Consider the following 279,768-nt stretch of genomic DNA (forward strand, 5'->3'; position numbering starts at 1 on the left):
CTAAACAGCTCCAGTAACACTTAATTTGGATGAGAGTCAGTTTTATAACACTGTCACTCCATGGAGTAAAAATCACAACTTCAGTAAAAAGACAAAGATGATGTCATGATAGATGCACTGGCACGACATCCAATTTAACAAAAACGTTTTACCTTCTGACAGATTCAATACATTTAAAGTTAAGCTACGCAGCCATTGTACATATCCAGATCTTAGTGCATGTGACAGAACAGAAACAACTTCCTCAACATTACAAATAACTAACAAATGAATGTATGTGCATACTTAGATAATCATAGATGACAGAAAAGTGCATGAAAATGGGAAACAGCAATGTAAAGAAGGTGTAAATTTCTTGTTATAGTTGAAAGGCTGCCCAAAAAAAGAAATAAAAATGAAACAAGTCTAAATGGAAGTCAAAAAGACATCCTGTGGAGGCTTTTCCTTTTTTAAAACTTCTGTGTTACATTCCTTTATCCCTGCACACCTGTCACCCATGAATATTGATGCAAGAGCATGCCGTTTCCAAATATCAAACAACCCTCTACTGCTCACTTATTTTGCAGCCTTATGTGACAGAACTCATATGCAAACACAAACAAGCGCACATGCGTGCACCACAGGGTATGTGAACAACAAAGACTGCATTTGAAATGTAAAAAACACAGAAAACACTTGCATGCAAAAATGTCTCGACTCAGACAGAGCTGTATTGTTACAATATCGTCATAATATGCCACTCACTATATATGGTCTGTTGACTAAAAATATAAAATCAGGACAAGTTTAAACACCCTAGGAATTTAATAGTCCAGGCTTGTGTATCAACAGTTTTTTCCTTTTTACAGCTGGCAGTAACAACTTAGGAAGTATGTTATAGTTTGTGCATACTGGTAGGGCTTTGCTTTTAAACTTTCAAATGTTATGATCTGTATCAAGTGTGCATTATATAAGGACATAATTTATTTATACGTTAATTATCCACATAATAGACACAATGACATAATCGTTACAGCCTTTAAATGTGTCACACTGTATTTTTGATCAAAACATTGAAAGTCAAGTTGGAAGACCAGTAAGACAATAGACTCACATTTAATAGAAGACATAAGGGTTGCAGGGATCACAGACACGTTCAATTAACGAGCAGGAGCATTATGTATTTTCTTCTATTTGATCTCAAAAAGCTCCTAAAACAGTCAGTGATCACTGTTGACCTCCCTCGGCTTTTATTACTGCTAATCATTTATTTAAGCTCAGTTTTTAAAACCTTAGGATGTAACTACAGCCCATCCCATGCAGCAGTATATGAATGACTAACCTCGTATTGTGGATGGATTATCTCAGTTGTTCTCCTGGCTGAAGTTTGGTCCTTTTACAGCATCCTGCCATGCGATTACATTTGTTCCTGACCACCGAGAACACTCACGTTAACTTTTATCGAGTGGGAAAAAAGTTAGCTTGTTTATATTATGCTAACATAGCTGTGTCGCTAGCGGTCACGTAGCACATCATTATATACCAGCTAGCCCAACTTCAGTAACAAACGTCACTGCTGTTTAGTTTTCTGTCTTCATTTATGCTGGAAGTGATAGCAGAGCTGTACGTTTTAATTTGTTTCCAAAACCCTGCAGTCAGGACATGCTATATTGTATTTAGATAGAAGCTAGCGAGCTAACTCCCTGCTAACTTCTAACTCCGTTAAATGTCATAAATTCCGTTTTCATGGATGACTGGATGACTCAATTGTTACACCTGGTAGAGCAGAACGCTGATCATTTTATTAAAGATGAAAGACTTTAGACAGTTTTTCAACTCTCAGTAATGCCATAGTGATCGTTTGATACAGTGGGGCAAAAAAGTATTTAGTCAGCCACCGATTGTGCAAGTTCCCCCACCTAAAATGATGACAGAGGTCAGTAATTTGCACCAGAGGTACACTTCAACTGTGAGAGACAGAATGTGAAAAAAAAAATCCATGAATCCACATGGTAGGATTTGTAAAGAATTTATTCGTAAATCAGGGTGGAAAACAAGTATTTGGTCAATAACAAAAATACAACTCAATACTTTGTAACATAACCTTTGTTGGCAATAACAGAGGTCAAACGTTTACTATAGGTCTTTACCAGGTTTGCACACACAGTAGCTGGTATTTTGGCCCATTCCTCCATGCAGATCTTCTCGAGAGCAGTGATGTTTTGGGGCTGTCGCCGAGCAACACGGACTTTCAACTCCCGCCACAGATTTTCTATGGGGTTGAGGTCTGGAGACTGGCTAGGCCACTCCAGGACTTTCAAATGCTTCTTACGGAGCCACTCCTTTGTTGCCCGGGCGGTGTGTTTTGGATCATTGTCATGTTGGAAGACCCAGCCTCGTTTCATCTTCAAAGTTCTCACTGATGGAAGGAGGTTTTGGCTCAAAATCTCACGATACATGGCCCCATTCATTCTGTCCTTAACACGGATCAGTCGTCCTGTCCCCTTGGCAGAAAAACAGCCCCATAGCATGATGTTTCCACCCCCATGCTTCACAGTAGGTATGGTGTTCTTGGGATGCAACTCAGTATTCTTCTTCCTCCAAACACGACGAGTTGAGTTTATACCAAAAAGTTCTACTTTGGTTTCATCTGACCACATGACATTCTCCCAATCCTCTGCTGTATCATCCATGTGCTCTCTGGCAAACTTCAGACGGGCCTGGACATGCACTGGCTTCAGCAGCGGAACACGTCTGGCACTGCGGGATTTGATTCCCTGCCGTTGTAGTGTGTTACTGATGGTGACCTTTGTTACTTTGGTCCCAGCTCTCTGCAGGTCATTCACCAGGTCCCCCCGTGTGGTTCTGGGATCTTTGCTCACCGTTCTCATGATCAGTTTGACCCCACGGGATGAGATCTTGCGTGGAGCCCCAGATCGAGGGAGATTATCAGTGGTCTTGTATGTCTTCCATTTTCTGATGATTGCTCCCACAGTTAATTTTTTCACACCAAGCTGCTTGCCTATTGTAGATTCACTCTTCCCAGTCTGGTGCAGGTCTACAATACTTTTCCTGGTGTCCTTCGAAAGCTCTTTGGTCTTGGCCATGGCGGAGTCTGACTGTTTGAGGCTGTGGACAGGTGTCTTTTATACAGATGATGAGTTCAAACAGGTGCCATTCATACAGGTAACGAGTGGGGGACAGAAAAGCTTCTTACAGAAGACGTTACAGGTAGAGCAGGGCGATATGGCCAAAAATATTTATCACGATATATATTTGAAAATTTGCGATAACGATATAACTGACGATATAATTGATGCGAGACAAAATACAACTCCACAACATTACTAGCGCAAAAAGACAACCTTCCATTTATTTTCACTTAAACAAGAAGCTGGTTTTTATGTACATTAAAGCTTTATAAAAATGTAACAGTGCAAATGCAAATTCCTTGCTGAAAGTTTAACCAAAAGGCATTTCCAGTAGAAATGGGGCTGACATATCCTGAGCATAACCATGTATAATATCCACTGAAGTTAAAAAAAGGTGCTTTGCAACATTAAACTGCAGTGTGCAGTACGTATTTTTCAGACCATAAGGTGCACGGGATTATAAGACACATTAAGCGAAACAAAGCAGTCAGATAAATCAAACTTTATTAAACTCATTCTTCTTGCTTCCTCCACTTCTGTACCATTGATTCATTAATGTTGAATTCTCTGGCAGCTGCTCTATTCCCATGTTGTTGCAGTATATTAATGACTAACCTCGTATTGTGGAAGGATTATCTCAGTTGTTCTCCTGACTGAAGTTTGGTCCGTTTACAGCATCCTGCCATGTGATTGCATTTGTCTCTAATTATCAGGAACTTTAACGTTAACTTTTATAAGTGGAAAAGTGTTAGTGTTCGTCCTCCAGCTTCACTGTTTATGTTATGCTAACATAGCTGTGTCGCTAGCGATCAGGTAGCACATCATTATATACCAGCTAGCCCAACTTCAGTAACCCTACAAACGTCACTGCTGTTTAGTTTCCTGTCTTCATTTATGTTGGAAGTGATAGCAGAGCTGTACGTTTGAATTTTTTCAGAAATCTCTCAGTCAGAACATGCAATATCATGCTTAGGTAACTAGCGAAACTAGCGAGCTAACTTCCGCTAGCTTCCTGCTAACTTCTAACTCCGTTAAATGTAATAAATTTTATTTTCATGGATGCCTGGAAGTTAAACTTCATAGTTTCACCTGGTTAAGCAGCAATGCTGATCATTTTATTAAAGATGAAAGAATTGAGACAGTTTTTAACTCTCAGTGATGCTGCAGTGTTCGTTTGACCTGAAGTTACGGAGTTTAGGACCCAGATTACTCCCAGATTTAAGAGCATCTTAGTCCGACAAATACGACAATAACAACGGCCGCTTGCATGTTCTGCAAAAAATGTGCTTTGTCGTGTATCTGACGGACAAACACCAAACCAGTTCCACATCACTGAAGTTGCACCATTTTTACAAACCAATTCTGGTTCATCTGTTTCACTCAACAATCGGCCATGTGCGTATGAAAACAAAGGCACTGCGCATGCGCGTTTTACTCATATTCTATCGCGATATTTCATTTTCCTATCGTTGCCTAACATTATACCGGTATTACCGTGAACGGTATAATATGGCCCAGCCCTAGTTACAGGTCTGTGAGAGCCAGAGATTTTCCTTGTTTGAGGTGACCAAATACTTATTTTCCACCCTAATTTACGAATAAATTCTTTACAAATCCTACCATGTGAATTCATGGATTTTTTTTTTCCACATTCTGTCTCTCACAGTTGAAGTGTACCTCTGGTGCAAATTACTGACCTCTGTCATCATTTTAAGTGGGGGAACTTGCACAATCGGTGGCTGACTAAATACTTTTTTGCCCCACTGTATATGGACCTGTAGCGGAGTTTAGGTCCAGACACGGCTATTGACGTCAGACTGAACAACCGGATGTGTGTGTGCCTGTGTTCTCTATGAAAATGCAAATATTAAAATACATAAATTATACATTAAAAATTATATATATGAAAAATTTTGTCCAAACTCTAATGTAATGACTTTATTTTAAGTCATTTTTAACCAAATATGACAAAAAGAAGTTTACATTTCAGGCCACTGTAAAAACGTCTCCGTTTGCTTTTAGAAATTTTATCCAAATATTAACTGAGAAATTAATCAATAAAAGACAATAGATTTTTTTTCCTCCTCCCACTCAGTAACTACCCTTTTTCCAGTAACTGTTTTACCTGTGAAATTATCTCTATAAGGAAACGGCTCTAGGATTTTCATTTTACAACCTTAAAAAGTGGGTGTTAGGGCAGACTTATTCTAAAGCAACAGACAGAAATCCTACCAGGCCATCTCAGTGGAGAGACCCATTCTTTCTTCAGTGACCTTATTCCCGTCACTCAGTCACTTGCCCTTGCACAAAAGAGCAGAAGAGCCATACTGTTGCTGAGTCTGAGAATCATCAGGAGACAACTCGCTAGAGGGATGAAGAGGAGCAGCCGGCTGTGCTAAATCAGAACCAAATTTCAGCCCCGTTTTCCCAAACGTGTGTGTGTGTGTGTGCTAGCTTGCACAAAGAGCGGAGCGCGCCTTAAAAATGGAACACAGCTCCTCCTCACTCCATCCCTGCTTCAGCTGTTCGACGCTTCCACGAGGGAACAAACAAAGCAGCGGACAATGGTGTCAGAGGGAGCCCTGTTTAGATTCATCTTTCTCGGTTAATTACTTATCACCTCTAAATCTTAAACCCTGCTGCTGATGACGCAGTTTTCATCTTTCCTTGTGCCAAGTATCCAGCCTACCTAATCTGCTATAGTGTTGTGGCATTGACATGAGCCACACATCAGAGCGCACCATTGTGTGCTATATTTAAGGTCACAAGTGAATCCCGCCTACCTTCTCCACCCAGTGAACGACATGACCATACAGCCGCTCACCAACTTACAGCATTTTACACTGAAGACTTGAGTATTGTATTACAGGCATATAATCAATGTCTATTCCTCTATTTTTATTGGTTTTATTTATCCCTGTTTATACCCTGTGATGTGTACTCTGAAATTCCTGAATGATCTTTTTCTACATTGTCTTTTAATAAAAGTTTTCATATCAGCTCACATATGTCGACATAAAAACTGATGCTAACTGATGCTAGTTTAACAAACTTTTTTTTTTTAATCGTTAGGAGAAAAATCATAATATACTTGACAATCTAAATATATGCTCTTGTTAATCCAGTTATGATGAGACATAATGACCTAAATAAATCAAAATCCAACTTCCACTACCAATACATTGGAATTTCTCATATGGATGCTTTAACAGCTGAACAGATTTCACAACGATTACCATCACCATAATTTTAATGCTACACCAAACTCTCATGTGAATGCATAGCTGCCTTCTCACCCAAATGCAAAATGCAAAGTGGGATAATCGAGAGAAGACAGTGTTGCATTTCCTCTGAGGTGCTGACTCACACTAACTGAGATGCATATCGTACAATCAGTTGATCAGTTTAAATCTAATTTCTTCTGTCTCCATCCACAGAAGTGATAAACTGAAACACTAGCACATAAACTGCCCCTTAAACAACAATAAATAAGCACACCAGGAGAAAGCTGAACATAATGAAGAAATTTAATTTATCCTGTCATTTCTTCATAACTATAATAACATAATATTTATAATCACAAGCTTTAAAACTCTTTAATAAGAGTTTAATAAGGAACATGTTATACACGTTACATGGACAGCTGATCAATTTTATGGTTGGTTTAATTTAAATGGTTCAACTGAGTAGTAAGCCATCAATACAGGTTTACTGTAAACATCTCAGAGTGCAACAAAGATATCTGACGGCACCATATGCCTCAATGGTGTAGAACACTTCTTTAAGATTAGATATAACACACAGAACCATGTAATGTGTATTACAATCGAAAGGTTTTAAATTACTTGACATCCTTGCATTTTTCCTTTTAGGTGCCAACATAGTACATGCAAATGATCAACCAAAGGTTCTTCTGAAAAGCTGATTTCCTCCAAAGATTAAGAGTCATTTTTTTCACTGATGCTTTCCTCTCTTACTAAATTCCATGGTAGACCTTGCACCCAAAATTCATATTACACATTAACATTTTTCATGTGGAAAAGTTACAAATAAACACTAAGTAATAACACACTAAAAGCCTTTTTGCATGGATTACTGGTATACGATTCCACCATAACAACAATGTGCAAATGCAGCATGCAGCAAAACCACTGGGCAAAACAGTGGATCACAGATAACGCAATCTGTAGAGTAACATGGACATAGGACTGCCAGCTGGGGAAAAAAAAAAAAAAAAAAAAGAGTTTCAAATGTCACAATAAAAGTTTCCAATGCCTTTGTTCCAGCACAACTGGATTACTTTCATGTGATCATCTTCAGCAAAGAAGTAAAAAGTTTACAAGTTGCTTGAAATTCAGCTGCACATTGTGAACTGTAGAAAAATAATGAAAACTACTATATGTGTGGCAGCCACGATGTTCCTGTCAAGAAAGAGGTCAGTGTAGGTTTTGTTTTTTTTGTTTGTTTTAAGTTTAATGACAAATGTGTTCATGACAATATCACAAAATGTACTGTTTGAAAGATTATTTTCTCAGATTAAATAACTTTAATGGTGACTAAAGTTATTTTTAAGTATAGAGAATTGACAATGAATCTCCTAAACAGAGCATGTACATACATACGTACAAAATACTCAATATTGGTTACATTTTTGTTAAACCAGCATTTAAAAGTATATGTTTATTAAACAAGATCATTTATAGTAAGAGAGATTGTAGGTTTCACATGAATCTTGCATTGTATAAGGTTTACATATCCGGACATTAAGGTGACCTTCCAAATTTTCTTTCTATGAACTACAATTTCAGTTGTAAGGAAGAAGTTGTTTGTTACACTTGATGTTTAAGTACAAAAGTAATTACATATGTATATTTTAAAGCAAAAACAGTAGAAAGATGGACTTCGTTACTTTGACACCACCCATTTTGACTAAAGAAAACAATGAGCGATGAGCATTTTTACCATGTCCATGTCAGCGGTTTATAAAACTAGATGTGAGAAGACGGCGGCGCTTCCAAATGTCAAACCACTTGTCAATCACAAGTTTTTAGCCAATGAACATACCCCAGATAATCCTCCTTTCTGAAACACAGATTTATAATACTGTTGAACTTTTTAAAATTCAACAGGACCCAAAGTGAGTGACTGAGACCATGACCTTGCTCACAGTGTTCAGGACAGAAAGCCAATTTCCAATAGACCTCTATCAATGTTTCATCACAAGCTTCTAAATCGTTATGTGGAGAAACTTGATGAGGGAGGGACGAAGATGTTAACTTATACCTAGAGCTGGGCGATATAAGATTTTTTCATATCACGATATGTTTTTTTCATTTCAGGCAATAACGATATCTATCACGATATAAGCCAAATAACTATATTTGTAAGATTTAAATGTGCCGTTGCTCACAAGTAAAATGTGAAATAATCAGCAGCTTGTTTTGATTTAAATATTTATTTCCCATAATAAGTTCAACAGGGTAGATGTACTAAAGAAACATGAGACTTTTTCAGATAAATAAAGGCAAATATTGCAAATTACACAAAAGGCAGCCGCTAAAGCGTTTAAGTTTCAAAATAGAACAAACGAAACAGACTAAATTGTCAATTCCACTTAGAAACAAAATATTAATTCTAAAAATAAATCTTAGTTTGTTTTACAGAAGAACAGACAAAATTGACTAACTTTTGTCAATATCAAATAAACTGAGAACTAAAAGGAAATTCTCAATCTCTCCTTGTTGTATAGCTTAGCTTTTCAAACAGTTTTAACAGTTACTTTAGTCTGACAAAAGCCGAATGACGAATTAGCGCTACCAGTCAGAGATTGAGCATGCACCGGTTTATTGTATTTCCAGACTTGCTTTCGGCACAATTTATAGTGCGCGCTACTCTTTTTGTCAGACTTGAAATAGCCGAAATACCTTCACACTACGGAACTTCTATGGCTCTTCCGTTCGACAATCTCTCCGGCATTGGAACCATCATCGGTTTTTTCTTCGGTAACCTTCGCTCACGCTCTCGGTTGATTTTTCTCTAGTCGGCACACTCATTTCCTCCGTTACCCGGGCGGCACGGCGGCTGGCTGCTTCCCAAAACAAATACACATGTGTGGCTTGGCACTTGTGCTGTACGTAACAAGTCACGTGACATGACGCTGCAGCTGTGATTGGTTCGGCTCTGCACTACTTAATTTGGATTGGCTGTTCTTCCTCTTTTTTTTTTTTTTTTTTTTTTTTTAAGAGGACAAGAGCGGTGAGGTCTATTGCAATAGTTTAATTTTTCTATCGAGAAAAAGTTATTTCGCAATACATATCGTTATATCGCCCAGCTCTACTTATACCCCCGACTGAGTTTACTGATGTTGTGGAATAGGGCTGTTCGATATAATGATATATATCGGATGACGATATAAAAATATCTATTGTTTCATTTTATGCTATTGTTTGTTTCGTGGTGTCGCAAAATAAACTGTTCATGGCAATATTTTTTCATCGTTTTGATGGTCACTGTAGTGGCTAATTTCTTAAAGTTCTCTCTTTCTCTTATATTTAAGCCCTATTGTGGAATGTAATCCTGGCATTATTCCTGACTTCACACCACAAGATTTATATCATTATGTTATCAACAATAACACACATTATATTTGACAAGATATGAAGGCCTACAAAAGTTTGAATGCTTATCAGTATTTTGTGGAAAGATGGGTAACAAACCCAAGTCACTGGACTTTGCCTGGAACTGTAATCACTGGATCAAGTGGGCCACAGTCACTGCTCAGGTATTTTCCTGATTTTTATTACATTTTGATGTTGACACACTGATATGTTGGTAAATGGTTGCGAATATCTGTATTTTCATCACTAAGCGCTGCTCTAACCTCCAGTTCGCTGCTATTGATTGATTTTTCTGTTACAGAAAAAATTTTTTGAAGTAGATCTAAAGTGGGGAGACTCGAACTTAGCAAATAAACTCTTGTGATGTAAGAATGTAATCAAACTGTTGATCAGAGGGAAAGTAGTTTAAAAGTTTTAGGACCCTAGTTTCTAATGGTAGCTGGCGTGACGTTAGCTTGTAACGTTATGTCCCTACTGCAACACGCCTAGGGATGGGTATCGTTTAGGTTTTATCCGATACCGGTGCCAAATCGGTACTTTTGAAACTGTGCCGGTGCTCAAACCGGTGCTTAAAGAATGGAGAACACAAAATTGGTCCAAAAACCTCTCATGTTCAGCTGGTTTTTTGTAAAAAGATAACAATGTTAGCCTTTTCTGCAGCTATGGGGCATATATGGTATCACTCTTGGCTGGAAGCAGTGCTTAAACAATGGAAAAAACACAAACTTTATCCAAAAACCTCTCATGTTTAGCGGTTTCCCTCTTTTTCTTTGGTCATTTTAGCCTTTTTGGCCAGGGTGAAGGGAGTATCTGCCATCAAACAAGAAGACAGCCGCATGTAGCTATGATGATGTTTGCTAGTTCACCTTACATGCATTAATGTAATAACGTGGTTAGCCTCCTCAACGTAAATTACACACGAACAACATTAAGCTACTCACGCAGAGAAGAACGGCTGCTGCTGCCATCATCATCCGTCATTATTTCTGCTACACTGGCAGGGCTAGGGGCCAGGACTCTCCTCTTCGTGTTTTTGGGGGATGTTGCTAACTCCGGGTCTGATAACAGGCACCACACCCACAGTAGATGCGCTTGGTGTGAGGTCTCGCAGCAAGCTATCAAATACAGCGCATTTCTCGGCTTTTAAAAAAAACGCTATGCGTCGCCAAGTGTTTCATCAGATTTGAGGTGTTACCTCCTTTGACAGTATCACAGTATCAGCTTAAAGCACTTGTTGCAGGCTGCTGAGTTTGCATATTTTGCTGTGAAGTACAGCCAGACTTTTGACCGCTTCGCCTTGGGCATTTTTAATCTGTAGCTCTGCTCTAAAAGAACGTACGTACCTGGCCGTCTACTATCCTCGGAAACGTAAAATGATTGGCTAGAAGTGTATCACAGCTCAGGAAAAAAAAGCACCGAAATAAAGCACCGAAATGTGCGCTGCTTTTCGGTCTGGTTACTACCGTTTATGTCAGAACCAGTGCCATCATGGCACCGGACACCGGTACCCATCCCTAAACACGCCTGAATAAAATTAGTAGGTCATAAGTAGAACTCTACAGAACTTGACTGCATGCTGAGGTGGCAACCCCTTACCCTACCTACTCAAGTAAATTTAAATAAATGTAAGTAAATGTGTTGGGGAAAATATACTTCTAAAAGTACTTGTATTGCACCAATGGTCATTAACTTATGAGCTGCTTTAACATGAATCAAATGGCTGAATTTTATTCAGATGTGTTGCAGTAGGGACACATGTAAAAGTTTCAGGACACCGGCCATCGAGGAATGGAGTTTTAGACACGCGTCTTTGCTTCTGGGTTTAAAAAGCGATTTCCATCTTTCATACGATCTATGGTTTAACAGCACACAGGATGAATACCCAAGGCCAGGGTTGGCATTAACGTAACTCTTCATACAAAGAAAGGGAAGAAAGTTGCTTTCTACAGCTGGAGTTTGACTAACATCGACAGACATCTATACAGTATGACAGAAGGGCATTTGAAATTGTATGTTTTTTTTCCTTTATAAGTCAAACCACCTTTATTATAATATTATAATTAGTTGTTTACTGTTCAGGCTGAGCTTGAACACAAATCCTCCTACCAAAATATAATTATTAAGAAACTGCATAAATTGTATTAAATTATATGTTAGACAAAGAGTTGTGTTGGTGAGATCAATATTAGTTCCAAGGTGGAGTTTGTGCCTAATGAAGTAACCAATGACTGTATCTGCACCAACTCTAAGTTTATTCCAGTACCAAAGCTCTTTATAATCACCATTTCACAGAACTTGATACTGTGTAAATAAAAGTTAAACAGGTTAAAGAGTACTGTTTTAATAAATAAATGTGTACTTTTAAAATAAATGTATTTAAAGTTTAAATAAATATAAATAAAAACATAATACAATGATTTATAAATTATTTAAACCCGATATTTAATAGATAACAACACAAAGACATCATATCAAATGTTCTAAGAAGCATTTTTGAAAATGCATCCAAATTTGAGGTCAGCAACACTTCAGAAAAGTTAGAAGCGAATGTTTTTTGCTGCTGTGTTACATCACCTCTGTTAACCATATTCCCTTTGGAAAATGATATAGTTTTAAAAGTGAGTATTTCATTCTTGATTGATACAGGATTTCAGCAGATAAACAGTTTGTGCCATCACTTTCATATTTTTCATTTCATAAAAATCTAACTGTTTTTACTGTGAGCCAGATCTGAGGAGCGTACTATGAAGCAAGATTAATGGATAGCAATAACAAACTTAAAGTCTGAGTTTTGTGTGTCACAAAGGAGACTCTCGTTTAACTTTGCTATATCACCATGGTAAATGATGCTGAACAAATAACCGGCGCAGGTTATATCCAGCGTTTCGGTTTAATAATTGACTAGATGCACCACATTTTTACTAATTCTTTTATGTATAGCATGTTTTAAGTGCAATTCAGCTTGTTTGCAGGGCAAATACATTTTATATGTGGAAGTTCTTAAGCTGCATGTCTGTGAAGATTCTCAGTCATCCAGATCATTGTAGTCTGCGTAGTCTAAAGAAGTCCAGATGCTTTTCTTTCCAAGCTTTTTAAGCTGTAACTTACTAAAAATCACAAAAAAGCCAAGCTGTAAAGTTAGAGCAGCTCAAACTGTTTATCATATTGTCATTTGGAATGTGCATGTATTTGGTGATATGGAAAATGTATACATATTTTTATATTTGATTCTAACCTGCTGCCAAGCCACTTTTATATTGCTAGAATTGGAGCTACAAAACAAAGACCACACAGTAAGAATGCATATTGTATCAATAAAATTAATTTTACTTTAATCAGCTAATAGTCAGCATATTAATAATAATTATGAAACTTTAAATGAATCCTGTTTACAGTTTCAGATATCTAAAGTACAGCTTTTATGTTAGAAATAAACAAAGAGTGTACTGAATGTTATATTTCAAGGTTAATGATTTTCAGCAGCCTTAATGTAATTGTACTGTTAACTGTAACAGTTTCGCATTCTATTGTTATGTTCACTGTGTTCTTTATCGTTAACAGATTTAGACTTTTTAGATTCACCATTTTATCATCATCAACTGATCACATCTGATTGGAGCAGGCGACACTCATAGGGATCATTTGTTTGCGGAAGAGCGTGAAATGCCCCTTTTTAATGTGAACGTGCCGAGATCCTGAAGCAGAAAGCCTGGCTTAACAGAGAAGAGCAATAGTTTTTGTCAAGCTAGTTAATGCAAAAATGAAGAAAAAAAAAAAAAAACCCATACACCTCTGGGCTGCTGACAGTCTGCTGTGGCACGCCTGTTTTGTTTTTTTTCCTTCTTCCCTTTAACTACAGGTCCAAGCTAATGAAGGATTCCGTTTCCATGATTTCCAAAAAAGGATTAGCAATTTTAACTGGTTAGAGAGCAGGCCAGTTTCCACTTTACTTAAGTCCATCCCAACTGAACCCAAAGATGGTGACAGGGGTCCTGGATCTTGTTTATGTATACGTTTTCCTGCATGTTACAGTTGAAACTTGCATTTGTACATTGAGCAAAAATCCTGTGGTTCTCAGAGATGTTCCTAAGCACATGCACTAGTTTCCGTTTTTAATGCTGCACTGCCCAAGGGCCAGTAGATCACAAGCATTCAATACTGGTTTTCTGTATTAGACCCTGTGTACAGAGATTTCTCAGAATTTTCTGACAATATGTAAAATAGATTGTTTTTAAATGCCCTCCCCAAATCTATAGTTTTCCCTGTTCGAACATTTTATTAAATGTCTTATTTGCATCAAATTTATTACAAATAAGAATTTACAGTTTCAGTATTTGATCATCTGCCTTTGGTTTATTTTCACACAAACACATATTAAATAATTTACAAATCATTGCAATCTCTCTTTTATTTACATGTTATAAAGACAAAAGTTTTAACTGATACCGTCACAGAGATATTATTTCAAGAAAATGTCAATTTCTGGAGCTTTATTTGGCAGGAAACCTCTTAGTCTTGTTACACTGAGCTGAGCTGTGTTTGTGTCATTTGTCAAACAGATTAAAAACAATATGTTGGAACGCAATTCAATGTAAAATCACTACTAAACAGTTGATTTATAGTTGAACTGACACCACTCTGAATGTGAACAAAAAAAAAAATTAGCATTAAAATCTTCAGAATACAGAATGTGTGGCACAGTATTACATTAAACTGTGTAGGTGTGCCTAATAAAGTGGAGAGGGAATGACTCACAGATTATCAGTACGTATCTGGATTTATTATTAAATAATACAATGGTTCAGGTTTTTCTGATCAATGAAGTAGACGAACGCACTTTTATTTGGTTTAGATGGAGAAAAAGCTCTTGCAGAATATGTTCAAACACTGAGCATGCAGTTCTCTACAACAGGTGGCTCTTTTAGAGCTTTCCTTGTGAGAACTGTCTGCCTGTTACCTCAACTAACATTTTTTTAAGTTAATATTTTTTTTCTATGACAAAGCAATATCTGTTTAAAGACTGTCAATTTTTGGTCACAAATAAATAAATCTAAAAATAACCATTAGCAAGGTAATGGTGTGATCTAACAGGAAGGAAAGATGTTCAATACTACTATTCAACTTTCAGTTATTCTGACCTCGGTGCCAACTGATGTCAGCTGCTGTAAAAATTCCCATGGAGTCAACATCCGGCATCGGTATGAGAATAATAGCACAGAAGATTCTTAACTATTTATATAAATTTATGTAATTAAGTTGAGCTTTGTGTACTACAGTGTACACAAATGTGCACTGCTTGAACTGTCAGCTGTCTCAACAACTGAGAAAAGGGGAAAAGAGAAAAGAAAAGTTTTTTTCATTCCCTCTGCTTTCTCAATGATGGAGTTAAAGAAACGCAGCAGTTCTGCAAGTCAAAATTAAAAAGCCTGTCTACTTGTCCAGGATAGGTGTACAAGTAGGCAGACAGGCGCATTCAGGACAGAGTTTTCAAATAGCCTACATGTCTTTTTCCTCCCACAGTCAAAAGACATGCATCCTTTATCTTTTGGCTGTAGCACACCAAAACAAGGCCAACATGCAAATACTGGGTCACCATGCCTCCTGGTGACCAAAGTGAGTCATACTGCAAACCACCAAAGAAAATCCTGAGAATTGACAATGCAACTTTTCAGCTCTCACAAACTGACTGAATTAAACTAAATGCATTCCTAGCAACAGATAGGAGCAGTTATTTATGTCAAATACAAAGGACTACTTCCAGCCTTACACCATACCAACTGGTAAGGGAAAACATCCTGTACATATGCTGGACTTGCATTTATAGAAGTCTTTTCTAGTCTTACTGACCACTCAAAGCACTCTACACCACAAGCCACATTCACAACCTTAGTCTTCCAGACTGGACAGTAGAGTCAGAACAGATTGGGTAAAAACAATTTAAGAGTTTCCACTTATCCTACACATAAACATTCTTTGCAACACTATTAATCTCCAAGTCATTGTAATAGGGATTATCGTTTAGTACCCTTTGTCTGTGCACCTGGCCAGGTGAAAATGTAGGTATTTAGGGACAACACTTTCACTTAATGACTCAGTGTGCTTGCATGACTCATTATGTCCCCGAATACACACCTGGCTGTTATAGCTACAAATGTTTCATAAGGGGCTATGAGGCTAACAAACTAGCTTTTATCAAAGCTCTTTGAGGTTTTGGCTATAATGAATGCTAGCAGACGCATAGGCTAGCGCACAGCTAGCATGAATGTTGCAAGGCACTGGATTGCCACAAGTTGGGAGGGCTAGCTAGGAGGGAAAAAAATAAGTTCCCGGCGAGTAAAAAGCCGACTTGGGGCGAAAAGCACAAAACACACACCGGACACACCGACAGAGAAAAGGATACACTGTGTCCCATTTCATGTTAGCCCCCGTAGCTACCGCGCTAGCTTTCTCCGCTAGCTCTGTAATGTCACTGCATCGCTGTTGTAAATACATTATAACAGCCCTCTCCTTACACGTGTGGAGAGCCTCTAAAACTCCTTCTCGGGGACATCTCTCCACCGAAAAAACCTCCCCAGCGGGCTGCTCACCTGCTCCGGACACCGGACACACGCTCTCACCGGCGAGACATCCCCCCGGTTAGCCCGAAAAACACTGGCGCTTTTTATTTCCAAGGACACAAAATCGCCATGACAGTTTAGAAAAATGCATAAAAAATTAGCAGGCAGAGGAGGGAGGGGAGAGAGAGAGAGGGAGAGAGAGATGAGGAGGGGAGGGGAGGGGAGAGGAGAGGAGGGGAGGGTAGGGTAGGGGAGGGTAAGGGAAGAGAGGAGGAGAGGAGGGAGGAGAGAAGGGAAGAGGGAGGGAGAATAGAGGAACTCCACGCAATATCTATTTAATCCACATAAAGCTACCAGCTCCGCGGAGTTCATTCAGTCTGGATGCTGGAGTTGTGCACTGCCAGTCTAGACACAGCCACGCGCACGCACGTTCACAAAGACAAGCCGCATCCTAAGTCAAAGGGCGCTTCTTACCTAAAATGGCCACTGCAGCAGCCAAAACACAAACAGCATTTTATTTGGTGGAAGTTTAGCAGCAGCGGCGGCGGTGTGGCTGCTGCAGCCAGCCTAACCTTACCACTTTGATCCAGTAGCAGCTCAGCGTTTCACATTTTTCCATTGGCTGCAGCCTAGCGCAGCTGGCTCCATGCATATTTCCATTGGCCCCGCAGCTGTCAAGCAAGCAAAAACGAGCCACTCTCTCCCGGGTTTGTCTGAGAGCTATCGCGGCAGCCCCAGGCAACACCATTGTGTATTGTGTGTATTTTCCACCCTTCCTGCTGATTCGCATAGATGTCAGCCTCATGCCCACTGCCTCTTGCTTTTTTTTAGGTGGTGGTGGTGTTGTGTTGTTGTCCTTACCGCAGATTTGCCGGGAAATCCTTCTCGTACCGGGAGAAGCTTCCCACCGCACCGACCGGCTGCCTCCTGCTGCTGTCATTGAAGGAATGAAAAAAACAAGAGGGGAGCGTTCAGTTTTCAACCCCCCCGATGCAACAAAACGAAGGGGTTTACATTTCTCCTCTGCTGGCTGCATCCACCAATCATGTCGCTTTTTACTCCTCCATCATTACCGGGTTTGAAGGGCGGAAGAAAAGAAATAAGACATTCCACGTCTTTTGCAGATCGGGTTGCGTTTCCCGGATGTTGAGCTTCGTTGCTGGACTTAAATTGCTGTTTGTGAGATGCAGGATGTATCAGATGTTAACTTTTGCCTTTTTAGGGATCTGTTTCGCTAGAAGGCTGATCCGAGTGTGTCTTCTGAGAAGACTTGGAACCTCTCTTTGTTTCCAGCTTCACCTGGAGTGCGCTGACTTTTAGCATCACCAGCCCGTTACCTTCTTCCATTATTCTCCAGCTAAACACGCTTTTTATGATACACAATAAACTTTTATTCAGAGCCTATTCAATCCCTTGTAGCTGTGTGTGTCAGGAACCTCTGACTTCAAAGAGACACATCACAAATTTATAGTCACATGTTGACATTTGGGACTTAAAGTTTGACTTTGTTCAAAAGACTATGACCCCATCTTAAAGTCTTTTTTTCTTTAACTTTCAACCATACTACGCAATCTTCATTATTGATTATCACTGACCCTTTACTTACTCATCCTAGGTGGCTTAAAAGCTAAAAAAAAAAAAAAAAAAAAAAAGATTCCCTGTGCTGATTCTGTTATAGTTATAGTTACTGTGTGTAAATATGTTTGAGTCCATTATTGTTACAGGTGCACTACAGCATCTACATTTTCATTAGTATTTCAAGCAGAGGTGTTGGGGAATAAACTATTTGTACGTATTAACAGTTTACCTCAAACACATTTTTAAACAAACAATAAAACAATTATCTAGACAAATGTGTTTATGTTTTTTCCTACCTTTTAATAATGAAACCGTATGTATCAAACCTAATTTTGAACATTTAAAATCCCATATTGTATCAAAGTTACATTTACAAATATCAACATATTTCTTGTCAAATTACTGCCATCTATAGTTGTGCTATAATCCTGAACATTCCTCTGAACTCTGTTGTTCAAACTTGACTTATTAAGATGAATTAAAAAATAAATTGCTTTACCATTTATTTTTAGGTGCACACATAATTGATTAATAGTTTATATTCAAGAGCACTCGTTATTTTATCTTTTCTTTTTATCTTTTTTTGATGAAATGGAGCTGGAGATGGGTGGGGTGGATGGTGGGTGTATAAAGTACACACATTCACAGTTGGGCAATAGAAGATTTGAGTATTGGTTAAATGTAAGTGCATAAATTCTGCATTGAAACACTGGATTTTTCCTTCATTATACCGCACCACTGTGTCTCCATGTCTATATATGACAAAACAATGGTTCAGTAATGCTGTAATCATACACTGAATACTTTGCAGTGCAGTCAGACATTCTGTAAGACATTCCTTTGAATTATAATTTATATAAATGTGCTTTTTAAAACTTCACACTTAATGTTAGTCCAGGTTGCTATGAATGAACATGCAGATGTATTGAGTTCAAAACCTTTAACTTCACAGACAAGATCTTAACATTGCGTGTGAGGAGACAAGTCTAAAAACTTGAATTTTACGATGAGGACATGGGTGACAGCTTCTGAAATACCCTGAGCTGGACCCTACTTTGTTAAGTTAAAAATAGTTTAGTTAAAAAGTCAAATATTCTTACTTTTATTAACAAACACTAATTCACCATTGTTCTCGATGATATTTTCAGTGAGAAACCAGACCTGTGTTATTCTGCCTTTGCGAGACAAATCTGCTTGAGTTGAAATTACAAGTTCTTGAATGCAATTAATGTTTTTTTAATTAAAGTGTAGCAGCAAGCCTATAATGATAATGATAGTGCTTCATGAGCATCACAGAATTTCTGAGTGCTGAGATTTAAAATTTTCAAACGCTTTTTTCTTCTTTAAATGTGAAGGTGCTGAGATGCAAAATCATCTTGTCTGCAGCACCTTTGACACGCCAAAAACAAAGTGCTGTTTTGTCTGAGTTAAATGCCTGATGTTACTGAGATAACAGCTTAAAGTATTTTCTCTGTTACATACTTTACAACCTCTGTACAGTAAGTGAGGTTAACACTGTTGCAGGTACACTCCTTGGAGACCCTCCTGGAAGAAAAATCTCACAGTGGTGAGCAGTGTTGACATCATTAAAATGAATGGAGACGTTTTTCTGCATCACTGGTATCTGCTACTAAATTAGACATCATCACATCATCCACAAAGCAGCTTTTAATATAATTTCGCCTCATAAAATGAATTGTTTGCTACAGCCAAGCAAGCTCACATGTACTGTCTGTTGCATTGGAAGAACAGAGATAAATAGAGGAAACAGTTGAAATGTTATTGAAATACACCCCTCTGAGGGATTTTACATCACAACACAGCCTGACTCAACTTTTTTCCCCCCTTTTATCTCTGGCACATTTTCAGTTTGTTGCAGTTTTTTAAATACTTATTTTCCCCTTACTTATTTTTTTTCTTATCACACTAAAAAGACCAACTATGACTGAAGCTGTTTATTTAAAGCAAAACAAACAAGCAAAATAACAGTCTCAGTTGTGGAAATAATAATGTTTTGTAGCATTTTGTTTGTTGTTGATAATCCTTTTCTTTATGGTACATGTGATGATAATCCCAGCATACAAATCTAAGCATTACCTTAACCTTAACATTACATTCATACTTTAAATGTATATTTAAGATTCAAGCAAACTTTATGTGTAGGAAAATGTAATAAAGAGCTTGACAAGAAATAGGCAACATAATTAAAATTTGTTGCACGAAATGTAGACTTTTAATATAGAAAGCTCAGTGGAAGAGCCCAGTGTCACACCATCATGAAAAAATAACTGGTGCAACACAAGGATTAACTTGTTTTTCACTTTTAGAAAGTTGCTCATTCTGTTTCAGATGTCAGATGACTAATATCACTTTTCCATGCATGCCTACATGGCTCTGCTCCATTTCACTAGTTTTTTAAGGTTCTCTATTATGTGATAGTACCTGGTACCAGATACTTGTTTAGTACCTACTCAGCCGGAGTTCCAAGCGATCTGAATTTATCCTAAAATGCGACGTCCAAAAACTGCATGGCGAGTCAGTGGCGTCACTCGATGATGAGTCGTGGGAGTCAATGCCCAATCAACAGAAGGAATGGCAGATATTTCATAGTCAAACACGACAATGTGAAAAAGGTCATGTTTTACGAGGCATGTATATATCATGCTAATATTTACGTGCACAGTAAAGCTTCACATAACATTTGTCTTTGCTGTACCTTATACTTTACCTCCATATATACAGATGGTGTGTATATGTGTGAGTCATACTTGGTGTTTTAAGTTGATTATTGGGTAAATCCTGAAAAAGACCCCAAAAAACAAGTATATTGTAGCCCAGCAAAAATTTGATTTTAATTAAGTCATGGATTTAAAATTTTCATGTTAGTCTTTAAATTCAAGGTTTTGGTACTTTTTGCCTGCAGACAAATGTATCTATTTTTCCTTTGTCCTCTGTAGTATTATCTGCTGTCTCTTGAATATAATGGAATTAAATTGCACTTGTCCTGTGGTGCCACAAGTAGAAACAATACAACGCTCGCAATGTGTTGTTCAAATATTTATGATCTGCTTTACTGAAAAACATATAGATTCTAAACACACAATCCTTTCACACAACACGACGCAGTTCATTAAATTACTTTACCTAAGGTTGTTAGGTTCTAAAATATCATAGGTTAGTGTACTTTTTTACACGTATTAAAACAGCTGATATTCAAGGTGAGGCAAGTTGGAGCTTGGTGCACTATTAGCAGAATTGTTTACATGACAAACTGCAGGGACAGGAAACAAACATGTGACCTTTTAAACCTTGAGGCTGTCTTCAATACACAGCATTAAAAACGTCTTGTGTATTTTATCCTCGTGCTTAACCTCAGGTGCACAGCTGGTGTTCTTTGAGGTTGATTACACTAAAGATTGTAGCTTGTGTTATGCTGAAGAAGCTGACAAATAATAAGCAGCACTGAGTAAAGAGAAAACCACCGAAAAGGGAAGAAAATGTACAAGAAGTGAGAAAAACGATTTAGTTTTACTATTTCTAGGTCCTTATCTAGAAGCAGTAAAAAATCCAACACAAAGGGTGTCAAAGGGAAATGCTTTGTCATTACCTAAAATCAATATGGTTTCTCATGTAAACAGAGTGTAAACAGAAGTCTAAACTCATCAGCCACATCAGATAGACACATGCACGTTTTGTGTAGGCTGCGGTTCAGGTCTGAGCAAAATATTTTCTAAATAGGGAGAACTCCTACTCTCACAGCTTCCTCTTTCATAGCGGGCACTTACAAGTGCAAAACTACTGGGGCCCTATGGAGGTGTAGTCCAAAGATGTAATGCTCACTGACAAAAAGGTATACAATTGCCACAGTATTTTTGATGGAAGAGATCAGAAGAATCGGCAGCTGATTTTATTTTACTAATTTTCTTGACAGGTGTAGAGTTACTGTGGAATATCTTAATAAGTAGGCTAGTATGTGTGGCATCACATACCAAAGACACTTTATGGCATGCATGATTTTAAATATCTAACAACAGCAGCAGCCTGGCAACAGTTGAACTACCACATTGTGGTTGGTCTTGGAAGGGTTTTCTTTACATCTATCATAATTATGACATACTACACTGCTAAAAAAATGCTAAAATCTGGAAATGGTTGCCACTGATATATATTATCTTGGTTTTCACTGTTGTAGATCTGAGATGGGTTAAACAGGGAAAGGGACTGGGTGAACCTACATATTAAACCTACAGGACCCTCTCGACTGTGGATCTCCATGTCATGAAGCTCCCAGCACACAGTTTTAGTGCTGGTGTTAATAGCAGAGCAGACTGCTTGGCTTGGTCCTTGATTTTGGGACAAAAATACTTCAATTCACAGATTCAGAGGTGTGTGATCCAATACCTTTGTCATCATAGCGTATGTTTAACTGATCATGTCTCAGAACTACAAACGTATACTATTCAATAAATGTCCTAGCACTATATTTACTGTAGTACCGGTACTGAAATAAAAGTACGGCTTTTTGATTCGAAGCAGAAGTAAACATTTATTTGAGTGATTTAGCTCCATTATCTCCACTTCATTAAGAATTTTGGTGTAAACAGGCTTTCCATAGATGAGGTTGTTCGAGTTGTATCAGTCAAATTTTAATTAAGCTACACAAAATTAGATTTTGACATGAACATTTTAAACAGTTAATATTTAGACTTTAAATTAAAGCATAGATAACATGTCAGTATTTAGGATGTTAGTAATATAATAAGGTTATTCTAACGACCTCATTCTTACAAAAGCAGACTTGCTGGCCTGTTTTGTGTTGCACCAGGCACTCAGCAAACACTAGATTTATGGCGCACATTAAGGCATTACAACCTATGCAATATAACCTATATTTGAAGCCTTGGGTGTAAGAAGGATAACACACAGACTAGGTTTAAAAAAGCCACAGTAATAGATTTATTTTTTCAGTAATACAGTAAAGAAGTCCACATTGCCAGCTTTCATTGCAGCCCCCTCACAGTGAATGACTATGCTACATATAAAAACAGTAAGTAAGAAGAACCTACATCCAGTAAGTGTTGTATTGGTACAATCAATAGGTGAAATCATACCCTGAGCTATTAGTCTGAAACTGTGCACAGTACACAGATCTACAGGACTGTTAGGAGTGGCAATAAATCAAACCAAATGCTTTTTGATATGTCTTCTGGGAGCCATGACTGTCTTCATAAAAATTTTAATGCAGTAGTTGTCTTTGATGCTACATATATTTAAGACTATGTGGACCCTATGTGTGATGGTACATCTAACGTCTGATTAATACTATCAGCATGATGAGCACTGCCAAACTGTATTTTTGCTACACAGAAATAAAGTTCTGACTTTCAAAGTCTGTTCTTTCACACACAGACTGCCTGCACTAAAATATGTGTTTATAAAAAGCCTCATCAGGAAAGTGTTTTGCTGGATTTCATTATATGGTCATTTCAAGCAATAACACAATCAGACAGTTAAGTGTTCCCTGGGCAACAACAAAAGTTTTGCTTTCTGGTGAAAACAAGAAAAAAAATATATACATCACTAATTCTAACACAAAAAAATAACAAACACAAAGCACCCATATTTGTTGATTGACAGGCAGAGTCTGAATTAAAAATAACTGAGAGAGCTGCTTCTTTGTCATTATAATAAAGGAAATCAAATTATGTATCTATGCTGTGATAGTCACCTTTGAACCAAAGTGACTGAATTTATGATTTTGTATTAATCAGTGCTTGTTGATTAATCAATGATCAGTGAAATTCTTCGTGCCGCTGCGTATTGATAAGCACTTCATCGACCAAACATGGATATCACAACAAGTGTTTTCATTCATGAAACAGGATGTCATTCGAGGAAGGAAGGCCACTGAGTGATCTCCTATAAATTTCCATTTGTAATATTTAATTCTTATTTATCGATATTATTATTTGGCTCATTTAATCTTCTCTTTGGTTTATTAGGACAAACATTAAAGAGTGCCATCTGATAGGCTAATTTGCTTTGCATGGTTAACTTGACTGTTTCGTTCACTAATTCAGTCATTTAGTTTCTTATCTTTGCATGTTTTCTGGTTAGTCTCAGTGAGAATTAAAGTCTAGCCTACATGAATGCATGGCCTTATCTTGTTCAACCCACAGTAATTAAGTAGTTTAACTCACAGTCTTATCGGTGTAATTCAGCTCTTCCTCTGTCTCTGTACTGCATCTTGAAGGAATCAGTAGGAACTGTGCTTCTCTATTTTTGCCTTGTTTGGACTCAGGTGGAAAAAGCTGGAGCACTCTTATAAACTAAAGTCAAGCATGTAATCACTCATATCATCAGTACTGTGTCGTTTTTGTGCAATAAAAGTGTCACTTTTGTTGTTTTTCATATTTTTCTCTACCACTGTTTGACATTTGTAAGCAAACAAAGAATAGATCTGCAAACACTTAGTAATACGACGACAAGTGACTCAAATTGGAGTCACTGGTACAATAAATCTTACATGTTGCCTATGTCGCCATAACATGAATAAGTTATACCACAGCAAAAATTAGCATCACAGCTCTGACAGCATGATGCAACAAAGAGATCAAGCGGGAACAGTTAGTCCAAGCCTAAAAATAAAACCTCTAGCATGTTGGGGGAAAAGAATCCTCTGTAAGATGATGGACAACTGCTGTCAACAATGTTTTCTTACACAGATAAACAGAAAACACACAACAAAAGGACACGACTGAACTCCAACCCATACATAGAGAAGATCTGATTATTTCCATTTGTGAAATCATTTTGTTGACTGAGTCAATGAAAGCTGGAAAATCTGAGTCACTTTATTGTGTGCATCCTGTAGAAACACTTCTGGATTAAGGAAAATGACTGTTTAATGAAAGTAGGCCGTAAAGGCTTCTAACCACAGCTGATCATGCATCCTACTCTGACATGCCAAGGTTAAATGCGCAGTAGCTGTACTGTATACTCCATGGCGCAGTCACAGTGCAGCAAATGATTCTGGCAGACAAGCATCCATGCATACATAATTAGCGTGCCTGCCATTGTAGATATTTACCTGACTGTCTATCCAGCATTTTCGAAACGATGTCTCTCCTGGGGGTGGAGGGATGAGCGCACCGGTTGTATCATGCATGTAAAAACTGACATTTCTGGTATGGTTAAATGTAGGTGTAAATGGTAATCACTGCATTTCTTCATGTTCTAGATGGTAGCAAGAGAGGGCAACAGAAAATCTCCTCCTGCACCTAACCTGCACTCCTACTGACACAGCCACTGCAGTCTATCATTTATTAAAGGATTTAGAGATGAAAAGGCATAATGAAATTCAAAACTCAGATATGTATTAATCCACTACTTGGACTGGAGATAAGGGAGTTCATGTGATTTTTATATTGGCAGTTTGGTATTCAATGGCAGGCATGCAGAAATCTGTCCATGGCATGTTAGAAAGAAAGCATGAAATTGGTTTGACTATGATTTGATTATGATTTGGCCTGTCATTGGCTATTGGATTTCCTTGACAGGCTGGAATGGACTCACAAGGTAAATAAAACTTTTCAGCCAAACAGGTGTTTAGTGACAAAGCTGTACACCCACAAGGAGTGATCGTCTTCTTTTGGCTGAAGTTAGACTACGAGAGCCTCACTTAATCAGAGCTTGGGAGTGCCATCTTCAAAATCCATCTCCCAGCCAGTATCTTACCTCTGCACATTCCCAAACTAGCTCAGTCGTACCTCTTTCTCTTGGTCTTTGAATTGTCCAGCCCTTACCTGCTGTACATGCATGCCACTCCTAGAATTCAGCATTTTTTCCCCAGTTTCACCTCTTCATAGCTGGTCTCACTGCTATCATGCATCAAGTAGAAAAATGCAAAGCTTACAGAAAAAAGGTGGAGAAAAGAGCCCTTTCTTTTGGGTTTGTCAGTGGTCTAAGTCTGCCTGTTTACCTAATGTATCACATGCTCTTTTAGAATTACTTTTTACATGTATTTCTTTAACCAACCTACTAGCATTGTGAAGAATAAGTATGTAAGTAAGTGCATCTCTCTGTTTGGAATAAAGCTTAAACTCTTTTTAATCCAGAGAGTTGAATGCAGAGTCCACTGAGTTGGACAATGTTTGGCCAAGGAAGAGTTAAAATATTCGACATCTGTTCCACGCACCCCTGCAATCCCCATAGATCCTGTCTGCTTTCTCCTGCTTTTCCTCCCTCCCTCTGCTCTTCATCCCTCCTCTTCTCCTCTTCACCCTCCTTCCTTCCTCCAGTCACTTGGCCCTGAGCCCAGAGAGAACTGGAAGAAGGAACAGACTTTTTGCTTCCCCCTCTGCTCCCACCTCCCCCAACCCCACTCCCCGCCCTCCAAACAAAAATAATGTTCAGATCCTGTGCGTTTTTGTTACCCAAATGTGTTGGTTTCCTTCTGAATAGCCTTCTTCTCATGGAGCTAACTTGTGATAACTCAAACTAAACACCAAAGGAAATAAGCTACAACACACTCCAGCTGCTGCATCTTTGTATGTGGTGTCACAGGCTTGTGAACTCTCTCGCTTCCCTTCCCACGGAGCCACTGAGTATGCCACATGCATGGTACAATACACACATTTCCCAATAATCCATCTCTTAGCAGTAAACCTATAGTATGCCTTCTCTACGTGTCACGTTTCCCATCACATCACATCATCCTTATCTGGTATTTGTCAGTTCTGCTCTGCTGCAAATACACATAGGTGTACACATATGTATTTAAATCAATAACAAATCAAATGATTCACAAAAAGAAAAGTCAACTGAAGACTAAAAAGAAGAGGTGAGAGATTGTCAAATAAATCAGTGAAATGTAACCAATCAACAAGTTCAGTGAAGGTGCACTTGAAAAATTAAAACACCCATATATTTGCTTATTTCCAACAAAGTAACTGCAGACCCAGTATGCGCAACACAGTTCAATAAGCCACAAACCAAATCCTCTAAAGAGACATAAAACTTCACTTGCAGCAAAATGCAACTCTATTATAGAATAGAATAGAATAGAATAGCCCTTTATTGTCAATGTATGCACAGCGAAATTATGGGTGCTCCATACCAATTGTGCAAAAGTAAAACGATATATATGAATTCTAAAGACAACAGGAATAAATATCATACACAAGAGATATATAGAGTCTAGAGGAATATATACAAAGAAAGAGAAAGGCAAACAATGGAGAGCATAGTGCTTGAAAGCAGTGCAAAGGATTTGTTCTGAGTATGTGAGTCCATATGTGAGTGGCCTGAGTGATGAGGGTTACTCAGACCATGAGTCAGATTGGGGAGATGGGTGGGCAGGGGTTGGGTGTGGAGGGTGGGATAGCGTTTGTTATCAACAGTTAGTACAATCTGCATTCATTTTAGCTGTAAAATAAGTCAACAATTAAACTGAACAAATTGGCAGTTTATGTTTAAAATCAAAGTAAAACGACATAAACACAGTCAAAGGAAAAACCTCAGCAACATATTAGCTTGATGTTTGTACTTCTCACCATTCTTTCTGGTTTGACCCCACCCATATACTTACATATGCTGATGCGATCTCATTGATAGTGACTATGTCATCTACCATGAATTTGCCACGTGGAATTTTCCGCTCACTTTCCAGTTTTAATCAGTGCATTGCATCAGTACAGTACAGTGAACTATAGCTGGCAGAACCAGAGCAGCTACAGTTACTGTTGCAGGAGCCTTGATTTTGATTGTCTCTGCACAATTCAGTAAATGAATATTACACACATGCAGACCAGGTGTTTGCATATGTTTGTTTTAATCAGAAGAATAGATGCAAAAATCACTTTGACTGTGATGATATCATTATAATTTGTGTTTGATTGAAGTTTTATTGAGTTACCAGCTCATGTATTGTTTGGTGTTAAATGATACTGCCATACTGCTTTATTATTTGTCATTTTGTCTGTATTTGTTTTTTCTATTCTGTCTGCATAATAATGACTACGAGCCGCAAATATATCTATTTTGTGATATCGGTCATAGTTAAAGGAAACAAACAAGAGAAGTTTTCCTGTATAAAACACAACCATTTGGTCATTTCAGTCCCATTATATCACCATTTCCCTCATTTGCTTCATGTCCCTGTGAGACTTGAAGATGTTTCTATTGATGTACATGCACCATCATACCTGTCTAATCTCCGTAAACCTTATAGTCCATCCCTTACTCTCCGTGCTATGTCTTGCTGAATCCTTTTGGCGCATTTATTCTTATTTTCACTTAAGTTTATTCTCTTTGTTTTTATAACTGTTACCATCCTGGTGGGTCGACTTTGGTCTTGTTGAATCTATGGCGTCAGTTTGTGGTAAAGTCCATGTCTGTGCTGCCAGCGAGATTGCTGTAAACTTGAAAACAACAGCATCTTTGTAACCTGTGTTCTCTCTCCCTCCCCTCTTTTTTTCTCTCAAGTTTCTTGCTGCTCGACCACGAGCCATCCTGATACCTTTTTCTCTCTCTTGTCTGTTCATGCACAACCCACAACCTCACCTCTTTGCTTCTCTCTCCCACTGGATTAACAGTTTTCTTTTCTGTTTGTTGTTGATGACAGGAAATTGTCTCCCTAAATCCATTTTTTCATATATATTTATGGTTAATTAAATTTTTCTTTGAGTTCTGTAGGTGAAGCAGTGATTGTGACTAAGGCTAAAGGTCTTATCTTCTTCAGCTACGTGGACTCCAAAACTAGACCATTGGATGCCGTGGAAAAACAAGCCGTTCCTTTCGAAAGTGTAAGCTGATTAAGTCATGTTTTGACTTCAAGTGTCACAACAGATTAGTGATATTTCAAGAGAGCGATGGGGGAGTTGCATCCCAGCAGGCTTTTGTAGACAATTGTTCCTCAACGTCAATGTCAATTAACATAAATGATTATAAAGAATTTTCCTTTCTCAAAGCTAAGGAGTCATTAAATAGATATTTTGTGCTTCGTTTGAGGGAGTACAGCAGAGAATTAAGAAATAATTGAGCGCTTTGAGGATTCGGCTTTATTCTCTGAAATGTATTTAGGTTCCATGTAAAAACGTGTGAAGGTAAAGCAAAACACAGAGCCTGCAAGATTTAAGGTCTTGGTCTTCCTGTCAGTTCTTGTCCTGTTATGTAGAGCATGGAGCTAACATGCTAGCACTGCAATGATGAGCTCTCACATTCACATGCTAAAATTGTAAGCACCCAAGGTACACAGCATGTATTTTTAGATAGCTGCTTGAGCTCCAAGCATCACTCGCATGTCCTACTTTATTTGTAGTTACAACTCAGATTTAAATATGGGGGCTCGCACTTACATTTGCTTCAGCTTGATTTAGAACATGAACTACTTTTATAAAATTTTTCTACTGAGAAAGTTTAATCTAAGATCTGTTTGATGTTCTCAAGCACGTTGAAGATGCCCATTGCAATAAGGTATGGAATTTTGTGATTTTTTTTATTTATTCAGAAGTCAGAAAATGTGAACTCTGTTTGGTAGATTATTAGTGCAAATGTAGAAATACTTATTTTCAGTGCAAGCCATGTTCTTCGATTGATCTAACCAACAAGATCCTCTGACACTGAGGATTTTGCACTTCACAGTTGTTTTTTCTGGGGAAGCCATTGCATGCTTTGTGTGAGGTAGGTGTGTAAATTAATGTAAACAAGAAGACCAATAACCCTCATAGATTCTTCAGAAGCAGAAAATAAACAGTCTGCATGTAGATGACACAAATGTGTTCCTTGAAAACAGGGTTTCCCCAAAGACAGGAGGATTATAAGCGACTGCCAAGATGTTGTGGTTGCCGCTCATGTGTGAAGCCACACACACAGACGCAGCTTGGCTGCTGCAGTTCCCCTTTGGCAGCCATGTTGACTCCACGGTCTGGTCCATGGCTGTTGCTATAGTAACTGATGCTGATCTGCTGAGTATTGGGCATCTCGCCCTGGCACTTCTGCGAAGGACGTTGCAACATATTTGCAACAAGAGCAGCAAAATGATCAGGCAACGACTGCTTTCTCACGGTAATAGTGAACTCTGACCCGCAGACAGCTGAGATCATTTTTAAAAAACGAATTTCACACGAACCAATGCGTGATGAAGCCATGTGAAAAGTTTCTAAGGTTTGGCTCTAGTTTAATGGAGCTGGGAATTTAGTTTGAGCTTCTCTAAACACACTGCCAGGCAATTTGTGATTCAGTTCAGAATAGGTTTAGACACTGAGTAAGTTCATCTTCTGTGTTTTTGTATTTCACTCTTCAAAAGGTTGGACATGAAAAATGTGGTGACAAAAGTTCAGAAGGTTATGCAGTGCACCAGATGTTTAAACTACGCTTCCTGTACATGTAAAACTTGGGGTGTAAAAGGAGTCAATGTTTTTCACTTAGTAGCATCGTATTAACAGCAGAGGGCATCGTGCTACAATGCTAAAGGACATCTCTGATAACTTCAGTTAAAGCTCAAGAGTGCACACTGAATATGAACTGGGCAAAAACCATTTACACAGTTTTACTTTTATGATTGGCGCTTCAGAGTCAAAATACTTTAGCACAGTTTGTGCTTCGATAATTGAGGTGATTTACCCGGTGATTCAGTTATCAGTGTTCTGCATGTGCTTGTCTCAAAAGTACTTATTCTAGACAAACCTCTGGATCATTTTTCATGTCCTTAAAAAATCAGTGCACTAAATGACCATGTTTTTTTTCTCACTCAAACATCTGTTCTAAAAATTAACACAACAAATTCAGACAAAGTCAACTGCAACTCTACAATAAATATGAAAATGCAATAATGTATTTTTAGGTTGTACAGATGGACGATGTAGGATTTTACCTTTCTGTTCCCATCACAGTGTGGTTCACAGACAATTATAGCTTTTAAACCATCTTACTCTTGTGTTGCAATGTTTGACTCATCAGGATGGAAGGTTTGGAAGTCAGTCACATGATCAGATGTCTCTCTTGCTCACAAGCGACATGTCTGGACATCAAAGATGGGTTACAGTCTGTACATAAAAGATGGGTGTTGCTTTTATGAATGTCTTGACTGAAGGATGGATCAGATTTACAATGAAAGGACACAATGCAATAAATCACATAGTACTACCCCAAAACATACCTGGTGTTATCATCTAGTTTACTCTAAATTTGAACATTGCTTACAAAAGATGCACCATGCCTTATCGAAGAAGGCTCAGTACCGGTGATCAAAAACTAAAGTATTACTGAGTACATAAAGACAGTGAAAAGTAGGGTGATTTTCTTATCAGACGTCGTCAAAAGTTGCCCTCTGCTGGCTAACAGAAAGAATTCAAGTTTAAGATGCTGAAACTTTCAGAGCTGTAGACAAAGCTCATGTTTTATAACCCATCTAAGTAATGGATCAAATTTAACTTGTTATAGATCTTTTTTCAAATCTAAAAGTATTTTATGTTAAACAAAAGAGAGTTTAAGACATTTAGCAAGAACTTTATCCCAAACATAGAAAGGACTGTCAACCACACACACACGCACGCACGCACGCACGCACACACACACACACACACACACACACACACACACACACACACACACACACACACACACATTAGTTTCACATTAAAACAGCACACTAATTAAATGATGGTCCAACATTCTATACTATCCAAAACTGCAGTTGGTCCTAACAAAGATGAAAGTAGCAGCATGCAGACACACACACACACACAGACACACACAAATGCACAGTCAGCTGTTACAGAGAGTGTGTGATGAGGGAGTGGAGAAGCCGAGGCCTCCAGATACTCAGGATGGCAGCTCTCCACCCTTATCTCTGCCTACCATGTGGTAGTGTGTGTGTTTGTGTGTGTGTGTGTGTGTGTGTATGTGTATGAGCCAGCTGAAGTAAATATCAGACTACATCTCTGAGCAAGCAGCCAGGTGATCACGAGTGTAGCTGTTCACGGTATGTGCATTTTTACATATATATATATATATATATGTGTGTGTGTGTGTGTGTGTGTGTGTGTGTGTGTGTGTGTGTGTGTGTGTGTGTGTACATGCATCTTATTGAGATATGACGGAAACATTTTTGCATTTTAAACCTTAGTGGGTGTGTTTTTGGGTGTGTGCATTAATATCTGCCATATGTATATCAAATACTGGTAACTGACCCCCCAAGCCCAAACCCACAAAGCTCTTAATAAAGTTTTATTAACTTAAAACAAATCAGCCCAAATATGAAAATATGGAGTCGGACATATTCATCTGTATTTTTTAATAATTTGAACACTTGAATCATTTATGTTTTCCGATACTGAAGATCAAAATGTATTTGACTATCAGAATTTCTCTGTTGTTTGTTAAAAATAGATTTAGAAATACTTATAATTAATTTATCATAATGTGCATCATTATTGCCTCATTGTATTGCTTCAGCTGGACAGATTATCTTCAACACCAGTGGTGTAATCCAGCGGTCCCCAACCCCCGGGCCTCGGACTGGTACCGGTCCGTGAGTCGTTTGGTACCGGGCCGCGAGAGTTGAGGCTCAGGTGTGAAATGTGTGGTTTTCAGGGGTTTTTTTGGTTTTCAGTGTTATTTTGTTATCGTTTTTATCGTTAACTTGGTTTTCCTGGGTCTTTTCACGTGTGTTATGAATAAATCTTCTTTTTTCGGTACCGGTACTAGTTTTATTTTGTTGTATTTATCCGCGACACCTTAACGGCCGGTCCGTGAAAATATTGTCGGGCATAAACCGGTCCGTGGCGCAAAAAAGGTTGGAGACCGCTGGTGTAATCAACATCAGCAACACTGTGTACTGAAGCAGCTTCCATAAAAATGCCAAAAAGGCAAACTAAGGCTAAACACTCAGTGGTGTCAGTGCTCCTACATCAGGGCTTCAGCCACCAGGCTGATTTGGAGAATTTCACACAACAGCTTTTAGTTTAATTGCAACTTCAAGGGCTTTGGTCAGAGTGAGATGTCTTCTGAGGTTTTCACACAACAACAAGAAAAAACTCTGGGTTGTTCCAACTTTAAACAATCCAACATTTTTCAATTTGTGTTTACAGACTGCACATTTCTGTCTGATGGCTCTGTCAGCCTCTAATGTGGGCGTGCTAATAACACAAATAACAACAACAAAAACAACATAAGAATGTGAGACTAAAATGAGCTGCAAGGCAAGCAGTTTACCTGCACTGGGTTCAGCTTTACATTTCATCTCCTTCTTTTTGTGTTCATTTTTTAATGTTTTCTGGTGCCATTAAAGGGGAATTATCTGCACTTTGGCCAAACTGTGATCGCCTGAAATCTGAAGAATATTTAAGTGCGACAGAGATTTCTTTTTAATTAGAGTAATTTAAATTCAAGTGGGTCAAACCAGTAAAAGTGTGTAATAACCAACCGTATGCCGTGTGCAACTTGTAGACAGGTTGCTGTTTCCTTCTTTTAAAGGTTTTGAGTTGTTTTTTTGTTTGCTTTGTTGCATAAGTAAGATGTGAAAGTGAAAAAGAAGAAGATTTATATATTTATATACAAGTATGTGATTTAAAGCAAACCCCTCCCAGGTTATAAGTTGTTAGGGGTTTGTTGTCTTTTCTCGCCTTCACTCAATTTGGAGGTTCGCTCTCTCCACTCTACATTTACATCCAAGCGTATAGATGTGACGACTCTGCTTGCAGTGTTCAATGTTTATTTTTCTGAATGCATGGCCATCAGTCAGCACTGATGTATGTGGTCTGCGCTGGAGCCAAGTTCCTTAGTTTAAAGCCAAACATGATACTCGCCAAGCGCAGCTGGGGGAAGGGGAAGAAAAAGAGGGAATGGGGAAGAAGGAGGAGGAGGGGATCTTCTAAAAAATTTTCATTTGCAACTCAGAAAAGACAAAGAAAGTAAAAGCAAAGGGAAGTAACAGGGAAGGTGAAGTTAAAAGAAGAGCTTAAGATTAGAGGATAGTTAGAAAGGGAGAACACATATCACCCAAAGGAGAGCGGAAGGAAAACGAGAGATTTTGAGGTCATAAAATAATCAAAGTAGGGACAGTTTACGAGAGAGAGTATCACAGAGTCGAATGGAAGGAAGCAAGGAAAATAACAGATCAGAGATGGCAGAAAGAAGAAATGAAGCATCTAAACAATGACTGGAAAAGAAGAGAGGAGAAAACGGGAAGCTGGAAAAAGTGGAAACAGTTGATTGAAGGAGGAGGCATGAAAAGAAAGATACCGAATGACAAGTGTTGAATGTTCTGAAGAGGGGAGGCAGGCTGAATGCGAGAGACAAGCTCAGAGAGGGAGAAAGAACCAAAGTGGTTCAAGAAAAGAAATTTGTTTAACAAAAATCAAGGATGGGAGAGAAAGGGGTGATGAAGAGCAGGAGGAAACTTTGTCAGATTCAGTTAATGCAGCTAAAGGGAAAAAGGGCAGATTTTAAGTGCGGGAAGCCCTGAAAGAGGAGGAGAGAAAGACAGAAGAGGGAGTGGAGAGGGAACCGAGGGGGAGAAGAGAGGAGGAGAGGCAGAGCTGGAAAACAGTGTGTGACAGAAGAAGAGAGAGCAGATATGAGAAGGAGTGAGGAGACCTGAGAAAAGAACCTAATTCAGCATTGTGTTTCCAGCCAGCCTCTCACACTGCTGTGAAACCCTCTTGAGCTGCGCTGCTGCTGCATGACTGAACGCTATCAGTCCCGAGCAGGCAGCCGACAAACCCACACACACACACACACACACACACACACACACACACACACACACACACACACACAAACACACACACACACACACACAAATGGATATGACTCGTCCGCTGAGGTGGTTTGGTGTGGTGGACTTGGAGTGACAGTTGGGAATAACTGGTTTCTTCGTCCTGTCAGGTAGGTTTAATATGACTTTAAAGATTATATTATATCATGTGGACTTATATTAGTGATAGTTTGTGTTTCTGAGCATTAACGAAGCATTAATGTGAAAGCTGAATGCCTTATTCTTGCAAAATTAGTCCAGGAAAAGTGTCTCTTTTTTCGCCTTTTCTCGTTGTTGATCTCTGGTTAATTTCTACCAGCCGACCTGAAACATTCATTAGCGTTAACATATTTCCATATCTGATATTTGATATCCCAACAAAAAACATTTGGAATCTGGTCTTTTAAGGGAAATCAGAAACTATTTGTATCAATATTTGTATGAAGATGCAAAATCTTTTTGTGTTTTTGTTTTTTTTGCCACAGTAAGGAAGATTCTCTGCTTGTGTAGCTCCATGTTGCCTGATTAGAGTTTTTTTAAAGCTAAAACTTGGTAGTTTGAGTGTTTTCCATGATATTTAGAACCAAAGAAAGATTTGTTTTTCATGCTGTTTGTTTTAAGCGTTTTCAAGTGTGGAAAAATACAGTGTAAATTGGGCAGGTGATCATGACTGTGCCTGGTTCCACCCGGCTTAGAGGATAAAAGGTCTCCTTAGAACATACACAGAACAGGGCAGGGATGCAGGTTTTCCAGGTTTAGCAGCCCAGAGTGGCCGGATATTGTTGGTCTCAGTCACAGTATCTTCTGAACTCTGAGTCAGTCTGTGACATCTGCATTAATCCAATGATTTTACAGACTTCTTTCCTCCAGTCTTTGCAAAATTGTCGCCGTGCATTTTTAGATTTTGTGTTTCTTATAAACAACCAGCGGGTCACGGCACCAACATCAAAGGGAACCTTATCACTCCCACTTATCAGTTGTATTGTGCAAATCCATTGTATTATATATCCTCACACTTAACCCACTTCCCCAACTCCTCAATAATATAGATAAAGATCAGCTACTACCAGGGGTTAGTACCTGATCTTCCTTCCCAGGTCATCACTAGCTATTTTATAATCTATTTTTACACATGCTCAAGTAGTGATGCATTAAACTGAGTAGTTAACTTCACTGTTACTCACCCTCCCAAAGCAAAGAGAAGCACATACACGGTGTTTACAGCCTCCTTCTTTGTTTCTTGATCTTTCTTCAGCCTAGTACTGTAACTGGGTGTTTGTGTGGTCAAATATAGCTACTTACTACTCCTTCTAATACAATATCCTGTTTACTGTGACAATGTATAAGTAATCTGGCAGTAATTCAGTATCCGCTTCATTCTTGAGCATATTTTCAGACAAAGCCTGGCATCTGTTCAAGGTATCAGTGACACAGTTTGTGACCTTACATCTTGCATCAATGATTTTCTTTTTTCAGTTTTAAATTAAAACATCTCCAAATGTTTTCCCCCCTCTGCTCTTTTGTATTCTGTCCCGCCCTGTATCCTCATACTTCTCCTCCTCTCCACCTTTTCCGTTCCTTCAAATACATAAAGGGTATTTGCTCTCATAGACTTTCAGTTTCTCATGAACCCCCTCAGCGAGTGCAGCTCAAACTGACAAGCTGCCAGAGAAAATATCAACACAACAAGCCGGGTCAGAATCTGCTGCTCGCGTACCCTCACTCCACCCCTTCCTCCCACTCCCTCCCCTCTGTCCTTCTCCTCATTTTATTCTCCTGCACAGTATTTATGTCTCGTTCTTTTCTCTCTCACCATCTATTTCCTGGCTCCTTTGATTTTCGGGGGATTTTCTTAGTCCAAGTCTTCCCTGGTTTTGTTAAGTTCATGTGGTGTGTTGTGTGTGGCTTTGGCTACACGGATCATTAGATAGACGCAGTAGGAGGTCAGTGGTTCCATTGTGGTTGAATTAAATGCTAACACTTGTCACTGAGGAAAATGCGCCTGAGGGGATCAAGAGACACTTAACAATAAAGAAGGTGGTTGGGCTGTCTGTGTCGGTCACTCTTCCACATTTGCTGGTTCCACACTAATTGGCTCAGACTTCTGAACAATGGCAACATTAGTGGTGGGGACGCAGACTAGCATTTGTCTTTATGATTTAATGAAGCATGCAGCTATTTGGTATCGTTGTCGTCACTGTTTTGTTATCAGTCAGATTTACATTGATTGTTGTGTTTGAGGAGACTTTATCTAGCTGGTTTTGAAAGGATGGGTGGCAGAGGGGAGACTGAACGGTGGATTAAGCAGCTGACAGGTGATGAAGTCATTTTCAGCCTGCAAGTCAATTGTGTAGCTGTGCTGTGTTTGTCTCACGCTTTACCAAACGATTGCAGCGATGCATGGTTTAGTTTTGCTTGCTGAAAAGAAAGCAAGGAAGAGGTATGACATGACAACACTAAAACAACAGAAATGACATAATCTGCAGACATTTTTTTTTATTTAAAGAAATAATGTACATAAAAAATACCTAACCTGAGATAAACAAGTGTAAACTCACAGAGCGAAGAGGATCAGTTTTATACACGATTGCAGTCACTTATTTTCTAACCACTCCAGCGCACAGCAGTCTAGGAAAGAAATTAACTGTGTTTGTGTGATTGGATCAGATATAAATATAAAAACATACTGGGTTTAATTCTTCCACGCACGTGAGGGGTGAAGGTTGGGATATGTTTTCTCTGCCATTTTTTTTGTGATGCATGGGAAAAAGAAGAAGCTACTTAAATTCGGAGTGAGATGCTGATCACGCTCTTTAGTATTTCAAAATTTGACACTGGACTTTTGAGGAACATTTGAAGTTTGTGTGCCATATGTGTGTATGTGTTGGTGTTTACATGTACAAATCTGAGGTAAATGCTGCATGCGTGTGACATGTGTGCAGACGTACAGCTAAAACTGTCTGATGACTCCACTTTTGCTTTGCCTCTGAACACATTAGTAACACTAACATCATGACATCACCCACCAGATGCTTTTACAGGACCCACGTGAGCACAGACTCACTGAAAGCTTATCTTGACCCATGCTCTGTGACCTCCAGGTTAGGTCCATGATCCCTCTGGAGAAAATGATGAACTGAAAGAAAAATCCACAGCTTGAAGAAATCTATTCCTCCTGCCCCACATGAAAATGTTTTGTTCAGAACATGATCTTTTTATGTGCCAAATGAAAGCCCCACAAAGCTGTTTATTTGCTAGCAAATAAATTAAATGTCAATTGAGGGAAGTAATCCAGAAGAGCAGATGGAAGCACTACACTGAGCCTGATTAATTACACCACAGTGACATGTTAGATTCTTTCTAGAAACATTTCTGGATGCGATGGACTAGCTTTGGCTAGCAGATCTATGCAAAGCTTCTGTTTTATCTTGTGAAAATTTGTTGGGGTTGATTTGAGATTTGTCATCTGTGAGTAAAAAGGAAAGTGAAAAATAGAGAAAAATGTCAGAAGATGTCATTAACCCACAGTTAATCTGTAGCTCCCTTCAGTATTGTAAAAAGAGTTTCAGCTCATTTATTAGCTCTGCGGCTACACTTTATTGCTTTGGTTCCCTCCTGCTGTTCTCAAAATGTTGTTACCGGGTTTAAAACCCAGTATGTTTTTTATATAAAACCCAATGTATATGCCACGCTCAGTGCCAAACTATGCACCAAATCAAGTGAAATCTTGAGACACACTGAGGTCATTTCATGTCAACTGACCAAATGCTCACAGCCTGACCAGCTCTGATTTCCAGGGTGATGACACACATCTTATTTTAGCTTTCTAATGTTATTAGTTTGCTCACAAAAATATTTTTGTAATGAAGTTAGGGGCATTTCTGAGCCATCTTTTCTGAGCAGCATGTTCTTCCACTGGGCTGTCCCACTGTAAAAAATTCAAAGCCGATATGAGGATGAAGAATCCTGTGCTCAGGAGAAAGTAGAGTTAAGTGAAAAGAAGAGAGGTTTGATCATTCCTCTAACTTCATCACCAAAATATTTTTTATGTCCAAACAGGTAACAGCAGTAAGCTAAAATTTGGTAGTTTTCCTTGACAAGTGCATCATCACCTCGGAAAGTTTTTCAGGGAAGTGAGAGATGGTCAAGCTTTTACTTAAATTTGGTCAGTTGACATGGAATGAGCCACTAGAGAACAACACTATTCTTCTCGTGAGAGTTAGATAACATTTAGTGGTCAGAGATGTGCTAAATTAGAAGCTTGCTGCTCAGCTTTGCATTAACACTGGAAATGAGCAAGTCTGTATAAATACAATGTAACCAACACAGCATCACACATTGGTCATTAACTGTTTTCAGCAGATGTCATCAGCAAATGCAGGATCTGAATGGGACACTCAGGCACACTATAAATCCACTTTCATACCTCCCTGAAGCATACTCTGCATTATCTTGATGTTCAACTCTAATCTATGAACTAAATGTGATAATGTTTTTAATTAGACTTAAAGCAGGTGATTGGGAACATAAGTTCATCAGGAAATGTTTACTGAGGCCACAGAGCGAGAGTGCTGAAGAGTGGTTCTCAGGTCCTGCTCACAATAAGAAAAAAGAAGGCTTAAGGGACTGTACTGGCTTCACTTTTGAGACCTGGAAGATACAGCTATTTTTTTTTTATATACAGTCTGTGGAAAGAAATAGTAATTGTCACGGTCTGGCTGGCAGATCGTGGGGAGATGGGGAAATAGGACCCAAACGCTGGACTTAATGGAATGAACAGTGGGTTTATTTACAGTGAGGTAATTGTACACCACACATTGAATCTCCAAAAGTGCTCCCTCGACTCCTGTGACGTGTCTTCTCCCAAGTGCTGGTATCCCGTGCTCTCTGCCCCTGTGCCTTCACACACCCCGTGTGTCTTGCAGTCCTGTGTTCCGCTGTCCTCCTGGGGAAAAACACAGACACAGCCGTTATGGCACCAACTCCGGCAGGCATACACTTTAACAACACTAGAAACACTGACATGGAGTCTAACTCAACGATCATGCGCCGGAGGAAGCTCCATCGCTCTGTTAAGTAGCTCCCCCGACGATCCTGATCAGAAGCAGGTGTGTGGTAAGCTAGGCGTGACCAGCAGCTGGCAGGGCCACACCCATCAGGCCTGCAGGTGGCTGTCCTTCATCCTCCAGCCTCACACACATACACACACCAGCATTGAACACAAGAACACAGTGCAGCAAACATACATCCAATACACTAATAACAATAAAGGTCCACACTGTTCACGAACCCCGAGTCCCCGGAACCGGGTCCGTGACAGTAATAGAAATAGCCACAGTGACTATCATCAGTGACTGACACATAATGACCTGATAAAATCAAAGCCCTGAATGAGTGGTATCTAACTCTAAAATTACAAAACAAAACCTCTGGGATCCCCACAAATGATTGGCAAGCTCGTGCTGTACATGTTATCATGCTGTAAGCTTCAGTTTATAATTATAAATGTTTTGAGAAAGAACAATAACAGATAGGCTTAAATCAAATTACCATTTAGAACAGCGTTTGTTCTTATCTCAAAACATCTGTATTTGCGGTTAGGACCTTCACGAAATCTTTTTCAGGACTAAAATGTGCTTTGAATTAATGGGGGAAATAATTCAAGAGTAGGAGTGATTTCTCTTGCAATGGTGGATATCAGATTATTGGAAGGGAATATTTCCATTGTTCCACGACCGCTCATATGTCTTTATTTTAGTGGGAGTGAAGACAAACACAGACTTTTTTTTTCTAAATACATAAAGGGACTTTTGTATGAAGTCTCTTAGAAACTTGTGTAAAAAAAAAACTACCCACTCAGTCACTTAGTGGTTTCAGCTCAGCTAAACTGGTCTCTTAACTGGTTTTGGTCAGGTGTACTGTGCATGTATAAACAGATCTGTAGCTCTTACTGTCAGTACGTCATCCCGTTACATAACTCATGTTAACTACAGCGAAATACCCCGACGATGACTGGAATGTGTCGAGTTTTGACCTGGCGGCTGTGGTCGAACAGGTTTTTCAGCAACAAGTACTCTGCATGTGTTCATTGTCAGAAAAGCAATTATTTTTCATTGTCATGGCAACGTAGTTCCAGTATGGCTTTTTTGTCTTCAGATAAAACTGTTTGTTTAAACCCAGCTGGTAACTCTTGCCTGTGAGAACAATGTGTAGAAAATCATTTTGATGTGTCGCAAATTTAGGCGTCCCGAACAGTCAGGCTCACACACACTTGGCCCACTGTGGATTTTTTAACTGTTAACCAGCTCTGCCATATTTCCTGTCACAAGTCACTGCGCAGCGCTGACTAATAAACCAAGAATGCTTCAAATCTTTAAAAATAAGCCCTCTATTTATGTCCCCAAGGCTAATAGTGTTTTTATTGATAGTCAGGCATCTATTGCTGCACTCAGGGAGAACTTTTATTTACTACACTTCTTAATTTATTAGTAATTATGAAGTTTCTGATTAAAACTCGTAAAATGTGAGGAATCTCATTTCAATTAATCGGTAATTTGGAAGCACGAGTGCTGTTGGGGCTATAAAAAGGGAAGTTATTTCATACAGGATGTCTTATTCACCCATTCATTAATGTAATCACTTTTACATCTATGTGCTTTCTAACATTCATACTCCAGTTCAAGCACTTTTTTAGCATCAATACTGTACGTGCATTACTACAGTTTTGAGATACACAACAGTGTTAGTGATTGTTAATTCAATGACACTAAGGTTCACTAAGGTTCTAGTAGGTTACATTAAAACATATGATGAGGTTGTAGAAAATAACATAATGTTGAAGAGTTAAGAACTCGTATCAGTATTTGTGACCCCTTACAAACAACATTAATGTCAAGTTGGGACACTTTTGTTGCATTTGTTTGTGAGTTTTAAGCAGTTGCTCCAAAGAAAAAGTTATAATTTAAACTTTAATGGTTTAATTTTAAACTACAGTCAAACACCATTATACTATGGTATTATTATATTAATACTAGTACTATTCCACACAGAAAGAGCCAACATATTTGTGTCTCCATTTTCCCTCTAATCATCAAAAACTGTCACATTTATCTGAAGAACTTTTGGAGAGGCCTGATCTTTGCTTTGGGAGCCACTTAGCTGAATGTCATTGCTCTAAGCTGAGCATCATTCATACTTTTAGGTATGAATAGTAAGTCTTTTGTTTTTGTTTAAAGTTTTATAGAGCTTATTTCTCCTGCACACAGAAAGACATTAATATGCTTTTTTCACTCATAAACTCTGGACAACCTGCTGGAATCAGTTCTGGATATTTTCGTTAGTGATGCAGCAGGAAAAGCAGGGAACCTGTGAGTCAGGTGAGGGAGCTACCTGGACCAGTTAATATCTAATTTGCATTCTCACATGTCGCGTGATGTCTAGAAAGATTTGGGGTTGCAGTTCATGTGTAAAAACAACTTAGCGTACATGGACCTGACAGCATGCTCGGTGAATTACAGTCCTCTGGGGTCCAGTCTAACAAGATGGCGCTCATCAGTCTGATTCCACGACCTCTTAAAAATTGCAACTGTAGAATAAGCTGTGAAGCAATAACTAACTCTGACGTTCGGCTCCACAGCAACTTTTATTATTTTACCAGAGTTCAGAGCTACAAAATTACCTCACTGCTCAGACAAGATAGACATTATACATAAAGAAAATGTGTTTTTTCAGGTGGGATTTTTAACACTTTCTTGAGTGTTTTACTTCTCTTTAACTGTCCTCAGTTTTAAAGTTTTAAAATGTGAATAACAATAATAATAAAAAAAAGCCCAATAAGACGAGTTTTATGACTTTTTTAGGTTGGAAATTATTGCAGGAAACCTCTGTAATTAGTCAGTAACCCTTCTTTTCACTCATTTTTATGTTCCCACAGTTACAGAAAGCTTTTAGAGCTGAGCGTATACGTCAGTAACAGCTGTATAATGGCCACAGTGCTGAACAAAGCACACATTGTACCTTACATTATAGTCACAGTATAGCGCAGCAGTTTGGGCGCTAATGCTGCCATAAACCTGTCTTGCACACTCATGCACAATTTCAAAGAAACAAGCAGAGCTGTGAGTGGATGTCAGCTTTTATTCTCACAACAAAATTTTTAAAAAAAATCTATAAACTTCACATTGCAGCTGAAAACATCCAAATTAAATTGTTCTAGTGCTTTCAAGAATGCTGTCAGGATGTTAGTAAGCTACAAAAAAATGAAGTAAGAGACCAACAAATTGGTCTGCATGCATTTGTATTGTTTCTTCAACACCAGAGCTTTACAGACATTTAAACCAGCATTTCATGCCTGTACAAATACTGTAATGATGTTATGTCTTTAACTACATACATGCACAGACTTGGTTGGTTGTTTTTAAAGGCTTTACAATAATCTTCAAGCCCCACGAGTCTATTATAACAAAACACACTGCAACTCCCCACCTCCTTCAGCACAGACAACCACTCAGGGTCAAAGGTCAAAATGATGATATTCTCCTTGACAGGTCAGCAGTTTCAAAAGCGTTCCAAATACACTGTGGCTATGAAGATGAATGTAAAGGTCAGTCTCATGCTAAGTAGAGTGTGTGTTCTGTGTTTTCACAGCACTACGCCTAACACTGACAATATGATCATAATATCTTTGTGATCTTTTGTGTCCATATGGAGGGGTATGTTTTATTTTAATCATTTCTAAGCATATGGCATGGAGGCTTTTCTGTTTGCTGTTGATAGATGATAATGTGTGCCTCTGTGTTAGGCAGATGGACAAAACTTGCACAGCAATGCATGGTGTACTCAGCAAATTTATCCAGACGACTCAGTAAACCTGCTTCTCAAAGCTGCTTGGGCATACAGCGTCTGCAGAATTCATATTAAATCTAAGTGAAGCTAGAAGTTAAAAAATGTCATGCTTTTTTTCCTTTATGGAGGTTACAGAATCACATGGCAGCACTAACAACCACAGCACATAGTAAGCTTTTTTCACCTTTTTTTTTAAAAACAGCATGTGAACTTCCTCTGCAAATAGCACCTATACTTTTTATTTCATGCATCTCTGTTCTCTGTGATTGAGTGCCAGTCAATTAGGCACATGTGCTCACTATAGCAGCCTTTCAGAAACCTGGTCATGACTGCACATAGATAAGAAAGCATCTGTGTTTTTTGTTGTACCTGCTGAGGAGAAAAGAGTTAAAGTGAAAACATCTCTTTGCTCTTGCTTGACTCGGAGATACAAATTACAGCTGATCTGAGGTTAAATGAATAACAAGTGTTGTGTTTTAGGTTGGATTGGGAGCCTCGATGCCCCCCACAAGTCCCATTTGTCTGAGTGAAATGCTTACAGCCTCAGGAGGCAGAACAGGAATTTCCATTTCATGCTTGGCTGAAGTTCCAGATTGGCCAAGCTTACACCACAGGGCCCTTTCAATGGCTTACATTATGACAAGTGAAATCAATCATTTGAAAGGAAAAACTGTACTAAACGCCTTCCTATATATCAGATCTGAATATAAAATCTGAAATTCCTGATTTCTTTAGACATTTACCTCCATGTGTAATAGAGGAACTGGAAGTGACAGTGACATGATAGCGCAAACATAAGCTCAGATTAATGCGTAGGGTTAGTTTCTCTTATTCACAGTAGCTAGCGTATGGCTAGTGTCGAAGGTGTTTCTGTAGGATTATTAGAAGAGGCTAATGCTAGGGAAATATTCTCATGGACGAACCAATGCAAAGCCTCCATTTGGATTCATTAAGAAATTATGATCACCATTTAATTCAGAGGAGTCAATAAAATAAAATAACGGGTGGCCGTACCTAAACCTTCAAACCTGAAAATGAACTGATGAGTGGAGTGGACACCAACAGAGAATGTCATTGTATTAAATAACAGCCAATTAGTCATTACACAAGTTTTGAGCATTTAAAAAGAAGAGGTCAAGTCTCCACCTGCTGTCTGTGTGAACGTATGAGTGTGTGCGTGTGTGTGTTTGTGTGTGTGTGGGTTGTGTTTTCTAGCAGAAGTTGCTCCCTGCTGGACTGAACTCGCTGGCCTCACTCCCTGCAGGGCCACTGGGTATCAAATACGACACAACAAGTTCCCACTGTGATCCTTATTCTTATTTTCTTTTGTGTGTGTGTGTGTGTGTGTGTGTGTTTGCAAACTTTTCAGTACTTTTCAGCACTTCATATTTTCTCTCACGAACCACGGTTGTTGTTGTTGTGTTTCAAAAAAGTTTATTCAGGTGAATAGTGTCATGGTTCATTGTGATGCAGGTTCATTAAAATTTAAGCTTATCTGTTAGTCATCCAACAATCAGAATGATGATTTTATCTCTGATTGCTCAGTCCACAGGCGTGTGTGTTTTTGGGCACACACATGCCTATAAGCATGTGAGATAGTCAGATCCTTATGTACAAAGTACTGCATGAATAAGGCTGATAATGATTTGTATTTGCACTTTAATTGGTCAAATAAACTGGAAAGTACAGCCTTAATGCAGCCATTTGTCATTTTAATTAACATGTTAAGTGAAATAAATCTTTGTTAATGTAGCAGAATCCAAACTTGTTTAACTTTTAAGGCTGATCTCTAGAAGCCTATTGCTAACTTTAAGTCAGTGGTTTAAAGTTATTGAATCTTAAACCACAGTAACATCTGTGAGACCCTTTGGTGCCGTAATCTCATGCAAAGTGCTTCCTTCCCCATCTTCTGCTAAAATCATCAGACTGTGTGGACTCAAGGTGCTTTATTCTGCAGGCTACAAACCCTTAAATAAAAATATTTTTTTAAAAATACCTACACTGTCTTTTTCTGCTCTTGGTTCTGTATGATGTCAGAGAGAGCAAGTCTCACTAAGATTGTTCAAGTTTCACAATTTAATTCATAGAGGCCAAGAATACAAAATAAGGAAACAGAAATGAGCTCCTTTCATTAAATAATTGCATGATGGCACAAACATAAGTTTGAATGCAGGTGCTGGGTCCATATGTGCTTTTTACATGTACAGATTTGAATTACAGATTTTGTCTTTACTCAGCACTGAAAAGCAGGACTGGTCTTGTCATTAAAACAGTGTGATATATCACAGCTTTAAATTCTAACAAGCTTCCACCGGTAGTTGAGGTAAATCTCAGTCTCCTGCCACAGGACCCTCCGGTATCATGTAATACATCTGCTATGAGCATCTTTCCTTCCACGTTTTGTTGAATCTATTAGTGTCTTAAATCAACAAACCAGTGTCTGCAGCATATGAAAAGCTAAAACCTACAGAGGCAGTAGACTCAACACAGAGTCAAATTTATCTCTAAAGATAAAATACAACAGCTGATAAGAATTTCATTTGTTCTGAAGTAGTTGTTATATAGAGGCACAAACACGCACAGAGGATTAACATACAGTGTGCAAACATAAATTTATACTTGAACTGGAGAAGAAAAAAATAATCCACGTTATGTTTGTACTGGAAAAAGTGATAGAAAAACGTGTGATTTTGCATAAAAATTGAAACTCTACATTTGTGCGGTGTGTTGTTCAGCATGCTTGGAGCTCAGTTTAGGTGGTGTAGACAGCCAGTTTAATCAAAGAGGAATACTGTGGGGAGTTTGTATGATTACAAACCCAGAGCTTTTCCACATCTTGTCCTCCTCTTCCTCTCATATCCATTTCTTTCTTTTTGTGTCCCTCTCATCAAAGATCAAAAAATGTGAAAAGAACGACAGAGAGACACAAACTAGGAAATAAGAATGCAGAAAAATGGAAATAGTTACATTTCACTCTTAGTTTAGTCCATATAGACTAAATATGGATTCCCTCTTGCTTTCCACTCACCTAAAAAAAACTTACTGTAGAAATACTGGGGGTCTGTCAGGTAAAGAGGGATAAACAAACAATGAAAAACATGTAGAAAAACACAAAACTACATCTGAGAGAGCATTAAAGACCATTAAAGCTCATGGTTGGCCTGAAGTCAACCTCCCCTATATTTCTAAAAAGAAATTTAACGATTTGCAAATCATACAGCAAAGTTCAGATTAAAGTTTCATTGAAGATTTACAGTTTATTATAGCACTTGGCATATCATCTTAAGGAAAAAGCTCTAGCCTTGTGCTGAATTTGACACCAAAGATATCATTGGGTCAAAGGAACCCACTGCCCTGGTTTAAGTTATATTTATACAGTAGATTCTAGTTTATTCACATAAATGGTAAGTTTTACACACACACAAACAAGTCATTGAGTTCCACAGGGTTCTGGTCTAGGACCAATACTTTTTATCTTATGCATGCTACCTTTGGCAATCTTATTATAATATACTGCATACAGTTTAATTGTAGACCATACAAAGCTTTAGTTACATATATGACAGCAAACGAAACAAATGAATATGTTCGGTACAAGGAGATTATGTATAACATTGCAACAACTGACCAGACCAAGTGAAGTGCTCTGAGATTTTCTGAGTTCTATGTTGGAGATAAAGAAATATAAACTTAAACGACATCTATTGAGTTGATTTCAGTGTTTGTGGTGAAAGAACTGAAGCGGTTCATTTTATTTTTCAAACAGATTCTGCCTTTTCTGAGGTTCAGGTCAGCTTAAAAATGTATTCATACACAGCTACTGTGATCAGAAACAGGCATTTGTGGATTGTTGATCATGCATGAAAACAGCAGTGCTTTTAAAGCATGACAGTTTCATTTTCATTCTACACTTTACGGCAGACTCCAACCTTTTTTCATTTTCTTATTGTTTCAGTGTTGTATGAAGATGCGGTGACAGCAGCTGGAACTGAGCCCTGACAGCTTTACAGCTTGGACGTCTCCAAAACAGACAAAACAGGACAACAAAGTAAGAACAGAAAGTGGCAAACTGGCTCATGTTAAAGCTTTTTGTCAGTTCACGATAAATCCTTCTTCTATCTGGATCCTGCTGCTCCCATGAACAACTGGAAGTTAGCCTGATAAACATAAACAGCTTGGATTTAAGTGTAATCCACATCTGGATGCCAAAGTTATCATCGCCATTGCTCACATAGTTCCACACCAAGCTGTTTATTGATGAACATAATCAGTTCATCAACTGGCCGGTGCACACTGATGTAAACAGTCACTGTGTGTGTGCACGTCTGTACAAGTGTGTTGGGCCAGACAGATGTTTTTCATCTTTTGAAGATCAAGTCAAATGTGCACGCAAGCATGCCTTTGTCTTTGGCAGGGTTGTGTATGTGTGTGCTGGAAAGTACAGATGTTTGTATCTTTGAGGATGTAGAGAAACCAGGCAAGTGTGCGTGTGTGTGTGTGTGCGTGCTCGTGTACATGGATGTTAGTCCAGATGTTTGTATCTCCACAGGAAAATAGAGATGTACGCTGTGTGCGAAAGAGTTTATGTCAATAGATTTAAGAGATTAAATTACTTCAGTCTTTTAATCTTTGCCCTATCTCGGTCTAAACACACAGGAACCCTGGATATCACCGCATAACACAACACACAGCAGGGAGAGAGGGCTGGGGTTGAGCGACAGGCACCAAGAGAGGACTTAGGGAGGTCCACAGAATGAGGTGGAGGACAAGTCAGTAGTCAAAAGGAAAAGGAAAATGGGAAATATTCCTAAAAGTTACCAGTGTCAATATAATAATAATAATAATAAACTTTATTTATAAAGCACACTAAAAAACCAAGGGTATACCAAGGTGCTTGACAAAAATAAAATAGGAAAAGGGAGATGGGAGGGAAAAGAGAAAGGACCTGGCACGTATCAATTATAAAAACCTTGACAATCATAAGATATAAAAGTAGTTCACAAGCATAACGGATAAAAATGTACCAACGCACACCAAGTGTTAACTAGGTGGAAAGGCAAGATAACAAATAAGTCTTCAGCCGTGATTTAAACAGTGGCATAGAGTCAGACGCCCGAATAGCAACAGGAAGGTTGTTACAGCAAACGCGCGGTCACCGTGAGACTTCAGCCGAGAACGAGGTTGCTCCAGAAGAATTTGGGTAGCAGATCTAAGTGCTCTGACAGGAGTGTGTAACCTGAGAAGCTCATTGAGGTAGCTCGGCGCCAAATTATTAATGGTTTTGTAGGTGAAAAGTAATATTTTAAATTGAATACGGTATTTAATTGGAAGCCAGTGCAAGCCAGCAAGAACAGGAGTGATGGAAGAAAACTTCATATTTTATATTATTTCCTGATATAGAAGTTGTGTGTCTTCATCTGTCTTCTTGGTGTCTTCACATAGTGTAGTTTTGTTTTTTTAAACACAGAAGACTACAATCAGATTTCTGTTCTTACTGCACTCCTGCAGCAAATAAATATAACTGTATTTTTACTTGTCACAGTGAAAATGAAAACAAAAGAGAAACTCAAGCAGACACTGTAACTGCATCATATAGATAGGATGCCAAACTATCCAACAAAGGTACAAAAAAGAGATCACATCCATCCATCTTCAGAAAGACAAAAGAAGAAACATTAAATTCACTAGCTGGGCCCACGTCCTCAATTTAGGTTTGACAGTGTTTATAGTATTACCTACTAGGTGAATGCTCGGACATGAATTAAGCTTCGGTTTGGGGACTGCCAACAGCTCCCGGGCCTGGCAGATCCCCGTGTACTAAATAGGAGTGAAGAATTTAAAGAACTGAGAACAAGGAGGGCGGGAGGGTGGGGCACGTAAACGAGAATGAACAGTTTGCAAAACTGGGAAACCTATATAGATGACAACCGGAATGAGCATGTTTGGAGAACTCTATGCATCCATCCATCCATCCTCTTCCATTTATCCAGTTCAGGGTCACTGGGAGATTGGAGCATATCCCAGATCACCGGTCTGTCACAGGGCTAATGCATGTTGAGAGACACTTGTTACAGGCCTTCGATGGGGTCCGTTTTTAAACTGTTTTTTTAACAGAAAAGCAGAGACAGGAGACATCAGTTGCGTTCGGTCTGCAGGCTCTTCCTCGTCTGATTTATTAACAGAGTTTAACAACGTCCTTTTCTTTTCATTTAGACACACACATTTCGCTTTTAACAACACAAACATTCAATTAGGTCCATAGCTCAAACCCTTTTGGTTACCTTGCACTCTCACAAGAATAAACTTACAAAATAATCATTGTATATGAACGTCCTTATTTACAATAAATCTGTAACCAATTTTACTGCATTTCAGCATCAAAACATTTCTGTGCAGCACCACTAACACTGCAATTAACCCGCTTATGTCACCTTTATACTTTTCTTATACTTTAACAGATTCAAACAATATATTACATTTGTAACCAATAAACAAAAATATTCTTCCCTTGCTCACAAACAGTTCACAATCATCCACAAACAGTATACATCAGACTATTTACATTTGACACATAAGAACTGGGTAGGTCCTAATCAACTGTAACTTCCAATAATGCCAGGATAAAAGAAGTGTCTAAGAGCTCCATTTGTCACAAAATAAAACAGGTAATAAGACCAGCTGCCTATTTAGACTACGAGTGAAATGGCGGCTGCCATTACAAATGGCGGTATAGTTAGCTTTCTCTCAATCAGTGAAAACACACTCTCTCACAACATTTGCGGTCTTTAAACTAAGACAGAAAAAGGTTTCTTGCCTTTATATGTACATTGTGGTGAGCAAACTTGAACTACTGACCTGTTTTTTTTTAACAGAAAAGCAGAGACAGGAGACATCAGTTGCGTTCGGTCTGCAGGCTCTTCCTCGTCTGAGGCCGAGACGCGTTGCAACAGCCTATCGCACTCACCACTATCTCCCCCTTGTGGCAATGCCACGCAATTACATTGTCCATAACGCTAAATGAAAAGTGCAATACCACCATAAAATCAGGTCTTTTACATCAAAAACAATTCACAACAAAATTACAATTGTGACCATACACTTGTGGGCGTCACACACTCCCCAACAAAAAGAAAATGGCTCCTGACATTTAACCTCTTACCCTTTAAAACTCATTATACTCATTACTCAAACAACTCAAATCACATCCCCTTCCCACATACCCACATTCCTTGTGTACTAACATGTATAGATTGGGCAGTTATAATATACAGGGAAGGTGCCTGGGTGTGCACAGTGAGATGTTGGAATGCGATATGGCACTAGGGGGAAGTAAGGTAACAGGGGATATGGTGGCATGGTGTAGTGTGTTGTGTTTGGTGACTCGTGCACTTCAGCACAACTGACTGATGGATGCACCCGGAGAGAGGGCTGGCCAAGGGTGTCATATGTGAAATGTGTAACAGGCCGTCGTTCTCTAGTAGACCTTCTTAGAACTGATTCATTAGTCGGCGGGGCCACGTTAGGTGTATACTGTGCCCTTTCTGAAAGCGGCAGTCCAACTTCTCCTTCGTCGACTGTGAAAGGCACTTCAGTGACTCCTGATTCCTGTACCCTCTCATGTTCCTCCTCTCCCATGTCGTTGTCAAGTTCAGTGCTTTGGTGTCCACCATCTTGTTCCATTCCTTGTTCCCTCAATTCATCTGTTGCTTCTGTTGGCTGAGGTGCTCCACAGTTGACCACTCTGCTGAACTCAGCTGTTCCTCTTGGGGGTCCAACAGTATGGTTACAGGTATGTAGTGCATCCTCTTTGTTCCCACTTCTCAAATCATACCTCAACTCATAATACATGGAACTCTCATCCTCATCGGAGCTTGCGTCAGAGTGGGGTTGAAACTCTGTCTCTCCTTGAGCTGGTTTTGGTTTCTTTTTCTTGACGGCGGATGGCCCGTCCCCCTTATCTACAGCAGGCAAGTCCACAGGAAGCTCATTGACAAGATGCAATAGATTGCGATGCAGAACACGCACTTTCTTCCCCTTTGCCTCTGAGGTCACTCTGTACACTGGGCTGTCATTGATCTGTTCCTTCACCACATAAATGGTGTTCTCCCAGTAGGACCTTAACTTGCCAGGACCACCCCTCTCAGTCAGGTTCCGCACTAGTACTCTGTCTCCAGGTTGGAGTACCACTCCTTTCAAATGCCGGTCATAGTGTTTCTTTCCACGATCACTTGACTTTTGGCTGTTTCCAGATGCGATCCTGTAAGCCTCAGTCATTCGTTCTTTCCATTTCTCAGCATAACCTCTTGCAGTTTGTGGCTCTCCATCAGTAACCAACTTGAACAGGAGGTCTACTGGCATTCGTGGATGTCGACCAAAAAGCAGAAAGAATGGCGAGTAACCCGTTGCTTCATGGCGAGTGCAATTGTACGCATGAACCATCTGTGGGAGATATTCTCTCCATCTTTCTTTTTTTTCTTCACTCAGGGTCCTCAGCATCTGCAAGATGGTACGATTAAAGCGTTCAGCTGGGTTGCCCTGAGGGTGGTACGGAGTTGTTCGAGAGTGCCCCACATTGCTCAACTGTTGTAGAGTCCGGAAAAGCTCGTTCTCGAACTCCCGCCCCTGATCATGGTGCAGCCTTAAAGGGTAGCCAAACCTGGGGATATAATCACTGAAAATCCTTTCAGCTGCAGTTTTGCCACTCTTGTTGCGGGTTGGATAGGCCTGGGTATACCTAGTAAAGTGGTCTACCACAACTAGGATATACTGATATCCGCCCCTGCTTGGCTCTAAGTGGAGGTAATCAACTGAAACCAATTCCATTGGTGAGCTTGTGGTAATGCTGGACATGGGAGCTCGGACATGTGTCACCGGTTTCTTCTGTTTGATGCACGGACACTGCCGGGTGACATAGGCTTCGATGTCTCGCCTCATGTATGGCCAGTAGAACCGTTGCCTCGCCAGGCTGAGAACTCTTTCTACCCCGACATGCCCCATGTCATCATGCAGATGTTTCAGGACCAGGGATTTGAAGCTAGCTGGTAAGACTAGTTGGCGCTTTTCTGCAGTCTTACGATACAGAACTCCGTCTTCTAAGCTCAGCTTTGTCCACTCATGCATCATTTTCCTTGCCGGACCTCTCACATTCCGTCTCATGTCATCTGTCAGCTTTTGATCTGAGTCTTTCATTTTCATGATCTCACCTATCGCAGGATCTGCTCTTTGAGCCCTTTGTAGTTCATCCAAATTGATGGGCGTGACCATTTCTTGGATTACTGGTTCAAGCTGGTCACCTTGCGCTAAAACCAGAGCAGCGATCCATGCGACATCTCCATGCTTGCCTGCTCCACATCCCTCCCAAGTAGCGGCAACAGCTTCTTTGGAGAGCTCTTTTGTACATTCAGTGACGTATCTGTCAATGTCAAGGGGACTCCTCGACAGGGTGTCTGCGTCAACATTTACTTTGCCAGGTCTGTACCTTATATCAAACCTGAAATCTGATAGCTCTCCCACCCATCTGAACCCAACCGCATTCAACTTGGCGGTACTCATGACATAAGTTAAGGGATTGTTGTCTGTGTAGATGGTAAAATACGGGGCATAGAACAAGTAATCCCTGAACTTCTCGCAGACAGCCCACTTGAGGGCGAGAAACTCAAGCTTGCCCGAGTGGAGTCTGTAATTCTTTTCAGCCGGTGTCAGTGTTCGGGAGCCGTATCCAATCACTCTTAGCTTCCCACTCTGATGTTGGTAGAGAACGGCCCCAAGTCCTTTATCAGATGCGTCTGTATGAAGGACGAAGGGAAGCTCAAAATCCGGGTAGGCAAGTACAGGGGGGTTTACCAACATATCAATCAACTTACACAGGGCACCCGGGTGCTTCTCTGCCCACTCAACTGGTGTTTTGGATGGTAACTGTGCGCCTTTCCCCTTCTGTCCTGTAACCTTCCCCAGAAGATGCTCCTCTTTGGTTTTCTTGGGTTGCAAAAGCTCATAGATGGGTTTTGCTATTCTCGAGAAATCCTGGATATATGAGCGATAGTAACTCAGGAACCCAGCAATCCTCCTCACATCTCCCACTGTGGCAGGTGTCTCCTTTTTCAGGGCGTACACTGCCTCGAGAACTTTTGGGTCAATGCGTACTCCTTCAGCTGACACTAAGCGCCCAACATACCTCACTTCTCTTTTAAATAGGTCACATTTTGTCGGCCGGAGTTTGACTCCGTAGTTCTGCAGGGCTCTCAAGACTTTCCTCAGCCCTTCCACATGTTCCTCAAAAGTCTTGGCGTAGCACAAGATGTCATCCAAGTATGGAATGCAGCACTCATCCCGAAGGGGAGCCAGCATTTCTTCCATACTGCGTTGGAATGCAGCAGGTGCGTTGGTAAGACCGAAGGGAATTCGCACCCATTCATAAAGGCCCCAGGGGGTGATGAATGCTGTCAGATGGCGGGATCCTTCTGCTATAAAGCCCTGGTGATAGGCTTTTCCCTGGTCCAAAATGGAGAACCAGTTGTACCCTCCCAAGGTGTCAATGAGGTCCTGGATTCTTGGTAATGGGTGGCGATCAGGTACTGTGCGCTGGTTCAGGAGACGGTAGTCGATACAGAGCCTTAGGGAGCCATCCTTTTTCCGCACGCAAACTATTGGCGCAGAGTAAGGGGATCTAGACTTTACAATCCATCCTCTTGCCAAGAGGTCCTCAATATACTCTTTAACCTCCTTATAGAGGGGTTTTGGAATTGAGGTGTACGATTTCTGAATTGGGGTTGTGTCTTTGAGTGTTATTGTCATTTCCAAGCTGGGAATGCACCCCATGTCATTCTCATCACGTGCAAAAGCCCCTGACTCTTCCCTTAACATTTTCTTGGCAACAGTCTGTTGGTCTTCAGTCAGGTGACTAACATCAACAGGTGGATCCCATTCCTGTGTTGCTTGATCTTCACCGCACTGCTGGGGTATTTGAGATACATCAGGGTCGACATCTTGAGTCACTTTGGGCTCACCGAGGTTTGGTAAGTCAGTTTGTACGACTCCTGCTATTGGTTCAATAGTTCCAAGGGCTGCTCTGCCGGTGAGGGTCACATCATGCTTAGTGTGATTGCCAATAGGTACTTTGACATATGGGACTCTGGCATCACAAACTGTGAGGAGGCTGTTGCCAATATCAAGCTGTTGCAGTTGTGGGTTGCTCTCAGTTGGTTCAAAGAGCACGAGGGGGTTGGACATGTCAACTGTAGAGGAGACTTTACACTTAACATACTTAACTTGACCAGCCGGGATTACTACATCATACAGGCCCACTTTTAGGACACTCTGGCTGACCACGTTATCACTGGTAAGCTTGGTCTGGATGAAGTTGACCAGTGCCGTCGCTGTGTCATCCTGGAGGTTCATCGCGCTGCGCAGGAGGCTCACAATGGTGGGTATGAGGTTTGTACTAGCATTTGGCCCCAGTATCAGCTGTTCAATTACATTGAAACCAATCAGGGGGCAGTCCATGGGCACACTGCTTACTAAAAAGGGGACTTGTACAGTCAAGTTTGGGTCACTATTCTCTGGGAGACTCACCATCACGCCCACCCAGCCGTCGTAGGGTAATGGCTGGCCATTAACACCAAGCACACTAAGAGCCTTATCTCCAATAAGTTCTGTCAGTGGCCGGAGTTTGTGGTCAGAGAGGTAGGTTTTTGCCCACTGGCGATCAATGAGACTCACTTGTGCACCTGTGTCCAATAAACAGTCCACTGCAAAGCTATGAATGTAACACTTGATTTTAAATTTTTTCCCAACAAGCTGTGCCACTCTCTCACTTGCCCCTGTGTCTGCATTTTTCGTTGGAAGGGTCGCCCAACTACTTCTGACATGAGCAAACTCTTCTGAGCACATACCTCGTGATTTTGGGTCTGGCTGTCCACTGGTTCTGGGCGTGTGTGTATCAGCAGGAGGCCAACTAGAGCTTCTGGGTTGGCTTCGTTTGAGACATCCCACTGCCCTGTGACCTGTCTCCCCACAGATAAAACAATGAGTGCATGAAGTAGCCCCACTTTCAATACACTTGGGACAGCCATACTGTTTTGCAGTTTGTCTGGGCTTCTGCTTTGGGTGTGCACACTGACAAGTGGGTTCACGAGCCTGACTGGCTGTGAGAGACTCAACCACTTTGGTCAGGGTTTCCACCTTCGCAGCCAGCTCTTCTATGACTTTATTCTTACTCTTAGATTTACAGTCAGTCATTTCAGTGTCTTTAGCAGGTTCAAGTTGAGCAGTATGAGCATGTGTTACCTTTTGTCGAGTGGAATATCCCAGTCTTCGCTGTCGCTCACTCTCTTCGCTTGACACTTTGTTCACTTGCCTTATCAAGGCTTCATCTGACACACTGTAGTCTGATAGTAGTGGCTTGAGTTCATTACGAATGTCACTATATTTTGGTAGAAGACCTTGATGAATGGTGCGTAGAAATACATTTTGGATCGTACGTGTCTCATACGCAACGTCCATGTTATCCTGCCTGGATGCAAACATGACTTTCTGCTTCAGTCCAATCATCCTGTAGAGGAACTGTTGTGGAGTTTCATGGTCATGTTGCTTAGTGCTCAACAATTCCTGAAATAACTCACTCCCACTCTTCTCACTCAGGTGTGAACGTAGTAAGCTTTTGAGTTCAATGAGGGTCAAGTCATCTTTACTGATCAACATGTCCTTAAACTGTCCAGGCTTGATAATACGGAGCACACCTTGAATGATCTCTCCCTCTGTGTGCTTCACCTTGAGCCCCTCCTCAATCTGCTTACACAGTCCATGGTAGCTAATGTCAGATGCAATGTCCCCAACCTGACCACCATGTACTTTAAACTCTCTGCGTTGCAAAAATGGCAGGTCTCTTAGGGAAACCATGTGATCAGGCTTAGATTGTCGCATGTCTGTGGTGGAGCGGCTGTTTGTCACGCTCTCAGCTCGAGGCTGGAGTGACTGTGTAATAGTGGGGGTGGGTGTGTCTTGTGTTGCAGATGTCACTTGTAAATCTGCTAACTTTTTACCAAGTGCCTCGTAGTTAGCCTTTAGCATTTCATACTCTGTTATTTGTGGATTAACAGACTCAAGAGGCAATATAGCTGAGGTAAGTACATCACTCTGTTCCGGGTGCTTAAGTGTTGTGAGAGTAACAACATTTTCCTCTGAGACTACAGGGTGAGATACTTCAGCGGCATGACTATCAATGAGATGAATAATAGCATCTTTCAACAGCAGTAGGTGTGAAAACCCCTGATCCTCTAAGTCAAGCAATGTCTTACAGCGTAGATAAGCACAAACATAATCAAAACAACTTTCCTCATCACCACGTCTTACACTTGCGGGGTCCACATCAGGTACTGGTGTGATGTTTGTAGCAATCTGGAAGAGTTCCTCTGCTGTCAGTGCATAAAGACTCTTTCTGATCTGCCAAGCCAGTTCTTTTCTTTCACTGTCCTCCATTCTGTGTCTTTTGGCTAGCACTCCTCACAGTGCAGTCAGCTCAAACACGCAGCCCGTCACCTCTCCAGCAGGGGTTCCCCTCCTCGACACAGGTCCCGCTGCTGCCTCAGTTGCACGTCTGCTGTTCCAACACGCCTGCCCTGTGATGGCTGTCTCTGGTTCGTTGATTAAAGGATCAGCAGTCACCCACGTAGCATGCTGATCCCCGTACGGGCCACCAAAATTATGTTACAGGCCTTCGATGGGGTCTGTTTTTAAACTGTTTTTTTAACAGAAAAGCAGAGACAGGAGACATCAGTTGCGTTCGGTCTGCAGGCTCTTCCTCGTCTGATTTATTAACAGAGTTTAACAACGTCCTTTTCTTTTCATTTAGACACACACATTTCGCTTTTAACGACACAAACATTCAATTAGGTCCATAGCTCAAACCCTTTTGGTTACCTTGCACTCTCACAAGAATAAACTTACAAAATAATCATTGTATATGAACGTCCTTATTTACAATAAATCTGTAACCAATTTTACTGCATTTCAGCATCAAAACATTTCTGTGCAGCACCACTAACACTGCAATTAACCCGCTTATGTCACCTTTATACTTTTCTTATACTTTAACAGATTCAAACAATATATTACATTTGTAACCAATAAACAAAAATATTCTTCCCTTGCTCACAAACAGTTCACAATCATCCACAAACAGTATACATCAGACTATTTACATTTGACACATAAGAACTGGGTAGGTCCTAATCAACTGTAACTTCCAATAATGCCAGGATAAAAGAAGTGTCTAAGAGCTCCATTTGTCACAAAATAAAACCGGTAATAAGACCAGCTGCCTATTTAGACTACGAGTGAAATGGCGGCTGCCATTACAAATGGCGGTATAGTTAGCTTTCTCTCAATCAGTGAAAACACACTCTCTCACAACATTTGCGGTCTTTAAACTAAGACAGAAAAAGGTTTCTTGCCTTTATATGTACATTGTGGTGAGCAAACTTGAACTACTGACCTGTTTTTTTTTAACAGAAAAGCAGAGACAGGAGACATCAGTTGCGTTCGGTCTGCAGGCTCTTCCTCGTCTGAGGCCGAGACGCGTTGCAACAGCCTATCGCACTCACCACTATCTCCCCCTTGTGGCAATGCCACGCAATTACATTGTCCATAACGCTAAATGAAAAGTGCAATACCACCATAAAATCAGGTCTTTTACATCAAAAACAATTCACAACAAAATTACAATTGTGACCATACACTTGTGGGCGTCACACACTCATATTCATGCCTGTGGCCGATTTCGAATCTAAAGTTCACAATTAGGTGGTTTCTAATGGGAATGGGAATCATTGCCTGTAAAATGTATGCTGTAGATGGAGGGGAACTCGGCACCCATGGAGCATTAAGTTTTCTAATGTGTGAATATTTGCAAAACTAAACCTGATCAGGTAGTTTTTATACCTACAGCAAACCAGAGCACTCCACCGGTTTATCTGATCAGTTATCTGAAGTGGAGACACACCCATCTGCGTGTAGAAACCAGGAAAAGATATGATAAATTTTTCTGTGAGGACAGATTATTGTGATAGTTTAGTGCTTCCTCTTTCTCCTAAAACCATAGGATCATGCTTGGCATCAGAGTGTACCCAAAATGTTTTGTGAAGAGCACAGAAAGATAAACAGTGGGGGATATTGTGTTTATACTGTGCTAGTTTGCTTTGCCCGTTGGTGGCTGGGTTCTTTTTTCTTTACAGAAAAAAAACATTTTTCCCCAAGTGGATGTGGGAAAAATGCTTCATTTTGTTTTTATTCTGTAACGTCTTTATTCTCTAACATCCAGTTCACCACTCCATCACAGGGAGAACACAAGGAGTCAGACAATCATTCATGCTCACATCCCCAGTATCAGACCACACTGTTTTGGGTTTTGCCACAGCACGGTGTAGATGTTCGAGGAGCTGCAGCAGTCTGCAGCAGCACAGCACTCATTACATTACTGAAGCTTACAGGAGACAGAGTAGGTTAAACACCCAGCAGCTACGCTTGCTATTTTAGGAATGTCATGAGCTAACAGTGTGTACGCATGTGCACCTCCATCCAGAACAACATAGTTCTTCACCCTGGGGGACATGAGTCATCTCTGACCTCTGACCCCTTCAAAAAGAGCCAGCCAATTACATTTCAGCTGGAAATGAGCCAGTAGTGTCAACCAGTGTCAGTGATGATCTAAAACCAGACATAAACAGCTTAAGTATTAGCAAATGTTTCAATTTAAATAGAAGATAATTAAATGTTTCAAATCCCATCACACTATCTTTTTTCTCATCTTGCTGAAGAATCTCTTTCATCTGCTGATTTATCACAACTAACTGCACTAACACAACATTCACAGATTCGTAGGTTTGCTCTCGAGAAGATAAATGATTCTTTGTGGTTCTTGTTTACTTGGAAATTGGATGAAAATCCCCGAGGAGCATTCAAAGTAATTTAAAGCGCTCCTCTAATTATCACGGATTATATCTGAGCCAGAGACTGTTGGGAGTTAGCAGAGGGCGGGGAAAATGATGGAAATATATATTTCTATATAAGAAAGACAATTAGAAATAAAATAAATAAATAAAGCTAAACAAAATAAAGAGGGCAGAATGGAAGAGTAAAACTAGAAAACATGTTTTCTCTAATGACTAATGCACAAGAGACAAGACAAGGACTGAACAGGAGAAAACAGAAACCCGCACACTCAGAGGAATTACTGACAGAGACTTCCAGGCACAGACCCAGGATTCAAAGGAGTTAGGAGGCCCACGGGCCAGAGTCTTTAACAAGTTTAAAGTGACTGTTAATATTTCTTCTTAGAAAATTAATGAAAGGGCAGCAGTGAGATGGAAACTAACCAGAAAGAGGTCTCTAAACAAAAGGCTTAAAGTTTTGCAAAGGTAAGATTCAATTCGTTAAAAAACTTACGTGAATGACTGCAATGTTTGCAGTGATGTGCATGTGTGGCTTCTTGTAGGTTATAGTAGGTATGCACCTCAGCTGTGTTCAAAAGTCATTCTGGAAAACACTGAGAGCTTATTTTGTTGTGTTTGAATAAGAAATTGTCAAAAACTACAAGTTTGTTTGTTTATTTACCTTTTCTAAATAAAATTTGGCTCACGTGGTTAGAAGACAGTTTGCCATGGAATCGCTCTCCTTGTCCTCATCACTCGACCAAAGTAAACTTGAAAGGCCCTCAGTTACACCCATTCAATAGTCTAAATTAAAAAGTTTGTTGAGATGCTGACACAGTGAGTCAGCATCTCAACAAAATTCAGCACCACAGTCAGAAATCTCTAAATGCCAGAGGGTGCATTTTAATAACAGATATTGCATCGTCTCAGTGCTGGGATGGAAGCATGTCCATGTCATGTGTTGCAAAATCTGTGGAGCTACAGAAGAGGTTCTGCCAGAGAACCTCCTCTAATACCGCATGCACCCCGACATCCTGCAACTGTAAGTGATGGTTGCAAAAAATTAGCAAATGCAATTCAAATTCCGCTTTTTAGGCCTCCTGAGAAAGAATGTGTTCATAGGATGAGACATGCCTATGGTCCCATAACTCTTCAGGATTTCCTATACATCCCTTACAAACGTGTCCTATCGATGGCGCTCGCTTTTTTCAGTGTGATCGACAAAAGTAACAGAAGACTACAAAGCCAAACCCGAGTGAATGTGGAAGTGGAAATGAGCTTAATTACGGCGAGCAGAATGAGAGTGATTACCAGTGAGCACCAACCACACTTAAAACACGCTGTCAAACAACCACACCCTGCAGGGGAGGAAGAGAAAGAAGGAAATTAAATCCTTCTGAGGTTTGCATGCAGTTTGGAACTCTCTCTCTGTGTGTGTGTGTGTGTGTGTGTGTGTGTGTGTGTGTGTGTGTGTGTGTTTGGCATGGTCACAGAGCTGTTAGCTTGCAGCAGACCCTCACAAGGGGCCTGCACATCATGTGTGGTAGAAGACACGCACATATACACACAAGCAGACACATTATGTGTTCACATCCACACACACTTAAAAACATACAAAACATACAAAGGCCCCAACCTCCCACCTTCACACTGCATGGGACCCAGTAAACCACTTGCAGGTCACAGCAAACTTTTTAAGACCAGATGGCACCCCAGCCTGTTCAGATATGCTCAGATACCACACACACACACACACACACACACACACACACACACACACACACACACACACACACACACACACACACACACACATTTCTCCCCCTTTGTTCCCCTTCAAATTGTCTTATCTGTTGAGGAATGTCTCTCCCTCATTTCTCATTCAAATCACATTCCAGACATAATTTATTCTTTGTTCTTTTCTTGAGTACAAAACAAAACAAAACAAAACCCAAGCCTTTAATTACAGCATTTTCTTTCTTATTTGATTAATATAATTTTCCACTGTTCTCAGTTTCATTTGCTCAAGTTGTTCCAATAATTCATTTTTCAATCACAGTGAAACGTGTAGATTTTGATTCCCAACAACAGCTCCAGCAGCTGCAGTCAGTGGCCTGCACCGCCTCCAGCTAACAAGCAGCTAATTAATCATTGAAGAAATCACTGGTGTGAGGCCTGGCTGAATGGAAACAGAAAGGATTTAAAACTGATCATAAAATAAATAAACAAAATAAGAGTGCAAATAATGTAATTTCATGAATAAAAACTACAGATGAGAAATAAATTGGGCTTGTTTGTGTTTTTTACAAAAGAATAATGTGGGCGAGGCTGATTAGCTAACTTGATAACAACTTGGGTTTCACGCATTCATGGGCACTGTATTTATATTCTGTAGGAGCAAAAGTGATTAGAAAATCATACGCTGGGGAAAAAAATCTATAGTTTACCCAAGAGATAAGAAAGAAACAGCGAGGTTGTTGTCGCACGCAGCTCCTCATGACCAGAGATGGGCAGTAACGCGTTACTTGTAACGCGTTACTTGTAACGCGTTACTTGTTACTGTTACTGTAATCCGATTACTTTTTTCAAGTAACTAGTAAAGTAAGGGATTACTATTGCAAAAACGGTAATTAGATTACCGTTACTTTCCCGTAGGAACGCTGCGTTACTGCGTTACTAAAACCGTGATTTTTTTGCGAGAATGTCTCATGACAGTGACGTAAGCGAGTGCTACGGTTGTGACAACAGCTGTGTGCAGATCAACAGTGCATCATATATCGAGTGCGGGAGAGAGTATGAGCGTGCAGCGTTTAAAGCGTGGAAGTACTGACCTTACTTTGAGTTTGATTCCATAAAAAGTGACAAAAACATTAGTGTCCATTAGCATTGTGCGTGGGAAGAAAACATCTTTTTACAGCGAAAAAAACCCCTAAACTTCCAAGCAAGCTCCGAGTGCACTACGACTTAATGGAAAATTCACAGAGAAACTGCCGTATCCTTCCACTGACCGCTGCGGCACACCTGCACCAGGGTAAACCTCCGCCTACCCAACTCCTGCTGTACAGGTGAAAATAGAGCAACAGGACCGCTAGTCTTTGATTTTATTTATTTTCTGCTGTGTTTTACTTGCATCTATTTGAAAGAGTGAGTGTAAACACAAAAAAAAAAAATATTTTATGTGCTGGAATGTGCAGAAAATAGGTTTAAATATTAAACAAATTTCTTCCAGTCAGAGAATGTTGCATATAATTAAATTTTTGCTTGATGCATAAAGTTAAAAGATTAAAATTAATAAAACTATAAAAGTTTTAAAAAGAGACTTTTCCATTTGATTACATTTTGTATGATGGATTATGCAGAAAAAGTAGAATTGGGCTGAAAGATCTATCGCTTTATCACCTATTCAGGTTGTAAATCGTGTTTTTAAAAAGTAACTAAGTAACTAAGTAATTAATTACTTTTGAAAATAAGTAATCAGTAAAGTAACGGGATTACTTTTGGGGGGAAGTAATCAGTAATTAGTTACTGATTACTTTTTTCAAGTAACTTGACCAACACTGCTCATGACACAGGTCAGTCACTTTGTATTTCAGGTTTGATGCAGCTCATTTACCACAGCTACATGAACACAGCTATCCAAACACAATAAAGTATAATTAACATTTGAGTTTAAGTTTCAAGCAGATTGGATCACAGTAGCAAACTGATAATAATAAATGATAACTGATAATAATAAATTATAAATTATTTATAATAATATAATTATAATAATAAATTATTTATAATAATAAACCAACTAGAATATCCATTTAATCTCTACTGCTTATCCAATTCAGGGTTGCAGGGGGCTGCAGCCGATCTCTATCTGTCTTAGGGCAAGAGGCAGGGTACACACTGGACAGGTCACCAGTCTATCATGGGGCGAACACATAGAGATGACTACTCACACGTAGAATCATCAGTTAACCTAACACTAACTGCATATCTTTGAACACTCCAGGCGCCGGCCTTGTGCTGAATTGAACTCAGGATCTTCTTTCTGTGAGGCAACAGTGCTAACCGGTACCGTGCTGCCATTAACTAACTGGCTATAATATTATTATTTTTAATGTTTTAATTAAACCTCTGCTTCAACATTAAAACTTTTTGTTTTGGAACAGCGGTCGTGAACGTACAAGTAACAAAGGTGGTCAAGCACACAAATGAATGCCTCATTATTTTTAATCTTTAAGCTGTAGAGCAAAATGTTCAGTTTCGTTTAATCGGCATCAGTTTTTTGTTTGATTTATTTTATGTGCTAATTACAATTACAGATGTGTCGTGGTTAACACATTTGGTTGAAGTGAAAGGTTGTTGGTTTGACTCCAGCTGGAGACACAAATCCTTCAGCATAAACCTCTGCCAAAACAAACATGTGAAGCTACCTGCTATAGCGATCTTTTGTTGCAGGAAAGTATTTTACAAGAAAATACAAATTTTTATGGGTGAATGTGTTTTATGTGTCCACATGGGAGCAACAACTGTAGAGAAATGATTCAGCAAGAGGTTCTGCTAGAAAGTATTACTACATATAACGCCCATCCTGTGTCCACGTCCTTAATGGAGTTGAACATTTGCCCTGTCGGGTGGCCGCATTTTGCCTGTCAGAGAACTGTCTTTCTTGTTCCTCTTGCTGCTAAAGTAGGGAGTAGAGGTGAAAAATAAGGACCTAGCAGGCTGGCCCATACTCACAATTACTACTGACTAAAAAGCACAGCAAGGTGCACATGCAGCTTTATAAATCAGACAGGAAGAATGCGCATTCATATTTCTGTCTCAGCTTTGGTCATGAATCTGCACAGTTTTATGTGTCACAATTTGTTTCCACAGACTGGATCTGAACTTTTTCCAAAAACTTTAAAAGTCTTCTCGTGGATGTCCAATAAAAATGCAGTTTTATTGTCATGTGGAATGTAGAATTACTGTCTAACATCGCTCTCAGTATGCCAGATTTCTGTTTGTCAAACAGGCCACTTTCAGCCATCTAAGGGTAAATCTCAGGCTCGAAATAAGTTTTAAAATTAAGAATAACATGTGCAGTCAGAGCATACGAAGTAGGCCAGAGGGTCAGATGTAGCTTCTTACTCTTCTTCTACTCTGGCTCTACTTAGGCTCTTTCTCACTGTAAACACTTAGAGTCTATGTATCGCTTAAACTGGCAGTTACAACATCCAGCAGCCTCAGCTGTTCATGTCAGTGCGACCCGGATCCCTTTAAGCAGCACATTTACAGAAGTTCAGGGTGTGTCAGGATTTTAAACATTGTTAAAGGGGATCTGGGACATTTCTTGTCTGTGTGATTTTTATATTCTCCACAGATGTTCAGCATTTAACTGGTTTTTTGGGATGTATCATATTACGCCGTTTAGAATTATAACTCTTCTTCGGCCTCTAGTTTTCTTTTTCCAACAATGATCTAATATTCCGTTTTTGTTTCTTGTTTAAGTTTCATTATGCTTCACTGTGCATTATCTTTTACTATCACAACCCTGCGTCCTCCCCTCTGTAAGTCTGTCTTTTTCTGCCGCACATGTGGTTGATGTTTGGTGGTTCGAAAGAGATCAAATTTAAAGTTTAGAAAAAGTAAAAAATGCAATTTAATCAGACTAATCTGAAGGTTTTTAAAGATGATTTTTGTGCTCTTTACTAATGTTGCGTGCTCAGCCAGCTGCTGTAACAGAGCAGACAGGTGGAGAAAGGTGTAGTATGTGACTACTGAAACAAACTTTTTGCTTATGCTCGGTGTGTGTCACATTCTTTGCCTGTAACAGCTGGTTAATGTGGCATTCAGCCAGAGTATATAATTCTGCTTCAAACTGAGAAATGACAAACACTCTCCATTTGTCATTTCTTAAAGCATCCACTCAGCTGTCTGTTTCTTAAAATGAGCTTTAAAAATAGAAAGAAGAACAAAGCTTCGGTTTATAGTAACTGTACAGCAGTGCAATATGGCCCTTCAAATGCTAATGTAGAGTCTTAGCATAGCAGCAATTTTTATTTTTTTACATTCATACAGTGTCAAAAATCCACCAAAAATAATGTGCACGTGCATATCTTCCTACTTCATGTAGTACATCTTTTCCAACTCATTTATTTCAGCAGTTATTGCATATTTGTTAACAACTTAAACAGTCTTTAAAGGCTTCGTAGGCATTGTGTGTTGCTTTTCTTTGCTCCTTTGCTTTCCTGTTGGTCAGTTTATTCACAGATATGAACTGTATGTGTATTGCTTCAGTTTTAACCCCAGACTGTTTGCCTCCATTCGTCGTCGCTCCATTTGTGTAACTTGGTGTCTCGCTGCGCTTCATTCTCCACTCCTCATCCCCTGTGTCACCTCCTTATGTTTTTTACTGCATGTTGTTCTGTGAGTTATGGTTTCGGGTTTTGTTTGTTACTAGTCTTCCCAGTTTAGGTTTATGTTTAGTTCTGTCCTCGCCTTTGTTATTTTCACCTTCTACAATAAAGCTCCCTCGCATCACAGCAAGTGCCTGCATTTTGGGTCCTTTCACACAAACACCACACGACTGCTGCCGCAGCCGTGACATGAAGTTCATTTGTAAAACAAATTAATACTTCTGTTTAAAGCCGACCTTTTATACTTTTTTTTATTTTCTGTCATACCTATCTGGTCATAGTGTTGAATGAGCAAATCAAACATGCCGAAAGTTTTAAATAATGAAGCATTGAAATCTGCTTTAGTAGAGTCCAAGGACAAAACGAGAGCTATAATAAGCATAATTGGCCCACTTCAAGCCGCTGCATGTTGTTGAGCTGTCTAACCTTGAGGATTACCTTAAGGACAGATTTAGATTTAAGAGGCTAGAAACATGTACTGAAAAATATTATCCTTGTAAAACAAAAAACACTTCAACTTCCTCTTCAGGGAAAAACCAAGTGTGTGTATATATGTGTGTGTGCATATGTGTGTGTGTGTGTCTTGGCTAACTTTGGTTCATAATGATCAGACCTGGATTTCCTATCCCCATCTGTTAAGTTTGGTTGCTCGGTGACTCTGTTGATGTTGGCATCAGGACCACAGTGTGAGTTTCACATTCTGGGTCAGGACTCCAAAGTGGGTTAATCTGAACTACTTACATTGGCAGGGTTCAGTATTTCTACCATACTATTGGTTCAAACCCTTGCCACAGGGTGCCAAACTTAGTGTGGATGAGCTTGATTTAGTTTTATGAAGTTTTGATCTCCCATACCTCCAGTATTGTTGCACGTGCTCTTTTCCAAGTGTTTTAAATGCATGAAACATTTAAAATTCACACTCCGGCTTATACGGTGACCCCGAGAGGACAAGTGCACTTGTCCTGCAAAAGCACCCAAAACACAACAGAATGATTTTTTAAGCCAAAAGAAGAAGAAAAAAAATGATACAGCAAAATAGTAGAGCTCCTGGGGACACAATAAAAGGGCGGGTCAGTGAGAGAAGTGGCAGAAAATGTGAAGAGACTGTAACTGAGACAGACTGAAATGAAGTGGAGGGTTCATCTGTGTCACTTTCGCAGGTGTTCTGTCACATTTTTGTGTTAACAAAAACACTTCTGTTGTGTTTGTGATTTTTTTTTCTTTATCTTTTGCAGTGTTTTTCTATTTCCTGGTGTTTTCTTAAGCTGCAGTGTGCTCGACCTCTCAGGGCCACCAAAGAGGCTGAAGTATAAAAACATTCAAAAAATATTCAGTATTCACCCACAAATGCTGACTTTAAGTACTTTAATTATATCATACACTCAGTTTCTAGTGAGCATGTTTTCTTTCATGATTAATTATTTGAATAAATAAACCTAAAGCTGCATTTGACTCAAAACTATGGCTTCATATTTTTGAGGGATGAAGAATAATTTTTTGAGATAATCACATTAGCACATGCATAAGATCCAGCATTTTATGATAATAGTATCACATCTTAGACACGCTGAAACAGCCGGATGCTTGTAGTTAAGGAGGTACAGTGTGTCATCCACTAATATGATGATTAGCATTTTGCCCCTGTGATGCATCCATCCGTGTATGATGGAAGTCCTGTTTGTGTGTGTAAAATAAAAAAAAGAGTGTATAAATATATGTTTGTGTGACTGAAGCAACAATGACTCAAAAATTTGGCTGAATGTAAATCTCCATCTAAAAGTGCATAAACAAAACATGATAACGTTCAACAGATCAGTTCAGCAAAGTCGGATAAAAGGGGCAATTCAGCTCTACCTTATCAAATTTGGGTTGTTGGTAATAATAAAGTTCAGCCAAACATCTTTGTGGTTTATTAACATGCTGAATAAGGAGGTTTGCACAATCATACACAGATCATTGCATAAAGGCTGTTTAGAAGAAACGGCTAATGGTAAAAATATAGTCATGTTGTTGTTTTAGCTTTAACTAGACTCGCTATTTGAACCACATGAAAGAGCCTGAGCAGATGGCATCCAGACTGTGTGTTTACACACAGTACTCTTCTATAAAACCGACTGACCTTTTCACTTTGTCAGCCTTTATTTTCCTGGTGATGCAGCTATAAACATTTTCATAGACATCAGCACTGCGACGCGACACTACTAAGGAAACACAGGGAGAGCCTAACACACAGCAATGAGGGACAACGCGACACTGACACAGAGAAAAACAGGGCTTAAATACACCGGGGAATAACGAGGGAATCAGACACAGAAGGAGAGCACAGCTGGGGAAAATCAGAACTGACGAGACAAGGAAGCAAAGCAGGATACATTCACATGAGACACAGACCTTCAAAGTAAAACACGAAGTATAACACTGAGACGCAAACTTAACATGGTGGAGACAGAGCAACTAAGAAACACAGAGACGTAACCATACGGCAGAGAACTCTAAGAACCAAAAGACTAGAGATGATCAATAATACACAGAGAGAAATACTAAGCATGGAACACAAGAAACTAGACTCGAGGGAGTAACAAAAGACCAATGATGAGAACATAATTCACAGTACAAAGTGACAAAAAAACAAAACAACCATCAAACAAACAAACACACACCCCACAGGAAACTCAAAACACTTCAATCAAAAACCCAGGACCGTGACAAAAAAAACAATCAGGATCAAAACAAAAAAAGGCACTGAAAAACCAAAGCCCACTCTACAAGACACTTGGAGAGGTCAAGGGATTTCTGTGTATATCACAGGCAGTTTAAACCTGTCAATCAACATGTTCACGCCCCTAAATTAACAGGAACAAAGCCTTTCCTGTATCAGGGTATAAATATGCTTTCTATGCCTTTGGAGCCAGTAACAAGAGGCCATTAGAGGAACTGCTTCATTTCTCAGCTCTGCAGGCTGCTGTTTGGTGTATATGTGCACTGACTGGGTTCATTAGCAAAGTCGCTGCAGCTGAGCAGAGGGAATGAGAGCGAAGCTCATGCAAACACAAGAACTGAATGAACACTTTCCTCATCATAACCAATTTAAAATCATTTTAAACTTTAACAACAGATTGAGACAGCTGAAAGAGGAAAAGATACTTTTCTGTCTACTATAGAAGCAGACATTTCTATAGCAGATAGTGGAAAAACAGGTACGTTCTTGTCATTTAATTGTTTAACTATCATTAAATTACTTAACACGTATATTAGACCACCTCTCACAAAAACAAGAAGACAAAGTACTTTATAAATCAAACAGAAAATAAGATTATTTATCAGCCAAGTAACAAACTGAATATTTTTATACCTGTATTTAAGCCAGCAGGACTTTAAGCATTGATTCACACTGATTCAAGCATAACAGCGTAGAACTAGATGACTAAAACAAATTTTTCTGTCAGGAGTGCAAAACAAAATAATTGTTTTGTTTTTTTTCTGCTTTTTTTTCATAAAACATTGCATTTAAAATGTACTAATGTTAATTTAACGCCATTGTGGCATAAACCTTATATTGAATGGTGCACACTGTAAGTTATTGATTTTATTTCCATTTTCTGAGATTGTTCAACCCGAATCTACGGTGTGTGGGCGAGCCAACAGACCAACGCTGCCATACTTGGAGTATAGTGAATATATAAGCGTCCTCCATCTGCAGTTTGTGCACATATTTGTGGGTCCGGTTCAAGATGTTCTTTGGTTAATTTGTCCCACAGATGTCGGTGCTCTGTTTCCTGTTTTGGATTGTCTGAGAGTAAGGGTGGTCTTGTTGATTTAAATGTTCGCGTGAGTGACTGTGGAAATAAAGAACATCAATTTAAAATTAACAAAGAAAAAGGAGGAAATATTTCTTTTTAATTCAAGTGACTTAAGATATTCAGTTTTTTTGGCTTTAACAAACAGTCTTACACATCCAGTTACTAATATAAAGAGTAAACAGTGACAGATCCTTTCTCAAGCAAACGTCTGTTTGGTCTCAGCTCTTGTCGCTTGTTTGGTTTGATCTTGTTTCCAATCATTTCTGTTATAATTCTACTTCCAACATTAGCGTGGTTGATTTCTTGTATCGTAGACCTCATGTGATTGATTTTGTGACTCACCATTATTTAGGATTAACTTGGAAATATAAAGTGGTAATATTTGAGGGTTTGGGATATCTTTTGTTAGCACGTGTCTCCTCATTGGCTAAAACACCTCTTATTTACTCTGCAGGATGTCAGTGAAGCTGCGATTTGACTCTCCCTCAGATGGAGGCCTGATCCACAGAAGCCGCTCCTTCACTGGATTCTCTTCTCTGACTGGTCGACAGAGGTGAATGACACTTTCCTATTGTTTCAACCAATAAGAAAGAAATCTGTGTAATAACGACTAACACTGGTTTACAATTTAGTCTTAAACAACTAGTAAGAACTAATTGGGTCCGGTTTACAATTTAGTCTTAAACAACTAGTAAGAACTAATTGGGTCCTTTTATCTAAGTGGATCTTCCAAAGGATGTCCAAAACATTCGCTCACTCTCAGATATTTATGCCAGTTTTAAAGAAGTTAGCAACTGTTTATTTAACAAAAGAAAAGGTTTTTGGTAAAGATATCAGAAATGCTCCCTTTCCTCTCTCATCTGGCTGCAGGGGTGTGTCTGTCTGGGTTTGACTGGCAGAGAAATAGTCAACAAATGTGTGGTGTAGCTACATATCATGGGCAGACAGTGTGTAATTAGTGTTATTTTTTTAAAGAGCAAAAACCACAGAGGCGTCTAAACTCTGTTAAGTGTAGAGGTATTGGTGCTGCTAAATGTGCTGTAGCTATAAAGTACAAGTGTTAGGATTTAACTACTGAACTGGCGAACTCTAAAGCAGAATACTGGGAGAATCACACTGTTTAGCAGGAAGGTCAAACGATGCAGTGACAGATCAAGGACGTAGCTGGAGCACAGGGAGAAAACGGGGGGAGACTGGCAGAGAAGGCAATCTTTAAATGTCAGACAATCTGGTGAGGGGTGGGTGTGAGAGCTGGTGTTTGAATGCAGCAAGTGATTAGTCGATTGTCTTCAGGTGTGTCTGCAGCGCCAGTAGAAAGCCACAACTGTTGAAAGGAAGCACAGATGTAAGAATAGAGATGGGAAAGTTGAGGGAAGGGTGTGGTTACAGAGATGACAATAGACAGAAGGACGAGCAAGTGGATGCTACAGGTGCACATTTTGTGAATGTTACGAGTAGTTTGGCCACTTTAACCAGCCCTGGTTTGTCCCTCGTGTTTATTAGCATGCGTTGAGCTCATCAGTGTGAGCATTTATTTGGTTTAACGATAAATAGCCAGCCATAAGGCAGCTTAAAGGACAAGTCTGTTTAAGGACTCGCTTGTTTTACTTTTGGTCTCTCTCTCCCTCCCTGTTGGTCTTCTTGTCTCGTCCTCCTCTGGGAAGAGTCTCCACCTTTTCTTCCCTGCCAGCAGCCAGCTCGTTTTCTCGGGAGACTTCATGTCAAGCAGCAGACGGAATTATGGAAACACCAGTGTTGCCATTATCAACATTCACTATATCATTATGAATTGATGTAAAGAAATCCTCAGTCAGGGGGAAAAATCCTGACATTGCATTATGAAATAATGTTTTATCAATAAAATTTAGACATTAAGTGAGTGTGACGAGGATCACGTTAAGTAGAAAAAGTTTTATAAAACCGAGTGTCAGCAGTGTGAAGCCCGAGTTTTTGACTTGTACAGATACTGATCTCATTATGTGAAACACTGAGTCTGAATCTCTATAAAAGAAAAACGGGCCGCTGTCTAAAACAAAACAAACAGAAGTTTGTTGGGAGAAAAATGTCTGAGGAATTGTTTCGATTCTCGTAGCTGTCAGGATAAATGGGAAGAAAAAGAATTTTAACTTTGTGATTTTACAGATATTAACTTTGATACTGTGATCATGTTATAAATCATCCCTCTGTTGAACTGTTTTTCTCCATATAGTGAAACAATGAATGAGAGAAAATAAAAACGTCACGTTGTGTGGAGGGAATTCCCTTCACCCTCAGACAAGTCTGTTCTCCGCTGATGGGCAGGCAGTGAAAGCACCACAGACTTTCAGATGTTATTTGCGAATGAAAGAAGACAGAGTGATAAACACCCAGATGAAAACTGTCAGTCCCCCAGAGAGGCCGAGAACAAAATGTTGTGTTAAAAAAAGAAAGCAAGCAGCATTCCACTTCTCTGTGTGTGTGTGGCTGTTTATACTCTATACACACAACACAAACATCCACACATTTTTCCATCCTAAACACACATCCCCCATCCGATTCTCCATAAATCTTTTTTTGTATTCACCATAGTGCACAGCAAACATATCAAATGTTTAAATTCAGAAATTGGACCCAAAAAAATAGCCATGTTTACCACTGTGCATCCCCTCTTCTTTTAACAACAGTCTATAAATGTGTGGGAACTGAGGAGACCAGCTGGTGGAGAGGAATGGCACCCATCTGGTCTGATAGACGTTTCTTTCTGCTCAACAGTCTAGACTGCAGGCAGCCCAGTTCAGCACCTAGGCTCTTCTTCTGCAGAGTCATGCTGTATGCAGTTTGTTTGCGATTGTCTTCCTGAAGCATGAAAAGCCTGCCTAAAAAGATGTCGGTTGGATGGGAGCATATATTCATTTCTGAATTATGGATTAAACCTTGATTCTTTTTTTTCCCCAGTCATTATGTTGTAGATTTGCTGCTGTACTTTTGGTCATTGTCCTGTTGCATGGCCCTGTTGCAGCTAAGCTTTAGCCTGAGACAAATGGCCCCTCATTTGACTCTGAAATAGTTTAATATACAGAGGACTTGGCCGTCGACTTTGAGACTGTAATATGCGCAGGTCCTGTGCCTGGAAAACAAGTCAGAATCATCCACTGCCCATCACTGTGCCTGATTGTTGGTATGAAGCAGTTGCACTGATATGCTGTATTTGGTTTTTGCCAATCATGGTGCTGTGGATTATGGCCAAACATCTGTTAGTCACATCTATCCAAAGAACATTGATCCTGATGTCTCTGTGATTGGGTCGGATGCAGCTTTGCAAAGCTATGTTAACCTAGCTCTTCCCTGAGTGTTGCACGGTCTGACTTTGGGGTGAATTTACTGGGACATCCATTCCTGTCTTGAATGCTTTCTTTCTCACAGTACAATGATGAACTTCAAAGTGTTTGGAAATAGACTTAATCCTTTTCCAGAATGATGGACTGAAACAGTTGCTTCTTATTTAAGATCAGTGTTGATCTATCCTCCTTGGTATTGTATTCACTCACACTTGGATCACTACTTAACCTCCTAATTCCTACGCAACCTGTAAGGGTGTCCTTTTTCACACACTGCTGCGCCCATTTTGGCTAAGTTTTTATTAAATAAATAATGACACGGTGTAATATGTCATACTTTGAGGCTTGTATTTACTTAATTCTAAGACCGGCTAAGATTACTATTTATTATGTCCTGATCTATAAAAACCTTAGACTTGAAACTGGGTGTGTTTTCTTGTTACCATGTTCATGGTCATTCACAAACTTGACATTTTATTTATTGCACAGACAGTCCTGAATCATATGGACCACATTTGAGTGTGTGGGGTTTCCTCCGTATCAGACAAAAAACAGGTGGTAAACCTACACTGGTCCAGACTTTATGCTGGAGGGCCTTATAACACACTCCCACTAAAGGCTACCTGCTTGGATCCACACTTAATGTGGATTGTAGGGGCTGGATTAGATTTGGGCCAAAGACAGGAGTGTTAATATACAGGGAACTACATGGGAACAGATTTTACTGATGAACACAGTTGAAAATAAAGAGGTAGGAATATAAAAAAAACTCCAAGCTCTTTTTGATAACAATTTATGTAACTACAGATTCTGATTTACCCTGTAAAAATGTTGTTATGACTATTCATTCACTTTCTCTGTTTTTAGGACGTCTTCTGTTCGTAACTCTCTTCGCGTCAAAGCCATGACGGGAAATAAAGCCAGCAGGGCGCCCGTCTCCCCCCGCAGAAGTTCAGGCGCTATCTGGTCTCTGCAGCCGGAGCAGGTCGGCAGGGTTTTTCAGGCACTACGCAAAGGACTCAAGTATGTGTAGTACTGCTGAACTTAAACAAGTATCCCACTAAACATTAAAGTACAAGCAGGCAGTGACGTACCCAGTGCTATAATACTAAACTTGTCCATGTCTCTGTAGTGTTTTAGTGTTGCAGCTGGTCAGCGCGAGGCTTGTTTCCACCTCCTTACATTTATTTACTTGAGTGGTTCCAAATCTGTGGTTTGACCCTTCAAAAGTCCACAAGATGAATAGGAGGCAGTCACATTTATGATTAATGATCCTTTAACAGAGTAAAATTGGTTGAGTTTTGATATTTAGTTTAATTTTTGCAAAGAATATTTTACGCTGTCAGTAAATGTAGCTGTACTTTTCACATCTGCTGCTACATGCAGTAGATGTTTGGTAGTCCCGAGTTGGAATTTCTCAGCTGATATCTGGCAGGTAAAGTTTGTTCATCTTCATAAAATGTTACTTTTAATTGTGTGTTTCTCTCTTCAGGGACTACCTGGAGGGTCACCAAGCTGAGATGGACTTCCTGTCTTCACAGCAGAGAGAGACGAAAAGAAACTCGAGACTGGTGAGGAGGGAGAGAGGAAGAAAGTCTGTGTGTACAAAAATGTGTGCGCCTGGTGATGACAACAGTGCTGATGGTAATTATACTTTTCTGTATTTTCAGGCCTTTCTTTACGATCTGGAGAAGGTAATGTGTTTTCATTTTTTCCTTTTAAGCAAGATCTTATTTTAAGTTATTTAATTTGAATGGATAAGTGATAATAAATGTTTCTCAAGCTTTCAAAGCTCAATATGTTTTTTTCTGTTTTTTACAGGAGATCAGGTCTTTGGAGAGATATATACGACGATTAGAATTTCAAATCAGTAAGGTAAAATTTTGGATTTTAGACTGGTTTTTCTCGGCTGTAGTTGAGGTTGATAAAAAATCTACTAAAGCCTTTGTTTTGTAGAAAAGAGTCTAACTCCATGCAAGCCTGGTGATTATCTTTCTGTCAGTTACTCAGATGTATTTCTATGGTATGAATTCACTAAACTATTACTCAAAAGCTTTTAAAAGCAGCAGATGAGCCACCCCTGTCGCACAGGGAGACACTTTGTGCTGCACACTGATTAACCACCAGTCTAATCCGTTATGTAAAAGAGGGGAAAAATGTTGATGATGATGTTTGTTGATGTTGTTACTCTTCATCTGTTCCATGCCTCTGCAGGTAGAGGAGCTGTATGAGACATATTGTATTCAGTGGAGATTGTGTCAGGGAGCGGTCAACATGAAGAGAGCCTTTTCACTGTCCCAGTCCACCAGAGCCTCCAGAGAGAGTCTGCTGGAGCTCAACCGCAACCACAGACACAGCCTGCAGGTAGGATCAGTGACATTTTGGAAAAGTATTTTTGGAAAATCACAAATGTTCTTTGAAGTTTCTAAAAGTTCAAACTAGCTGGAGATGATGTTGCACAAAAAAGGGTATTCATGCCTCGTTTGTTTGTTTGTTTTGACAGTTGTCCATGTTCTAGGCACATTGTGTGTAGATTTTTTTTTTTTTTATTACACCAGACAATATTTATTCTTCCTCTCTGGCACCTACTGTAGGCAGCAGTCTAGCTTACCATGTGCATTCAAACCTCCCAGAGAGAATCTGTAAACTGGACTGTTTTTGAGACGTACTCACAGCCAAAGTGGCAACCACATATCCATCATGTCCGAGGAGCGCAGTGGCAAAATAAGCCTTTGAATGGTCATAAAGTTTCCAAATCAAATATTCTGACATGTGAGTGATGGTACTGCAGTGATTCTTCTGGTTGCAGCTGCAGGATAAGGGCCATTAAAAGACAGCTGTAGACTCATTCATGCCCTCTGTCGATCTGTGGTTTCTCTTTTTCATAGATTCAGCTTCAAACATGTGCCCACATCTTCTCTTTCTCAGCTCCTCACAAACTTTTCTTACATTCCTGTTTTTTCTTTTCATCATTTCACCCTCAGTGTTTTTGATATCACATCTTTTTTTTTTTTTAACTCTCCTCTGGTCTTACACACACACACACACACACACACACACCAACCAGATCTTATAAAGATTAACTTATATATGAATGGTGTGCTCATCATTTGTTTGTATACACGGTTGCATGCATGCCTATGTACCGTCCAGCATATACGTTCTTACTTCTCCTTCTATTTGACCTGCACTCAACAAAAGATGTTCAGAGTCTGAAGTTTCTTTAAAGTTAAAATCTCTGACCTCTGCTAAGAGGTTTTTCAGAACTGAACACTCTACTTGGATGAGAGGTGATAACTTAAAGCTCACCTTGACTTAATCCTACAAAGCTTGAATAACCTCGTTTACTGAGAATCTTAGGCCACTGATGTTCTTTTCTCCAATAATCATCATCATCCACAAGCTTACTTAAATTTGGGGGTATTATAGGAACAGATGCCTAATTAAGTCAAATACAATAAAAACAACAACAACGAGATTATTAAAATAACAATCATTCCCACTTCTGGGATGATTCAGAACTTGTGCTTAGGAGTCAATTTCAAAATACAGTTAGCACAACATGTAAATTTCTTGGGTTAAATGTTCTCATGTGTTCTCTGATAGTAGAGGCTGAGATAATAAATACAGTTTTCAGATGTAACAAGATACTTTTCTGTAGGTATTAAGGGCACCACAGCATCACAAACCATTTTACTGCATTTGCCATTGTGATTTTCGCAGGTGAACAGAAACTCCATAGAAGAGCTTTTGTTTTTTTTCTTTCTTTTTAATATCAGCAGCCACTGGAGAATTGTTCTTCTGCACACACAGTTTCTACTGTCCTGGCATATAAGGTCTTGACAGAGTGAGAAGAAAGCCAGTTTTTAAGGATGAAGTCAACTTCCCATAGGAAAGATTAAAGTGTTGTTTTATTACAATTGCAAAAATCTGGGTGTTTGTCTTAAGATTAAGAAAACAGACTGAAGTTTAAGTGGATTGAAGGAGTTAAATGATAAACTGAAGCTGAAACTGCACGCTTGTAATTAATGCTTGCATGCAGGTCACTGTTTTCTAAGAAGACCTTGTTTCCATAATAAAATAAGAGTGAAGTTAAGGCTGTGTAACTTCACTTTTCAAGTCAAATCAAGAACTAAAAATGCCGGCACAATACTAACTCTCTCTTCTTCTTTTTTTCAATTATAAAAGAAGCCTCTTTGGCAGCGTAACACAATAGTAAATTAAATTAGTGACATTGTGTAGGCATCACATAAACATTTTATTTCTCGTTATGTTTGGATTGTGGTGATTGGGGTTTTCCTTCATTTGATCAGCTTTTAAACATCCAAACGTGCCCACCGTGCAATCAGACAGACACATGAGAAACAATGTGACCATAATAAATGGAGATCTGGTAAACGATCTGTTGCATGTTACTTGTATGCTGGCCTCATTATTTAAAACTGACCATGTTTAATATGGGCAGGCATGCATCTATATTAGGAATGATGTTAAAAAGTCTTCACTACTGATAAATTGGCCACTTGGTCCTCAGTTTTGGTCTGTGCTATGCGAGGAGGCAGTTTCAGCCCACACAGATGACAAAAGTCTGCTCGACACATGCTGCTTCATCTGCTCTTCTTTGTGGTGAAGTCCAGCTCTTAGCCAGAAAGTCAGCATTAAAATGCAAAAGCATAATAATCCTTTAAAGGTTTCCATAGAGAGAGAGCCAGAATAAATCATTAAATGAGCACACTGTTGTTTACTGGGGTCACTGTTCTTTTACAGTTTGTTTCTTCCCTTTAAGTTAAATTATAGTTGTTTTTATTATTTAGACATAATTCATTGCTACTGTAACTGTGGTTAATAGTTAATAAATGGAAGCTAGACAGATGGAGACACAGATGACAATAACATTTAATGTAATTATTATATTTATTTATATAAGAAAATTCATTTGCATGCATGCATACCTACATTAAATTGTGTTTTTCATCATGTATTAAATATTGCGCTACATAGTGTTCGGCTGGCTTACGCTCAGGAGGTAGTGCAGGTCCTCTACTAATCAGTTAGTAGTTTGATTCCTCGCTGCTCCAATCTGCAGCAAAAGCATCCCTGGGCAAGATACTGAACGCCAAGTTGCTCTGTGATGCGTTCAATGGAGTGTGAAAAAGTGATTGAATGAACAGGTGTGAATGAGGCATGTTGTATAAAACGCTTTGACTGCTCCAGTAGAACAGAAAAGTGCTGTACAAGAACCAGGACATTTATGGTGTTCTGTTAGCATATTGCAAAGTGTGTCAACTTTATTGAGATCTCTTTAAAAAAAAATTGAAAAAAAAAAACAAAAGAAATGAGACGTTTTTACCTCTGGACATGTCACCTGTGTTAGATGTTAAGAGTAAAAACATACTGAGGATTGCTGATGGTTATTTCTTAGTAATGAAGTGCATAAACCTTTCCAAATATTTTAAAGAGATTTGCTTTTGGCTTTTATTGCCGAAATAAATATTGGCTATCCTTAAAATGGTCGTTTCCAGCGCGCTGTGAGCTGTGAGCACAGTCAAACCTTCTGTTTGTGAGGAACAGCAAATCAAAAGGTAAGGCAGCTAAGGAGCTAAAACAGCCAGACCAGGTTTCAGAGAGTGGATGACTGGGAAAGCTGAACCATAACCTGATGAACTGTGAGTCATGCAATCTTCTGAGAAAATAGACAAAGAACTGTTAGAGAAGATCTTTTATTTTCTCTGTGTGTTTAAACTTCTCTGCAGGACATGTCAACAATGGAAGGAGAGTTAGAAATCCTGCTAGGAGAGCTACACATTAAAATGAAGGGTGCGAACACATACACACACGCACACATGCTTCCTTCAGAGCCCTGAGCAATTTACAGGTTATCAGTGACACACTATCTCCCAGACATCTAACGTCTGCTTTCACTTGCAGGTCTCATCGGCTTCGCTCGACTTTGTCCAGGAGACCAGTACGAGGTTGGATTTTCTATTTAAAAACCAAGAATTTTCAGCATTTGCATGCAAATAACTTAATGTGCAGGACAAGTGAAAGAAACACCATCTATTGTCTCGTCCTTTCAATCAAGCTTTTAATATTTACATTTTAAGTGTACAGCTGAAAGTTCTTTTATTGTTGATGATAGATAGAATTGAATCATTTTGAAATCTGAATCTCTGCCCTGGGGGGGATGTTTTGTTTTTCTAACACCAACCAACAATAATGTCAACATAATTAATTTTTTTTTTTTTACAACAACTTCTGGATCTCATCCAGAAATGTTACTTTGGAGTCCCCCAAAGTACTAAAAAAAATTTTAAAAAAAGAATTTATATAGAAGATAATTAAAGGACGTTTTGACATTTCTTTTAAAAAAAACTAAAAAAAAATTAAATAAAATAAGATCTCTCTTTATAAGTTCATTTATTTTTGCTGTGCAAAAGTTTAAGAAATGGAAAAAATAAAGCAAACATTTTAAAAATAATGCCATGAAGACTTAATCAATTTAATCTGAAATGCAACAACTATCACTTAGGTTCTTTTTGTTTGTTTGTACTTTGTATTTGTATTTTTATTTGTACTTGTATTTAAATTAACATTTCAAACTATAACGTGCCAAATTTGTTATAAATCCTCCACAAACTACCTGCACTGTCAGGAAAAACAGACAAACTGTGAACTGAACCTTTGGACTCTTAGACCAAAATTACTGACTTGGTTGGTGTTTTATGGTTTCTGGATGATGACGTCGTGTCTTAATGATGTCACATTGACAGGTGTTAGTACGACTGGGCCGCCAGCGATGGAAGATCAGAGGGAGGATTGAATCAGATGATAGTCAGTCATGGGATGAGGAGGAGATGGTCTTCCTCCCACACATTCACCACAACTTTGAGATAAAGGTAATCGGACATGTCTGCAGGTGTACGGCAGTGTAAACACCTATTGCATATTTTTATTCCAGAAATTTGAATACTTCATCTTTTTTGTCCTTTTAGGAATTTTGCTATTACAGTGACCTGTATTTCTTTGGGCTGTAATTTCTTTCCTCTCTGTGTTTGTTTTACTGTTTGTGTAGGGAAAAAAACTTTCTGTGTGTACAGGGAGTGCAGAATTATTAGGCAAGTTGTATTTTTGAGGAATAATTTTATTATTGAACAACAACCATGTTCTCAATGAACCCAAAAAACTCATTAATATCAAAGCTGAATGTTTTTGGAAGTAGTTTTTAGTTTGTTTTTAGTTTTAGCTATTTTAGGGGGATATCTGTGTGTGCAGGTGACTATTACTGTGCATAATTATTAGGCAACTTAACAAAAAACAAATATATACCCATTTCAATTATTTATTTTTACCAGTGAAACCAATATAACATCTCCACATTCACAAATATACATTTCTGACATTCAAAAACAAAACAAAAACAAATCAGCGACCAATATAGCCACCTTTCTTTGCAAGGACACTCAAAAGCCTGCCATCCATGGATTCTGTCAGTGTTTTGATCTGTTCACCATCAACATTGCGTGCAGCAGCAACCACAGCCTCCCAGACACTGTTCAGAGAGGTGTACTGTTTTCCCTCCTTGTAAATCTCACATTTGATGATGGACCACAGGTTCTCAATGGGGTTCAGATCAGGTGAACAAGGAGGCCATGTCATTAGTTTTTCTTCTTTTATACCCTTTCTTGCCAGCCACGCTGTGGAGTACTTGGACGCGTGTGATGGAGCATTGTCCTGCATGAAAATCATGTTTTTCTTGAAGGATGCAGACTTCTTCCTGTACCACTGCTTGAAGAAGGTGTCTTCCAGAAACTGGCAGTAGGACTGGGAGTTGAGCTTGACTCCATCCTCAACCCGAAAAGGCCCCACAAGCTCATCTTTGATGATCCCAGCCCAAACCAGTACTCCACCTCCACCTTGCTGGCGTCTGAGTCGGACTGGAGCTCTCTGCCCTTTACCAATCCAGCCACGGGCCCATCCATCTGGCCCATCAAGACTCACTCTCATTTCATCAGTCCATAAAACCTTAGAAAAACCAGTCTTGAGATATTTCTTGGCCCAGTCTTGACGTTTCAGCTTGTGTGTCTTGTTCAGCGGTGGTCGTCTTTCAGCCTTTCTTACCTTGGCCATGTCTCTGAGTATTGCACACCTTGTGCTTTTGGGCACTCCAGTGATGTTGCAGCTCTGAAATATGGCCAAACTGATGGCAAGTGGCATCTTGGCAGCTGCACGCTTGACTTTTCTCAGTTCATGGGCAGTTATTTTGCGCCTTGGTTTTTCCACACGCTTCTTGCGACCCTGTTGACTATTTTGAATGAAACGCTTGATTGTTCGATGATCACGCTTCAGAAGCTTTGCAATTTTGAGACTGCTGCATCCCTCTGCAAGATATCTCACTATTTTTGACTTTTCTGAGCCTGTCAAGTCCTTCTTTTGACCCATTTTGCCAAAGGAAAGGAAGTTGCCTAATAATTATGCACACCTGATATAGGGTGTTGATGTCATTAGACCACACCCCTTCTCATTACAGAGATGCACATCACCTAATATGCTTAATTGGTAGTAGGCTTTCGAGCCTATACAGCTTGGAGTAAGACAACATGCATGAAGAGGATGATGTGGACAAAATACTCATTTGCCTAATAATTCTGCACTCCCTGTATCTTTAACCAGTGGCATCCTTTGTTTTAGGTGACGGAAGCAAAGGGTTTGAGCTGGCTGCTGGTTGGCATGGTAACGTGTGCAAGCGCAGACTTCTTTGTGGCAAGGCCTCAGGTGATGTTGGTGGACATCACGGAGTTGGGAACCATCAAACTGCAGCTGGAAGTGACCTGGAAGTACGAACGCAGACTTCTTACACACACACATGAAAACAAGATAAAGATCTGATTTGAAACTAACCGATGAGGTGATGACGATGATGACAACTCTGAAATGCTGGTATTTCCTCTGCTGTGATAAAGGGTGAAGTGGGAATAACCAAAATTCCAAAAAGGAAATGAGAATAATTGGATGACAGATTGAGGAATTTTAATCTGCAGCATAAAAAATATTAAAGTTTTAGCTGAACTTTTGTCCTGACCTCTCCATCATGGCTCCACTTTTTGTCCTGCTGCTGGTGTAGATATCATGTTCCATGAGACACATGAATGATAAGTGCAGCTGGTCCACGCGACCGCATCAGAAACGTTCCTTTTTTCAGTGAAAGGTGGAATGAAGAGATGACAGATTTTACTACTGGATAACAAGTCGTGTTTTTTCCATTTATTTCTCAGCCAACGTAATTTCTTCCTTTCTTTCTTTTTTTTAATTTCAGACTTTTTTTTTTAAATAATTACTTTTCCAGATGCTCACAGATGTAAAACCAGAGAAAATATCAAATATAACAAAGCAGGCAACAACAAATGATGTTACAGATTCACATCCACTCGTCCTGCTGAAGCTGTAGCTGCTGTTTTCTTCATTCTCAGCCTCAGTCTCTGCCGCACCTCTAACCTGAGCCAGCTGTTGCTGAGCAGCTGATTGAATACAGAATGAACATTTTACTCACACACACATACACAGTAACACACGCAGACGCACTCCGCTGTGCCCTTGCACCATGACAGATCACATTTCAGGCTTTAGAGGGGCCAGGTGGAGGACGTTTCACAGATCCTCCCCCTGGAGAGATGGAAAAATCACACAAAGCTGTACAAGGCTGCCAGACACACACTCACACACAAACAAAAGGCTGCTGTGGCCATACGCACACATACACCCACTATGCACCTCTGTTAAGCTAAAAGATAAGTAACATTTCACTGCTTTCCCTTCGTTTCTCTTATGCATATAAAATGTAATAATGTGACAAAATGGGTTCAGCAAATACAAAAAGATGGAAAGAAAATGATTCACTGAAAGCTCAGATTAAGAAGAGAAACGATTTTTAGCAAGTCGAATGTTTTTTATTTTAAAAAACATTCATGCTCCAAAACACTTTTTTTTTTTATCACATCTTTTTGATTGTTAATGATTACGTTTTTAGTCAAATACAAGTCAGAATTATAGCTTTAGCATATTATCATATCAACTTGAGAAGCACTGCACTTTTTGAGGAAACCACCCACTAATAAAACAGGCCATGAAAATTACAGAAGCAGTTAGCGCTTCACTTTGTGAAATGCTTCTAAATGTGAGGAAAGGTAACCAAAAAGCCCACAACAGCATAAAACGTTGCAAAACTCTGAAAAGTAACTCATTGAACAGACTGCTAATGATCACGGCCAGTTTAATACCAAATAGATAAAAACATATGTTTATGCAGTGCATATCATACAGTTTGTTGTGCAGTGTATAACCTTCTGTGTGCTAACACCTGCAGTCCATTTGACGGCACTGAGAAGCTGAGGCCGCTGTCTGGAAACAAGCAGTCAGTGTCCAGCAGAAAGAGTTCAGTGTACAGCTGGACGGCACCGAGCACCCCCTCCTTCACTGAGAAATACTTTATTGTACGTATGTGTGCACACACATGCACGCACTCAGGGGTTTTATTAATGCAAAGCACATGTACTGGTAGCAGGATTCAGCATCAACCTTTTCATTCAGTTCTGTTTTTATTCCCCGTTTTGTTATATTGCCAAATTTGTTTATCCTATATCCTAAGTTTTTCTTACATTTTTATGTAAATAACTCAAATTCATAGCACACTCAGACTGTTTATCCTATTACTTTTTTCAGTCTATGGTGCGTGAGCTGCGGGATCAGGAAGGTTCTCTTCCATCTCTGGTGCCCAAAGGTCATCCCAACAGAGGAGGAATGTCTCTGCTCAGCTACCTCTCCAACCCTTCAAACACCTCTATCGCATCAAGCCACAGTCCTCAGAGCCCATACACCCCGAGGTATGAAGTATGAAGTTAAAAGGGTTCAAATGAAGGGAGCACAGTGGCTACAGAGACAATACGTGTTAGGAATATTAACTGTTTTGTATTCATCAGCTATAAAGCAGTGTTTAACAGCATTTTTGGATTGTTGCTGTACAGAATAAAAAACCTTATTTCAGATGTAAATAATAAGCGTAAGAAGTTAGTGCAACCATTCTGGCTTTATTACACCGTTTTATTTGAATGTGGTGGGAATTATCCAGCATAATTATTTTAGTCAAGACTGCTTTCTGGTCAACTGTCCACAGTCTCTCAAGGGCTCACAGCTACCCTTTCAGCCCGAGTCGAGACACCAGTCTGGGAGGAAGTCGGACTCAGCTGTCGCTCGGAGAGGAAGAATCCCTGGAGATCTCAACAGAGGAGTCGGAGACAAAGAAGAGGGTGGACAAGAAGGTAGACGAGGAGAAGGAGGAATGGGGAGTTGTGTTAGAGAGTCCATCCTTACCAGAAGAAAGTAAAACAGACTCCCTTATGACCTTACAGAGGTGAGGATTCACTCAAGAGAATACTATGTTTAAATATGTTTTTATTGGTTCCCAGAAGCTAAGAATTTGTTACATGTGAAAAGCAATTCAAGGAATACAGGCCACAACTACAGGAGTGAAACAGCATGTAACTGAGATGGAGGGAAAAATGATATATAATGATTGTGAGACAACCAGAAGGTGAGGAGGAAACGGAGCAAAGGCAGGAAGTACAACAACAAGATATATCTAAGCTTAAAGCTTTGTGGTAAGCAAAGTTACAATACAGGATACAATATTTAACTTACAAGGGGGGAAAAAACAGCTTTTTAAAAGATGCAAAACCCCACAATTTGAGATGAATTTCTTTTTTGAGTCAATACTCTCTTTATTGATAATACTTGTTAAAGCTTCAAATGTAAAGTTAACAATGACAATGATTAACAATGACAAGAGGTACTCCTAAAAGAGCCTAAAACAGGAACCTTCCTGTTGTTTATCTGTTCGTTATCTATTCTGGTGTCATAAGAATGGCAAAAATCCATTTTAACAATCACAGGTGAAAGTCAGAACAGAGGACGAACTATGACCGTACCAGCCCGGTAGCTTGATGCAAAGACGCCTTAAACTTGGCCAGTGGAAGAGGAACAAACAGACTAGCACAGTACTTCTGGACAGTAATAATAATGTTTTTACCTTTAATGCAGGTCGAGCACTCCAGACATCCTGAGAAAGAACACATGTGGAGAAGCAGAGCCTGAGACCCACAGCGTAGCCCCAAGTCAGGACACAGTCACTGGGCAGGTAAAGAGCCCACACTCGGGTCTTAGAAACACTTTGCTGACAGTCACTTTCACACTGCAATGGTAAACGATAATTAAAAGTCAAAAAAGCAGCTGTAGCTGTTGTTTTGATGTCCTTGACCTAGCTTTCTACTTGTTCCAGAGTTCTATTTAAATGTGGGCTTGAGGGGGGTTGTTTTCACTTTTAAAAATAACCTATTAATATATCCTATCTAACAATGACTGTACTTTCAGTGTCGGTTTCAGTGATGATTTGTCACAATTGGATCTGCTGCTGTGTTTTGTAATTGTATATAAGAATGATACACGAGTGGTGGCGTGAACACTGTGGGAACCCCTGAGAAAAGGCACAAAACATTAAATGCAAAGACAAGACAATTGATTTACTGCTGTTTCGCTTTAGCAACTAATTGTAACAAATTAGAGTTAAAGATATTTCAGAGTCAGACAAATTTCGACCAGTTTTCTTAAAAGAAGACAAAGAACTGAGTGCATCTAGTGCTTGACTGCATGTTTTTCACTGAGGTGAAAAAATGTATTTATTCAACCTTCAATAAGACATGAAGCATTTTTGTGGTCGCTTTTTGCAGTTTTATCTCATTTCATGTGGCCTTTTCATTTTTCAGCTTTTGTCATCTCTTTTCTGCTTGTCTGTGTTATTTTCCAGCTTCTCTCTTTTCTTCTTCTTTTCTTCTCTCGCTGTCACAGCTTGTTGAAAACGTGTCCTTCTCGGTTTTGTCACCTCGTGTCTCTTTCGTCTGGTCTTCTCATTTTTAAACTCAGTTTTTCCTACTTTGTCCCAGGACTCCACAGATTGTGAGGAATACTCTGTCACAGCCTTGCCAACACCACCTTCTCAAACCCCAGCTGCACCACAAACCTCCCCTGCAGCAGCTGCTCCGAGGCTGGCTGTGAGCGGGGTCCAACGTCATGCCCAGGCGCTCAGACTGGGAGCCATTATTGCAGAGCTGGAGAAAATATTACAGGATCAGAGCTGTGCTGACAAGGAGCTGAGAGCATTGGAGCACCAGATACTGCATCTAGCCACCATACTGAAGGTTTGTATTTATACAAAAACTGTAGAAACACCTGTAAACACACATGCTGTGAGTGAACCTTCTCTTTCCTCATGTCTTACCAGAACGACCTATCACTGCTGAGAAGCTCATCATCAGAGGAGACTCTGGCTGTTGAGGAGGTGCTGGGTAGCTTTGACTTTCTGTCAAACGACCTGAACGGAGATGATGACGCCTCTTGTTTGGGAAGCCTGAGACTGAAGGACAGTGGGTGAGTTCAGAGACAGAAACTTTAGTCCGCAGCGACCTGCAAAAAGCCTGATCTATGCATACTTTCTTTTCCCATTAGCATCAGTTCTTTCCAGCAGAGCACGCTGAGGAGTCATGGAATTCTCTCTCAAGGCAGCCAGTCGGCTTCTGAGGAAGAGCTAGTCATCACTCCTCTGACCTCTGGAAACTGGGGTCTTGATCAAGCTCTGGAGACTCACCTGGATATCTGTTGCATCCTGCTGCAGGTACAGAATCTTCATTTTATTTTCAGATACGTGCTCACTTTACTTGAAATTTCATACTGAGATACACACAAGGGGTCCAACGTCTTCCCCTAAGCATTTCACATTGCTCTCTTTAACAAGTTCTTCCGAACAATGCTGTTCATGTTTTTGTAGTAAGTTTTTAGATAAATACATAAATCAACAGTAACATTGTTACAGTAAACCATGTCTCATACTCATAGTTTATTAGTACCTAAAACATGACCCACAGAAAACTGGCAAATAGAAAGTGGAATTAGTAATCAAGTTATTATATGGGGGGGGTTCACTCATAAGCGACTATTTGTCATGTGGTGCAGTGTGGATAGTGGATAATTTAGCAGACCCAAATGCAGACATGTGAAGGCTGAAGTTGAATTCAAAGCGATTATTTAATTTTGAAGTTCAGAGATTAATAAAAGTCAAAACCAATAATCCAAAGACAGTTCAAAGTCCACAATCCTTATGTAAACAAGCACAGGCTAAACAGAGCTAGAGGACACAGCTATGGGGATGACGCAACAAAAAACAAAGGAAGATTGAGGTGATATATTTGCAAGAGGTGATGAGAGAGGAGGAAAGACGTGTGGGACTTCAACACAGCTGAAGACAGTAGCAAAATAAAACTGGGAAAGTAACACTTGATACAAGAAAACATCGGCGCAGAGGAGTAGGGTTAACACGGGGGGGCTGAACAAGACAGGCGAACATAGAAAGACAAACACAGACTCAAACACTGATACAAGACTGGCACAGAACAGAACATAAAAAGGGAACAAACTAAATCAAAACGTCTATAATAACTAAAACAAATACTGAATCCTCGTGACCATGACAGCATTTGCTTGTTTAGTCTGATGGCAACCACTTACACCGTAATCTGTTTCTTCCAGTGTACTGGATTACAAAATCCCTGACTCTCATTTATGTCAAACCTCCAACTTACTTTTCTAAATCAAACAAATGTGAACTCTGCTTCCTCAGATGATAAGAACGACCGACTTCACCCCGTCTAGAAGGGAGCTGCTGGAGGAAATGTCTCTCCAGGCTGAGGTCCTGGACAGAATCAGCTGTCTGCTGCTGGAGAAGAATGACAACATCTCTACACGAGACAGTTAGTGGAAAATCTGTAATCTAAGAACCACATCTGCCGTTAATGCATGAAACAAGGCACATTCTTTTATTCACATTATTTTCAAAGCAAATGAGTAATAAATTGAGATTTTTTTTATTATAATTATCAATTTCACATTTTCAATAAAAACCTTGTCCAGGTTCTTACAGTGATTCTCCTTTTGTTTATCCTCAGTCCTTCCTAAGGCCCAGAGAACGAGGGGTCTGCTGTTGTTCTGGGAGGAGTGTGTGCACGACAACAGCTCTCCTTTCTGTTGCCACATCGACAGCTTCACAAAGACACTGAAGAAGCGTTACACACACAAGGTGAAGGCCAAGCAGCCCGGCCAATCAGAGAAAGGTACAAAAGCACCTCATCGCCTTAACTACAAATGCTTGAACAAGTCTCACCCCCTTTTTTGCTCAACAGTGGCCCCTATGACCATGAGTGTTAATTAAAAGACAACGGGACATCCAGTCCCGATCAAAAGTTTAAGACCTCTTGAAAAATGGCAAAAAATCATATTTTGCACGGTTGGATCTTAACAAGGTTCAAGTAGAGCTTCAACATGCAACAAGTGAGACAAAACATTTTTTTGAGCATGCAATTTATTGGAAACAACGCCAAAACTGAAACAGGCTGTTTTACAGCTGATCAAAAGTTTAGGACCACACGCCTTTAAAAGGCCAAATCTGTAAAAATCAAAAACAAACCGTGGCTTCGTCATTTTCTGTCAGGCAGTCACACTGTCATGACATTCTGATAGCAAAGGCAAAAAACGTTCCCTTTTTGAACGTGGTCAGATTGTTGAACTGAATAAGCAGGGACTCTCACAGTGCTCTATCACTGCTGAGGTGGGACACAGTAAGATGAGGGTTATGCCACAAAAAAGTCAATTGGATGACCCAAGAAAAATTTCACCAACACTGAGCCGGAGGAGCCAATTGGCTGTCTGTCAAGACACTGGACAATCCTTGACTCAAATTAATGCCGTTACTGGTGCCGACTGCAGCCCCATAACCATCAGACGGCATCTGAGATTGAAGGGCTTTAAAAACAAAAAACGTCCTCAAAGGTCTCGTCTCCTTGAACGCCACAGAACTGACCGTTTGGACTTTGCAAGAGAGCACCAAACACGGGACATTAAAAGGTGGAAGAAAGTTTTATTCTGTGATGAGAAAAAAAATTCAAACTTGGTCATCCTGATAGTTTCCAACGATACTGGCATGACAAACAGATCCCACCTGAGATGTTTTCTACACGCCACAGTGGAGGGGGCGCCATAATGGTCTGGGGTGCTTTTTCCTTCAGAGGAACAATGGAGCTTCAGGAGGTGCAGGGGCGTCAAACGTCCGCTGGCTATGTCCGGATGTTGCGGAGAGCCTGTGTGGTAACGACTGGGTTTTCCAACAGGACAATGGTGGAGTACACAATGCCTGCAGGACAAGGGACTTCTTATAGCAGAATAACATCACTCTTTTGAACCATTCAGTGTGTTCCCCAATCTAAATCCAATTGAGAAGCTTTGGGGATGGGTAGTTTCCAAAAATGGACAACAGTTCCAGACAGTAGATGCCCTTTTTTCGGCTGTCTTCACCACTTGGAGAAATCTTCCCACTCACCTCATGGAAACACTTGCATCAAGCATGCCGCAATTAATTTTTGAAGTTATCAACAAAAGAGGTGGAGCTACTCATTACTGAGTTCATAAGTGGGTTTACGGGGGTTTTGGAGGTGTGGTCCTAAACTTTGGACCAGCTGTAAAACAGCCTGTTTCAGTTTAAGCTTTGTTTTTGATAAATTGCATGCTCAAAAAGATGTTTTTTCTCACTCCCATTCTTCTTGTTGCATTTTGAAGCTCTACTTATAACCTTGTTAAGATCCAACCATACAAAATCTGATTATTTTTTTATATTTTGCAATTTTTCAAGTGGTCTTAAATTTTCAATCGGGACTGTATTTACAGACTCTCCTGAGTGGGATGATCAGGTGTCCCACTTTATGAAAGAATGCATGGCATTTTTATCTCACAGTGCCCCACACTGTAATAAAAGTCAGGCTTTTATCCAGTGGCTATAAAAAAGCAAGGAATGCCGTCATCATAGATTAAGTGCAGCTAATGTTTTACTGCTGCATATTATGAATCACTAGAAAGTGGCAAGGTTTGCAGACCTGAGAAAATATGAAGGAAATTGCCACAAATAAAAGAAAAGTTTGTCAAAAAAAAGATGGGTGGATATCTACTGAAACCGATCAGCAGCTGATCCAGAAAGTTTAAAAAACTAAACAAAACTACTGTAACAGTTACGGTGAGAGAAAATGGAAAATAATTTTGGCATGAGATCATAAAAAAAGTGTGAAACAGCAGAAAAGTAAAAAATGGAAATGTAAGCCATGTGGAAATATCTCAGTAAACTTCATAACTCTTTGAGAAAGTGAGAAAAATGTTCAGGAAAATAACAACTTGAGAAAAGCACAATTTGGATACATTTGTTCAATTTGAAATTGCGCTGCTCGTGTACTTTGTGTACATTTCTGCAGTATAGACGCCTGCTTATACTTAAAATCATATTTCTCAGCTTTATATCATGAAGTCTCACTGTAGCTCAGACAATCTTCAGCGTGTTTATCCAATAATAACCAAAACTATAAAGCCAACTTAAAGCAGGATTCTAAAGAACAGTTTACTCTAATGTAATGTTGACTCAAAACCACCTTGATGTATTAATTTTTTGTGTTTTACCTCCTCTGCAGTGTTTTCTCAGCTCCTGCAGCAGGTTCAGGCGGCCTGCCGGGTGGTGCCCAGCTCTCGGTCAGTCTGCAGCCCGGAGAGAGTCACCCTCTTCCAGCTGTCAGTCTACCTGAAGCGCTGGAATTTCCAGGAGCTTGGAGAGCACATCTCCCGCCTCTCAAAAGAAGGTAAAGCTTCAATTTACAAAGCTGTCAACAGATAAATATATCACTATTATCTACCTTAACTTATTATTCGTTTAAAAAACTTTCGTGAAATAAACATATATCACAGTAAGTAATAGTAGTAGTAGCCACATTGTATTTATAACTATAATTTATAACCAAACACCGTAGGACATTAAACATGGAAATTCATTTCCATATGAACCCATTTTAATAGTTTTATATTTGAAACTTTACAGTATTTATACAGAAGTTATACATGAGAGGCATTTCCAAAGACTGTGTTTGGAGGTATCAGGAATGGGATGGTGTTATACTTCTAAGCTTCCAGAGATTCCAGCTCACTAAAGGCATCTGGACCATCTGTTATGGTCACCCCAAACAAACAGGGTGTGTTCTCTTGCACGCCTGTTTATGCCTGAGAAATATTTTGAGGTTTACATCTTGTGAGAATATTTCTTCAGTAGTGAAGAATAGTAAGCAGACCTTCAAAGGACTGTTTGAGGAAAATATGAGGAAATATTGAGTCTGCGTTAGGCGTGCATTTGTCACAGATGGAGTAAGGAGCCTGGAAATGCAGGATGTCAATAGTTTGAAGTAGTACTTGTGTTTAGTTCAGGGGGACACAAGCCTCTGTAGAGGCTCAATAAATTTCAAGAACAAACACACAGTTCCTGGTGTCAAACTATAAACATGAGCACACAGCAACTTTTCCGCCTCCCCTTTGCTCTTTCCATTCCTCCACCTCCTCTTGTTCAATCTGCTAGATTTCGCTACAGTATACAGATGTCTTCTGTTTACTTAAATGCTAAACTGCATTTGGTTTGCATACCACTGCACTGAAGAGAAAAAAAATGCTAAAACAACAACAGCATTTGTATGCTTGGTTCATTTGGGGACAAATAACTCCTGAAATAAATCTCAGTGGGTGGAGTTTACAAGACAAAGAAAGACAAAAAGTGTGCCAGAGAGATTAGATAAAACATCATTTACTTTTTATGCTGCAAAAACATTACACAATGTTCTAGTATGTAATAAAAATAAATAAATAAATAAATAAAAATAAAATACAAGCATATTCTGTTTCATGATAATATTATGCATGTTGTGAACCGGCCAGCAGTGGCCAGCAGAGAGTGGACCCAGGATGCATGACTCAAAATCACGGCTTTATTAACGCTGGTAAAGGGTGAAGAAAACAAAAAACAAAAACAATGACTGAGCTGGGTAGGAATAGGGAGCCAAAATGGACCAATGGAAGCTACACACACTACAAGGGAGAGGCAGATGATATGTCCACAGGAGGAGAGAGTGGGAGGGCAGAGTGGGTTTAACAGAATCTGACGAGACGGGGGAGCCAAAATTGAACATCACACACCCGAGATGGGGGACTATCAAAATAAAATGGGAAGTAATGCACACAGAGACCCAGCCTAAGAAATGCAAACTTGACACAGGGACCAGAGACATGACTGAGTGGGGAGACAAAAGGATGAAACACAGAGAGATCATAATGGGAACAGGAAGGGATAAACACAGGGACCGGGACTGAAGACATGTTTACTAGACATCCGCGGAGACGGGACACAGGGAGACCAGACAAAGACGAGGACATGACTGAGGAGACAAAAAGGGTGACAAAATGCAGAGATGAGGCTGAGACAGACTGGGCACAAAAGGAAACTAATTTGGTCAATTAAGAAACCAAGAACTATAGACAAACTTACTCAAGAACTAGAACAAAAATACAAAAAACAGAAATGGAACAAAAATACTGGAACAAAGAGTCAGGACCATGACAGTGCACACAAATATGTGTAAGAATGTTAATACAGCACCAAGAGAAGGAAACAGTTAAACCAAAAATATTATTATTATAATTATTAAATGAACGGTCCTTGTTTTCCTCTCCTTTTCCTGGCCGGTTTCCATAAAGGGTGAACTTTAAAACTTTTCAGCCAACAGTACGTTTCATAAAGATCATGAGATTTGAATGAAAGCTGCTAAATGGATGTGAGCCCCCTCACTCAGCTCACTCAGTGGTATGTTGTTAATTATTTTGTTGTTCATTATTATTCATTGGTGCATTTCAGAGTACATCCTCTCAGCCCTGAGTAGCCCCAAACGGCGGCGGGCTTTAAATAAGCTGAGGGGCCGGAAGATCACAGAGCTACTTCCACTGGGATGCACCCTGCAGACTCTCGCCTCCCTGCAGATCGACTCCAACCACAAAGTCTGCAAAGCTGCCACCAACTGCATCTCCAGAGCTGCTGGTTGCAAGGCCTTCAGGAACAAGGTACATGAAAACAAGTCATCTTTTGCAGAGATTAATAATAATACTAAATTTTATTTATAGGCCCCTTTCAAGACACTCAAAGACACCTTACAAGCAATGAAATATTAAAATCACAGTATGGATATAATAACAATATCAAAACTCAATACAGGAAGGAAGAGCAACATGCAGAAAATCAGAGAGATGTAGAGGTGCGAGGTTATGGAGAGACTTGAAAGTAAGAAGCAGAATTTTAAAACTAATGAGGTATTTTACAGCAAGCCAGTGAAGGAGCTCTCTGTGCATTTCCACTGGAGGAACTCGGGTTAATAAGTTCTAAGGAAATTTTTTTATAGCACACTTAGTGGATAATTCTTTCTGAAGGATTTGAACTTTATTGATTGGACTTTGATATGACAGCTACAATGTAAATCCACATCTTAATATTAGGGAAGGATTTGGGGTCCAAAACATTGGTTTATGGCTACCAGTGTGAATATCAATAAAACAAATGACCAGCGCCTTTATCCCACGTGTGAGAGTGAGAGGTGGGGTAGACTTGGACTCGACAGCTTGTAAGGTGCTTTAGTTTATCACAGGCCTAACTGTCCCTTTTACTAGCATTGCATGAACCTTAATTTGCTGTAGTTAATATTGTCATATCGACAGTTTGTGGTGCTTGGAGCTGAAAAATTAAGCTATACTGCAGTTACTCTTATGACAACTTAAGGCTTGTTCCAAAAATGAGTCAATCCCCATTGACTTCCATGTCAAAATGTCTAACTTTACAGCATTAAAAAAAGCATGCTTACAGCCTGGTATAAAAGAACATTTTAGCCTTTGTCAGTGATTCTTCCTTTTATAGCAACATATAAAAGTTTTTGTTTTTTTTTTAATAAAAAGTCTAATTTGCATAGTGATAAGGCTTAAAGTTAGGATATTGTTGCTTGTAGTGGGAGCTGTAGCCATCTCCACCTTTTAATTCCAGTCACTCAACTGGATTCCCGAAGATCTAACGTGCTGTTTGGAGCCTTTTGAATTATTTCAATTGAGTAATCTGACATATAATATGGTCTGCTTTGATGTACGACAAAGACAGATGTGCTTCTGTTATCGTTAGTGCTTTTAGTCTGTTAGAATTAACAGTTACGTGTATTGCAACCATTCAGTTTATTAATGCAGCTTGATAATTTTGCTGGCATTAACTGATAAGTTAGCATTCCACCCTCCTCTCCAGATGTGGTAACTTCGGGCTCCAAAAAACCCAACAACAACAACAAAAACATGGTGGCAGCAACATCACTAAACTAAACCAGTGGGTTATGTTACAGTGGCCACAGCCATCTTTTATATACAGTGTATGAGGCCAATCCAGCAGCATAAGTGACACCTCGTGTGTGTGTGTGTGTGTGTGTGTGTGTGTGTGTGTGTGTGTGTGTGTGTGTGTGTGTACTTTCTTCTTCAGGCGGTGCTTTACTACACAGAAAGCCTGAAAAGCAATTATATTAAAATCCAGCAGAGCTCCTGTTTGGCTCTCAAATGCCTCCGGGTAAGCAGAACACAACTCTACACAGTCACAGCAACACTCGGAAGTCCTCTGGTTTTTATCAGCTAGCATAAGTGTTTGTTTGTTTGTTTGTTTGTTTTTGTTTTGTGTTCTTCTGTCAGGCGACAGAGAGTGTGGACCACATAGCAGATTTATGGAGATCAACAGATGAAGATCTGCGTAGTGCTGCCAGAGAAACTGTCCTCTCCTTTGGTACAAGCGTTATCCCTTTTCATCACAGGGTTATTTTTTTTATATACCTATATTGTATTTTTATTTCTTTTATTACTTTTTCTTTCAATCTGTCTGCAGGTAAAAAGGGATACCAGGCCTACCAGAGGATGGACCAGCTAGACACTGAGATGCAGGATGAGGCTTACCAGAACCAAGAGACTGAGATTACGATTTTATAGGAAACAGATCTGGATCAAAGAATAGGCACAAATGTTGTAATGATGCTGGCCAAGAGACTAAAACCAAGCCTATGTCAAAATGGAGAAAGTTTACAAACCTGTCAGGACGTCGCACCTTCTGGGAAAACATAATTTTCTTTTAAGAATCTGTGGTGCGTGTGCTACGAGATCTTCCTCAACAACTGCAGAGGAAGATCTCATGATGGAGACTTCAGCTTTCCCTGGATGGATCATTCACTCACTGATGTTGATTAATGACTTCTTATTTCTCCTGTATTGTTTTACTCAGAATTTGAATTTATTTTTGTTAGATATGTAGAGTTTTTCTTAAAGAAGACGTCAGCTGTAGTCTGACTTTTTTCTAGTGCTGGGAGTTATTTCACCAACCAGTCGATATGACTGTCTTATTGGGACATGAAGGATAAATATAATATTATTTTACATAATCTTGCAAGTGTGTGTGTGTGTGTGTGTGTGTGTGTGTGTGTGTGTGTGTGTGTGTGTGTGTGTGTGTTCGTTTATAGCAATAATCAGCTACAATAAAACAAAAACAAAAAATCACATGAATATTAAACCCTGGCAGATTAATGAAATCCACATTAACAGCCTCTCCTGCCTGTGAGAGCTGTGTCTTGAATTAATTTTAAACAAGAGGAGTCTACAAATCAAGTTATGTCACACTACTCATTTTTCTAATCATTTTTAAGGCTTAATTGAGAAAAAAAATCAAATATATCTGAAAACAAATGCAATCTTCCAGGTTTTATATTCAGAATAATTCCTTTTTTTATATATTTTTACATGCAAACCTGTGGACCTTTTCATTTTCACAGGAGAAGCATGACTTTTCTATCAAAATCCCAACAAGGACGGATGTTTGTTTGGGGTTTTTTTTTTTTCATACTACAAATACAAATGTTTTAAATGATACCAAATTCTCTTTTATCCAATTCTTCTTTGACAAAATGGATGTTTAGACAAAATTGTTCACGTTGGTGAAGGAAAATATTTGGTCTGCTGCCTTTGTGCCATCACAGAAACGGAGACCGCTGCTGACCTCTGCTGGCTGTTCACATATACTGAGCTGGAGAGGGACCCGAGGAGACGTTTGCCTGCCACAGAATAGATTTGGCTGTGGTTAGAGTGACCTAGGACCTCACTGACCAGGCGGTTTTCGAGGCCGTGGGAAGAAAGATGATGACAGCAAAGCAGTTTAAGTTGTGGCATAAAATGACATTTTTCTTCAGCCATGAGAACTCTGCATCAACTTTAAGGAATCATGTTGGAAGAATCTGCTTCATGGATTGAACACAGTGTTTGTTTCTGTTGTTTTGTTGATAATAGGATGCAGAATCGTTTAGCTTCCTAAAACAAAGAAAAATCCTACAAAATCTTAACTGTTTTCAGTAAGAAGCAGAGCTACGCTTTAACCATGTTTGAATTCTGTGTGTTTTGTTTTAGCCCCCTCCCACACAACCAGATGGTGCATGATTTGCACTTCAGGAGAGTTTACACAATCAAGAGGGAAAGATTTCAAAGTCATCTTTGTACACAGATGACATACCCTCGCCCCCTCTTTTGCAAAACTCTCACAGTCTGACTGAACACCAGTTATTTGCTGGTCTTTGGTAGTTTTCCAGGTGCTGAATCTTTGAAATCAAAATGTTTTCAAAGCTGCTTTTTAAAAGGTTGAGAATGAGGAAAAATCAATGTGCTGAGAAAGCTTTGGAAACAAGCAGGAGGGCAAAGGAAGTAAGGTCAGAAGGAATAAATGTGCTCACACTAGGTGAACAAACAAGGCAACATGCTGACATTTATGACATTTGCTAAAATCATCTCAATTTATCTGTTAGCAACCATAATTTTCCCCCCAGATGCCTGAAAAGGTTAATTTAGCCATGGTCATATCAAACAATCCCTTGAATGGCAGATTTGTAAAAAATATATATACATATATATTTTTAGTAAGTTGAATAAGATAAGACACAAGACAAAGTGAAAACTTTCTGCTCGGCATAAAAATTAAGACTTGCAATTATTTGTTCCTAAAATTGGTGATTCCAGCCGTGAAACTCATCTCATTTTTTCCATCTGTGTGTCAGACTTTGGTGATTTCTTTGAACTGTGTACCCAGAGCTAACAGCAGGACATGGAAACTGAATTTCAGTTTATTTTGAGCCAGATTTATTGCACTTAAAGAATGAACTGAGGAGACTTGCCGATCTGGAGATGGCAGCGGAGCAGGAAAAACAGATTCAGTTCAAAAACTTGGTGTGGGCATCTGAGATCAATATTTAACCACAGCTGAGCAGGAAAACCTGAAGCACAGGGAGAGACGAGTTACCTCAAACCCAAAGCACAGAAAAACCACAAGACTGAAAGGTGGTCGAAGCATGGTCACGACATGAGTGACCAAACTATATCACAGCCAGTGGAGGAGCTGGGAAGGATAAGGCTCAGGTGTGCAGGTTGATTAATCTGGTGGACTGTACCCACAGAGAGGAAGAAAAAGACAGAGACAGGCAAGAACAAACAGGAGCAAGCACAAAAGAAGAGCAGTACTGCATCTGTGTATAAAGGGTTACTGAGATGTATTTAAGACTTTCTGGTGCATACCATATTTACACAAGTGGAAAAAAAGTGTGCTGAGAAAGTATATGAAATATTTTTAAAAAAAATTGCCCGCCCTCTTTTTCAAACACTAAATGAAAAATTAAATATAAATAATATAAATTAACCTCTACAATAAAAAAAAGTTAAAAAGTGACAATTTAAGTTCATTTCTAGAATTCTAGAAGAAATACAGCATGGCAGATATGTTCAAATAAAATAAAACTGCAATAGTAATAATTACATCATCTCCACAGATGATTTAAAAACAAATAAGGAATGGTTGGTTAGTTTTGATGTGTACAGTCATGGAGAGTAGGTCATGTATTTAGTCTGGTTTATGAACACAGAGGTCTGTAGGTCTGATTGTGAAAGATACTTATGTTGTCTGACTTTAACTTGGACTTGCTCTGCTGTTGTAAATGTAAAGGCTGCACTCTGGCCTGGGAAACATGATAAACAATATTTTTTTATGTAATAAAAAAAAGATTTCTTTGAAGATGTCTTTTCATCTTCAAGAATCAATTGTGTTTTTAAAGAAACCCAGTTTGTGGCATACAATGGAGAAACATTCACATTTTTAAATCACAAATGTTGAAAAAAATACAGGAGCTCCAGTTTCTTTGAAGAATTATGAATTCATTGTGCATCAGTGTTTGATTTGTAAACAGGCGATACTTTCTGAGCTCTTTCAGGAGCAAGAAAACAGAAAAGGAGGTGAAAGCTGATGCTAATTGCTTTGGGGGATAGGAGCACATCCTTTGCTTTGCTTGCAGTTCAGTTGCATCATTATCATCATATGAAAACCACTTCCAGTTCTAGTTTCCCATCATTAGTCAACCTGTTTGAACCGTGTACAACAGTGCTCCATATAACATGAAACCATGCTTCCACTGGTCACACGTGTTTTTAGTAAACAGGCTATTTGCAGGGTGCACCACGACCAAAATCAATTAGCATAATACAGTCTTCCTGCAGGAAGCTACCATGAGAAGATGGTGAGCAACAACGCCCAGGTAAGCTGTGATGTTTAATCAATGATCAGTTGATACTAAGAGGCCAAATTGTACTAATTATACCTGATTCCATCACTCCGCTTCTACCAATCTGAGCTACCGATACAAGGTAGGATGGAGCCGCACCCCTGTGTTATTAATTCTGATCCTACTATCCAAATGTCGCAGCCTGTTGCAACAGGCAACATTTTTCCAATCTTCTGTCCATTTCTGATGAATCCCTGTGAATTCAGGGTCCTGTTAATAGCTAATACCTGGTGTGGTCTTCTGCTGCTGTAGAGATGCTCTTCTGCATACCTTGATTGTAAGTGTGGTTACATGAGTTACTGTTGTCTCCCTTTCAGCTCAAAGCGGTCTGGTCATTCTCCAACATCAATGATGTGGATTGGACGAAATATTTTTGCCTCTTTGCACCATTCTCTGAAAACCGTAAAGATGGTTGAGTGGGGAAACACCAGTATATCACCAACATGTAGCTCATCCTGTCACCAACTCTGAATTACTTCACCATTCTGGTGCTGAGTTTCTTAGGAGTTCATCTTCAGCATGTCTGCATGCCTAACTGACTTGCTGCCATGTGATTGGTTGATTCAATAATTGCACTGAGCAACTGAACAGGTAGCCTGCTCAGTCGGTGTGAGTTGGAGCATGTGTGTTCCTCAAGCTCAGGAGTCTGAGGACCCTGCACAGCATTTTAGCTGTCCTAAGCCTGCACTCTCCTGGACAGCGATATCTGATTTGTCCCTGGAATCTGCTGGAGCCCAGTTTTGGCATTACAACTACAGATAGGTCTGGATCACTTTTTTTCTCTTGACACGTGGAATCATTTTAAAACTGCACTTTATATTTAATGTGTCATCTTTGTCTAATACTTACATTTAATGATGTGACAAATATGCAAAAACTATTTGCAACACGATTTTCCTACAGAAACAAACAAACAAAACAAAAACAGCAAAATGCAAAGCACAACTCTTACTTGCATTTATTTTTTAATCAAAATACGTTTTTTTGTTTGACACAGAACCTCACAGTTTAACACATAAGAGGGAAAACTTTATTTAAATTAAAACCAAAGCAAATATGTTGCAGTGAACGCAATGAGCACTGCCACAGGAGGCCACACACACGCGCACACACACACACACACATTCCAACAGGTACAGAGTATAAACACCTTAGCCTGTGTCTGACAGCTAAACTTAACACTTACAGCAGTGACACCTGTGGAAACTCCAATCCCCTGTGAAATTTTTAAATCAGTTCTTCAGCCTGCACTCTGTATTGCTCATTGTTGCTGGAAATGCTGACCATAGCCGTTGTGTCTCCTTGTGTATTGCCACATTTTTACACTGATCAGCATGTCATGACCACAAAGAATGCACACCCATAGCACATTACAGAAAACTTTCATTCAACTACACATCCAGATTTTTCTACCCTTTGGAAACTTTCAGCGTTTTTAACTTATTAAAAATTTGGGTGTCACCTTGACGCTTGGGGGGGAAAAAAAAAAAAAAAAAAAAAACTTAGAGCAACTCATGCAAACTGCAAAAGAAAAAGAACAGAAACAAAAAAGATCAGATGGCAGTAGGGAAGGTCACACTGAGGCAGGACGATGAGGAGCAGCTGTAGAGCACAGCGGGTAATAACATCGTAGGTCCTCAGCTCTAGTTCACCTGTTTGAGGTGTGTTTGAGTAGAAGTGCGGCAAAGGGGGGGACATATTCACAGCGTAGTTACTGATTGTCCAGTGTCTGTGTACTCGCCTTGTGGAGCATTACGTGTGCAGAGCCAAAGTGGCGACAGAGTTTGGCCATCCAGGGCTGTCAGGGGTGTGACGCTCTTGTTTTTGACTACAGTTTAACACTACCTGGCGTATAAAGTTTGTTGAGCAAGTGATCGTGGCTGCCATAGCAGTTTTCAGAGGGGTTAAGTGATTTTGGCAGTTTTAAGGAGCAAAGTATTTTCAGTTTAAAAAGATGAGCGATCGGGTTTGGGGAGAAAGTGAAATCTCTTAAATCGGAACACTGAACTGGAGAGGGATTTTCGTTATGCTAGTTTACGTTTCCTTGCATCCTCTCACTTCCCTTCACCCAGAAACCTTTCCTCCTCTGCCACCATGGAGGATTTTCCATCCCACTATAAAAACCTCAGAGGTTTTGAGCAGCTTTCTCTCCCATCCTCCGTTTGGCAGTAGCTAAGACACAAGGAACAGACAAGTTAGCATAATGCAAAGCACCCACCCCTGTGACTTTAAGTTAATGTCACATGTAGTTTATACTGTATACTTTTTTTTTATTTTTCATTCATGTGCTGGAATGAAAGTTGGTCAATGTGAAATTCTTTTTCCCTCAGCATCAAGTCAAGTTCATGCATGTCCTTCCCTTTTCATTTCAAGTTTGGATCCCTCGCCTTTGCTACCTGTTAGATAATAGGACACATAATGTGACCTCTGGCACCCTTTCCCATTCCTCAAATTCTTCTTTACAGCATTAAGAAAGAAAAAAGAAAAGACAGCGTTCATAACCCTCCAAGACCAGCTCTTCTTCTTTAGTTTGTCTTTGGCTGAACACTCTTGGTATTCCCCTCCAGCAATTTTCACCACTCTAAGCATGGCAGTATCTTTCTACAATAATTTCTCAGCATTGCCTTATACTCCTGCTCCCCCCACCTCCACTTCCTGGTGCTGCTGCTGCTGCTGCTGGTGCTCCTCCTCTCCTAGGTCCCAACAATGGCTGGGTCGTGGGCAGCATCCGGGAGTGCAGCATCCTGGCAGTGGTAAAGGAAGCAGTTGCCCCAGCAACTGTAGCAGATGAGGAAGAGGGCAGCCAGGAAGACCAAGGCACAGATGGTGCAGGGCTTTCTCTCCAGCAGGAAGCTGAGCAGGTAGAACCCCATGAACATGGAGTGGTTGAACCACAGAGCTGGGTTCAGCGGCTTGGGGATGAGCAGCACAGGGAGCAGCCATTGAAGGCAATACATTGTCTCTTTTTGGAAGGAGGCAGAAGATGTTTTCTGTTTCAGATCTATGAATGAAGGGTCTCTGATAGGTTCAGAGTGGAGATGACAACAGCTCTTCGCAGATGTGGGAGCGTTCCTCTATCCAACAGAGCTGGGATGATGCAGAAAGATGTCAAAGCAGCCAGATGTTACCATCAGATCATCCCTGCACAGGACGGTGAAAAGAAAAGTTAGAAGACTCATAATCTGGGCAAACATATCTATCTGAGCTTCCTCTATTTTAAAACGGGCTTTTGGGGAGTGACGAGACAATCTAGCTTCATACAGTCAGAGTCTGTTTATCTTACGTTTCCTGTTATTTTCAGCTTCTTGATAAAGAAAAACATATTTTAGGTTTCAGTATGTCAAAGCCCACATAAAAAAACTGATCTTTCTATATGTCAGCATAACTGTGATGGACCTTTTTTGTTTTTATTTTCAAATAAATGTAAAAAGAAAAAAAGTTTTATTTAATTCACACTTTTTATAGATGCTGTTTTGGAACTATTTGTTGTTTTGTGTCAATAAATAATTCAGGAGATATGAAGAAAAATAAAGTTTTTTCCCCTACATAAAACATGACAACAGTTGAGTTTCCTTCTCACCTCCTCTTCAAGCCAGCTCTTGAATGGTAATATTATTAGAACCACTTCTTTAGTAATATTCACATGGCTGCATGTTTGGCAAATATTAAACGTGGGTACACAAACACTCCAAGACACAAGTTAAAGTTAAATTAGAAAAACATAACATTCAAAACAGCTAACATGCAAACTGGGGTGCAAAACACCAGGCAGGTAAGTGTAGCACGAATGTGAGGAGTGAGACTTGCCTCACTCAAAATCCTAATCAGTGACCCAGTACTTGTTAAAGCCTCCCGAAAGTAAACATTTACTCAACTATTAGTGTGCCAACTTCCTTAAAGGGCCTAACACACCGAGATCAGCTGCTCGGCTAATGTTAACTACCTGCGTGGTTATCTTTAGGCCTCCAAGCACATTAACAAAACTTACTTCGCCTTATTTAATGTGGAAAAAAAATAATCAACGTGCGCTGGGTTTAACACGACAGTGGCTGCTTTCTTTCAATAACTAAACCAGCTGCCACTAGCTGACTGTCAGGGACAGCTGCTCGCTCTCCGACTGCCACATGACCACCTAACTTTAAAATATACCTACGACGTTATGAATGTCGCTGCTGTTAACCCTCTGCTTAAATGCCTGCTGCTTTGATTAACATTCGTTCAATTCAAGGGCAGCTCTTACGCTTTGCTACCTAGTTAGCCTTCGTGTTAATAGAGGAAATTTAGTTTTCATACAGTGATCCTCTCCGGGTAAGACTTCTCTAGAGTCTAGAAAGGGCAAATCAGACTATTTGAAAAACAATAATGGACCAATTTAACGTTGCCAGACAAATCTGGGAGAAAAAGCGTAGACCACAACATGGCTAAATATTCTTGCTTTTGATACACTGTACGTGCAGCGAGTTGTTTTTATTAGAGTGTAATTAAATGGATTTATCCGGCTAACCTGTTCCGCGAAAACACATTGCAGTGGGCGGTAACGTTCGTTAGCTAAAAGCTGCTTTTTAAACAATCATTAAAAAATGAAAAAGTCCGATTTGTTTGTACCAAAAAAGACAATATTTGAGTCTTGGTGTAGACACCCTGTAAGTAATGGGACAGGCCCCCGTGTAGCGCTAGCTGTGAACGGAGGACTGCATTAACAACAGCATGCACCTGAGGCTAACCAGCTAAGTTAGCTTGGAAAACAAACGCTTGCTTCCGCTATCGAGAAAAACCAGAGTCTGTAAAGGTGGCCACCTGTATTACAATCCAACTATAAATTATTATGAAACAAACCTGACATGTTTTGAGCTCATTCTCAGCAAAAATAAACCACCGGTATCATCTCCGTTTCATCAACCGACTGCGTACGTAGCTAACTAGCATTAGCGTTAGCTTAAAGGACCCGTGTGGAGGTAGAGCGAAGAAGTTTAGGTGTCTGTGACTTGCCTGATTATATTTAATAACTTACTGTTGATAACTTTACTTGGACCAAATATGATATCGTTAAGCTTGGTCTATTAATATAGAATAAACTTCTCGAATTCTTCTGTAATAATATTTTGATTGCTGGAGAGTTTTCCTGTATTTATAAAATCTGTTGTGTGTTGTGTGCTGTTATTCTTTGCTGCTTGGATAATTTGATGAATATTATTTGAAAATAATACCCATTAATTTATTTGAAAATTGTTCTATAAAGAGAAAAAACAAAAAACTCAGAACAGCTTATACAGATTCGATTTAAGAATCACTCAGGCCTGAAATATCTTGTTCCTTGTGCCACAAAGCCACATTGGCTGACATTTTCTAACAAATATGGTAGTCTGTGATTTGATCACACACCCTGCTTCTGGATAACTAGATTACCAAATCCGCATCTGAAAATAAACTCCCCAGAATATGATATTTACTCTGATTTAAGTGAAAATTATCAGAAATGCAGATGCAGACACTGTTTTAACCAAAGTATGTATTCATGATTCATTTTTAGACTCTGATCTTAAGTAGCGGCTAGAGGACAGTTAGAGAAGTTTAAATGCCATACCAGGCAAGACCCCAAATACAAGCAGTGTAAAAATGTCACTGAGACAATCTAGTACATAACAGCAGGGTGCAAGATGCTAGCATGCAAGGCATACATGGAACGCCGTCACCAAGTAGCTGGCATAGTATACAGGAACATGTGTAGCGATTATGGCATGCGAGTCAACCACCCAGACTCTAAGTGAACTTTTTCAGGGTCTTTACTGAAATCAACAATAGCTTATAAATCATGTTTTTTTGTTAGTGGTTAGGGTGCTTGTCGGGGTTTATTCATGTAATTTAATGCATCTGCTGAAAAGAGGAAGAATCTAGTTTAAGCTAAGCATTAAATCCAATGAACTGTGATATCATACAGTTACTTACAATTGGGAGATGACAAACCACAGTATCCCATCTTCTTCAAACTTTATTTGTCACAATTATTACAATGACAACCAAAAATGTGAAACCATATGTTTGTGTAAATGCAAACAAACAGACATAGAAAAAAACTTTTTTAAATTAAAAATAAAATATTTCAAAATAATGAATGAAAAGTAAAAAAAAAAAGAAAAGTTTACATATTGATTTAAAATCATATCAACAAACTCTTTATACAAACTAAGGGCTCATTTGTTTTTTGCTACAACTGAACTTGTGCTGGCACTGTTAACTATCCACACGCTTGCCATCAGAACCTAAAAACAAAAACGTATAAAATCAAAAATGTGAAGAAGCAGAATTTGTTAAACGATCACTTCAAGCAACAAAATTTGTCTAAATTAAAGTTTCTCAGCAACGCCAGCTGTATGTTTTGTTATACTGATGCTTACTGCAGGGCTGAAAGCTACATGCTCATCTATATAACAACAAAGAGCCTGCCTGTATTTTGTGCTTTGCCTGATATTAAACAGAATGATAAAGCTCCATTTGGATTTCTTCTGTGTAGTGCACACTTTCGGTAGTCTCCACCCTAGCTATCTTGTGCTTGACAACCACATAATCCACACTGCGGGCAACCATTTAATGTATTCATGATCGTTCTCCATCTCTGCATGTGTCCTCAGCGCTCCATAAATACTGCTTAGCTGACATGGTGCATATTAATCCGTGTGGGTTTGAGTGAAGCCATGTACAGTACTGATGCATCAAGAAAAGTCAGAGTAAGAGATAAAACAGGCAGCATCTTGATGAAAATGAAGATGGGCAACTACAGCAATGAGTCAGTGAGCATGTTTTAGTTCCGCCTGATCTGTGTCATCACAGTGATAGCGAGTCAGTGTTTTATTAATTGGGCCGTGGACTTGTAACCTCTGCTAATTCTAATTTTGATCCTTTATGAATGAATTTGAACTTAAATGTTAGTCATACGTGTATTGAGGTGACTCCTTTAAAGTCAGACAATGGCCATGCTAACTCAATCTTATAAGCCCTGAATAAAGTAAATGGGACAAGTTTGGAGTGATGATAACACTGCAGACGTGTTTTTACTGAGTTGGAACTCAAACTGTTACTCCTGTGTGCCCTGTGTATACTGTAGTCGTTCCATTTGTGACTTAAACGTAACTCTGACTTTAATGTTTAACACCATAATACTGAACACCTGGGGCTCGACTTGGGTCTGGTGACTCGACTTTAACACTGTAACTATCTATATATTTCATGCTTTTGACATCTAAATGTTGCCCATGTGTCATAGCCTCAAGACTTAGCCAGGAGCATACAGCAGCCATTAGAGCACTATTGGGGGAGAAAAACAGCATATAAGGCTAGCAGCACACAAGTACAGCGATCACATGACATGTTTGAGAGTGCAGAGTAAACATCCTCAGCAGTTACAACCATTCCTATAAGCAAAATAGAGATATTTGAATCACTGTATGTAAGACGTTTAACATGATGCAGCATTTCAACGATGATAGTCACTACTTCCAAGAGGAATCAATAAAGTGCCAAAACCTCACTTTCAAAGTTGCTACAGGCTTTACTTTCTCATCAGTAATCCAGAGGAGTAGCTTAGAGGAGTCGCTGCTGTCACTGTAGTCACACCTTATCATCTAATTGTTGATGATTTGATTGGCTGCACTGGTATTGGGACTTTCTTTCTGCTGTCAGTGATGTCCGAATATAGAGTTTAACAGCAAGCACTAACTGTAACCCATAGTGACTTTAAGTCCTAAATAGGACTGTGCGATATGACCAAAATCTCATATCCCGATATAAGAATTCTATCATCCGATAACGATATAAATCACAAAAATGTAACATTTTCTGTAAATTCTGTGAATCTCGGGCAGCTCGACTTGCGGGAAGTGTTTCCAGCTGCGCGTCATGTAGCTGGAGTCGAGTGTTTTAACAGATGCATGAAACAATACATTTTTAGACATAAGTTGTAACGGCTTTCTTTGTGAGTATTTATTAGGCGTGCTGTGTAATAAAAGCCTGTTCTAACATTTGAGTCTAAGGTTTATTTTTTAGCACCTGGCGGCTCTTTTTTACTTCTCATCCGTAAAAATCTGCTCTTTCACTTGGTTCAGTTTATTTTGAAAAGTCTCAACAGGATCTTGAGCTTTATTGTGAAAGGTTTATGTGGAACATAAACAAGAGGACACGCGATGGTGTTACTATCTTTGTTGCTAACCACAACGCATAAAAACAGGCGCTTGTCTGTCCATAGTGTGGTTATATTAAATATAAGAGAAAGAGAGAACTTTAGGAAATTAATATAGCCACTACAGTGACCATCAAAACAATGAAAAAATATTGCTGTAAACAGTTCATTTTGCGACACCACGAAACAAACGATAGCGTAAAATGAAACGATAGACATTTTTATATCGTCATCCGATATATATCGTTATATCGAACAGCCCTAGTCCTAAATTAATTCACAATATCTCTTAGAAGATTATGAAACATTATTATGAAAAATTCTGTGTGAACCTGTTTTAATTGCTTTCATTTTTCTGATTGGTTGGTACTTGCTGGTTTCTGCAAACAGACTTCAAAGCCCCGCCTCCTACAGGAGGTCGGGCCGTGGCTCTGGTTGTGCCAGGACATCGGTGCAGTGCTGACATCAGCAAGGCAAGAGAGTGGAAAAAATCCTTTTGTAAAACTTGCGTTTCAAGCCCGTCAAAGCCTGAGCTTCAGACTATGAGCTCATTATTTCAAACTTCGGCTGTGTTTAATATGGACAGTCTCTACAGATATGACAAACAATAAGGGGAAAAAGTATATGAGGAGTGGCATTTTTCTACTGGTGGTAATTTTGTCAACTTCATACACTGTTGGTTACTTTACCCTGAACTAATATATCATATTTATAAAATCATTACATCTTATATATAAAATACTGACCTGTAACTTACCTAAATATATTCAGTTTTACCACAATTCATAGTAAACCTTTAATATTTCGATTACTTTCACAGTTAGGGAAACAGTGGGCCATTCTGTCTAATGATTTGTGACACAAAACGGTGCCACAGCGTTGACATTCAAACATTAGGGTTGTAAAATGATGCTGTAAGTTATGACTTGTGCAGAGTTTGCTTTTAATCTGTCCCATGCAGCCACTGTACAAAAAGGTAGCAGCGTAAGGCACACTAAACACAGGCATTTCTATGGCGTGATGGCATTATTAACCTATCCAACAGGAGTTTAATCTTTTAATGAAATTTCAGCTTTGTCAATCACACTCTGTTGATTGTTTTAAAAGCTGAGATCTCAGAGAGACTCATGACTCTACGTGAATTCAGTGTCTAATCTCAAACATGACGTCAGTGACTCCTCCTCTACTCCCCCTAGCCTCAGTCTTAGCTCAGCTGACTGGGCAACACTTTATTACCATCAGCGTCTTCCTTTTCTCTCCCTTATTTCTCCTTTCTTTCTTTGTTCTCTCCATCAAAAACATTTGTATTATTTTTCTTCTGCCACCATCTCCCCATCCTCTTTCATTATCTTCTTCCTTCCTCAGGGCTTCCTCTCATAAGCTGTATATAAAAGAATCGTCTTCATCAATCAGAGATGTGTGTCCTGCTCTTCTTCCTCCTCCTCTGTGGCTGCTTGATTGACAAATACCTAAAAAAAAAAAAAAAGATTAGTGTCTTCATGCCGTTGCCAGGCAGAATGTATTTTTGTTTAGTTTAGTTTTCTCAAAAAGGAAGCTTTAGCAGTAACTCATTTACTCATTATTTACTCATCCATCTCTTCATCTTTTTTTTTATCCCTCAATTAGTCTTCCAATCACCTGCCATCGACTGCTCTCCTCCCCACCTCTGTCTCCTCCTCCTCCTGCTCCTCCTCCTGCAAGCCCATTGGTACTTGGCTTCTTTTCCTGCATCTCAGGCTGGCCATCATTAGTCACATCCAGTGTTGGGTTATCATGGCAACCGTTCACCACAAAGTGAAGCTCCTCAGCACGAAACTGTGTGGAAAAGAAGGAGCAAAAGATTTATAAAGAGTAATCCATTTATCCAGTGCGGCAGCTCAGAGACATGAATACCTTCATCTCTCATGAACTCAGCAGCAAAAAATAAAATGAATGAGAGGAAACCAATGAAAAGTCTGGCAAAGTAAGAACACCTCAAAGAAACGTTGATACACCTCAGCCCTAAACACAGGCTAGAGGGATTTAACAAAACCTAAACTAAGATGAATATCATCCCTAACCATGATCCATGTTTCCAACATCATATGTTTGATCTAACGCCTTCATTCTGGTCACAATATATGAAAGCTAACCACATTAATACATTTAAATTAGTACATCGTTATTTTACTGTTAAAACCTATACAATTATGATAATGTTTTCATATTATTAGTAATATTATATTTGGATTTGGACAACCTGCACGCTACATAAAAACCCATCACCAATGGATGGATTATTTACTGAAATCAGCTTTCTGAAAGCACATTTCAATTAATGTCCTTTAAAATGTATTTATTTTATTTTAATTTGGTCTGAACTGTGTTTAAAGAAGTGCTGTGCTATTCGTCTTTAGAGACTGTGTACCAGCGCCCTGCTGAAGGCGCTTCTCTCTCTCGTGTGCATGAGAAAAAAGGAAGGTGTTGATTACCGCTGACCGTGTCTGCAGACTTTGTTAATTAAACTTCCAAGACACCATATTACATTAGGTTAAGTTACTTAAGTATAGAGGGTATAATATATATATACTGTAAACACTGACAAACATCTGTGGTCTTAAACACTTGACAGCACAGCTGCACATCAGCACGGGCCACAGTTAGCGCATGGCGATGGTTTGTGTTTGTGCTTACCGCAGTTTTCGTTGCAGGGAGCCGTCTCTGCCAGCAGATGTATATGAATCCAGATGTGATGATTACCATGCAGATGGAGCCGATGATAACCAGAACCACAAACAGCTTGCCGTAGTCACTGCGTGTGTGACTGGGCCGAGACGGGCAGTTGCTGGCAGCACTGTAGTTCTGGACGCCCACCTGAAAAGGTACGCATGCACAACAATCAACCATTAGTTTAAACTCATGTCAAACCCGTTTCACACTGTGACAGCTCACCTTGCTCTTAAGTGGACCAGTGAAAGTTCCCCTTTTTTGTCAGTAAACAGCAGTGTAACTGCACATTTACTCCCTAAAATATCTTAACTCCTTAATGCCTAGTGTGTCATATTTGACACATACAATTTTCTGTGAGTTTTTGAGACTTCTACAAGATCAGTGTGATTTTTTTCCCCCTGAAAAACTTAACTAAAAGGCACAATATATTTTTAAGCAATTTAAACAAAATTCCAGATGTAGCAAATATAATATGGAGCAGAATTATTTCAGATTTCAGGCTTTAGGGGTTTAATATAGGAAAAAGAAGCGCATGTCTCAGTTTTTCCACTTGAAAAAGAAATGCTATAGTATTAAATAAAAGAAATCTGTCAGCATGAATGTTTGGGCTTATATTGTAAGAAATACCAGGCCATTCTCAATCCCGACATATAACATACCGATGATTTATCAAGTCCCGAGGTGGCCCTATGAACCACGCAGGATTGTGGATGGAATACAATAGAACCAGTAACCCACGTACATGTGTAGATTCATTCCAAACGGTTCTCATGTTTCCTGCCGTTTCCGAACGCGTAACAAAGAGACGTGTTGGGTGGCCAAAAGTGTGACATACCGACGATTTGTCACAGAAAGAGGTGCATTTTTTTCCATTTCATTTCACACACGTTCACTGTGTTCTCTTCAGTATCTTAGCAGAAATGTTTGAATCTGATTTGCTGGAGAGTGCTGCAACAAATTTAAAAAGTTTCTAGATGTTGTACCTCAGTCAGACATGTCTTGATCTCTGCCAGCATGCCCAGCATGTCTTTGGTCGGGATCACTCCTGGATAAAAAAACATATCTTGTCAGACACAGTCCTTTGAGCCAACATAGTGCTTGTGTGTGCTTGAATATGTGTGTTACTGAGAAGCTCCTAAACTCTTCTTTGGGTCAGAACTGAATCAAATGCCTCATTTAAAGGATCTCTTTATATCATGTTTCTTTGTCTGATACTGAAGCCTGACATTTGCAACTGTTTGATATTTGTGAAGGCTTTCAGATAACACACCCTGAAAGAGGCTGAAAATTAACTTAATGTGACAGCAGACCATCTATTTTTATCCAAAGAACAAAGAAACTGCTTGAGACCCCTGATCACAACTGAATATTTCAGGGTGCACCGTTGGTTCAGAGTTGAAGTATGAAGACTGGGATAACTTCTGTTGATACATTTTTATTTGTGCTGAATGTTTTTATTGTTTCATGTCTGTCTGCACATTGTTGTCACACAGCTGCCAGCAGCCACTGCAGTCTGGACAAGCTACATGGATGAATATTAATATGCTTGTGCACTCAAATCAGTAACAGGGATCCTCTGTTGGGTTTAATATCTCAGACTAACTACTTTTTTGCTTGAGCATATAAAAAATGACAAGTATGCTCCTGTTCAGATTTGTAATTATGACCCTTGTTGTGAGTTGTAGCCAGAGATCCAACTCTATTCATCACAGATAATCCCCAACCGGAAGTTCAGGTCAGTTTGACAGAGGTTTTGATGTTGTCGTTAGCATGAAGTTGATACCCATGGTCGAATCATCAAAAAAAGGATTTACTTGGCCTGATCCAGCAGTGCTGGAAGCTGTGCACAAACACATAGCCTAAAGGACAACAGGCCAAATAGAAGTCAGGGACGTTTTTGATTTTTGACTCCAGAATCTTTTAATGCACCTCATTCAGTATAAAGCAGTTAAAGCTAACATAATATCTGTCACACATGACATTTTACAGCACAGTGAGTACTTTTATTTTATAATTACATCAGATTTTGTAGTTTTTGTCATTTTTTTTTGTAATTTTAATGTTGTATTTTGTTGACTAGGAAACAAATCTTTCTTCCCCCTATTGGCTATAAATAGGGATGCTGATGCTGTGTGCTATGTGTTCCAGTTTAACAGTTAAAAACATTTTTGTTTGTACTTATTGTGTTTTACTATTTTCTCTGCATTTTAAGGTACATGTGTACGTGTGTGTGTGTGTCTGTTTGTGTTTGTGTGTGTGGGTAGGTGTGTAGGTGGGTGTACCATGCACAGATGCCACGTTCATCAGCAGCTGGTGTTGCTGGTGTGTAGGCTTGCTGAGGTAGATTACCCATGTTCCCTCAGGGCTACTCATTCTCCGAGCAAACACTCGCTCTATAGTCGTCAACAACCGCACACCCTGGTCTAAACGGAAATCCTCCTGTAACACACAGACACACACACGTACACACACGCACACATACACACACAAAGGTGAGGAAACAGGATAAAAGAAGTTAAACTGCAGTAGCTCAGCTTTGACTCCATCCCTGTTTCTGTGCCAACAACTACTGCATTGGTGGTGAGGGTTTGTGTTGGTGCCATGGACAGATGTTCGTTCACCGACACACACAAATACAAGCAGCCCCCAGCAGTCCGGGTTTTAGAGCTCTACAGCACTCCTCCACCTGATGTTTGCTACTGCAGTGGGAGAGAAAAGTCTGGCTCCTTCTTCAAAGAAGGACACATCACAGCTGCGTGTGCTGGTTCTAGGATGAATAATTGGCTTCAAAATTGTGTTCATATACAGTGGGGCAAAAAAGTATTTAGTCAGCCACCGATTGTGCAAGTTCCCCCTCTTAAAATGATGACAGAGGTCAGTAATTTGCACCAGAGGTACACTTCAACTGTGAGAGACAGAATGTGAAAAAAAAATCCATGAATTCACATGGTAGGATTTGTAAAGAATTTATTCGTAAATTAGGGTGGAAAATAAGTATTTGGTCACCTCAAACAAGGAAAATCTCTGGCTCTCACAGACCTGTAACGTCTTCTGTAAGAAGCTTTTCTGTCCCCCACTCGTTACCTGTATGAATGGCACCTGTTTAAACTCATCATCTGTATAAAAGACACCTGTCCACAGCCTCAAACAGTCAGACTCCGCCATGGCCAAGACCAAAGAGCTTTCGAAGGACACCAGGAAAAGTATTGTAGACCTGCACCAGACTGGGAAGAGTGACTCTACAATAGGCAAGCAGCTTGGTGTGAAAAAATCAACTGTGGGAGCAATCATCAGAAAATGGAAGACATACAAGACCGCTGATAATCTCCCTCGATCTGGGGCTCCACGCAAGATCTCATCCCGTGGGGTCAAAATGATCATGAGAACGGTGAGCAAAGATCCCAGAACCACACGGGGGGAACTGGTGAATGACCTGCAGAGAGCTGGGACCAAAGTAACAAAGGTCACCATCAGTAACACACTACAACGGCAGGGAATCAAATCCCGCAGTGCCAGACGTGTTCCGCTGCTGAAGCCAGTGCATGTCCAGGCCCGTCTGAAGTTTGCCAGAGAGCACATGGATGATACAGCAGAGGATTGGGAGAATGTCATGTGGTCAGATGAAACCAAAGTAGAACTTTTTGGTATAAACTCAACTCGTCGTGTTTGGAGGAAGAAGAATACTGAGTTGCATCCCAAGAACACCATACCTACTGTGAAGCATGGGGGTGGAAACATCATGCTATGGGGCTGTTTTTCTGCCAAGGGGACAGGACGACTGATCCGTGTTAAGGACAGAATGAATGGGGCCATGTATCGTGAGATTTTGAGCCAAAACCTCCTTCCATCAGTGAGAACTTTGAAGATGAAACGAGGCTGGGTCTTCCAACATGACAATGATCCAAAACACACCGCCCGGGCAACAAAGGAGTGGCTCCGTAAGAAGCATTTGAAAGTCCTGGAGTGGCCTAGCCAGTCTCCAGACCTCAACCCCATAGAAAATCTGTGGCGGGAGTTGAAAGTCCGTGTTGCTCGGCGACAGCCCCAAAACATCACTGCTCTCGAGAAGATCTGCATGGAGGAATGGGCCAAAATACCAGCTACTGTGTGTGCAAACCTGGTAAAGACCTATAGTAAACGTTTGACCTCTGTTATTGCCAACAAAGGTTATGTTACAAAGTATTGAGTTGTATTTTTGTTATTGACCAAATACTTATTTTCCACCCTGATTTACGAATAAATTCTTTACAAATCCTACCATGTGGATTCATGGATTTTTTTTTTTTTTCTTCACATTCTGTCTCTCACAGTTGAAGTGTACCTCTGGTGCAAATTACTGACCTCTGTCATCATTTTAGGTGGGGGAACTTGCACAATCGGTGGCTGACTAAATACTTTTTTGCCCCACTGTATCTGACCTGTTTGGACTGGTTCAGACCAAACAGACCACCTGAGAATGAGTGTCTCGGTCTGCTTGCAAACAGATTTTAGTGGTTTATTGTCGTGTAAAAGCAAAACTGTGTGCCCAAACCACAGCTGGTCACAGCTATCTCCAAGATCAACTGCACTGAATTTTCTTAAACTAATTTGCTGAAACGGAATCAGACTGCTAAAAAAATTGGTATTATATGTACTTATAATAGTAAGAACTGAAAGAATTACAAGTAAATATTCTGATATTAAATATTACTATTAGACATAGTGTTATCATTACTAACCAGACGTTAGACTAATAGACAAATAGACAATAGACATTTTCTAAGTAGCAGTCCATGCACTCAGCAGTGCAGATGGGGTTAAACGTATTCCTGAATGTTTAAAAAATGTCATGAAATAAAGTTTATACTTATCGTGTGCACAGGATTCAGATCCATCTCTAACCACTACAGATGTACAAAGTCGCCATGTAACGAAGTGAATTTAGCCAGCTAAACTTTAATTTCACCTTCATACAATTGCATAACTGCAGATCAGTTCCAAACACTGTAGGGATGTTTCTGTGTCTGTAGTTTTTCAGAAACTGTAACAGATTGATAAACATCACTGACGTGGCAGTTAACCCCTAAAAATGACCCCTGACTGAACAAAGGGGCATTAGAGGAACCGCTTCAGGTGCAGTTCCTCTAATGGCCACATGAGGCTGGCTCCAAAAAGAGAACTGAGTCACAAAACTGCATCTGTCAATTAGGGGTGCAACGTATTGATATTGAACCGTTCGATACAGTGCTTTCGGTTCAGTATGCATATCTATCAAACAAAATTTTTAATTTATTTTATCAACTTTCCTTCTGACAATGCTGTCTGTGTTGAGAGCTCAGTGAATCTGCGTTCGACTACTCCGCCTAGGCTGCACTGTCAAGCGCAGATCCACTGAGCGCAGCACAAGCTAGCAAGACAGAAGCTAAGCTCGTTGCAACATGGCAAATTGAACCTCCCCCACCCTCATTCAGATCTGGCCTTTGGAACTATTTTGGTCTTCATGTGAAGTATGACCCTGAAGGTAAGCGCGTCATGGACAAAAGTAAAACAGTATGTCGGATGTGCCACGCAATGCTCAATTACATGGGTGGGAACTACTGCGTTAGCGCAGTTTGCTCGTTAACGTGTTGACACCGTCCAGCCCCACGCACGGTGATCCGCGGTAGCTCGTTAACGGAGATTTGCCGTGTTGTGGCGTTAACGTCATTTCAGATTAAGGCTGACAGCACTAGTGGGAACACAATGAATATGACTGCGCATTTACGCTCACATCATTGTAGTGCAAAGTGGAAGCAGACAAAAACAACAAGCACGCATGCTACAAACTTTACCCGAGTCATTTAGACAGCCGTTAGCACAGGATTCTCCTTATGGGGACCTGCTATGTTTAATATGCTGCTGAGAATATAGCCCAGAAGAAGCGTATAGTATAGCTTTTATTTTGGAAAGAGCCATTTCTCTGTAATAAACTCTCCTTTCCAAAGATGAGTGATTTCTCGATCAGATAGATTTATTTTTTTTATTATTTTCTTTTTTCAGCAACATTAAATTTAAAAACTGTACTTTTGAGTTAAAATATATATTTATAATTTTAATAAATGACAAATTAAAAAGGCATGAACATTTTTTGTATCAATAAAATATCGAACCGTGACACCAAAGTATCGACCCGAACCGTGAATTTTGTGTATGTTGCACCCCTACTGTCAATCATTTTGTGGTGTTGGTGTTTTGTAAAGCATTTTAAATGGAATTTTGAAATAAACAGTAAAGTCTTCTGTGAGATCCAGATGGTCCAAAGAGTCTGTGCTCCACATTTTGCAATTTAAATTCTAGGGTTTTATTAGCCCAATCCTCTTTCATCCAAATTTGGTTACTTCTGATTCCAAAAGGCGATCATGGCATCATCTTATGCATACTAATGCATAAGTCAGGTCGAGGTGTACTCACGCAGTTGATGTTTTGTGTCATGTTGAGGACGACATAGCCTCGTCCAGTCAGCTCACTCCAGTCAACACAAACTACCTGAAAGATTTGGATTTAAAGTAAAATAGCATTATAAATGCCAGAATTTTATGATCGGAAAAAATAACTTATATTTGTCGTTTGTTCCCACTGTCTGCAAGTTTACCTGGTGTGTCACCTCTACTCCTTTGAGATCGCTGTCTGGTAGTAGGACCTCTGCGACCCCACCACCCCTGACCTCTGACCTGTGAGACTCCAGAGGAGTGGTCTTTTCCAGCCAATTCCAGGATGGGTCGGTGAACCCAATAGTGGGGGAAGGATCAGTAGTGAGTGGGATGATGTGTCTGATTCTTGTTTCTTCACGCTCCATCTTTTTCCATCTTTCCTCCTTCCCCTCGTCACTTCTGTCTTTTGGTCTAAATTCTTGGGTACAGAGGAGGCAATTTGCCTGCTTTAGTCAGGCTTGCTATGATCATAACACTGAAGAACTGACAGACCTGCTGTGCTATCACTGAACAAATCCTTCTAAGGGGAGGGGCTTAGAGAAGCTTTATACTGATTATTACTGGACACTCACCTTTCTCCACACTAGGCTGCAGAGGCTCTCTGCTGGGAGCCAAGCCAACCTCTGGTACAGTGGGATTGTGGGTAAATACACCTATGTGTACGAGGCCTATCTCCTCCTCTTCCTCTTCCTCCCTCTCAGCCTCTTCATCCTCTGTCTCACCTGCAGAAACAAAACCAAGGCAGCAGAGATAAAAAACACAGAAGCTTCTCTGTGGTTTACACTCAAGCATTTTAACACCTTTTCAATCCTCTAAATGTGCAATTTGGGTTTATGTTGCTGGCAAATCCACCAGATCTTCTAGAACAAGCTGCATCTTTTAGTCATTACAGTTAACAACAAATAAAAATGACAGACATCCTAAATTAAATGACACCAGAGCAAACCTGCTGAGTGCTGGATACAAGGAATGGTTTGATTTTGTGAAATACGTGTATCTTCTTAGCCTTAAGAGAATTGATATCATTTTAATGCCAGTCAGCAGATGGTTACCTCACTTCAACATAAGGCTAAACATCTGTCCTGGCTCCATCTTAAAGCAATAACATCTGTTGATCAGAATACTTCTTATGTAGTCCACACAAACATCTGACCTGAGAAGATTATAGTTTGTATGCATTTTATATTTTTATAAAACAGAGGATTTGACCGTTTATCAAACATTGATGCATTTAAACACAATGTAACAGATGCAGTGTCTATACCCCTTCTAACCAAAGTTAACTTGCCAACTTTGTCCCTGGTTAGGCTTTTAAGACACAATGTTTCAATACAAATATAAGATCAGACAGAAAACATCACTAATAACAATAATAATATCATCCCTTTGCGTTAAATCTTTTTTGTTTTTATTTCTTGTGGCAGTTTTCTAACTATTGGTAGTTTACAATCTTCTCCGCTAACAGCTTATCTTGTGCTTACACCTTTTCTGCTGAATGACTGACTGAATGCTGCACAAGGTCATTCACACATTTAAATGCCAACTTTAAAAAGGAAAAATGAATTAAATTGGCAAGAAATCATGTTTTGCATGGTCAGATTTTTAAAAGGTTCTAAGTTGACCTTCAACATGCAACAAGAAGAAATGGGAGTGAGACAAAGCATTTTTTGAGCATGCAATTTATTGAAAACAAGGCTTAAACTTTGATTTTTGTTTTGGGGGGTTTGGGGTTTTTTTTTTGGAGGTGTGGTCCTAAATCAGCTGTAAAACAGCCCATTTCAGTTTAAGCGTTGTTTTCAATAAATTTCATGCTCAAAAATGTTTTGGCTCACTCCCATTTCTTCTTGTTGCATGTTGAAGCTCTACCTGAAACCTTGTTAAGACCCAACAATGCAAAGTATGATTTTTTGCCATTTTCCAAGTGGTCTTAAAATTTTGATCAGGACTGTATATCTCAGGAAAGGGTTTAAAACGTATTTGTAATTCTTGGGGACTCCACTGAACCACTGGAAAAACAGAGAAAGCTTCCCAGGATTGACTGGCCTACAAATATAACTCCAATAGTGCATCAACAACTTATCCTCAAAAGAACCCAAAGCAACATCTAAAGAACCGCAGGCCTCACCTGCCTCAAAGTTCATGATTCAAAAATAAGAAGGAGACTGGGCAAAAATGGCATCCATGGGACGGTTCCAAGGTAAAAAACACTGCTGACCACATCACATTTACCCCAAAACATACTGATAATACCCAACAGAAACTATTCTAATAACAGATACAGAAAATCTGTATCTGTTATTAATTAATGTTACGCCTCAATAAACATACAGAGAGAAAAGAATAAAAAACAGCGTCACTATCAAAAAATTTCAGGCGATAGCTGGATTTCCTGAAATGTCCGATGTAGCACAAACATTTTATCCCACGTAAACAGGAAATACAAAGCACAAGGGTACATAAATAAAAGAACATTACAGAAACAAACGTTGATATCTCACAGGGGAACAGGGAACAACATAAAACAAGGAAACTGCTTTAGTGTACCTTTTGTATAACTTCCCAGCAGCCCAAAGTCTGTGCCAGTGTCGGTCTCTGGGGAGGCTGTTCCTACAGCATCTCCAGCAGCACTTGATGTGCTAGTAGTGGTAGTGATGGAGGAGCGAAGGCCTCCATATCCGCTAGAAAGGAAATCTTCTTCCCGCTCTGCTTCCCACAGCTCTTTATCTAAAGGACCCACCTGTATAGCAAATATCACATTAGTCCTTGTTTTGTTGCTTTTCCTGAATCTGTAAGTTCAGTTAAATGATTAAGTTTATGGTAACCACCCAGCTTAATAACCAGTCTGAGTTACATTCACACAGATAAATAGGTTAATTTCTCTATCCTCACCTTTAGAACGGGGGATGCGCGATGCTCCTCTGGCCCAGAATCAGGTCCCTCTGCTGGGATGGAGATGCTGGACTGCTCGGAGGAGGAGGGGTTGAAAGATGGACTGTAGCCTGTGTGACACATTGAGACATGTCACAAACATATGTTGTTTCTTTGAGTCCACTGTCTGTAGTGCTGAGGATTTGGCAGCTTATCAAAGACACAAAGTCACAGGAGATACGGAACCAGTTAAAGGAACAAAATTAATTACGCCGGTTGTTAAATGTTTATATATATATATATATATATAAAAAACACCCAGCACGCCCCTGCGGGCGGTTTATCCTTCAAGCTCGGGTCCTCTACCAGAGGCCTGAGAGCTTGAGGGTCCTGCGCAGTATCTTAGCTGTTCCCAGGACTGCGCTCTTCTGGACAGAGATCTCCGATGTTGTTCCCGGGATCTGCTGGAGCCACTCACCTAGCTTGGGAGTCACCGCACCTAGTGCTCCGATTACCTCTCACAGATAGAGATTGACGAGGTACAACACAAATATATATATATATATATATATATATATATATATATATATATATATATATATATATAAGAACTGTGCAAATTTGACTTTGAATATGAGGAAGAAATTATTAGTCCTCAAATCCTTTGTGAAATACCTGAAGTAAACCTGAAAAAAAAATCTCTTTCAGACCCAGAAAATATGCCCATCTTTTACATACAGGCTATGCCTTTATCTCTTCTTCTCCAGCAGTTGGTTGTATCTTCAGGTGCTTTCCCACATTTCTATATACCCAGACTGAATTTTTACCCTTGGCAAAAATCAATATTTAAGAACCAGTATCATAACTCGCTTCCCACAACAGCTTGAGATGCAGACATAATGTTTGCCCACCAAAGTGGAGCAGCACAGTCTGTAAAAATGTTGATTTAAAATTGTTTTTTCCCAGGCAAACATTTGGTCCCAGACATCTGTGGAATAACAATAAAGTCTCTGAAGATGCAACTTCCTGCTGAATGACAGCGGGCTTTGGTAGAGAACTAAATCCCAAACACAAAGAAGCTGCATGAGGATGTGTTTTTAATAAGGGAAACGATTTTTACTAACCAATCAGAGCATCGAGATCTGGTGTTGTGTGGTTGACCTCAAAGGCATCCAAAACATGTTGATCGTCTCTCGCTCTTCCCTTCTCGTCTTCCTTTTTCCCCTTGCTCTCGTTTTCCTCCCCTGCCTCTTTCTCCCACTCGTCTTCTCCTCCTCTTCTCTCTCGGTCCTCTGGGCCCTCTTCTCCTCTGTCTCTGTCCTCCATATCTGTTCCATAGAACCCAGAAGCTTCCTGGGAAGAATCGCCAGCTCCTGGCCCGCTGAGAAGCTCCGCCTCTGGGTCAGCGAAGTCTGGATTTACAGTGTAGCTTTCTGCATCTTGTGGAACTGCCAGATGAACCATATGCTGAAAGCAGACAAATATTTGGTCAGATATACAGACACGCTGAGAGAAACTAATAAATGATCAGCTGCAGAATAACCACATGAGCAGATGAAATTAGACAAACTAGGCAGAAATATTTCTTAAATGAAAGCAAGGATACAACATTGTTTCAGAGCTTTTCAAAACTATTTCTCCTTTCAGCCTCTCTTCCTTGATTCCAAAAAAATCCGGTTTAATAATGATGATAAACTGGCATTAAACAAAAAAATAAATAAATAAAAAAGCTGGGCTCAGAATGATCAAAGGAATGACTCATCATTATTTCATGTTGTTATTTACACGATTTCTGCTCCTACAGAGTGTAATTTAAAGGGCAGCAGCGGTGCCTCCATGTTTTTCATGTTGTAACTATTTGTGCAAGACTTAAAAAACATACTGCAAGTAATGAAAAGATGAGATTTTTTTCACATAAGCAAAGACAAAACGGCCAAACTAAATTGCGTGGCTATTTTCCAGTTCGGCTCTCCGTAATTCATCTAAAGGATTTCAGTTAATCTGTTACAAAACACAAAAGCAACGTGCCCTCACCTCCATCTCATCTTCCACATCCAGGTTGTCATCCACAGCTGCATGAGCTCTTGCCACCTGACTCGCAGATGGTGGTGCGCTCAACTGAGATGAGTTAGCTGACTCCATCTTGGTCTGTGAGCGTGACGTTTCATGTATCTCTGGCCAACCCATGTCATGAACCAAATGAGGCTGGGCTCGCACTAACTCCTGGACCAAATGACGTTTGGTTCTCACTAACTCCAGGATGAAACTTGACTTGGCTGGACTTTCATCCCTGAAGCGATGAGCTGCCGGAGCATTGAGGGGAATTACACGGTGGGAAGAACCCAGCCTGAAGGCATCACAGCTGGCCAGAAGAGCTACAGGGAAGAAAGCAAAAAAACACTAGAGCTGATACTAGAATGTACCACTGCAGTTAATCACACTGGAGCGGTAGCATAGCCTGAAACTAACTGCCACTGATTAATAGTATACTGAGAAAATGTGTAAAGAAAACAGAATTTAAGGAAACAAATCAAACATAATCTCTACAAAGGGTGGAAAATGGAAATATGTGAATTAAAGCTTTCCTGATAGACACACACACACAAAGTGTGATTTTCACATGTTTGAAGTTCACATTTCTGGCTCAGATGGAATAAAACTTGTTATGAAGGTTTTGCTGCAATTACAGCTTGTCAGCTGTCGATCCTCTGCTCTGAACATCTGGACATCATCTGCTCTTATACGCTGAATTTAAAAAAACTTACAGTGGCTCACAATGAAAAAATAAAGTAAAAACTATAAAAAAACAATTAGAATTAAATGAACTGACAGATGAAATCCGTTTAACTAATTCCCGATGCAGAATTGCAGCACTCCTTGTTTTGTTACTCAGCACACTTTGAAGAACAGCAGTCCAGGGGCAGAGCAGAGATAGGAGCACTCTATAGACTCTATTGCACATTAAAGAGATTTAATTTACTGTTAAATACAGAACTCTCAAATCAAAGAAGTGTTATATTCACTGCTGAGCTTGGAACATCAGTGACAGCTCTTTCATTTTGTATTTAAATTTCTCTCAGTATCTTATCGGACTCCCATGACATCTTACTGCACTAATTCCTTCATTTGCTAATTGATTCACTATTCATTTGAGTGTTCACTAATTAATGCAGGGCTTAATTACAGTTTATCACTACCTGCATAATAGAATACTGTACTGTTTATAAATGGTATATAAGCTGTCATGAATGGCTTTGGTAAAGCAGTCAGAAAAAAGGCAATTTGACAGATTGTCCTGTTTACAGTCAGCATGACTATAGAAAATCTTCAGAGGAGAACAAAAAGCATCAACAGTTGTGTTTTCTAACCGTAACCGAGTAGTTCTGATGCCTAAACTGTGCAAGGTAGCTTTCAGTGATGGAAAACAATTTTAAAAAACAACTGAAATGGAAAGAGAATGTGTACATGAACACAGATCAGTACATGAGACCAATCGGATGAACATTGATGTCGAGCAACAAGAGCCATTGTTGTAACTATTTCACATTACTGAACCAGTTAATAAGAACACATTTTAGCTGTTTAGTTTGTGTGTCTTTTTATTACAATACTGTCTTGGTTTCTTGTTTTTAATTCACAGTTAGTCATCTGTAGCTGGCTATTAGTAAGTAATTATAGATAAACTCAAGCTTATAGCTGCAACTGCTAATAAGGAGCTCATAAATTAATTTTAGAATGAAGGCACAGCAGTCTCCCAAATGTGTTACACACCCCTATTGTGCCTTTTCATCATTTAGGGTTGCTAGTATCACCTGCTCATCCGTTTGTTGTTTAATTGCTAACTTCTCCAGCTGTCTTTTTTTAATATAAATTGACCAATTCCTGCATACATCACTTATGCATCCATCACTAATCCCTAATGGAGGGGGAGCACTCACTGTAACCACCCATATGTAGCCGTCTGAGACCACAGATGGCTGTCTGACCTCAAAGGCTAAGTGAGCAGATTACAATATCATAGACAACATATCTCAAACATGTCTGCAGCATGCTAAGCTCTCTAGCCCAACACCACAACCCCACAGTCCCCCACAGATGGGAGGAGGGAGAGATGAGGGATTCATCACCTAGAGGAGAACAGCCCTGTTTCTGTCGCTTTAATTCCTTATTATTAAAGCAATCCAAGTGACTGAAGAAGTCACTTGGGTGAGTGACAAAACGTAGCGTTCTCCTACTGAAAACGTTATGTCCAGATGAACAAATTCAACCTTTTGGGATTTTTCCTTTGTACTTTCCAAATTCCCAAGTCAACACTGTGGTGAATCCATAAGCATCCATACAGGAAACAGTCCTTATTTTATCCTGAGATAATGTGAGTTGCAGTTTATTTAGTTAAAATTAACGCTCTCCAGGAAAACCTAAGACAATCAGCAGAAAAACAACATATATAAAACTGATACTCCCTGATTCATCGCTGATCAATTAATATTTGGCCATAAAGATATAAAACAGTGCTTCGTGAGTTTAAATTTTGCTATGTTGGTACTGATGCAGCGTTCTTTTCAGTCTTACTGAACAGATGCTGCATTATTATGCCACATACCCAAGAGGAATATACATCGTACAAGTGAGCTAATGCAGCAGAAGTGAAAACCTCAGGCCAGAATGACTGAAGCCTCAAACACTGTCAGTATCAGAGTACGTTCTTTCTACTAAACTCTCCTCTAACAACAACAAAGACTTAATGCTGAAATCATAAACTGTGTATAAGTATGGGTACCATGGTATATCCCCAGGTGGCTACATACAGATCATATAAAAACATGGACGTAATCACCTTGAATTCATCTACTAGGCACAAGCTGAATGCTTTGGTTTTTTGTAACTACACGTTGTGACTGAGAGGACTGAGGGATCACACGCCACGCTTTATTGTCCTTTAATAGTCTAATTGGGACTTCACAAAATGGACATTAATTGGCATTTGAAGTTTAAAGGTATCTTTGGTTTTCAAAAAAAGCACAATTTTACATATTTATACCACTCAAAGCTATCAAAGGCCGCTTTTGATGTAAGGAACCATTATTTATAAATGAACACACTTGATCAAGAGCAGTGTTCCAATCCAGTCTTTAAGTCTGACATCACTAGCCGTGTCTGGGCTCAAACTCCGCTGCAAGTCCATAAATCAAGGCATCACTGAGAGTTGAAAAACTGTCTAAAGTCTTTCATCTGTAATAAAATGATCAGTGTTCTGCTCTACCAGGTGTAGCAACTGAGATTAACATCCAGGCATCCATGAAAATGGAATTTATGACATTTAACGGAGTTAGAAGTTAGCAGGGAGTTAGCTCGCTAGCTTCTATCTAAATACAATATAGCATGTCCTGACTGAGGGATTTTGGAAACAAATTCAAACGTACAGCTCTGCTATCACTTCCAACATAAATGAAGACAGAAAACTAAACAGCAGTGACGTTTGTATGGTTACTGAAGTTTGGCTAGCTGGTATATAACGATGTGCTACGTGACCGCTAGCGACACAGCTACGTGAGCATAATATAAACACGCTAACTTTTTTCCACTCGATAAAAGTTAACGGGAGGATTCTCGTTGGTCAGGAACAAATGTAATAGCATGGCAGGATGCTGTAAACGGACCAAACTTCAACCAGGAGAACAACTGAGATAATCCATCCATAATACGAGGTTAGTCATTAATACACTGCTGCATGGGCTGGGCTGTATTTACATCTTAAGGTTTTAAAAACTAAACTTTAAAATTATTAGGGGTAATAAAAGCCGAGTGAGGTCAACAGTGATCACTGACTGTTTTTAGGAGCTTTTTGAGATTAAATAGAAGAAAATACAAAACATTAAACATGTTAACAACACAAAAGCCATATTAAACGCAGACTACTTTAGGCCCGGAAGCAGGATTCGTCACGTCATCACTTAAAGACCGAATAGATTTCTATGCAATCTGATGTGTTTTTACAATCAAATGCTAAACCACCAAGTAGAATTAAGGACCTTCAGCACCACCTTCACATTTCCAACCCTGAAACACAAACATTTGATCTGGCCTGTTTTCAAAGTAGCTGTTTGCATGTTGAGAAGCTAAGAGCAAGCTCTAAAGCACCAACTCTTTTCTTTCTAAAAGAATGCTCTGACATCAAGGGCTCCTTGCTCATGAATTATAATGAGCTAAGAGATCAATATTTGATCAGTATTTGGTCTTAGGCCTCAGCTTTTGTTTGCAAGTTTTTCGCTTCACACTGGTACTGCATTAGTAATCCATCTACCCAAAGGTATATACAAAGAGTTCAGTCACTGCTCCATCTATTTATCTGAATCCAAGTCACAAGGGTAGCAGACTAAGGAGAGATGTTTAGACGTCACTGTCTCCAGACACTTCCTCATCTCATCTGGAGGCTGAGAGATGTAATCTTTCTAATGTACCCTGGGTCTTCAGAGGCTCCTACCAGCAGGACATGCCGGAAAAACATCCATCTGACCAGGCAGCATCCTGGTCAGATCCCTGCACCACTTCAGTTGGCTCCTTAAAATGTGGAGCAGTACTCCAATCAGTTCATCCCAAATTACATGCAACACGATCAACTTAAATATTTAGACCACAATTAAAGAAATAGAGCAGTGTTATATGTCTAATTAAAGAATAATAAGAAAAAAATATATAGATTATATTACATGTGATCTCATGCATGTAATATTGATGTGAGAAATTACCAACCATCATTCTTGATTAATGTAGCAAACCTAAAGCTAAGAAACCATCCAGGTATTGCTGTGTGTAGTATGTATATCATGATCGCATGTAGCTTGCATGGTACAATATAACAAATAGATAGGATGTGCAATTATTTGTTTAAATCACTCTAGTGTAATAAGAAATGTTGAGAACTGCATTTGTCTTAACAGCTGCATTGTGAGGATAAGATAGCTGTGAGAGCAAAAATAAAAGTTTCTGATGACTCATCCTGTGAATAAATATATGTCCTGTAACTATGCCCACTGTGATTTGAAGACAACAACTGGGCAGGACTTTGTTATCGTGTGAGTTAAAATGCTGTAGCTGCAGAGTGATGGGATGGCTGTGAGCTGGCAAAAACTGTACTAAAGAAGAATTTACAGCTGTGGCCTAATTTATTTTATACAGGCCGGATCTTGATGCAGTGAACACCAGGTCAAACTAACGTTATGTTCATGCCTATTTAGTTTTTATAATATCAACGTTAGCAATAAACTGAAATTCATTTTCAATTACATGATTGTTTATGTGAGTAAATTTGAACAGTTTTTTACATTTTGGAGAATATAGCCAACTGAGATGCTAATGTACCACATTAATTGTAATAACACAATTCATCAAAGCTTAGCATGCTAGTAAGATATATAACTAAAATTCATTTTTCTAATAATAAAAGAAAAATGCTGTGCTCCATGCCAAAATTTTAGGAACTAATTGTTTTACACTATGGTACTAGGCCTTTAGGTTTCTGGGTTGTTGTTTTTGTTTTTAGCTTTATCTATATTGCCATCTCGGAAGCTAATTCTTAGAGTTATCATTCTATGATACACAAAATCTTTATCTATGTTCCCTTCTTCTCACCATGGATCTAACATGACTGGTTTAATAGCATTTAAGCACCTATAACACCCTATGAAAGCATCTTGTCGTTTTCATTTTAACAGTTTTTAATGAGATCTCATTTAAATCTACAAAAATGTAATTGTACATGCCTAGCAACTACCTAGGACTGACCATAAATCATATCTACTAATATCTAACTTTTGTTTGTGTGATTAAGTATTTTGCCAACAATACAAACAGGCCAAGCAGTACTATAGCTCTGGGAATATGTCACTATGAAAACATTAACTTACTATAAGTCAGTTTTCTTAAGATGCATACTATCTTTAACTAATTAGTGTAATTTGATTCAAAATTTGAATAGAGGTTTAGTATTTCACTCCATTAATCCATATTTATGGATGTTTGAACAGATATAGGCAAATTTTTTCATATTTACTTTTGTTGTTACGCTTTTTTAAAACTGCTGGATGCCATCAGTTTAAGTTGACATGGCAGATAAAATCTAATAGTGGACATTTTTACTCTACAGTCTACATAATGTCCCGGGGAACTGGCCTTAAGCCATCAACCTCCGTGCTTTAAGCTTTAGATCAGCTTATAAGACCTGTGCCCACCCCACAAATCTTTCCAACCCCATAAAGAATTCTTTCTTATTTAACAAACTGCCATATAATACCTGTAGTTTTTTAAGCACGGACACAAAGATGAACCTCCACATTTCACAAAAAAAAGCTGCAATGTGTCTTCTGACAAAAATGAATCCAACAAAAGCAAAAATATTGGAAATTCAAACATGGGCAGGTTTTCTCCTGCAGCTGCCACCACAAAATAACAATTCGGGTTTTTATCGTGACTCTAAATTCACATTTATTCTGTTTCTAAATTGAATTTGATCAAAGTCAATTTTTTGTCAAATGACAAATATGATCATGTTAATAACTGAATCAAACATATCTAGGAGATTTTGGTCTGGTGCTGCTGGTTCTGCCTTCTGTGTGTGTGTGTGTGTGTGTGTGTGTGTGTGTGTGTGTGTGTGTGTGTGTGTGTGTGTGTGTGTGTGTCAAACACTGCAGTGTGTGTCCACTGATTTAAGTGCACTGCGCGCCTCCTACACACTGCCAGCCTGCATCCACTTCGCAGGATTTAACCTGAGCGATACATTAAAGGAGATCTCGCCCAGGCTGCTGGTTACACCCTTATTTCATTTATTATTATTATTATTATTATTATTATTATTATTATTATTATTATTATTTCCTGCAGCACTAAATAAAAAACGCACATTTGGCGCTCAGTAGTGAGTTTCGTCTTCGTCTGTGATGTTTTCAAAGTCTCCCAAGAATTCTGTCAGCCTCATATTTTCATTGAGGGTGTTTGTTGTAGGATATCCATCGTTCTCAAAATGCTGTCGCGGTCCGTGATTATAGCTGCATGAAATAAAAAGATCAGACATTATTAAAGAATGAGACTCACCGGTCAGGGTGATGTGGAGCAGGCCCGGCATGTCTGCTGCAGTGCTCCCCTCCTCCGCTTTGAAAGCACAGATCGCTCTGATACAAGCAGCGGCTGCGCTCTGGATGCGGATGGAGGCTGTCAGAAACACGCCGCGTTCATGGCCGCCTCGTGTCCTGTCTGTGTGCGGCTCACCAGCTGACCGTCTGCGGATCCGTGCAGACAGAACGACAGACAGGCAGATTCTGTGTGTGTCTGTATGATCGCGCTGCGGTCAGTCTAACATCTGATCCGCTGCACCAACGACGCTGAGATTATCCGTCTGGCTGTTTAACTGCTGTTCGAACTTCTGACCGCTAGATGCCGCTACAGCAGACGGAGTGGGTTCTGGTTCAGTGCTGCATTCAGGTGCTGCTCAGAAAGTTATTGCAGCTTATTGCGCGTCAAGTTCAGTTTTTAAAGCACTAAAAGAAAACGAAGTTGTGAAAATAGCAGCGTTTTATGCAACAAAGGCTTTCTTGTACAGTTACCCGTTTCTGTGCCTGTGTCTTTATGAATCATGTTTGTATATACAGTTAGGTCCATAAATATTTCAACATATAAATATTTGTTCTGTACAGAGGTGGGTCGAGTATCCAAAAATTGTACTCAAGTAAGAGTAGCATTACTTGAAAATATTATTACTCAAGTAAAAGCGAAAAGTAGTCGTCAAAAAAGTTACTCAAGTAAGAATAAAAAAGTACTTGGCGAAAAGACTACTCAAGTAGCGAGTAACTGTTTGAAATGTCCGATTTATTTTTTAAATAAATGTTATCAGACAAACAAAAATAAATAAATATACAAATTTTAGTATTTTCAAAAGGAATATATGTAAAAACATCAACAAAATAAGGCACAACAATTCTAATTTCCAGATTTCAGTTTTTCACAACATAAAGCTTTTTTCACCAAAACCTACAGTAAATAATATAAATATATAAACAGTGCAAACAATTTCCAGTGACAAGATATGCTGTAAACTTTATATTCATTTTTGCTCCAAATGGCACAGCAGCGTCAGAGAAAACATTAGAACGAGGCATCTTCAACATATGTACAGTAAAACAAGGCAGCTCAGTTTACCCTAAGTTGTATGGGTGTGCATCTATTTCTGCATATTTAGCAAAAATGTGCCATTTCTTCACTCAGTGAGGTGATGGTTAAGCTTCAGCAGCAGTTTGCTCTCAAGGTTCTTTCTGTGAAGCTGTAACTGTTTAGCAGTGAACAGGAGTCCTGCATGACTGAGAAGTCCTTCACAAGCTCCAGATGCAGGAAGAGCTGTACTGACTTTGATTGACAGTGTGAGGAACGCCATGCAATAGATCAACACCTCCAGTGAATGGACATGAAAGGTACCTCTTCAGCTCCCCTGCTTCTGGTTTTCCTGACCCCATGGATCCATCATCTTCGTCGAATAGGCCGCTGTTTGTGCTGGCCTCATCCAGCTCTGTGTCTAGGTGATGTCTGATGAAGTGGAGACCTGTGGAAAGATGTATGGTTTTCAAAAGAATTAGGTCGGGGCTTATTGTGCTGTATACACTGCCAAGCTGCAGATATTTGTTTGGAGCTAGCCTCCAAAAGCTGGCCATACACTGTGCGATTTTTGGCCCATTTTGAGCCGATTTTTCAGTCGCGCAACCGTTTTGGGGATCGGCCCGTGTTTTGCCTTAATCGTGTGTCGTGCATCGTGTAGTATACATGGGGTAACGAAAAGCAGTTAACACCTCACGACCAGCTCCCAATCATCAATCGTATGGTCGCAAGATAATCAAACCTGTTTGAAATCCTGTCGCCCCTCAACGCAGCCTCTCACACTGCTCACGCACAAACAGAAATGAAAGAGAAAATGTGGAGCAGCACAGCAGTGCAGCGTCTGACCTGGACACAAGAGATGGAGGCACAACTTGTAGGATGAGGCAAGCTCATCCGAGTACGTAAGCGTAGAGCTTGCCACCCAGGCAAAAGAAAAATAGAGCTATATCACGTTATAACATGAAAAGTTTATTGTTCTAACAATATACTTGTCTTTAATTTGCTGCAGTTGTTGTCATCAGGCTTGTTTAACTAGAATCATGTACACTGCTTGCAAACTTCTGATGTTACTACTGTAGATTAAAGTCACCCGTCAACAGGCTCTGGGTCTTTTCATCCATACAAGGTAGAATTTGGCAATGCATTTATAACAAGTGTAGAAAATTTGCACCTCTCTCAATCTGCAAGTTCAACAAAAATGTTGAGGCGCTCGTTTCACTCAGTGCATTTTAGATGATTTTAAATTACATGGAGAAAAGTCAGAGCAGAGACAAGTAATTGATGAAATACATTTTTGAAATCAAAACAGAGCTGCAATCCATCATGAAGCAAACAGTGACATCATCAAGCACTAGTTTATTTTAACCAGACTTATGAAGCATGGAGGTTTCAGTTCAAGCTACATTAACTTCCTGATGAGAGCACAAACCTCCGAGAAAGAGCAACAAGGTCTGAAATACAAAGTCAGTGAGTTTGGACAATGTAACAACGCATTCAGATAACGTTACGCAAAACAATAAACGGCGCCACATTAACATGTACATTTATTTACAATCAACCCCCCCTGAAGGCAGATGCAGCGACCCCCAGCACAGAATAAACATGTTCCTTTTCTCTTTTTTTTATTATTCATGCAGTTTATTTATTGTTGACGAATTGCTTATCTAAAATAATTTACAGTCACCACCGGTATCAATCCATCAGAAACAGTGTGGTCATCAGCTGCTGCCTTCAGAGTCAAATCTTCCTTATCAGATGATCCTTTTTATAACAGTCCTTCAACAGCGGCTGCTCTTCAGTCACCTCCAATCAGTTCAGAGCCAAAATTAAGAGTCCTGAATCCAGTATGACCAAAACCGAAGTAAGAGCTCATAATGTAGGAGGTGTAAGAAGAGGAGTGAGGTTGGAAGGCTTCTTAAAACTGCTGCAGTATCAGTTTCTTCTTGCCGTCGTGGCTGAACTTGTTGGAGTGGAACAGGTCGCTGTCGTAGAAGGCCGACAGGTTGTGGATGTTTATCTGTCTCGCCTGGAGGGGGAGGAGCAGGAGAGTCAGGCAGGTTCAGGATTGTGTTCATTTTCATTAAATATGTGATCAGTTTAAGACCTCCAGGAACCAACACACTTTTGAATGGGTTCACCAGCTTGCTCACATTTTACTATTTGATTTTTTTGAAGTTCAACTGAGCATTACACACTGGAGGTCTGACTGCTCTGATGAAAGGATTTCCCTACACCTACCCTACTACATCCTATTATAATGACCTTAGTGTGAGTTTCTAAGATAAAAGAGTATTTACGACTAGGAGGACAATAAATTTAAAGTGTGTGTGTCTCTCAGTACCTTATCCTGAAGATCTTTTTCTGGGATCTCGATGGTGTCGTTCTGGACTCCGTATCTGTTCCTCTGGTAGGCGACCTGCTCGGCCACCAGCTGTTTGAGGATGAAGAGCAGCAGCTCGTTGTTGTCTCTGCGGAAGGCCAGATAGCGGGCGAACGTCTGAGCAGACAAAAATATTAGATGAGGTCAGTAAACACAATCAGGAAGAATCACATACACTTCATACACGCTCCATAGACACTTCATTTTGTTGATTTTTCATAAATTTATAGGGTTTTAAAAGAGAAAGTGGCTGTTTGCATGTATAGTACATGTATAATAAATACATTTACAAAGTTGGTGAAAACCTGCTGCTAAACATCAATAATCTGTTCTTAGTTTAGCCTTAATACATCTGCCCTTTGGCAACCTGGTACCAATAAACTACCTCAAGTTAGCTAAAAAGCTGCCCCTGCTTTCAGACATTACTGGATTTACTTCAAAGCCTTTTCTGCATGTAAAACTGAATTAAACTACAAGTCTTACTGAATCTAAAAATGTGTCCATAGTTCGCCTTTGAGAAGAAGCATTTTAATGTTTGAGGCCAACAGAAAACATCCACAAACCTTCCTCATGCTCCTCATCACGCTGAACTTCTGTGTGTCGATGAAGCTCTCCAGCATGACCCTGATGGCCATGTTGACGTCGTCCTCCAGTACATAGTCCCTCAGGTGCATTTTGGCGTGAGCCTCCGCCATGCGGATCATGGACTCAATGTGACGAACCGTGATGGGGATGCTGCCTGTGGCCTGTGACACCAAACCAGAGTGGGTTATTTCCACAGTCACAGATGAATAGTTTGATGACTCTGAGAAACAAATTTGAGTATAGCACATGTTCTCACACGCTTTTCTTTCTTAGTGGTTTGACGAATTCAGTTACTCTCCCTGGATTTCAAAAACATGTTTATGTGTAAATGAGAGATAAAGTGGGAGGAGTTTTTCAGACTCACCATTGACTCTTTACGGAGGTCACTGTAGATGCGAGCCACCTTGTCCTGGTCCATCTGGTTCAGTTTCGGGTGAACCTTCAGACACAAAAAATACAAACTTTACCTTCAATTTTCTTTAGCTTTAATTTGCTGCAATACACCCACCTACCTACAAATTCTTATAATTTATTTACTGTTTGTTAAAATAAATCTTGTTTGGACAAAACTTGTAACACAAAAAAACAAAAACAACGTATAATGTAAAACAACAGCTACCTCATTTCGCAAGCTTTCAGGCTGATTACATAATTATGATATTCCAGCCAGAGAGAAACAAATAAACCTGAGTGAGGATCTGTGTGGCATGTGTTTGTACCCGCTCTTTAGCATAGATGATGTACTTCCTCAGGAGCTCCTGTGGAATCGGTGGCACGTCGGATGAGTTGGGCAGAACCACCTCCTCCAATGCCACTCCCCCCTCCTTGCTGCTAGGGTGATGCTTGATGTGGGAACCGACCACGAAGCGCGCCAGCATCTCATCCTGAAGAACAGAAGAGCCACAGTGAAATTTACATCAGAGAGGAGGTAATCAGTTATTGCAACAATATTGGGAATAAACAAGCATGTTTTCGTGTGTTAGAGCCCAGACGTCAGTTCAGGAGATGAGGAGGAAGAGGTGCATGACAAACATAATAAATCCTCTCAGTTAAATATTTGGAAGTACTAGTCAGTTTCACCAGAGCAGGTGAAGACAGATGATTATCCCAGTTCAGTTGTAGTTTGATCTAAAGAAATACAGTGTCCCACAGCAGCTCAGCATCAGGTGTGTTTGCATCTACCTGGACGGGATCGATGGTGTCTCGAACAACACACAACACGTCAAAACGCGACACGATGGGCTCCGTCAGATCCACGTTCTCAGCAAAAGTCAGGGAGGGGTCATATCTGCCACCTGCCAGGAAACAAGAGATATGATGTTGCTCTTGAAAGGCCTCTCTCACACTTCCTTTGGACTAATTACAAAAGGCCTGTTCTCAGACTTCACTGACTTATATCCAACGCTCACTTTTTAATATATTCATAAAAGCTGCATGCACGTGTCCATTTATTTTATGCATCCTTGTAAAGAGTAGCTCAGATTATAACCAACTGCCAAAAATAGCTTAATCAGCATTTAAAATGAATCCATCTCCAACATACTGAGCTAATAAATATGACTGCTACGTACCGATGGGGTTGGCAGCAGCAATGACTGTGCATCTGGCCTGCAGCGAGGTGACGATGCCAGCTTTGGAGATGGAGATGCTCTGCTGCTCCATGGCCTCGTGGATACTCGTTCTGTCTGCATCGTTCATCTGGGAGGACACAAAGTCAGGTACATGCACATTTTTATTTTTATTTTTTTAAGAGAAGGAGGGGGTGCCCACCAATCTGGATACGTGGATTCAGCTCACCTTATCGAACTCATCGATCAGACAGACTCCACGGTCGGCCAGCACCAGCGCTCCCGCCTCGAGCGTCCACTCACGGCTCACTGGGTGTCTCTGAACATAAGCGGTCAAACCAACGGCGGAGGCCCCCTGACCTGTGGTGAACACCGCACGGCTCGCGACCTTCTCTACGTACCTGCAGATGGAAACACGTTAGCGCATCTTCTGAAACAATCCTTTTACTCCCCCAACAGATTTCTTCATCAACATTTTACCTCTGTTGCACAGTTGCGGTCAAGAGACACAAAATACAGCCCTGCATATGTAAACTTCAGGCCTTTATTTTTTTCCATCAATTAATTAACTTTAGCCACTGACAACATCGACTGTGTGTTGAAACGTACTTGAGGAACTGGGACTTGGCGGTTCCTGGGTCTCCGCACAGCAGCGCGTTGATGTCCCCACGCACCTTATGCTTCCCACCTGGAAAAGAAAGAATTGAGAAGAAGGGGAGAGTTAAAGGGAGGACAAACTGATCCACTGTTATTCTTTCGAATTCAGAGATGAGAGGCTTTACCTGGATTTTTGGGCTCCCCTCCAAACAGCGACAGGGCGAGCGCTCTCTTGATGTCCTCATGCCCGTAGATAGATGGCGCCATGCTGGCAAAGATCTGCAGACAGTAAAAAGGAGTTACCAAAACATTTGCACTGCAGTGGTTGGACCAGTGCAGATCTGCTATCACAGTCAGTTCATCATGTTTTTAATAATAATAATAATAATAATAATAATAATAATAATAATAGAGCAGTTAGCTGGGGAAACCGGCAACACCAGCCACAGTGGTCACACTCCTAAAAACAATTAACAGATAAGTGTCTGTTTTCTAACCCTAACCCTCTGCTCCCTTTAGGGGTCGCCAAAGTGGACCATCTGCGTCAATCTTTTTTTTGCCTAACTGGGATTGATTTTCATTCATGACACTGAGCTGTAAGTTAGCATTGAATCATCTAAAACAAATAGGAAGGACTTATTAAATTCAACAGGATTTTTTAAATCTTTGTTTTGGAAGTGAATGGATGGATGGATGTTTTGTTTTAAAAGTTGGTTTTATTTCTAGACTGTTTTCTAAATATTCTTTGCCGTTTAACATTAGAGACTTGAGCTTTCATAAAAATCTAAATTTTTAGAGATTAATCTAGAGATTTCAATTAATAAATCTAGAGATTTCAAATTTCAAACTTCAAATTACAATCAGAAGATCATTTTAAAAGACGACATCATCCATTTACAATTGAATTTTTACTTTTTGGGTGATCTGTTTTATTTCCTTAGAGCCGAAATAACATCCTTTCTCCATTTTTACTATTTGTATCAGATTACTCACCCTCTCTCCGATACGTTCGTCCTTAGACAGAGCAACAATGGCTTTGATGTCTTCGTCAGTCAGCTCGGCCACGGCGACCCCCTCGTCTCTGCGGGTGATGTGGTTAGCCAGGATCACTGTGGCAAACACCGGGAAACCATTCGCCATGTTCAGAGAGCCATCGTAGTTGTTGTGGTAGATCCCAGTCAGCTCCTGATAAGCAGAAAAACATGCATCACTTTAAAACAACAGATTGTGAATATTCTAAGTCCTTAATATACATTGAAAATTACATGTGTATGAAACTGATTTAGTTTTGCAACACAGCATGAACTCTTTCTCGACCCTAATGTTTCTGCAAATGTGACTAAACGTTTATTTCCATCTAGCCTCAAATGTCTTTAATTTCTACTTTTCTGATCAATTTCAACCCTCCCTGCCTCAAATATGACAATTTTATTTTCTTTACACAGACTCACAATCTCATCTCCAGGCTTGCAGCTATCCACAAGGTCGGCCAGGAGGATGGCATCTTTGGAGCGAGGGAGTCGACCTGCAGCCACCTTACCGGGACTTTCCTGGATGGTGATCCTCTGGTAGTTCTGGTACACCGTCTGCAGGAAGGAGGCAGTAATTTTAAATCCTCAGACTGGGCACAGACCCGGCAGACAAACTACAACTTTCACAACCAACCATCAGCCAGCCCGGCCCTCCCCTCACCTCCTCCATGTTGATCTCAAACGGTCCCTGGGATTGACACTCCGGACAGGAACCCGGCTTCACCTCCTGGTTCTGGGACTGGAAGAAGGGCCCTAGCACGAAGTTACACTTGTTACAGTTGTACTTGACCATGCCGAGCTGAGGCAGGACGCCGGTGCAGCTGCTCACCACGCCGCTGGTCCGGATGAGCTGGTTCAGGTGGAGCTGCCTGAAGAGGACAACAGAAGAAGAAAACAGTTGGTAAAGAGCAGAAAGCTTCACCTAAGTAGCTCCTTCATATATATAGACGGCCCTTTTTGGAAGAGCCACAGATGTGCCTCGCCAAGACTAATGTGGAGGTCTCGCCTTAGTTTCATTACTACTGTGAATTATTCCTTCAAGTTGAAAATACCTGTTGGGTAAAAACTGAAGTGTTACCTGAGTGATCGGATCTCCTCGACCAGAGGCAGGTTGCAGATGCGGACATGGATCTCGTAGGCAATGCGATCATATTTTGGGTACATGGCAAGCACAACTTCTTTAGCAGCTTCATCAAAAATCTGGCAAAGAACAATCAGACACGCACCGGAGAAAATAATTGAAGGACACTCACATTTAACTTTCACAGCATTTAATATCCGCTAAAGTTAAATATAAATGCATGAACAAAAGGCACAGTAAAGGACATTAAGCAAGATGACAAGTTCACTAACCTTCAGCATCTCAGCTGGAGCTTCTGGTAGGAAGTAAGCCAGGACGTGCTCCCTGGCTGCGAGGTCCTCGTAGTTTACTACCAGGCTCTCCTTGTTCTCTGGATTACAGGTTCAGATTGATTCATTCAAACATTGCCAAAAATCAGCCAACAATTGTATTTTTCCACACATTAAAGTTTACTGAAAACTGCACTACCTTTACACATGTCGCTGATCTTCTCCTTGAAGACGTTGCGGCCGTTTTCATCCACGTGTGTGCGCAGGAAGTTCTTGAAGCGGTTGTAGATTTCCAGCCGCGGTGCCGCCATGGACACCCACTCCCTCACTGTGTGGCCCTGCAGAGCATGTGAAAACGTTACAAAGACGTCCCAAACAGCCGGACCTGAAAAACCTCTGTGTGCTAGCTCATCTCCAATGTCATCACAAACCTTCATGTCCTCCAGATTCTCAATGCTCTCAATCATTTCCTCTTCCTCGCCATCGCCTTCTGCTGCCCGCTCAGCCAGCCGTCTTCGCCGAGCAGCCGGGCGCTCGTCATCCTCATCTTCGCTGTCTGGAAGCCAACAAAATGAAAGAATTAATCATAGCCTACCCATCACCACCCTGACAAATATCCAAACACTCAAGCCTCACCGTAGAGCAATCCTGGCCTCACGCGCCCCCTGGCTCCCTGTTGCCTGTCCCTCCTCCTCATGGCCTCCTCAGCGGCCGCTCGGGCTCCTGGCGACAGCTCTGACAGCTCCTCATCATCGAGGTCCAAACCCTCTGCCTCGTACTGATCCAGCTCCGGAATGGCACGGTAATCCCTGAACAGAGACAGAGTTGTTATGAAGCCCTAAAAACAAAACAAAAAAAAAAAAACCCCACAGAGTTCATAGCTTTAAGGCCATTTTAAATCCACGCTCACCTCTCCATTCCATCTCCAATCAGTTCCTCTCCATCTTCTTCCTCCTCCCCAGGCAAGGGTCCATCTCCCAGCAGCCCCTCCGACTCATCCTCGAAGGGCGGCAAGTCTCGTCCGGGGCTGGAGGTCAGGTCTCCCCTCCTGGAGGCTCGGCTGGGGCTGGTGGCCATGTGGTATGACTCTGAGGAATCCTGTCAACAACACGAATTCAGAACAAATAAATTATTCTTATTTTTACTGCCAAAAGTAACCTGACATTGTCTACAGCTTCCACTGTTCACATACAGCATTTAATTTTAGTCTGCGTTTTTATTTTATTTTTCTTCTAGCAGATTCAGGTTTTTTTGCATTTTGTTTTCGGTAGACGGCAGCAGCAAGAAAGACAGTAGGTAGAGATGGTGATGAGGGCAGAACATTTTAATACATTTGGTACATTGTGCCACTGCTGTCAAAGGATTATTGTCTTCAAGTAGTTTTGATGTACATCAATTTGAAATTTTTTTTAAATATTTTTTAACTGGTAACTTTTAGTAGTTAGTTTTATCTAAGAAGGGAAGAAAAACTCATAGGGCTGTGTGACTTCTTAAAGACCATAGATCTTTAAAAGTAGGACTGTAAGACATGTTTATTACACTTAAGAATGTGGCGAGCCAACATTAGAAGCAAAATGTAATTTAATAGCTTAAGTATTACAGGACAGTGTATTTTAATGATCTTTTAATGATTCTTTACTTGATTGAAACCAATCATTTAAAGCTCAACATGGCTTGTAAGTAAACTATAATCAATTATTCCAGATGTAAGGACTCATGCAAGGGGTGTAAAGATTCAAAAAAGTTTTATTATTCCTCGGTTGTTACTTGAGACGGTTTACAGATGCAAAAACAAGCTAACTGACCACATGGCAGGTCTCCTTTTTACAGCGAAGGAACAAAAAACAACAACGGGTTTTGGGTCCAGTCTACGAAGGTGAAAAACGGTTCTTAGCAAAACACGCGCAGTTAAAAACTTCATAACGTATATTTTTAATTCTGATATCTGGCAAAGAATGAAGCTCTACATCAACTCTTGATGACGCTCTCTGTCATTGTTGTGACTCGACGAATGAACAAAGTTTATTTTCCCAGAAAAACTAAAGCTGACTGGTAAAAACTGCTTCGTATAGATTAATGCGCCTCTGCCTACAAGCTGAGCCCTCCCATTAGAGCACTGCGCCTGTTTTTAATGAGTTTACTCACCGCCATCGCTGCGTTTCTGTCTTGCTGCTGCTTCAAAAGCTACTTATTCTTCTTCCTACCGTGAGTCGCTTTTCGCGCGAAAGGACCATGTGACACTCAAAGCCCGCGAAAAATCATGAATATTCAAGAGAGACGGCTGAGGTTTTGCTTTCTCATTGGTGTATTTGCCTGAAAGAGGAGGGAACTTAAAGCACGGTGTGTTCGCTTTAAGACAAGGAGCAGAACGACCGCTCGTCCTGTTGTGTGATGACCTTAATAAAAACAGCTAGGGTCGAGCCGCAGAATAAAGCGAACGCATCTTTTGTCTGAGCGCGATGGAGGGGCAGGGTTTATTACGTCGTATCGTTTCCCGGGAAATTTTTGGCTGCGTTCAAATCCGCTTTATTTCCTCCCTCGTATCCTCACTACAGTAAAAATAAAGTGGCTTTTGCCCTCCTGTGGATGTTTTTGCACTGCAAAAAATATTCACGTGCGTAAGTAACATCAATTAAATCAACACATAAGGGATCAATAAGATAAAATAATAATAATTTGTATGTATAGATGCGAAGAATGTGAGACAAGAATGAAACACAGAAACAAACTTTAGAAACTTAAATAATAACAAAAACACATGCTTTAGTAAAAGTAATTCTATAATGCCAGAAAAAAAGTTAAACATATTCAAGGAAAACATCTGCAGCCTGAAGTGACTTCGTTTAATTAATTCAATTCATTTAGTGAGGGCAGTTCCTGAAATTTTAGTTGATTCTGCAGCTGATCCCAGGAGCAAGGAGCTGCAAAGCTGAATGCTCATTTGATAAATTGAGTTGATGAATGCAAGCCAGTAAGTAAGAAGGCAGCAAATGTGTGCTGTTTTATGTGAATAGCCTTATAAATAACAACAATTCAGTGGCTAGGGATATAACATGACAAAGAAGACCGCTCAACCTGAGCATACAGCATACAGTGAAGAGTACAAGCCTTTATATTGAATCAGTGCTCCATGATAGACAGAATCTAGCATCAGTAAGGATTCTGACAAAGCATCCATATAAATCACATCATCATAATCAATTACAGACATAAAGTGCCTCAAAGGATCTAAACATATCCCTTTAGTACCAAAACAGGTGTGATAATGGCCTATCTGCAATGGCGTTGGGTTTTTAAATTTAAACAAGTGAATGACTTTACTGTCAAAAAGGGTGGGTTACTAACATGTGCAGACTGAAGAGCTCAGACCAGGCCAACATATCAGCTTGATTTGAATGTTAGTTTGCTCATTCAAAGCTGTGTGCTTTAAGCCATAGAAAGAGACAAGAAGGTGTAGCTGCAGAGATAGACTTTTATTTTGTAGCTATTTCTGATAGACACAGATAGCTACAAAATAAAAGCACAAGATGAGAGAGAAAACGATCATCAACAGTCAGAGGGATCGCCAGAACATTTCAGCTATGAAGCCGTTGTTCTACACTCACAGGACCTTCAACAGCCCGCTAAGACCAATCCTGAAGAAATCAAAGCCATAACAAAAACACGGCCATGCCGTGTTAGTCACCACTAGGCCTCGTCTGGACCTGCAAACCTGAGGTGTGTTGCTCATGCCTTGGTCTAAGCTTTTCTGAGCCACACTGAAAATGCAGAAAAGGAGGAGGAGGAGGAGGAAATTCAGCCATTCCTACTGGCTGAGAAGTTTTACAGGGTGACTCTGATTGGCTGGAGGAGTGTGAGCAGGGACTCCCTCTCAGTCTTTGTCTGAGATTAAAAACACAAACAGTTCAGTCAGGCCTCACTGATCCAGTTAGTCCCAACAGTGTGCTGTTCTGCAGCAGAGAGCAGCTGTGATTAGGGACAATGCAGCTGTGGTTGGAACAGTCAACACTGCAAGTGCCTGCAAAATTTAGCACAGCAGTGTGAATTCCCCACTTAGCAGACTGTAAAACTGGAAGATTAGAAATTTTGCAGGAAAAAACAAACAAAAAACAACCCAGTTTCCCACCTTGCGTGTTGTAACAAAATCAAGAGGTGAAGAAACCTGCTCAGTTTATGTTGCAGAGGGTGGAGAAGCAGAGCTGGCAACCACACAGATCAGGAGGGAAGAGTGGGGGGAATACGCTGAATGGAAAAGTAAAAGCAGGAGTTTACAGCTGAAGAGGAGAAAGGTCAGTTTTAATCTTGCTGAGTGTAGAGAAGAGAGAAATGTAAAAGCAGAGGACAAAGAAAGGAGGGCTGATGAAGGTGTGGACGGTTAAATTGCTGTGAGCTGTGGAGGGCCGGCGGAGCAGAGTGGCAGCAGAACCGACTGTGGGCGGAGAGTGAGGAAGTGCGGTCAACGGGAGAGGAATTTAAAGTCTCATTGTTCTGGAAGAGCGGCGGCAGACGGAGTCGAGGAGCCAAGGAGACAGCTCGCCGACGGACGTTGGACTACATGGACGTGAACTCAGCCATGGAGAAGGTAAAAACATCTGCATCAGTACAGATTGTTGCTCACAGATATTTCCAGATGTGGAGGTCAGTGGGTCAGAGGGTCACTTGCTGGTGTGGCACATCACATCAGTGTAAGGTCAGAAGGAACTCTGTGATGTGCCTAAGTGAGCTTTCCTGACATTTAGAGGTTTGAAATCTCTGTCAGCTATGAGTGTGGATGTTTTACATTCAAGCCTCAGAAGAATCTCACATTTCTTCAACATTCATTCATCAGTGTTCAAGATCACGAATTTTTGTCTGAGAGAGGTTTTATTTTATTTAGCTATACAGAAAATCAAGTGTCATCTGAGTTGTATGATGTTCATTTAAAGGTAACCTATCCTGCTTTTCTTTCTTTCCTGTGATTATATGCAGTTGCAGTGGTGTATGCTCACATTAAACACAAAGTTTCACATAATGAGGTCAGTGTGCGTGTGAGTAATTCCTGTGAGCAAAAGCCGAGACTTCAGACTGTTTCATTCTAGACTTGGATCTGTATGACATCAGATAAAGACAGGTGTCCTTAATATGGTCATCTCAGGTATACCTGAGGAGCAACCAATCAGAAGAAAGTTGCTTTAAAATAGGGATGTCAAACATGAGGCCCAGGGGCCAAAATCCAGTCAGGAAACATTCCAATTCAGCACATCTTTGGAAAATATAACAGAGGACATAGACTTAGTCTTTTAACTGTATTTTCATACGTTTTACAGCTTTTCCTGCTGATAAAAACCTCCTCCTCTGCCATTCATACTACACCAAGAGTAATTAAGCAATTGATTTTTAAGACGTTTCTTATAATTACAGGACAGTCTGAGCTACCAGAGCTTTCTCTGTAATTTTACACATTTATTTCTTACAATTTACTGCAATTAAATTCTGGCAGATTTCTTTCATTTAATACAGCAGTGTTTCTTTATCATGCAGAAAAACAGAGAAATGAGTTTGATGGTTTAAAAGGAGATGGACAGGTAATGAATAAGAGAGAATAAGATAGTGTGATATAAATAAGGATTATTCTGAGCTCTGTGTCATGCAAAGTGACTCTTGTAGAAGCTGAAAACATTTTAATAATAGTAATCATAGTAATAATAGTAATTGTGATCATAGTAAGCTGGAAAGCAGCATTAGTGAATCTAACACAACCACACTGCACTCAGTTTTGTAATGCTGAACTCAGTGATGGCACCCTCTAACTTTAAATGAATAATGGGCCACGTACACACTTTGAGCTTACACACACTTAACACACTTTACAGCAATTTGATTTCTGATTTCAGATTACATTATTACATCCGATGTCCTGATCTGACCCAATGAGGAAGAACCTCCAAACAAATAAAAACAGAAGTCCAGCTTGAGTCGAGCTTTCTGCAAGCTTTAGTCACTGTGATCAGTTCTGGTCATGTTTATAAGTGCTGTAGGCTAAAGTCAGTTTGGACACATCTCTCTGCAGTCTGAGTCTAACAGCTGGAGGTTTCTATTTCAGTCAGCGAAGGTAATCCATGACCACGAGGTCCTGATCTGCCTGCTGGGTCTGTGCTGGAGGCACTTTGTTTCCCACAGATCCCTCCTGTAATTCGGCCTCTGGCTGTTTGTCCAGAGGTCACATCAGTCCGAGGATGATAACCTGACAGATCAGCGTCACCTGTTTGTGGCGTGAGCCCTGTCTTTATACCCCCGAGCTGGAAAAACCGCCATCACCAGCATTGAAATAACCTGCAGTGTGCCCCCATACATGCACCCCTCTCGTTATTCTTTTGTTACATGTTGTTAACTCCCCCCCCCCCACCCCCCCCCCCCCCCCGCCCCCAAAAAAGCTTCATATTATGAATATTGAGGTTACAAAGAAAAAGAAAGGTTGCCATAAAATGATCACTTTTGTTGCAGTAAAAGTTTAAAAATAAAAATGATGAATCCACAATCTCATGACTGAAAGCAGGAAATGTTGCAAAACTATAAACTAAATAATACAAATCCCCAAAACACAGTCACCAACAGCAACCGATTTAAATATGTATACTACAGGTAAAAATAAAAGTTCCCTGTGGTCTCCACTATCCTATCCAGCCTTTTCCTCCTTCAGGCCACTGTTTACTCTTAAATAGTAACCGGAGACTGTGACACAGCTGGAAACAGCAGCTCACTCGTGGCATTTTTGTCCAATTTTGTCTTAAATGGAGAGCAGCAGGAAATGCAGAGGATGCCATGTGCCAAAGCTCTGATTCAAAGTCAAGATGCTGCCCCTCTGTGACCTCCAGCCTCTTATCTCACAGCATTTCCTGTAGTTTCCACTTCACATAGCCAACGTGTTTGACATTACTCGTGAAGCTCAGCCAAGTGTACCCACCTACAACATACCCGCCTTATCTGACTCCTAAATATAGAACGGCCACACATTTTCCTCAGAAAAAGGAAGCTTTCTCCTCAGCTTATAACACTGTTCAGTATTTTTTGTTGTCATGAACAGAGGTAAGAATAAAGCTGCCAAAATATGTAGTCAGTATGACTGGTGTCCAAACTAACTGGAGACAAAGGTTAGTATGCTGCATATATGCATGCTTATATGCATATAAGTAAATGAAGACAATTCATAACATGTTCAATAAGCCGGTAATTTAAGGGTTCATGGTAGCTCAAACAAAACAGTTTTGTCTGGTTGCTACAGCTTCCTCCTGTCATCAGCTGTAATAATTGTGAATGTTAGAAATTGTCTGGGTCTGTGTTAACTCTATAATGGATCAGGACTTTTATTATTAGATTCAAATTTGCACTTTGATCCCTTTGCCCTGCAGCAGAGTGAGGTTTGTTAAAAAATAAACTTATTCTAATTACTGTACTGTTTGTTTTGCCGATAAAGACTGTGCTTGTATGTGTTGTGTGTTGTGTTGAGATAGATTTGTTGGTCTGTCTTGTTCTAAGGCACATGAGATTGTTGAAGTGTGTCGTGGCGCCTGATTTTGTTCCCTGCAGCTTTTGGATTTTTGTTTATTATGTTTATTTTCGTTTATCTCTTCGCTGCTGTTCTATTGAAGTTTTTGATGATTTGACCAGTTGAGTTTGAGATTTCCTGTTTTGATTCTTTTATTATTTCAAGTATAGTGTGAATCTTAGTTCCCGTGATACTGGATCTCACTTGGTGTTGTTTTTATGATGATCTTCGGTTTTGTATTATTATCGAGTTTCTTGGTGTTTTTACATGAAACGTGAGACATTAGCCTTCAAGTCCTAATGCCAGACATGTTCTCTAAGTGCAGTTAACATTCTTGAAATTGAATATGGTTCTCCAAGACCTAACAAAACAGCAAATAAAAGCTGAAAAGTAACAATAGATAATGAAAAGAAGAAAGCTTTCTACTACTCACGAGCAGGTATATTCATAGAAACTACTCTCAGTGGATGTGCTGAGAAGCTTCAGTCACTGTGATAAAACAGTGTTGAATCCTGTGCACAGTTCACACATCACTCATCATATTCTGCACAGAAGGACAAACAGAAGTGAGACAAGAAACATGCTTTGAATGTAAAGTGTGTGACTTCTTGTGTTTCATACACTTCAGTTTTTATTTACATCATATTTTTTACATGTTTCTATGATGTAGTGAAAAAAATCATAAGCATTCCACAAGACAAATGTATGCAAAGAGTCTGTATTTTTAAATTCTGATTGATGGCCACCCATTCCTGTCTTACTGGTGCTCCAAGCTGTTCCCAGTTTGTGGGCTTTTGCTTGTCTAGCTGCTTCTTAAAGACTAACAAAACTAAAAACATCCCAAAGACTAAAGTTTTCCAAAGATCCAGGTGCAATCTGAGGGCAAAAGGTGGCTCGGAGATGATCAAATTAACATTTTGCATCTATGGCAAGGAAACTCCCCAAATCCGATCATATACGGTCAATTGTTCCAAAGCACGTGGAGAAAATATCTTAAAAATAAGGTAATAGTCATAAAAAGGCATTTCTGGAAGTACAGAAAAACCTCCATTCAAAAAGAAAAATACTGCATGATCTGCTTGTTTATTTTCTTTTTGAAGGAGCTTTTGAGTAACGTCTGCTCTGACTATGACTCATTAGTAAAAATTCTTCAAACAAACATCTGACAAACTGGCTTTCTACAGGAAGACAGAAATCACACTGCCTTCTTTGGTGAAATTTCCCTTTATTAAAGCTGCGTTCGACTCAAACCTCAAACCTCAGTGAGGTGCTTCACTCTGACCTCCTGGTGACTGATGTTCACTCATTACTCAACAATAAACACAGTGAGCCAGTCAGTGTACTCCAAGGGGATTTAATGAAGTCTTTTTCTTCTTCAGCTGTTTCTATTTCAGCTGTGACCTTTTCAACACGCACCAATCACCAGTCGCTTCACAGTCAAACACACTTAAACACACTCTCCGTCTCTGTCTTTACACCTCGCTGGTGGCATCAGATTCATCACTCTGCCTGAAAAGGAACCCTGTTATTACTAACATGTTTGCCTTCTTTCCTAGAGTTAGATGAACGTTTTAATGCCAAAACTCAGAGCTTCAGAGATTCATGGATGTTCAAAGGTTTTTAAAGACGATAAGTGTCCTTCTACATTTAAACCCAAAGAAACCTCTTTTCTTTTTAATGTCATCATCTTTCACTTTTTAACCCAATTTCATTTTGTTTGGCAAATTCCTTCTTAGCATTTTTTTTTGTTGGTTGGAAGACGCCTGTATCCTCACTTAAGCTGTGTGGATGGGAGTAAAAACAGAGAAATGACCTTGCTGCAAGGTTAAAAGAAAAGGCTGGAAAACTTGAATGGAGCAGAGGTTTTAGTTTGTATGTCTATATCTTGTTCGAATGTGTGTGTCTCTGCATGTATTCAGCAATGTTACGTGAGCGAATGCCTTTTAGGAGGGATGGGAGAGCTAATGCCTGCTGACAGATGGATAGGTGGACAGTCCAGACAAATAGCAGCAGGTTGTTTCAGCAGCACAGTCTTCAGATTTCCTGCCAAAGCCTTTAGAAACAGTCTGCCATCACTCACATGTTGCTCTTTGTTTAGCTGTCAGTAGTGACATAAAAGCTAGCTGTTTGCTATAACAACTAAATGCCTAACAAGCCAGAAAGCCAAAACAGTTTGCTCTTTTAATACTCTGGCAAGCCAGAATAAAATACTTGCATTAGGCAAAGCCCCGGTGCTGTAACTGTATCCTGGACAGCTGAAGGTCACCACGCATAGTCTAAGGTTGGTCAAAGTGGGCTAAATTTGCCAGTTCTCCACCTAAACTTGCCCCAAATTCCCGCACCCTCCCAGCTGCGAATCCAGAAACACTTCAGCTCCGTTTCTCTGTATTCTCGTGAGAACCGAGTTAGTGAGTTGCCTCTTGTTTACTCACACTATAACAGGTGGTTGTTTTAAGTCATGATAGACGCACAAACTTTGTTCTCTTTTAAATTTCTCCAGAAAACTAATCAAGTAACCTTAACAAGTCCAAAAAAATGTGTTTTCATTGTAACTAATGTACGCAATGCTAACAGAGTAAACAGGATAAAGAGCAGCAAAGGGGGGAATCTGCTGTGTTTGTCAGGACAGTGACGATGAAGTCACTGGGTGGTACGATGAGATCATCCATCCTGTGTGTGTGTGTGTGTGTGGTGTTCACTCCCTTTTCTTCCTCCCACACCCACTGAGAAATGTTTGGGGAAAAAAACAAAACACGTCTTCTGTCTCGCCCAGTGCTTCCTCACACACCATCATCGTACTCATCATCACAACAGTCAAACTGTCTGGAAATGTTGTCTAATTCCTCGTATCTCGTCTGTCTTCTCTGCGTGACACGAGTCTCTAATGACTTGGACTTTTTGTTTGCATTTCTTTCTTCAGTCAGGACTCACATACTTTCCACATCTAACAGTCCTCATTAGCAGAGGAAGTGGGCTAAACATTACAGAAAAACCTAGTTATGATTATTTTGTCAATCAGGCATTCACTTACATTATTGTAAAAAAAGAGTAAAGAAGAAAATGAAGAATCACATGAGACATGTACTTACAATTGAAAAAAAATGCCATCAGCAAATTAAAATATGTGTATTTGGAAAACTGACTACCTGCAGAGCTGGTTGAGTTATCTGTGTTTCAAGCCAGTTATACTCAGGGCGAATAACACACAATGGCACAATACCAATGCTTTCCAATGGTTTACATTCATTTGTGCAGCTTATTTGTATAGTGATGGCAGCTGTAGAAGTCTTAAAAAGTCTTAATGTGTATAAAGCGAGGCTAATTTCCAAACATACAGGGAGTGCAGAATTATTAGGCAAATGAGTATTTTGTCCACATCATCCTCTTCATGCATGTTGTCTTACTCCAAGCTGTATAGGCTCGAAAGCCTACTACCAATTAAGCATATTAGGTGATGTGCATCTCTGTAATGAGAAGGGGTGTGGTCTAATGACATCAACACCCTATATCAGGTGTGCATAATTATTAGGCAACGTCCTTTCCTTTGGCAAAATGGGTCAAAAGAAGGACTTGACGGGCTCAGAAAAGTCAAAAATAGTGAGATATCTTGCAGAGGGATGCAGCAGTCTCAAAATTGCAAAGCTTCTGAAGCGTGATCATCGAACAATCAAGCGTTTCATTCAAAATAGTCAACAGGGTCGCAAGAAGCGTGTGGAAAAACCAAGGCGCAAAATAACTGCCCATGAACTGAGAAAAGTCAAGCGTGCAGCTGCCAAGATGCCACTTGCCACCAGTTTGGCCATATTTCAGAGCTGCAACATCACTGGAGTGCCCAAAAGCACAAGGTGTGCAATACTCAGAGACATGGCCAAGGTAAGAAAGGCTGAAAGACGACCACCACTGAACAAGACACACAAGCTGAAACGTCAAGACTGGGCCAAGAAATATCTCAAGACTGGTTTTTCTAAGGTTTTATGGACTGATGAAATGAGAGTGAGTCTTGATGGGCCAGATGGATGGGCCCGTGGCTGGATTGGTAAAGGGCAGAGAGCTCCAGTCCGACTCAGACGCCAGCAAGGTGGAGGTGGAGTACTGGTTTGGGCTGGTATCATCAAAGATGAGCTTGTGGGGCCTTTTCGGGTTGAGGATGGAGTCAAGCTCAACTCCCAGTCCTACTGCCAGTTTCTGGAAGACACCTTCTTCAAGCAGTGGTACAGGAAGAAGTCTGCATCCTTCAAGAAAAACATGATTTTCATGCAGGACAATGCTCCATCATGTTGATGGTGAACAGATCAAAACACTGACAGAATCCATGGATGGCAGGCTTTTGAGTGTCCTTGCAAAGAAAGGTGGCTATATTGGTCGCTGATTTGTTTTTGTTTTGTTTTTGAATGTCAGAAATGTATATTTGTGAATGTGGAGATGTTATATTGGTTTCACTGGTAAAAATAAATAATTGAAATGGGCATATATTTGTTTTTTGTTAAGTTGCCTAATAATTATGCACAGTAATAGTCACCTGCACACACAGATATCCCCCTAAAATAGCTAAAACTAAAAACAAACTAAAAACTACTTCCAAAAACATTCAGCTTTGATATTAATGAGTTTTTTGGGTTCATTGAGAACATGGTTGTTGTTCAATAATAAATTTATTCCTCAAAAATACAACTTGCCTAATAATTCTGCACTCCCTATAGTACATAGATGAGCATATCTGTTTAAAGTGAGTGTTACATATTAAAGAAAAAACAAGGACCTACTGTTATTCAGACAAGTAAACTATTAAAAGTGACTAATAACCAAAATTTGTTCAGCACCAGCTGGAAGATTTTTATTGACTTCTAGTCGTGGTTGAAAAATAGTTCCCCTCGATGTCATTTAGTGTCCGTTAGACTTTAGTGGGAGAAAACTCGTTCATCCATCCTTCCATTTAATTTGTAAACTGTTGTAGAGACCCACCTTTTAGCACATCCCAGCACACCCACTCACTTCACCAGATGCACCTTGTTTAGTTCTCTCACCTTTGATTGGGTGTGGTGCTTGTCCTTGATTGCACTCACCTGTCACACATTATATGTCACACAGTACATAAGGACTGCATTCACTTTTGGCTCACTCTTTCCTCACTTCCACACGGGGCGGCAGCTGAGGTGAGGTTCTGTTTGGGTTTTTATTTTATGTAATGTTAAGGTAATGAGTAACTTGAATCTGTTTTCTTTCAGCATTGGCAGTCCATGTGTGTCTTTGTTTCCTTCCTTTTTTGCCTTATTTATTTGAGAATAAAAGGAGTACCCTGAAAATAATTCTGCATTAGATGGCTGCTTTTCTTATTCTAACCGGATGAGCCCATGAAGCTGATTGCTTCAGCCCTGAACCTTCCTCCCTTCAAAACATAAACCCTTTTATAGATTGAGTAATCCATCCATCCGTTCTCTTCTGCCTAATGATTTTCCCAAAAACTTAACCCTGTTGAAAATTTGTAGATTATGCTTTTAAAGCCAGGTCCATGCCAAGAAACCAACATATTTAAATGAACTCTGAATGCGGTTATTCCAGGTAAAGTGGTCAACCATAGTTATATTTGATATTTGAGTCTATGTACATACTTTTGACTCAATTGAGATTAGAAAAAATCTAAATTAACTTCAAACATGTGCATTCAGTTCTTTTTTTGTTTTCTTTTTAAGTTATTAAAGGTGTGTGCTGTACAGTCATTCCAGCCTAGAGAAAGAACAGTTCAAAGAAATCATTAAATGTGCATAATTACCATGACATCCATGTCCATGATGAGTATATTTAAATTACAGATATACCTCACGAGATCGTAATGCTATGCTTTGACTAGAAGTGCAGCCTTAATTGTGCAGCCCTTTATCTGTTGTGATGTGTTGTGCTCTCTTTAGATGTCTATAAAGCAGACTGCAGGAGGTGCAGGAGGAGGAGGACGTGCAGCAATCTGTCTCATATGTAAGGAGAGCTGCTCTGGTTTTCAGCCACATACTTGGAGGTACAGTTCCCCCCTTTTTTAATTCATTTTTTTTCCTGTACAGGAAATGTAAAATTTTAGTGGTCTCACCACTGCTCCCTCACTACTTACACATTCATTCCTTTTGAAGAAAAATATTAAATATGTTTGTGACTGAACACCAGATGGGTGTAGGCTGTCAAACCACATGCCCAGACTCCCAAGTTTTCAGACTACATGGAAGAAATAACCAGGCAAGCTGGAAAAACACAAGTTAAATGTTCTTGTCTTGCATTCAAACGGCTTTTATTTGAGCAAGCCAAAGAGAGTAATATTTGGCCAAAAAACAAAACAAAAACGTAAAATGACAAGAACGGATTTAAATTGTCGCTTATCCTTTTTGGTGTTTCTTCTATCCAGAAAAGCCTGCACAGTGTGTGGCTGCAGCACGGTCGACCACGCTCCTGGAAATGACCTTGAAGACGACCAGCGAATAGGACGCCTGCTCGCAGACTCGCCCTGCTCCCATTTGACAGCGAAGATTAAAGGAGGTGGTGGCCTTCGCATGTACAAGAGAAACCGAATGATTGTCACCAATCCGGTGGTGTCACGCAAAGACCCGACCTTCAACACCACCACATATGACTGGGCTCCTGCCGGCCTCAACCAGAAACTGGTAGGATTCACTGTGGAGTGCAGGAGACTGCTGCTGATTCTCTTTTTCTTTCATTCTTTCATTTAAAAATAGTGGATGGATTTTGGATACCACAGGATATTTTTCAGATAGATACATTAAAATAACCTAACAGGACCAAAACCACAAACACGGTAAAGAGCTCCATTTTAGCGATATTATTTAGCTCAGCTGTTGCATACAGCTATTGCTTCCAGCTACCTGTTCAAGCACAGCTCTGGAATAAATGGACAATGCAAATAGCCAAAGAAATACCCCATCAAACAGCTGTAGTAGTAATATGAACAAACCTGAAACTGGGAATGAGGAAACGGAGACATGGAAACACCACAGATGAAATGTAGGGGGATGAAGAACGGGAAGACGTACAGATGAACCAGCAAAGAACAAGGAAGACGCAGAGCTTAAATACACAAGTAGGACAATGAGAGGATCGGGAACACAGCTGGGACGAATCTGACATAACAGGACACAGAGAAGCAAAACTCATAATAATAATAATGTGTATGTCCCCATAGGGACTAATTACTCCTATGGGCTGCCCCATTCACCCAGTGGGCAGACACGAGCGCCTAGGGAGCAGTGTGTAGGGACGGTACCTTGTTCAGGGGTACTTCAGGGTAGCCGTTCAGTGGATTTGAGTCCCCGACTTTCTAATCATGGGGCAACCACTTTACCTACTGAGCCATCCATGCCACTCAACACACTGAACGGGATTATCACAATAAAACAGGAAGCACAAGACATTCATGGTGATGCAGACTAGATACTGAGACATGGAAACACGAGGCAAGGTGCAGAAACAGAACAGAACCCTAGAAACCAGGAACAATGGATATAATACGACAGAAAACCATAATTCAAAGAGTAAAACTTAAATTAAAAACACAAACACTGGGTCACCAATCCAGGACCCTGAAAACTCAAGAAAAATTCATGCATGAAATTACATTTTATTTTCATCATCAAGTTAACAACTCAAACTTCTTCCTTTATTTATTCACTCAGGACACTTTAGTTCAGATTTACCTCAGTTGGTGCTGCTCTTCCTGTATGAAGAATATGAACTGTCCCATTAAAACCTGACTCAAGTATGTTTCAGGCTTCCCAGCCTATAATTATGAAGATGACAGACGTTACTGCGGTTGAACTTGTAGAGGCAGATCCAAATCCAACTGGGGGACTGTTTTCCAGATGTGCCTCTAAAAACCTTGAACATCTCGTTTGGTTCATCCCTCACTTTTTGTTTGTTTGCATTTTCCAACCCACTACCACACTTTTAGTCACTGCTTCACTCTGGTGAAGTAATCTGACAACCCACAGATGTGTCAGTGACGACATCGGGAGAGTCCGATGACGGCTTAAAATGTGTTAGATAAGCTCAGGTTTCAGCAGTGGGAAAAGATCGAGAGATTGAATTTGTGAAAACTGCATCATCTGTTGAAGGCCATGCAGTACATGGAGCTCCTCCCAGAGAGTCAGAGGCCAGTCTCAGGGACTGTTGGAGCGCTGGAGCGACGCAGGCAGCTCCTCATCCAGCTCCCCGCCTACGATCAGGACCCCATGAAGTGTCAGAGCCTGGCCAGTGAGGAGGAGGTAAATTACTCTGCCGTGACTAGTTCAACACACATGATTATCAATAACCTGAGCAGTATGTAATCATTCCACCTATAATCAAAAGATTAAAAGTTGGCTAATCACTTTCATGATGGAGTCATTCTTCCTGCAGATTTCCTCCATGCTGCTGTTTGTGAAGCAGTACAAACAGGAAGTGCTGGGAGTAGGAGAGGTGGCCTTACCCGGTGAGGGTGAAGCTTTGAGGGAAGCAGCCATTCAGAGGACAGCAAAGGAGGTGAAGGAACACAGCAGCAGCAATAAGAAGGATGCTCCTCAGCATCAGGATCACGGTTCATCTAACAGCAGTGTCGCCTCCCCCACAAATGGGACAGAATACAACAACAAGACTGAATATGTAAGTGGGTGTATGACCCTGGATGCTTTAATCACCAGCTGTTACCAGCTGCAGATCTGTCAATACGAAGGAAAAGAGAGAAAGCTTCGATTAATGATTAGGGGTTTTTTTGTTTCATGATACAACCTTTTAATTGTACATAGGAAATCGAATTCACATCAAACCAATCAAATACAGTCACAACAACAGTAAGAGCAGAAAGTGTTACTGAGCTCACAGACAGACTCTGCACAACAGCCTGCTGAAGTCTCCTTATCCAACTTCTCAGGTCTTATTTCACGATCAGTACCGCTAACATGCTGTCTGCTCATGACATGTAGGGCAAGTTTGTTTGCTTTGTTTCAGTGTGGTGTAACAACAGCACAGGGGCATCACGCCCCCTTTCAATCAAACACTAACTTCACCGTGTTCCTCCAGCCAGCTCTTCTTTCTTGTAACAACAAAAAACTGCAAAATTGGATGACTAAATGTGGTTTTAGTTTGACTTGAAACACTTAATGTTGCCAACGCTGCCCAGTTATGCCTATTTTTGGGACTCTTTGGTCGACTATTGCTCCCTTTATTTCACTAAAGAAAGATTTGTAGTCTTGTTTGCAATACTGGTTCTAATTAGAGATGGACCGATCCGATATTACGTATCGGTATCGGTCCGATACTGACCTAAATTACTGGATCGGATATCGGGGAAAAATAAAAAATGTAATCCGATCCATTAAATATCACGAAAGCACCTCAGAAAACTTGCAACACGCCGTAACTCACCTCAGAACGTTAGCACGTCGGAGCAGTATGCATCACGTGATAGAGCGGCTGTGGCATGCGGGACCTGTCGGTGGTCTGGATAGCATGTGGAGCTTCGCTAGCTACCCGGCATTTCATCTCCGACAAAGTTATCCCCGAGAGAAGTAAAGCAAGTGTGTAAGTCCATCTCTGAATGTTTGTAAAGCATTCCTGCGTTAAGCTTAACAAGCGATATATGGAGCGACTGCCTCTTCTTGCTGCTACTTCAATCATGAAACTGATCAATGATCAGCTGATCGGCTTTTCTGTCGCGAGTCCCTGTCTCTAGTTTGCTTTTGGCCCACTTTGCACCAGAAAGAGGAAACCAGCGGCTGAACAACAGCAGCACGTTTAAGCTTGATCAGCTGTTGTTAGAATGTATTTAATATTACTTTCTACTCGAGGATCTTTTTCTACGTAGCTGACGCTGGTAACTGTGCAGGGGCGGATCTAGCAAAGTTTAGCCAGGGGGGCCAATAGGGCATTAACAGGGAAAAGGGGGCACAAAGACATACTTTTCTTTCTTATTCTCATTTAAAATGTCTTGTTTTTAATAATTAATTATCTGACACCCAAAGTTTTAATTTGATGTAAAATGAATAGAAGTCAATTACTGTATATAGTAACTATTAAGTCTAATATACCCTAGTAAGCTATAGTACTTTTTCCTTTGGGAAGGTACCATCTGTGCAGTCTGCAATTTTGTTGAAGAAAGATGTTGAATCTATTTAATATTTCTTGAAAAATAATTGATTTCTGTGCATTTTTTTTTCACACTGCATCAAATTAAGGTTGATTACGTCGATTAAGCATCATGAGGTGGCGCGTGAGGGGTGGTTCCCTATTTTTATTTATTTATTTTTGTTGTTGCTGGGAGTTGGAACCCTATTAGTTAGGTTGCTTAATATTTATGCTAAGTACTCTTTAAAATACCAGAATAGGGAGGATGGTGTAGGTTTAAGTTTATTAGATTGATCAGTATTGCTGAACTATGAAATATTCTCTTTTGCATACAGGTATAACAGAATAGCTTTAGTGTAGTTGTTGTTTTAAACTTGAGTATGAACTTATACAAAATGCAGCAAGATATTTAAAAAAACAGTTTTGTTGATTAAAAAACACTATATCGGATTCATATCGGTATCGGCAGATATCCAAATTTATGATATCGGTATCGGACATAAAAAAGTGGTATCGTGCCATCTCTAGTTCTAATTAAAACCTGTTTCTGTGTTTCTACTGAAAATATTTCTATTTTTCTATCAAATTTCAGTGAGAACAGAACAGCATGCTTGTTTTTTACTTTCACGTGTTGCAACGGCAAAATCGTGCCAAAGTTGCATCTACCATGTGTGCTCAAAGAACTGAGATCAGATGTATATTTACCTGTTCTACCTGGGGAAGTCATGTGATTGGTTGATTAGTGAGGTGGAGATTTATGTCATCTTTTAAACTGATCGGGATCCAGAAATCCTTCTAGATTCCCTGTGGAGGGAATTTTCTGTTTTGATTTAAACCAAAGTTCTTGTGGATCAGGAGACTCTACATTTGTTTCACTAATTTCGTACTTGACCTCTCACACAGTTTTCTGTCCTCTAGCATTGCACCGGCTGCCAAGGTGAAGTTACCAAGGACAGTCCTGCAGTATATGCAGAGCGTGCAGGTTACCACGCTGCCCTGTGGCATCCCAAGTGCTTTGTATGTTCAGAGTGCGGCCAGATGTTGGCTGACCTGGTCTACTTCTGGTCCAATCAGAAGCTGTTCTGCGGACGACACTATTGTCAGACACAGTGGCCACGGTGCTCGGGCTGCGACGAGGTGAGGCTTCACTCCCTGTAGTTATTGCTGATCAGTAAGTGTTGGTGATCTGTTTGCAGTCTGAACTTCATGAAATCAGAAAATCTGAAACAAAACAATACCATATACTACTGTTAAGTCATCACATAGCAATAATTTAGTTTATCACACACTGTAAATAAGGTGTTCATGTGAGAGGAACTACCATAAAATACTAACTGCTGTCACATTTAAACCTCTTTAACTTTGATTTTTGCTTGAGCATGCACTTTATAATCCCTCTTTCTGACTCTGAGAATGAACCAAATTTACAAAATGACTTTATTTTTTTATTCAGTATGACCTAAAGTGAGTTACTGAGCCCACTAGCACATTAGAAGGACTTTCACAGAGGTCAGGACAAAGGCTGTTTTCCTCACAGGTTTCTATCGTACGAGAAGTCTTTTTACAAACACCCCCTGGTGGCCATTACACAGAATGCAAGCTCTTGGCTTTTTCGCTAAGTCCATCTTTTATTATGCCTTTGCATTTGAGTATGAAAAGACAGCTCTATGTGGCAGTGTCATCCATCCACAACCACTGCAAACACTTTCCTGATGGACTGAAGTGCTACTTTAAACTATCATAAAACGTGCATGATATTAATTTAGTAAAGTATGCCGGGCCATTTGTTTAAAATGGTGATGATAAGGAGAATAAAGTAAGACAGGCTTGAGTGCCAGCCTCCCTTGTGACCTGCTAGATGCTAATGCATGAGTCTGCAGCATCTTTGGGGGGGGGGGGTTTCAGTCATGTCATCCGTTTCAAAAAGGTTAGATGTCAACAGTCACAACAGAAGCCTAGACTTTAAAAACAATGGGTGATGTCATAGTTTCAAAATGCATCTTTTTTCAGACAGCCTGTATACAGTTCTTCTGTTTTGTTAATAATAAAAATATGTTTTAGCTCCTTTTTTATTACATTTATTACAAATTATTTAAATGGTAAATAACAATAAAAGGCCCTGTTATAGGTTATAGTAGATAATAATACAAAGCTTTAAAGTATTTTCGTATATACATAGCTTATTCTTATGTGGATTTAATAATGAACTAAGTTTTAAACCCAGATGAGAATAAATGACTGCATAAAAATGGAAATGAGTCTACCAACTCTATGCAACACCACAGATATAATTTGTTTTATCAGAATAATATTTTTGTTTTTATTTTTTGTGTCCTCTCTCACATCATTCTCATCCCCCCTCCTGTTCCGTTTCTCCAGCTGATTTTCAGCCAGTCTTTTCTCACGGCGAAGGACGGACAAGCATGGCATCCTCATCATTACTGCTGCTGGAAATGCGGGCAAACCCTGGATACACCCTGTCAGCACTGAGTCACCATGTGTAGGAGTCACTACAAAATGTGGTGTTCAATTTTAAGTTTAAAATAAATAAATAAATCAACAAATCTAAAACCAAATCAATAAAATTAGTGCATCTGTTTTCATATAAAAGAAAAAAATGGTATAGTTTAAATACGCACTGGGGCTAAAAGTCTTTAAGTCATATGTTCACTTGATAGTTTAGCAAATCTTCTTTCCTACAAAAACACAGCAGCAGATTTACTATAGTTTGAAATACTTCAGGTGATATTGATGTGAACTGACTTTTGTTGATGTATTGGCACTTATAGCACTGACAGTAACAGGAAACAGATGTTCTGCATTTAGCCTGCAACCTTACAAAAACCCAGAGCTGAATTTCAGCAAAAAAAGAAGAAACTACCCAGTAACTGAAGAATGTTGAAGTTAACATGAGTAAGTAAATAACTAAATAAAATGCCACCTTGTCCTGTTTGAGAAAACTTTGTATTCTCACTCATTTTCATGAGAGACTTGTTGGTGTGTTTTTTGCAGATTTGAGTCATGTGTCTTTAGTTAAACTTCATCTGGTGAGGTCAGTAATTATTTTAAATTGTCTCAAGAAATCATGGATGTTGATTCCTCTGGATTTTTTTCTTAGCACAAACTGTTCTCCTCTGGGTGAAATATTCATAATTTCAAAATATGTGCTTGTGTTGAAAAATATTTTTTTGTGTTTTGTGTTGTTGACCTTGTAATTCAGCCGGGGTAAGACTGCTGCAGTCATTAAACTATTGGAGCGTTAAAACAGGGTCAAGGGGCAGAACAGTGTGTGAAAACAGTGTGAAGCAGCCCTACTCGACACTGTTGTAGTTTGTTTTTTGAAGGTTTACACTGAAAAATTATTTTGTTATAAAGTCATTTCTGCCTGTGTTCGAACCCCTTAAAGTTTTATTTTCTCAGAAAAAACGAGTCTGCACCTTTGTGCAAAAAGGATATTTGTTTTTCATACGAAGTAACAAGGAACTGTGTTTTTTTTTTTGTTTTTTTTAATATATTCTACTTTAACAGTCATCTTTAAATGTGTTGATGCATGCTCAATCAGCCAGGTAAATAAATCCCAGAAGGTTGTTTCTGTTCATCTGGATGTAGTGTTTTCAGTTGGAGAAACTGAAAACGCACTTAGAAGAAGTCACTTGGATGAGTGACAAAATGTTTCTCCCACTGAAGTCCAGATGAACAGAATCAGCCTTTCGGGAGTCAGCTTAAACTTCCTAAACTGACAGTAATTTATAGAAAACTTGGCAGTTGAATGAAAAAAAAAAAAATGATCAGTTGAAATAATTTGATCTTAACTTTATCTTAATACCAAATTAACAAAGGGTTATCTAACTTACTAACTTATCTAACTAGGTCAGGTTTTAACTTTACCTGTTAGTTTTGGACTGAAGCCTTGTAAAAACTGGACAGGCATAAGGCTGGAAAGAGGTAGCACTGATTAATACAATAAAATGTAAAAAAACAAAAAACAAAAAAAAACAGCTGGATTAAAAAAAAAAATCTACAGCAGATTTTAGTTAAATAAGTTTTTCATAATCACGATTTTAGTATTGATTTAAATATCTGCTAATACTATATATGTAATGTTTTTGTTATTTTTATTCTTTCTCCATGTTGTGTTAAATGTGTTTGATTTCAAGAAACTGCAGACTCAATAATCATTTAACCTCTTATAAATTTAAGTTTCTGCTGCTGCTAAATGCTGCTTTATGCTGTTCCTAATAATTAGTCCCTCTTTTTCGTATATATTTTGAAAACTTTATAAATGTAAACATTTTTTGTGACAATTTTAGTTTAAACTGAGAGGACACTACTGGAGGTCAATAAAGCTGCAAAGTTAGTTGGCCATGTGTTAAATTCAGCAACTGCATTTTAAGTCCATTCAAGGTTAAAAACAATGAGCGGGAAATAGGATTTTGTGACATTAAAGTCAGAAATATATCAGAAAAATCTCTCTGACATACAGTAGTTTACAGATAAAACCCAAATCCTAAATTTCTCTTTTTTGGGATTTGTTTTTCTCTTTTCATGTAGGCTACAACCAGCTAGCAGAGTAGCACTAGCTAACATTTTACCTTTATGTATTTTATCATTTAACTGCTAGCAGTATTGCTTGAGTTGATGTAGCATATAAATAATAGACAGTACTGTCAATACTAAATACCAATTCCACTCACTGATTCCAATAGTAGTAGCAGTAGTAGTAGTAGTACTATTGTAATAGCTAATGTGTTTAGCCTAGCATGGTGCAAAAACTGGAAGCTGAGGGAAGCTGTTGGCCCAACTCGGTTAGTCATTACACCTCTGAATTTTGCAGAAAAATAAGATGTTAATCTTTCTCTGGATAAATGAGCAACAAATATTTATATATAAAAAAATTATGCTTTATCAAGTAAATAAAGCTATAAAGATATGATGAAAAAGTGAAAGCCCACTATGTTTAATGCTGTTTTCAGTTAAATAAAATAAATGAATAAGTGTCCTGTTGTGTATTGTGGTTATTAAATTTCAAAAGCAGTATGCTTCTTCCTAGCAGTTGGATTTAAAAAATGAAGCATATTCTATCACTCCCCTGAACAACAATGGGATGACCTTCTGACCGTTGGACTTAAACATTTGGTTTTTATGGTGCACCCATGTTGCTTAATTCTGGTTGAGTAACACGAAATAAAACAGGCTGGGAGTATGAGCTTGATGCTCAAGCAAACCTGATTTCAGTTAAGTGGACTAAAACAACTCAACAGGCTGGTCCAAACCGGTTTCACCTGAGAAACATGGAACACTTTGTCAGCCTTCATGTTGCGAGGAATGGTTAATAGGACAGATACTGGGTTATGAATGGATTGGATTTCAAAGGGGCCAAGGAACCAGGGAGCTAGTTTCTTAGACTCAGTTCTCAAAGGAATTTACCTGGAGAAGAGCCAAACTTTTTGTCTGCTTTGGTAGGCCGCCGCCGACACACAACGGTGATCGTCCAGCCACTTATTTCGCTCCATGGTCTCGAGGAGAACTGCCCTTGCGGTCCGCTACAACCAGCAGGAGCGATGTGCATAGTACTGAATGGAAGGCACAGCCAACTAACCCTCCATGATGGAGTTATGGCTGTATTCGACCCATGCCAGCTGATCACTTCACATGGACTAGTTAGAGAAGGCAACACAACGAAGGACGGCTTCCAGCTCCTGATTTGCCCTCTCCACTTGGCTGTTAGTCTGGGGGTGGAAATCAGAGGACAAACTGATTTGGCTCCTCAGTTCAGAACAAAACTCCTTCCACAACTGGAAAGTGAATTGTAGACCCCTGTCCGAGACGATGTCCTGAGGAACACCATGCAGTTGGAAAAGATGTTGGATGAGTTGTTTGGCGGTTCCCAAGGCAGTAGGCAATCCAGGCAATGCCACAAAATGGGCGGCCTTGGAAAACCAGTCGATTATAGTGAGGATGGTGGTGTTACCAACATGACTTTTAGTTCCGTTACCACCTGGAGGAGTACACTCTACTCTTTGGTGATGTGTTGTAACATCTTTCCATGGCGTTCCACTAAGTTCACCTGTAGCGATATCTCATGGGCTCGAGGTCCATCACTGGCTGGATAGTTCTGTCAGGTTTTAGGTAAGGAAGAGACCCAAACACAGGACACAGCAATCTCCAAACTCCAATTCCAAACTGTGGCTCCACTCCCGTGAAACACACTCCACTCCCAATTCCTAGTAAAGGCAAACACAACGAGTTAGTTAGGCAATCCTTTCCAAAGCAAGATTTTTCAACAATAATCCACTGACGAGGTAAATTCAACAATCCCACGTTACTTGTAACGCGTTACTGTAATCCGATTACTTTTTTCAAGTAACAAGTAAAGTAACGGATTACTATTGCAAAAACGGTAATTAGATTACCGTTACTTTACCGTTACATTACCGCATCTTTCTTGCCCAGGACACTGTTGTAAATAGATTTCTTTTCTCAGGAGTCTTTTCCCCCCTGGCTGAATAAAGGTTAGATGCATGTTTACACAGATAATTTGTTAAAAGCATCTTATTCTTCACTGACTGGCAGTGACTGCTTGTTACAACAGCAAATATTTAATATTCTTCATTGTACTAAAACTATATTTTAATCTATGACACACAGACATTGATTAATCATCAAAAATTAAACATAGCAAATGAAAATTTCACAAGAACAAATCAGGTAGTTTTCTCAAATAAACCAGCTGCAGGCAGAAAAATTAGAATCACTGAGGATTACAAAACTCCACTAATATGTGTGTGTGTGTCTGTGTGTGTGCTGACCTACTACCTGCAGGAATGTGAGGTATTCCTGTGGTTTCTGGACTGACGTTCCCGGGCAGTTACATCACCCAGCTGACCGTCTGACAGCTGCTTCCTGAACCATGAAAGAAAAAACCGATTGGGATATTTTTAGCCCCAAAGTGAGACAATTTATTTGATCTGCAGAGTTTTATGGCCTTTAATAGTGTGCATTGTAAGCAGGGAGAAAAGCTCATCTTTGTGTAATATCAGCCTCTGACTACACAGATTATACAACATGATTATCCCTAATATGGCTGAAAATCAGTTTGTTGAGCATTGAAAGCTTCCTTGAGTTTGTTAGGAATGTAAAAGTTGTTCATTCAGAAGGTTGATGATCTTTTCACACTCACAGTAACCAACAAACTTAAATGACTGACTGAAAGTGCTGGTGTTTGTGTGCTGATTGGTTCAAAAATAGTTAATGCAAGTTAAGTGTTTCTTAATACAAAGTTAAAATGATGATAATAACTGGCTTGAAGACTCTGCGGCTCAGAAGTCGATGTCATCACCACAGCAGGTCTTTTTATTGTAAATAATCACAAGTTTATAACTTTTCCCCTCTTTTCCAGCTATTTTCACATTTCAAACAATATTACAGACTACTTCCTGCTTTATTATAATTCATTATTATTAGCAACTGTCATACTGTTAAAACCCTCTTATTTAGATCCTAAGTATATTCTTTCCTTTTATTATAAAGTGCTTTTCAGTGTATAATTTAGCAAATGCACGAAGACTGGCAGCCTTTAAATTAGGTTTTTGGCCAAAAAAAAAAAAAACGGCAAAAGTTCAAGGCCCCTTGGATGATCAAAAGAAGAAAGAAGGAGAACGTTTTCTAGCATTTACACACAAGCAGTGACAGATATGTTGCTAAATCCTGACATTGTGTTTTTCCACTTGAGCTCCAATCAGTTCAGACCACTATTTAAATCTTTTTTCAGCTGCTCCTTTCTCACCACAGCAGGATCATCAGCACATTTGGTTGGTCACAGATTTTTAGCCAATGACCTTTCTTATGCAACCCTCCGAGGCTTTTTGTCTCCTCCCAGTCTGAAACTGGGGAGCTGCCAGCCCTCCGAGCCACAAAACACTGGACAGAAATCAACTGAAACATTCATTTGAAGAAAATAAATATATAAATTGCTTTAACTTCGACAGAAATTCTGGAGCATCAGTGCTGTTCTCTAAGAGCTGCCTGTAGATGTTGGCGCCCTCTTGTGGACGTGCTCGCACACATCACACATCCTCTGCTTCTGACGGCACCTGAATGCAGCACAGCATTTTTCTTCTGCAGTATCCCTTTAAGTGCGGATGAAAGGCTGTTATGTAATTTAGGTGAAAGAGGAGGAAGAGCAGCGGACTGAATGGAGGACAGCCGGCACTGACAGCTCGAAGAGGACCCTGACAGGTAGGGCGCCGCTGACCCTGCAGGTGTAGATAAAGCGCTATAGTACTCAGCCTGAGGTGTCCGCGTTATGTCCGATGTGACGTTTTCAGCAGGTTAAAAGGACACGAGTTTTTAATGTAACCTTTGCATCTGGTGTTCTACCATCAAACCCTCAGTGAACAAAATATTCAAAAAGAGAAGTTTGTCTCTTTAAGCCTGTGACCGTTACGGTTAAAGGAAACTTCCGCATTTTTTTCTCAATGTAAACTTGTTTTACTCATTTTCCGGTTCTAACCTTTAAAAAAAACTCCTAACAAATGCACTTTTTTACTTGGTCTGATTTCTACATCAAAGCAAACCTCCAAATCCCGATTACTGTGTATATTACGGTGGTATATTACGAGTAGAAGTAGTTTATTTTTTAAGCACATTCCCCCTACAGGTGCTTTCTCCGGAAACTGTGAACTTTGCAGCTGCTTCAAAGGTTCAGTGTCTTTCTGGGTTGGGCTTGCAGCGCTGGACGTTGTTCAGTGGGTTAAGTAATCCTGTTGTATCCTGTTGATTTTGTGGCACTTGCATTAATTGCGATTTCATGTCAAAATCATAGACTGTATATGAAAGATGGAAGTAATACCTCGACGTTAACTATTAACAACTGCTGTGTCAATTTGCTGTTACCATGAGTTGCCATATTTGACCCATCAAGCCTGGTTCAATGCTGCATTTATGACATATTGTGTGGAAGCCACGGACGCAGGTGCCTGATAATTAGAGCTAAGAAACAAGCTAACATATCGTTAGCTTCATAGCATAATTGCCTAAGTCATTTGACTAAGTCAATGACTTAGGCACTTATGCTATGAAGCTAACGATATGGTGGTTTAGCTCACTGGGTTGAGCAGGCAACTCCTATTACTGAGTTTTGGGTTCATATTTTACACTCAGCTCTACCTGCTCTCTTTCATCCAGTTTTTTTTTTCAAAGCATTTAAGTATAATTAAAATGTATTTAAAGGGAACCTACAAGAAGTTTGTATTATATTTTTAGTGAGTTGAATTTCATTTATTACAAGCTTTTATTATTATAAGCAATGTAATTACACTTAAAATGCTTTCCCACCTTTGCTTTCTGCAGTGGAAAAATGGATCTTTTACACTAAAAGTAAAAAAAAAGTGATGCCATAACTTTGGAAAGCTATGGGAATATTTTTTATTTATCAGCTTAAGTTAGGCTTTGTCTTTTTTTTGGAGTAAAGGCATAAATAAACCAGCACATTTCCCTGACTATATGTTTGTTTACAGCTAAATGTTTCATTGACTGAGGCAAGACTGAGTGATTTAACTGGACTTTTGTCACTTCAGTACTCTGGATGCAGTACTCAGCGTCTGTTTCTATTATTATTATACAGTATAACACTAAGATAAGATAAGATAAGATAAGATAGAACTTTATTAATCCCTCGGGTGGGTTCCTCTGGGAAATTCGATTTCCAAAAAAAGCACAGCAACGACCGAAGTTACAGTTACTCTTCTAGTAGTTACTCTTCTTACTGTCTTGGAGCAACTGTGAGGACACAGTTTCGTCTGGGACTAATAAATTATTCAGTTTCTGCTTGATTATCTACAGTTAAACTGAGCTGAGAGTGCAGTTTGTGATCTGTTTTTTTTTTTTAAAGGAGGCTGCAACGATGGAGCTGAATGTGGCCAAAATGATAATGCTGGCAGGAGGTGTCCTGGTTGTGCCCGTGCTCGCTTTCGTCACCTCCTTCCTGTTCTGGCCTGGAGCGCTCCTCAAGGCGTACAACTGGTAAAGGCACATAGAGGACATACACACAGAGAACAAACAGGCGGGTTAGACTTGTATCTGTTTGGTTTAGGCACACCACTGGATTATAGCAGAAGAAATGGAAAAGATTTTCCACCTACAGTACTCTGCAAAAGTCTCAAGTCATTCCTTATTTCTCATGTTTTGCTTCCAAGCAGCCAGACTTTGTTGTGATTTTTTTAAGTGGTCATCATCAGTAGGTGTCCAGCCTTCTGGAGGTCTTCCAAACCTTTTCTTTGGACATTGGCTGCTTTTCATGAGGGAAAAATAAAGAAATTACAGGTCTGAAAAATTACAGCTGATAAACCGTAGCAGTATCTGAGTCATGTCCTTAAGAAATAGGAAAATCCAGCAAAGACCTGACAAAGGACCATAAGAGTCATCTGACCCTTTGGCTGATCCCTTTACTGTTCACTGAAGTATCATTAGAAATGGTGTCAGTGAAGGGTGGCTGCCAAGAAGCCATTCTTAAGATAAGGAAACAGGAAAAAGACTTGGTGGCTCAGGACTTTTGCACTTTTGTACAGTGGTTTTCCATTTTTCTTATTTTTTTATGAAAATAAATCTAATAAATGTTACTCCAAGCAATTTTCTTCAAAGTTACTAAACCCACCAGATAAAGCCTTCAACAGCAACAAGCAGACAAACTGGACACACGTTACATTTGAATGAAAATAATGTAGTTCCTGTGTTCCAATACAGCTTCAAAAATGCTTTTATTGTGAAAGAGCCAAAGCAGTGACCTTTCCTTCTGAACTTTAGACTAAGCTGTGAAAAAAACTACATGCTGGCTGATTACTGATGTTGCTTCACTCTGTCTTACACACACACGCACACACACACAAAGTGCTGACTCACTGACATGTAATAGAAGAAGAAAAACATGTGCAAAGAATTAACAGTGAATCTGTGACTGTGTAGAAGATTATTTTTATCTGTCGAGATCATTTTGGTCCCAGATTTCGGGGACCGTTCCTGACCTCTGTTTTTATTTTGTTTGGTTTTTATTTTTTAACCCTGACCGTTGTAAGGGTAGCAGAAATTCACCTTATTATGTTTATGTTGAGTAATGAAGCTGCATTTGTGGTTGATATGAATATCCAAAGTGTTGCACAATAAATTATTAAACAATCACATGAACAAACTATGGAAATAAGTGGCAGAGCATCACTCTTATTTTCATAACAGCAGTTATAAAATGATTTCTACAGGTCATCATCTTTTCATGATAAACCTTTAATTTTCTAGTGTGCTTTTATTTTGTGGGGGGATTTTCCCATTAATGTGATCTCACACCAGTTTTGACTGCACAATGACCCTTTTCATATGAAACCATGTGCAGCTGCAGGATGTTGAACTGAATCCTAAAATAAAGTGATGATCAGAGTCAGAGAAAATTCAGAAACAGTGATCTTGTTTTTAAAGACTACACAATCACATGATTTATTTCATAATGTTAGTGGATGGATCGCCTCATGTTTAATCCTCAGGAATCACTGAACATCCAGAACATGAGACTTTATAACGGCTCACCTGTAAATCTCTGCAGGTATTGGCGCCGCAGGCTCGGATTGGTTGTCCGCTTCTCTCACAGTGGGAATTACCACTTCTGTTATTCCACACGCGGGGCACCAGGAGGCGCAACACCATCACTGCTGCTGCTCCACGGCTTCTCTGCCACCAAGGATATGTGGCTACCTGTTGTCAAGGTTTTGACACAAAAATAAATCAAAACATCAGATGTACATGTTTGTGACAGTGACATTTTCACTGCTAAAAAAGGAACTTCAGCTCAGCTGTGTGTAAATCTGGAAACACAGGGTTGGTGAATTGTGTGTGGAGACGTGGAAGCTGTCCCCTTTGTAAAATCTTACCTTTGAGCAAAAATCTATAACTGTTGAAGCAGATTTTGTCAGATTTGACTGGTGATTCTCCAGCCTTTCTGTCATGAAGTGTATGTAAGTGAGCCTCTGGTGTGTTTGCTAGTGATGTTCGATTCGTGAACGAATCGTTCAATACTCAAGAATCACTTTACTGACTCATGAATCATGATTCACAAGCCCAACTGACTCACTGACTCATCCCTGTTTCTGTTAGCAAACTAATTCGCTTAGTAGAAATATATCTAGCTTATAATTAAAATTGTGGGGGGGAAAAAACAACAGCCAGTTTCTTAACAAAAGCATTTCTGCTCTGAACTGGAAGAAAAAGTAGATGTGAGTAGAAGCTCACATCAAGAAAATAGCTCCTCAGTTCACAGTAGCATCGCTCTGCTAACATGCTAACAGCACATTTGAGCTACTCACCCCCTCCCTTCCTGTGTTGAATCGTAAGCGTAAGCGAATCACTCAGGACTCACTAACCCCCTCCCTCCTGTGCTGAATCATAGAGCGAGCGAACGAATCACTCACTCACTCACCCCCTCCTGGCTCACAGCTTCTTCTTCTTCTTGGTTGGCAACCAATGTTAAGGCGCATTACCGCCCCAACTCAAACTTAAACAAATTAAGTTTGAGTGAAAATGTACATTTTTTGCACTCTCTGGTCAACTGACTCAGTGAATCAAATGACTCAAAAAATCCGATTCACTTTGGTGAGTGACTCATTAAAACTCGATTCAGTAAAAAGAATCAAATTTACCATCACTAGTGTTTGCTTTCTCCTCCAGTTCCTCCCTAGAAACCAACATGTGGTGTGTGTGGACATGCCGGGACACGAGGGGACAAGTCGCACCGGTCCAGAGGATTACAGCATCCGCGGTCAGGTTGAACGAATCCACCAGGTCTGTACAAATTTGTGTGTGTGTGAGACACTTGCACACTTTGTAATAATTATAAGTTTGGAAAAACCACTGGGATATCTTTCAGGGGGAGGTTATTCTTGTAATCAAAGCAAGGCTTCCAGGTTTGGACCACAGCAGAAGCACTGAGCTACTGTCCTGTTTCAAAACTCACCTCTCTGTTTTTCTTCCTGTGTAGTTTGTGCAGAGTATCGGTCTCGATAAAAGACCCTTCCACCTGGTCGGCACGTCAATGGGTGGCAACGTCGCAGGGGTGTACGCTGCCACTTACCCCACCCACCTATCCAGTGTCACCTTGGTTTGCCCGGCAGGTAAACTCAGCAGACGTACCTTACATTTGCTGATGATGATCAGGTTTGCATAATTCCTCTTCCTCATCTTCTCTCCCAAACAGGCCTGGTTTACCCGACGGACTCGGAGTTCATCAGTCGCCTGAGGGAGCTGGAGATGGGTGAGAAGGATGAGTCGATCCCGCTCGTCCCCACCACCATTCAGGAACTCGAGGACATGCTGAGACTCTGTTGTAACACCCCCCCAAAACTCCCCCGACAGGTACAGGGCTGAGCTGCATGGGCACAGTAGAAATGACTTCACAAGTTTCCTTATCTGCATGATTCATTGTATCAGCACGTCATTAAGACAAGGAAAGATGTGAAGGAGAATTTGTAAGGAATTAGGAGAAATCACATTGAAGTATTTAAACAATGTGACTGTGGGTTTTACGGTTTGCTGTGGTGAAGCTAAAATTGACCAAAGTTTAACTACAATACTTCACCCTGTTCTCAGTGGCTGTCTTATTTTTAATAGCTTCCTCTTCCAAATTCATCCTGCAGACTGTCATCTGCTTTATTTTATTCTTTATTCTTTGCACTTTAAGCATTTTATCTACCTCACATCTACAGCCAGTTTAGAATCACTTAACCTCACATGCATATCTTTGGACTGCTAGAGGAAGCTGGAAAAGCAGGACAGGAAAAACATGCAGACTGCACACAGAAAGATCTGCAATGAACTGAGTTATAATGCAACCCTTACTTCACTTTTATCATTGATATGGGAATATCTTTATTTATGGAGCAGTTTCATAAACCCACATTGCAAAGTGCTTCACAAAAGACATCATAACTTTACAAAAGGCGCATATGAATGCAGAGAGTAGCATCCTAGAGAGTATGATATTTTGTTCCTCTGAACCTCCTTTCTTTCCACAAAAGATGTTCCAGCTTGCTTTAGTATTTACAGAATTCAACCATCACACAGACACTTCTGGGTCACTTTGCATTTAAGGCTTGTAACAATATACCTGCTCTCAGTCACACTGCCAGTACTGCTGTTGCTTTTCTTTCTTTCTTTTTATTTATTTGCATTTGTGTGCATGTGTGTTGTTAGGTGCTGAGCGGTCTCCTTGCCAACAGGATCCCAAACAATGATTTCTACAAAGAAGGTCAGTCCGCTCACCATCACCTGCTCTTTTCTTCTCTTTGTCCTGTCCTCCTCCCCTCATCCCCAACCGGTCACAGCAGACGGCCGCACTTCCCTGAGCCTGGTTCTGCTGGCGTTTTTTTTCCTGTTAAAAGGGAGTTTTTCCTTCCCACCATCACCAAGTCGTTGCTCAAAGGTGGTCATATGATTACTGGGTTGCTTGCAGAGATGCTTGCATCTCTGTAATAATGTAGGGTCTCTACCTTACAATATAAAGCACCTTGAAGCGACGGCTGTTGTGATTTGGTGCTATATATATTGAAGTGAATTGAGTTCAAGCAGTGCTCCATCGACAGTCACAGATTACTGAGGGATTTGATCTGACCCTTTGCCTCCTGCCTTTTTTCATTATTTTCTATTTGACATTTCAGATAAATTAATTAGTGAAGGAAAGCACTTTTGATATGACTCACTTGTATAAAGACAGTGAAGCAGGGAGAAAAGCAGATTGTGTCTACTTCTACTCTGCAGTAATCATTTTCCCTTTAGTAACTCATTGCCCCTGTGTGTGTGTGTGTGTGTGTGTGTGTGTGTGTGTAGTGTTCATGGAGATTGTTGGGGAGAAGTCTCGCCACTCGCTACAAGAAAACATGCATCTGATCACAGTGCCCCTGCAGGTTATCTGGGGGAAGGAAGACCAGGTAAATTCACAACCCCACAGCAGTGATGATCATTAGAAAACGATGTCTCAGCCCCAATTTTCCGCCCTTTGCGGGTATGTACTGCTTCTTTAAAAAAATAAAAATAAAAATTAGGGGTGCCGGTCATCAGAACTGCCAAGTGGCCCTCCTCATCTACTTGTGCTCACTACGTCCTTCATATTTAAATTATTGAATCACTGTTGAGAGAAGTTTAAACTTTAACTGTATCCATATTAATAAGATAGAAAAAAATTAAATTGTACTGTTGAAATAAAAAACAATTTCTACCAGGCTGTAAATGTGCCTTTTAATGCTGTAAAGTTCGAAGTTCATTTTCATTTGGAAGTCTATACGAATTGACAACAGAGCATGAATATCTGTAAATCTGTAAATCTCCGTCATGTGGTGTTGGGATATTTCAGTGTGTCAGTAAAGCCGTGCTGCAGCGTCACACAGAGCTGTAACACACTTGTCTGAACTCTCAGGTGCTGGACGTTTCGGGCGCCGCTGTGCTGCAGGGGGCGCTGCCTCACTGCCAGGTGACGGTGTTGGACAGCTGTGGTCACTCTGTGGCTCTTGAGCGACCGAGAAAAGCCGCCAAACTCATCACGGACTTCCTGTCTGAGCAGGCAGTCAGCGATGGCAACGTAAAGAAAGTTTCTTGAAGAAAAACCTTTGAACTGTACGCCGACCCCTGACCTCATGATGATGAAGGAGAGGAGAAGTATGATGAGATTTCTACATCAACGTTTATGTCTGCAAAAAAAACTGAACAAACGCACAAAAGTATTACTTTACTTTAAGATATTCCTGATGTTTTCATCTGTATGACTTTTACTCACTGCCCTGCAGGCGGCTGATATCCATAATCTTTAGAGTTTAATGTCATGGTATCAATCCTCGTTTTCATGTTTCACTTTCAGAAAACTGCATTGTAGTCTTCTGTTTACAGCTGTTTGTGAACTATGCAGTGGACTGACTGCATAATTAACATCACAAAAACACATCAGACTGAATTTACAATGAAACATTTACTGTTGATTAATATGTGATTTGTAACCTTTAGCTATTAACTTTAATATATAAAGTTTAAAAAAATGGTGGAATTAAAAGATTTTGTGTGTTTAAGATTGTTGGTTGAAAAATCCTGTCATTTTGGAAGACATAAGACATCAAGTAATTTATTCAAGATGCACAGGAAGTAGTCACTGCTCACGAGGCCCTGCAATTCAGATTTATTTGTCACATGTTGTTAGTACAGGGTCAGCATTACAATGAAATGTGTTTGAAGAGATGAAACGTGATTAAAATACTAAAAGTAACATGATTAAAAAAGATAAGATGAAAAAAGTAGAGAGAACTACTTTGCGCAATGTATTGCAGTAAAGTAGCAGTTCAGCTGGGACTGAATATGTAGTTAAACTTCTTTTTACACTGACAGCAAGAGGAGTTTCACTGGTCTGGCCCACTCAAGATCAAAGCAGGATGTGTGTCGAAGAAGATGAATGATGTAAGCTCAAGCTGTGAAGTTTATGCTATATGCTATTTAATAGCACCACTGAAAGGTTAGGGTTAGGGTTACACAAGTTGTAAATGTTATTTTGACATTGTGAGGGCGACGAATCAAGTCCTGTCAAATACAACCTGAAATTAAAAAAATAAAATAAATGAATAATTAATTTTTATTTCCATAGAGAAAAATGTCAGCCATTAGAAAAAACATTTGGATTATTACCTCAAAATGTTGATTCAGTAACTCAAAAACTCACAAATTAATTTTAAATTATTTTGTCAGAGTTAGTACTGTTGTTTGTTTTTTGTGGCAGTGGCAGAAACAAGCTTCCATATCCGGTTTTCAACGTACAAGACAAAATAAGCCGTCTCGTGGCGAAGAGTGATCCATCTTGCAGTTTTACGCGTCTTTGCAAAAGCTGGTTGCGCATGCGCTGCTGGGGTCCCCTTCCCCCTTGGTGAAAGACGTTGTGTCCTCCACGTTTTAGCAGCTGGTGAGTGAAGTGCTTCTGCTTTTATTAAACTTCAGAACAAATTAAAAACTTTCATTTCTGTGTGCGGAGTCGATAACAGAGAATCAGCTAGCAGCTACAATAACTTAGCTGAAGCTAACGGGTTCACCTTGTCCAGGGTTAGCCGCTTTCAGCTTCGGGTTTTAAAGGCTGTACGGAGTTTTCCTCGTGTTTTTATTGACGTTTCACTGTCAGATCTCTGGGCTTCCCAAAACGTAATATTTTAGAGCTTATCAGGTTTGCTCTGAGGTGTTCCTGTTTGTCTTTGTTGTTTGCTTTTGTGTAAATGCAGCAGCTTTGTTACCCAAAGCTGCTGTCCAAAGGTCCAGCCCGTAACTAAAATGCTTTAAACACCTGCTGCTACAAGTCTTTGATAGTGCACACTGACAGGCCCTCACAAGCTTGTGGAAAATAAAGTGTAACGCACACAGTTCCTGCTTTAGTACAGGTATTTATTGGCTAACGATAAAATGCAGACATGACGAAGAGACTCTCTGTAAGCGCCACTGTTTTGATTTTTTTTTTTTATAGTCAGCTGATCCACCTGCTGCTCTTCATCAGACAGAGGCTGAGCCACTGATGCTCTGATAGAATGAAACAGGTGGAGGAGAAGGAAGAAGCATCTGTCTACCAACGGGTCGTGTTGAAAAACGCCTCACCGTACCACTACCTGAAGGTCCGCCTGTAAGTTCCTCATCGTATTTTTAGAGTTTGATGTTGTGCTGATATTTGTACACACACACACACACTTTATTTTTTCCTCTGTGTCTTTAGTGTGCTGGAGGATGAGTCAACCAGACTAAGTGCCGTTGAACTGAAGTACTTCATCATCACAGGCCTGAAGTCTCTGTATGGAGAGGTGAGACCATGAAGACCGGTGAGGAGTTAAGGAGCTTCTGTGTTTGTTTTACTTGTTTTATTCTCCTGAGTTTCAGAACCTTTGTATAATGTGAGGATTAATTTGCATTAAATACACTATATTGCCAAAAGTATTCACTCGCCCATTCAAATCAATGAATTCAGTTGTTCCAGTAACTGTCTTGGCCACAGGTGTATACAATCAAGGACCCAGGCATACAGACTGCTTCTACAAACATTTGTGAAAGAATGGGTCGCTCTCAGGAGCTCAGTGAATTCCAGTGTGATGCCGTAATATGATGCCACCCGTGCAACGAGTCCACTTGTAAAATTTCTTCTCTAAGGAATATTCCACAGTCGACTGTTAGAGGTATTAACAAAGTGGAAGCGAGCGTGAACAACGCCAACTCAGCATGAAATGGTATTCTATGTAAAATCACAGAGTGGGGTCAGCAAATGCTGTCTCTATGCCCTAGTGTGCAGAGTTTGCCGACTTTCTGCAGAGTCAATCTCTACACACCTCTAAACTTCATGTGGCCTTCAGATTAGATCAAAGAACAGTCCGTAGAGAGCTTTGTGAAATGGGTGTCCGTAGCCAAGCAGCTGCAGCCAGGCCAAGCAAAGCATCGGGTGGAGTGCTGTAAAGTACACCACTACTTGTAGTGGTGTAGATTGTAGATGCCGTAGAGTCCATCTCACCTGCAGCGGCATCGCAGGCCACACCCCGCCACAAACACATACTTGTAAGCCTTGCGGAAAGCTTTCCCAGAAGAGTTGAAGCTGTTATACCTGCACAGGGTGGGCTGATGTCATATTAAACTCTATGGATCGAGAATGGTATGTCACTCAAGTTCATAAGCGTGTGAAGGCAGGTGAGTGAATACTTCTGGTAATATAGTGTATTCTACCAGATGTGGGGCTCATCCCAGCTTTGAGGTGACTGTTTGTTTGTGGTGATCTGGATCAGTCTTGTTTTTGTTTGTTTTTGGGTTTTTTGTGATAATGTATCTTCACGTAAATGTCAAACTGACAGTTGAGGTCAGCCAGGGGTCTCCATGTACTAAGATGATCACAGATGAAATTGTGATCTCTAGTTAGAGTAGGGAGCAGGTGGAGGTATGTGCTGGAGAGAAGAGGAATGGAAGCAAGACAGAATACATGAAAAGTACATGAGTGAAACTGCACTAATAAAAAAAAAAAAAATGAAGGCAGAGCAGAATATGCTTAGATTTTTATTGGGATTGACCAGAATGGGTGGGATTAGAAATGAGTGTAGATCAGAGGGACAGCTCAGGCTCAGTTTAGAGCAAAAGTTAGATACAAGGCTGAGGTGGTTTGGACGTGTGCAGAGGAGGAAGATGCTGAATGTGGAGGGTGAGATTGAAGCAGATGAAAAGGAAAGGGAGATGTTCTGGATGGTCCAAACTATCTGAATCCAGGGTCCTAATTCATGCGTAGCGTGGAGGGATGCAGTTTAGCTTTTCTTACTTTGTTTTCACTCCTCAGGTGGGAGCAGCGTTAAACTTTGACGTCCTGAAGTACGATGAGGACACCCTGACCGCTCTCCTCCGTGTTTACAGCAGGTGACCACCGACCATGAGAGAAAGGGGGCTGGGTGGGGTGGTGGGGACAGCTGAAACTGAAACAGACTAACCACCACTTGTTGGTATCATTTTCTTCTTTTATTGTGTGTGTTTGCAGAAGTTTGGTGAAGCTGTGGAGCTCCCTGACTCTTCTCGGCTCCTACCAGAACAAGGCCTGTGCCTTCAGAGTCCTGCAGGTCAGCAGATTTGATCCCCGCTCTTCTCTCATAATAAGAATTTTCTCAGAGGTGATCCACTCCTAGAGAAGTTAATAGACTAAAGAATCGTGACGCGTGATGACAAATAAATAGTTTACATATTTTGCAGAAAAATAAACTCTACCAAACTTGCTGAAAATCTTAACATTTTTTCCTCCAGATTGTCATCATTAAAGCTGCTAATTTGATGCACATTATCCTCTCTTGTGCTAGTATAACATGCTGTAATATACACATCTGTAGGATAGTCTCTTGTTTGCAAATGAAGGTGAACAAAGTGAAGTTCTTTACTAATTTTCAGCTTCCGAGCCACAAGTCTGTGAACAACCAATCAGTCACCTTCCACAGAGTTTCTGATGGTTGGGTCTCGTGTGTTTTTTGTGCCGAGCATCAAAGCTCTGTGTCGACCTTGAGACTATCAGCTGTGAATACTTTACCGCCCCTCCCGAACCACATGACCTCTGAGGCGATTATGTCTGCCGCCAGGCACAAAAAATTACGTCCGTGTGGAAGCATTACACATATGTTTGTGCAGAACAATGTTCTGTATTCGCACTCCTGAGCTGAAGAGGAAAGTTCCTGTGCATCAGCTTTAATCTCTACAGATGATACGTGAGCTTTTTTTGTTCTTGTTCATTTTGCTTTTCTGGACACTGCTGCTGTGGATTTAAAATGAAGTAATGAAGAAGTTGCTTTAAGTGTGCACTATGAGGTTTAAAGAGGATGAAGCAGTATTTTTTTTACTCTGTTTTAAACAGATTAGTGCCAAAAAATATGTAACTGTTCTTTTTGTAGCTGCTGTTGTTAGATTAAATTAGGATACAATAGATAAGGTGATCAGTAGGGATTCATGTAACGCACAATAGCAAGGCTGCAATCATGCGGCGTTCACCACCATGAGAAAGAGACTGGGAGGCATGCAACATCATCGTTGACTTAAATAGGACGTTGCCCTTTTATATTTCTGTCTCATATACAAGGTGTGCTGAAAAAGTTTCAGAAAGGGACTCATTTAGAGTTGCTGATCTCCCCTTAAGAGCGTCTCGTGGACTGTATCAGCAAGGCCGCTCTTTTTAGATGTCTTGGCACTATAGCCTCTTGTGCTGGTGCTTCTGCAATTGATGCTGGATTATCCTGTGTGGAATTAAGTTTCAGTTGTGAGCAAAGATTGTGTTGGTGTGGCTAAAAGAAACATCCTGTTTCTCAAGGTGCTCTGTAAGGGCTCACAGATGCATGGACCACAGCTCAGATCGCTGTCTCTCCCCTAGAGGCCCATTATGGAAAACGAACATTTTGTTCTTTCTGTAGGTCAAAACTTAGGATTATTATCTCAGAATTTTGACTTACTAACTAAAACTCCTGTAAAAATGAGCCAAACTTCCAGTAAAGTTGAAGTTTTGAGATTAAAACTCCAAAATTTTGACTTATGATTGGCAAAAATTATTTTTGTTTTGTTTTTGTTATAGAAACAAGCTTCCAACCATAAAACAATAACATTTTTGTAATTTAAAGCCTGAAAATCGTGACCAAGCCTCATAAGGATGATTTTTGAGTTGTGCATTTTGCAAAGGTTTCAGTTAGGTCTCCTTTAATTTAAGGAATGTTACAGTAATGTTGCATCATTTGTGTTTGAGGAATATTTAATCCAAGACATTATAAAGACCATCTTTCTGTTGCTCTGTGCTGTGTTCAGGTGTCTCCGTTCCTCTTGGCACTGACGGGAAACAGTCGGGATCTGCAGCTCGACTGAGGCCGGAGGAGCTTTCTTTTTTTCGCAATGAGTTTCCTGTGGAGGCGAGTCTTTAATAAACCGCTGTCTTCCATCGCAGCGGCTCCTCACCTCAGCCGGTCACTCCACATTGGCCAGCGAGCTTCCCTCACCAAAGCGTTCTCTTCCCGTGACGTGGAGGCGTTCGCTGAGCTGACAGGTGACACCAACCCCCTCCACCTGGATCCGGCGTACGCCAGCACCACTTCGTTTGAGACACCTATCGTGCACGGCGTCCTCATCAACGGCCTGATCTCGGCCGTGCTCGGCACCAGGATGCCGGGTCGAGGCTGCATCTTCTTGTACCAGGAGATCCGCTTCCCGGCACCACTCTACGTTGGAGAGGAGGTGCTGGCCGAAGCCGAAGTCCGCAAGATTAAGATGTCATTCGCCTTCATTGCTGTAACGTGCTCTGTTAAGGATAAAGTGGTGATGGAGGGTGAGGTGATGGTGATGTTGCCTGAGGAGCAGCAGCAGAAGGAGTGAGAGGAGGAGGTGGTCACCCCTCACTGTCTCCTCAAAATAGTATTTTGTACACGAGGGACTTTATTATTTGTTGCTCAAAGCAAGAAAAACGTGTTTATAGGCAGAGCATCTAATATTTGTTTCCAGCTCTTCTTTGTTTATTGTTTTGAAATCTTTTGTGTGGAGATAAAATAATAAATGTCTTTGAATTTTTCAAACCTGCTTGTGTTGTTATACCCACCTGTTCACTCACATCACACACACACAACTTTCTTTCCTTCCACCATACTGTGATCCTTCTATTTTTCTTTTTACTGACTCATTTCCTTCAGCTGATTATAAGGGTGAGTTTTTTTTTTATTATGTTTACTTAACATAATGACATGTTAATATTTCCATGTTTCATGATTAATCATGTGAAACAACACTTTTTGAGCACTGCAAAGTGAAGCTGGAGAACTGTTCAGTCAAGTGAACCTTATGCGGCCACTTCATTAGGTATACCCTGTTAGCATTGAGAACTGAAGCCTAGAAGAGTCATTGACATGGTCAACAACAACACTCGGCTGGACTGAAATGATGCTCTGTGCTAAATCTGGCCATTCTCCTCTGACTTCAACTAGACATTTTCACCCACTGAGACGCTGCTTGGATGGTTGTACAGAAAGGTCCAAGCAGATCACCAGTTTGTGAGAACACCAGCCTGTCTGGCACTAACAACCATGCCACCTTCAGTCACTTAAATCTTCAACTCATTCTGAGGCTCAGTTTGAACTTCAGCTGGTTGTCTTGTCAATGTCTACATGCCTACCTGGCTTATTAGATAATTATATTAACAACCAGTTGAACGTGTACCTAAAAACTGGCTAGTGAGTGTACACTGGCAGAGCACTGTTTAAAGCATTTCTAAACTAAACTCTAATCAAGTGGTCATAGTTAAATCTGATTAAATAATTTTTCAAAGGCACAAATCTTTTTTTTGTACGTGTCTGACTTCATTTCTTTCATTTATGGTTTAGTTTAAATATTGTTTATTTCACACAGATGGCTGTAGATTTTTATTTTATTTCCATTACTTTATTTATTTGATTTATCTCTATCCTTCAACCTGATATTCATTGTTTATTTTTTGACATTTTAGACTAATTTAAAGGCAAATTTAAAAAAAATTTGGTTGAATGAATGTGTATATGACTAATAACAAATAAAAATGCTTAAAGAAGAAATGAAAGAAAAAACAAACATAATTGTTTAGATAAATTTTGACCAAAATTTTGTTAGTAATTCTAAGTACACAAAATAACAACTATCATTTGGAAATAGTTTGAGAAACCATTCTCCTCCAAACCAGCAGATGGCGACAAAGCTTCTTTACGGGGTTTCTCGATATCCAATTAAAACGGGGAATCTGCGTGACGTTTGCTCCGAGCTGCGCTTCCTGGTTACGGCATATCCAAGCTAGGCTATCAACTCGCTGGTTGTCTTCTCTCGGATTTCCGCAGTTCGTCTTCCCCGCGTTGACAGACTGACATCAGATAGGACTTCCACCGCTAACCCTCCAGGATGTCTTTCCTGGAGAAGCCGGCCCCCGGCAGCCTGCTACTAGACGATACAGTGCCCCTGACGGCGATGATCGAAGCCAGCCAGAATCTGCAGTCCCACACGGTAAGTGTTAACCGAAAATCCCCGCCGGTTCACCGCTGACAGCCCGCGGCTTCAACCGTAAAATCGTTGTTAATGTTTCCTCAGCATGACTCACTCATTGGTGCTGCTGTGGCGAAAAATATTAGTTTTCGGGATTTTTTTTCTTACAAGGAGGCGTTTTTAAGTCGATGGCTATGTGGCTAGTTCAATTATCGGACACGCTGGACAAGACTAGTTTCGTTTTAGTGTAGTTTCCCAGACTGTTGCTGTCACTGATTTTCGGTAAGCTTTTCTGCTGATTACAGTGGAGCACTGACACTGGTTTCCCCGCAAGGATCACTTTCAGAGTCCCCGTTTTTCATTATATACCAAAGTCCTTTAAAATATTTTGCGTTTTTAGATTATTGTTGAAACAGCAACACTCGTTGGCTGATGGTTTGTTTTTGTTTTTTGTTCTTAATGGGCTAATTTAATCTTTGGCATGCAGTCACTCTGAGAAAACAACTCAACTATATTCTGTAGTTATTTTCTTCAGCTGCATATTTTTTAGTGCTGAAAAACAAAAATGTGATTTTTGACAAGTTAACTAGAGCAGATCAAAGTGAGCGTTGGTCTGTGTATATGTAAGCTGATAAAATGTGTGATTATTATTAAGCAACTGCTGAAATCCACAGAAACTGTAAAATCTGATTTTTCATTGGAGTTCGGGGCGGTGTCTGATGGCGTTAAAGGCCAAAGATTTAGAGGCAAAAAGCAATGCCCATGTTACGTTATAGCAAAATGTGCAGCGTTACAATGAGAAGCGTTGGTGAATAAAGTAAACTTGGTGTCGTTGAACTGTCGCGGTTGTCCGATAATGGGTGCATGGCAGCCTGTTTGTTGTTGACAGTCCGGCTGCGATCAGCTGAGCTAGCCAGTTAGCTTAGCACGCTAATGTCAGCACTGTAAAACAGAATCATGTCTTCCACTGAAGGCACTAATACAGCTGGATGTGAGTATTAATCATTAACGTCCTGTTTCCACGTATTTATTTATATCTGTTAATCCACGGGGCTATTGTTTTCCCTCATTCTTCAGCCCACAGTGAGAATAAACAAAAATGAGCAGCTCTCTGTGCGTTTAAAGCTATGTTTTGCTCTTTGTGTGATGCCAGAACTGTCACAAGACCTTTCCAGAGTTTCCCAACATGTAAGCAGCTCCAGAATTAATGCAGCTCTGAGAGGACAGGCCTCTGGTTACTGCACTGTGCTCAGGCAGTAAAGTACTGCTAGTCATTCTGCTCTATCACCAATTACAAACAGCTGACTACACAGAAACAAACACTGATGGGCTTGAGTCTCTCACGGGGTTTCGTTTACAGTGATGTTTCCAACACTGCATTACAGGAGTGCATGCAATGGGAAGAAGCCATTAGATGCAGGGTTCTGTTTTAATTTAATTATTTAAATCATGTTTATGATGCACATCATAAAGTGTCAGTGTGCACTATGGAGGTTTATGGTCTCATTTGGCAGGTGTTACAGCACCTGACACAATCCAGTCAGTGCAACTGTTGTTGTTTTTTACATCTGCTGTTATAGACTCACTCTCTCCACCTCCATTCACTACTCTGAGTGTAATTCATTAGGGCAAAAAAGAGACAAATCACCTCATAAACAAAGTTTTCACTCTTCTGTGGATATGTGAATAATTTGATTATGGTGAGCTCTTCTGGCAGGTAATGTGCAGGTGAAATTCTAATGTGGTAACAACCTTACCGTAATTCGAAGATTTGGGGAATTTAAAGACTTGCTGTAAAATTTCATAACAGCTGGATAAAATTCTGGGGTGATTAGGCATTATTGGTCTGCGAATACAACAGGCGCAGTGTTGTGTTAACTCCCTTAAAAGGAGTGTATTCATTTTATTGTTATTTTTGGCCATTAGATTAACAAAAATCTAATGGCTAAAAATGCTCATCTGTCATCCCTCTGGATGTCCTCTTTCACTGCATCCACGAATATTCTCCGTGCTCTTCTTTTACTTCAACCTGAGCTGCCCCTCTGGCAGTACCTATTTCTGTCCTTTTTTCTACTCCTGTCCATCCTTGTTCCTCTGTCCCTCTCATTGAAAATCTGAGCATCTTAAACTTTGGTTCCGAAAGCTCTACTTCCTCTCTTTTTCTCAGTGGCTTCATCTCCAAACCACACATCATAGGAGATCTTAAAACCGTCCCTTTCTCTCTTGCTGCTGTCTTTTTGTCACAAATTACCCTTGACACTTATCTTCACCAACTCCACCCTGCTTGCACTCTCTGCTTCACCTGTTGTGTGGATGATAGTAAACTCATCCACCTTCTACTGGCTTTCATTCCTCTTCTCTTTAATGCATACCTCCACCTCTCCAGACTCTCTTTCACCTGCTCCCCCCTCTCACTATAGATCACAGTGTCATCTGCAAACATCATAGCCCGAATAAATCAAGTCAAGGTCGCTACAATGGTTCAGTGCACAAATTATAATTCAGTGCAGCTGTTGAATAATGAGAAATGTCAGTTTTCTTTTAGGGTATTTCCTCCTTTCATCATCTTACTTCTGCTAATGCAAATGACATGTGTTTGTTTGTTCTTCAACAGTGATCTGAAAACTTACTTTCGTCTTATTTTCGCTTTGGACGAAGATTTGTGATATAATTCAACATCACCTTGTTTTGTTATCCAATATGAGCAACAAAAACGAAAGTGAACGGAAACAGTAAAAAAGTAAAAGTTCAGCCTTTTGAAACGTATCCATGTAATATCTCAGAAAACTAGTATAAACACAATATTTGCTAGGCAAGAACAGGAAGTTCACATTCATCCTGACTGGTTTCTAAGATATACACATTTGGAAGCTGTACACGTCACTGAATATAAAACATTTTATAAAGACATCGACTAAGAAAATACATTTGGTTTTGTAGCAGTTGTGTATAAAAGTCATCGGTCTGGCCACCTCAGTGGACCTCATGTGAGTGACTTTACTTTATGAAACGAAAGGTTTTAAGAAAAGATAAAAAGACAGCAGTTCAAAAGGTGAAAGAGGAGCTGAGTTTAGTGGCCTGAAGCTACAAAATGTATTAACAAACATCAGCTGGGCGGCGGTGATTTTAGGCCTTTAGCTGTTTATGAAGCTGCTCGGCTCACATGATTGATTGCACGATTACAGCAGAAATCTGAACCTCTGAAAGCTTGAAATAGACGGTGAGTGGACTGAGAGGATTAAAGAGGGGAAAATGCAGGGTTTACACGCTCGGTCCTGTTTTCATATTCGCGTCCATCGTTTCTGACGGTCGAGAAAATATTTTGCTCAGCAGCTTCATTGCAAAGATCTGTGACAAGGATGGCATGCGCAGGCAGATCCTCTGATGTGGATCATTTATGTGGAAATGAAACAGAAAGGGGATTCACCCAACATGTGTGAACTCCTTTAACGGTGCCTTTCCCGCACAGCTGGCCTCGCTGCAAGAGTTGTTTGTTTTGTTGTTCAATTTGTAGTTCAATTTTGTTTTCTTTAAGTGTTTTTATTAATTTTTATTTACTGTTTACTACATTTGTGCAAGTGAGTGGATTTTAGTAACAGTTTTGATCGTTAAAACATGAAACCTCATTAAAATCATTATCCTGCTTCCAATTTGGCTTTGGTGGAAACTTTTGTTTTTCACATTCACTCTTCACCTGGCCATCCATCTATACTATCCTAACCAATCCCCTCCCTTCCTTCCTTCTTTCCTTCCTTCCAACCAACCTTCACCTTTCCATGCACATCCATCTTTCTTTCCTTATTTTTCCCTTCCTGCCTTCCTCTCTTCCATCTATCCTTCTTTCTTTCAATTGTTATTTGTTTTCCATCCATCCACCTCCCTGCCTTGCTTCTTTCTTTTCCTTCCTTCCTTCCTTCCCTCCCCTTTTCCATCTTTCATTCCTTTCTTCCTCCATCTATCATCTATCCATTAATTTTGAATTCTTGCATCCTTCTTTCTTGCTTGCTTTCTTCTTTTTAGTGACTCTAAAAGGTTAAATTTAATCCAAGTGAAACCTTATTCTCAGCTCGGCTTTTTGTTTTAAATTACACAATTACACTATATAATAAAACAATGGTTCTATTTTCTATTTTTTCTCTGTCTCTCAGGAGTACATCATCCGAGTCCAGAGGGGTGTGTCTTTAGACAACAGCTGGCAGGTAAATCTTCTAATAACAACCTCAAATTGGTCACCTGGAGAATCAGTGGCCCAACATCCACAGTAGGCACATACTGTACTACAGCTGCCCTCACAAACGTGTAGATTGCGTTTGCTGTTTCATCCTGGCTTTTATTTGTTTCTGTGCATTTTTTTTCTCTCTGTTTGCTGATGCATCTGTTTTAGTCTTTAGCAGAAAATTGAAGTAAAACAAATGTGATTTAGAACAGAAGTAATTGTTGCTATACTCCCCTGCCTGTGTGCTGTCTCCTGATAAACATAAAACATATCAGCACAGTAATGCTGTGAGGAACCTCAAGTCATCTTGGGCCGGATATTTACTTTAACCCATGCCTTAAACAAACTTGTAGGACTGCTGTGTCATGTGTACAAAATTGAAAAAGAAAAACATCCCGTCTCAGAGTGACAAAGAAAACCTCATTTTGCATACGTTTGTTTACTCTAGGCTGAATTGCAGTAATTTTTTATTATCGTGTTCCTTTAAAATCTTCCTGGAAAGCCTCCAGCTGATCCAGAGACTATAAAGAGAGAGCATATTTCTCCCACACTGGCTTCTCTTCTTTGGCTCCCTGTTAAATCTAGATATGAATTTAAAATCCTTCTCACATACGAAGTGTTGACTAATCAGATCCTATATCTCTTAAAGACCTCAAAGTATCTTATTATCCCAGGAGAGCATTTGCATTTGCATTTGCTCTCAGACTTCTGGTTTGCTTGTGGTTCCTAGAGTATTTAAAAGTAGAATGGGAGGCAGAGCCTTCAGCTAGTAAGGCCCCCTTTCTTTGGAACCCGCTCCTAGTTTTGATTCTTTCTTACTTTCCTTCTGAAAAAGCTGATAGTTTGGCTGGATCAGGTGACCTTGGAGCATCCTTTAGGTACGCTGCTATAGGCTCAGACTGCTGGGGGAACTTCATGTGATGCACCGAACACCTCTTTATACTCCTGATTTGGTTCTTTCTGTGCTACTCTTCTGTCTTCTCTTTCCTGCCCAACTGGATCTACTGAAGCTCTCTTCCTGTTAAAAAGGGAGTTCTAAAAACATCCTTTGTGTATCATTAGTTCAGTTTTCTTTTTATGATTTTAATTCAGAGCTTGCTGGAAATATCCACTCAAAATGTTTTTAGTGTTAAGCTGTGCAACTTGGAGGAACTTTAAAGAAGGCAGGATACATATGCTCACCTCACATTTTGCCTTCAAAGTCAACGTTTAAAGAATCTTAATGACCTGTAACGCTGCAGTCCTGACAGGTGTGTGTGTTTGTTGCAGGTGATTCGACGTTACAGTGACTTTGACGTTCTTAACAACAGCCTGATGGTGAGTTCCAGTCACGAACTGCATGACAGCGAATGAAATATCACTGTGTTTCAGAGACTGACTCGGTATGTAGATCGTTTCATTGACGTTTGAGCAGTTTGAACATTGAATTCGTTATGCTGCTCGCATGAACGTCGTGGAAACGACACACTTGGAGACATCACATAGCTCACAGTAGTCAGCTGTGGAAATGAGCAGCAGTAATATGTGAGAGACTACAAGTGCCTTTAGACACTCATACAGCCACTAAAACAGTGTTGCCCAATCTTCTTCCTGTATGTGAAAGCTCAGAGACGGTTGGTTACGTCCGGTTCAAAACTCTGTTTACATTTTCCTGAAGGCTCGGCTGGTGGTATAAGAGGCCGGCAGTCATCTCTGCACTGATTCATTGTTATTAATGTGCAGCTGAAGTCTTAATTTTAGAAAGTATACAGAGACAAAATGCTACAGGTCTGCAGTCCACAACTACACACAGGGAGGAAATAAAAGCAATGGACAATAGTGGAAGTGCAAACACATACAGTAAGTGGGTTTTATGGATGTAAAATTTACGTTAAATGTTTCTGTAATCTAGTGTTCCTCCATTTTCAGAGAAAGTAGAACAATGCTTAAATCCGGGAAACCACAGTGTGCTCAGTCTGCAAAGCTTCTGCTGATCAGATTATGTTGTGGTTGCTTTTTTGGCTCTGCATATTTCTATGTTGCAATATACAGTGATGCAATACATATAAGAACATGAGCAGCAAATATTGGCATATAGAGGAAGTTTGCATTTCAAAGCTTTCTACCTGACAGGAACATAGACTGAGGAAAAGATCATTTCTATCTAATAATAACACTAAACACTTTATCAGTCAGTTATCATGTCTTCCTGAATGTAACAGTCAGTGGAGCTGGGTTGTATCTGACTGCTAAAGATATGATAGTTACTTGTCTCAGAGTAAAAACATATAATTCCTGGATAACAGGAAGTTAAACGTTTTTCTGCTGAGGCTCTGCATGCTCGTTTCCTCTCCATCGGTCTCACTCTGACCTTGACGTCCCATCAGCCCCCAGTCTTCAGTCAGCATGCAGAAGAACTGTGGAAAACACAGTGACTGTGATTTTCTTTCATGTAGTGTTCCAATATACAGAAAAAACATCTGTTTAAGCCTGTTGATAAAAATATGAATCCTTTTCTCTGTCCTCCTCTTCAGGTGTGCGGCATCACCCTCCCTCTCCCTCCTAAGAAGCTCATTGGAAACATGGACCGGGAGTTCATTGCAGAAAGGCAGAGAGGACTGCAAACTTATCTGGACACAATTACCCAGCATCCTCTGCTTTGCAGCTCCCTCCCAGTCAAGAAGTTTCTGGACCCCAACAACTACTCTGCCAACTACACAGGTTTGCTTGCTCTCCGTTTACTGGATTTCACACACGTCCGTAAGCTTGGCGATTCAGTGGATGTTTGGGACACATTCCTAAATGATCCTGTTAGCCCCCTCCTCTCGAATAAAACGTGAAACGGTTTCAGCTGATTTGATGCCAGAAGATGATTCATGTTTAGCTGTAGACAGAAAACAGCTCGCAAAAGCTCTTTGGCCACCAACAACAAACATGCTACACAGCCTTTATCTCACCTGTTTGATGGTGTTTAGCTGCATATGGTCCCATTAGGACCCAGGGTTAAGCAACAGAACAAACAGAAAATAGGACAGTATATAAAAAAAATGACTATTTTATTATTTTGTTTTCATATGCAGGAATGAACTACAAAAGTAATGTTGGTTTCTAAAATGTGACTGATGGGACTTAAAGGTGCAATCATGTCGGTTTGGTTTGGAGATGCATGAAAGGGTCTTGTGACAGATACATTTTTGTAGTTTTTAACATATTCTGACTTTGGTGCGACAGAGTGACTCAAAAGAGACGAAATATGAGACATGTTGCTGTTTTTTTTTTGTTGTTTTTTTTAAACTTTAGTCATCATGCGGTTAATGTGATAAGATCAGCAACACACAGTGAGTGAAGCAACATCCGTTACTTTACAATACAGCCGTTCATGATTCATAACGATTGGTTATTTATTGCATATGAAACAATTTTCTGTCATTGTTGATTTCTTTTGAAGATTCAGAAATCATCAGATTCTCTGAGTTCTCCCGCCCAGCGACCACCAGAAAAGCCAGAAACACAAAAACGATAAACCCAAGATGATGTAACGCGTCAGTATCAGCTTAGGGGTCATGCACGTAAAAAACAAATACAAATAATAAAACACATTTAAAGCTTTATGAGCTCCAGTGGGCAGGGTTCATATCAGATTTGTCTTAGTTGTGAGAGCTGTCGTGTCATCTGCTCATCATTCCCACTTCCTGATATACCAGGAAGCAGATGACATTAAACGGACTGTTAGGAGCAACTGTCATGTACAGTATTTGGGCAGCTGTGTCGATGTGGCTGGTGTTTTCACAGTGTGTGTGTATGATCACTACAGTATGAGGTTCTGGAAACACTGCAGCAGGAACTAAACACTGAATGGCACATCTAGATTGCAATCCTGCAAGATGCAGAACTTTACACAGCTGTAGTTGACATCAAAATTATATATGAGTTCAGAAGTAAAAGGAAGCAAATTTGTCATGGGTCTCTTCCCAGTTTATTTTCTGACTCCTCATATGAAGATTTGTTTGTTTTGGTATATTTCCCACAACGGCTGTAGTCTGAGAACTCATACTTGCAGCTGCCGTGAGCCCATACTCAGAGAGAATGTAATTTAAGGAGACTTTAGTTTCATTAAAGTGTACTGTGTGGCTCTCTTTCTCTCAGAAATTGCCCTGCAGCAGGTCTCCATGTTCTTCAGGTCAGACCCAAAGTGGGAGGTCCTGGAGCCTCTCAGAGACATGGGTAAGTTTAAGTCACATGACATGTTAAAAAGAAATCGGACTGATTCAGTTATAAAACATTAGTGAACAGAGTGCTGTGACTGCAGTTTTTAGAGCGTTGTTTTCCTTTCTAATTAAGATGATCATGGAGGGGTTGGTGGTGTTTGTTCAGACCTTCCATCCAGCTGCTGACATCTGTTATTGTCAATTTATGTTAATCCTCCTACACTTTTTCTTTTAGATTAAAATGCAGTGACTATGGGTTTGTGTCAGCCATTGTTTGAATAAATTGAAGTCATTAATTTAATTTATTTTTTGATAAATGGGGAGTAAGCTCAGTGTAATTGAGGACTGACATGTTTCTTTTGTATTTTTTTTTCTTGTTTTGTTTTTCTGTATTTTCACCTGTTTTATTCATTTTTGATTGTACAGCACTACGGTGCACCCTTGTTGTTTTTTAAATTGACTTGATCGCTTTAGCCTTTACAGCTGCAAATGTAATTATGAGAAAATGCTAACTGCTAAGAAGCTGGAGGAATTTTAGGGGGTGGCACAGAAGCTAAAAGCGTTGTTCTGCTAACGGTGACCGGCCAAACCAGTCAGTTAAGACTGAAGCAACAAAATCTGTGCAGCCTATGAGAGCGTAAAGCTGGATATGAATTCAGTGTTTTATTCGTGAGAGGAAGCCCGTGAAGGTGCCTGCAGTATATTAGACTAAATGTTTGACTCTTATTGGCTGAGTTACAGTTAAAGTGAGGCGCTGTTTTCTGTTTGTGGTTTTTTTTTTTTTTTTTTTCTCCAGGCTGGAGGATCAGAAAGAAATATTTTTTAGTCAAAAACAAAGAGCAGACCAAAGAGAGGTACCTGCTGAGCTGGGTGAGTAAAACAGAAAGAATTCCTGTGACAATGAAAAATGATGAGTTAAAAAATATTGATTAAATATAAATGGTGGCTAAATATCATCTTTTGCCAAAAGCCTCTTCACTGCAGACAACTTGAAAGGCTTTGGAGCTCTTGCGGGCTCTTGTTTGATGAGTTATATTGTAGAAGCACTTATCATAAATATTTATTTTAATGGTTAACTGCATGTAAAGCTGCATGTATAGAATTGCCAATCAAATCATATGAAAACTGGTTTAAAAGTTTGCTAACTTTACCATAAATTACATTTTAAAAGCTTTTTGGAGAGATGAAGATTGTCACATCTCTCTGTGTTTGTAAGTCTGCTAAGGTGACTTTACAGCTCTTGACTTCTGGAAACTCTGATTTATGACTCGTGAGTTAAATCCTTCATATTTCAGTGTCTCAGCCTCCAAACTGATGGCAAGAATGTCAGAAATGCATTATTCAAATAATCTACATTAGATAGCACATGCTGTAATCACCAAAATATTTTGTTTTATAAGATACTGGCAGAGTTCAGAAGACAGTGCACAGAAACAGTTTTCAAGAGTTTAGCAAAAATATGTGGAAACAAGAAAAACTTTGCTCTTTTACATAAGACTTTTTTGGTAAAAATGTGACTATTAAGTGACATTTCTTCCCTCAAAAGCTCAGAAGACATCAAATGATTCAATAAAATTAGGTGATGTTATAGTATCACCCAGCAGGGTGGGGTAACACATGTTTTTGTGTGTGTGTGTGTGTGTGTGTGTGTAGGTGGACCTGGGTCCTGATAAGTTCCTGTCAGACAAAGACCTGCAGTCAGCCATAAAGCTGTTGACCAGCCTGTCTGTACGTACGCACCACATATTTGTCCAAGAATTAGACAAAGCAATCTGTGACATCAGAGCTAGCTAGTGACGTGATCATGTACCTTAATTTGTTAGATCAATTTAGAAACTGTTCATTCTGATGAATTGTCAACTGACAATCCAGCTAAAGCTAGCCAGCTTTGCACATAAATGGCAAAGTTGACTTCACTATAAATGGTATAACAGACAAACACCTGATCAGAGTTGCATATGTTTCCATTTATAGCCTGTAAGTGATTAGACTCCTCTTCCTCGACAGATCCCATATCTCTGTCCACTGTTGTTCTCTAGCACCAGTGAGTCTTCAGCGCTGCTCATCCGGCCGTTCAGTGAGAAGGGCTCTCTGAGAGACCACATCTGTAAGGTAAACAGTCTGTGTGCTCCAGTCAAACTTTCAGATAGTCAAACAGCATCTGAACCAAAGAGAGGCGCCCTGAAATTTCAGCCTAATTTCATGAGTCACAGTTGATGGAACCACTTATTTCTATATGCACATGGTTTATAGTTTTTTTTGCACTATTCATATTTTCCCAGTAAGTCAAACTACAATGTGTAAAACCAACAAAAGACAAAGCACTGCTAGCAGTTATTAAATATTAACAATTATTAACCATAATCCCTCTACCAAAGTCAAAAAATGCAGTTTTGTCAGATTCTGCCTGCATTAAAATTGTGCCGGGAATAACACCTGACTTGCCTCCGCCCTACTCAAGACAACTCCTGTCAGTTGTGCTTAAAGTAGCGTTGGGTCTACTTTTTGCAGAAGCTGTGTCAAGCTCCACGCAACAGGTGAGGGAGGCAGGAAGTCAGACGTAGGAACGACATGGAGAAACTGATTTAAACACCCTGAGTAGACTAAACACTCCTAAATGTCTCCCTGTGTGATATGAAGCCATAGCTGAGCAGCATCAGTTGTTAAATTTAAAATAAAACATCGCTGGTGTGCTTTTTACAGAATAGCATTCATCATATTGGAACACATGGGTTGCATTATGGGACTTTTATTGCATGAGGAAGGATTCCTGTATGCGTTGCATTGGTGTGTTTCCTTAAAATAGGCTTGATCAAGCTGTGTTTGTCAAGTTGGTCAAAAGTAGTTCAAACAAAAATCTTCCTTTGTCCAGGTGAAGCCCAGGGAGAGTTACCTGAAGAAGTACTGCAATCCAAAGAAGAGTCAGGGCCTCGAGCTCCCACACATAAAGCTGTACGGCCGACAGATTTTGGAGGTACAGACACACATATACACACAGAGTCACATATACACACACACATGTATGCACACATACATATATATACATACACTGTGTGACTATCTCTGTGTTTATATCCAGGGACTAAAGCTCCTCCATGACGCTGGTATATTTTTTGGTCACCTGCACACGTCTAACGTTCTTGTCGATGACGGCGTGTGTCGACTGATGGACGTGGAGAACGGCATGCTGGGAGTTCCCTCTGCACTGCGACCTGCCTTCACCCAGTTCAGAAAAATTAACGTATGTGCGCACACTGACTCAGTTTGGATTAGCCTGATTAGTTGAGGCTAAAATAAGACCTAAACCTAAACACAGAGATTCTTTTTATCATTGATGTAGTTAGTGTGACCTCTGAAATGATTTATTAAGAACTGAGAGACTAAATAAACCAAGTGTGCCAGATGATCCACAAACTGTTGTTTGAAGGTTTGAGAGACAGAAACTGTTTGTGTGTTTACGGCAGACCACAGAGAGCATTGATGTCTTCTGCTTTGGACATTTACTGTACGAGATGACGTACGGCCGACCGCCAGACAGCGTGCCCATCGAGCAGTACCCCCCTGCCCCCTCCACAGCTGTGGGTCTGTAAATACACACACACACACACGCATCCTGTATTTTAATATGTAGAGACCGAATGTCTAAATGGAGCAATTGCAGTTTTATTGTTGCTGATCTTTGATGGTTTATTTTTCAGGGTCGGTGCTGCAGTCCATTCTGTCCACAGAAGCCTGTAAAAGTGGGATGCCAACAGTGTCGGCACTCATGCAGACGCCGTGAGTTCACCTCTTTTTATTTTTTAAAGTAAAACACAGCTTGAAAGCCCTCGGGGAGTCTTTGTTATCCCACAAGTGCACATAGGAGCTTTTTTATTTATTTTTTAAAGTTATGTCTACACAAACCCAAAAAAGGACTGTAAATGCATGTTCTCTCCATCATAGCTGCAGAAATCTGCCAAATGTAAAGATTCACATAAATCAGCAGTTTGTCTGCGGACAGATGACCTTGTTTCAGTTTCTGTAAAATGAGGTTGTCTTACAGTCTTGTTTCCCCACCATCAGCCCAGAGAACCAGGGCCTTCCTTCATCTGGCTTCTTGTCTCTGACTTGTTGACATTGTTAAACTTGTCAAGGGCCAAAGCTGGTATAGTTCTCAGGGTCCTCAAAAGCATGCAAGCCTGCCCTCTTTGGCACTGTGACATTTGCACATGAGTGGGAGAGGACTTTCCAGCTAAATTACTCCTAATTCAGTTACGCTTTTTCTGTGTGAAACAAACCTACAGTGGAGAGGATGAAAAGAACACTTTATAAGGCTCTTATACAGATTGTGTGATACATGGCTTTTAATGCCTTTTATTTATTTATTTTTAGATAATGAGGTAAGCATATGTTCAAATAATCCCTGTGAGACAAAGGTTCAGGTCAGGCTGCTATAAACACTCAGTTTAAGACTGTTTTTACCTTGACTGCCTGAAGGACTGATGAGCTCATGTAATGGCCACTGTCTGTTTTTCCCGCTTACAACATTTGGATGAGATTAATTTGTGCTGACTGTTTCACCCTCTTTTACTTCTCAGTAGATTTTAATATCATTAGTTTTTGCAATACAGCCAACTAGTGACAACAAAGTGTTGTGCTGTGTTTTTGTACTTCACACATTACAATAGCCTTTGAATAGTCAGGGATTGTGAACTGGGTGAGCTACTGCATCACTGACATTCCGGTTCTGCTCCTGGCTCTGTATGATGTCAGTGAGAGGAGGACATCCTCATGTGGCTGCATCGGGTACACAGCTTTGTCTGTGAGAGCTAAAGCCTCAGCCACTGCCTGTTCAATTTTGTGTTTATGAGCGGCAGACAGTCACATAGAAGCTGAATAAAGAGAAGTGTAAGGTTTATTTTTCTGAGCCAAAGTTTTTGTTTTCCAGGCTTTTCAGCGATGTCCAGCTTCAACGTTCAGAAAAGCTCCAGATTAAGGTGAGAGGTTTAGTTTGACGTTATTGCCGTGAGTTTGTTCAACAACAAAGATGAAGAATAAAAACAAATAATATCTTAAATATCCTCCTCCAGGTCCCCGGCAGGCTGAAGGAAGCACTGAAAGCAGCAAAGGAGAGCCTAGAGAAAAGGCTGCTAGAGGAGCAGAGACTGGTGGGTCAACATTCTTCTGTCCTCCCACAGTACTTGAGCAATAATTTTTCTGCATTGCTGTTTGTTTCTTTTTCTTTCTTTTTTTTTACTTTTGCGGTTTAGCTCAGGCTTAATGCTCCACAGATCACTGTATTTCCCATAATCCTTGATAATGTAGGTAGAATATTTCCAAGTCTGTCCACTCTGTCGGTAAACACAAAAAGAGGAAGTTTTAAGCTTAAGACAGCAACTTTGTAGAAACTTGCCTTGATTTGATTAACACAGACGGTTACGGGAACAAAGACTCTGTATTTTCCCCCACTTGCATTAAAAGCACACAGGAAAGTATGACCAGTATGAGTAAGAGGAAAGATTTAAGAGAAACCTGAAAAAGTGTGAATCTGTTCTTGATCAGTTTGGTCACAGTCATCCAGGCTGGATTTCACCAGAAGAGAAGAACATGGGGTAAAAAGCTGTGTGAGCAGCATTGTTAGTAAAGTTCAGCTAGTAGGCTGACATGTTGTGACATGAATCATACACCTGGTGTCTCTTAAATCACTGTAAACATTTTGGACTTTCTGTGTGAAACAAATAAGGTGAAATCAGTTTATGGCTATAGACTGTATATTAAAGATGGATGCGGCTTACAGATGCTTTAATGTCTCAAACCTGCACTATTTCTAACAGCCAGCAGGGGGGGGATCTTTTTTTTTCCTGATGAGTTTATAGAGTCGCTAGCTTCAAGTCTAAATGAACACAAGTTGATGTTCAAATGCTTGAGGCTTCTAAGGTTTTGCCAGTGGATGATGTAATGTTGGCTATGTCCATCTATTATATACAGTCAAGACTCAAAACTCTCGGGTGATCCAGAAAAACAAATTTATTCTGGTGTTATTTGCTTAATTTGTTCAAGAATATTCAGCGTCAGAAATACAGGATACACAGATCTACGAGCACGTCTAAGTGCAGTGTTACAGGGTGGCCAGTTTTTATGAGAAATTTCCTGATGTTGAAAATAACTTTCTGTATGACTGTCTGATTGCAGCTGCACCAACACAGGAGGTTGACCAGAGCTCAGTCTCATCACTGCTCAGAGGAGGAGAAGAAGAAGAGAAAGATCCTGGCGAGGAAGGTCAGCACGCACGAGCAGCTCTAATTAAAGTTTAACACCTCCTCTGTGATGAAAACGGGTTGTTGTTTTCTGTCTGAAGTGAAATACATTTGATATACACAGCCTACAGATCGTTCCAGAATTAAACACACAGCTATGTTTTTATCTTTGCAGAAGTCCAGACATTCAGCTTATGAAAATGAAGAAGATGTCTCGGTCCGAAATAACAATAACTCTGGTAGGTCGCTGCTGTTAGAGGCATTTCTTGGCACACGAGCGCCGCCGCCATCTGTCAATGAGATCAGGAATTTAGGACAGAGTATGTGAGGCTGGCTGTGATGGCACATGCAGCTTTCATCTGTTACTGTTAAAGAGACCATCTAACCTCTAACATGCCAGGAGATGTTAAAGTTTAAGGGTCACTCTCAAGTTAAAGATGATTAAAGGGGTTTCTTTGTCCCGTCTTCAGGTTCTGGAGCTAGTTCCCCGCCCACATGCCCCTCCTCCCCCACTCCCCCATCAACCACAGGTACGTCGGTCAGACTGTCTTTACAGCTGTCACTTTAACTGCCTGCTTTTCTCCCGCCTGTCTCTTTGTTTTGGACATTGTCAGACAGACTGTGTCGGGCCCCCCTGTGACGAGAACCTGCCAGGGCTGTGCTGTGACTCACATCAATAACAGTTTTCATCTGAAATTTGCGTGTTTGATTATAAAGACTAATCATTAACTTGAAATGTCTGTCTCTGTCTCTTCACCTCTTCTCTCATCGTGTGGTTTTCAGGCAGGTATCTGTCTCTGCAGTAGTAGTACATCTTATTGACTTTGTTTTGTCTCTAGGTAGGTGAATGCAGGGTGGGAAACCTGGATGTTTCATTTCATATTTTAAACTTTAAATCTGCCAAAATTTTGTATTTTTCTTACTGTTTAAAAAAAGAAAAATCTACGTGCTGTGTGTCGGTCCATCCCCAGTCGTATGAAACATTGATGTAGCCACAGTTTCATCATCTGAAAACTGAACCACAAGCTTCTGGGATGGTCTGTTTCACACAAACGGCACCAGCAACACACACAATGAAGAGGGTTAGTTTATAATGACTTGAAATAAGTTCAGCAGAAGCTGATCTGCTATAACTTCCTGTGTCAGAGCACCTGTCAGTCAACACAGCCACGCCTAAAACTCTGTTATCAAGGTGGTTAAGCTTTTCATCCATCCATTCTCTTGCGCTTTTTGTTTTAGTATTTTACTGTAGTTTTAATACTTCAGCCTCGTTTGAAAGAAAATGGGATGGACAGGCAGACAAAAGAAAACCATAATACCTTCAAACACTTTGAGGAAGTTTCTTTAATTTTGGTACAAACCATAGACTGTATTCAGAAGATGGACATAGCCTTTGGTATTCTCCATTTCTAAACTTGGCACACAGATTGTGCTTTTTTTTATTTTTTGTACTTAATACCAAAGCGCTGGTGCTTTATGCCATCTAGATTTCTCTGCAATATATTTAATCTAAACTTGGTTCAAGACATACATCTGTAAACTGTACATCATATAGAGCAGCAAGAAAAATATAAAATGTCACCAACTTACAAAACCTGCTGACACAAAGTCAACACCAGCTTCCTTCCCTACTGTTAGTGTCTCCTCTCTGCTTTCCTCTCCCTTCTCCTCGTCCTGGTGATACTGTGTAAATGCTGATTGGTCCACTGAACAGATAACTGTCATCTCCTTCTCTCTCTCCTTCCTGTGCTGTCTCCACTGTAGAGCATGCTCCATTCTGACCGTGTCTTTGGGTAAAGTAAAAGATTCTGATGTCAATGATGATGAAGGTCTCCAGTGGGTTTTTTTTTTTTTTTTTTTTTTAAAGCTGTTGTATACCCCAGTTCCTCGTTATAAGACCTGGTCACATTTATGAAGGCCGCTAATGAAGGAAAGAGATTGATTTAAACTGTTTGGTCTATTTGTAATCAGACTTTTATACTCATGTCCATTAATCCTTTATCTTTTTTTTTTTTTTTACGCTGTCAAATAGTCTTTGATTCAGAAACATCAGCAGCGTTTGATCATTTCAAACCAAACTGCCAAACTGAGTTTATGTAATCACTGTGTCTTATTGGCTAATCTCGCTCTCATAGGTTTGAGTCCTGAAATGAAAAATGAAAGAACTTGTTAATGGGGGTGTACGCACATCTTTAAAAAAAAAAACTCACAATCTGCAATGATTTCCAAACATCACAGGCGGTCAAACTCCTTCTTGACTTAGACCGGCTGTTTTCATTGGAGATTGTGATTGGTCAGCTTTGCCTGGTCAGTCTGTTAGAGCACGTCTGTCTGTCTGTTTGTTTTGTCTGATGGTTATTTGGTTAGGGTGAGGTGACACTTTTTTTTCTTTTTTCCATCATCATCATTCCAACACTTTGTGAGGTGGTATTAGTTGAATTTTCTCTGTGCCATTAGCTGTGAAATGTCTTTTCATTTTACCCCCATAGCTTTTCCTCCCTGCCTTACACAGCTCTTCTGCAGATCACAAAAAACTCATTTTATTTAAGGTTTTTCTGTATCTTTTGTTTTTATTTTTTATTTTTATTACATATTCAGATAATTCTTCGTCCACAGCAATCTTAAAGAAACTAACTTTTGGATTAAATGGGTGTTTTTAATATGCATATATAACTGGCCAAAACCTCTTTCTTTAGGCCCAGCAATAAAAACATCTCATCAGTTTTATTTAAACCAAGTAAATAACTGTTCAGAGGGGCTTGAGGTTTCTCCAAACCACAGATGGTCTGAAAGGTCAAGTCAGTGCTGAAGACCCTTAAACCTGTCAAGGCCAGCAGGCGGCGATTTGTGTGGTTGCAAAAAAAAAGGGCAGCTGTATGGATGTATACGGGGAAAATGGCTCTTTCCTGAGGAGTTAATGGGTTCAATTGGTAGTCTCGGGTCATGCTGAATAAAACATGAAGTCCATTTTGTAAATTGTGATGATCATAATAGTCAAAAAGAACCATCATCTTCCTTTACTTGTCACCTCTGGCTTCTAAACACCAAAATGAATGAGAATCAGCTCAAGCCTTCGTAACCAGACTAAAACAATGGGTGCCACTGTGGCAGCATGGTTTTAATTATTAATTTTTTAAATTTTTTTTAGTATTATTATTGTTGTTGTTGTTTTGTTTTTGTTTTTTTGTTTTTTTATAATACTGTTTATTGTACAAACTTGTTGTCAGTTGGTCAGACGCAGTCTGTAGGAGGTGGCATTGTCAGTGATGACAGGTGTCATTGAAACTGATGTAAACTGTATGATTTTGTGATCAATTTTAAAAAACAAACAAACAACTTAACTTTAAACATTCCAGCTCATTACAGTAACAAACCTTTACAAAACCTAATAACTGAAACAATGTGACACTTAAATCGGGTGCACAACATGTGGTCACAGATTTCAGTTCAAATTTGTCGATTTAACCGTGAAATGTGGTCTCACTGAGAGTGTAGCTGTGGACGTTAACAGAAGAGTCATCTGAATATTACATGAAAAATCCCTGAAGGTCACTGTGGTTGCCAAACGTAATGAAAGTGATCTTGTCACACAGCTATCCTGGAGAAAAATCAGTCGCCACAAAAGGTTCTGCACTCGCTAAATTATTACAGTTGGATTTTTATGTTTAAAAAATCATCAATCATCCCCAAACACCCTGAGTGCACAGAACGGTTTCTCCAGGTCGGCTGCCATCTGTCAGACTGATGGATGTCCTTTCATTATGTCACGGATTATTCACTGTGGAGTTGGCGAACTCCAGTCGTGGCTATTGGCCTCCGCTTTACCCACATGTTAACGCTTCCCAGCATTTTGCTTCTTTGCCTGTAATCCCTGACTTTCACGGAGCTTGGGGATGCAGAATGGCGCAGCTGTAAGAGGCGTAACGGGTTTGAGTTCAATTCACCATCAGTTCAATGTTCAGGAAACAAAGGAATATGAGGCCAAAAAGTCCCAGAATGCACTGCTGTAAGAGTCATCCAATCAGAGAGAGCTTGGAATTCTGTTGCTGTGGATGAAGTTGGAGGTTCTGGAACTTCAGCTGAACATTCTAGAACTCTGATTTCATTCTGATAGAAGCTGGTACTGAAGTTCGTGAGTGCTGCTCTAACTGGAGCCGTTTGTATAGAGAAAAGGACAAAAGAGACCTCACTAACTACATGTGTATTAATTTTAAGAACCACTAGACTGTGTTTCTCACAAGTATTTGGAGAAAACATGTCTGAGTAGTGTCAGGAATTGAGAGTTGTTCCATTGAAATTGATGATGGATTGAGTTCAGCCTGGTCATAGTGATATTTGAGATTGCTGCTTTCACAAAGATAAAGTCTCTCTGGAAACAGCGCCCATCTTTTCTTTAGACACATAAAATATCATCAAGACAATATCTAAATAAAGTACATAAAATGCATTTATGTGATAGAAGTTATGTATTAACGGGTATAAATTAGAGCTGTGAGGCATGTGTTCCATTTGTGACACATAGGTATGTATATTTTAGATTCAGTGCAGAGATTAATTCTTCCTAGTGATGTCTTTTGTAATCACACACTTAGAAAGACCTAAATTATGCTTCAAAGGTGGCAACGATTATAAAAGGTTTCCTTAAGTATCAAACTAATCCAATGATTCATGGATAAACTTTAAAGAGAAACTAATAACCAAAATGTGAACAGATACAGGCCAGTTAAGTGACCATAAATATCAAAAATCCCTTTGGTACTAAACATTTGTCCCAGTTTACAAAAAAAATAAATACATTTGTACCTCCAGATGACTCAATTGAAAATTTTCTTTTGCTTATTAGAAATTAGCAAAATGACTATAAATTATCAAATGAGTACAAAGTCGTGGATACCCAAACTTCAGTCTTACTGTGTTTCTTTGTGGAACTGGTTTACTTTCTGCCAGTGTTAAGTGTCTCCATTAAAACTGACAGTGGGCAGGTTAGTGTTCATGTGGAAATAATTAGGTGAAACATGATCATCCTTGTTTAGCGTTCCAAGTTCTTTTAGATCCATAAAGTTTTCCAGGTTACTTCAGATCAGAACCAGATTCCAGAGCATCTTTGTGCAATCAGCTGCAGAGGAATATTCCCTGAAACCTTTGTTTTTCCTCTAACACTTCCTCCTGTTTATGCTTGTCTCGTACCCAGGATCCCACACTGCTCCTGCCCCTCCACCTCCTCCACCGCCACCTCCTCCCCCCTTACAGGACTCATCCTCCTGTCCTCCTCCTCCTCTGTCCTCCTCTAATGGAGCGGGAGGAGGCCGTGCCGCCTTGCTGAGCTCCATCCAGACCTTCAGTAAGGGCAAACTGAAGAAAGCCGATACCATCGACCACAGCAAACCCATCGTCTGACCACGTCCACTGACACAATCTGTCCTCAATATGGCAACATGACCGACACACCAGTTCTGCACTGTGGTGAAGGCCCTCCCCCAAGATGTGAAAAAATCACTAACAAAAGATCCAAGTACAATTTTTTTTTTTTTTGTTTTTATTGCTGTTTCTGCTTCCCCCCCCCCCTCCTGCTTTTTTTTTAACTTTTAATGTATTGCTGTGGTTGGAGAGACTCGAGGACAGGTGGGGTAAAGTGGCGACCCCTGTTTGCTCTTTGAAACATGCTGGACAATCTTAGGCACCTTAAGGTTTTGTCTTTTCTGGTTACTTTGTCCTTAAAAGACAGACAACGGATAAAAACCGGGAAACTGAATCGGGTGAGCTTTTCTTCTGGCTGATCTGCGGACAGCCAGCTGGCTTAATTTTTGTTCTTTGTGCTTGTAAAAGTAGCACTTAAAAATGTGTGAGAAGAAATTGTGGAGCAACCATGGATTCCTGCCCCCTGCTCGATGGTGAAGTTGCATTTTGTGGATATAGGACTCTTAATTTCAGTACTTCGATGGTGTCAGAGTGCTTCACCAGTCCTGAGTATGGAGTAGACCAAACTTTCCTTTTAAATCATCTCTGAACAGATGATTCAGGCTGAGGCTGAGCACAGGTTGTGCTCAGCCAGTTTCCTCACAACTGAGCTGCAAAACACACCTACAGGTCGTCTCTGTCTGTAATTAACTCATCGTCATGCCGTGTATTGAATTAAAACAAAATACCAATGCAGTGCATTGTTCAAGAAAAAGTCAACTTCCTGGTTTGAGAGTTTGAAAGCAGAAAAAAAGTTTATTTGCTTCTTATTGATCTGCAGATATTTTTCAGTTGAGTATCAAACATCACATTGAAATTACAGACAGAAATGACTGGAGAGCAAAAGTGTTTGTTGCAGCACAAAACAGTGGAGGTTTAACCGGCGCTCTGCTCATTGGTCTGTTTCTCTGCATTGCATTTCCCCCAGTTGTCTCCACAGTTCTTCAGACTGTACCCTCTCTCTCACGAGCTCTTTAAGCATGAAACAATCCCAGTTTAGATTGATTCTGAACATCTTTATCTCCTTTTTTTCCCCTTCTTTTGGACCAAACTGGCGCAATATTTTGCACGAGGCAGAGCACAAAACGAAGAGCAGCTAAATGAATAGGAAGCTACAAACTACACTACGTGTGTTTTCATCCAGCTGTTTGTTTGTGCACACTTATTTGATGATGGTATGAGGGGGCAATGGGAGGTTTAGGAGAAATAACCCCCCCAGAAATAAGAGGTGGGAAAAGTATAATGGAGGGAGATGTGATGTACAGTGTTTAATAAATTTATTAGACCACCTGTTATAAAAGAAAAACCATTAGATCAGAGCTATATCATTATTTATGAGGCAAACTGAATTCATCTTTTTACAGCCAAATGTGAGCCGGCACTCTGGAGTGCTGTGAGTGGAAGTCAGAAATAAATCAATCAACATTCAACCACAAGCTTTTCTGTTCAGAAATACATGTAAATGACTCTAATTTGGCATCTTAATCAAAATATATCATGCTTTAATTTTGTTCTTGTAAAACAGTAAATTTCCAAATTCATGGATAACAAAAACAAGTATTTTTTTTTTTATTATTAGAAATATTTTGATTCAAAAACTTGCACATTCTGCTACAGAAATGAATAAATGAACAAATTTGTTAATTACCAATACTGATTACTTATGCAGCTGGGGCATAAACCTTATGCTGGGAGGTGGACTAATAAATTTAGGCGCTGTGCGTGAAGCAAGTAACATCTGTGTGAGGAAATAAGGTGTGATTGTGTGCATCCCAGCTCCTTTCACTCACAGTTGATGAAAACAGTTTCCCAGAATTCTCCTTAGCTCTGCGCTACAGTTGGATTAAAGGGAAATGAACAATAACATTAATGCTCTCACCTGGTATCCTCACAGTCTCTCATTTTAGTGCAGCATGAATTTAAAATTAGCCGCCTGCTGTTGAGGTTTATCGTACATCATTGCGTCTGTACTGCCCCGCATCAGAGCAACTTGGATGCACAGCGACGAGCAGCTCGGCTTCTGATTGTGTGCAGGGTCTTAAATTAATCTCACATCACATTTTCTCCTGACCTAAAGTAAATCCTCAATTTTTTTTTTTTTTACCTAATTTTATTTTGGTCCATCAGTCTCTTCACGTCACTGACCAGAGTCCAGATCATTTCTAATCATCCTTCCATTCACAAGTAAACTACAGATAATGCGTTGACATCAACATTACAACATTACATGTACTTCTGGGAATAGTTAACCTAATGCCACAAACTATGGAAGTTTGAACCAAGGCTTTAGATATGTAACCGGTTCATTATTGACCTGAGTGTATTTGGGAAGATTATTCTTGCTCATATAACTGTTTCTTTCCAAGCATGCAGTGCTGTGTAACATTAAACACAAATAACATTCAGCACTAAAGTTTTGTGGATGAAGTGCAGCCCCATAGAGCTCAGCTCGCCTTCAGGATTAACTTCAGACCCTGATATCTGATTTTGATTCTTTAACATTTGTTTTTTTCCTCTGTTTTAATGTTTGTGTCCAGACTTTTGTTTGTTTTTATTGTGCCATACCCATTTGGGTGATAGTGCCTAAAGAAATCTGAATGTTTTTTTGTTATTGTACATGACAGTATGTCACATGGATCTCATCGGTTTGTGGATGGTAGTATGCCAACGCTTCAGCATGTGGCTTAGACTGGTTAGCAATTAACAATAGTCCACGTGTCTGTATAATTATTAAGCATTACTGAGTCATGATGTTATCAGATTATTTGTTCTTTCTGACAGCAGAAAACCCAAAAATATTCAGTCTGCAGTGAAAGAAAGCATTTCAGAGCAGATAATGCTGACTCACTACTTTTCAAAATTCTTGGCCGATAAGTTCTGTGCTTTAGATCCATTTCTGTCCAATCATCATGAAGGTCATCAGCTTTTTTTTAAGTCTAAGTCTGCTGATGATACAAAACAAAAAATTTTGCATATTTGATTCAAAAGAGGCAGACTGACTGGCCCTGTGCTGAGTTAAACTAACAGGGCTACAACCTGATTTCAATTTACTGGACAGATTTGTGGTAAAACCTTGTAAATCTGCAACAGAAAACACAACAGGTGAATAATTATGCCTTTAAATTACGTGCAACGTTTACAGCTGTCACCACAGGGCAGACAGGACCCACTGTGTGCGACAAACTGTGGCCACCTGTGGTGATTTATTCCTGATCACCCAACTTGTGTGCTGAAGCGTTGGTGGCTGAATCTGGAGCTCAGGTGAATCCTGTAACCTAAGGACTCTTTAAAAACCAAGTTTTTAGCCCTTCGATGACAGCTCAATGCTCAAATAATTTACTTTCATCATTCAGTGCAATCAGCCCAGTGTGAATGCTCATTATGTTTAACCAGAATGTGTCTCTGCAGCACTTTAGAGGGGTGGAAGCCCGGTCCATAGGGATGTTTGTTAATAAAAATAATCCAAGGCAGCGAATTCTCTCTAATCTCCTGAGGAGTGTATTAATGCAGCTGCAAGAGGACCCCCTCATCATCAGCAAACATGAAATGGATTTGGCATCCCTGCTGTGATAAATAATACTTGTATCAAATGAATAAACATTTGGGGGAAAAAAACAGTTTCCTGTTTATTTCCACATGTTTGTTACAGTTGTGATGAACAGTTGAAGATGGAAAAGGCATGATGTGACATCTTATATGGAAGCTTATCAACAAGTTGAAAGGTTTGCTCAGGGAGGGATTCTTACAGGAAACTAAAAGATAAGTGATGAGGTTGCAAAGGTGGAAGCATAAAGAGTAGTGATGTAGCCAGAGCTGCCTGACAAAGAAGAGTTCCCTGAACACAGAGGAAGGGTAGGTTTTATAGAGGATCAACTGAGCGCACGTGTCTCCAACTGACCTGAATGTTTGGCCCTTCCCATCTGCTTCTGTTTGGAAATAAACTGATGAGGTAGGTAAGCAGACCATAACATTGCTAAAAACCCAATATTGGCCCTGCATATAAAACGTATGAATATATAATATTTTTCTTGTTTGAGTCCAGGAAAGTAATATGACTCCCTCTTTAGTGTCCAGAGCCTTTACTCAGGGGCTCTGCCCACATCATGAAAAGTGGCAAGAGCGAGACAAGAAGAATAAAGAAGTCTTGGCAACAGGCATAGACCAACAGGCATCCATCCCTCCGTGACACTGACACAGCTACATCATCAACTGTTTTGTTATAGCTATGTTATAACTATTAACTCACCTTTTTAATTTAGCTTTTACTTAGCGTTTATTTATTTTATGCTTATTTATTCTATCCTGTTATTTTATTATTAATTTAGGCTTTACCTAATATTTATTGATTTTATTCTTATTCATTTTTTAATCTTCTTACTCTTTATATGTATATTTATATTGTATCCCGTTCTTATTTATTTTATCATTTTACCCTGTATATAGCCTATTGTGGCATATCTCCAGTGTTTCCTCGGAGGGGGCTCTCTGCACCGGGGCTGTGATCGACCGTGGCTGCTGGGTCTCTGGGGGTCCTCTCAGCCTGGCTGGGGGGCTCCTTTGCCTCCCTCCTGCTGTGTGCCCAGCCTGGAGGCTGCGGTCTGTGACCGGTAGTGATGGGTCGTTCGCGAACGAAATGGCTCTTAGAGCCGGGTCTTTGACGTGAACGACGCGAGCCGGCTCCTTATCGCGAGCCGTCACGTGGGTTTTTTTTTTTCTCCTTTCTCTCAGCCTCTCTCTCGCACTTTTTTTCTGCTTCACTCAGCAAGCGAGCCTTGTGCTTTACGCTGGGCAGAGGGGGGAGGGGCAGTAATTACACTCAGTAACACAGGAACAGAGCCAGAGGGGGAGAGAGAGAAAGAGAGCCAGGGACAACAACGTCACATTAAAAAGGTATAGTAATCATCCACAACTATTTTCGGTTGCAGATGATAAAGGATTCATTAAGTTTATTCATGCAGGCCCATATGACAGATAATGTGCATGTTTCTTTTTGTTTTCATATTTTAATTTATATTTAATTGTGTTGTGGTTTGCAGTGTTTTGTGTTGTTTCACTTTAAATTTGTAAAAGGAAAAAGCTGAAAATTTAAATAGTTAAAAGTTGAAATGTGAATAGTTGATTTTTGTATTATATGATTTATTTATTATATTTTATATGGAGTGAATAAATAAAAGTATATTTACAGTGGCCCCTAGAGACAAAGCACATACAAACTTCAAATCACGTACGAACTCTGAAGCATGTACAAACTCCAAAACACGTAAAAACTCCAAAACACGTAAAAAGACGTACGTAAAAACTCAGAAGCACATAAAAACTCAAAACACATACAAAAGACAACAGAAGTGCTCCAGGATGCTGGGGGCAGTGTTGAACTTTTGTTACCGAGTGGCTACACAAGCCAGCAAGTACCAACGACCGGATCTGGTGTGTGGTAATAACCGGTAAATGAACATTTTTTTTTAAATTATTTGAATATATATGAGTGCCTGTATTATAAATACACAAAGAATACACATATGCTTTCAATTGTGTAATTTAAGTGATCTAGTAGCTCTGCTTTGGAAGTTCAGTTCATGCTAGAAATGTGTCTTGGAGTTTGTACGTGTTTTGTCTCTAGGGACCACCGCATATATTTATATATAAACATATATATATATAAAACCACGTTTTTTTACGTTAGTAATTCCTTTTGTGCATAATTTTATAATATTGTTAATAATAAATTAATTAAAGCAACAAAACAACCTGAAGAGCCGGTTCGGAGCCGAAAGAGCCGGCTCTTTTTAGTGAGCCGAACCGAAAGAGCCGGATCTCTAAAAAGAGCCGGAAATCCCATCACTAGTGACCGGCTCCCGGTGCAGACGGCTCCCTTTTATAGTGTTTCCTCACTTGGCTCATGTGAACCCAGCCCAATTTTTACTCTTTAAGTGTGCGTGTGCGTGTGTGTGTGGGTGGGGGGGGGGGAGAGATATGTGTGTATTCACATCATTTATGTTAATGAGAGTGTGGGGAGTGAGTTGGAGGGTGGGGTGGGCTGCTTTTAACTATGTAAAGCACTTTGTGCTACATTTTTTGTATGAAAAGTGCTTTATAAATAAAGATTGATTGATTGATTGATTGATTGATTGATTGATTGATTGAACTCTATTTTGTGGTCTCAGGTGTAACAGTGTTAATTGCATCTTTTATATTTATGGTCACTTTTAATTTAATTCACATCGTGACACAATGTTCAAGGTGAAATGAACTCAAGGTTGGATTATTTTAATGTTTGAATTAAAAGTTGTTTAAAGCATCTTCCTCCTACCTTTATTTGTATATCCCAGGTTTGGCCACACCTCTTCTATATATGAAGCTAAAAAGACTTGTGCAAAGCATACACCTTTGCATCTCTTAGTTATAGCCTCCTGTCTCCTCTCAGCACAGAAATTAGCACTGAGACTGATTTTGATGTTTGAGGACCGGCAACATCAAATAAATATGCACGTATATATGACTTCTATTTGCTATTACGTGATATGTGTGTGACAAATAAACGGATCTTGAATCTTAAAACAAGCACTAATTTGATAAATACCAGTAAAGTTAACCTTCAATATATAATCATATATGTCATACATAATCGTACAATCATACATAATGTGTGTGTGTGTTATAAATGTTCAACTCATGTTTTCACTCATTTTCTATGATGATATCTGGTAAACTGACAGTACCATTAGAGCTTGATCAGAATGAGGATTGGAAACATATTTCTTAATGGATATGAAAAATTAATGAAAAATTCTATTGTGGCATACTAGAAAAATACCCCCCCCCCCCCCCCCCCCCCCACACACACACACACACACACACACAAAGTGCCATTTTCCATTGCCAACTTGAATATGTGTTGCATATGAAATAATGTCAAAGTGCACAGATTAAATAAAAAAAATGAATGAAAAAGTAGTGAGTCACACTATTTATGTATTTATTTATCTATGTATGTTTTGCCGTATTGGTCTTCCATATAGACGCCTGCGCGGCTCCGTGTCCTTGGATATTTCTACCCCCATTTTCTACTCTCCCGCCTCCTTATTTGTTTGACCACTGTGATTGGCTGTTCGAAATGACACACTATGAGGTGCCGTCTTGATTGGTTAAGATCCACCAGCTTCCACTATTACGTCACTCCAGTTCGACAGAGGACAGGTTCAAGATGGCAGCGTCCCTGAGGTGCTTTCTCCGCTCCGGAAAGGTATGGATTAAATCGATGTTTTTGAAGCACTGTTTGGTCTTTCTGGGAGTGTAATGTTCGTGCGTCCTTTCTTTTCTCCTGCAGAATACCGTGTCAGCTCTGCAGCGGCGGGAATTTCACAGGAGCGTTCCGGCCGCAGTACAGGTCAGTGTTAGCAACTAGCAGGCTAGCTGTTTCTACAGCGAATGATGTCGGTATGTGTAGTTTTAATTGCACAGACAACAATAACAGGCTGAAAACTGGGTGGAGACTTGTTTTAGTCAGTAGCTGCCTGTTTTAAATACGTGTGTTAAGGGTTTAGGGGTCGTGCTGTTGTGCGGTCACTGAGCAGAGGGATGCGGGTTTACATCACATCAGCCCTCATCGCGCTGACAGCTGTCTCACATTAACATAAGTCACTGTCAGAAGTTTAAGGGGAAAACTATTGAAACAAAGCTTAAGCTCTGAAACAGTGCAGGCAACAAAATGCACACTTAAGTAGAACCGCAAGAAAAATCCTGAAATTTGAGGTATTTTAAACTGCAAAACGAGAAGTGCTGCTGAAATGCTCATGTCAGTGTCTTTAAATATTGTAGCTGTATCTGGGCTTGCTCGTGTATCAGGTCTGTCTTTCAAGCAGTTCCTTCATAATTGGCGGGAGGTCCAAGGGATCGCTCAGGGAGTTTGTGTTCGCTCAGACACATGACAAATTAGAGGGACCATTGGCTGTAACATTGACATCAGACTGTGCACTCTAGGGCAGAGTAACGGACAAGTTTAAGGTCAGAGCTGTGATTTTAAGTGGTCATTAAATCAGTGACAAAATTAAGCAGATTTAAACAATTTCTACTTGTGTTGGATACAAATAACTACCAAGAGTGACTTTCAGCTTTTGGGTTCTGAACTAAAGCCTCCAGTCTTCTGATTGCCACTTGAGACTTAAGTCTCCTGAATGTTTACAGCCTGATGTGAAACAGGTTTTGGATGGAGAATTGCTATTGTGGCGTCCATTAGTTACATTTTAACTTCAGTTTGTGGAAAGCAGTGTTCTGACCTGTACTGATGGTTTTGTTGCCACTGTTAGATGACAGTCCGTGATGCCCTGAACCAGGCAATGGATGAGGAGTTGGAGAGGGACGAGCGAGTGTTCCTGCTGGGTGAGGAAGTCGCCCAGTATGACGGTGCCTACAAGGTAAGTTTAAAGCTTAGACTGCAAGTGAAGTTCCTGGAGGCAGTTTGTGTTCTGTCCCAATGAGGGCAGTCAGACTAATGGTGGTTACTGGTGCAGGTGAGCAGAGGACTGTGGAAGAAGTATGGAGACAAACGAATTATTGACACTCCAATCTCAGAGGTGAGATACAAACTGCCTGCCCAACAGATGTTTTCCACAAATCTAAGTATCCCCACTGGTGGTGTTGGACTCATTTTAGCAACTTTTTGTTTTTGGTGCAGATGGGGTTTACTGGTATTGCAGTTGGAGCTGCTATGGTAAGTCTGACATGTTCCTGATGGGATATACTAAACACTGACTTTTGTAACATTTTCACTTGCGTTTGTTTAAAACGTCATTCTAAACACTGAATAATAACTTTTAGTCAAGAATTACCTGAGATAATGGGCGTAAGTTCAACATCTTCATAATTACACTTGAATTCTAAGCAGTAATTCAGTTCTGTGCACACTTCGCTCTCTACAGACCTGAATTATGGCTCCATTGCCCCCCCAAATTAGCTTTACACCTCAATAAAGCAGTACACAGTCAACTCCCAAGCCACCTTGACTTGTATAATAAAGCACTTTTCCTACCTTGAAGCCATAAATGCCAAAATAAGAGTTCCTTTAGACTAGAATGCTTCAAAGTACAGATTATGAAAGCTCTTCAGATTCACAAACTACCTGATACTTAAAACTTGCAAGTGACAAATTCCCTAACAAGATCAATGTCCTCTTGCAGGCTGGTCTGAGGCCCATCTGTGAATTCATGACCTTTAACTTCTCCATGCAAGCCATTGACCAGATCATAAATTCTGCAGCAAAGACCTACTACATGTCAGCTGGGCTACAGTCAGTCCCAATTGTTTTCAGAGGCCCTAATGGAGCATCAGCAGGTGTCGCTGCACAGCATTCACAGTGCTTTGCTGCATGGTGCGTTCAAGACGTCACTTTACTGTTTGCAGTAACTCTAGCTGATGTTTGGCAGCTCTGACATCAGTGTTGTCATTTGTCTCCAGGTATGGTCACTGTCCAGGACTGAAGGTTGTAAGTCCATGGAACTCAGAAGATGCTAAAGGCCTCTTGAAATCAGCCATCAGAGATGAAAATCCTGGTGAGATGCCACACTGAAACGCTTAAAACTTGGACAGTCACCCTGCATATCAATGTTCAGGCACTGCTAGCTCAGTTGATTACAAAGTTTTTAATTAAACAAGCCAGCTGGTCCCTATTTGTCTCAGCCAAAAGTCAAACAGTAACTCAAGCATTGTTGGACTGCAACGGACTAGTCCTTGTTCTGCTCTGGAGGGTAACTTTAACGCAACAAACACTTCTCCCAGCTACCAATCAAGGCACTTGTCCCTCATTCACAGGATGAGGTGCTACCAGGAGAAGCAGAAATTATTCCCCTAATAGTTTGAAAGTATTAAAATGGCATAAACATCAGCTGAAAATGCAGCTTGAGTGAGTTTGTAGCAGCCTGGCTGTTCAAACAGACATGTGAACTGAATCTGTCTGCAGTGGTGGTCCTGGAGAACGAGCTGCTGTATGGCGTTCCCTTTGAGATGTCAGAGGAAGCGCAGTCCAAAGACTTCACCATTCCCATTGGAAAAGCAAAGATTGAGAGACAAGGTGAGTGACAGAACACCAGGATCTGGATCCCAAGTTTTTAACACTGAGGCTTCAAAAGTCATTTCTGAACATGTCCTTTTCAGGCAATAGCATCACCCTCGTTGCTCACTCTCGGTATGTTGGTCACTGCCTGGATGCCGCAGCTGTCCTTGCCAAAGAGGGAATAGAGTGTGAGGTAATGCAACACCTATTGACTGGCTGAGCTAGACTGCTCAGAAGCGTCTTAACCATTTCTTGTCTGTCAGGTGATCAACCTTCGGACCATCCGACCCATGGATGTGGAGTCTATTGAGACCAGTGTGATGAAGACCAATCACCTGGTGACTGTTGAGGGTGGCTGGCCTCAGTTTGGGGTTGGAGCAGAGATCTGTGCCAGGATCATGGAAGGTAATCTAAGCTCAAACTAATTAAAAAAAATAAAATTTGCACGCATAACTGGTTCCCTTAAACTCTTAGATCTGGATCTTCAGGAGCCAAAGCATAGATGACACATATTGGGATTGACACTGTAATGATTGCTCGTGTATTTACTAATAGCTGTTCAGTCTGAAGTCACAACCTCTAATTATTTCAGGCCTCGAGACTAACATGCCTTTAATTTCTCAGGTCCTGCCTTCAACTACCTGGATTCTCCTGTTACCAGAGTAACTGGCGTGGACATCCCCATGCCATACGCTAAAATCTTGGAGGACCACAGTCTGCCGCAAGTCAAAGACATCATTTTCTCTGTGAAAAAGACCCTCAACATCTGAGACCCTCATCCACCGGAGTTCTTGTTTACAGATGGTGGCAAAATATCTAATGTGTAAATACCGCCAAGCGCTCCAGATGTTGAACAATGCACACAGCTGTGTAGCTCAGAGCAGTGGACACTGTTTCAGTCATCCCAGCACCTATGTGTTAACTCTGTTACTAACTTGACTTAACTGTCTGTGGCTCTGGCTGCTCTCTTGCACTTTTCCCAATTTTAAAAAGAGAAGAGGAAAAAATGTATCGTACAATCTGTTGGCTGTAATTTATTGTCAAATTAAATTTTTGACTCTTCCCAAAGTTTACCAATTAGTCTGGACTCTAAAGTATCTGTTAACTGTTCTCGGCTATTTGCTTTCAATTAACCTTCTCAAGAGGTTTTTCAGATTTGGATAATCATTTTTATTTTTCCACTCTTTATTCATCTGAACTGGGACGAAAGTCATCCTGCTGCTGCCTTTAAAACGCACACTTCACTTAACTCAGACTTGGGGTTTGTCTTTAAAAATGGGGAAAATGGCACCGCTGTGAGCTGGAAACATTTAATGTAGCGGCTCATTTCTGTTGACTGTTGCAGAAATAAACTTTGATCCTCAGTTTTGTTTGATTTACTACATCTACACCATCCTGCCCACAGTTGAATTGTTTGACCAGATTTGCACTAAAGACCTCATCTTGAGAGAAACCCATGGAAACTGAAGTTTCTGAAGACACTAGACTAATCTGAACTAAAAGATTGAAATATGCTGGCTGAGAAACTGCAGGTGGACTGCTACTGTGACAGATTAAAATTGTTGGAAAGAGGTCTGAGTGATGGGAAAAGACTTGAAGAAAACTCTTCCCAACCCAGAATGTGAGCTGTTTTATCCAGAGGATAAAACAGCTCACATGAAAACTGAAACATTTGGATTTCCAGAGTAATAATTTGTTGCAGACGCCTGGACCAAACTCCATAAAGGTCTAACTTCAGATTTTATTAACCCCGTGAGGCCTGAAGTGACGTGCTCTAACATTCACACATCAGGGGGAGCTTAGAGTTCAGTATCTTGCCCAAAGACACGTTGGCATGCAGACAGCAGCCGCCGGGGATCACACCACTGACCTTCCAATGAGCACATGATCTGTCTCCTAAGGAAGCGCCACCTTGGGCTCAGAGTCATGACTGGGACCTTACAAGGTTAATGAAGTGCAGTTACTCATTGTATTATGACAACAAAGTGTGTTGTTAGTTTAAATTGATGGAGTTCAACAGCTCTGAAAGAAGAATACTTTCAACTGTTTGTTATCCAGTGGTTTTACTGGTTGAGATTAAAACTGGTTCATGCAATAGAATCAGTCACACAGTGTCAGCCAGTTTTCCCGACTAATCCTTGTCCTGGACTAAAAGCAAATTTAGAAGATTAAGATTTTTTTTTATTCTAGGGTTAGGTTTCATCCACACCTGAGAAACAGAGCCTCAGTGAATTTGTACATTTTGGTTTTGAGGACACTCAGTCAGCAGGAGAACCCACAGGCCCAGGGTGCACCTTATACTGGTGCCCAGTTCAGATAAAAAGAGGAGAGTTGTGTTGGGAAGGGCATTTGGTGCATGATTCATGATCTTTATGCAGATTAAAATAATTCTGGTCAAAGTCCTGGATGGAGGCAGATGATGTGCTGTCACAACCCAGCGACTGTTTATGTGATGTGGATTAAAAAGATGCATAGAGCTAATTTCCAGGTCTGTACTTTTGAGCCTTTATCAGCACCTCAGTACATCCTGTCTAAACAGTTTCCTCATTGGCTGTCCCTCATCTGGCTCCCACAAAGAGAATTTGGTGCCTATTAGCTATGCCTCTTTATATACAGACTTCATTATTTATAAATTGTTTAAACATATACACTGGTATATTGTGTTCATATGTGACAGAAAATAGGGAAAAACATCACGGATACCCTTTAAGAGCAGCAATAAACAAGAGTCAATGTAGCCTTAAACATTTTTATTGGTTAACTTTTTGCAGTAAGAATCTCAGTTTCAGACTCGCTGTGCTTCCCCTGTCTGAGCGTCAGATCTGAGATCAGTCGGAAAACACAGCGATCTACAACTTAAACATAAAAATAAAAACCATCTCTGAGACTCTGAGAAACCCCAACGGACCAAACCTCGTTACAAATCAGAGCGAGTTACAGAGTGTCCTGCTTCAGGAAGCTCTCAGACTGAACTGAGCAAACAGATCATCATTTTTAAACTCTTAAATGTTACAGGTCTTTGACTTTGTAATAATCCCATGAAAAGAACATCACACTCTGGTTCAAATTACAGTTACAAACCCCCCCCCCCAAACCTATCTAACATTCATTTCCACTGTAATCAGGACCGAAGTGCAAAAAATTATCTTTTCTGAAACTTATTAGTAAACTTCACTGAAATTACAGTCTAAGGAACTTTTTTTGGTATTTATCACATCTTTAAAGGCTTTTTACACATTTCCCACTGTGTTCGTGTCATGCCAAAAAAGTTCCTCTAAAAGCTCTGATACATTAAACAATCTCCTGAAAACCAAACATAAGAACACTAACTACCACTGAAAGTCTGTTTTAATGGTTACTCAGTGGCTATGATGTCTGCAGGCGCCCGAATCTGCAATCCTGCCATCGGTCCAGCATGACACGAAGAAACGATGCATAAAAGCTTCGCTGTGCATCAAACAAACACACCAAAGCCTTCGATCGCTTCAGTTTGGTTCATCAAAGCTAACAAAAAGTCCAGGTCCTTTTCTCGGGTGTGGATCTACTCAGCTCCCAGCCTCAGTCCTTTGAGACGTCACAGTGTTCAGAATCAAACTCGCACAATCTTCTCCTGCCAGTTTGTAAAAATAAAGATGGCGTAACAGCAGCAGGATTAGAAAATTTTCACCTCCTGATAGCTCTGACAGTCCAATGAACACGGAGTCCACGACGGTCACTGATGGCTTTAGTCAAAGTGTTTGAGGATATCCAGTCTCTCTGAAGCTAAAAGTGCAGCTTGTACCCCCCTCTCATGCATTTTACATGGCATCACAAGCAGTTTAATTTTTTTTGTAAGAGTAACTGTGTAATTACAGGGAAGTGCTTTGAGATTCAATCGATATCCAGAATTTAAGAAAAACTCCATGGAGGGAACTGCTCGGACTTTACTGAAAGTTAGGGTGTGTTTAAGTGTAAATCTTATGAGCAGAAAAAGATTCAGTGTTATGAGAATCAAGCCATAATGTAATGAGAATAGAAATGTGCTGGCCACTTGAGGCTGTCTCCAAACACGAGCCAATCCCCATAGAGTCATATGGTTAAATGGATGACTTTACAACAAATAAAAACATGTTTTGGTCTGTAATGGATAGTTTTCCACTTTGTATCGACTTTATAAGCAGTGGGTTTTGATAGAACTGATAGTTTTGGAGATTGTTAGGCATACAGTTAGAGTGGGAAGGTACGGAAACAAAGCCAGGTGTAACCAATCGCTGCCTGCTAGGCCTCACTTGTGCTAATCTGAGACTCTGAAGTGGCCCTAGCCGCTCTATATACAGCTTTTGGATGACTAACATTAAAGTTTTGGTGAATGGAATTTGGCAGTAAATCAATGAACTAGCTTAACAGAGTTTCCTGACAGAGAGCGCTGTTCAATGTTTAGCAGCATCTCATCTTCTGCTACTAAAAGTTCAAAATACTATAAAGAGAATATTTTGGTTTTAATGTGAAAACTTGTGACCGAGTGCAAAACCTTAAAGCACGATCAACTAACAAATAATCAAAACAAAATAACTTTATTCTCATAACGTTTATTTTCTGTTGCTATATTTGACTTTACTAACATAATATTTCAATATCATGTGAAATAATTACTTTAATCTTCAAACTAAAAGAGCAAAAGGCCCAGTGTTTTTACTTTTTTATTCTCTAGGTCATTGTACTTCATCCTGTTGCTGTTCTTGTGATTTGAGCCAAATTTGTTATTTTCCTTTTTAAATCTGAATTTTCTTTAATTTGCTATGAGTTACAATGAAAGGAAGAATTTGTTGATTTTCAGTCATAATTAATCAGCTGTGGGTGTTTTGCTGTTAGTCACATTGGAGCAGTTTTTGTGTTCTTGGGCTCAAACTGAAACATAACATTTATAGTAAAGCTCTTATTACTTTCCCTCTACAGTTACTAACCATGCCAGGGAAGAGGGCGGGGACTCTGTGCTGCTCTCTGATTGGAGGAGGGGCCTGCAGTCTTAAGGAGCTGACAGATCTGATCGTCCGACCTCCGAGTGTCCCTTCAGCAATCCGAGCCTCACAACCACCACCCTCTTCTTTTTCTGCTCCGAGTCCTCATCATCATCATCGTCGTCGTCATCCTCCTCCTGCTGCTCCTTCGCCTTTCGTTTCACTCTCTCCTTCCTCTTCTCCTCCTTCCTCTGCTTTTTCGCCCTCTTCTTTCTCTTCTTTTCTTCTTTTTCCTCCTCTGCACGATCCTCCTCAACCTCTTCCTCCTCTTGCATCCCGTCCTGCACTTCCTCTTCAACTACCTCCTCTTCTACTGCCATCACCATTTCCTCCTCTTCCTCCTCCTCTTCATTGTCATCATCTTCCTCCTCCTCATCTTTCTCTTCTTCATCTTCCTCCTCATCTGTCATCACTTCTCCCATCTGTTCTTTCAGTTGCTCTTCTTTAGCGTTCATCCCGGCGTCTCCATCCTGTGTCGATCGATAGAAACAGTCAAAAACAGCGCCCGTGTGGTCAAAAATATCACTTTAAGAGTTTAAAGTATGTTTACAGCTAGCTGGTTGAATTTCATGTTAAATGACCAATCTAACATTTTTTCTAAATGTAAACAAATCACATATAAAGCTTGGATTCCCTCGCCCCCACACAGCAATCATCATGAAGTCCATTCATTTGTGCTGAGCAAAGATCTTTGACTGTTTTGTTTAATCTTCCCCACAGCCACTGAATAGTCATGGCAAGAATCGTGGTCTTAAAATAAAAAGGGAAAAACAAAATGAAACTATATTGTATAGAAGTTGAGACGAGCATTAGCACCTCCAAGTGTCGGAGCAGAAAAGGGTGAAAAGTTGCTACGCCAAGTGGTGGAGTTCAAGTATCTCAGGGTGTGTCTCATGAATGAGGGGAGCAGGGGATTTGTGCACGGGTTTGTTTTTGTGACAAGTTTAAAAACCAAGCTGTAAATTTTCTGGTGGAGCCACATTCCTACCCTCACTTACGTCTACAAGCTGTGGGTACTAACCAAAAGGGTGAGATCCCACATACATGCAGCAGACGTGTCTGCGCTTTCCCTTAGAGATGTGGGAGGGGCTCAAAGTAGAGCCAGCTGAAGGTGTTCAGCATCTGACCAGGATGCCTCCTGGTTCAGAGGTTATGTTATACTGGGAGGAGACCCTGAGGCTGAGCCACGACACATTGGCTTGGGAATGCCTCACTGGTTGTGGTGGCTGGGGAGTGAGAAGTCTAGCCCCCAAGAGCTGGACCAACTAAATGACAAAAAAAATAATAATTGTTTTTTTAAATGCAAGAATGGATGGATGATTTTATACAAGGATGTAGATTAGTCCAGGCCTTTATAATCAAGGACATGTTTATTTTACAGATTCATTAACGCATGTGAACTAACTCATTCACTGCCAGCCATTTTCAAATGGCTGGCAGTGAAACACAACAAGACTTGCACCACATTTTTGTCTCACTGCGCAATCCCTTACGTGCGCAAACCCTGCACCTCCTTGCAGGTCTACTTTTACTGCTGGTGGGCTTCAGTTCAACTTACGTTGACTGCCATTGACGTCTATAGACGTCAATGGCAGTCAACGTAAGTTTTTCAATTGACGTCTATAGACGTCAATGGCAGTGAATGAGTTAAACACATGTCTGGTTAAAAAAAATAAAGCACAGCCCAGAGGACTTCAAACATCCCCGACGTCCTCACAGTACCCGACCCCACAGAGCACCTGCAGGGGTCACATAATCACTGTCTTGAAGTATTTTGGTGGCATGAAGAGTTTCATTTTTAAAACTTGCTTGATTCTATAGTTCACACATTAGTTCAATCTCAGCCACATCGACACAGATTGCATATTTATCTTGTTTTCAGTCCAGCCCTACCAGTGGTGACACTCACCATGTCTTTGCCATTTCGCAGTCTGTGCAGCAGCAACCTGACGGTGTCTTTGTTCTGGCACAGGCCCATAGTGTTGAGGATTTCAAGGGCGGACCCGGAGCAGCCCTGCAGGCGGAGCTCAGCCCCCAGAGCGGCCTGCAGGAAGTTGTTCTTCCAGATGTTCCTGGTGAAGAGAGGGATGGAGAGCGCCACCACAGTCCGTCGCTCCAGCAGCATGAAAGCCTGCTCCTCTGTCAGCTGGCTGCCGAACAAATAAAGAAAATTCAAACTGTTGACCCACGTTTGCTTGGATGAGATGAAGTCTTAGTACTGATGTAAAAACATTCCGAGTCAGACTTACCTGTTGCTCTTGTAGAGGGCATTGATGTCTGGGAACAGTGAGCGGAGGCACGTGGTGACAAGCGGAGCCTTTTCCTGAACCCAGTTCAGACATCGCCGCCAGGGGAAGGACGACAGCGGTTTTTTCCCAGATACCTTCTGATGGAAGGGACTGTCTGACAGTCGCGACAGCGTCTTCATCTAAAACATCACCAGGAAACACAAGAATGCAGGCAGTCACGATTACATAACAAAAACAGCTACCAGTTAAGAAGACATCAAATACGAGATGTCAGGAAGCTTCTTTCCTCACCTCATTTTTCAGCTGTTTGCTCCAGAACTCCATCATGGGTTTCCGGGCACCTTTAGAGGACCAGAGCATTTGGAAAGCAGCTTTGTAGCTGGACTTGCTCACAAGCAGCGCTGCTTTGCTCTTTTTCCCCATCCTGCAACCTGCCGCCTTCTTATCATTCACCTGCGACTACACACACACACACACACACACACACACACACACACACACACACACACACACACAGTAAGAGTGTTTTTAAAACACCAACACACCAATGACAACTTCAAAAAAAAATGTGCTTACAAAAGCATTTCAGTACAAGATTTGTGATTCGGCTTGGAAAATCTGAAGTGGATTTTTTCCACAGTTTTAACAGACAACATTTATCAAGGAAGTAACTGACAGAGAAAAACTGCAGATGGCAGAAATGCAGAAAAAATAAGATGAAATTGCATATTTTGATGGCAGACAGAGACTGTATATAAAGAACAGAAGACATGATGTCACCAACTGGTCAGTGAAGGTTATGAAACCTGCACATATGGTAACAAGTTACCAATTAGAGAGCAAAGCCACCATAAACCATAATCTTATTGTCCTTTTTCCTCACAATGATGAGAAGACTCCAATTTATAAATAAATATCATGATGAATTAAGTAAGAATTGAAACTAACTGAAAAAGCAAAAACTTCTGTGAAGTTTTTATTGAGATCAAACATTACATAAAACAAAGAGTCATTTTCCCCTAGTTTTCCATACACTTTAAATTTTTTATTTATTCATTTATTTTTTATTTATTCATTTATTTTTTTAAAATCAGAGGAGGTGCCCCATGTGGTCCAAGAAAAACAATGTTTTCTTGGACCGCATACCCGGAAGTTGCATCCCTCTACTTGCAGCTTTACCTTTTTATCTAAGGCCCTTCCAACAGATGAACATATGCTTCATATGTCTAAAAATAAACCGAAGCTGACTTCTGTCTGTACAAAGGATTCAAACCACTTTTGATAAACTACCAAAACAGTACTCTGAGCCAGGACTCTAGTCTATGGGACAGAAAAGTAGCTATGAAAAGAATATAAAGAAACAACTGCTATGTCCAAAAATGCAAGTGTTTTGCTTTGAAGCACTATTAGCTGCAGCTCAACTAAGGTTAGGCCATACTTTTTGTTTTATGAATTTATACCGCAACACAGTACATTGGGTCAACCAGGTAAGTCGTTTGGGACACAATGGTAATGATAACCTAAGGAAAAAGTAGAGCTCCTTCAGAAGATGGGGGTGAGACTAAAAGGAAACAACTACAAACTCAGGAGCTCATGTTCAAAAACATCAGCAGATTTCACTGTGAAATGCTGCCCCCTGGTGGGAGGGGGGGTAATTGCAAGCGATACCTGTAACCAAAGGGGAAATACCTGCTGCCCTACACGTGCTTATATACACAATAGAGAAGCTGAACTTTCACACCATCTGTCACACACACACACACACCGGTTTAGTCGGAGGCGGCTTCAGCCACAGATTCCGTTTCCCGCTCTGTTTGCGTTTGCATTTGCTCCGGATCACCTGCGCGCACGTCTCGCACAGGAAGGACTTTTCGTGGACCACGCAGCCCGGGAAGGCCCACTGCACAGTTTCCGGGGAGGTGAACGTGTACACCGCCCTCCGGTTGAAGGACCGACCGTGCCGCTCGAACTCGAGCCTGCAGCAGGAGCAGTTTTTGTCCTCCGGCCGCCTCACTCGCCGCGGACCTCCGCGATGGACCGCCTGAGCAGCCAACTGAGAGTCTTCAGTCTTTTGGGGGTGTACTCCGGTCTGTGCCTCCACTTCATTCCCAACAGGGCAGTCTACCTCTGCACCCACAGTGGGTTCTGGAAGCTCCATTTGCAGGGACTCAGAGGGCTGCACCAGGACGCTCTGCACGGGCTCTCCCGGAGGATTGGTGGAAGAGCTCGCCAAGTTTGTGTCTGCAGTGTGGGCATAGTCGTGCTCGTTAGATTCGGCTGAGGGACCCGTTTCCTCATCGTTCCCCGCGTTGGCGTCAGCATTTTCACTCGCCATCATAACTTCAGTCTTCTGTTTGTGGTGAGATACGCAGAGAGAAAAACTCTGTCCGGATCCGGTTCACAGCAGAGGGCTAACGGTGTGAGCTAACGTCAAATCCCGCCAGCGTTATCCTGGAATCGCTGCCCGGCGGAACTCCTCTAGGGGCCTTCACAGATATGTGCGAGAGAAAATCTGGTTGATATTCGGTGCAGTGCAGTGAAAATAAAGGCAGACTTCCAGCTGCAAAAACTCGGCAACAAATGGAAAACAGACGAGCTGAGAGCTACAGGATGTAGTCTCTGATAAATAAAACAGATCGTGTCCCTATTGGGTGACCGGTTGTTCTGTGCGCCCCCTGTGGTGGGAGGTAATTGCTACACTCCCAAGCTCATTATAATCAGAACTGAAAAAATAAATCAGCCACGCTTCCAGTTTAGGGGTCACACCTCCTAACCCACCCAGCCACTTGGGTGTGGCTCTCAGTGTACTGTCCCAGCTTTCATCTTACATCCTGGAAAGTCTCCAGGGCACTTTTGCACAGTCTGCAATGTGAATCCTATTGGCCATGGTAGACTCCTGCCTCTGTGGATCTGCTATTTAAGGCAGATCTGCTATGTGCTGTCTTTTTAAGCTGGCCTTTTCTAGCCACTGATAGGATTTCTTGATATCACCCACTTCCTTTATGTGTCCTCATACCTTTGTCTTCATGCCTTTGTCTTCTGCTGCCTAAGGCATTTTTGAGCAGCTCTTTTCCGGGATGTAGCTTCCTGATGTATTTGTGGACACACTGTGTTTAATTCTAGATTGTGGTTCCAAAATTCACGAATCCTTGCCCTCCCTCTTTCCATTGATTATAGAGACAGAGGGATTCTGGGCTTTGGGTGGAGACCTCTGTGCATTGTGAAGATTTTTCATATTGATATCAGTGGCATCAATCTCCTCCTCCCATGGTCAGCTTAATTATTCTTTCTTTCTTTCTTTCTTTCTTTCTTTCTTTCTTTCTTTCTTTCTTTCTTTCTTTCTTTCTTTCTTTCTTTCTTTCTTTCAATCATTTAAATATACTTATTTGATTATTTTCTTGACTGGCTTTCACATATCTTGTGTAATTCATATTTAGACTTTGATAGCTCATTTGTTTTCATATCTATCAAGTTCCTTTTTTATTTCCTGATTCATTCGAGCTGCACACTGTAGGTTTATTGGTTTATTTACATTCTCCACTTTTATTTTGGCAGATCTTACCGGAAGTCTTTAGTATTAATTATGACGGACATACAGGTTAGCTAGCAATAGCTCTAACCTCCATCTGTGTTTGTGGTTGAAGCGGTGGTTGGTAGTGATGAAGCCGTTATAGGTAAGACCCGACTGACTTTTTAAATATATGTTTTTATGAAAGTATCGGTGTGATGCTTTTTTCCCCTTACAGCTATGATGCTAACGAGCTAGCAGGCGTTAGCCGCAGCACACTGGTCAGCTTCAGTGAGATAGATACCAGCCTTCAACTGAACTATGATCACTCATCAGGCCTTTACCTGATTGTTTTCATATCTCAACAAGGTTACATTTAGGTTAGATTTTCGAGGAATATTTGGTCTGGGGAATATCTAAACTTTACCTCTCTAAGTAATTCAGAAATTCTTCAAAAATCTAAATAAATTAAGTAGTAATTATTAAAAACAGACCCAGAATAGGAAATTAGTCAGTGGAATTGCCTGTGTGTTTATCTGCCAAGCACAAAGACTAAAGTGACATTTACAAATCGTTTTTTCACATTGATATGAAATGGAGATATGCAGTTAGTAACTTTTATTCCTGTGCTAATACAGTTAATAGTATTTAAGTATATTTTTATATTTTCCTTTATTAGAGTAAATGTGAGAAATTCACGTTTCTGTCGTCTGTACTTAAGACGTTATTAGGGCTCAAATTTGAGCTTTGGTGAATTTAAAAACCAAATTTTACTCAGTTCGAAATGTTTTAACTTGGTTTGTGGTACAAGGATCAAATTTTGCATGGCTTCATGAAATATAATAACGTTTTTGAACCTGCAAGCTGTAGTTTGTGGTAACTATTGTGATTTGCATACATAAAAATCTGTTTGTCAATCATGAATATGTACATATGAAAAGAAGATGTACAAAGTGTAGCAGAGACTTATGAGACTGAAGACTGCCAGTTTTAATAACCCAAGCATTTGGGAGTCTATGGAGTTGTTTTATTATTAATATTGTTAAATGAATGAGTGGAAAGGCAGTTGGTCTGATAACATACCGGAAGAGGTTTGGAGACATCTAGGGGAGATGGCCGTGTACTTTTTACCAGAGTGTTTAACAGAATCCTGGAGAGTGAGTGGGTGTCTGTGGAATAGAGAAGAAGCCTACTGGTGCATATTTTCGAGAATAAGGGTGATATACAGAGCTGTAATAACTACAGAGGGATTAAGTTGATGAGCCATACCAAGAAGCTAGGTGATGATCAGTGAGCTGCAGTACAGCTTTATGCTGAGAGAGAGCGCTACAGAAGCAATGCTTGCTTTGAGAGTGATGATGAAGAAGTGTAGAGGCGGTCAGAAGGAGTTGCACTGTGTCATTTTGAATATAGAAAAGGAATACGATAGGATGCAAAGAGAGGAATTGCGGTACTGCACAAGGAAGCCAGGAGTGGCAATGAAGAGTGTGAGGGTTGTGCAACACATGTATGTGGACAGCGATACAGTGGTGAGGTGTGTAGTAGGAGTGACAGATGGGTTCAAGGTTGGGGTTGGATTACATCAGGGAAATCTGTGGACTGCGATGTTTGCAGGGACATTGGGATCTTTTCTGAGAGTAGGGTAGCAAGAGAACCTGGAGTGATGGAAGTACAGACAAGTACAGAATTATGAGCCCCTCTATGAAAATTTCATTTTAAGGAGGAGACAAGTGTAACATTGAAGCTGCAATGAGTAGAGATAAAAAGGTGGATGAGTTTACCATCCAAAGCAACAAAGAGTGCACAAGAGGTGAAGACGAGAGTGCTGTCAGGGTGGAGAGGACAGTGAGTGTCAGGGGGGATTTTTCACATTAGGATAGCAGCAAGGGTAAAAGGAAAGTTTACAAGTTGGTAGTGAGACCTGCAATGATGTATGGTTTGGAAGGGGCAGAGTTACAATGCTATTTGTTGAGAGTGGTGTGGATGAACAAGATTAGAAATAAGTACATAATAGGGACAGCTGAGGTTGGAGCAATTTGGTGACAAATTAGAGCAGCAAGGCTGAGATGGTTTGGACATGTGCAGAGGAGAGATACTGGATATACTGCACAAAGGATGGTGATTATGGAGCTGCCAAGCAGGAGAAAAAGTAGAAGACCAGAGAAAAGACTCATGGGCGTAGTTAGGACATATAGAAGGTTGGTGTGAGAGAAGAGGAGGATGCTAGAGATGGTGTGAAATGTAGGCAGATCCCCCGTGGCGACGCCTAAAGGGAGCTGCCGAAAGAAGAAGAACAAGAAGAAGATGATTTTAAATGACTGAGTTTATGCCACCTCTGTTTGCTCATCAAGGCTACATTAGCCACTACCACGTCAAGCAAACTATCAGCTGTTGAGTAGCATTGTAGGTAATGTGGGTGCCTGAAGATGACAGGAAGGAAGAATGAGTGGACTAAGAAAACCTCTGCAGTGCTGCTGCAGTCATTTTGAACCACACCAAATTAAAATTAAACATAGGAGAAGCAGTGTTTGGAGATTTTCAGCCTTTCAGCCACAGCTGGGTCTGATTTGTGATTTTTAAAACGTAATCACGGCTCATTAAGATGCTGTTTGAGTTCCATTAATCAGTCGCCGTGTGAGCTTCATTCATCTGATTTAAGAAACGCATCTCTTCCCCTTTCTTACCGGCTGGCCGTGTGCATAGGACATGTCGGCAAACTCGAGACTAATCAGCCTCGATTAGTCTTCCTGATCGTGACGGCCGCTGCATCAGCTTGTTGCTCGTCTCCATGGCAACCATCTCACAAGCTGTTCGCCCTCTTGTTGCAGGTGTTTGTGGAAACTGAGAAATGATCTTCTCGACCACCTGAACTAAGAAGAAACATTGACTGCAGATGGAGAATGGAGACCTGGGTCACATGGTGGGTAGTAACCGGTTTTAATTTTATAACACAATATGATTTCTTTTATAATATCCAGTATTTAAAAGCATTGCCATCACATTAGCCAAAAATTACCATAAGAGAAAAGTAATGCTGTCAGTGATGAGGTGCATGACCAAAAGCTCAGGATATTATTTTTATTAGTATTTTTCATAAGAAGGCGTTTACTGGTTTATTGTGGCTCATTTTTCTGTCAGGACTATATAGAATATGAAACTGTTAACTGTTATCTGAATAAATAAATAACTAAAACTACAATAAAGTAAGATCATGAAAATAATAAGTTAATCCACACAAACTCCATTTAGACTTTGTCTTTCAAACTTTGTAGTGCAAATTATTCTGTCATGAAGGAAAAACACCAGTTAAGAGGCACTTTGGCTTGCTGTGCACAGGCTTGTCATTACTTACTGTTATTTTAATGACAAATCAGTGCAGCAGCTAAGAGGTTCCTAGACTATAGGAAGACTCGCTAATCAGCAGTTTAGAATGATGACACTCTGGAGAAAATTCAATTCATTTTTGTTTTATATAGGGCCAAATCACAACAGTTCCCTTGATGAGAGGCGAAGAAAATATCTGTTTTCATCTCTCTTTCTAAAAAAACCCCAAAAACTAAACAAAGTACAAAAAACCTTTTGTTCATCAGTTACACATGAAGATCAAATCATCCTCTGTACCGCTGGAGTGGTGAGAGATTTGTTTTGACAAGTTGTAAAACAACCTGGTGCTGAATGCCCAGAAGACAGTGGAGATTATTGTGGACTTCAGGAAGCACACAGCCCAACTCCCCCCCCATCATCCTGACTGACACCCCCATCACCTCTGTGGACTCATTCCGCTTCCTGGGTACCACCATTACCCAGGACCTGAAGTGGGAGCCCACCATCACCTCCGTCATCAAGAAAGCCCAGCAGAGGATGTACTTCCTGAGGCAGCTGAAGAAATTCAACCTGCCAACACGGACGATGATGCAGTTCTACACTGCAATCATCGAGTCCATCCTCACCTCCTCCATCACCGTGTGGTACGCTGGAGCCACTATCAGGGACAAACAGAGACTGCAGCGTGTTGTGCGCTCTGCTGAGAAGGTGATTGGCTGCAGACTCCCATCTCTGCAGGACCTGTACACCTCCAGGACACTGGGGCGTGCAGCTCGGATCTCAGCTGACCCTTCTCACCCTGGACACAGTCTGTTTGACCTGCTCCCTTCAGGCAGGAGGCTCCGGTCCATTCGCACCAGAACCTCTCGCCATAAGAACAGTTCCTTCCCCTCTGCTGTTGGACACATGAACAATAACCGTATGACTGTTCCCGCTACTAACACATGACCCTACGCTGTGTTCACAGCATCATTCCATGTTTGGCACTGATCACCACCTGCACTCATGTATATATCTATCTACTTAGCACTTTTAATTCTTATTCTTATTTTTTTTTATTTATTTATTTTTTCATGTCTATTTAAGCGTAATTTATGACAGTATGTTTGCACTGAAGCACCGCAGCAATTTCCTAATGTTGTAAACCTGCTCAACATTTTGGCAATAAAACCCTTTCTGATTCTGATTCTGATTCTAAAACGCAAGTTTTCAAATGGAGAAAACGATCAAAAATCAATGTTAAATTTATGAAAAAATATCTGATGAGGCATATTTCAAGAGTGAAGCTGAAGTATTTTGAGAAGCTTAGAATAAAGTCATCATTTTGGAGGAACAGACTCATTTTAAGAAGAGGAGCGGTGATGTTTTGAAAATATAAAGTCACAGAACAGTGTTTCACAAATAGTTTATTATTTGTGTGTGGGTATTGTTACGTAAAGCAGTTTCACCCCAGTTCTTTTTTATTCCTTGGGCCTCCAGAGACTACACCGGACTCAGTAGTCATTTCACAAAACCTTTATTCATCTTCAGTTACGCACGCATCTTCTAGAAGGGGAGATGTGCAAGGCCGGTGTCCCTCTGCAGATCATCACTTCTTTGTTTGTTACAACCAGTTTTATAGAAGCGACCCTATCATGTGTTGTAAACTCTTTGTTTGTGTATGTATGCGCGAGCACGTGAGTGCCTGTGTATGCGCATACCTGTGTGTGTATGTGAGTGCACGTGAGAGACTGTGCGTCTCTGTATATGTGACGTCCTGTAGGTCATAAAAGTCCATCTCCCCTCACCCAAACTACACCAAATTCCTCTACAAAACATACAAAGCATAGCTGACAGATTACAAGCACTGAGACCCCCACTCTGCATCCACTGGGCCATTGGCCTCTTGTTGTCTTACTTTTACAGCTAAGCATGTGAAGGGTCTCCTGCAAACCTACTTCTAAGTTGTGACAATTATAAGCTTTTATTACATTCAGGGACAATGGGTAACAGACTTCTCCTCTCTATACTATCTGTTCCATACAGTCCTAGCATCCCCCAACTGTAGTTTCCTGTTTCCTTTTATGGCAGGCAGACCCCCAGTGTCAATAAATTCCTCTCCCTCTACACAATTACCGTATTTCCCGGACTACAAAGCGCACCTGAATATTAGCCGCACAAGCTAAAATCAGGGGAAAATCCTGTTTTGTACATACATTAGCCGCACCTGACTAAAAGCCGCAGGTGTTTCAATGTTGACTTATCATATGTAAGAGAATATGCACAAAGGGAATTGTCAGGAAAGAGATGGCTGTTTGGAGACACACCCCTTTTATTAATATTTTTGAAAAACAAGTTATGGGTACATATTTGCACATGTAGTACATAACAGTAGCCTATAGCACACCAGGAAAATAGATTCGGCCTACCTTTTAGGCTCAGGTGCAGTGACACGGCTTTAACAAGAAGAAAAGTCAGTCATTCACCACCATCTTTCTCTTCTTCCTGCGCTCTAAAACCACCAAAGCCCTCTTCTCCAGTGTCGGATACTAACAGGCTCAGGATGGCTTCGTCATCCACTCTTCTTCTCTCCTTCGTTGTCACTTTCAAAACCAAAGAAATCCTCGTTGTCAGTGTCAGACTCGAACACCCTCTGAAGGGCCGTGGCGGTGTCCTCCTCTCCATCATGCAGCAGTCCAGCCCTTCAAAATCCGTTGGTGATCGTGGATGTTTTCACACTTTTCCACGCTGTCAGAATCCACCGGTGGAGTTGGGCATAACTTGCTTTTTGCAAGTTTATCGCCGCTCATCATCCACGACTCCCGCTGAACGCGTAGTGCTACTTTGAAGTTTGTTTTTCGCGCTACTTCGTACGGCACTACGTTGCCTGGCGGACGGACATGTGACTAACATACCACTCTTGAACCCCGATCCTTCCGCCAGGCAACGTAGTGCCGTACAACAGCGGAACAAACAAAACAAATCGTCTTACGATATGACAAAAATCATGGACAATCCATAGAAAAGCCGCACCTGACTAAAAGCCGCAGGGTTCAAAGCTTGTGCAAAAAGTAGCGGCTTATAGCCCGACAATTACGGTACACACACTCAGGCCTATAGCTAAATCAAACTGAAACACACTTCCCTATTTCTCTGATCTACTGCTGGACCCTCTCATCTAAGCAAATTTAACACATTATATTCTAATAATAGTTATCTTGTACTCACAGTATGCACACAATGAATTTTTAATATTATGTGCATAAGATATGAATGTAAATGAACAGCACATCAGGAGGATAGAAAAAGTGTCAGGAAGTGGACACCCCAAGAAAGAGAAAGCAAAATTTAAAAAAAAAATCAACATAGATTTCTTTGCTTCCTGTTTCCACTTCTACTTCTTCTATACCTGGTTCCCTGTCTCTGTGTGTCAGCGGAGCTTCTTCTTCTAGTTATCAACTAATTGTTTTTTTTATATAATATCTTATAGTATTTTAAAAAATGACCGTTTCTGGGTCTGAAAAGTGAAGCCAACAGGGAAATATCTATTGTTTATAATGGCCACCATGCCCTGACTCATCATGCCCTGACTCATTTCAGGTCTGATTGAACAATGAGTCCATTTTGTAAATTTTGGTCATTCAAAGTTTCAGAAAGGAGGATTATCCAGGCTGTGTTCAAGCTATGTGTCAGTGTGTGGTTTCTACTACTAGTGGCTACTATAAATACATCATAATAAAACCCCCCAGTGGCTGTGTCTTTGTTCATTGATCTAGTAGGATTTAAAGAAGTCCTATCATGTGTGAAATTGAGGCCAGTATACAGCTATATTAAGTATACCATCCAGTACTAAATGGGCAGAGACTGAGATGAAGCATAGACATGATTTTATATGATTCCGTATTCAGTTTATTCAGTTTCACATTTGTTTGCTCAGTTGTAGATGATCAGTGCATTTGAACCTACCACTGTGCTTATATTTCCTCCCGAGGGAGCTGTTTGTGTAGCACATGGTCTGGACTTGACCAGTTTTTCTGGACAAGCAACAAGTCCTCATAAGGAAATTATTGTAAATCAGATCTGTTTGTCTGTCTTTTTTTTTTTTTGGTATGCAGCCATTTTGCTGTCCAACCTGTCCTTCTCTCTGCTAGCCTTTCACCAGCCAAACATGTCTGGCATTTGAATGATGGCACCTCTGTCCTTTTCTCTTTGTGTGATCTTTTTCTTGTCTTTTTTTGTGTAGATATTTTGGGGTTTCCTCACTCTGGTCATGACCTTCAGAAAACTATCTGACGATAAGAACAAGGGAGATATGTTAAGCTGATGAAAATTGGTGCTTTCAAACCTTTTACTGCAAAATTCAGACACTTTAGTGTTTTAGAAAGGATTTAATATTACAGATTATTGTAGTGTTGTGTCAAAAAACTAAAATCAAAGACCAAATTTAGTCAATCCAAACTCTCAAGCTGGTGCTAATATATTTGAAAAACATTGGAGTTGTAGCTTCAAATTCCAGTTTATTGAAAATCACTTTAAAAAAAAAACTCTGAGAATATAGACAGAAATTGTCAAAAAGGTCCCCTGGGGTATTAAACTGTAGACACATGGACCCCTCCAGACCCACAGGGGCTTTCGCTTCAATTCAGAGAATGGTTTATTAGGCTTAACCTTTTCCACTCCCCCTTAAAATTCCAGTCCTGATGTCATCTCTGGCATGTGTTCAGCTCAGAAAATCCAGTATTTTCCAGTTCTGTGTTTACCACCATTAGCGGGTCACAACGACCTGAAACACTCCAGTACCTCACTCCTCTGCCGAACTATCACCTATCAAAGCAGCACATGTGCTCTCCATCCTCCACTATGTTCAAAGCCAATTAAATGGCATAAAGGAAAATCCAGATAAAGTACACAAAATACACACATAAAATTCGACTTTGGTAGACCTCCAAAACTTAAAATACTGATTACCTGTGCTCAGAAAACCACGTGTGTTGTGAGATAAAATGCAACACTCCCACAATTTGTAAGGCAATACATGAGGACTATAATAAAGTGTTGAGTAGTGCCAATCCATGTGACGCTTCATTGTTTAATGTTGATCTCAACCTCAAACTTGTTAAACAGTGTTTCCTACTTTTCCAGTACTTTTCTTTAGTAGAAGGGTCAAAGGTCAAAGTTATAATTATGTAATGCTCAACCGCAGGTTATATCATTCTAGTTCAGGGGTGGGTCACATGATAAACTGGTACTCTTGGGAAAGGCCTCATCAATAAGTTAAACTCAGTTCTGCTCAAATACAGTTTTATCTCTTTATAAACTACTACTGATAGGTGTAGAGCTGGCTTGGCCCTGACTTATCAAAGAATTAAGAAAGCGGAACCGGCTGTTCAAACCCCCACAAGGCTGCCTGCTGGGATTGAAACGATGGGAAGAGGCGCGAGTTTCTCAAAATGGGCTCATTGAGTGCAGCACGTATAAGATCTTGGAAAGGCTACGGCTGCTGTGAATACTCAGAATAAGATCTCTGACTGCAGACTGGATACATCTCGGAAGGGCTAGCTCGGAATAACATCTCTGAGCGCAAATTGGATGACATCTCGGGGAGGCACACTGTCGTGAGTTCTCAGAATCGGCTCCTTGAGCACAAGAAATGACAACATCACAGAACGCAAGTATGGCGAAGCTCGCGGCTCTCCAACGGGAGATTGAGGGACCAGTGTTGGACTGTAGAACTGCTTTGAAATTCATATGAGCTGTTCGCACTAAAGTAAAAGGCACCATCACTTCATGCGGATACCCTCTCGGCGCCAGCTGCGGTCGCAAGGCTGGAGCTGAACAACAACACCCTGATAACGACTGTGTTTAGATTGTTCCTTCCCATTCCATGCAAAGCCACCTGGGTTGGCTGGAAGACTGTTTACTTAGCCTAGCAGGGCGAAGGACACTGTCTCAGCTGAACTCTGGACACGGACACACATACATATACACTGATATGCACACACTCATCCCCCCTCCCTTTCCAAACGCCTTCGACGCTTATTCCTTTCCGATGCTGACGGTGGATCAAGGAGACCAGAGCACGCGACGAATCCTACTTCCGGGTCTAAAGTAGTCTGCGTTTAATATGGCTTTTGTGTTGTTAACATGTTTAATGTTATGTATTTTCTTCTATTTGATCTCAAAAAGCTCCTAAAACAGTCAAATTCAAATTCAAATTTTATTTGTCACGTACACAGTCATACACAGTACGATATGTAGTGAAATGCTTGGACAACTGCTCGTGACCTAAAGAAAACAAAAAAGGAAAGGCTATGAATAAGATAGGAAATAAATATGAAAAATTAAAAAGGGTAAATTTAACTAGGAAGGAATAAAATATAAATTAAGGTTAAAAATGAAATAACTGTACAACACAAATTAGAATGAAGGGTAAATTTAACTGGGAAGAATAAGATAAAATATATAAATTAAAGTTGAAAATAAAATAACTGTACAACAAAATACACAATATAGAACTATATAAGAATGTATGAAGAAATCTAAATATAAATAAATATATACACAATAACAGCAGCTGTACAAGTATTAACTGGAAATGAAGAATATAGTGACCAGTGTTGTGCAAAAACAATGTCCAGAAAGTCCAGTGTGTGTGTAAGAACCATATGTGTGGGTCAGTACTGTGTGGTGGTGTGATTGAGAGACCGTATCGCCTGCGGGAAGAAGCTCCTCCTCAGTCTCTCTGTGTTGGTCTTCAGGGAGCGGAATCGCTTTCCTGACCTCAACAGAGAGAACAGTCTGTTGTTGGGATGGCTGAGGTCCTTCACGATCTTCCTGGCCTTAGTCCAGCACCGCCTGCTGTAGATTGAGTGCAGGTCAGGGAGCTCGGAGCGGATGGTGCGACCACTGTTGACCTCCCTCGGCTTTTATTACCGCTAATCATTTATTTAAGCTCAGTTTTTAAAACCTTAGGATGTAACTACAGCCCATCCCATGCAGCAGTATATGAATGACTAACCTCGTATTGTGGATGGATTATCTCAGTTGTTCTCCTGGCTGAAGTTTTACAGCATCCTGCCATGCGATTACATTTGTTCCTGACCACCGAGAACACTCACGTTAACTTTTATCGAGTGGAAAAAAAGTTAGCTTGTTTATATTATGCTAACATAGCTGTGTCGCTAGCGGTCACGTAGCAAATCATTATATACCAGCTAGCCCAACTTCAGTAACCCTACAAACGTCACTGCTGTTTAGTTTTCTGTCTTCATTTATGCTGGAAGTGATAGCAGAGCTGTACGTTTTAATTTGTTTCCAAAACCCTGCAGTCAGGACATGCTATATTGTATTTAGATAGAAGCTAGCGAGCTAACTCCCTGCTAACTTCTAACTCCGTTAAATGTCATAAATTCCGTTTTCATGGATGCCTGGATGTTAAACTCAATTGTTACACCTGGTAGAGCAGAACGCTGATCATTTTATTAAAGATGAAAGACTTTAGACAGTTTTTCAACTCTCAGTAATGCCATAGTGATCGTTTGATATATGGACCTGCAGCGGAGTTTAGACCCAGACACGGCTAGTGACGTCAGACTGAACAACCGGATTCCTTTCCGATGCTGACGGTGGATCAAGGAGACCAGAGCACGCAGGCCCGGATGTACTGTCTAACTCGGCTGTCTCTCACCCTTTACCCACCCCTGTTGCTTGTCATGTGTTTCTTTGGTGTATTAAGGTTTTTTTTCATGTGCTATGTGCAGAGGTGTTTTTTTTTTCTGTTCTCAAACTGATCTCCCTGTTCGAGCTCAGTCTGGGGGGAGTTATTTTTTCCTCCTTATCTTTCCTCATGTGGTGCATTTTTCATTGTTATACCTCTCTGACCTGTCTTCCCCATGTGATGTTTTGTGTAATGTATGTATGGTCGGAGGGTAAGATGGCGCCGCCATTGCGTGCAATAGGTTGGCAGCCTTATGAAACTTCCCCTTGTGGGATTAATAAAGGTATATAAAATCAGACATTACAATTAGGTGATTAAAAATGTGATCAACATTCTAAAAAAGAGCTGTGAATAAATTGCGCTGAAGTTTTGTTTTGTTTTTGATTTTTTTTTCTTCTTTTTTTTTGTTTGTTCTTGTTCAGTGAAAGAAATCTAGTCTGTTTTGGGCTTGAACAAGTAGATATAAGCCAGGTTCAATATTTGATGTCAAAATATAAAGGATAGACACATCACCAGCAAATGTGAGACCAGTCTTCAAGTCTGCATCTGAGAGTTGAGCAATGTCCGTGTCTGTCTTCTGTTTTGTCTCATACTCTTTATAGCACTTTGCCCAGGCTGAAACAGCTCGCAGCTGTGTGGTAGCCTAGGTCATCATGTTCAGTCTCATGCTCATGTTCTCCTGATTTTCATGCATATTAGGCCTGTTTTCACTGTTTAACCCCTTGAGTCTGCATGGGACTGAAAATCTAGGTACAATTAAGGCTGTGCGATATGACCAAAATCTCATATCCCGATACAAAACATCTATCATCCCGATAACGATATAAATCACAAAAATTTTACATTTTATGTACATTCTGAGAATCGTGGGCAGCTCGACTTGCGTAAAGTGTTTCCAGCTGGGCGTCGTGTACCTGGAGTCGAGTGTTTTAACTAGAGATGGACCGATCCGATATTACGTATCGGTATCGGTCCGATACTGACCTAAATTACTGGATCGGATATCGGAGAAAAATAAAAAATGTAATCCGATCCATTAAATATCACGAAAGCACCTCACAAAACTTGCAACACGCTGTAACTCACCTCAGAACGTTAGCACGTCGGAGCAGTGGCTGTGGCATGCGGGACCTGTCGTAGTCTGGATAGCATGTGGAGCTTCGCTAGCAACCTGGCATTTCATCTCCGACAAAGTTATCCCCGAGAGAAGTAAAGCAAGTGTGTAAGTCCATCTCTGAATGTTTGTAAAGCATTCCTGCGTTAAGCTTAACAAGCGACTGCCTCTCGCTCTCCGGCTGCTACTTCAATCGTGAAACTGATCAGCTGATCGGCTTTTCTGTCGCGAGTCCGTCTCTCTTGTTTGTTTTTGGTCCACTTTGCACCAGAAAGAGCAAACCAGCGGCTGAACAACAGCAGCACGTTTAAGCTTGATCAGCTGTTGTTAGAATGTATTTAATATTACTTTCTACTCGAGGATCTTTTTCTACGTAGCTGACGCTGGTAACTGTGCAGGGGCGGATCTAGCAAAGTTTAGCCAAGGGGGCCGATAGGGCATGAACAGGGAAAAGGGGGCACAAAGACATACTTTTCTTTCTTATTCTCATTTAAAATGTCTAGCTTTTAATAAATAATTATCTGACACCCAAAGTTTTAATTTGATGTAAAATGAATAGAAGTCAATTACTGTATATAGTGACTATTAAGTCTAATATATATACCCTAGTAAGCTATAGTACATTTTCCTTTGGGAAGGTACCATCTGTGCAGTCTGCAATTTTGTTGAAGAAAGATGTTGAATCTATTTAATATTTCTTGAAAAATAATTGATTTCTGTGCATTTTTTTTTCACACTGCATCAAATTAAGGTTGATTACGTCGATTAAGCATCATGGGGTGGAGCGTGAGGGGTGGTTCCCTATTTTTTATTTATTTATTTTTGTTGTTGCTGGGAGTTGGAACCCTATTAGTTAGGTTGCTTAATATTTACGCTAAGTACTCTTTAAAATACCAGAATAGGGAGGATGGTGTAGGTCTAAGTTTATTAGATTGATCAGTATTGCTGAACTATGAAATATTTTTTTTGTATACAGGTATAACAGAATAGCTTTAGTGTAGTTGTTGTTTTAAACTTGAGTATGAACTTGCAGACTTGCAAAATGCAGCAAGATATTTTAAAAAACAGTTTTGTTGATTAAAAAACACTATATCGGATTCATATCGGTATCGGCAGATATCCAAATTTATGATATCGGTATCGGTATCGGACATAAAAAAGTGGTATCGTGCCATCTCTAGTTTTAACCGAAGCATGAAACTATACATTTTTAGACATAAGTTGTAACAGCCGCCGTTTTCTTTGTGAGTATTTATTACACGGCGTGCTGCGGGGAAAAGCCTGTTCTAACATTTTAGTCTAAGGTTTATTTTTTTAGCACCTGGCGGCTCTTTTTTGCTTCTCATCCGTAAGTAGGGATGGGTATCGTTTAGGTTTTATCCGATACCGGTACCAAACCGGTACTTTTGAAACGGTGCCGGTGCTTAAACGGTGCTCGAACCGGTACTTAAAGAATGGAGAACACACACTTTATCCAAAAACCTCTCATGTTTAGCTGTTTCCCTCTTTTTCTTTGGTCATTTTAGCCTTTTTGGCCAGGGTGAAGGGAGCATCTGCCATCAAACAAGAAGACAGCCACATGTAACTATGACGTGTTTGCTAGTTCACCTTACCTGCATTAATTGGGGCAGGGATAGCTCAGTAGGTAAAGTGGTCGCCCCATGATCGGAAGGTCGGCGGTTCGAATCCACTTAACGGCTACCCTGAGGTACCCCTGAGCAAGGTACCGTCCCTACACACTGCTCCCCGGGCGCCTGCTTAGTGGGCTGCCCACTGCTTCACTGAGTGAATGGGTCAAATGCAGAGAAAAACAAGTAATTTCCCCATGGGGATCAATAAAGTATCCATTATTATTATTATTATTATTATTATTATTAATGTAATAACGTGGTTAGCCTACTCAACGTAAATTACACACCAACAACATAAAGCTACTCACGCAGAGAAGAACGGCTGCTGCTGGCATCATCATCCGTCATCATTTCTGCTACACTGGCAGGGCTAGGAGCCAGGACTCTACTCTTCGGGTTTTTGGGGGATGTTGCTAACTCCGGGTCCAATAACAGGCACCACACCCGCAGTAGATGTGCTCGGTGTGAGCTCTTGCAGCAAGCTATCAAATACGGCGCATTTCTCGGCTTTAAAAGCCCCCGCTATGCGTCGCCAGTTGTTTCATCAGATTCGAGGTGTTACCTCCTTTGCACAGTATCACCTTAAAGCACTTGTTGCAGGCTGTTGAGTTTGCATCTTTTGCTGTGAAGTACAGCCAGACTTTGACCGCTTCGCTTTGGGCATTTTTAATCTGTAGCTCTGCTCTAAAAGAACGTACGTACCTGGGCCCGCCTACTACGCTCGCAAACGTAAAACGATTGGCTAGAATCCAAAGTGTATGACATCTCAGGGGAAAAAAGCACCGAAATGTGCGCTGCTTTTCGGTCTGGTTACTACCGTTTATGTCAGAACCGGTGCCATGATGGCACCGGATACCGGTACCCATCCCTATCCGTAAGTACTCTGCGTACTCTTTTATGTGATTAAGTTTATTTTGAAAAGTCAACAGGATCTTGAGCTTTATTCCAAAAGTTTTATGTGGAAGATAAACAAGCGGACACGCGATGGTTTTACCGTCGTTGTTGCTAACGACAACGCATAAAAACGCTTGTCCGTCCGTAGTGTGGTTATATTAAATATAAGAGAAAGAGAGAACTTTAAGAAATTAGTATAGCCACTACAGTGACCATCAAAACGGTGAAAACATATTACTGTAAAGAGTTTATTTTGCGACACCACGAAACAAACGATAGCGTAAAATGAAATGATAGACGTTTTTATATCGTTATCCGATATATATCGTTATATCGAACAGCCCTAGGTACAACCCTAGTGAGAAGTCACAATGTCTGCTGTGGAAAAAAACTGCCATTGACAAAAGCCTTGAGTGTTATCTCTGCCTACCTACTTTGTCCAGATGGGGGAGCCAGTTACTCTGAATGTGGGCGGCTGTGTGTATAGCACATCCCTGTCTACGCTACAGCGCTACCCAGACTCTATGCTGGGAGCCATGTTCAGAGGTGACCTCCCCACTGTCAGGGATGCGCACGGGAACTACTTCATTGACCGTGACGGCCCACTGTTTCGGTGAGTGAGATGGGTTTTTTATTTTAACTTCTGCAGTTGATTGATGAGATGCAATGCAGTGCTGTTGAGGACCTGGCCAAGTTTCAAGAGGTTTGATAATAGACCCTGTGCATGAGAAAATGCTAACTTCCTGGTTTGAGACCGGATGTGGGGTTGTACATTTCCGGTAGCTTTACTTTGTGGTCAATCGCTACTGCGAAGATATACTCCAAAATCATGTCCAAAACTCGAAAACGGAAAGATCGCGTTAAGTTACAAAGAGCAGAAGGTGGGAACACTCACCACTGTTGTGTCATAAAAAATCTAATGATCAATTTTGACGTTTAAAGAGTTTAGATCGATCAGTTGTTTACATCACTCAACACAAGCAGAACTGCATTACAAAATCAGAAGACACATCGTCCACATTCAGAAGCACATCTGTATAGTGACTGGTCTTATGATTTAAACAGGCAAATGTTCAGCATTCAAACTACAGGTGAACAATAGTCAAACCAGATGTTTCCCCATTATGTCGATATCAGCTAGTCAAGTACACACCTACACAGCATGTTAACAAACCGTGAAAAAAAGCCACACAAAAAATGAATTATTGCTGGTAAGGGTTTCTATACATTAGTATTTACGAAGGGTATGTTGTGACTTACCTTCAAAATTACAGTGGTCCCTCGCTATAACGCGGTTCACCTTTCACCTCGGTGTTTCGCAGATTTTTTAGTGCAGGTTTGCATGTTTTTTTTACATCACATTGTCCTGCATCCTGATCGCTGCAGACGATCTCCTCCGTGACGTCTCTCCTGTACAGTACAGAATCGCTGCATCGATCGCTAGCAGTGTGACTCTGAAGTGCAGTACTGTATGTTGATGAAAAAAATAAAATTGGCTACTTGATTTCACCTATCGCTGGTTACTTTTAGAACATAACACCCGTGATAAATGAGGGACTGCTGTTTACAGATACTGAGAAATATAAAATTTGAATCCCTTTTCTGTTTTGCTCTGAGGTGCGGGGGGGAAAATATCGACAAGTCGATGAACATCATTTACAGATATATTGGGTAAATGCCCAAGACATCTATAGAAATGTAAATCGCCGCTTGGTTCATTCATTTGCTTAACTTGTTTTGGACCGTAAACAAGGCACGAATAGGACACCGGAAACAAAGCTCCCCACAGGAGTTTCCGCACCTGAAGTAGCATATGCTAACGTGCACATAGTCTATTGATTCTCAAGTAGTATCACTATCAGGAGTTGAGGTAATTTCCATGGGAACGCAGTCATTGTTAACAGAATCTGTGGCCTGTTAATCATTAAATTCCTGTGGTATTCTCTACCATAGCTATTTGCATCTGTGGTTCGAACTTTGGCCCCAGAAGTTATGTGAAGTCATACTTTTCGGCACTGGCACCAGTGTATCCTTGGTGGAAACTGCTTCTAGATTGGGCAGCAGCACTATATGAGTGGAAAAAGGGACATTAAGGCTGTGTCAGCTGAGATTAAATGGATAACATGGCAAGTGGTAGTCTGCTGGAAAGTCACCATTCAAATGAATGTCCAAGCTATCCTGTTATAAGTACAGGAAATTTCAAGACACTGAAGCGCTAATGAATTAATACAGGCTAGGTATTGAGTGAAATATCAGGTTATTATTAATCAGAAGATTTAGGAATGCTACTGGAGCTGATAGGCAGTAATTAATAAATACACACAACACAAAATGCTTTTGCAGGTACCATGTATTTAACCGAAACCAAAGAAAAATAACAAGAAAAGAAAAGGAAAACTTAAATAATCACTCCTGCTGCAGCTATTCAATTAATCAAAAACCCAGTGGGGGTGCACAAAGACAAGCAAATTCTTATTCTTATTCTTATACCAGGCAATATAGATTCTCAAAAAAGTTCCCCATAAATAACACATGTTAACATCAAAAACACTGATCCACACTGAAGAGGAGGAAGTCCATGAGTTTTATCTGAATGTCCATGAGAGATGTCAAAGCGCTATTGTCCATAAACGGGGGAATGGTGTGTATGATTGCGGAAATCAGTGTATTCGGAAAATGGGCACAGAGCATCGTCTTTGATAACTTCCTACCAGTCCAGTGGAAGCTTCAATGCAGAATGATTCCTGCTCCTAGCCGTTCATTGGCTCGCCATCCTTTTTCATACCCAAAAAGGTTCACCTGGCCTGCACTAAATAAACAAGGCCAATAAGAAATGACAAGAATAATACAAAAATGTCAGCCAAATAAGCTACATACATTAAGTTATTCTTGTTCCTGTGTACACGATTTATAAATGAATAAACAGTATATTTAGCCAATCAGGATTTAACTGAAACATTCCAACTGCTATATACATATTGTGGCGAGCTCAGACAAGGAGGAGACGGAGGTATCGTTTGGTCTTGCTTCCCGTGAGCTAGCCAGGGAGCACAGCCATTTATTAACATCTGCAGAAAAACACTGCCGCTAGCTAACTGCTCAGCACGGCAACAGCACAGCAACAACAACAACAACACACAGGGCGCCCTCTGACCCCGGAAGGACACACCGTCGCAGCGAGAGGGCGTCACCTGTCACTATGGCAACATAAACAAAACATAACTGTACAAACAGAACCCTGAACAGCCCTGACCCGCTACATAGCCCCCACCTAAGGGGTCAGTCGTCCCCGACGACCCCATTACCCCACACAAAGTTCTGCAAATGTCCAGGTGCCTTCTTTTGGCGCACCGGCCGGTCATGACCGGCGGGGGAAAAGTCCCTCGGGTCAGAACATGGGGTGCCACCATCATCCCCTGCCCCGGCATCTGCCAGAGCAAGCAGTCGGTACGGTGAGAGCCTGTCCCGGTGCAACACCACCATGCGCCCCGGGCCCGGCATGCGGATACGGTACACCACGTCTGTTAGCCGCTCCACGACCTCCGCCGGCCCTTGCCAGTGACTGCAGAGTTTGGGGGACACTCCTCTCTTGCGAACCGGGCAGTACACCCAAACCTTGTCGCCAGGCGTGAAAACCCCCCCTCGGCACTTGGTGTCGTAGGCTCTTTTCTGTCGTACTCCGGCGCTGGCCTGGGCCTGGCGGGTGTAGTCATGAACCACCTGCAGCCGCTCCCTCAGCCTCCTGTAGTAGTCCATCTCTGGCCCACCATCAATCTCCGGCTCGGGGGGGGGGGGGACCGAACACCAGATCCACAGGCGTCCGGAGCTCCCGTCCAAACATCAGAGCAGCAGGTGTGCACTGGCTGGACTCCTGCACCGCAATCCGATACGACCAAAGGACCAGGGGCAGATGTCGGTCCCAATCCCGCTGGTGGCGGCTGGTGAGAATGGCGAGCTGGGTGGCCAGCGTGCGGTTGAAGCGCTCAACCAAGCCATCGCTTTGTGGGTGGAGCGGTGTGGTTCTCGTCTTCTCCACCCCCAGTCGCCGGCAGATCTCCCCGAAGACCTTCGATTCGAAGTTACGCCCCTGGTCACTGTGGAGCTCAGCCAGGACCCCAAAATGGGGGAACATCTCCTCCACCAGCTTCTCGGCCGTTGTCGTTGCGCTCTGGTCTGGCACCGCGTAGGCCTCTGGCCACTTCGTGAAATAGTCCATAGCCACCAACACATACCGGTTCCCTGACTCTGTGACGGGGAAAGGCCCTAGGACGTCCACTCCCACTCTTTCCATTGGGGCCCCCACCAGGTACTGCTGAAGGGGGGCAGTTCCACATCCCGTCGACAGCCAGGCCATTAAAACAGTCCCCTGAGGCGGCGGAGAGTTTTGGCGTTCCCATAGTGCCCTGCCCCCACCGAGCCATGGACCAGCTCAAGCACCTGCGACCGCAGCGACCGAGGCACCAACGGCTGCAGGAGATCTCTGCCCTGACCGGGGGCCTGCCATCTCCGGTACAGGAGGCCGTTGTGGGTCTCCAGATTGTTATGCTGGGAGTAGTAGGCCTTCACCTCGGGCTCCTGTCCCGACACCACCGTCCAGGCGGGGCATTGCGCCGCCTCCAGCCAGGCCCCCACCTGAACCAACGTCGCGTCGGCCTCCTGTTCCCGCTTCAGCTGCTGCGTTGTCAATGGGAGCCACCCCCCTCCGCTGGCTGTGGCCTGAGCAGTAGCCACCCCCAGCACCTCCTGGGCCCGCTCCTCCTGTCGCAGGCAGTAGCGGCAGTAGCGGCAGCCGGTGTGGGCGCAGACGGATGGGCTGAGCAGAGCCGGTGTCGATGGTGTGCTGGACCAGACTCGTCTGCCTACAGTCTTTGTCACTGGCGGCAAAGATGCCCACATTCTCATCCAGGAGGCACCTCAACCGCTGGCGCTGGTCGACGTTGAGGCCTACGCTGCTGCGCTGCCAAAGGTCATCAACAGCCTCGATGGTCTCAGTTGAAGGAGGTTTGTCGGGCTGAGAGGCTGAGGCGAGTGGAGATGACCCGGAGCCACCGGCATCCGAAATCTGCTGAGCGGCAGCTGCCCGACGCCTCTCTCGTCTGGTCCCCGCTCCCTGCTTTTGGCCACGCTGGAGGGCAAAAGTCTCTGCGCCAAGAGTGATAGCCAGCTTCACGGTGTCGACGCAGGCCCCCCAGCGGCTCAGCAGATCCAGGCCAATGATGCACTGGTCTTGAATGTCGGCAAGCCAGAAGTTGTGCACCAGCTCTAGATCCTTCACTCGGATCCACAACGGTTTCTTCCCCCGCATAACAGTTTTCTCCCCCATCACGGTCATCAGCTGGGTGTCTGTGGGCAACCAACCCTTCACCAGTGGCCCGGATGTTTCAGGGAGCACGCCAGGTCGTATCAGGGAAATGGTAGACCCCGTGTCCACCAGGGCCTGGCATGGCTGGTCCTCAACACAGCAGCTCGGGCACCTCAAGGGACTCTACCTAACTCGGCCCACCACTGTGCATCGTCCTTGGAGGGGGGCAGGAAGCTGGAGCGGTGGTCCCCTCGCTACACCGCTCCCTCCTCGTTTCCCTGAGGCTGCGTAGTTCTGGTCTTCGGGGCTGGTGCTGGGCAGTCACGCGCCACGTGGCCAGGCTCATCGCACCGGTAGCAGCGGTCGGTCGGTCGACAAGGACGCCTCCGGGGCACCGAGGGTTGCAGCTGGGACATCTCGGCGACCTCCCCCTCCCCGTCACAGTCTGTGGCTCTGATTTGGGGGTAGTTTGGGGGGGGCACCTGCTGGTTAGGTCGCGAGGTGAGCACCGGCTCGGCCCTTTCAGCCTCAAGGAGCGCCTCACGGAGGGTCTGAGGCATGGCCATGCGGACGTGTTGACGTAGTCGCTCTGGGAAAAGTCCTTGCAGAAAAGCATGCAGGCTAAGCTCCTCACAGGCTGCTGCTGGAAACTCCGGGTAGCCACGACGAGCATACAGCAACACGTCTGCTGCAAAGGTGCCCAGGCTCTCCCCCGGTCGACGGCTCCGGTTGGTCAGCTGCTCTCTGCTCTGATCAGTGGAGTGCCGCTGCCCGAATCCCCTCTCGAGTGCCGCGGTGAGGGCCTGGAGCTCATGCTGCTCTGCCGTGGCTAGGTCAAGGAGTATCTGCAGTGCATCTCCCTCTAATGCTAGCGCTAGGTGTGTAGCAGTCTCCTCTTCACTCCAGCCACTATGTCTGGCGGCCAGCCGCACTTGTGAGAGGTAGGGCTCTAGCGGGGTTAGCCCATTGTATTTCGATACCTTAACTGGCGTGGTAGGCATAACTGCTCGCGGTTGGCGGCTCGGCGTGTGGGTACTGTACAAACAGAACCTCGAACAGCCCTGACCCGCTACAATATTATATAGCTTCACAACATTTGTTATTCAACAAATATCGGTCAAATCAAAATCAAAATGTTTGGACCGGCAGCCGCCAATTAGCGTCAGCTGGTAGCAATACAAACAGTCAATTAAAAGTTCAAACTCACCAATTCCGTTCCGTTCAGTGCACAACAACACTACGGCTCTTGCTCACAGTAATCAGCATCTAAGTCGCATAAGTTAGTTGGTGTTAAAAAAATGCATTAAAAACGGGAAAAGCAAGTGTTTGCCAATACAAACCTGCAACAGCTCTGTCACCTGGCTTGCCTCCACACATCTGACGGGAGGAAGCCGGGACAGGCTTACTATGACCTACATGCCATCCGATTGGCTGAGCAAAGTCATGGATTGCGCTTTTTGGGGCCCTCAAAGCGCTTTACAATTCCACTATTCATTCACTCTCACATTCATACACTGGTGGAGGCAGCTACAGTTGTAGCCACAGCTGCCCTGGGGCAGACTGACAGAAGCGAGGCTGCCATATCGCGCCATCGGCCCCTCTGGCCATCACCAGTAGGCAATTAGGAAATTACTAAAATCTAGTAAAACAGATTTTACTCTGGCTTAAACTTATTATTACAATAGTATGATAAGACATCTTAACTAATTACTATTTATATTTGGGCTACACTCAACTTAGTACCTGTTTGTTTTGTTTGTTTGTTTTTGTTTGTTTGGGGTTTTTTGCTATGTTTTGTGTAGATGGCTGAAACAAAGAGGCTCATTATCCGCTGCCGAAAGTCTCCCCTGCTGGCCAACCACAAGAATACCTGTGAAAACTCTTTGGTTAACATAAGCTCTCTTTGCTATGTAACAGTTAACGTTAATACACAGTCTAGCCCAACCAACAAAAGCCTTTGACTAAAGGACTTTAAAGAAACCTTTGTATTAAACATAGTATGTCTGTTTAATACATCCAGAACCTAATGGCAGTAATCATCAATTTTTTTTTCAACAGCTGCAAATACAGTAAACCAGGGGTAGGCAACCATTCTGATAGCGAGTGCCATTTAAAATTTCCTCAGAGGTCAGTGTGCCACATGACTGCATTAGCAATAAATTTAATAACGCTCTATATTAACAGTTACACACTATATAGAACCACTTTATAGAATAATATTTGTTCGCAGATGTTGGCAGCTATCAGCGAATAGTTATCAGCTATTTTGAAACAAAAAAAGACACTTTTTATCCATAACAAGAACTCCATAACAGCAAATGAACTGTACAACGGAAAATACAAATGCTATTTATGGTCTCCTCACAACAATGATAAGAAAAATAAATGAAGCCGATATGGCATGTTTGTTAATACAGAGACACACATGCTAATATGATCTCTGGTCTCCCACTCAGAGACACAGGTCTCGGCGTGTCCAGCATTCAGACGGCTACCTGAGGACACTCATGTGAGAGAAAATCTGCTCACACAGATATGTAGAGCCAAATACTGTCAATAAGGCCTCTGCAATGTTCTGAAGACAGTTAAACTTGTCAGGTAGTGATGTCCAGCCGGTGAAAATGCAGCTCCATGAACACGCACAGCTGTGGATTCCAGCTGCTTCGATGTTGCATTAACTGGCATTAACTCAGCCAGTTAATGCGAGACAAATCTAGCAGCTCATTAAAGATTTCTGGTTTGATCAGAAAATAAAACATTGGTCCATACACCTGAAAGTCCCAAAAATGCATTGTGTCTCAAGTCTACAGATGTATCCGTGTATTTCCGTGGTGCTGATGCTGTGCTGAGCGGAAAGCTGCTGAAGCTTTTGAAGTGTCGGAATGTGGAAAGCTAACAACGTCCGTCTTACCAGTAGGCTAAGTTATTTTTAGTCTGGTAGTTGGGGTGGTTAGTTAAGATACCGTCATTAAGAAGAGGACAGTTACCAGCTGTCAGCTACTTAGAAAATGATATTGGTGTTATTTGTCTGTCAGAAACAGTTCATAACTTCCCTTCAACTCATTCATGTCACCTAAAAGGTAAACCTGTTTCTCCATCACCTGTTCAGCTGTGATGATTCAGTAAGGACATCTCCTGGTTTCATCTTCATGTTTCCCTCTCACCAGATATACAAACCGATATCATGACCAGCAGCTTTTACAGCTGTGGCTCCAGCAAACCTCAGCTGATACTAGAAATTAATATTAAATAAATTCTAACAACAGCTGATCAAGCTTAAACATGCTGCTGTTGTTTAACGCGACATCCGCCGGTTTCTTCTTTCTGGCGCAAAGTGGGCGATAAACAAACGAGAGAAAAGCCGATCAGCTGATCATTGATCAGTTTCGTGATTGAAGTAACAACAGGAGAGGGAAGGGAGAGAATGAGAGAAGAAGAGGCAGCTGTGCAGCAAAGACAAAGAATAACTCAACCTTTGTGTCCTTTTTCATTCTAGCTGAAGCCCAGGACAAACTGCGTCCCCTCTCAGCTCAACACAAAACGCGTAATAATTTCTCTGAATGCGGGAGGATTACGTCTTTTTACGGGACGGTTGGTAACTCTACTAACTAACCTTATGAATTAAAGTTCAACATCAGTAACATCAAAGCACCCACCCAGCTGTATAGAAACTCCGTCATGCTAGCTAGTACTCAGTACGAGTTATTGTAACTGACTGTAAAAAGTCAGCACAACGAAAATAAACTCCACCTAAACTTGGTTTATATCTGACCCAGATAGACTGCAGGTCATAACTTCTTACCTGAAGTTCAGTTCACCTGACGCTCGGACCAGCGGCCGCCTCGGGTCTCTCCTCGTCCTGCCTCCGATCTCCCTCATCCACATGCTGGCCTCCACCACTTGTTAATGTTACTGAATCTGTGGAAGCTCCGCAATGCCACCACCAAACAGCTGAGTTATTTTTACACACCGGCCAGCATTTGGCCAATCCAACACCTTTCATTGTTTATACCGTTACAAAAATAATAATAAAAAAAAAATCATCGGGCCACCGAGCAAATGCCCGGTATGCCCGATGATCAGTCCAGCTATGGCCGTGCCATCAGTTAACCCTTCGCGTACCAACTGTGGCACACGTGCCTAGGGTTGCCGACCCCTGCAGTTAACTAATGGAAAAAAGAATCAACATTTTATTCAGTCTGACCCTGAACTATGTTATTCTGTTCTTCTCAAAACCTCCTGGGATTCTGTGAAGCATGGCTGAATGAAAAATGAGTCCAAAAATCTCATGATGAAAGAGAGGCTGGGCTCAGGGGACTCGAGTTGCTGAGGCCTTCGCAAACCTCCAGAACAAAAACAAAAACAAAAATGAAACACATTGAAATAAAAAGAATAATTTGCTAGTAGCTGGTTTGGGCATCTGACAAGAATGTGGTGGTTGCTGGGGGACCAAGGGAAATTCTGCAGCCTGTTAATTCTTTCATAAGAATTTATGAGTTTTCCTTTCATAACACAACATTTTAGGAGGACATTATTTAAATAAATCACACAGACCTGATATAGGTATGTGGCATTAGACTGTGCTCGATTTAATACCGAAAAAGCATCGTAGTTTGTGACTGATATGTATGTGTTGCCACTAGGAGTGTTCTTTCATGTGTGATGATGGAGGGAGAGTTTATCAGAATAAGTGTGTAATTGGCACAGGTGGATGGCTCAAAGCTGTCAGCACAATGCAAAACATTGTCTCTCTCTTAAAGCTTTGCGTCCTTAACCTGAATGTTTGTCTGTCTAGTCCTCAGTAATGCTAAAATTTCAGTGAAACAGAGCAGAAATTAATGTGGTGTGTCTGAGGGATACAAGAATACAGATTCATCCAGAATTTACACACCTTTATCCACACACAGTCTCTAGCTATTTCTTTTTTTAACAGATGAGTTAGCCCTTACGATAGAACCATTGATTTTTCCTTTAGCTTCCTCTCACTGATCTAAATTGCCTTGCTCTTTGAAGAAAGAAACAAATTGATAAACTCTGCATTTACACTGTAATTTTTTTTTATCAGTATTTTACTCGTTTCCTCATTGGCTCTGTTTGTTTATGACCTGCTAATTTGTGCTGCTCTTGGCAGAATGCCAGTCATTACTGAAATAAAGTGGCTGCGTCTTGGTATAGCCATCCATCCATCTGTTTTTTTCCCCCCACTTATCTAATTCAGGGTTGTGGGGAATGGAGCCTGTCTTGCCATGGCACAAGAAATGGGGTACACCCGGGACAGGTTGCCAGTGTGTTCTAGGACATACACAGAGAAACAGACAACCATTTATACTCCCATTCACACAAACTAGAATACAACCAAATTAGAATCAACTCCAATAATTGGGTGAGTCCCACTCGGGGATGTCCTTCTATATAAACAAGCAAATTGTTGGCAGATCACCTGGAAAACTTTCCATTCCCATTGGTTCATTTGCAACCTTAGACTAATTTGTCCCGCTTAGTACATCTCCCTCTGTGCTTTTTTGGCTGACTTGGGAATGCCTCGCTGAAGAGCTAGACAAGTTAGCTTGGGAGAGGAAGATCTGGGCATCTCTGCTTAGATAGCATCCTCCAGGACCTGGACCAGTGGTAGACGATGGATGCACTGGATGGACAGATTATTAAAATAACATATAAATCTACTAAATGGTGCTTTTTCACATATTAGACTCCACTGTAGTATATAAATAAATCAAAGTCAGTGGGGAAAACCTTTTGTTGGACAATGATTAGGAATATGCTCTCTTTAATGGACTGATTCTTATATAGCGCTTTTCTGCTCTCCTGGAGTACTCAAAGCACTGTATACAACATGTTTCATTCACCCCATTCATACAAGCGCTTCTAAACTCAAGTTCAGTCTAACCAACATTCACATTCCGATGAGCGCATCGGAGAGCAACTAGGCCAAGGATACTTGGCATGGGGAAGCCAAGGATTGAACCACCTACCTTCCAATCAGTAGCTGATATGCTTTACCACCTGAGCCACAGCCACCCCAATCTATATAACATCTCTTTAATGTCATATAGAGTGAACATTAGGAAAAAAAATGTATGAAACATGATTATTTAGCTTACTTGCACATCATTTAGCAGCTCTCCTGCCCCAACTTTAACTGACAGCTCAGAATTGTTGGCTCAGCAGTCTTGACTAATCCTGTCTCTGGTTCTGCTATTTCAGCTACATCCTCAACTTCCTGCGGACGTCAGAGCTCACATTGCCATGTGACTTCAAGGAGACGGAGCTGCTAAGAAAGGAGGCTGACTTCTATCAGATTGAGCCCCTTATCCAGTGCCTGGGAGACCCCAAGCCGCATCTGCCCTACCCCACAGACAGCTACGAAGAGGTGGTTGAGTTGTCCAGCACCAGAAAGCTCTCCAAGTACTCCAATCCTGTTGCAGTCATCATCACCCAGCTCACCATCACCACCAAGGTCAGTGGGAAAAGGCCTGGTCAGGCTGTATTGATCTATCACAGCAGATTTTACAGTATATCTATTTATTTATTTTTCCTTTAGACTGCTTCTGAGTCTGCTTCTAGAAAAAAACAAACAATTTTAAATAAAATTGATTCGTTTTTTTATGCTTAATGCCTGATTCATAAATTTTAAGTTCTGCTACTGCTTTTGCATTTTCCATTGAGTGTCTATACATGCTGACTGGAAATATTACTTTTTAAAAAATAATATTAATTATTACAGTTTTACCATAACTAATTTGGGACTCCTATAATAGGTTATTTCTTTTAACTAGTTTAACCACTACAAAATAAGTGATGTGACGTGCTTTTTGGAAAAAGTACACTGTGTGAAGTTAACATTTACAGTATTGCAATTGTTCCCCTTATATATTATTAATTCCGGAATCTTAAATTGTTGAATATCTTTCTACGTTCACTGAAGTTTAAAACAGACTCTGAAGAGTGTGATGACTCTGCAGTATTTGTTTTTTTTCTCTCTTCACTGTCCTCACACCTGGAAGTGGTGAAGAAACAATAAAAACAGTAGCTTTGGGTGCGTTGTTTTCTCTTCATTTTGGCCTCCCGTCCACACCGAGATGGCGTTTTCACTCTCGAAAACGCATACATTTGAAAACGTGCAAAACTGCTCTTGCGTCGCAGTGTGGACAGCGAAAATGCAAACTTTCTAAAATGATGACGCATGTTAGTCATATGATGCAGTCATGTGACCAATTAAAGTAAGACAGCAGTTGTTTTGTTTGCTCTCAATTTTAACAGCCTTATTAAAGATTAATATCAGTCTGTACATGCTCCAGATAGCTTTTCTTCAAATTCTTTAACTATCTTTTGCAACTTTGTACTTTTGTGTTACTGGCAGCAAAAACTCCACCTCATAGTTAGTCCATTTAAAAAACTCGGTGCTTTTCCTCAACATTTTGCCACGACGTTTCAAAGAGCCGGAAAGTAAATAAGCAGCAGACAGAAATGAGGCAGGTCAAATCTTCTTGCGTTTCACGCACGCGCAGTACTGGAACGTAAGTGTTTTCGGCCATTTCAATGTGGACGCGCAGCCTAAACAGGGAAACCCAGGCCTCCCTTTTCCCAGCCACCTCCTCCAGCTTATCTGGGGAAACACCAAGGTGTTCCCAGGCCAGCCAAGAGATATAATCTTTCCAGCCTGTCCTGGGTCTACCCGGGGCCTCCTCTCGGTGGGACATGCCCTCTCCCCTCACAGGAGTCTGAGATACTTAAACTCTTTCACTTATAATAATAACAATAATGGATTGCATTTATATAGCGCTTTTTGGGACCCTCAAAGCGCTTTACAATTCCACTATTCATTCACTCTCACATTCACACTGGTGGAGGCAGCTACAGTTGTAGCCACAGCTACCCTGGGGCAGACTGACAGAAGCGAGGCTGCCATATCGCGCCATCAGCCCCTCTGGCCATCACCAGTAGTCGACCACTTGGGGTAGTAATTCGTTCCTGGCCTGGCATGGGTACTCCAACCTTTTCCAGCTGAGGATCATGGCTTCAGACTTCAATGCTGATTCTCATTCCTGCTGCTTCACACTCAGCTGCAAACTGTTCCAGTGCAAGCTGGAGGCCACATCTGATGAAGAAGCCTGACCAATAATCATAAGTGAATTGATGGCGTATTTTCATGACCCAACTGGGCAGGTAGACAGCGTGGACACCCAAGGTTGTGAATGCAATAACTTGAGAGTGAGATGACATAGGATTTTGAAATTCATACCATAGACACAACTACTAAAAACCTTGGATGAGTTTGAATCTCAGTGACCTTGACCTCAAGTTCTAAACAGTCTAAACACTCTAAACAACTTGTCCGGAACTGTTTTTATCATCTAAGAAACATTTCTAAACTCAGGCTACTGGTGTCAAAGGCAGAACTTGAGATGATTATTCATGCATTTATCTCTTCTCGTTTGGATTATTGTAACGGTCTTTTTACGTGTCTCAACAAATCAGCTCTGGATCGCCTTCAGTCTGTACAGAATGCAGCGGCAAGACTTTTAACTGGTACAAACAAGAGGTCACACATTACTCCAGTTTTGGCTTCTCTTCATTGGTTGCCTGTAAATTTTAGGGTTCATTTTAAAATTTTAGTTGTAACTTTTAGAGCTCTGCACGGTGAAGCTCCCCAGTATATCTCTGACCTGCTGAAACCTCATGCTTCATCCCGAGCACTTAGGTCTTCAAGTCAGAGGCTACTGGTGGTCCCACGTACTAGGTTTAAAACACGTGGGGATCGGGCTTTTCAGGCGCTGGCACCTAGGCTGTGGAACTCTCTGCCGTTGTCTTTACGCTGTCTAGACTCTACTGACTCCTTTAAAAAGCAGGTGAAGACATTTTTATACAAACGGGCTTTTAATTAATTTTAACTTGTATGTCTGATCTTATTGTAAAGCACTTTGTGATTTTTATCTGTGAAATGTGCTATATAAATAAATTTTACTTACTTTTACTTACCGTATTTCCCGGACTACAAAACACACCTGAATATTAGCCGCACAAGCTAAAATCAGGGGAAAATCCTGTTTTGTACATACATTAGCCGCACCTGACTAAAAGCCGCAGGTGTTTCAATGTTGACTTATCATATGTAAGAGAATATGCACAAAGCGAAATGTCAGGAAAGAGATGGCTGTTTGGAGACACATCCCTTTTATTAATATTTTTGAAAAACAAGTTATGGGTACATATTTGCACATTAACTGCGCTTCATAAATGAGTAACAAATGTAGTACATAACAATAACCTACAGCACACCAGAAAAATAGATTGGACTACCTTTTAGGCTCAGGTGCTGTGACACGGCTTTAACAAGAAGAAAAGTCAGTCATTCACCACCATCTTCCTGCGCACTAAAACCACCAAAGTCCTCTTCTCCAGTGTCGGAAACGAACAGGCTCAGGGTGGCTTCGTCATCCACTCTCAGCTTCTTTACTTCGTTGTCAGTGTCAGAGTCGAACACCCTCTGAAGGGCCGTGGCGGTGTCCTCCTCTCCATCATGCAGCAGTCCAGCCCTTCGAAATCCGTTGGTGATCATGGATGTTTTCACACTTTTCCACGCTGTCAGATTCCACCGGTGGAGTTGGGCATAACTTGCTTTTCGCAAGTTTATCGCCGCACATCATCCACGCCTCCCGCTGAACGCGTAGCGCTACTTTGAAGTTTGTTTTTCGCGCTTCTTGTATGGCACTATGTTGCCTGGCGGATGGACATGTGACCAACATACCACCCTTGAACCCCGATACTGTGTGTCTGATCACATTCCCTTCCGCCAGGCAACGTAGTGCCGTACAGCAGCGGAACAAACAAAACAAATCGTCTTACGATATGACAAAAATCATGGACAATCCATAGAAAATCCGCACCTGACTAAAAGCCGCAGGGTTCAAAGCTTGTGCAAAAAGTAGCGGCTTATAGCCCGACAATTACGGTAAGTTCAAAGTCAGAGGTCAACTTTTCTGCAAATGACCTAGGACAGCGGTCCCCAACCTTTTTGCGCCACGGACCGGTTTATGCCTGACAATATTTTCACGGACCGGCCTTTAAGGTGTCGCGGATAAATACAACAAAATAAAACTAGTACCGGTACCGAAAAAAAGAAGATTTATTCATAACACACGTGAAAAGACCCAGGAAAACCAAGTTCACGATAAAAATGATAACAAAATAACGCTGAAAACCGATAAAAACCCTGAAAACCATACATTTCACACCTGAGCCTCAACTCTCGCAGCCCGGTACCAAACGACTCACGGACCGGTACCGGTCCGAGGCCCGGGGGTTGGGGACCGCTGACCTAGGACTTTCAAATATAAAGCTGAGGTACATCTACTAGGAGACTGAGGAGAAGCAGCTACCAGTATTTTTTGCTTTTTCCTACAAAATTTTAAATACATGTTTTAAATTTATACATTAATCCTAATTTTCTGTGATCTGTAGCGGGTTGTAGCCCAGAAGCTGGACGGCTAACAGGCTGCACAAGCAACATCTTCTCTATTCTGTGAGGGATTTTCATAACTTCATTTGATTGGATCCTGTTAGAAAAGTTAATCATTTCCCAACTCCACAATCCACAATTCAGTTTGGCAACAAATTGCACCATCATGTTCAAAGTGAATAAGAGGTGAGAGAGTGCTGAAACCTGAACTGCAAAGGTTTGAAACCTCTATATTGGGATCCACACAGTGTTCATAACACATCTACGCTTTGTTTATGTACATTTCTCAAGGACTGTTAGCACATTTGTTGTGTATATTTTATTTTAATGCAAACCCTTTCAAGGAAGGGTTTTCCTCCTGTGGTCTCAATACAAACTCAACATGTGTTGTGTAATTTTGGTAATTCAGACTTATAAAATTAGCTTGGCTAGGTGCCTTTTTGTATGCCATGATACTGATGGCAAACTTCAAATCCACAGGATCTCCCAAGCTGTGCTGCAGTTGCACTTTACTCAGCACAGCACCAGACCATCGTTGCAAGGTGGAAACCACTGAAAATAACATGTTTCAAATCACAGCCCATGTGAAAGCACCTTACAGATGGGTGAACTGACGATACCTTAAGTGTGCAGTAAAGGCTTTCCAAGAAGTGTTAAACTTCTTTACCCTGACTCCTAGAACAGCACTCTTTCTTCTATTTGTGACCTCCTGATTTTCACACTTTGCTTCAGGTTTTTCCTTGCCTGCATAATGAAAGGCACACTTCAGCAGTGTAGACTGGCACTGGGTCTCCCTTCATGTGGCTTGAAACTTGTGAGAGGGGCTCACAGAAGCAGAGGAAAGCTCTGGAGGTGGGGAAGGAAGCAAAGGAGTCGGTGGCTGATGTTATATTCATAGATTCATGAATACTAAAAGAGCCAGAAGTGTTGAGTTACTTGTGTAAATGAGGACAAAAACTCTAAATATGTAATTCTGATGAACAGAAATTAGTTTTAAGAGATTAATCAATGTCAAGAGAGGGAGTTTTAACTCGAGTGTCCAAGCTGTTTTATCAAACATGTACATTATAGCCTGCTAAAAGTCTATAATTCAAATTTTGTAGATATAAATGAGATGTTGTTGAAATTATACAAAAAAAAAGGAAAAAAAATGTTTTTGTGAGCTGTTGTAGATGCATAAAGGCAATAAGAAGGCAGTTGCTGGGTGATTACCAGGCAATGTGATTGCATCATAATATACCATGCATAATTCAGCTTTTGTTAATTAAAAATTAGGTTTCCTCAGCAGGAAATGGATAGGTGTCCACTCCAGGTCAGGGATGAGCTGCTCCCCCAAGCAAAGGAGTTTAAATATCTAAGGGTCTTGTTCAAGAGGGGAGAGGGAAACTGGAGCTTTACAGACAGATTGATGTTTCAGGAGTGTCACCAGGAGGGGACAGCTGAGGACAAGTGAAGCTGTAGATTTAGATGGATGGAGGGTGTTATTGTCATAAGATAAACTTTCTTTATAAGGCATTATAGATGTATAAAAGGTAAACACAGGTCATTTTAATCCATTGCTAGATTGTTGCTAGGCAATACGATGACATAATATCTGATATAGATTAGAACCTTCAGGGGACTAAAATGTACTTGTGTGACAAGTTTTGTTGCTCAACTCCTCAAAAAAGCATCATTGTTATTTTGAGGATTACATTTTTCCTTCAAGGCTTCCACAGCAATAAATCTTCACTCTCTCAGCAAACATGGGTGAAACATCGACATTATCTCCCCAGTGGGTGTGGTGTGACAACAGAAAGTGCTCTGTAGTAGGACAGATGGCTGCACAAAGCTTCAGTCAGACTGGCTCCTCAAAGAGAAAACTATCTGTTGGATTAATGAAGTGGAGAAATTAAATGCATGCCTTTCTTTTCTTTTTGTTTCAATATGATATTTGATTGACAAGTTATTTGAATATTAAATGGCTATGATCAGACATTGAAGCTATGTCTAGCTTCATGTTAATCCTTTCGTATTTGTTGCATTGCTTCTCTGCTCATAAATCTGATCATTAAAAACCTGTTATGTTGTTCCGTGTTTAAGATGAGAAATGGACTTCAGAGCAGGAGATTGTAGTTTGAAGTCTAAAGCTTTTTTTATATATATATATATTCTTAATCCTATCACAGTTAAGAATATTTCATTTGACTCCATAATTTTATTGTATTTCACATGACTGCATAATTTTTTTTTCAGAGCCAGTGTTCTTCCCAGTCTTCCCAGAAGCAAACTCCTCAGTCTTGTATCATTAATGAGAATTCGGCAGCTAGGTTTTCAGCTCTTCTTTCCAATCTGCCCATATCAACACCTAATTTTATTTTATTTTTTTAATTTAGTGATTTAGTTCATTGGTTTGTTAGTGTATGTTCATCAGTTCTCAATAGCATAGTTCTGATAAAAGCCCAACAGATTAGATTCATTGCCGTAGAAGACAATGGAAAAGTCTTGATCCTTTTCATCTGATCAACTGTCTCATCAAGTTTTATTTTCCAAGTTTTATCTGATTTCCAAGATCTCCTTAAAATATAGTCTCCCACATAGGTACTTCTTCCTTCCAAGCTGACGTCCCTCCTAAATTTATTAATGATGTTCTGCCAGTCATCTTTCCTCGTCTAAAATAAATCATTTCCTTTCATCTGGCTGCATTCTATATTACTGCAAAACATTGTCTTTCCTCAGCTTAAAAACACTCTCTAGATCCCAATTACAGAACCATTTCTAAACTTGCATTCAATTAAAAAATTCTTGATAGACCTGTCAGGGAAACAATATCTTTGATAAATTCAAGTCTGGTTACTAATGAAACCACAGCACTGAAACAGTATTATTAAAAAATTGCTAATGATATTCTTTTGAACCCAGATAAGTGTGAATATTCCATTTTAGTCCTCTAGGACTTATCTTCAGTTTTAGACACCACTGACAGATCTAGACAGATTAACAGCGGGTTTGGTATCTCTGGAACTGCTCTCAAATGGGTTTATACTCAGAGATGTTGAATAGAGAGTCGCATCTTCTCCGTTCATAAAAATGGACCAATTTTTTAAAAAAAAATCTTTTTAAGGGCAATGGTGTATCATAGTGTCTCGCAATTGTTCCTGAAAGTTAGCAACATACACTAGCTGGGGATGCACTTTTAAGAAAGTAAGAAGTTAAAAAACTAGACAGTAAGGTATTACCATGCAGCAATCACTTTCAGCTGTGGAGTAAGTCAGCTGTTAGTTGATTTTTTTTTCATAGAGTGTTATTAATCCCGAAGGAAATTCATACCGTGGTTATGTGATCGGCTGCTCCCACAGATGATCACTCTATAAAAACATGAATTTGAAGATGAATTAATTTGTAGATTTTGGACATATGACCAGTTGACAATAAGGCATCAAACACATAATATTAACCAGGAACAAAAAAAATGTATAATTTTATCCTAATGTTATGAAATTAGAAAAGCAACTTTTGCTGGTTGAATGAAATATAACATTACGACCTGTAGCTTTGTGGCCCGTTTAAACATATTTATCCACTGCTGTAATAAAATGATAAGTGCACAACAATAAGGTAAATGGCTAGCTGTTTTTGTGATTAAGATTCAAAGAGCATATTTGTGAATTTTTGTAACTTGTGTTTTTTTTTTGTGTGTGTGTGAATATTTCATGTTTAAACTGTTAAGTGAGAAATGTGTTTTCTAAACAAACCTCATGCTGGTCCACCAAATCATTCTGACGTCAGCTAACAGTACCGAGAGTCACATGACAATCGCATCCTTTCTTTTGAAAGTCTTAAATTCATTTGTCATTAAGATTATTTTCAGTCTGAGTTATTGTGGAATTACTGACAACACAATGAAGAAAATCTGACAGATAAACAAAAATTATAATAATTTAAAAATCTATATTCCATTAGTAATAACAAAAAATACTAAGTTGCGACTGGGGTTGGTTAGCATACAATGTTGAAAAATTAACAACAGCAGCTTTGACTGTGATACACAAACTTAAATACAGTACCTGATGGTAAATCACACACTTCTGGAATGTGGGTATAAATTTAGTCACTTGGAAGCAAATGGTTACAGAGGCTGACAGCCTTTAGGTGTGTTCTTTAAGGTTTTAATTACTAGGTGCCGATAAAAGCGACATAATTTGTGTTACTTCCACTGTATACCTACAAAAGAAGCCCAAACAGTATTTTGAATTATCGTGATAATTATTTTGAATTTTAAATCCTATTCTTCTATTTTATCTACCTAACAAAGAAAGAAGGACAAAAGACAAATTGTAGAAGAGAATTGGAGATGAATAATAACTACGTATGTCACGAAGGCAGGCACTGTAAGGTTTTCTGTTACCACTTTGTATAATTATATTATGTATACATTTTTACTTTGAAGTCTATATGAACAACATGTCGAGCCCGCATTCTGGGTCCCCACTGATCCCCACTATGATCGCTCTGATCATACTCAGTTAAAAGATCCATCAGAATTCTTATTAATAACTACATTGTCCTCATCTGTGCCCCCCATGTGAGGGGTACCTCAGGGCTCAATTCTTGATCCAGTTCTGTTTTCTTTATACATATTACCCTGGATCATCTACTAAACTGCTTCAAGGGCTTCTCCTATTGCTATGCTGACGATGCACAGCTGTACTTTTGTACATATGTAACAACCTCAACACCTTCTCCTACCTTGGTGAAAGCTTTATCGCTATTGATGAGTCAATATCTTCATATTTGCTCCAGAAAATCTCATAATTGGTGGAGATGGTGTTAAAGTTTAACCACTCACACAGTTCTCTCTTTCTCCAGATCCATGCAATGCTGGAGTCAATCTCCTGCAGTTTCACAAAATGGAACAAACACATGATGGACACCAGAGATTACCAGGTGTCCTTCACCTTCGGGCCATGTGACCACCAACAGGAGGTCAGCCTGCGTGTCCACCTCCTCGACTTCATCTCCAAATCTGTGAGTCCATTTTATTTTAGCTCACCGCTAGCATTGTGTGTAGAAATAAATTATCTTAAAAACCAAATATAGTCAATAATATAATTGGATTTAATGTGGTGCTATGACTTTGTGTCCATCTTCATGTTTCAGGGGTTTACGATACGCAACACACGTGTTCATCACATGAGCGAACGGGCTAATGAGAACACAGTGGAACATCACTGGACATTCTGCCGCCGAGCTCGCAAAGTCGATGAGTGATGGATGAAACAAAGGATTGATTTACATTACAGATATTTAATGTGCCATCAGGCACTGACAGAAACTTCTTTGTGTTTGTTGTTTTGTGAAAACATTGTATTTTTGTGTTTTTGAGTTAATCCACTCAAAGTTAAAGTACAAAGTGAGGCCACTGACATCATGAGAACTTCAACAAATACTACTACTGCTTTAAAACAAACACCCAATGGACAAACGTTTACAGACAGACTTCAAGCATGTGGAATCTGTCTGTGTTTGACCCTCAAGCACCTTTTGAGATGAGCTGGATCTATGAATGTCTGCTTATCACGTCACTTCCTCAGTGTTGGACTTCACTAATCTGGAGTAAACCAACAGATTGAAAATGATTATAGTTGATTGATTTTAATATTCATGGTTTTAAATGCAGGTGTTCAGTTATCAAATACCTTGAATGCTTCATCATATCTTTCAGTACATTGTGAGTGTTGGATACAGTTTTGGCACGTCAGTGGGGTCGAAAATTGGTTGTCTGCCAGTCATTGTTCACTACAAATAAAAAATTTTTTTTAAAAAAAGGTTAGTTTTGTGTTATTAAAATTGGTCAGAATTGGGTTTTAGGGGTGTTTTTTGTTTTTTTTTTTGGGGGGGGGGGGGGGGTCTAAACTTTGAATTTGAACAAAATGACACGTAAAAGAGTTTAAAATGACACAAGCCAATATTTTATCCACAACAGAACATAAATTCTATAACAAATGTTTAAACTGAGAAGTTTTACAATCTTATGCACAGAATTACCTCATTTCAAATTTGATGCTTGCTACTGGTCTCAAAATTGGGGCAGGGGCATGTTTACCATGGTGTAGCATCTCCTCTTCTATTCAAAACTTCTTGAAGACGTCTGGGCATAGAGGTTATAAGTCTGGAGATTTGGTGTTGGAATTCCCATTCTTGCCTGATATAGGTTTCCAGCTGCTGAAGAGTTTGTGGTTGTCTTTAACGTATTTTTCGTTTAATGATGTGCCATATTTTCTCTATAGGGAAACCTTTATATACTTTTCAGCATTCATAGTTCCTTCCAAAAAATGCAAGCTGCCCATACTGTATGCACTTATGTACCCCAATATCATCAGAGAATCTACCTTTTGAACTGAATGCTGGTAACATGCTGGAAGGTCTCCCTCTTTAACCCAGAGGACACGGTGCTGGTGATTAATTTAATTTTCTACTTAGTTCAAATTCTTTTTTTTTCTTTTTTTTTTTTAATATATCGTGCAACAGTGGTTGCCTCCAGGTGCTTTACAATAATACAAAGAGAACAGGAAAGACCACAGCAATCATATAAACAACCCTATGAGCAAGTGCTTTGGTACCATGCAAAGGAAAAACTCCCTTTTAACAGAAAGAAACCTCCAGCAGAACCAGGTTCAGGGAGGGGCACCCATCTCCCATGACTGGTTTGGGGTGAGGGGAGGAAGAAAGGACAAACACGTGATGTGGATGAGAGCCAGAGATTAATAACAACTAATGATTAAATGCAGAGAGGTATAAACACATTGTGAGTGAAAAAGGTGACTGAAGAAGAAACAGTCAGTGCAGCATAAGGGAGGATTAAAGGTCACCTGATCCAACCCTAAGTATATGCTTTATCAAAAACAAACATTTAAGCCTGATCTTAAAAGTAGGGAAGTAGGGTTGGACCTTAAAAGCAGGGGCCTTATTATTCAAGACCTCATATATGAGGAGCAGGATTTTAAAATCGATTTTGGATTTAATAGGGAGCCAATGAAGGGCAGCGAATACGGGGTGAGATGTGCGCTCTCTTTCTAGTCCTGGTCATTACTCTGGTTGCAGTATTTTAGATCAACTGAAGGCTTTTCAGGGAGTAATAGGACATCCTGATAATAATGAATTACAGTTTTCCAACCATGACGCACCAGAGGCCCCCATGCGCTAGGGGTGGGCCCCCAGGCATGCACCTACCCACAACCCTGGCGACACACCAACCAGGACCCAAGCCACCAAGGCCCAGCCAGAACCCCAGCCCGGAGGCGGAGCATCCCCAGAACCCCAAGTCACCAAACCCGTCCCGGACCCACGGCCGGTAACCTACGTCCGCCGACACAGACCCTCCCCCAGCCGCCAGAAAAATACCACCCAAGAGCGACCAGAGCCCCATCCAGGTCATGACCACAGCCCCCGGGTTGAACCCACCCAAAAAACTTGTCGCTAGGCAATCCCCAGACACTCTACGCCTTTACCCACCCCCCACATCAAGTATAATAACGAAGGTGGGACAAAAAGACAGAACAGATGTGGATGTTGCAGAGAGATCATTGTAATCTAAATATAAAGCCCACTGTTTTTTAAAATATTTAATAAAATCTTCATCTGTAAGCAATGATGTATCAAATCTCCAGTTTTTACTTGGCGGAATGATCTTCTTATGTATTAAAATTAAAGATACAGAAGCATGATTGCTGACAACTATAGGGTGTATTTCAGTGTCAGTGTGCTGTTGACTAGGAAATAATCCAGACAAGAGTATGAGTGATGGACATGTGAGGGAAAAAAAGTATATTCCTTACGGTTGAGTTGAAGGGAACGCCATGCTTTGCAAAATCCAAAATCACTCATGTCCTCTTTAATTATATTTGTGGACTGCAAATTATGCTGTCCTCCCCGCTGTCCTTCAGGGTGTTGGAGATGATTAAGCAGATGTGGTTAGTTATTTGTCAGTTATTTAGTATGTTTCGTATAACTGAAGCTTAAAAAAAAGGTTGGAGTCGAGGAACAGGGTACACCCTGGACGGGTCACCGGTCTATCACAGGGCTAACACAGAGAGACAGACAATATTATATGTTTGTCCTTGACATGTTAAACCACAATAAATAGCAATAGCATACACGTTGTGTGTGTATGCTTTACAGCCTCTTATAACCCCAGAGATTTTCCTGCACTTTGAAATCTTGTGTGATCTTGTGAATTTTGTCCAAGCAACTATCTACTCTTGCTAGATCTCAACAAGACATAGTGGAATGTGTTAAACCAGCGTTCTCCAACCTTTTTTGCGCCACAGACCGGTTTATGCCCGACAATATTTTCACGGACCGGCCTTTAAGGTGTCGCGGATAAATACAACAAAATAAAACTAGTACCGGTAATGAAAAAAAGAAGATTTATTCATAACACACATGAAAAGACCCAGGAAAACTGAGTTAACAATAAAAATGATAACAAAATAACGCTGAAAACCGATAAAACCCCTGAAAACCATACATTTCACACCTGAGCCTCAACTCTCGCGGCCCGGTAACAAACGACTCATGGACCGGTACCGGTCCGAGGCCCGGGGGTTGGGGACCGCTGTGTTAAACAACAGTGGTTTCTGGAAGTATTCCTGAGCCCATTTAGTAATGTCAGTGACACAATCATGTTGATGAGAGATGCAGTGTTGTCTGAGGGCCCGAAGACCATGGGCATCCAATAATAATCCTTGGCCTTGTGCCTTATGCACAGAGATAGCTCCAGTTTCTCTGAATTTTTTGATGATGATATGCACTGTAGATAATGAGAGTTGCAAAGCCTTTGCAATGTGACATTGAGGAACAGAGGAGACCTTCTAATACATCCCTTATATTGTTAATCATGTTACAGACCGAATACTGAGATCAGTTAAATGAATTACTTGTTAGATGTTATCCCAGGTAAGTATTTTTGAACTTTCTTGCCCTTTCAGCCCTTTTTTGTCCCCATGCCAACTTTTTTTGGGACCTGTAGCAGGCTTGAAATTTTAAATTAGCTCATTTAGTGGATAAGGTGTACAATTTCTCAGTTTAAACATGTTATGTTATTTATGTTCTGTTGTGAATAAAATATTGACTTGTGTAATTTGAAAGAACGACCCAACTTTTCTTGAAATCGGGTTATAGCTCATGCTATTGTGCCTTGTTTGTTTTATTAAAATGAAGATTATTTTATTATGGGGTTTGCCGGACATTTTTATTTTCTGTAGCTTCTAAAGTGAGCCATGGCAGAAAAATTTTAAGAACCACTGTTTTAAGCCAACATTCTTCTGATTGGTTGACCCTAATCAGCAGAAGATATAAATAGCAGGTTGGTGAAACTCTTGAGCTCGGTCACCTGTGATTCTATATAACAGAGCCAAGTGTAGATGAAGCTGTCTAAAACTCTGCATTTAAAGAAGTCCTAAGCCTGAATTTTCCCCCTCGTTCTATTGTAATGAGCTTGAAATAAAGTGACTTGACTTGTGTAGGTTTTGTGAAGACGTTTCACCCCTTATTTGAGAGCTTCTTCGAGTCTAAAACCAAATCGTAAAGAGTCCCAGGTATTTAAACGCCAGTGGGGTTATCCTTTAAGAGTTTCACTGACCCAATGTTGATCATGTGCCTCATCACAGGAAGTGTGAAACAAGGTTTAGGTCATTATCACCAGAGGTTTTTGGTGAAACCATTATGAGACATTGCCTCATGCAATCACGTAACCTACTGAGGTCAACTAACACAAGATGTGAGTGGGGGTTGAGGCGCCTGGGAAGGAATCTCAAAACTGTATTGTAGGCGGCAGACAGTCGGTGTCGTAAGCAACCCTCTCTGTTCAAAGGTCACAGCAACTATTTTTCCTGACCTATCATATGAGCACTTTGCACTGTCCCATCTCTAATCCATTGCTGACATCTCCTGGACCCTCTGAAATCTCCAATGAGATGATGCCGTGGTCAGTGATCCAGTTGACATAGTACTACGTTTCATCCTCGATCCTCCAGTACCTAGACTCCTAAGGAAGTTATGCCAAGTTACTTTTTATCGACTTTAGTTCTACTTTCATTACCAGCATTCCGGCAATGCTTCAAAACAAGCTCTCCCGGCTGAGTGTCTGTTCCCATCTGGACCTGGATCACTATATTCCTGTCTGACAGGTAACAGCTTGTGTCACTGGGCGCGGACTCTCCAGCTCCAGTCACACTGAAAGTGATGCAGCAACCACAAACAGTAAAAAGTGAATCACATTTCACAACTTCAAGCAACAATGGGTGAATAATGTCTGGTATCAGGCATTAGACTAGATCTGAAATTTTTCTCAACTTTCCGTATAGCTAGTCATTCACGAATGTCTCTACCTTGCTAAGAAGCGAAACAAATCCTTTTTCAGTGCTTTTCCAACTTTACTATTAGAACACACTAACTTGGGGGCGATGTCAATTTTGTGCTCTGACATCTGAGTTCCAAGGTAACTGGAATGCAGAAATAGTCAGGTGGTGGAAGGAAAATTTGGAGGATCTCCTTTAGAAGAACTATAGGTTATAGATAGAAGAGCCAGAGATTTTGGATGAGGGTGCAACTGGTCTTCAGTTTGATGCTGAGCAAATTGATGCAGGTACTCTTAAGAGCTTAAAAAAAAAAGACGCCTTGAGTTCTTTAAATCTTAAATCTTAGAGGCTTCTTTAGGTCTAAAAACAAAAGGTGGAAAGGTTGAAACCTCAAGATTTAGGTTTACTGGAAACTCACACACGCAGACTAGAACCTACTGTTTCCTCTAAAGCAGAGGGAGGAAAGGAATACAAACATTTAAAGAAAACTTAAAACCTGTGGTTATCCATCCGGGCCTTCATCAAATCAGCAAAGATGCACAGGAAAGAAGGTCAAACACCAACTAGAGAGAAACAGAAGGACAAACAGAACATTGTTATTCATTATGTCTCATGTTTGTCAAAGAAACTCCGGAGAATTTTCTCCAAGCATGACTAGGGTTGCCAACTCCCTGAAAAATAAATAAGGGACACCTCGTGGCCAGGGCCGGGCGACCCAGTTGTCTTCACCCTTCCCAGTGTGGTGAATTTTCTAGCTCTTTTTTTGTGTGTGAAATTATTTTTTTAACCATTTGACTTGAAGTTGATTTAAGTAGATGCATATTCTATTCTTTGTGATATGAACACATGGGAAACAAATGATCATTTAGCCATTTATTTTTAGCTCAAAATGACAACATTAACACAGTAAAACAGGTCTCTTTCTTAAACAGAAGCCTGTCATGCTTAACTTTTGAGAATATAAGTAAATCTTTCTTTAAAAGCACTCTGTCCTGCTTAACTTAAAATAATAGAAAACAATAGAAAGAAAAATATTCTTGTAACAGTGCACATTTAGTGCATTTAGTACAATTGGCTTCAGTTGAGGTATTATTTCAGCTTTTCTAATGCTAATCAGCTGCTCCTGTTTGTAAACCCGCTTGTTCCCATGATTACGCATCATAACTCATCATCATTATTCATCTATGTATTACTTTTATGTATTAGTCATCTATTTGTTGTAATCATCTATCCTTGCAGTTGTTTATTACACAAAATAAATTATATTATCACACTTCTGGCCACATAGCGCTGATATTCATTGCACATGCCCATATTAACTTTTTCCAGCCAGGTGTTTTCCTTTTCCCATTCTTCCCTTTCTCTGAGGGGAACAAATATTGCTGCTCTAGTGCTGGGCTCACACTGTGCGATTTTTGGCCCATTTTGAGCCGATTTTTGAGTGATCGGACCGATTTTGGCCTTCATCGTGCGTCGTGTAGTATACGTGGGGTAACGAGAAGTGATTAACACCTCACGACCAGCTCCCGATCATCAATCGCTCGTGAGGGTGTCACCACAGGCGCTCACACTGCTCACGCGCAAACGTAAACGTTGGTGAAAAAGACGTTGCAGCACGGCTGTGCAGCGTGTGATCTGGACACAAGCGATGGAGGCACAACTTGTAGAACTTTGGAAAGCTCATCCGAGCCTTTTCGATGTGGCATCACAAAATTATCACGACCACAACAACCGTGAAAATAGTTGGATTTACACTGCTGCTCAGTCACAGCTGCCCGATCAATGTTTTTCATTAGCAATTTAGCAAAGTTGATGGTAGTGGTGTGTCTGTGTGAGTGAAAGACAGAGAGAGCGAGCGACAGATTTTCTGTTATAACCTTCATGTATTTTCTCCGCAAGCGACCTTTCCTCGACCAATGAGATGAGCGGTAATCTGAATTGTCATACTCGAATTGTCATAAGTGTGCTGTCAGCTCATTGGTCACAAAGCAGGAGAGGGGCTGGGAATTATGTTTTCAAACAAAGTGTTAATTCCATAAACATTTATAGACTACTTTTGATTCTCACTGTATTACGGGACAAAGTGCGTCCCTTATTAGCTCAATACGGGACGTGTACTTTTGTTTCGAAATACGGGACGATTCCGTATTTTAAGGGACGGTTGGCAACCCTAAGCATGACATACCAGTGCACTCAGCTACACTTTCCCAAAACTCACAGACACAAACTAAAAAACATGGTGTATGCTGTGCAGCACATCAAGGAGTGTTACCTTGACAGTTTGCCTGGAAATATCACCAACTGTGCTAATGGGTTTTAAACTCACAAACTTGTAAATAAATATGTTAAACCGTTCCAGGTGTTGCAGGAATTGCTGTCTTGTGTGTGACTGGGTGCAGTAAGGAGTGTATGTAATGTGTGTGTGAGCATGCGCGTGAAGGAAACGCGGGGAGCGAAAGAGGAAAAAGAGAGTGAGAGAGTGTGTCATGGGTAGAGGGCGACCGGGAGCAGCGTTCTAACGGGCTACAGGCTATGCAGTGTGTTTCCAAAGTGTGCAGTACTGTTATTAAAGCCTCATCTCTTCAGTACTCTCCGGTGCCTCGGCTGATTTCTGTCTGCCTCACTACTCCACAAAAGTGAAGGGAGTTAACCCCGAAGGAGGACAAACTTCGGCCCTGGAGGAAGCATCTCCCCTCGTGTCTCCCGACCACGGTCAGGGGACTGACGGCGAGGAATGGTTAACACTGGCGACCACGAAGGGACCCTCTCACGTTGTTAAAGAAGTGGTGAGCACAGAGAAAAACCGACAGGCTAAAGCGGCTAACGATAAAGCCGAGTGACTGTAATTACAAGTGTATTAGCCGTAGCTAAGCTAACTCGCGATGGCCGCTGCTCGCCATTCTCGTGAAAAGTACGGACTTGAGACCAATTACTCCAACCCGTTCATATCGCTGACCAGTGTCTCCGAGGGTGCCGCGAGCATTAGGGAAGCTAACAGAGACAGAGCTGTGACTAAATGTGAACATATGAACCCATTCCTGTGTGCCGAAAGTTGTGCTAACACACACGCTAATGGAGAGTGTGTATTCGCGCCGCCCGATGGTCCTGCCCGGCCGCAGTTTTCCCGCACGAATCCCTTCGTTGATGCTGAATGCCGCAGCTACGGCCGTGAGAGAAACACAGGCAGCAGCATGAACTATTATCCAGCTCCTACTCCCCAAATGAAAATCCACTATCCAGACTCAAACCCATTTTCCTCCGCTCACATGGACAGTTTTGTACACAGCACACCGGCTCAGTTTAACGCAATGTTAAATACACCCATGCAATGTATGCCTTCCAGTAGCCTTAATGAAGCCATTAGCTATGGGGAAATCACTGCACAGCATAAACCCCGCTCGAAACCAGGCAAGACCCGCTGTGTGCCCCGTCAGCCCCTATCTGACAGTGAAGAGGACGGTGACACTAGAGAGAGAGTCCCCACCCTACGTCCGGGCCAATATGACGGCACCACACCGTGGAAGGAATTTCTGCACAGGTTTGAGAGCTGCGCTGAAGCCAACTATTGGTCAGAAAAAACAATGACAACTCAGCTTAAATTCTGCCTAGTTGGAGCAGCAGGGGCCATTATCCACAGAAATCCCCGCTCATCCAAATGGGATTACCGCCGCCTGGTGGACGAACTGGAAACTGCATATGGCCCTTCTTCTGACCATGCAGCTGCTGTTGCTGTAGAACTGAGGCAGCGAGTGCGTAAACCTGGTGAGGCCCTTCATGTTTTCAGAGATGACATTTATGGGAAAGTGGCTGTTGCATATGGTAATAGAGCAGAGATTGAACAAGACTCTATAGCTGTTGAAGTTTTCACCAATGGGCTGGGTGATGCAGAAATAGTACAGAAGTTGCTAGAGAGGCACCCAGCCACACTTGCCTGCGCATACGAAATAGCCCACCGACACGAAACCACTAAAAGGGCTGCATCTTATGTAACCAGTGCCATGCAGCAAGGAGCCCGTAACGCAGCTGAACGCCGGCCCCGAGCTGCCGTCGTCAGAGAAAAAGACAGAGATGAGACTGTTGCTGAGCATGCACCTGCAGCTAGCCCCTCACCGAATCGTTTTTTCCCACACACACCCTCGACAACACCGAACAATCACAGAAATTTTAAAAGGAGTGGGGTTCGCTGCCATAACTGTCAAGGTTGGGGCCATGTCCAAAAGCAGTGCCCTTCCCCTCACAAAACCACCAAGGCCTTAACATTGAACAGTAGCCCTTGGGACAGCCCAAAACCCACTGTGCTCCACCTTAAGTGCCAAAGCCAAGAAATGAGTATCCCCATGCGCCTCTACGAAGTGGAGGTATGTGCTGTTTTGGACAGTGGAGCCCGGAGGAGCGTGCTGCCGCTGCCCTACTACAACTCCATCCACCCAGACGTGAGACCACCACTACAGCCCTCAGTTGTTGAGACCTTGCTTGGTGTGGGACCTGGGGACGTGCCGGTGCTAGGTGAAGCCCAGATACCTGTCAATATCAACAATCGACAGGTGGATGTTGATTTCTTGGTGGCAGATATAGCAGGAAATGAGGTGCTGCTTGGGCATCCCTTCCTCACTCAAGCTGAAGCACGTCTTGATTTTGGCAAACGCCGCATCATCCTTTTCGGTGAAGAGGTGCTCTACTACCAAACCGAAGCCAGTACAAAGTCACACGCAGTGAGAATAGCTAGAACTGTGGTGGTGGAACCGGGGCAAGAGTATATGGTGAAAGGCAACGTGCATCCTGGTGCAGCAGCTCGAGGTGACATGATGCTTAGTCCCACCAAAGGTTTTGTTGAGAAGCACAAAGTACTTATCGCCAGAGTCCTAGTCAACGCACAGCCTTCTAAAGCTGTCCCACTTCGCCTTTTTAACCTTGGCAATAAAGCAGTAACAATTAAGGCGGGATCCATTGCCGGGCTCCTCCAGCCAGCTGAGGCCGTGGAACCCTCCATGGTCTCCCCAGCTGCAGACTCTCTGACCAGCCCTCCTGTGGTTCCTCTGCACCTGCAGGAGCTCTATGCCCAGAGCTCCACAGACCTCAATGACTATGAACAGCTCCAACTGAAACGCTTGCTTTGCACTTATGGACATGTGTTTTCTACAGGGCCTGCTGACCTGGGCCGAACCAGCCTTGTGCAGCATGACATCATAACCCGTCCTGGTTCCCCAGTCAAACAAAATCCACGAAGAATGGCAGGGGAAAAGCAGCAAAATGCTGATCAGCAGATCTACGACAGTCTACAGAGCGGTCTCGCCCAACGCAGCTGCAGCAGCTGGGCCTCGCCCATCGTTATGGTGCGTAAGAAAGATGGGACATACCGTCTCTGCATTGACTACAGGGCTCTCAACGACCGCACCATAACAGACGCCTACCCGCTGCCCCGCATCCAGGACACGCTGGACACACTCTCAACTGCCAGATGGTTCAGCACATTAGACCTCGCATCTGGCTACTGGCAGGTTGAGCTGACGCCTAGAGCACGCAGGGCCGCCGCTTTCTGCACTAGGACAGGCCTCTTTGAGTGGAACGTCATGCCATTTGGACTATGCAATGCCCCGGCAACGTTCCAGCGGCTGATGGACCGCGTCCTGGCTGGCATGCAGTGGGAGACCTGCCTGGTCTACTTGGACGACATCATCGTGCTGGCTAAGGACGTGTCAGGGATGCTGCAACGGCTTGGCCAGGTATTCTATAGACTTCAACAAGCTAACTTGAAACTGAAACCTGCCAAATGCTGCCTCTTTCGCCGCGAAGTTGCTTATCTTGGCCATGTGGTATCCGAGCATGGTGTGGCTACCGACCCCAGCAAAGTTCAAAAGGTTCAGATGTGGCCCACACCTACGTCCATCCAGGAGGTCAGACGCTTCATCGGCCTGGCCTCATATTACCGCCGGTTTGTGAAAGATTTTGCCTCTATAGCCGAACCCCTGCACAACCTGACCAAGAAGAATGCACATTTTCAGTGGCATGCTGAGCACCAAGCAGCTTTCGACAAGCTGAAGTGTCGACTCACCTCTGCCCCTGTTCTTGGCTATCCACTTGACCATGGAGAAATGACACTAGACACTGATGCCAGCGACACTGGCATCGGCGCGGTGCTGTCACAGATGCAACAGGGCGTGGAACGTGTGCTGGCATATGGCAGTCGTAAGCTATCAAGAACTGAACAAAACTACTGCACCACACGACGTGAACTACTAGCCGTCGTGGATTTCACGTCCCACTTTCGCCAGTATCTCCTTGGACGGCCTTTCAAAGTGCGCACAGACCACAGCAGTCTACGGTGGCTAACAAAAATGAAAGAGCCAGAGGGACAATTAGCTCGATGGCTCGAGAAGCTTGCCGAGTACAACTTTGAGATCATCCACCGTCCAGGTCGAGTGCACACCAATGCTGATAGCCTCTCCAGAAGACCCTGTCGCCAGTCTTGTCCATGCAGAGTGCAGGACCCCCCCAAGCATCTCGGGGGGACCAGTCATCAGGCAGTTCAATGCGAGTTGGACTCTGACACCAGCTCCCTGTTGCTGAGTCCGGTGAGGGTGGAGGGACAACCGGCTACTACAGCGGTGTGTCTAGTGGGGGTAAGTCATAACACCACCACACCAGAAACAAAGACTTTAGACCAAACTGCTCTTACAAAGTCAGACATTTTATGTCAAAACACTTCTATCAACACAGACATCTCAGAACAGACAATTCACACTAGAACAGACATATCACACCAGAACATGTCCACTAATACACACACTGTAAAGCTGACTGAGAAAGTATATGTGGCTAAAACCCTTGATACTGCTTCTCTGTTTCATGGTTGGACCATGGGGGAGCTGAGCCAAGCCCAGGACGCTGATGCAGACATTGCACCCATACGCGCCTGGATGGAGGCCAGCAGTGAGCGCCCCCCATGGACTATTGTTTCACCATGCAGCCCAGCAACTAAGACATACTGGGCTCAATGGAAACGGCTCTACTTCAGAGATGGAGTTCTGGTCCGTCGCTTCTACTGCCTTGACGAGACCCAGTTCTATCCCCAAATCGTACTGCCACGTAAGCTACAACCAGAAGTGATGGGCCAGATGCACGAAGGGCCAGTGGGTGGACATTTTGGTGTCGAGAGGACTGTGGCCAGACTACGAACCCGATTCTATTGGTATCACATGAGGGAAGACGTCGCTCTTTGGTGCCGTACTTGTACCAGCTGTGCATCCAGGGCCCGACCCCAGAAGACACCGCAAGCTCCGATGGGAACTGTCCGGGTAGGAGCCCCAATGGAGCGCGTTGCGCTGGACATTATGGGACCACTGAATGAGACAGAGCGCAGAAACCGATATGTGCTTGTGATACAAGACTACTTTACAAAGTGGACTGAAGCCTTTCCTATCCCAGATGAACGGGCTGCAACCGTTGCCGAGGTCGTTGCGTCTGAGTGGGTGTGCCGCTACGGGATACCTCAAGCACTACACAGTGATCAGGGACGCAATTTTGAATCTGATGTGTTCCAAGGGGTGTGCAGTTTGTTTGGCATAGATAAGACTCATACAACGCCATTCCGACCCCAGTCAGATGGCCAGGTTGAACGTTTCAATGCCACTCTCCAGAAGATCCTGGCCTCCACAGCAGAGCGTTGTCATTGGGACTGGGACCTGATGATCCCGTACGCTGTTATGGCCTACAGGGCGACCAAACACAGTGCTACAGGTTTCACCCCGAACTTCATGATGTTTGGCCGAGAACTGAGTGAGCCAGTGGACCTTGTCGCAGGTCTACCTCCTGATCCAGGCAACCAACCCTCAGTTCCAGAGTATGTGCAGCAAATGCGTGAGCGGCTGGAGCTGGCCCACCTCATCGCCAGGGAAGCCCTGGGTGAGTCAGTCAAGCGCGCAAAAAGGCAATATGACAAGAACTGTTGCCACACACAGTATAAGACTGGAGATCCTGTGTGGTATCTCATCAAAGGAACACGTCACGTCAAGAACAAGGTCAGAAAGTTCCTCCCATCGTATGAAGGACCATTCTTTGTCCTGGGACAATTGGATGACCTAGTTTATCGGATCCAGAAGAACCCAAGGTCTAAAGTGAAAGTTGTCCACCATGACCAGCTAAAGCATTATCGCTGCCGCGAGCCACTGGACAATACCTGGGTCCTTGATCAGGCTCATCAGTGGTCCCCTACAGAGGTCCCACCACCAGCTTTAGAAGATGACCCAGCAGACCGTGATCTGGGTCTGCACAGTCTGTTCTCTACTGCAACTGGCAATGGCCCCAGCTCCTCTCAGCCTTCTGTCTCAGTTGCAGCTGATCCCGCTCTGGTTGTGGTTGTCCCATCGTCCCCTCCCCATGTAGACCATGAGAATGGTGGGGGTGTGGTGGGTGAGCCAGACCACCCGGGCCAGCAGTTTCAGCGACCAACTCGTCGGCGCAGAGCTCCAGACCGGTATGGAGTGTGGATCACTTAACTTGGTTTACCTACCATGGACAGTTCCAAGTAGGACTGAAGATTCGGTTCAAGTTTAAATCGTTTCAGCCTCCTATACTGTTAGCTACAATGGTTTAAAAGAGTTATATTTTTTTTTTCATTGTTCCAGTGTTTACATTTTTTTTTAAAAAGTATCTGAAGGACCTACGGGGTTATCTACATGCACTTATCCATTTGTATTTGTGCCTTCCTAGATGCTAGGATAAGTTGGTTATTCCCGGTCGCCATGTAATAGTTACAATTGTGTAATTTCTTTTCTACTTAACAGCACTTGAAATGCTTTATTTTGCACATGTATGTACACCTTACTTGAGCCAACCTCTTTGTCACTGAAGTGCACTCGTTGATACTATACCTCACCTTATATGCGGTAATGGCTAACACTTTTATCTCCTGTGGGCTCCAAGTGGTAAAGGGGATTGTGTACCAGTTTTATGCATTACAATGCTGGAGTGGAATTATTGTTTAATTGCCATCCAGAGTGGGGGTAGTGTTGCAGGAATTGCTGTCTTGTGTGTGACTGGGTGCAGTAAGGAGTGTATGTAATGTGTGTGTGAGCATGCGCGTGAAGGAAACGCGGGGAGCGAAAGAGGAAAAAGAGAGTGAGAGAGTGTGTCATGGGTAGAGGGCGACCGGGAGCAGCGTTCTAACGGGCTACAGGCTATGCAGTGTGTTTCCAAAGTGTGCAGTACTGTTATTAAAGCCTCATCTCTTCAGTACTCTCCGGTGCCTCGGCTGATTTCTGTCTGCCTCACTACTCCACAAAAGTGAAGGGAGTTAACCCCGAAGGAGGACAAACTTCGGCCCTGGAGGAAGCATCTCCCCTCGTGTCTCCCGACCACGGTCAGGGGACTGACGGCGAGGAATGGTTAACACAGGGCTCAGACTGTTGGTCCATCCTTCTGTCCTCTTATGACAGAACAATCTTTCCAACCATCAACCCAACAACACTAATCTTGGTTTGGACCCAATCTCCCTGTAGGGAGGAATAAGAGCTTGGAGCGCACACAGTAGTTTTTTGTCAGCTCGCCTATAATCCAGACTTATAGTCACAAGATGGCGGCGCGCACAGACGCAGCGGCTCACTGCTCCTCACATTCGGTGTTTTGTTTTTTACTTTTTCTACGTGTATCTGTGTGGATGTGTGTGTTTTTTATTATTATACATCGAGTCCACCTACAGTCGTCAGGACCTTCTGAGTTTGGGATTACGCTGTGCAAGGAGCATTACATCGGACTACCACCACTTTCACGGCATTCCAGAGGACATAATAAGAGCTCCAGGGTCTCCGTGGTTGGTTCTTCCCAGCGGCAAGACAAAGAGGAAACGTAAACAAAGGAGGCAAAAGCATGGCTGCAGGGCGGGCCCACTAGCTCGGCTAAAGAAACAGCCATTTAAGCCACCGCTTCCGAGTATTTTCCTCTCCAAAGTCAGGTCCATAACCAACAAAATCGACGAACTGAGATTACAAATCGCAGTCAACAAGTGTGTACGGGACAGCAGCATAATATTACTCACAGAGACTTGGCTGCAGCCATCAATTCCGGACTCGGCTATTGAGCTAGCAGGCCGCACGGTCCACCGTCACGACAGGAACGGCCACTCCGGTAAGATCAAAGGAGGGGGTTTATGCATCTAGACCAATGACAGCTGGTGCAAAAACACAAAGACTGTAGACAGCCATTGTTCCCCGGATTTGGAATATTTGACTGTGAAGTGCAGACCTGTCTACATACCTCGCGAGTTTACTGTTGTCATGGTAATGGCCGTGTATGTACTACCCGATGCTAATGCGAACTTGGCCATGGAGGAGCTGCACAAGACAATAAGCAACCAGCAGAACTCTCATCCAGTGCACATTATAGCTGGGGACTTCAACCACGCTGATTTAAGGTCAGTATTCCCCAGATTTGAACAGCATATTAAATGTGCAACGAGGGGGAAAACACATTGGATAAAGCCTACAGCAACATCCAAAAAGGCTACAGAGCAACCCCTCTACCACATCTAGGTTTGTCAGACCACATGTCCATGCTGTTGATCCCTGCATACACTCCCATTAGGAGAAGAGCCCCCCCACTCACAAAAACTGAGAAAACCTGGCCAGAAGGTGCATCACATCAGCTGCAGGACTGTTTTGAAAACACGGACTGGAGCATGTTCGAACATCAGGACCTTGAAGAGCACACAACATCAGTGCTCTCATATATTAACTTCTGTGTCAACAGTGTCACTGTGGACAAACGTCTCCGGGTGTATTCCAACCACAAACCCTGGATGACTAAAGAGGTCCAGGTCCTGCTGAAGCAACGTGACGCCGCTTTTAGATCCGGTGATAGTATGCATTACAGTGCAGCCAGATCTGAGTTGAAAAGAGGCATCAGAGAGGCCAAGGCAGCGTACAAGAGAAGGATCGAAGACCACTTCACCACCAACAACTCACGACAGGTATGGCAGGGAGTTCAGCACTTAACCAACTACAAACCTTGCAATACCATGTTGACTGAGGGTTCAAGGTTCAAGGTTCTTTATTTGTCACATGCATAGTTATACAAGTATAACACACAGTGAAATGTAGCCTGACACACTCCTCGACATGTGCAAAAATTGGGGGGGGGGCTGTAGAGGAAGAACATTATACATATGTATATATATATATACACATATAGTATATACATTGGGTGAATGTGCAGTAGTAGCAGTAGCAGCAAGCAGGTGAATTCTGTACAGTAATATGAATAGACATCTGACTATTTTACAGGATAGACAATATAAACATGTTTAAAATTAAAGGAATTTGAAATGTACATTGTTCCTTGGTTTAGTGTCTGGAAGAGAGTCCTGTCTCAGTCAATTATAGATGATGTGAGATGATGTGAGCGGGCGGGTGTGTGTGTTTAGGGCACGGATGGCTTGGGGATAGAAGCTCCTCTTGAGTCTCTCTGTCCTTGCCCGGAAGATGCGGAACCTTCTAGCAGATTGCAGAAGTTGGAACAGTTTGTTGCCAGGATGGGACGGGTCCTTCAGTATCTGCGCTGCTCTAGTCCGGCATCTCCTGGTGTAGGTGTCCTGAAGCGGGGGGAGAGCAATCCTGCAGCAGCGTTCTGCTGTACGGATCACTCTCTGGAGAGCTTTTTGGTCCTTCACACAGCTGTTCCCAAACCACGATGTCATGTTCTGTGTGAGGATGCTCTCCACAGCGCCTGTATAGAAAATCCTGAGGATCTTTGGAGAGACCCTGAACTTCCTCAGTTGTCGTAGGTGATACAGGCGCTGCCTAGCCTTTTTGGTCTGGACCTGAATGTGGGCAGCCCATGTCAGGTCTGAGGAGATGTGAACACCAAGATACTTGAAGGACTGCACCCTCTCCACTGGAGCTCCATTGATGATAATGGGCTTGTAGTCTCTGTGCTGACCCCTTCTGAAGTCCACCACCAGCTCCTTGGTCTTGCCGACGTTCAGCTGGAGGTGGTTGTCCTGGCACCATGATGCCAGATTCTTCACTTCATCCATGTAGGCCGCCTCATTGTTGTTGGAGATGGCACCCAACACCACTGTGTCGTCAGCAAACTTCACAATGGTATTGGAGCCATGGGTGGCCACACAGTCTGAAGTGTAGAGGGAGTAGAGCAGTGGGGAGAGGACACATCCCTGAGGTGCTCCTGTGTTTATGGTGATGCTGTTGGAGAAGCACCTGCCCACCCTCACTACCTGAGTTCTGCCAGTGAGGAAGTCCAACACCCATGCACACAGACGGCTGTTAAGTCCCAGATCCCTGAGCTTTGTGAACAGTCTGCAGGGCACTATTGTGTTAAACGCTGAACTGTAATCAACAAACAGCATTCGCACATAGTTACCCTGTTTCTTGTCCACGTGGCTGAGAGTGGTGTGTAGGACGTGGGCGATGGCATCCTCTGTGGATCTGTTGGATCTGTAGGCGAACTGCAGCGGATCTGTGGTGTCTGGGATGGAGGAGGAGATGATGTTCTTCAGCAGCCTCTCAAACACCTTCATTACTACCGAGGTCAGTGCAACTGGCCGGTAATCGTTCAGGGATGAGGGTTTGCTGTTCTTGGGCACAGGGATGATGGTGGATCTTTTGAAGCATGTGGGGACCACAGACTTCGCCAGGGACTCGTTGAAGATGTAAGTGAACACACCTGCTAGCTGGTCAGCACAGCAGCGCAGCAGACGGCCGGTGATGCCGTCTGGCCCAGCCGCTTTCCTTGTGTTCACTCTCCTCAAAGCCGCTCGGACGTCATGCTCCGCAATGCTGGTCACCGGTCTCTCGCTGATGACGTCACTGTCCTCGGTAGTCAGGCGGCAGATAGCATTAGCCGCCTGGCTAACCTCGAAACGGGCGTAGAACTGATTCAGCTCGTTGGTGAATGCAGAGTCGGCGTTGATCGGCGCAGTGTCCCTGGCTTTGTAGTCCGTAATGGTGCGTAGTCCGTGCCACATACTCCGTGTGTCCCCCTGGTGGAAGCGGGACTTCACACGTTCCCGGTACCGGCGTTTGGCATCTCTCACCGCACGCTGCACGCTGTATGAGGCCGCTTTGTAGGCGCTCATATCGCCAGTGGCGAGACCCGCGTTGTAGGAGGCAGTCCTGGCGTTTACTGCAGTGCGGATCGATCTGTCCATCCACGGTTTCTGGTTTGGGAATGTGGTGACTCTCACAGTGGGGATAATCTCCTCCGCTAGCATATTGACGAAGCATACTGCTACTTCCGTAAACTCGTTGATGTCGACTGCGCATGCTCTGAACATGTCCCAGTCGACGTCGTTGAGTGCGTCCTGTAGCGTAGCTTCTGATTGGGCAGTCCACCGTTTTACCTTCCTCGCGGTCACGTCTTCCCTCCGTATGCTTTGTTTATACTGGGGAATGAGGAAGATGGCGTTGTGGTCAGACTTCCCAAAAGCCGGGTGTGAGACAGCTTTGTAGCCCTGCTTGTATGGCGTGTAGCAGTGATCCAAAATTCGATCCCCTCTCGTTGGACACAAGACATGCTGGTAAAAGTTTGGCATGACTTGTCTGAGGTTCGCTTTGTTAAAGTCTCCTGCTACAATGAGGGCTGCGCCCGGGTCCTTGTTTTGAAGCGAGCTCAGCACATCATGTAATTCGGACAAAGCCATACCTGTGTCCGCTTGGGGTGGGATGTAGACGCCGTGGCGATGACCGAAGTGAACTCACGGGGCAGATAGAAAGGGCGGCACTTAATGCTCAGGAACTCCAGATGTAGCGAGCAGCCGCTGGAGAGAGTAGAAATGCTCCTGGCATCACACCACTTTCTGTTTACTATGAAACACACTCCTCCACCTTTGGTTTTGTTCAACTCTGCCGTTCTGTCCGCGCGGAGCACAAAGAATGAATCTGATGGAGTTACGGCCTGGTCCGGCACGGTGGGGGTCAGCCATGTCTCCGTGAAGCACAGAATGTTGCAGTCCCTCATGTCACGTTGGAAGGTGACCCTTGCTCTTAGGTCATCGAGCTTGTTCTCCATGGATTGTACATTGGCCAGTAGGATACTGGGCAGTGGTGCGCGATGCGCCTGCTGTCTCAGTCTGTTCCTAATACCAGCGCGTTTCCCCCGGCGCTTCTTTGTTCTGCGCCTCGGATGAGCGGCCCGTCCTTTGTTGTTCTCCGCGCCGCGTAGAATCTCTGGCGGCCAGGAAGGGTCGGGTTTAAAAGTGTCCAAGATTAGATGTGCAACCTTGGCACCGATGTTTACAAGTGATCCGCTGTCGTAAACTATAAGACTAGAGGATTTTGGGATGTAAACCAGAGCAAAAAATAGGTAAAAAACAAGAAAAGTAGATAGTCGGAGCGGAGCGGTCAGGAAAGCGTCTGGACGTGGCCGCGCCATCTTGTTGGGTAATGCGGAGCTTGCGGAGGAGCTGAACCACTTCTTCGCACGCTTTAAGGTGAAGGGACCAGAGGCAGCAGCAGCAAAAACATCGGACAGCAGCAGCAGCCCAAGCCTCATAGTGCAGGAATATGAGGTGAGGCGCACACTGAGGGCAGTGAACCCCAGGAAGGCCGCCGGACCAGATGGGGTAACCGCAAAGATCCTAAAAGAGTGTGCAGACCAGCTGGCTGGGGTCTTCACTAAGATCTTCAACACTTCACTGTCCCAGTCCTGCATCCCGTCGTGCCTAAAGTCAGCCACAATTGTCCCACTGCCAAAACGTACTAACATTAGCAGCCTCAACGACTACCGACCAGTTGCTCTAACACCTGTTATAATGAAGTGCTTCGAGAAACTGGTCCGACGTCACATCATGTCCTGCTTGCCACCCACACTCGACCCGCTCCAGTTCGCATACAGAGCTAACAGATCAACTGAAGATGCCATTGCTACAACGCTCCACACCACCATCTCTCACCTGGAAGTGCAGGGCCGTTACGCCAGGCTGCTCTTTGTTGACTTTAGCTCTGCTTTCAATATGATACTCCCGGACAGACTAATCATTAAACTGCTGGAAATTGGACTTCCTTCTACCACCTGCCGCTGGATCAGAGACTTCCTCTCAGACCGTGTACAGAGAGTTAGAGTGGGGCCTCATCTTTCCTCAGCCCTCAGCCTCAACACCGGCTCTCCACAAAGCTGTGTACTGAGTCCCCTACTGTACACTCTGTACACAGATGACTGTGTTAGTTCCCACCCAGATAACACAGTCATCAAGTTTGCAGATGATACCACCGTGGTGGGGCTCATCTCAGGGGGAGATGAGACGGCATACAGAGCTGAAGTTCAGAGGCTGTCAGATTGGTGTGTAGATAACAACCTGGACCTCAATACCACCAAGACAAAAGAACTGGTAGTTGACTTCAGAAGGAGGAAGTCCGAGCTGCAGCCTGTCAGCATCAATGGGGAGTGCGTGGAAAGGGTCTCCAGTTTCAAGTTTCTGGGTGTGCACATAGACACAGACCTCCAATGGAGCTCTAACACCTCTGCGGTCTTAAAGAAGGCCCAACAGCGTCTCCACTTTCTGAGAATCCTCAGAAAAATGAACCTGAAGAAGGAGCTGCTGACCGTCTTCTACCGCTGCTCCATTGAAAGTGTGCTGACATATTGCATCGGTGTGTGGTTCTCCAGCTGCACCACAGCACACAGAAAGGCACTCCAGAGGGTCATCAATATGGCCCAAAAAATCATTGGACATCCTCTTCCCTCCCTGAAGGACCTGTACATCACTCGCTGTCTCAAGAGGGCACGCAGCATCCTACGGGACTGCACACATCCAGGACGCTGGGTATTTAAGCTGCTGCCGTCTGGCAGGAGGTTCAGGCTGCTGAGGTCCCGAACAAATAGACTCAAGGACAGCTTTTACAACAGGGCAATAGCCCTGATCAATGTAAATAGCTGCCCTGACTGGCTACCTCCCTGGACTTTTTTAGGGGGGAGGTAACAATGTTTAAAATAATAACAATAATAATATTTATATTTATAACAAGGTGCAATAATAATTAATGTGCAATAATAACAGTGTGCAATACAAATACACTTATTCTTCTTTTTTATACTAAGTTAATATACTGTGTTGTGTTGTTTGTTGCGTTGTGATGTGTCATATCGTGTCGTGTTGTGTTATATGTAGTGCCGACGTAGGACAGTTTTCCAATTTCATTGTACTACTGTACTATGTATGACTGTGCAATGACAATAAAGAGTTATCTACTTTCTACTTCAGACGGTAAATAAACTTAGTGGAATGTTTCAGTGTTGCTTTGGTCAACCCCAGCCCTTTTCCACAGGATCTGCCTTCAACCAAAGCCTTCTCTGGTGAGAGGGATGAAGCACAAGGTTTTCTTTCCCAGGTTTACAAAGAAGCTTTGCAGGACCTATGCTTCAGAAAATGGCTAAAATTACTTACATACTGAATCTGAAAGGCAGGACACTGCAGTGCGCTCAAGCACTAATTAATTCCAATGTTGAATTATCCTATGCTGAGTTTATGAATAAGTTCAGATGTGTTTTTGTAAAAAGGACTAGCTCAGATTCCGCAGATATTGCATATTCATCATCCAACAAGGAAAACAAAGTGCTGCAGATTACTCTGTGGATACTCCTCCCTGAGGAGACAGGCAGGGAGGAAACGGTGCTTTGTGGTGCTTTTCTCCATGGCTTCAATGACGACATGGCAAGTGAGTTCGCTGCAAAAGATTTACCCATTCTCTTTATAAACTTGTTTCTATGTTCGTTACGTTGGAAGACCATGTGCGTGAGCATCAACACCGCCGGACCAGCTGGGTCCGTGAACTCTAATCCTATGGAATTTCCACATTCCTTAGAGCGTTTTTTTGCTGAGTAGCAAGCAGGCAGAGAACACATGGCGGTGTCAGATCCAAAGCCCATGCAGGTTGACAGTACTCATTTAACACTCTCAAACACTCTGCACCAATCCTGGCTTAACCCTTGACCTGTGTTTTCCATTTATTGTTGACATCGATGCTTCTGGTTCAGGGGAACCTGCAGTTCTGTTTCAGAGAAAGAATGACAAAATAAATCCATGTGACAGGAACCTAATGTCCCATCTGTCCACCATCATCTCATCGTTGTCGGCACCTTTGGAAATTAGGACCCTACACCACCGGGCAAAACATGTTCCCTCTAAGCCTGAAGGAAAAAAGAAAGAACACACACATGTAAAGGAAGCACTCAAAACGTGCGTCTATCCTAAATGGGCGTTCTTAAAGTCAGCAAAGAGGCACAGAAAAGAAGATCAGACACCAGCGAGGGAGGATAAGAAGGACAGACGCAACAACATTGTCATCCCCTATGTAGCCAGTGTATCAGAAAAACACAGGAGAGTTTTCTCCAAGCATGACATCCCGGTGCATTTCAGACCCAGCAATACGCTCAGACAAAAACTGGTTCACCCAAAAGACAAAACTCCAAAACACAGGCTTAACAATGTGGTGTATGCTGTACAGTGCAGTGAGGAATGCCCAGACCTCTACATTGGAGAGACCAAACAGCCACTTCACAAGCGCATGGCACAACATAGAAGAGCCACCTCCACAGGACAAGACTCAGCTGTCCATCTGCATCTTAAGGATAAAGGACACTCTTTTGAGAATGCCAATGTTCACATGTTGGACAGAGAGGACAGATGATTTGAAAGAGGAGTGAAAGAAGCCATCTATGTCCACTGTGAGCGACCATCTTTGAACAGAGGCGGTGGTTTACGACACCAACTGTCTGCCATCTATAATCCAGTTTTGAGTTCCCTCCCCAGACGCCTTAACACCCACTCACATCCTGGGCCATCTGACTTCAGGAATTCGCATGATAAGGTGGGGCCAGGTTTCACAATGAGCTCACCCGAAACCCTGGCTGATTGGGACCCACACCCAGTTGGTGTTACTATTACTATTGCAGTTCTCTTCTCCTTGCAATAGTGCAACAGTGAGTGGCTTCAACACGATACAGTACTCCTTTAGGAACAGATACTCCCGACCAGTGAAGCATTTGATTCCAAACTGAGTGCAGACAGTATTTAATTCAGCAAGGGGAATGTCAGTGATCCTGGACAGAGCGTCGTGAAATGAATTCCATTGTGTTGAAACAGGTACTATGAGTTTTTTCTTGAAAAAATTATCTACCAACTCTGAAGCAACAGAAGAACGGTTTGCTTTTGTCCACATTGCAGAACACTTTGAAGTTGCACTTCTGTAGATGAATTTTGCCTCATTTGCTTGAAGCCATTTCTCAACATCATGAAAAATTAAGTTCAGTGTGTGTGATGCACACCTTAAGTGTGGAGGGAGAGAAAACTGTCCTTCAGATTCTGTGGAGAGGGTCTGCTCAACATCAGTAAATGTCACCTCTCCATCTTCTTCCGATTCCTCATCAGAGTCTGATTTTTGGAACATTCTAAAAGCTTTGATAAAATTGGACCCGTTGTCTGTCACAGTGGCTGTCACTTTAGAGCTCAGTCCATAAGCCAAATGTACTTGCTCGATTTCATTGCCGATGACATCATATGTGTGTCTCCCTCGAACTCTTTTACATGCTAGCGCTGCATGTCCTTCTACAACAGTAGAAGGATCAATCCAGTGTGTCGTCATTCTGAGAAAACTTTTGTTATGGCTGGTCCAAATGTCAGCAGTCGTGGAAATATATTCCAAACTCTCGAATGTCTCTTTAAGCTCCATTTCCATGTCAGCATAACACTTATCTAAGTAAGTAGAAAACGTTTTTCGATCATGCAGTGCTGCCTTTTTGCCACACACAGGTATTTTGTTTAATATGCACCTAAAAGACGGAGACTCTACATTACGCAGCGGTAGCATCTCTTCCACAACGTAGCCTGCAATCATTTTCTTAAGCTCACCATCAGACACTTTCTGTGTTGCTGAAGTGAAATCAAGTTTCGTCTGCTCAGCAGGAGTTGCCGCGGTGTTATCCATGGATGATGAAGATGGCTCACTCAGAAGGCTTTGTCTGTGCTGCCGTGTCAGGTGCTTCAGCAGATTACTCGTGCTATTGACAGCGGCCGATAATTTTTTCTCCCCAGGACATAGCTTACATATTACCGTAATGTTCTTGTCTGCTTGTTTTAGAAAAGTTAAGTGACGGGAATATTTCCATTTCATAAAACAGGCCCTCGCTTCAGCCGAGTCCGACTGTCCGCTGTAGAATACGACTATGCGGGAAACTGGCGTGAAATGACGTACAGCTGCACTACAGCGATGTTAAAGCGGCAGAGTTTATTTTTACCTTTAGAAGATAAATTATTGAAATTAAATAATGATTTTCAGCGAGTTTAGTTATTTTACAATGTAACGCAAGTACATTGTAAGTAACTGTATTTAAAATACCTAAAAATGAACAGTAATTAGTTACTCTACTTTTTCAGTGGAAAAGTAATTTAAATACAGTAACACCCAACACTGGTGACAAGTGATAATAATAACAACTGTACTGCATTAAAACATTCAAAGCAGGTGGGATATCCAATCTTTAAGGGATGACCTGATGAAACCTGCTTCCTGCTTCACTGTGTTTATATTATGTTAACCATAGCTGTGTGGCTAGCCAACACAGAGCACATCATTATATACCAGCTAGCCCAACTTCAGTAACCCTACAAACGCCACTGCTGTTTAGTTTTCTGTCTTAATTTAGGTCGGAAGTGATTGCAGAGCTGTATGTTTTAATTTTTGCTGTGGCAGTTAAGCTGCCGGATTTTAGGGCTTCATGACCCTCCTTGCTTGGCAAATTTTACTAGCTTAGCTAGTAGTTAGCAAGTATTTGCAGGCAAGTCCATCACTTCCATTGAAACTATGACTGTTCAACGAATTTTTGCCAATTGTTTGGCGAATATACATTTTTCTCAAAGGGATAGACAGTTACTGGGCGATACTGACCATCAAACTCCAGACCACTCTCAACCAGTCTGTGAATACCCATTTTTCACTCATGGTAGCCGTTTCCAGCTGCTCGCAGACCAGTTTCCAGGGGTGTGTGAGTGTGGTGTTATTCACTAATCCCTATGTCATCACCATTATTGTAACACGTTCAACATGGCAGACAAGCTAACATTGCATGGTTGCATGTAATGTTAGCTGTGTCTGGAAAATCTAAATATGACTGTAAATCTTTTTGCAAACACAGATCTCGCCATCTGGTGGCCTTCAGATAGAGTGTAAGTTAAGGAGGTTCTGGAAGCTATGTCCATGTTTTATATGTTTTATAGTGTTTATGGTTGCCACTACATTGATAAATTTGCTCAACTTGCATATATATATATATATATATATATATATATATATATATATAAAAATTCCCCGCTTGCCCCTGCGAGTGGTCCTCTACGATAGGCCTGGGAGCTTGAGGGTCCTGCGCAGTATCTTAGCTGTTCCTAGGACTGCGCTCTTCTGGACAGAGATCTCCGACGTTGTTCCTGGGATCTGCTGGAGCCACTTGCCTAGTTTGGGAGTCACCACACCTAGTGCTCCGATTACCACGGGGACCACTATTACCTTCACCCTCCACATTTTC

General features: G+C 41.0%; 13 protein-coding genes and 2 long non-coding RNA genes across 20 annotated transcripts in view; 9 read left to right on the forward strand and 6 right to left on the reverse strand.

The window, feature by feature from the left end:
- The window catches only part of chd6 (chromodomain helicase DNA binding protein 6), a 99,887-nt gene extending 83,301 nt beyond the window's left edge, over window positions 1–16,586 (reverse strand). Inside the window, exon 1 of the mRNA XM_085457273.1 lies at window positions 16,336–16,586. The gene's annotated coding sequence lies outside the window, so the exon portion shown is untranslated. The remainder of the gene's footprint in view (window positions 1–16,335) is intronic.
- A 15,221-nt stretch (window positions 16,587–31,807) lies between these two features.
- On the forward strand, window positions 31,808–96,350 carry ripor3 (RIPOR family member 3). 2 transcript variants are annotated; one of them, XM_085457274.1, is made up of 26 exons: window positions 31,808–31,867; window positions 47,442–47,534; window positions 70,059–70,157; window positions 73,789–73,944; window positions 74,414–74,492; window positions 74,592–74,615; window positions 74,743–74,796; window positions 75,136–75,285; window positions 78,675–78,738; window positions 78,850–78,893; window positions 79,692–79,817; window positions 81,610–81,755; window positions 83,282–83,408; window positions 83,638–83,798; window positions 84,089–84,325; window positions 85,012–85,108; window positions 85,911–86,165; window positions 86,249–86,394; window positions 86,473–86,638; window positions 87,641–87,770; window positions 87,966–88,130; window positions 90,525–90,689; window positions 92,780–92,982; window positions 94,427–94,510; window positions 94,630–94,720; window positions 94,820–96,350. In XM_085457274.1, the coding sequence occupies exons 3-26, from the start codon at window positions 70,060–70,062 to the stop codon at window positions 94,918–94,920; spliced, it is 3,069 nt and encodes a 1,022-aa protein (XP_085313400.1). In that variant the 5' UTR covers window positions 31,808–31,867; window positions 47,442–47,534; window position 70,059; the 3' UTR covers window positions 94,921–96,350. The 2 variants fall into 2 exon arrangements, with proteins under 2 accessions (XP_085313400.1, XP_085313401.1); XM_085457275.1 differs by lacking the exon at window positions 31,808–31,867 and adding an exon at window positions 34,320–34,773.
- Window positions 84,133–87,657, reverse strand: LOC146710038 (uncharacterized). The gene is made up of 5 exons (XR_014920527.1): window positions 87,603–87,657; window positions 86,457–86,632; window positions 86,246–86,380; window positions 85,001–86,075; window positions 84,133–84,182 (listed from the first exon to the last, which is right to left on the reverse strand). It is a non-coding gene; the product is annotated as an uncharacterized LOC146710038 (long non-coding RNA).
- A 3,156-nt stretch (window positions 96,351–99,506) lies between the features above and the next one.
- blcap (bladder cancer associated protein) lies at window positions 99,507–103,547 on the reverse strand. Its single transcript, XM_085457278.1, has 2 exons — window positions 103,410–103,547; window positions 99,507–101,714 (listed from the first exon to the last, which is right to left on the reverse strand). Exon 2 carries the CDS (start codon window positions 101,528–101,530, stop codon window positions 101,267–101,269), a length of 264 nt encoding a protein of 87 aa, XP_085313404.1. The 5' UTR covers window positions 101,531–101,714; window positions 103,410–103,547; the 3' UTR covers window positions 99,507–101,266.
- LOC146710040 (uncharacterized) lies at window positions 102,675–120,898 on the forward strand. The gene is made up of 6 exons (XR_014920526.1): window positions 102,675–102,881; window positions 108,373–108,709; window positions 109,437–109,607; window positions 116,061–116,225; window positions 120,112–120,260; window positions 120,831–120,898. It is a non-coding gene; the product is annotated as an uncharacterized LOC146710040 (long non-coding RNA).
- podxl2 (podocalyxin-like 2) lies at window positions 104,545–128,182 on the reverse strand. The gene is made up of 13 exons (XM_085457276.1): window positions 127,863–128,182; window positions 120,807–121,147; window positions 119,897–120,239; window positions 118,794–118,903; window positions 118,449–118,641; window positions 116,477–116,626; window positions 116,066–116,322; window positions 115,885–115,959; window positions 111,738–111,894; window positions 110,439–110,500; window positions 109,420–109,599; window positions 108,385–108,561; window positions 104,545–108,215 (listed from the first exon to the last, which is right to left on the reverse strand). The coding sequence occupies exons 1-13, from the start codon at window positions 127,891–127,893 to the stop codon at window positions 108,156–108,158; spliced, it is 2,136 nt and encodes a 711-aa protein (XP_085313402.1). The 5' UTR covers window positions 127,894–128,182; the 3' UTR covers window positions 104,545–108,155.
- A 2,051-nt stretch (window positions 128,183–130,233) lies between these two features.
- mcm2 (minichromosome maintenance complex component 2) lies at window positions 130,234–138,792 on the reverse strand. The gene is made up of 20 exons (XM_085457279.1): window positions 138,569–138,792; window positions 137,334–137,521; window positions 137,060–137,232; window positions 136,855–136,979; window positions 136,623–136,761; window positions 136,427–136,524; window positions 136,152–136,273; window positions 135,735–135,942; window positions 135,494–135,628; window positions 135,036–135,227; window positions 134,228–134,321; window positions 134,055–134,133; window positions 133,675–133,846; window positions 133,449–133,575; window positions 133,060–133,172; window positions 132,597–132,761; window positions 132,242–132,316; window positions 131,856–132,038; window positions 131,254–131,409; window positions 130,234–130,938 (listed from the first exon to the last, which is right to left on the reverse strand). Exons 1-20 carry the CDS (start codon window positions 138,572–138,574, stop codon window positions 130,828–130,830), a joined length of 2,661 nt encoding a protein of 886 aa, XP_085313405.1. The 5' UTR covers window positions 138,575–138,792; the 3' UTR covers window positions 130,234–130,827.
- Window positions 138,793–140,375: 1,583 nt separating this feature from the next.
- Window positions 140,376–159,042, forward strand: lmcd1 (LIM and cysteine-rich domains 1). Its single transcript, XM_085457280.1, has 7 exons — window positions 140,376–141,005; window positions 149,855–149,958; window positions 150,337–150,592; window positions 152,057–152,206; window positions 152,340–152,582; window positions 154,962–155,180; window positions 156,423–159,042. The coding sequence occupies exons 1-7, from the start codon at window positions 140,979–140,981 to the stop codon at window positions 156,531–156,533; spliced, it is 1,110 nt and encodes a 369-aa protein (XP_085313406.1). The 5' UTR covers window positions 140,376–140,978; the 3' UTR covers window positions 156,534–159,042.
- A 3,147-nt stretch (window positions 159,043–162,189) lies between these two features.
- On the forward strand, window positions 162,190–170,134 carry LOC146710044 (monoacylglycerol lipase abhd6-A-like). Of its 2 annotated transcripts, XM_085457282.1 has the most exons (10): window positions 162,190–162,281; window positions 162,703–162,790; window positions 163,936–164,066; window positions 165,634–165,793; window positions 166,752–166,865; window positions 167,062–167,194; window positions 167,278–167,435; window positions 168,273–168,327; window positions 168,906–169,006; window positions 169,492–170,134. In XM_085457282.1, the coding sequence occupies exons 3-10, from the start codon at window positions 163,948–163,950 to the stop codon at window positions 169,669–169,671; spliced, it is 1,020 nt and encodes a 339-aa protein (XP_085313408.1). In that variant the 5' UTR covers window positions 162,190–162,281; window positions 162,703–162,790; window positions 163,936–163,947; the 3' UTR covers window positions 169,672–170,134. The 2 variants fall into 2 exon arrangements, with proteins under 2 accessions (XP_085313408.1, XP_085313407.1); XM_085457281.1 differs by lacking the exon at window positions 162,703–162,790 and having other exon boundaries at window positions 162,191–162,281.
- Window positions 170,135–170,930: 796 nt separating this feature from the next.
- Window positions 170,931–175,445, forward strand: rpp14 (ribonuclease P/MRP 14 subunit). Of its 2 annotated transcripts, none has more exons than XM_085457285.1 (6): window positions 170,931–171,012; window positions 171,562–171,714; window positions 171,805–171,889; window positions 173,395–173,471; window positions 173,590–173,668; window positions 175,383–175,445. In XM_085457285.1, exons 2-6 carry the CDS (start codon window positions 171,623–171,625, stop codon window positions 175,437–175,439), a joined length of 390 nt encoding a protein of 129 aa, XP_085313411.1. In that variant the 5' UTR covers window positions 170,931–171,012; window positions 171,562–171,622; the 3' UTR covers window positions 175,440–175,445. The 2 variants fall into 2 exon arrangements, with proteins under 2 accessions (XP_085313411.1, XP_085313412.1); XM_085457286.1 differs by having other exon boundaries at window positions 170,949–171,012; window positions 171,592–171,714.
- A 21-nt stretch (window positions 175,446–175,466) lies between these two features.
- On the forward strand, window positions 175,467–176,144 carry LOC146710046 (hydroxyacyl-thioester dehydratase type 2, mitochondrial-like). The gene has a single exon (XM_085457283.1). The coding sequence runs from the start codon at window positions 175,467–175,469 to the stop codon at window positions 175,941–175,943; it is 477 nt and encodes a 158-aa protein (XP_085313409.1). The 3' UTR covers window positions 175,944–176,144.
- Window positions 176,145–177,338: 1,194 nt separating this feature from the next.
- pxk (PX domain containing serine/threonine kinase) lies at window positions 177,339–200,181 on the forward strand. Of its 3 annotated transcripts, none has more exons than XM_085457288.1 (19): window positions 177,339–177,587; window positions 181,715–181,765; window positions 183,052–183,099; window positions 184,296–184,482; window positions 185,908–185,985; window positions 186,766–186,839; window positions 187,623–187,697; window positions 187,977–188,081; window positions 188,842–188,943; window positions 189,049–189,210; window positions 189,434–189,551; window positions 189,668–189,746; window positions 190,897–190,945; window positions 191,039–191,116; window positions 192,141–192,227; window positions 192,381–192,444; window positions 192,676–192,735; window positions 193,970–193,998; window positions 197,397–197,460. In XM_085457288.1, the coding sequence occupies exons 1-18, from the start codon at window positions 177,486–177,488 to the stop codon at window positions 193,984–193,986; spliced, it is 1,536 nt and encodes a 511-aa protein (XP_085313414.1). In that variant the 5' UTR covers window positions 177,339–177,485; the 3' UTR covers window positions 193,987–193,998; window positions 197,397–197,460. The 3 variants fall into 3 exon arrangements, with proteins under 3 accessions (XP_085313414.1, XP_085313415.1, XP_085313413.1); XM_085457289.1 differs by having other exon boundaries at window positions 193,970–194,034; window positions 197,397–197,430; XM_085457287.1 differs by lacking the exon at window positions 193,970–193,998 and having other exon boundaries at window positions 197,397–200,181.
- Window positions 200,182–204,819: 4,638 nt separating this feature from the next.
- On the forward strand, window positions 204,820–209,074 carry pdhb (pyruvate dehydrogenase E1 subunit beta). The gene is made up of 11 exons (XM_085457291.1): window positions 204,820–204,905; window positions 204,990–205,049; window positions 205,969–206,076; window positions 206,173–206,235; window positions 206,337–206,372; window positions 206,839–207,029; window positions 207,116–207,210; window positions 207,618–207,728; window positions 207,812–207,903; window positions 207,974–208,115; window positions 208,335–209,074. The coding sequence occupies exons 1-11, from the start codon at window positions 204,867–204,869 to the stop codon at window positions 208,478–208,480; spliced, it is 1,083 nt and encodes a 360-aa protein (XP_085313417.1). The 5' UTR covers window positions 204,820–204,866; the 3' UTR covers window positions 208,481–209,074.
- Window positions 209,075–210,445: 1,371 nt separating this feature from the next.
- Window positions 210,446–217,694, reverse strand: LOC146710049 (uncharacterized). The gene is made up of 5 exons (XM_085457290.1): window positions 216,722–217,694; window positions 215,248–215,415; window positions 214,957–215,135; window positions 214,617–214,857; window positions 210,446–213,177 (listed from the first exon to the last, which is right to left on the reverse strand). Exons 1-5 carry the CDS (start codon window positions 217,292–217,294, stop codon window positions 212,716–212,718), a joined length of 1,623 nt encoding a protein of 540 aa, XP_085313416.1. The 5' UTR covers window positions 217,295–217,694; the 3' UTR covers window positions 210,446–212,715.
- Window positions 217,695–218,433: 739 nt separating this feature from the next.
- kctd6a (potassium channel tetramerization domain containing 6a) lies at window positions 218,434–254,711 on the forward strand. The gene is made up of 6 exons (XM_085457292.1): window positions 218,434–218,630; window positions 221,293–221,384; window positions 233,567–233,736; window positions 244,648–244,900; window positions 253,751–253,909; window positions 254,042–254,711. Exons 2-6 carry the CDS (start codon window positions 221,358–221,360, stop codon window positions 254,150–254,152), a joined length of 720 nt encoding a protein of 239 aa, XP_085313418.1. The 5' UTR covers window positions 218,434–218,630; window positions 221,293–221,357; the 3' UTR covers window positions 254,153–254,711.
- The last annotated feature ends 25,057 nt before the right edge of the window (window positions 254,712–279,768 follow it).

The sequence above is a fragment of the Copadichromis virginalis genome, linkage group LG5 (genome assembly GCF_057382275.1).
Source record: "Copadichromis virginalis isolate Kocher_CV1m ecotype Utaka linkage group LG5, C_Virginalis_male_GT1.1, whole genome shotgun sequence".
Classification (NCBI taxonomy): Eukaryota; Metazoa; Chordata; class Actinopteri; order Cichliformes; family Cichlidae; genus Copadichromis; species Copadichromis virginalis.

Coding starts and splice junctions, on each gene's coding strand:
- LOC146710049 (XM_085457290.1), bottom strand. CDS start 217,294: ATGATGGCGAGTGAAAATGCTGACGCCAACGCGGGGAACGATGAGGAA. Junction 214,858..214,956: donor GCCCTCTACAAGAGCAACAG/GTAAGTCTGACT, acceptor TTTGTTCGGCAG/CCAGCTGACAGAGGAGCAGG. Junction 213,178..214,616: donor TGCGAAATGGCAAAGACATG/GTGAGTGTCACC, acceptor CGATCGACACAG/GATGGAGACGCCGGGATGAA.
- mcm2 (XM_085457279.1), bottom strand. Junction 136,980..137,059: donor GAGGCCAGGATTGCTCTACG/GTGAGGCTTGAG, acceptor GTTGGCTTCCAG/ACAGCGAAGATGAGGATGAC. Junction 131,410..131,855: donor TGATGAGGAGCATGAGGAAG/GTTTGTGGATGT, acceptor TTGTCTGCTCAG/ACGTTCGCCCGCTATCTGGC.
- LOC146710046 (XM_085457283.1), top strand. CDS start 175,467: ATGAGTTTCCTGTGGAGGCGAGTCTTTAATAAACCGCTGTCTTCCATC.
- pxk (XM_085457287.1), top strand. CDS start 177,486: ATGTCTTTCCTGGAGAAGCCGGCCCCCGGCAGCCTGCTACTAGACGAT. Junction 183,100..184,295: donor TTCTTAACAACAGCCTGATG/GTGAGTTCCAGT, acceptor CCTCCTCTTCAG/GTGTGCGGCATCACCCTCCC. Junction 184,483..185,907: donor CTACTCTGCCAACTACACAG/GTTTGCTTGCTC, acceptor TCTTTCTCTCAG/AAATTGCCCTGCAGCAGGTC.
- pdhb (XM_085457291.1), top strand. CDS start 204,867: ATGGCAGCGTCCCTGAGGTGCTTTCTCCGCTCCGGAAAG. Junction 207,729..207,811: donor AGCAAAGATTGAGAGACAAG/GTGAGTGACAGA, acceptor TGTCCTTTTCAG/GCAATAGCATCACCCTCGTT. Junction 207,904..207,973: donor AAGAGGGAATAGAGTGTGAG/GTAATGCAACAC, acceptor CTTGTCTGTCAG/GTGATCAACCTTCGGACCAT.
- LOC146710044 (XM_085457282.1), top strand. CDS start 163,948: ATGGAGCTGAATGTGGCCAAAATGATAATGCTGGCAGGAGGTGTCCTG. Junction 165,794..166,751: donor TGTGGCTACCTGTTGTCAAG/GTTTTGACACAA, acceptor TTTCTCCTCCAG/TTCCTCCCTAGAAACCAACA. Junction 166,866..167,061: donor AGGTTGAACGAATCCACCAG/GTCTGTACAAAT, acceptor CTTCCTGTGTAG/TTTGTGCAGAGTATCGGTCT.
- blcap (XM_085457278.1), bottom strand. CDS start 101,530: ATGTATTGCCTTCAATGGCTGCTCCCTGTGCTGCTCATCCCCAAGCCG.
- kctd6a (XM_085457292.1), top strand. CDS start 221,358: ATGGAGAATGGAGACCTGGGTCACATG. Junction 221,385..233,566: donor ATGGAGACCTGGGTCACATG/GTGGGTAGTAAC, acceptor TACTTTGTCCAG/ATGGGGGAGCCAGTTACTCT. Junction 253,910..254,041: donor TCGACTTCATCTCCAAATCT/GTGAGTCCATTT, acceptor TTCATGTTTCAG/GGGTTTACGATACGCAACAC.
- ripor3 (XM_085457274.1), top strand. CDS start 70,060: ATGTCAGTGAAGCTGCGATTTGACTCTCCCTCAGATGGAGGCCTGATC. Junction 83,409..83,637: donor TCACTGAGAAATACTTTATT/GTACGTATGTGT, acceptor TACTTTTTTCAG/TCTATGGTGCGTGAGCTGCG. Junction 83,799..84,088: donor CAGAGCCCATACACCCCGAG/GTATGAAGTATG, acceptor AACTGTCCACAG/TCTCTCAAGGGCTCACAGCT.
- lmcd1 (XM_085457280.1), top strand. CDS start 140,979: ATGGACGTGAACTCAGCCATGGAGAAG. Junction 141,006..149,854: donor TGAACTCAGCCATGGAGAAG/GTAAAAACATCT, acceptor TGCTCTCTTTAG/ATGTCTATAAAGCAGACTGC. Junction 152,583..154,961: donor ACAACAACAAGACTGAATAT/GTAAGTGGGTGT, acceptor TCTGTCCTCTAG/CATTGCACCGGCTGCCAAGG.
- rpp14 (XM_085457285.1), top strand. CDS start 171,623: ATGAAACAGGTGGAGGAGAAGGAAGAAGCATCTGTCTACCAACGGGTC. Junction 171,715..171,804: donor CACTACCTGAAGGTCCGCCT/GTAAGTTCCTCA, acceptor CTGTGTCTTTAG/TGTGCTGGAGGATGAGTCAA. Junction 171,890..173,394: donor TGAAGTCTCTGTATGGAGAG/GTGAGACCATGA, acceptor TTCACTCCTCAG/GTGGGAGCAGCGTTAAACTT.
- podxl2 (XM_085457276.1), bottom strand. CDS start 127,893: ATGCCGGGCCTGCTCCACATCACCCTGACCG. Junction 118,904..119,896: donor AGATCTCGATGCTCTGATTG/GTTAGTAAAAAT, acceptor TGTGTCACACAG/GCTACAGTCCATCTTTCAAC. Junction 115,960..116,065: donor GAGTAGAGGTGACACACCAG/GTAAACTTGCAG, acceptor CAAATCTTTCAG/GTAGTTTGTGTTGACTGGAG.